This window comes from Lepidochelys olivacea, assembly GCF_965140295.1.
Source record: "Lepidochelys olivacea isolate rLepOli2 genome assembly, chromosome: 8".
In the NCBI taxonomy this organism is placed as follows: Eukaryota; Metazoa; Chordata; order Testudines; family Cheloniidae; genus Lepidochelys; species Lepidochelys olivacea.
This window is the reverse complement of record NC_140418.1, coordinates 74,221,279-74,509,636: the sequence shown is the minus strand read 5'-3', so window position 1 is coordinate 74,509,636 and position 288,358 is coordinate 74,221,279. Positions and strand designations below refer to the sequence as shown.

Here is a 288,358-nt window from a genome sequence, read left to right as displayed (position 1 = left end):
AACTAAGCAGCAGAATCAGACCCTTAACCTCTGTTTCAGAGTAGCAGCTGTGTTAGTCTGTATCTGCAAAAAGAAAAGGAGTACTTGTGGCACCTTAGAGACTAACCAATTTATTTGAACATAAGCTTTTGTGAGCCTCATTTTCCAAAATCCTTAGGTTTTGGGGGTCTGGGCCAAGGCAAATGAGCAATCCCAAGGTAACCGTGAGTCAGTGAGAAAATGAAATTCTTTCAGAGCAACTACAAAATGTGGGGGGGGGAAGGGGGGAAGAACAGTCTTCCTGAGGAAATGTGTGAAAGAGAAAGTACCCTACTGAGAAGCAAAGAGCCAAGAGGAAGAATAATTACAAGGGAAGAAGGGAGGGGACAATATTTGTTTGAGAGATCAAAAAGTTGGGTTTATCTGGCCCTCATTTAATTTTAATCTGCCACTCTAGATAATGAGTTTGTCAGGAGTTACTTTGTATTAATTAAAAGCCCTAAAAAAAACCCATTGTAATCCTTTCTTCAAATTTTGTGTGTTTTTATGCTATTATATATATGGAATTATTTAAAAATTTCTAATAACAAAGTAGCTTACTTATCAAGATTTAACAAAGAGACAGGGCTACATGCATATCCCTTTAGATGAGATCATTGTTTTGATCACTGAGATACACAAGTTCCGTGTACACAGTATGTCTTTACTATACACTATTTCAGTTTCTATTATTGGTTTATTTACTGAGTCCTATTATCCTGTTGATGGGATAACAGCAAAAGACAGAGAAATTAGTTGTGTCTCAGCTGTAATGCAGAGTACGTGGATTTCCTACAAAATACCTCAAAGAAAGTTTCCATCAAGGACACTTTTCCAACTGTCAGTTTCTGCTTTCTTTGATGCTAGAATGGGGTCTGGAGAGGAAAACTTCTGGCTATGTATTGAGTTCCTTTGGGTATTGTGGGAAAGAAGAGAAGTCACAGGATCTGCAACGGTGTAGGGGTTTGGAGGCTCAATCCCAGTGACCAAAAGGGATTGGGCCTTTCTCAGGTCCCACCATTTTTACACAAAAAGAAAAGGAGGACTTGTGGCACCTTAGAGACTAACCAATTTATTAGAGCATAAGCTTTCGTGAGCTACAGCTCACTTCCTCAGATGCATATCGTGGAAACTGCAGCAGGCTTTATATATACACAGAGAATATGAAACAATACCTATTCCCACCCCACTGTCCTGCTGGTAATAGCTTATCTAAAGTGATTTCCAGCACAAATCCAGGTTTTCTCACCCTCCACCCCCCACACAAATTCACTCTCCTGCTGGTGATAGCCCATCCAAAGTGACAACTCTTTACACAATGTGCATGACAATCAAGCTGGGCTATTTCCTGCATAAATCCAGGTTCTCACATCCCCCCCACCCCCATACACACACAAACTCACTCTCCTGCTGGTAATAGCTCATCCAAACTGACCACTCTTCAAGTTAAAATCCAAGTTAAACCAGAACATCTGGGGGGGGGGGGTAGGAAAAAACAAGAGGAAACAGGCTACCTTGCATAATGACTTAGCCACTCCAAGTCTCTATTTAAGCCTAAATTAATAGTATCCAATTTGCAAATGAATTCCAATTCAGCAGTTTCTCGCTGGAGTCTGGATTTGAAGTTTTTTTGTTTTAAGATAGCGACCTTCATGTCTGTGATCGCGTGACCAGAGAGATTGAAGTGTTCTCCGACTGGTTTATGAATGTTATAATTCTTGACATCTGATTTGTGTCCATTTATTCTTTTACGTAGAGACTGTCCAGTTTGACCAATGTACATGGCAGAGGGGCATTGCTGGCACATGATGGCATATATCACATTGGTGGATGTGCAGGTGAACGAGCCTCTGATAGTGTGGCTGATGTTATTAGGCCCTGTGATGGTGTCCCCTGAATAGATATGTGGGCACAGTTGGCAACGGGCTTTGTTGCAAGGATAAGTTCCTGGGTTAGTGGTTCTGTTGTGTGGTATGTGGTTGTTGGTGAGTATTTGCTTCAGGTTGCGGGGCTGTCTGTAGGCAAGGACTGGCCTGTCTCCCAAGATTTGTGAGAGTGTTGGGTCATCCTTTAGGATAGGTTGTAGATCCTTAATAATGCGTTGGAGGGGTTTTAGTTGGGGGCTGAAGGTGACGGCTAGTGGCGTTCTGTTATTTTCTTTGTTAGGCCTGTCCTGTAGTAGGTAACTTCTGGGAACTCTTCTGGCTCTATCAATCTGTTTCTTTACTTCTGCAGGTGGGTATTGTAGTTGTAAGAAAGCTTGACAGAGATCTTGTAGGTGTTTGTCTCTGTCTGAGGGGTTGGAGCAAATGCGGTTGTATCGCAGAGCTTGGCTGTAGACGATGGATCGTGTGGTGTGGTCAGGGTGAAAGCTGGAGGCATGCAGGTAGGAATAGCGGTCAGTAGGTTTCCGGTATAGGGTGGTGTTTATGTGACCATTGTTTATTAGCACTGTAGTGTCCAGGAAGTGGATCTCTTGTGTGGACTGGACCAGGCTGAGGTTGGTGGTGGGATGGAAATTGTTGAAATCATGGTGGAATTCCTCAAGGGCTTCTTTTCCATGGGTCCAGATGATGAAGATGTCATCAATATAGCGCAAGTAGAGTAGGGGCTTTAGGGGACGAGAGGACCCACCTGCAGAAGTAAAGAAACAGATTGATAGAGCCAGAAGAGTTCCCAGAAGTTACCTACTACAGGACAGGCCTAACAAAGAAAATAACAGAACGCCACTAGCCGTCACCTTCAGCCCCCAACTAAAACCCCTCCAACGCATTATTAAGGATCTACAACCTATCCTAAAGGATGACCCAACACTCTCACAAATCTTGGGAGACAGGCCAGTCCTTGCCTACAGACAGCCCCGCAACCTGAAGCAAATACTCACCAACAACCACATACCACACAACAGAACCACTAACCCAGGAACTTATCCTTGCAACAAAGCCCGTTGCCAACTGTGCCCACATATCTATTCAGGGGACACCATCACAGGGCCTAATAACATCAGCCACACTATCAGAGGCTCGTTCACCTGCACATCCACCAATGTGATATATGCCATCATGTGCCAGCAATGCCCCTCTGCCATGTACATTGGTCAAACTGGACAGTCTCTACGTAAAAGAATAAATGGACACAAATCAGATGTCAAGAATTATAACATTCATAAACCAGTCGGAGAACACTTCAATCTCTCTGGTCACGCGATCACAGACATGAAGGTCGCTATCTTAAAACAAAAAAACTTCAAATCCAGACTCCAGCGAGAAACTGCTGAATTGGAATTCATTTGCAAATTGGATACTATTAATTTAGGCTTAAATAGAGACTTGGAGTGGCTAAGTCATTATGCAAGGTAGCCTGTTTCCTCTTGTTTTTTCCTACCCCCCCCCCCCAGATGTTCTGGTTTAACTTGGATTTTAACTTGAAGAGTGGTCAGTTTGGATGAGCTATTACCAGCAGGAGAGTGAGTTTGTGTGTGTATGGGGGTGGGGGGGATGTGAGAACCTGGATTTATGCAGGAAATAGCCCAGCTTGATTGTCATGCACATTGTGTAAAGAGTTGTCACTTTGGATGGGCTATCACCAGCAGGAGAGTGAATTTGTGTGGGGGGGTGGAGGGTGAGAAAACCTGGATTTGTGCTGGAAATCACTTTAGATAAGCTATTACCAGCAGGACAGTGGGGTGGGAATAGGTATTGTTTCATATTCTCTGTGTATATATAAAGCCTGCTGCAGTTTCCACGATATGCATCTGAGGAAGTGAGCTGTAGCTCACGAAAGCTTATGCTCTAATAAATTGGTTAGTCTCTAAGGTGCCACAAGTCCTCCTTTTCTTTTTGCGAATACAGACTAACACGGCTGCTACTCTGAAACCTGTCATTTTTACACATTACACCTGATTTACTCTAGAGTAATGAGATCACAGTCAGGCCCATTGTTCTTAAATAATACCAAGAAATTATTTTTCTCTTGTCATTGTTTGTTTTGGTGTTAATACAATAGGCCTTTATGTTCCATTATTTGCCAGTAGGTGGCTGTCAAGTCCAATACAATAATTAATTGCCTCCTGACTTCAGAAATGCATTATGCAAAAATCACTGCTTGAACCGCCTGTTACTCTTTGAAGTTTAGTTAGCATGTTAATTAAATACAAATTTATTTTAAAAGTTCCACGGTATAGATTAACCACTGAGCTAGGATACTTGTCACTTGAGTAATTAAAACATTGATCAGAGGGTTTTTAAACATCAATTGTGTGCAATTATATAGTAGTATAATCGCCATCAGGAGTTCTGTAGAGCTCATTGTTAAAACAATTACAAAGCTCTGTACATTTCTTACAGCATTAACAGTTTCAATCTATTAGTTAACTGAATTTGTTAATTTAAATGTATAGATAATCTACAGCATAGTTTATTTTCATAACATTTAAATAAATCTGCTTCTGGACTTGTAATTCTGCTAGAGAACAATAACTGGAAGGGTTTTACTTTTTAGAAGGGAAGTATTACTGGATACCTTTCCATTGTACTGTCTTGTATTTTATCATATTTCAGTTGGACCTCTAGTGAATGGGCCAAAATACTTTCATATAAATATATGTCCTTTGGTAGTGTAGATGTTTGTGTTGTGTTACTAAATTTATTGTAGTAAATGTCAGATTAAACTGAAAGGGAATTTTTTTAGCCTGTCGGAACACAGGGATGCTGTACACTTACTGATTCATTGCTGCACATGCTTTAGTTATACATTCCCCTATGCTTTGACTCAGCAGTTGGAATTTGCATCATTACAGTATAGACATTTCTCTATATCCAAACAGTATGCAAATCCCTATATTCTGATTGAAAGCTATTAGCCAGTGAAAGCAGAGGGATTTGGATAATCACTGCACTGCTCTGCTCTGATTGGCTGATTGGCATTGGTGCTCTTCATCCATATGCTCACAGCAAACAGTATCATTAAAACTTCTGGCCGCCTGCTGTCACCCAACTCCAAATATTAAATACATTTTTTATTTTTAAAGGAATTACTCTTCAGGGCATATTTCTCAAGAGGTGTACGTCTGCTCTCTGGAGTTAAGGGGAGTAGCACGGAGAGGAGGATTTCAGAGTGGAGGTGGCCAGGCCATGGTGGTTGTGGGAAAGGCTATGCCAGTCAAAGCAGAGGGATTTATAGTATTCATGCAGAGAATGCAGGTGTGAAGAGTTGAAAAGCACATTTCAGGAAAATAACAGCTTGAGGGAATTCCCTGCTAACTCAGTAATAACTACACCCAGGGTTTATAAACACCCAGCCACCAGCCGTCATGTTAATTTAGCTCAGGAGACTGTTATACTTTGTCAACAGGAAGCACCCACAAATTATCATTTAAAAGGGTAATTTAAAAATAAAGCAAGGAAAAAACCCTTTTATGCTGTCTCTATACACCATAAAGAAGAAAAACCCAATGTTTTAAATATCCATGAATGGGATGAAATTTCCTAGTTGTCTGCAAGGAGTGAAAATCCCAATTTCACACAGTAGAGAAACTAAAGGTTGCCACAAATGGGGGTAAATGACATCTCATACAGAGAAGGCAGTACCTGGAGAGTATATGTTTGATCCACTGGATCCATAACGGAATCCAGCAAGAGAGACGGGATATAATGGAAGAAGAAAATGATCTCTGATTATAGAAAGATACAAATTCCAGTTCTAGAAGGGCATAAACAGCAATCTTGCTTTTCTGTTGTAATTAATTGGGCAAATCAAGCCAGGATTTAATCATCCATTTTTGGCAGCCCCAAATGCAAAATTTGAGACTATGAAAAGGCAAGCGTCTTCTGTCTTTAGAAAGTGTCTCTTTAGAGAGTGCCAAAGGGGTTTCTCTGCTAGTCCAAATTAATCACACAAGTCGCTGTTCTGTCAATTTAATTTCCTTAGGTACTGCTGTAAACTGAGCAGCAACTGCTGAAGTGGACAGAATCAGTGAGACATGATAATTATTTTAATAAGTGGAATTCAGTCTAAAAAATGAAATCAGAAGTTTCTTTAAAACCTATATTAATTTGTCAACCATGGGAGAAAAATTATCTATTTCCATATAGTAACAAATAACCAAAGGTAAATGCAAACTGTCACCAGCTTCTATTAAAGGCAAATGATATGATTTGAGGCGTGTCTCCTGGAGCCTTTGCCAGGTATACAAATTACTTACATACATTTATAATTTACTTCCCCCTATGTCAGCCAGACTAAGCAGAGAATTTTTTAAAAAATCTGGTTGGTTTTAAAAAAAAGACTCTTGTCTTAAAATATATTTAGAGAGAGATATTGCTGCAATACGTTACAATGTGATTTAATAACTCCTTGGGAAAGAGCCAATTAGTATAGAAAACTGGAGATCAATTGCCTCCGTCAGCAGGAATTCCAGAAATTAAATGATTTATTAATGGCAGACATATTTCTAACAATATTCAGCACAGATGTACTGGATTGTTTCCCTCCTTTTACAGCTATGTCCTCAGGTGCTGATTTTTTTTAAGCTAAGCAGATTTGAGCCTGGCTCAGTATATGGATAGGAGTCCTCCAAGGAAAATATAGGATCATGCTGGAAGAGGGGCTGATTCATGATCTCATACTTCCCTCTAAGTCAGTATTGAGTTATTGCCTCTGCCTGATATTGGGTGGTAGTGCTGGATTTGTTTTTTGTTTTTTAATTAGAGTTAAAATTAGAGTCTTGATCACTTGTGGTCTTGGGTGGTTTGTCCTTTTCAAATTTCAGTTTGGGTAATTACTTTCTGTCTATCTAAAACTTCCTTGTAATTTCAGTTGGATACAGTCAAACTGTTTTTGTAGTGATGCTGTGTGCTGCTGAAACAGCTGCTGTTTTCTACTGAAGAGGTGGCTGAATGTCAATGGTTCAGGGAAGAGTGAAATGTACTTGGGCATCTAAACATCTTAGAGATGGATATAAATCTAATCTCTATATCTGGAATATGTACTACAAGATTTGGAATGTTCAAAAACTAATAGACATTTGGGACCCAATCCTGAAAACAAATAAGCACATGCTTAGATTTAAGCATGACTTAAGTGTTTGAAGGATGCAGGTTTTGGATTTGAATTTTGCAGCATGAACCTCTCTTGGTCATTCATTCATGTGTGTACAAACACACAAAGATGTAAAAGTGTTGCAGAATCCCACAATATGGAAAGAGCTGTATAAATGTAGGCCCTTTATATTATTTGGGGTATTTATATAAAGCTTTTAATCCTATAATGCGTGCATTGTTAAAATTGTTAAAAGATTTGTTTTGCTTTGTTGTAATGCTGTAATAATGTAATACAAGAATTCCAAAACTGAGAGACAAAAGCTACTTGTGTGTGTAAGAGCTCCACCTTTCCTCCAATTCTTCATAGACTATTTAATGATTATCCAATCTCCCCATAATTGTTTATACAATTTAGTTGCAGAACTGATTGCACCTCCAAGAGGCACAGAACAGAACTTGCAGTCCAAGGGAGAGGGGCTCGGATGGCTATAAGACACCTTTGTACCCTCCTGATCCTGGGCTGCTTTGGGGTGTGGAACAGTCTCTGTCATTAAGTTATACAGGCCAGAGGGGCTGTTTAAATTATACACTATGGGTTGCAGCATTGCCTGGAATCTCTGTAACACTGAATGCTGTGGCTCCTTCCCCATCAATCCTTAGTATATCCCCTATACCAAGGCTTGTGAGGGGGTCCTTGAAAAACAGCCTTATGGCTGTCTTATGTACCTGGATTGCAGGAGTGATGCCTGCCTGCACTAGGGGAATCCTCCAACAGCCAGCATTGGGGCTTTATGCCACTCTGGCCCATCTACCTGATATGAAGGGAACCAGAGCAAGGATGAGGATCTCACCTATGTATACAATTTTACCCCCTATTTCATAATTTTAAAGTCCTACATGCCAAAAACAACTGTATGCGATCTGTACTAACTAATAAATGCATGATGGTAGTACTGTGAGATCCAAATAGTTCTACAGAATGGAAAATATCAACTTGAAAGCAATGTTTCCTACTGAGGAGCTCAGTGTCTGATGACTGCAGCTATGATACATTCTGTCATTGAAAGCTCCAAGCACTACTAGATCTCCAGTATAACAGTAAGTCTGGTTATATTAATATGAATAGAAAAGCCCCTGACATTTTGGGGAATTTTTGTAAAATATATCAGGTTGAAATGGGAATATTTAATTAGTTCTTATGCAGGAGTTCCATTAAAAAAAAAAAGTTCAGCACTTTAAAATATGTGCAACTCTTAACCAACCAACCAACATTATTGCAAGTATTCAGATGAAACCTCCCCTGGATGTAACTTTCATATATATAAAATCACAGAGCTCATATTTTTCAAAATTGTGGGCCTCAAGTTGTCTCAAGCTGAGCACACAAAATTAAGGCACCCAGAGTCACTAATCAGTTTTGATAATCTTGCTCCTGAAGTAATAGCTTATCCATTCCTTTTTACCTTTGACTGTAAGATTTCTTACAATGGGGACAAGTTACAATATTGACCTTAATTTGAAAGAGGAGTTATGTGGTAAAAAATGTATACAAGTGAACACGTTATTCTAATTTTGACCTACTCAGGATCTGAACCAAAATTTCCAGCGTTTACATAGAAATAGATTAACTTATCTGTCTTCTGAAGGATTTTTTTTAGTAAGTGCAAAACTATAACAATTTTAAGGTTGATATTTCTCATGTCCTTGTATCTAAACAAAAAGGTAAATCAATACAGTTTAATAAAGATAATTTATGTTCCTAGATGTGAAAGCAAATTTATCTTGAATTATTTAATTTTTTAAGAATGAGTTATTAGTGTTTGAGGACATCAAACGTGTATGCAGTTTTGGTGAGCATTTTCTACTCTATTCACAGCAGTATTGTCATGCACTTATTAGTACATATTGCATAAAATTGTTTTTGGCATTTAGGACTTTAAAATGATGAAATATTAACTGTCCAAGCACAGGCAGCAGTCTGAGTTCTACACAAGTTTGTGTGTGTGTGAAATTTAGTCTATAGACTAAAATATAGGGATCTGTTTGCATTTACCCTAATTGTGAGCTCAACTGTAAAAAGTCTGTGAATGTTCATAAGATGTCATAATAACCTCTAATAATAAATGTTGATGGGAAAATTGGACTGAAATAGTCCAAACAAAAAGACCTACTGATATAACTCAAGGACTGCATTAAGATCATGCCTGGTAAACAAGAAAATGTGGGTCTGGAAACTAACTAACCAAAACTGGAGTGTTGGATATTAGGCCTAATTGGTGGACAAAATAATGAGGGGATGGGTTATTCCATCCATTGCTTCCTTTTTAGGTCCTTAAAGAAAGAGACATTGGAGGGGGAAATACAGAAAAATGGATGGAGGTTACTAGAGTGAGTTTCAACATCATGACTGACACCCCATGGTCTCCTGCGATCCTCAGCCTTCGTCATCCTGATCCTGAAAGATGTCCTGACCTGACCAGGCAACAGAGAGGTACCACTGGGATTCATCTGGAGTAGGTAGAGGTGACAAACACCACATGGGATGAAATGGGATACAACTTTAACAGCGTCAACAACAGCTCCAGATCATATCTACGAACTTATTTTTTACCCAGAAGGTCAGTTATCATCTTTGATACCATCTGAGAAACTGTCAAACAAGGGTTTTTGTCCTTATAAAAAGCTCTTTTCAACTAACGGGAAGGGGAGCAAGGGATATTGCTAAAATGAAAGCCTTACTTTAATACTTTACATTTCAAATGCTGTTTTTCCTTCTTTTCTGTATCTAATAGAAGTTTAAAAGGATTTTTAATGGGGTGTTTGCCATGGTACTAAGCAGACTGAGGTCTCTGTATACTAAACTCTGAACCTTGTTTAAAACTGTTTTAATGTTGGACTGTGAGAGAGTCATGTTAACATCTTTGACCCTTTGGACCCATATATTCCATCTAAACTAATATATTTTATTGTCCCAGTCCTGCTTTCAGGGAACATAACATCTGGCACAACACTCGCATAAATCTGCACACATACAGGGGGCTGAATCCATTTCCTGCTGTAAAGTCACTGATTTAAACAGTTACTCTAGGAATGAATTTGGCCCATGATCTTTATCATAGCAGCTGTGCAGAGACATATGTTTCATACAAGATCACCTGTTTATTATTTTGATAATTCCTTGCTTTACTGAAAAAAGAAAGTTGATGGAATTCAGAGGCTTATTAAAGCTTAACTTTGTCCGTTTATAAGATGAAACCTATTTAAACAAGACAACTAGGCACATTACCTAAAAGGTGACTTGCAAATGGAAAAAAAGTTTTTCCCTCTTTGCTTCATAACATATAACAAAGGCCTGAAAAGTGTTTCTGCGCACCCCTCCTTAACTGCTTTTTTAACCTTAAAAATTCAGATTTTGTCTATCCTGAAACACTACGGATGACTAGAAAGCTAGCAGGTTAGCCAGAGTAGAAATATATACCAAGGAAGTGAAACCTCATTGAAGGGGAATTTATTTTTGATTGTTTAAAACTTTGTTTTTTGTTAACGCCTTTTTAACTTAAAACATTTCCTCTCAAATGTTTAAGTTAAATAGATGTTAACAGAAAACAAAGTTTTAAACCATCATAATAAAAATTTCAGAGGGGTAGCCGTGTTAGTCTGTTTCAGCAAAAACAATGAGGAGTCTTGTGGCATCTAATAAATTTGTTAGTCTTTAAGGTGCCACAAGACTCATAGATATTAAGATCAGAAGGGACCATTATGATCATCTAGTCTGACCTGCACAATGCAGGCCACTGCATCTCACCCACCCACCCACTCCTGCAATAAACCTCTCACCTATGTCTGAGCTATTGAAGTCCTCAAATCATGGTTGAAAGACTTCGAGGTGCAGAGAATCCTCCAGCAAGTGACCCGTACCCTGTGCTGCAGAGGAAGGCGAAAAACCCCCAGGGCCTCTTCCAATCTGCCCTGGAGGAAAATTCCTTCCCGACCCCAAATATGGTGATCAACTCGTTGTTTATAATAAAAAAAGTTCCCTTTCAACATATCCCTTTAATTAAGAGCTAAGGAAGCATCTGAGTCATTCTTGTCAACCAACAAAAATTGGTAAAACAAGACCTCACATTTCTAAGGTGAAAAACAAGCAGAAAGAAACTTTAAAAGAAGGACTTTTCAGGATCTATTAATGCATAATTATAAAAATAAGGGAGTCAAAAACCAGATTCCTCCTCCTTTCAGATCTCTCTTAGCATCACAATAGTGTATCTAATCAAAGCTTTAGTATTGTTCCCTGTAGTTCTGGTTGGATGAATAATGCTTTCAGATACAACTGCACTGGCAATATTGATTTAGAAGCTGAGTGTTTTCCTGCCTGAGTCATTCTCTGTGGAATTGTGTGGCCTATACCGAGGTACAAAGCTTTAAGGGGAACATCTTGGTCAGGTGCTATATAGCACGATTTTAATGAGTTCCTGTAATGACATCCTTCCTTGTTCATAAGAAGAAATATTACATAAGGCATGTGCTCAGGTATTATTTTTACTTACTGAGTCAGAAATAATTTCTCAGTCTCAGATCAATGCTCAGCAGCAGTGAGTTTCTGTATGGATCCCACTTAATTTCCTTTATTTGCATGTTGCCTTGGCTATTCCACATTTAGTTTGCTCTCTTCCCCATGTTTAAGAAATAGAAACCAATGGTTGTAATCGATTCCCCCTGCCTGGATTCTCTGGGAACAGGCTGGGTCGGGATCAGCACAGGAGAAAAAGGGAGGGGCTCTTTCTTCCGGGCTTCTACAGCAGGAGGTTTCCTGAGCCGGCAAGGGCAGGCAGCTGTCCGCTGCCAGAGAAAGCCTTGGAACAGTGGCGCGCAGCCCCGGGAGAGCGAGTCGTCTGCCCCCTCCCCCGCACCCCCATGCTGGGAAATAGCCCTTCTACCCCGACCTGCTCCCCCTGCCATAAAAGACGCCCCTAAAGCGAGACCCCCAAGAGTGACCCCCCATTCGTAAAAAGCCCCGCCCGCGAGACTCTCCCGAGGGGGGCGTTCCCTCCCCAGCGCGGGCCCCCGAGGAAGCCCCCTTTCCACCGCCAGACCCCCACCCCGCAAAGGGAGACCCCGCGTCCCCAGGAAGGAGCCCTCGATCCCCGTCTGAGACCCCCCTCCCCACAGTGAGACCCAGAGAGCTGCGCTAGGGCTCCTCTAGGGGCCCTATTACGGGAGGAGGTAGCGCAGCCCCGACCTTGTCCCTGGGCCTCCCTGGGGAGCGGCGGCCTCTCCCCTCCCCCGTAGCCGAGCCCGCCCCTCTCCCAGCCTCCTCCGCGGCTCCCCCTCCCCTTGTCCCCAGCCCGTGGAGCCGCCGCAGCCTGACTCGCCGCAGCTACCTCTCGTCCTGCCCCGGTCGCCCAGGAGACCCCGGCCCTGTGCAGCCACCCCGGACCCGCTTCTCGTCAGCCTGCGCTGCCCGCGGAGCCGCCATGAGCTGGGGCGCGGAGCTGTGGGTGAGTCGCTGCTGGCGCCTCATTGTGTCTGGGATTCACCCGCTCCTAGTCTGCCGAGGGACTCCCGGGGGAGCGGGGCCGGGGGCTGGCGGGCTTTTGTTAGGCTGCCGAGAGGAGGGACAGGCCCGTGGCCCTCCCGCCCCCTGGCAACCGGGCCGAGGCGCTTGGGGATGGGCAGCGGGGAGCACTGGGGAGGGGGCGGGTGGGCCGAGAGGGCAGTGGGGAGCCATGGGGATGGGCCATGGGGAGGGGAATGGAGGAAGAGGGCTTGGCTGGGCACTGAGGAAGTCTGGGGAGGAGGATTGGGATGGGAAGGGGAGGTTGGGGATGGGCAGTGAGGGGGACTGGGATGGGAAGGGGAGGTTGGGGGTGGGCAGTGAGGGGGACTGGGATGGGAAGGGGAGGTTGGGGGTGGGCAGTGAGGGGGACTGGGATGGGAAGGGGAGGTTGGGGGTGGGCAGTGAGCGGGACTGGAGATAGCATGACAGTTGGGGGCTGGATATTGGGCTGGGAATAGGATAGTGCTGGGCAGTGGGTAGGTGCTTGGTGGCGATTTATGGGGCTCTAGGAGAGTGCTGCATCCGAATTTCTAGTGCCCATCACTACAGTGGCTAAGCAATGGTAATGAGTGGCAGCTGGGGGAAAGTGGCATTGGGGATGGCTGTAAGTGCCTTTAGAGTAGTCTTTTGTGAACCACAACAGTATATCAACAAACAAATTTTTTTGGTGAGCAAGGACAGGGATGAAAAGGACTTTACAGTTTGTTCAGTCCCTTTTAGTGTGAGTCAGTTGTGCCTGGTATCCTGTGTCAGGGGATTCAGAGAATGCTGAGCTGCTGGGGATGGGCTAGCAGTAGATAGCAGGAGGTGCTGTGGTGAAGAAGAGAGATTAGTGAGTAATGTAAGTAAAGTCTGATCCTGCGTGTATTTAGGCACCTGAGCAGTCCCATAGAATTTGGAGACAACTCACATCCGTAAAGCTACTCTCCTGTATTTGCAGGATCAGAACCTTAGTTACTTAAATGGGGGATTGAAGAGAGAGGGACTATTTCTATACAGGCCTATTGATGGCACATAATTGTCAGAACAGTTCACTGTTTTTGAAAAAAGAAGAGTCCCACAAGCAAATAATTTTGAGGTGTGTCATCTCACTATGTACAATTCTATAATGCATCTGACGAAGTGGGTATTCACCCACGAAACCTTATGCTCCAATACATCTGTTCGTCTATTAGGTGCCACAGGACTCTTTGCAAATTCTATAATAATGGCCTAAAGTATTACAGCATAATACAGAGTATAGGGCTGTTACTTTCCTATAGTACTTTTTGTACAAAGAATGCATGGCTGCAAACCAGGCAGTAGCATCTCTTATGTGTCCACACTACATCTTTGTTTTAAAAATTTCCACCATTACTACAAGCAGTTTGATTCTGCTAATGGTAGTTGTAGAGGAAGTGCTAGTGTGGACAGGGCTCCAGGTAACCACCAGTGTTTTTAAGTACCATGATGTCTAAACCAGTTCAGGGTGAATCAACATGATATGGTACATTTTCTACACTACTGTGCCCACCATTGGTACCACAAATGGCACAGTGGTGGTTGCAATGGTGGGAAATTTTAGGGAAAAAATCCTACTGCCCGGAAGGGCTCAGTTCTCCAATTTTAAATGCCTTCTGCCATATGTAGAGCTAGGTATTATGATGATGATTACTATATACTAGGGCTGTCAAGCGATTAAAAAAATTAATTGTGCAATTAATCGCATTGTTAATAATAGAATACCATTTATTTAAATATTTTTGGATGTTTTCAAATATATTGATTTCAATTACAACACAGAATACAAAGTGTACAGTACTCACTTTATGTTTATTTTTTATTACAAATATTTGTTCTGTAAAAAACAGAAGAAATACTATTTTTCAATTCACCTCGTACAAGTACTGCAATGCAATCTCTTTATCATGAAAGTTGAACTTACAAATGTAGAATTATGTAAAAAAAACCAAAAAACACCACCTGCATTCAAAAATAAAACAATGTAAAACTTCAGAGCCTGCAAGTCCACTCAGTCCTACTTTTTATTCAGTCAGTCACTCAAACAAACAAGTTTTACATTTATGGGAGATAATGCTGCCTGTTTCTTGTTTACAATGTCACCTGAAAGTGAGAACAGGCATTTGCATGGCACTGTTATAGCTGGCGTCGCAAGATAATTACATGCTAGATGTGCTAAAGAGTCATCTGTCCCTTCGTCTTCAACAACCATTCCAGAGGACATGCGTCCATGCTGATAACGGGTTCTGCTTGATAACAATTCAAAGCAGTGCAGACTGATCTATTTGTTTAAGAAGAGAGTGTGGCATGAAGAGACAATTTTTCTGATAAAAACACTTTACTGGAAAAATAAATGTTAGAGCTTTATAGTTTGAAGAAGTTTAGTCAGTATTGCTTCATTTTATCCCCCAGTGTGATAGTTGGTCTGTTATGCTAAATGGAATACAAGGGATTTGTTGGGATGTTTATGTGATAGTGTAACGTGTGAATTGTATTCCAGGTAAGACACCGGTTTGAGAGGTATCAGTACTTAGATTGAAAACTGTTTGGCGCATGGATTATCTTTCTGTTCTGTATTTGTGCAGCACCTAACTCAATGGGACACGCTGGTCTAAGACTAGGGCTCTTAAGCGCAATGATAATAAAATAATAAATAATAATAATATTGGTTCATTGCCTACTAACAGTAGGCTAACAGTGCTGCTACACTGCCTTCACAAACTAAAGCAAAAAATATAAGTGAAAGTTCTTGTAATTTTATTAACAATAGCAGTTTATATATAGAATTTGTATTAACAGCACAAATAACTAAATTGAATTCACACCTGTGCAAAAAATAAAATGAAAAGTTTGTGTGTCGGATAATATATGCACGTCTTGGGTGGGCTGAAATACGCTGCTGGACTTTGTACCTCAGCACACCCAAAATGTGTGTATTGGCTGAACAGAATGCTCCCTGTTGTGTGTTAGTGCTTACATATATGTGTATATTTTTCTTACTTGACAACATTCCTTTAAAATGTGAACTAAAAATAGTTAAAAGGTTTGTTAGTTTAAGCTGACATATCTGTAGAACTACTTTCTTCTACAGTTTTTCTTCACACTGCATAAAAAATTGCTCCATCCCCTTTATTTCCCAACTCACATATCTTGTTACAACTTTCTGATCCATTTTTAAGAGTGTTGTTCCCTTAATAGCCTTATTCTCACTCGTGTATTTGTTTCTACGGTCACCCCTGCAGCATATTCTAAATTCACCTGTCTTAACAGAGTTTAAAATATTATTTATCATTCTATCTTGGTGAGCATGCACTGTCTGATGGTTAGACCAGACTACAGGGAGTAGGGAGGTCTTGGGTTCTGTTCCCAACTTATCCAGCTGTCACTATTTATGTCTTTGTGTGAATTACTCTGTCCTTCAGTTTCCCTATCTGTAAAATGTGACTAATATCTACTTCATATAGGATAATTAATGTTTGTAAATCTTAGATCCTCTGATGAAAGATAACATGTAGTGACAAAGTATTGCTTCTATATTTTATTATAGGATGAAAAATGCTGCTATTTTATTTAAGCAGATATATTTTTCAGGGATTTAACTAAATTTTAAATTTGTGTACTGTGTATCTAGTGACCTCATGCTCAGTTCAGTAGCTGTGAGACAGTTACACATTTAGGCTTCATGTCTGGAAAGACTTAAGCACATGCTTAACTTTACACACTGATTTCATAGTTAAGCATGTAAAGTTAAGTCTTTCCAGATCTGGAGCCTTAATTGTTAAAAACAGCATTGTTAAGTATAATTTTACTTTCATCCTCTTGCATAACTTGCATTAAGTTTCATGCCTGCTGTGTACATTATCCAAGAAGAAAATAGAGAGGTGATAGTTCATTATTAGCTGTTTTTGCTGAAATGTTTGGAAATGGTAGAACCTGATCTGTTAAATGAATCTATTCATAATGAGTCAAAACTACTGAAAATATTTAGACCTTATTTTATACTGAAATGTTTCTGCTTTTGTGCATATGGAGTTCTCCTCCTCTGTGACATACAAAAGCATACAAGTTACCTATTTTATTTTGTATCTTAATTTTCTTCTTGGAGATTTTTCAGTTAAGCTAAATATGAAATATCTTTCTATGTACTCACTCCAGTTCCAATCACAGAGTGAGCTCCAGAGACACGGGAGTTTCTAATAAAGTCCATGGGCATAGCGATCTGCCCACGTGGAATGCAGTGCATGATCAGGGCTTCTGTTTTTGTTGCAAATTCATTAACAAAAAAAAGTCTAACATTGGCCCTTTTTTATTAGGTGTGAAAAGTAACAGAAGAAAAATATTAATTAGACCCTTACTAATCTATACTAAATCTAGGCATTTTCCCCTTCTTTGCAGATATTTAAGAACGCAAGCTGGAATAAGGTCCTTTATGTTACTAAGACTTCATCATTTTTGCAGAATGTGTTATAGAATATTTACTAGTATACTGCTGTGAGTGCCTTGGGAAGGAATTCATGCCTCCTTCCATATTAGGAAAGTGCTCAGAACATTGTGAAATAAACTTTTAAGTATTTTCATAATTTAAAAATAAACTACAGTTGACCAAATACATGAACAAGGCATATTGTTATGCACTGCCTTATCTTTTTTTTTTTTTTTTTTTTTTTTACTGTTGACCTGATTTTGAGTCTGATCCAAAGTCCATTGTAGTCAATAGGCATCTTCTCATTGACTTCAGTGGGCTTTGGCTGAGGTCCTTTGAGTAGTGCTGATTAGCTGCAACTCCCATTAATCAGTAAGAATTTGAGGTGCTCTTTAACTCTCAGTATCTGGTCCTTACTTGCTAATTTTCAAAATTCATTAATTAGCAAGGGTCTTTCAGTTACTGTGAATTAGTATAGTTTTACTTTATCTGACTTTTATGAGCCTAAATTTTTCTTCATGCAAGCGCTCCCAGTAAGGAAAGTGTTTGTTTATCAATTAATATTAAGTGGGTTCAGAACTATAACCTTTCTGCCAGATGTAAACAGGCAACTAAGAATTTGTCATACCGATTCACACTAATGACAGCTCTGTCTAGTCCAGCATGTTGTCTCTGATGGAGACCAGTACCAGATCCTTAAAAGGAGATGCAAGAATCCCCATAGTGAACAGGCATAGAGTAATCTGCACACTTAAGAAGTTTCTTCCTAACCTCATTGATTAATGGTTAGCTAATGCTCTGAAGAATGAGGGTTTGTATTTCTTACAGATTACATACTATGCAATGTAACTGAATAGTCTCATTTTCCATATGTCAGATTCATAAAAGAATTAATCTGAGCTCTTCGTCTCAGTCATATCATGCAGCATGATTTCCACAGACTAATTGTTCTGTTCAGAATATCTCTGTGTGTATATATCTAGTCCCTCATAATTGTCAGAATTGCCCGCCCTGATGATTATTTTAAAACAATAATTTAGAAATCTTTGAAAGGTGTTCTGTAAACTAAAACAAATCCTCTGGCCTGAGGAAATGTTCCTTTAGTTTTAAATCTTGATTGTGCTGTGAATTGATTTGTAGTAAGTTCACACATATAGTGTGAAAAACACTATTTTATCTAATTTCAGATTTCCTGTAGATATTTTTCAGTATGTTCTCCGATGCCTCCATTTGCATCCTCTCTCTGTCCAAGGAGCGCTAAATAGTAGCCCCTTAGTGATGCTCTGAGTTGGACATACAGGTTGCTTTGAGCTGTGCAGTGGAATGTGATGAGGATGGTCTTGTGGCTAAAGTATAGTCTGGAAGAATTGTTAGTCCAGCTATCTGAGTTCTTTTTCTGCATCTGCCATAGACTCCCTTTGTGATCTTGGGTAAGATGTTTAATATCTCAGTGCTTTAATGAGTATGATCTTGGGTATAATGTTAATCTTTCAGTGTGGATTGATCTGTCCACACTGGCACTTTTCGTCGTTAAAACATTTGTCGTTTAGGGGTGTGTTTTTCACATTCCTGAGTGACAAAAGTTTTAACGACGAAAGTGCCAGTGTAGACATAGCCATACCCTCTGCTGGCCCAGTGATGAAAACATCAGAAGAAAATTTCATTCTGAAGATCCCACAGGTCCAATTATTACTCCAACAGCATTTTATTTTAGTTAGAAATAATATTTGTTTGTATCTTTCCAGCAGTTGTCTCGTTCACAAGCATCTGACCCTTTCTGCTACTGTTTCCAGAAAGAATGAGTCATTGGCCCCAAGATTTTTTCATCAGTTTATGTTCTGAGTTGGCAAAAATACTGCCAGAGATGTTTAACTAAGGGATTTTCTGCTATCAATTGACTAAATGTGTGCATATTTTTCTGTATCCCTTTCAGAATCTTGTTAGATTCCTTTCCCCACCCCAATTTGAAACACTGGTAGTCACTTGATGTCTGTTAGAATTACATCTGTTCCTGATTTTATTTATGAAGCCTCGTGAATTCATTTGTATATGGATTTGGAAATCTGGCTGATTTTCAAGGAAGTCCATGCAGCCATACATAGGATGTTACAAATCCTGGAGTGCCATGGAATGCTTAACATGGGGAAAAATGTCTCTACCTTCCTTGCCAGAGTCCTTATTCACAATTCTGAGAGCTGGCTATCTCAAGGGAGTCTAAATGCTACTACTTCCAGTTTGATTTTCTGAGTGAGAATAGCAGGAGGTTGTCTGAGATTACAAGGCCTCCTATCTCAGTGATGCAGAGGATTTCTTCAAAGAGCAGTCCTGTCAAAATGATGCCTGGGACATGATTCTTTGAAAGTGAAAATTATGCCATCATGAATGTGGGAGGGAAAAAGTGAGGATATGGGCAAATCTGTTACCAAGCTTTTAATTGCTATGTTTGGAGATTGTCAGCAGCCCACAATACAGTTATTCTCTGGGGAGGGATAAACAATCTAACAAATGTTTGAAAAACAAAAAATGGTATTAACTGTGGAGTCTAAAGATACAGATACACTCAATTAAGGTAGCAACTTAGAAAAAAGGGCCTGCCCTAAAGAGTCATTTGTGTGTTTAATCCTGATACTAGGTTAGGACATATTGTGTAGTAGTTGAATGCCTTCTCTGTGATGTTAGCAGAACAGCTTCTTAGCCTATTCAGTGAAGCCATTCATTGATTATCCCAGTAATTCTATACTGAAGGGAAGTTCATATATGAACACTTCTAACTTTTTCAGAATATTTTGTTCATAATGCATGCACACAGATTGTTTATGATGATGTACAATTTTTGTTCGTAGGAAAAATTGTGAGAGGGCCAAACATGTTCAGTTTTTTCCATGTGTTAGGAAACAAATTGTTCAGTGAAGGCTGAAATTCCAATCAGTTTGCCTCAGTTGCCTCTAGTGAGATTACATATCCCAGTCCCAGTGCTGTCTTGGCAGAAAGTTTATGGATTAATCTTCTGATATACGTTAGTGCTTCCAGCTGTATGCGGAGAGGAAAGAGAGAGAAAATAACATCTTACAATAATGAAAACAGAAGGTTTTTATTAAAATGCTGACCCTCAACACTGACTCTTATTGCAGTTAATTCCCATAAATGTAAACTGTTGGCTGTTCTTTGTACTTACAGTTTTATTCCAAGATGAGAGTAACAACAAGATCATAATTCCTTTTAGGTGACGCACCAGACTGCGAATACATTAATGGCTTATATTCAGGTGTTCTTGTTTGCCTGTATATGTCCTAGATAGAGCAGTAGAATGTTGAAACAATTAAATGAGAGATTTTGGATAGCTTTCTTTTTCTTCTCTGCTGTTGCTCCTGTTGTCGTGCTCACTTTGCTTCTGCCCTATGACTTGGGTCACGTGAGTGTATCCAAACTGATCATAGCTGCTCCTTGTCATTATGTACTGGAAACCTATCTTCTGTAGGCAGTTACTTGTTCTGTCTGTGGTTTACAATCCACAATTGAGATTTTTTTTTTCTTTACTTCCTCTGGGGGAGAAGTATTGTCTTGTTGTTAGGGTACTGGGCTGGGAGTAAGGAAACTTGAATCTTGTTTCTGGCTTGCTGTGGACTTCCTGTTTGCCTTATGCAAGTAAATTAACTTCTTTGCCTCCATAACTCCATCTGTAAAATGGGAGAAATATTTCCCTTCCTCAGATAATTGTTTGAGGCTTAATTCGTTAATGTTTGTAAAGTGCTTTTGAGACCCTCTAATGGAGGGTACTATACAAGTACAAAGTGTTATTTTTTAGTTATTACTACAGGTCAGAGCTTTTGTTTCATATGGAATTGAACATTTTTTAAAAGAGTGGAAACTAAATTTAAGGGCAACAAATTCTATTTTTTTCCTAAATCTCAATGATCAGAGTTATTGCTTAATTGAAATAAAATGAAAGCTATTTTAAATGGTGTCTTTCATTATTGTAAAATGTTATCTTCTCCCAACTTTTGCGTACTTGGATCCTTTTTTTATCATTTATACAAATAAGTCAAGCAGTATGCTGTAAATGTTAACTAACTAGTTACTCCATAGACTGCCGTTTTAAAAGACGTTTATTTACAGTATTCATCAAGCAATAGTGTATAGCAAATTTAATTCATTAAAGTGAAAAGTTGATTTATCATTTGGTATGTATTGTTTGTTCATTTAACACTTGTACTTACCAAGTATTTGTTTAAGAGGGAGGAATAGTGCAAATTCACTTGACAGGCTGGCACTCAACTGATTTTTTTGTAATTCCATATTTACTATAAATGACTATGCCTTTCAAGCATTTTATGACAAATTACTATGTGTTTTTTGCGATAGTGTGGAGTGTTAGCTATATGTACTGAGAAACCTTTAAGTGTGGCAACATGGATTCACCATAGGAAAGGAATAGGGCAATTCATGAGGCAATTTTAAGAGCCCCATGAAATTTTTTATTTTTAATAGTTTTTTTTATTTTATTTTTCAGGAATTTTGTGTTTTCATTTAATCTGCATGGGAGGGGTCGGGTCAGGAACCTCCTGGGGGTGGGAGGTTGCAGAACAAGCCTGCCCTGCACTCACTCTACAGTGGCACCTCCTTTTCCTTGGGGCTCGGCTTGACTCCCTGCTCTGGGTGTTGCAACTGGGTGAAAAGGGTTGGAGCGCTGCTTAGGTTTGTCTTGGTCACCCTTCTGTCATGGTGGCAAACCTGAGAGAATGAAGCTGCGAGCTGATGGAAAAACAAGTGTGTGAAAAGATCTCGAACTACTCTGTAAGTCCTTAGGAAAGGAGCATTTGAGTTTTAGGTGGTACAGCTTCTTCCTGATGATGGGGGAGTTCAAATCTACTGCATGGACATGAAAGCATCACTTCCCAACTGTGGTTTATTGAGCAATAGCTGGTAGCTTGTGTAGAGTTGATTTTTCAGATGATGCCTCCTTTCTTTGTTTCTAGCTACTAGACTGTTAGAGCCCTGTGTGGATACAAAAATTTGGATCCGCATCCCCCGATCTGCTAGCTGTCTTTTACCTGCATCTGCACCTGCAGCAGCAAGCCCTCTCACAAGGGCTAGTGATGGGGTGGGGGAAGAGATTGGGGAGCGGGGTCTTGTGGGGAAGAGGCAGCGCGAGGGTGGAGACTGGGGGTAAGAGGCAGCGCAGGGGCAGGGTCTCAAGGAGAAGGGGTATCGCAGAGGGGAGGGGCTGGGGGGCTGGGGTGTCACAGCCTGTGCTGCTCCCGGGGGCTCGTGAGCAATGGCACGCAGCAGCAGTGCGTGTTGCATCACAGTGGGGTGGAGGAGTGGGGTGCCGGGGTTCTGCCCACTCCAATCCCCATGGCCAGGGGCAGGCCCTGCTGCCCAGGAGCTAGTGGGCCAAGCCTGGGACTGAGATCGCTGCCAGAGCTGCTGGGCCAGGCCATGGTGGGGACGCTGGCACTGCCCAAGGGGCCTGAGCTGCTGGACTGGAAGCGGCGTAGCTAGCGGGTGCCGGACAGCCCCAGCCACTGGGTGCTGGCTGCCGGCCCCAAGCACGCTGCGCCCCCTGGGCTGCCTGAGCTGGACTCCATGGGCCAGGCTCCACCAGTGAGTAGAGCCCTGCGCAGTTGTATCTGCACCTGATCCACTATTCGCAAATATGGTTTGTGGATATGAAGCGGATATCTGCGGATTTGCAGGGCTCTACAGATTGTATTGAAAGAAGCTAAAAAAAATTACTTTCCTAATAACTCTTCCATGTAAGCGGTTGTAACAGGCACAGTGATGGTATGTAATTTTGAATAGGAGGAGAGGTCTGTGTGTTTGTGTATGAACAGGAGGTGATCCCTGAGACCATCTCTGTGCTATGATGTAGTCTTCACTTTGAAATGGTTTGAATATCTGTGCAGCAGACATAAGACTAGGAGCTGAGAGATTCTGTTCATGATAATATTAAGTTATAGCTTATTTTTTATGTAAGAATCAGTAAGTGCTTATTTATTAACATGGTTTTCCTGTGTATAAAAAGTATTCCTTCTGTAATATGTAGATGTAATTTCATCCATTTGCAACTGTTGTTTTTTTTTTAAATTAGTCCATAGGTTTCTTTCTGTTTGTAATCACATAAAACTATCTTTAATATTCCTAATGTGATTATTTATTGGACAGCTACAAGGAATCAATAATAGGGGAAGGTTTGACTTTGACATTGATCCATGTTCAGTAACCTGCTGCTGTTACTACATGTGAGTAATTTTTGAACACAAAGCATTAGTCTATTGTGCCTGTTACACTTCTAGCACTATATAAATAATGATAAAGTAGGTGTTTGGAAAGTGCAAACACATTTGGCCACAAGAAGAGCACAAATAAAATTGTTCCATGACTGAGGGCAGTGGTTCTCAAACTTTTGTACTGGTGACCCCTTTCACATAGCAAGCCTCGGAGTGCGACCCTCCTACCTTATACATTAAAAACATTTTAAATATATATTGAACACAATTATAAATGCTGGATGCAACGTGGGGTTTCAGGTGGAGGCTGACAGCTCGCGACCCCACCACATAATAACTTCGCGACCCCTAATTTGAGAACTCTTGACCTTGGAGATGTGGATGCGTTTTTAGTTCCATCATTTCCTCCTGGTCATCTCTACTAGGCTGATATCATAGTGTAGCAAAAGCTCGGTCCACTGGAGAAAGGACCATTCTTATGTTGCTTTTTAGTGAGCTCACTGTTTCAAAAATACTACTGAGAGGCTCCAAAAAGATTGTTAACTTGGTGCAGCATCTTGAGGGAGAGGTCAAGAGGAATAAAGCATGGCTTTCTAGAGCCATCACATCACATTTGGAAAAATCATATATTCCTAACAATCTCCGCTCTACAATATTGTATTTCAGCAATTTGGGTCCTGAAACACCTCTTAATTTTCTTAAACTAGGATTCAGTGAAAGCAGGTTTTTTTTTTTTTTACAAAATGTCTGTGTCCAACCAAAATACCCAGACGACAGATAGAGCTTGATCCTGTGAGGTTCAGAGTTTAACTCCTACTAAAGTTAAGAGGACTTGTGGATGCTCAGCAGCTTACATGTTTGTAATACATTTCTAGATTGTAACAAGAGACATCAGTGGGATGTAGCTACTACTGTACATAGGAAAGAGACTGCACCAGTAAAGAAAAGCAACCCCACGAATAGATGCAGCCTGCTTGAAAAAGAAACGGCAAAACACAGAAAGGGAAAGATATTAGAAAATTTTGGGACTTTAACTCCTTACTCATGTTATGTCATGATAACAGTATCATCTCTAAGACAATACCTATTCTAAGAATCCTTGTGCAAACACTTTGTTATATAATGCATAGGTATACATATCTATATCTATGACTCACGTATCATGATTGGCTCCTACCTGAAACCACTTATCAGAAACAATTTTTGTCTTGTACAGCACTTTAATAAGTAATTGCTGCCAATCCAAGCATAGGACAGAGTCCTTCACAAATTTTCCTCTGTCCCCTAGTCATATAACTATATTAGACTGTCAGTGGTTGGTAGCTTAGGAATGCCTAGATAGCTAAACAAGAAGCTTGAATTTGGTATACTAAAAGACTAGAAATTAGCAAAGGTAGTGGATGATAATATAGTAGGAAACTATCATCAGGAGTGGATGATAATATAGTAGGAATGTTGAGAAAGGAAGATTAAAGCTAAACACTACTATTTTAAAAAAGAATGACAGAAATATTGTGGCTGTAAGGGGGTGTGATGCATAGTAGCTGAATTTTAGTAAAATATTATGACTCTCAAAATCTTACCCTCAGCATGAATTCAGGTTAGCACCAAACATGGCCTGAGAACTGGCTGAAAGACCATAAACAAAGAGTGATAAAACACCAAGGCTGAGTTATGAGGGGCATGTTTAGTGGGGTACTTCAGGGGTCTCGCTTAGGTCTGGTCTTTATTATGGCTTTGATCTTGCAAATGCTTATGCTTTTTCTTTACTAACATGAGTAGCTCCACTGAAGTCAAAAGAACTATTTACTTGCTTAATGTTAAGTATTTGCACAAGACCTTTTAAGATCAGATCCTTTAGAAGAGTGAATAAAACAGCATGTTAATGAAATGTGCAGATGCTATGTGGGTATAATAACAATGATGCACACTTGTAGATAATCTTGGCTACTTTAATATTATAAAACACATTTTCATGGGATGTGTTTCTGTGGTAAGATGCACAACTGTATCCTGAGCTTTAAATTGGCATATTGGCTGCCACTCCCTGTAGATCAGTGGTTGGCAACCTGCGACCTGTCAGGGTAATCTGCTGACGGGCTGCCAGACCGTTTGTTTACATTTGCACGGCCGTCTGCAGCTCCCAGTGTCCGTGGTTCGCCATTCCTGGCCAATGGGAGCTGTGGGAAGCAGTGCAGGCCTGGCTGCCGCTTCCCGCAGCTCTCATTGGCTGGGAACAGCGAACTGCGGCCACTGGGAGCTGTGGGCGGCCATGGAAATGTAAACAAACGGTCTGGCAGCCCACCAGTGGATCACCACTGCTGTAGGTCATAGTTACTGTACTGATTCACACTAATCTGCAGGAATTACTGGTAATTTGTGATTTTAAGTAATTGTTTTGTATTAAAGTCTGAGGGAGATTTCTGAGCTTGGATGCTGGATACTGTGCTAGTCCAGAACATTAATACAAGTCACTGCTTGTGTTTATGAATGTTGAAAAACTGATAAGTTCAAATGATTTGTATATGAATGTTATACTTCCTTGCCTCCATAAGGGTGTTGTGAGGATAAATACATTAAAGATTGCAAGGTGCTCTGACATTTCTGTGATGTGGACCTTAGATTGTCAGATTTCACCATTAATGATCAGATCCAGATTATAATTGCTTTAAAGCGAAATATCATTTTATTTAAAAGTACAAAGAAGAAACACTAAAATAAGGAAAAATACTGTTGCTCTCCTTTGGAGTCTCTCTCTAGTTTGTCCTCATTTTTCTTAAAATGCAGTTCCCATAACTGGTCACAGCACTCCAGTTGAGGCCTCACCAGTGCCGAGTAGAGTGGGGCAATTACCTCCTGTGTTTTACATACCACTCTCCTGTTAATACAGCCCAGAATGATATTAGCCTTATTCACAACTGCATCATATTGTTGACTCTCATTCAATTTGTGATCCACTATAACCTCCAAATCCTTTTCAGCAGTATTACTGTGTAGCCTGTTATTCCCCATTTTGTAATTGTGGATTTGATTTTTCTTTCATAAGTGAATGTAGTTTGCATTTGTCTTTATGTAATTTTCTTTTGGTGATTTTTAGGCCAATTCATTAAAGTGGTTTTGAATTCTTATCCATTCCTCCAAAGTGCTAGCATCTCCTCCCAGCTTGGTGTCATCTACACATTTTTTAGTATACTGTCCAATCCATTATCCATACAATTAATAAAGCTATTGATTAGTATGGAACCTGGGACAGGCCTCTGTGGGACCCCACTAGATACTTCCCCCTGGTTTGAAAGTGAACCGCTGATAAATATTCTTTGAGTACAGTCTTTCAACTTGTTTTCCACCCATTTTATAGTAATTTTATCTAGATCACATTTCCCTAGTTTGCTTATGAGAATGTATGTGAGACTGTGTCAGAAGCCTTACTAAAATCAAGATATATCACGTGTACTGCTTCCCCCGATAAATTAGGCCCGTAACCCCAACAAAGAAGTAAATTCAGTTGATCTGGCATGATTTGTTTTCAACAAATCCATGTTAGTTGTTCCTTATAAGCCTATTATCTTCTAGGTGCTTACAGATGTACTGTTTACTAATTATATGTCCATCACATACCCAATGTAAAACTGTTTTTCCTTGTTCTCAGTTTTTGATTATTTTGTTCATTAGTGTATCCAGTTTTTCAGCTATAGAGCAGCAATAATATATATTTTAAAATTCTAGTCCCATCTCTTACGTGGTTGATTGGCATTGATCTTGACTGGAAAATCCTAAGAGTACGTGCTCTGTGTATCATCTTCAAAGGTTAGGCCCTACAGGAAGGGGAAGGAGTCAATAAACATTAACAGCAAATGTCACTAACTTTATTGTTTTTATTTTTTTTTAAGAGTGAGAGGCTCTTCACCCATCTACCCACTTCCCACATCTACCATTTCCCACTTAGTGACTCAGAATTTTGTCTGTCTCATGACACCAAGAAACATGAACATAAGAACGGCCATACTGGGTCAGACCAAAGGTCCATCTAGCCCAGTATCCTGTCTTTCGACAGTGACCACTGCCAAGTGCCCCAGAGAGAATGAATGAAACAGATAATCAAGTGATCCATCCCCTGTTGCCCATTCCCAGCTTCTGGCAAATAGAGGCTAGGGACACCATCCCTGCCCATCCTGGCTAATAGCCATTAATAGACCTATCCTCCATAAATTTATCTAGTTCTTTTTTGAACCCTATTATAGTCTTGGCCTTCACAACATCCCCTGGTGAAGAGTTCCACAGGTTGACTGCGTTGTGTGAAGAAATACTTTCTTTTGTTTGTTTTAAATCTGCTGCCTAAATAGAAGCTCTTGTCTCTCCAAATCAGGATCCCAGGATATTGGATTGCCCCAAGTCTGACTGTAGGGCCATTTTACCTAACCCTTTTATCTGGAGTGCTATTTCCCCATCTTTATTAGTCTATACTGCAGTTAGAAACCTGCGGCTGACCCATGCTAGCTGACTCAGGCTCATGGGGTTTAGGCTGAGGGGTACAGAGATTCAGGCTCAGGCTGGAAGCCAGGCTCTAGGACCCTGCAAGGTGGGAGGGTATTAAGCTTGCTTTTAACCATATTGTTTCCCACTTAGTGACTCAGAATTTTGTCTGTCTCATGACACCAAGAAATACCACATTGAATTTATTCATCTGAGTTCCTTCTCATTTTTGCCACTAGATTTTATTTTAGCTTCTTCATACATATAAAATATTCATTTGAACTCTCCTTGTCACATTCATTTGCACTTTGCTGGAAATTGTCAGCATTTCTCTGTTCTTGTGCTACCCTTTAGTTTTTAGAATTGTCCTCCCTCCCTCCCCCTATTTCCTCCCCCACCTTTTTTTGTTACCTCTTTTCTTACTCTTTGATCTCTCTTGAATTTTGTATGGTTAATGATCTTTTATATCCCAATACTTGACACTTATTTCATTCTCTTCACTTTGGCTTACTTATGCAGTCTCTAAATACACATAGCTAAACCGTGAAGGCCCTGTGTAGTTTCTAGCCATGTTTAGTTAATTGAGTTTGGTGTTTCTTTTTCCATGTACCAAGAGTCAGTGGTCAAAAAAACTGGCATACTGCTTGTTTATACTGATGACTTGTTTGCTTTTTTGATTATGTAGCCAGGGAGGGTGGGCCAAAGAAGTTCCTTGCTGTGTATAGATGGGTTTCTTTGAGTTGCCATGTGCTAGGGACTTGTAGTGGATTTTTTTAGGAATCTTTACGAATAAACAGAACTATGCATATGCTTGAGTACAATCAAGAGAACAAACAAAATACACTTGAATAACTGGCTTAATACAAATGATTTGCAAATATTCATAGTTGACTTTTTATATTTAATTCTGAGATTATAGTTTTTACCTGATTGATATGATTTTAACTAGCTGAATTTGAATTTGTTAAATAGCAATAAGAAAAGGAGTACTAGTGACACCTTAGAGACTAACCAATTTATTTGAGCATAAGCTTTCGTGAGCTACAGCTTTTTGCGAATACAGACTAACACGGCTGCTACTCTGAAACCTATCATTAAATAGCAATATTTATAATGATGTGTTGCTATTATTGACCCCCTTTTGACACTGCCAGTCCTAAAGTTGAATTTAGGAGTAATGTAGAGGGCACTAGAGAGTTAGTTTGATAAATTTGAATTACAGAGGTGCCAGCTGCTGTATAAAATAATCTTTGTTTAGTATGTATTTAACCCCCTTTTGTTCTTTAGGGGACAGACAGCTTAACTCTGTGACACATATGGCCTTCTCTTGGGATTATAAGAACAATGGTTTATCTACTATGGCATATGATGCAAACAATACATAACATTTTAAAAGGATACTGTCAAGTGGTCTTAGGCCTGATGTTTCAGTAGTCTTATATAATTATTCCAGTCTGATGGGGAATGTCTTCTGGATATTCTCTTTTGCTTTATAATACACCATTTTGTCACTGAAAAAATTGAAAACCTTCTCCCTAGAGACTCCTTATACAGGATTTAAATCAGTGGATTGGGGTTTATTTTCAGGCTTTTAAGTTTTTTATTAACAGAGTAGGGGGAGAAATAAGTTCCCAATAATGTCCTCCTAATGTTGGCTACTACAGATACAGGTAGGGCTCATACCACTGTATTCATTTGCACAGTGCATAAGTACCAGCAGCTTATCATATCCTTTAATGTCATATCGAATATCCTTTTGTCTTGGAGTCATACTGAAAAAAAAATTGCAGAAAATTTCAAGTAAAAAGAATGCTTCCTTTTAAAAATGCTTTATCTATTCAGTGTTTCCGCCAAGATTTCAGACACTTGATTTCACCTCAGTGCTAGTTTTTATAGTATATTTGTTGTTCTCACAGCACTGTTTCATTAGTATTCAGTATTCTGTTTGCTACTGTACTTGAGCATCTGCTTGGTATTGTTTAAACACTCTACCAACTGCCTTGTTATTGTACTGTAAAAACAGTTCTTCTAGTGTCTTTATTATGTAAAAATGAGTCTGGTTGTTATTTCGGACTCTAATGTGCTTCTAGATCAAAGGTGTCTGTTGGGACCTGTTGACAGGCCCACTGAGTTGTGATCTGTGCAGCCTGGTTTCTATTGAAGTTAGTAAAGCTATAATCTCATCATGGGAATGGATGTGTTTGTCAGTTTACTCAGCCTGTCTCTTGGTTTGAGATTTATTTACATTCATTTTGTGGATACTGATAGAGACATAGCTAATCAAAACATTTAATACAAGTTTAATTTTTGTTAAAGGTACCATTATGTTTAACATAACCAAGTAATAAGATGTGATAGCTTAAAAATACAACTAGAGGTACTGATAGTAACTAGAACTGGGCAAATAATGGATTTTTTGGGTTTACTAGCTCTTCCAAAAATCGAGGGGTTGTGGGGGGGGAATCATTTTGGGTTGAACTGAAAAATAAATTTTTTTGAAATTTTCAGTGAATTGAAAGTTGAAAAATGTTATTCTGGGTGGACCAAAATGTGTTGTTTGACCTAAGACAAAATGTTTCTTTTAGATTTGGAGCAAATTTAAACATTTTTAAATGATATTTTAAAATACAATTAAAGGGAATTTTAAAATGAAATGTCATTTCAAATTGAAACTTTTCAATTTTTTTTCAGAATATTGTTCTTGTGACCGGAACAATTTGGCTAAACTGACACAAATTTGCGAAATTTTTTGGTGACATCACATCTGCAATTTTCAGTGGGGAAAAAACTTTCATTGGAAAAAATTTGCCCATTTCTAATAGTAACAGCTAAAAATCACAACAGCTTAGAGAGTATGTTCACTAAATTATTTTAAATATTGCTCTCCTGTTACTAGCCATTGTGTCTGTGAGTGGTTTGATTTAAGTGATCCTTCATTCATTGTAAGAGATATTAGCCTATTCTGTGAAATATTTAATAAACACATTTTAGATTCATTCTGATACATATTGTACAGATCTTACCCACAACCAATGTAAAGATTTCCACAAAAAGAGACATTTTAATTCTCTTGATTCCGGACACAGCAATGGACTTTTAACTCTAATGCATTGGTACCAAGTGAGGATTTCCAGCATAATTTCCTAATGCAAAATGCATGAGCATTAACTGCAGGCACTCCTGACATGAATGGGTTTTGCATACACAGAATCTCATTTGGTAAATGATTGGGATTTTAAATTGGTGAATACAACAGACAAAGAACAAAACTTTCCAAGTTGGAATATAATGTTTGTTTCTAGTCTAAGCCATTTCTCTCAGTATTTCCAAATAAGAATTTGTTAACTCTTATCTGTGACTGCTACCAGGATCATCACTTTTTGGTTTTATTTCAGTAATAAAAATGGGGCTGAGGGCATGCTGAAATTTACATGCACTCTCTGGATTCCTGCTTCTACAAGAAACATGTTAATAAGAAATATGTTACTGCAATACCTCTAGATATGTGTTATTCCTGTACACCACCTGGCGTTCACCTGGTTCTTTCTGCAAGCCAGACTGTAACAAATTTGCAGAACAGTGAAGTTGCTTCATGGTAAAGAAAATTGGAAAATGAGTCCTAATGTGAAAATTCCAGAGGTCCCCACATCATTCTGAAATATAAAATTTGCATAAAATAATTTTTAGAGAGAAGATTTAGTTCTTAAAAGAAAGGGAGCTCTGGAAATATTGTTAATAGAATAAGCTAAGAGATGTTCAAACTAGGGGACAAATAGTGTTTCACTCCTACCTCGGATTCTGCCAGATGCTTGATTTTAGACCTGGATAGTGGAGATACTTCATCTTTGTACAAAAACATTGTTTACCAAATCTCAGTGTGTCAATTAAATAATTACTTATTTTTCTCTCCTCCACACCTTCTGCTGATGTGAAAGCAAATACTGACAAACCTGATTTTGTGGCAGTGGAAGATCAAACATGTAATGTTAAACCACTTGGACGGCTTTTTTAAGTGGGTTGTCTGTTCCTCCATATAGAAGAATAATCTTTTAAAACACTTAGCAAGAACAATCTTTAAATAGGAAAAAGACATGAAATTTTGGTGAACAAAAATGGCTGGTTCCTGAAAAGTATGTAATATGTGACCATCTCCTGTCCATTCTGAAGCACTTCATATTAACCTCTCTCCCCCAAACCCAAGCAAAAAATCCCCTTGCATAAATAGAAAATGTGATTATTTGGAAACTCAAAAACCAAGTTAAGAATTTTTTAATTAATTTGTATTAATTGACAAAGGAGACCTCTTTCAAAAAGAATGTGAGGATCTCTTTTATACTTACTAACCTTTTCGAAATATATTTTAGAAACACCTCGTGTTTACAGTCTTTAGTGGTTTACAGCTTCAAAGCACGGTACAAATATTGGTTTCAGAGTAACAGCCGTGTTAGTCTGTATTCGCAAAAAGAAAAGGAGTACTTGTGGCACCTTAGAGACTAACCAATTTATTTGAGCATAAGCTTTCGTGAGCTACAGCTCACTTCATCGGATGCATTCCGTGGAAACTGCAGCAGACTTCATATATACACAGAGAATATGAAACAATACCTCCTCCCACCCCACTGTCCTGCTGTGGGGTGGGAGGAGGTATTGTTTCATATTCTCTGTGTATATATGAAGTCTGCTGCAGTTTCCACGGTATGCATCCGATGAAGTGAGCTGTAGCTCACGAAAGCTTATGCTCAAATAAATTGGTTAGTCTCTAAGGTGCCACAAGTACTCCTTTTCTTTTTACAAATATTGGTTAATCCTCACTATGATGTAGGCGAGTGTTATTCTCATTTACGGATGGACGGTTCATTTCACTCAGTTTCCCCTGGGATTAATACTCCAGGTTCAATTGTTTGCTAAGGTGACCACAGTGCATATTGTCTGCTTGCCTCCTGTTCTTAAAACATATTTAGTATGGGATCCAATAACAGTGGTTCAGGATTGTATTTTGACTAAATTCAAGGAGGGGATGTTATGATGAATTGGGGAATCTGTCTATACAGTTTATGAATTCTAGTTGATAATATGAAGTTGTTACTGTGAAAATCGCTGCATCGTTGAATGTCTCTATGTAAATGTAGAATCCACCATTGCTGACGGGGTAATAAGCACACCTCTGCCACATCAGGGACAGTGATCAGTCACCTATTCAGGTGGAAGCAGCTGAATGACAAATGGGTTGGCTGAATGTGGGAGAAGTTACTTCATTCAGCTTGTTTGCAGGGAGAGGGAAATGGAGATAGTGGAAAATCTCAAACAGAACAAAAAAATGTATGTGATAAAGCAGGGGTTTAAAAAGGAGTCAGAGGCAGAAGGCTTTGGAGAAAGAGAGAGAGAGAGGAAGTTTTGGGCAGGAAAGGGGAAGAGATGGGTTTGCTTTCATAGCAGGGAGTGGGGCCAGTTGAGCTGCGGGGCCAGCTAAGAGTTAGAGAAATCAAACTGACCTACGGAGAAAGAGGCTCCCTGGTTCAGAAGTCAAGACATGAGCTGCAGCAGGATACCAGACACCTCCCAGAGGACCCTGCCACCAGCCCAAAGAATGTTTGGGAGTGGTGAGGAAACTAAGGCAGGGAACTGCATGTAGGATTTATTTCTGTATAGATCTGTTTCTTGTCCTATTAAGTAAAAAGCAATGGTACTTTAGGATCTAGTGCAAAGTCTTTGTGTATCTTGTGTTTTTCCTGTCACATGCCCTTGAAGAGTTAATTTGTGAACCCAGAGTGTCCACAGGGCCAGAGTTCTGGGATGGGCTATATATACACTACAGGGGAATCCAAGGGGTCAGTACTGATCTCTGGGGCTAGGCAGTTGCATTGTGAGATCTCACCTCTTAGGAAGTGGTCTGCTAGATAGAAGGTCTGCACCCTTAGAGAGCCTAGAGACCCCAACCTAGGGGCAGTGCCCTCTGTTCAGACACTAGAGTCTTAAAGCACATGGGGATTCAGTGTCTTGTGAGTCCCCAAGAGGGGGTGTTCGATTAGATTTGTGACAGTGGTGAAGTAGATATTTACAACATTGTGCCAAATATCTTTCCATGCCCTTAGTATGATATGGTCTTCCATGTTCCACTTCACTCTGGAATCTGCTTAGTCATTGATGGCAGTGGCTGGCAAAGTGAGGGCTTTCTTCAGTTAGTGTCAGTTTCAAGATAACTGCACCTATATTTTCCTCTCTGTGGTCGCTTAAGGGCACCCATTTAAAGGTTTTTGCTCCTGGGTGTTACCTCTCTTGGACAGAGACCTGTGTCTCATTCCCTTCTGACTGGGGGTTTTAAAGCTGCACATCTCCCTGCCTTACAGTGCAATATCCTCAGCAAGCCAGTCTGCCTAAAAGGCCTGTGCTTTGCTCTATCTCTCTCTCTCTGAGGGCTATGAACATTGCTGGCAATACAGTTACAAGTTACCACACAGCTCCTTCTAAACAGTCACGTTTAATGTTAAGGTAAAAACATGACAGAGAACGCATATAAAAGCAATAAAAGAACCTAAAAGGGATTACCGGGGGTCACCACCAACTTCAACATAGGGCTCTGGTAAGTCTCTGTCCTTCAGACTCCACAACTGAGTTTTCCCTGTGGTTATCTGTCTTTAGCTCAGGAACCAGAACCAAGGCTGAGCAAATCAGCTGTTCCTTTATACAGTCGGGCCTTTGATCTCCAGTCTCTGGGAACAGGTAGTCACTAGTTGACAGCCCTCCCCTCAGGGCTTCAAAAGGCACTTTCTCCCCCCTACAAAACCAGAGTCATAGCATTCACCACTCCCCAGGAAATCTACTTAACACATATTGTCCTGAAAATCCATGCTTGTCTTGTGCATTTCAGTATAGTCATATGAACGCTTTACACTTCTGAGGTCTCACCTCTGTTATAGTTAGAAAGTATTAGGGCTGTCGATTAATTTCAGTTAACTCACGCGATTAACTCAAAAAAGTTAATCACAATTAATTGCCATTTTAATCACACTGTTAAAGAATAGAATACCCATTGAAATTTATTTTCATATATATATTTGGATGTTTCTACATTTTCAAATATATTGATTTCAATTACAACACAGAATACAAAGTGTACACTGCTCACTTTATATTATATTTTATTACAAATATTTGCACTGTAAAATGATAAAAGAAACAGTATTTTTCAATTCACCTCATACAATTACTGTAGTGAAATCTCTTTATCATGAAACTGCAACTTACAAATGTAGATTTATTTATTTTTTTTGTTACATAACTGCTCTCAAAAACAAAACAGTGGAAAACTTTAGAGCCTACAAGTCCACTCAGTCTACTTCTCGTTCAGCCAATCGTTAAGACAAACAAGTTTATTTACCTTTACGGGACATAATGCTGCTCGTTTCTTATTTACAGTGTCACCAGAGAGTGAGAACAGGCATTCACATGGGACTTTTGTAGCTGGCATTGCAAGGTATTTACGTGCCAGATATGCTAAACATTTGTATGCCCCTTCTTGCTTCAGCTACCATTCCAGAGGACATGCTTCCATGCTGATGGCAATCGTATTTAAAAAAAAAAAAAAAAGCGTTAATTAAATTTTACCTGAATTCCTTGGGGAAGAATTATGTCTCCGGCTGTATTTTATCTACATTCTGCCATATATTTCATGTTATAGTAGCCTCAGATGATGACTCAGCATATCTTGTTTATTTTAAGAACACTTTCCCTGCAGATTTGACAAAACGCAAAGAAAGTACCAATCTGAGATTTCTAAAGATAGCTACAGCACTTGATCCAAGGTTTAAGAATCTGAATTGCCTTCCAAAATCTGAGAGGGATGAGGTGTGGAGCATGCTTTCAGCAGTCTTAAAAGAGCAACACTCCGATGCGGAAACTACAGAACCCAAACCACTAAAAAAGAAAATTAACCTTCTGCTGGAGGCATCTGACTCAGATGATAAAATAAACATGTCTCGGTCTGCACTGTTTTGGATTGTTATTGAGTAGAACCCGTCATCAGCATGGATACGTCGCCTGGAATGGTAGTTGAAGCATGAAGGAACATATGAATCTTTAGCGAATCTGGCATGTAAATATCTTGCGACACTGGCTACAACAGTGCCATGCAAACACCTGTTCTCATTTTCAGATGACATTGTGAACAAGAAGCGGGCAGCGTTATCTCCTGCAAATGTAAACAACTTGTTTGTCTGAGTGATTGCCTGAACAAGAAGTAGGACTGAGTGGAATTGTAGGCTCTAAAATTGTACATTGTTTTATTTTTGAATGCAGTTATTTTTTTGTACATAACTCTACATTTGTAAGTTCAACTTTCATGATACAGATTGCACTACAGTACTTGTATTAGGTGAATAGAAAAATACTATTTCTTTTGTTTTTACAGCACAAATATTTGTAATAAAAAAGAAATATAAAGTGAGCACTGTACACTTTGTATTCTGTTATAATTTAAATCAATATATTTGAAAATGAAGAAAATGCCCCAAAATATTAAATAAATGGTATTTTATTATTAACAGTGCGTTTAATTTTTTTAAAAAAATTAATCATGATTAATCGCACGATTAATCATTTGACAGCCCTAGAAAATATAAAATATGGTACTTACGTATTATGATTGTAAATCTACGTGCCATATAAATAGAAAACACCTGTTGATAATAGTCGTGTCCCTCTGCCAGGGAAGGATAGAAATCTCTTATAAACCCCTTTCATCTATCTATTTTGTTTTTGTTTTTACTGCTTGCTTCCCAGATCATCAGTCTCTATTACAAACTTCTTGTAGGAGACTTATTTCCTCTTATGTTCAGGATGTGATGAATTGATAGTACTAACACAAACAAGACAAATGTCTCTCTGTAGTGTCAGTTGTATTTTTCTTCTTAGAGATGTGTTGGGAAGCAGAATGTTTGACGTGGATTTGCTTAAACATTGTTGTAGAGTGAATTATCTTTATAAATAAATCTTGTTGTGTGTTGAGGAAAAAATGTAATTTGGTTAGTCTTCATTTTGAATTTCTTTAGCTGGCAAAATATGAAACTCTCTGCTGATTAAAAACCTACAAGAAATGGAAGCTCTAAAGCTAGAGAACTCAGTTTAAACACATTCTCTCCTAGATAGGAAATTCCTTAGCAAGTGATTAAAGTGTGCCAGTTTTAAAGTAGCATACAATATAAGAACAGGCCTGTAGCAAGCATACACAATAGATGGATTCCTTTTTCTGTGAAACTTGTTCCTAATTTGTTTGGTTTTGTGTGAAGCCAAAGAAAATGGAGATGTTAAATGTCAATATAGTTCCTTTTTAATCAGTGTAATGGAAAAGTCCAACTGCAATCTTACATCATACAGGGAAAAATAATTTTCTGAGGCTTTATCTTTGTTCTGGTTTATCAAATATTTGGAGCGATAGCGTCTTACGGTCCATTTGTGACTTCAGGAGGGGAGAAAAAACACTAATCCTGTGTTGTATTTTGTTTTTGTTGTTGCCCCTTCATTTTTTAGGCTTTAGAGAATTGAGCCCAGAGTACAAATAGGAGAAGCACATTCCACTGAAGAAATCCATAAGTCTTGTCACAACCCTCCTCCTGCCCATAGCCCACCAGATTGCTGGGAGGCGAATCAGCTGTAGAATCCCTGGGTGTTTAAAGCGTCTGGAATCTAAACTGAGCCCAGCCACTGTTCCCAGTTTGAGGTCCCTGGGCATGTTCTTGAGGTGAAGATGATCAGTCAAGCATCCCAGCCTGAGAGCTGAGAGTGCACAGTCCCCTACCTAGCCCCTGGAACCATTTCTGATTCCTCAGACTCCCTGTAGCTTAGACATACCCTCTCCTAGAATCCCACTGAAAGTATGAACCTTAGGGGTTTACCTCTTCCAGGGATCATGTGGTTAACGTAGCATATAATACCAGACATTTTGTACAGAAGTCTTCCACATTATTGTTCTTTATTTAATTACACCAGAAATACACGGATCTTTACAAACCCTCAGTTTCCTCACAACTCTAGGGCTTTGGACCAGGGTCAAAGTCCTTTGGGCCCATCCAGAATTGTTCTGTTTCAGGGCATGGCTTATGGTCTGAGACATCGAACCTTCTCCCTAGAATAGCTTGCTTCCTCTAGTCTTGGACAGTCCATGCCCTTCCTTCCTCCTGCCCAAAGTTTGTGTGTCTTGTCCCCCTAAAACTTGCTGTACTCACCTGTATCTTTGTTCTTTTTTGATGACTTTCCACTGCTCTACACTCGCCCCCTGCGGATTGTGGAGAAAGTATTTTTTCACAGATTGAGCAAACTTCCTTTAGTGTATCTATTGCCTAATCAGTACTCAGTGGTTAAAGTTAATTACTCCCCATTGTTGTCAGTCTGCTGTGTACTTGTTGCAGGTCCTGTCAGTGATGATGGATACACATTAACACAGGGGCTTTCCATGATACAGAAATTTCATAATACCAACCGGAATTCATAAGTTGCACAGACAGATCCCCAAATCAATCACAGTTATGTATTATTTCCCATTAAAATGTATTAAACTGTTCACAAAGATTATATATGACTGACTTGGTGTTGGAGAGAATACAAAACATAGCAGATACAGACATACAAATGTAGGTATTAAAAAGTAGAAACTTTACAATCAGTACAAGTAAGAGTGGTGCTATGTCTCTATAGCATAGCCTGTTTGAAATTTTACAAGATCCTTTGATTAGTACTGAACCAACTAAAATATTACCAGAAATGAGTGTTTCCTGACATAATTTTTTTGTTTTTTGGGGTGGAGGGGAAGAGACCAACCCTGTTGTCTGGATTGGTCTCTCTAGCGCAGTGTTATTGGCAGAAATCCATACTGTAGTATCCAATGTATTTTTATGCTGAAAAATGACAATAATGAAGTGTCAGTTTTGCCATAGCACAAGATATACCATGTTTAGTGACAAATCTGTAAACAGGAAGATTACTTGTACAACTTACTATAGTTACATGACATTTCTATTGCTGTCACTAGGGCAAACTATTGAAAGATTTTGCATTGGGTATAAAATTAAACCATGGTTCAAAATGTGGCTGTTAATTTGGTGTCCCTGGGTAAGTACTCTTTGATTAGGGAACTTTTTTTTAATTACCTGCTCAGTGGGGTATCTAATTAGGTCCTTCCATCAGGGAGGCAGGAAAGGAAGCAGGAAGAGAGACTCAAGAAGAGCAAAATGGGTAAGGGAGGGATGACAAAATGGTGGTGGTTGGACAGGGAGAGACAACAAAAGTGGAAATTGAGGATAAGAAGAGTAGAAAGGAACTCTGGTGAAAATAACTGGGAGAAGGAAACAAAGAAATGGCAGCTATCTCTTTTTCATATGCAGCAACAACCACAATATTTAGGTTAATGACCGTTATTATTATTGTGCTTATACATTTTCCTGTGTTCCACTGTGTTCAAGAAACTGTCTTGTAGCTCTATTAGTTTATGGCAGAAGGCAGTTGCTGATGAGGTACCTTGATTGTAGCATGTATAGATTGAGAGAGAAACAGACACACACAGCAAAAAATAAAAATAGGATGTAAAAGTCTGCTGCTACTGATGTCATTCCTTGTTTACTTTTGCCTGCTTAACCAAATGCTGTTTACCTGGTGTTTTCTTCAGAAATTTTGGTACTGATTGGCTGCAATATGAATTTGTATGGATTCAACATCAGACACACACTGTTTGTGGAAGATGCTTGCTGGACACAGTGCCTTCCTAAAACTACTACAATAGCTACAATGTGTTCTAGAAAAATCAGAACTGAGCTTTTTTGAACCTGTACTTTGTGTAGGTAGCAGGGAAAAGGTGATCATCAAGGTTTAGAAATGTGTATTTTCCACACAATGAAGTTGTATACAGTTCTAGTTTGCACAATGTATAAGTCTAAATTGAGTATGACTTATGACATTCTTTTGAAAACATATTATGCTTTTTAAAAAGCTCCATGGGCGATAGCCACTCCCACTGGAGTACATTACTGATCTGTAGCTTTAATTGATCATATTTTTAAGAGGATAATATGAGGGGGGGAATGTTTTACTCTCCATATTGCTGTCCTTCCTTTAGTTTTCCTTATGTGTTCAGCCTTACAAAGAAAGTACCTTTATATTAGACTGAGATGCTTTATGAAGAGTTTTTGGGAATGGAGGTTGTTCATAACTATGAAATGTTTGTAACTCTGAACAAAATGTTATGGTTGTTCTTTCAAAAGTTTACAACTGAATCTTGACTTAATACAACTTTGAAACTTTACTATGCAGAAGAAAATGCTGCTTTCTCTTTATTTTTTTAGTGGTTTATGTTTAATACAGTACTATACTGTATTTGTCTTTTTTTTTTTTTTTTGCCTTTTTTTTCTTTTTGTCTCTGCTGTCCTGATTGTTCCAAATGAGGTGTGTGGTTGACTGCCAACTTAGACATGTTTTTTTAATATAAATATTTCATTCAGTTACTTTACATGTTAAAATAAATTTTGCTTTAAAATTAGTGAGTGCAAATAGATTTAATCAGGTATCTTTTTTTTGTGAGATAATGCTTTTTATTAGAGACATTGTTCAAGCAGAGACAGGAAGTTCCTAGTTTACTATCTTGTTAACTCTGATCAAACATGTTTTAGGTTTTAAAGTCAAATGAAAGGAGAAAATGTAGAACACTTAAATACAGCTACCCGTAGGAAAAGAAAATGGTGGATTTTATGTATTTAAAAAATTGCTTTCTTCAGTATGTTAAACCATCACAGATGGCACTGGAAGGGAAATCTTTTCAGCTCAGAATAGGAATGGACCATTTGGAAGACACAACCTCTGGAACATCAGTTTTTGTCCACCCCATTGTAGAAGAGTTTCAAAGAACTTGTTAACTCCAGTTAAGAGAGTTTAAGAGCCCAGTAAGCTTATGTAATTGTCACTCTGTTCATTAGATTCCTAGCTCAAGTCAACATGGGCCTTGAATCCCGCAAGGTGCTGAGCACTCTCAATTCCCATTAGCTTCAATGGGAGGTGACAAAGCTCAGGACTGAGCCTATAGAGACTAATTTGATTAACAACACTTTTAGTCTCCTAACTTCCACCAATAAAATAAATTAAACAAAACAAAATGCACGAAAGAGTTTAACCCAGTAAAATTAAAAACAATCAATTGGAACGGTTTTGTGCACAAATGATAATTGTAATTTTCACATGTTCCCTAGAAGTGCAAATATTAAAATATTAGAAAATGAAACTACAAACAGTAATCCAATATTTCTGACTCTATGATCAGTTCAAAAGATGGCTCTTTAAATGTACTTATTCTGTTTTTTGGGCTATATATAAATGGCATGATTGCCCTGTGTATAGTTACAGAACATAACATATATGGTACATTTAACATTGTATTCCAGCACTATGAATTGTATTCCGTGAGTTCATTATTTAACATGGATCCAAAGTTCTCTAAAAGTTTAGAAGAAATGTATTATTTTGGAAAGAGGTTTCATGTTTGTTAAAACCAGTAGTATAGTCCCACATTTAACATGTACCATTACTATTACTTGGTGAAGGTGATTCTAAGGGACACACCTTGTCCTGGTTCCATTGATGTAATTGGAAATTCTACTGCTAATAAAGAACAGTATATGGCCCTAAGTAGTTAATATTTTTATAATAGGTCTCTCTTACTATTGCCACAAAAGTAAACAAAATTAAATTACTAAAACAGAATTATCTAATACTTTATTTTTTTTGAGTGCTTGCTCATATCCATTCCATGCTACGTGTGTGCGTGCCGCATGCACAGTTGCTAGAGATTTTTTCCTTTACTGGTAAAGGACCTCATGTCAGTTGGCCACTTCGACTCTGGATGTTTTCCAGCAAGGGTCTCCTTTGGATTGAAGAGGTCGAGGAGTGGTGAGCTCCATCACAGCACTGACCATCATGGCACCGTCCAGAGTAAAACCCTCCATGGTCCTGTTTCAGCAGTCTCCTGCCCGTCATTGGTCACCTGTTCCCCGGCACTGCCTGGAGGAGGAAGCAGGTACGATGCCTCCTGGGTCTCCCAAGTGAAGAATCCTCTTCGTAGTCCAAATGGGAATCCTTCACTCCACTGAAGAAGCAATGGTATATGACCTAAGCACCGGACTTTAGTACCAGCCCTCCAGCTGGTGATTGGCCAGTGGGCCACTGGCCAATGCATTGGCAGTATTGGAACCCATGGGAGTTTCCACGAGTAGCAGGACCTCTTACCCGTTGTTCCTGTTCATAAGAGACAAGCCACTGTTTCATTCTGCCCAGGACTGGACCCTGACTCTGGTACCGATGTCCCAGAAGTGGCCCCAATTGGAAATGGTACAGGTGGAGGAAGAAGCATTCCCTCCTCCAGTGCTAGCCTCTTCCTCATCATCCCCGGATGAGGCAGTCACAGGCCCTAGCAATCGTTCCCGCTGAACAACTACAGGGGCCATCAAAAGCTCCTGAAATGGGTCGCCAGAAACTTGGGGCTGATAGCTAAGGAGTTGAAGGAGTCTGTGCACAGCTTAGTTGATATCCTGGCTGCAGTGGCTCCCTCCAGAGCAGGCCTGCCAGTTAATGAGGCAGTGTTGGAACCCATCAGGGCATTATGGCAGACCCCCTCACCTCTGCCCCCTACCACAAAAAGGGCAGAGAAAAAGTACTATGTACTGGCCAGTGGGTTTGAGTACCTCTACTTGTGTCCCCCCCGCCAGGGTCCCTGGTGGTGTCGACTGCAAACAAGAGGACAGACAAGTGCAGTCGAGCGCCGTCTCCAAAAAATAGAGGCTAAGAGACTGGAGGTTGTACGGACGCAAGGTTTATTCGATGAGTTGCCTCCAGCTATGTATCTCTAACCAGCAGGCTCTGCTGGGGAGGTACGGTTTTAATCTGTGGGACTCGATGGCCAAGTTTAAGGACTCCATGTGGCAGAAGTTCATGGCCATCCTGGAGGAAGGCAAGATGGCGGCCAGGACCTCCCTCCAGGCAGCTCTGGATATGGCCAACTCAGCAACCAGAACGGTGGCATCAGCAGTCACCATGAGGTGCTGTTCATGTCTCCAGTCATCGGTTCTCTCTCATGAGGTGCAGAAGTCTATCCAGGACCACCCCTTTGAGGGTACCTCCCTGATCTCTGAAAAGACAGGCTCCAAACTTTACACCATCAAAGACTCGAGGGTCATGCTTCGCTCCCTGGGCTTTTAGGTGCCCCCAGCCTCCAAGAAGCCCCAGCAGCCTCCCAGATTTCTGGCACCTCCCAGGCAGGAGCCCTACTAAAGAAAGGGAAAGGGCTATAAATGTTGTCAACCCCTACCTTCTGCCTCAGCCTCCCAATCAGGCTCATGTAGATATGCTGGCAGGGCCAGGCAGGCTTTAGAAAGGTACTCCCGAGGACAGCATACTGGTCTTGACTATGGATCCTCTCCCGCTCCACCCCCCCCCCCTTTTTTTTTGGACTACCTGTCACCCTTCCACCCACCATGGTCTTGCATAACATTGGACTGGTGGGTGCTCAGTAATATGGCAGCTGGGTACACCCTCCGGTTTTTGTCCACCCCTTCCTGCCATCCCCAGCCCCTGTCCCTCTTCAGGGACCCTTCTCACGAGCAGCTGCTTATTCAGGAGGTGCAAGCCCTCCTATGTGTGGGCGCTGTAGAGGAGGTTCCTCGAGACTTGAGAGGGAAAGGGTTTTACTTCCAATATTCCTAATCCTGAAGGCCAAAGGGGGTCTGCAGCCCATCCTGGACCTGCCTTGCTTCAACAAATACCTCAAGAAACTGAGGTTCTGCATGGTCTCCCTCACCTCCATCATTCCCTCCTTCGATCCAGGAGACTGGTACGCCACCCTCAATTTGAAGGATGCTTATTTCCACATCTCCACCTTGCGTGGGCACAGAAGATTCCTCAGGGTAGTGGTGGGTCAACGCCACTACTAATTCACCGTGCTTCCCTTCTGCCTCTCAGCAGCCCCACAGGTTTCACAAAGTGTATGGAGATGGTTGCAGCATTCTTCAGACATTGAGGCATTCAAGTCTACCTGTATCTCAACGATCAAAGGCTCAAGTTCAGCGCTGTATCGGTACAGTACGGGCCACCTTTCAGGCACTGGGTCTATTAATAAACGAGCAAAAGTCAACTTTGGTCCTGGCTCAGAGAACAGAGTTCATTGGGGCGGTGTTCAACTCCACCCAGGCCAAGCCCTATCTACAGGATTATATCGTACCTGATCGCCCAGGTCACAACCCACTCTCTTACAACCACATGGGTTTGCCTCAAACTGTTGCGCCACGTGGCAGCATGTATGTATGTGATGCAGTACAAGTGGCTACACCTCAGACTCTTACCGATGTGGCTGGTGTCAGTCTACTTCCTGAGCACACACCACTTGGACTCAATATTCACGGTTACGCCAGTTGTCCCGGCTTCGTTGTCTTGGTGGAGCCTGTCCTGTAATGAAAGGAGTACCCTTTGCCACCCTGTATCTATTGGTAACCATGGTTTCAGATGTGTCAGATCTGGGATGAGAAGCCCAACTTGACAGTCTCAGGACTCAGGGCCTCTGGTCCCATGAAGAACTCTCCCTGCACATAAATGTCAGGTGTTCCTTCCCCAAATCTCAGGCAAGGTGGTATGGGTCTTGATGGACAATACGGCCTCGATATTTTACATCAACAAGCAAGGGGGAGCTCAATCTTCAGTCCTGTCCCAAGAGACCCTCTGGCTGTGGGACTTCTGCATGAAGCACACCATTCACCCGGAGGCTTCGCACCTCTCAGAGGCCTGGAACACATTGGTGGATCACCTCAGCAGGTCCTTTTCCTCTCACCACAAGTGGACTCTTCGCTTGGAGGTCACCTGGGTCATCTTCCAGAAGTGGGGCCCTCCCCAGGTGGACCTGTTCGCCATCAGTTCTGTTCACTGCATGGGCTCAGCAGGGGCTCCCTCTCTGATGCCTTCCTGCTCTCATGGGCAGATAGACTACTATATGTATTCCCACCAATCCCATTGGTTCACATTATCCTCCTAAAAATCAAGCGGGACAAGGCAAAGATTATCCTGATAGCTCTGGCATGGCCATGCCAGCACTGATTCAGAGGCATTGGATCTCTCAGTAGCAGCTCCACTTGTGCTTCCATCCCATCTGAACTTGATTTCACAAGACCACATCCGATTGCTTCACCCAGACCTCGCCTCCCTGTGCCTGATGGCATGATGGCAGCGTGGCTGAACACTGAAGAGCAGGCCTGTTCGGAATAGGTTCAACAGATCTTGCTAGGTAGCAGAAAGACTTCCACCATGGCTACCTAAGTGAAAACATTTCACTTGGACCTCCGAATGGAATCTTTCTCCATCCCGTTCTTCTCTACAGTCTATCTTGGACTATCTGCTACACCAAAAACATCACAGTCTGGCTCTCTCATCTGTTAAGGTTCACTTGGCAGCCGTTTCGGCCTTCCACCTTCCAGTGCAGGGCAGATCAGTGTTCTCCCACAAGATGACAGTTAGGTTTCTCAAAGGCTTGAAAAGACTGTGACAGGATTCCCGGGGTGCAGCCTGGGACTGTGGGACCGCTGTGCCCCCTTAACTCTCTCCAGCCTGGGCTGTCTCTCTCAATGCCTTGCTAGTGACCAGCAGCAAACCGTTCCAGGAGCTGTTATCACTCAGCACAACAGCATGTGGAGCCTCACACCCAGCTATATTGCATGAGTGCTTCCAGAGTCACTCATCAATCACAAGGGAAAGGCACCAGCCAAATCCATCCCAGCACTGTACCAGGAATATACCAGCAAGATAAGCAGTGCAAATTTATTAATTGGTTCACCATTTCATCAAAGGAAAGTGAATATACACTAGTCTTTGCAAAACCTGAACAGATTTTCCACACACTTCATATGAATTCACTGGTAAAGATAAAGAGTAAACAAAGTTTATTGATTACAATAAGATTTTAAGTGCTTGGGGAGCACAAAGTCCAGGCATGTCTGGGGGCATTGCTGAGTCTCCAGGCAAGGCTGAGCAGTTCCCCTGGTGTGGCCTCATGCAGGTGAGTCATTGCTGGACAATGGTTGTTCATGGGTTGATTGATACCCTGCCCTGGTGTTGGTTAATTTCCTTGTTGTTGCCTCTGGGGAGCGAATATCTGGCTGATTCCCCAACTTACTGCATGTTTTAGTGATAACCATACAACACAATTCTCATAACTTCATATGCATTAATGATATATGTATATGGATAGAGAAATCACTTTCAGCAGATCATAACCTTTTCCCTGATACCTTACAAGGCATGCTTTATATTCTATGTAAGATCACGGTTATATAAACATGAGGAATATGGGGGTTACAGGATGCTCCCCCAAGATACAGAATGTGTCAAAGACTATACCCTCTGATTCACGACCTGATTCCCCCGTGGGTCCTAAACTTGGTCCTGTCAAAACTCATGGGGCCTGCCTTCAAGCCGTTAGCATCTTGTTCCTTACTGCTTATCTCTTGGAAGGTCGCTTTCCTGGTGGCGATCACCTTGGCCAGAGGGTCTCTGTGATCAAAGCTCTGATGTCAGAATCCCCTTATAAGGTGTTTTTCAAGGACAAGGTCTAGCTGCGCCCCCATCTGGCCTTCCGAACATGGTGTCGCAATTCCACAACCACCAGGACATCTTTCTGCCTGTCTTCTTCCCAAAACCTCATAAGACCTCTGAGGAATGTCAGCTCCATACGTTAGATGTTAGGCGGGCCCTGGCCTTCTATATTGAGAGGACTAAGCCCTTCCGCAAGTCTACGCAACTCTTTGTAGCAGTACAGAAAGGATGAGAGGACTGCCAGTGTCATCCCAAAGAATCTCATCCTGGATAACTGCCAGTATCTGGGCTTGCTATGAGCAGGCGAAGGTTCCGCCTCCAGCCATCGTAACCACTCATTCTACGAGAGCTCAGGTTTTGTTAGCAGCATTCCTTGCGCAAATACCAGTCCAGGACATCTGCAGAGCTGCGACATGGTCATCAGTTCAAGCCTTTGTGTCTTAACAGTGCCATCATCTAGCAGGCCTGTGACTGTACCAGTTTTGGAAGAGTTGTGTTGCAGTCAGAGGGCTTGTCTACACTGACAATTTACAGCACTGCAACTTTCTCGCTCAGGGGTGTGAAAAAACACCCCCCTGAACTCAGCAAGTTGCAGCGCTGTAAGGCGCCAATGTAGACAGCGCTGGGAGCCAAGCCTCTCATGGAGGTGGTATTAGAGCACTGGGAGAGCGCTCTCCCAGCGTTGCACAGCGACCACACAAGGCACATTAAAGCGCTGCCGTGGCAGCAGTGCTTTAGCGTTGCCAGTGTAGACTAGCCCAGCATGTCCAGAAACTCTGAGCCCACCTTCAAGGGTACTGCTTGTGAGTCACCAAGAATGGAATGGACATGAGCAAGCACTCGAAGAAGAAAAATCGGTTAATATTTCGTAGCTGTTGTTCTTCAAGATGTCGCTCATGTCCATTCCATGACCCACCCTCCTACCACTCTGTTGGAGTTATTGCCAAGAAGGAACTGAGAGGGTGTGGATCCGGCGGCACCCCTTATATCAGCACGTACACTCCCGGGGGCATTAAAGCCAGTCCTACAGATACCACAAAGGGAAATATCTCTGGCAGTTGCCACATGCACACCTAGCATGGAATGAACATGAGCAACGCATCTCAAAGAACAACAGTTATGAAAGGTTAGTAACCATTTTTTTTCACTTTGGTGTTGTAAGGATTAACGTGCATGAAGACCTTTTAACATGAAAAACATTAACTTGCATTATCTATATATCTAACTATAGATCTAATTTATCATCATCACCTATATGGGATTTATGCACACAATTTGTGCAGTCTTGTATGCTTTGTAGTATCACTTAAATACAATTCCCAGAGCTATTCTGGCACGTAAGCAGATGGACAAGTAAATGCAAGAAACCATGTTGAGTTGATGAGCCAGAATGAAAAAATTAATGTCATGTTAGAACTTTTTGATCTGTTATAACACCCCGAATGTGCTTTCATTTCTAATAAAGTGTTTGATATTCTTATTGCTTTCATTGAGTGAGGTAGGAATTAGGATACATTTTGAGACAATGTAAAATTACCATCTGAGTAAAAAGAAATTTTCTTGTTCTATTATCAAGATATTTGGGGTGGTATTTTCAAAAGTGCTCAATAGTGAAGTGAACGGGAGTTTCTTCAGTGGGAAGAGAATGAGGGTAACAGTGAGCACTTTTTGGAATATCACCTCAATTTTTGTCTACTTGTTATTTTTTCTGAGCAGTCTGTAGGCATGATCTCCATATATATGTATTTTTGTGGAATGAAAATTACTTATTTTGGTTCACTGTGCTAATTTGAGATTCAGGTTTCATCTTAATGTGGTGTTTCCTCATTAGAATAAATCAGATTGCCATGTACCTCTTAGTAAAATGAATATATTTTTTTTGTTGGATATTGGATTCACTTCCTTGTTGAAACATAACTCATGTTTCTTGTAGAAGTGTCATAACACTTTTTATGTGTGTCTGCATGCGTGCGTATGGTTTTTTAGCATTAGTTTTAACTCATATTTGAAAAAAGGGAATCTGGTAAGCAATTAATCCTTGGTGTAGCCCATCATTTTTGGAGATGTTCAGAGTTAAAATTTCCAAGTTAACACTGCGCAAGTGGCTACGTTATTTCTCAAAGAACTTTCAGAAGCAGCCTGACTGCATCTATAGGGTCATATGAAGGTTTAGGCATTCCCACAAAACTGTATAATGGCTCCAAAGAAGTAATGAATGGTTTTGTCATGTCACCTCTCAAACATTTCAGGAGCTTCCATTCCTTTTCAAAATTAACGTTATACAAGACCTCTTTAGTTATTTTCTCTGTTACTTTAACTTTAATTGGCAAGCATAAGGAAATCCAGTATAAATACTGAATTTCTGTATCCTCTGCATTTTTTTCCCCATGAAAGCAAATGCCTGCTTAGGAAAATTCTGTCCGCTTAAAATGAGAGTTGGGATAAGATGGATAAATCAGGCTTTATCTGATTAGTCTATTTTAAGAGGCTTATATTGTAATATGTAAGAGTACTAAGGTAGTCCAAATAGTTGCAAAGCAGTGCTAATTACTAACTTCTCCCAGTAATCTGAGTCAGGATTTCTCTTGGAGTCCAATTACAGTGTTTATTACTATGATAAATTTAGCTCACTGAACTAAAGGACAGTCAGCAGTTGTAAACACTCATATACTATAGGGATGAGTATAGGACAGGGATTCTCACGACAAATTCTTTGGTGGCCTCAGGTGTAGACCAGCTCTCTCTGATGGCCGCACTGACGCTTTTCCCTAAAATACTTAATTAACTTTAGGAAAAACAATTAAATATGCACACACACACATCCAATTCATTGTAATTTATAGTTATAGACATTTTTGGCAGACTCAGTAATAACAATAATGCTACTGGGGGAAAGCCGACAGGTGCGGAGGAGCATGTGGTTTGGACAGCCCTTAGGGGAGGATCTACAAATAGAGATTTCCTATGTCCTAATGAGGAGAGGATGGAAAATGATAAAATACAGGGAGGATCTGATGAGAAACAATCAAATGAAAAAAAGTCCCACTCAATTACGTCATACAATAGGGGACAGCCAAAAAATGACAAGTTTTTAAAATGCTTATATACCAATGCTAGAAGTCTAAATAATAAGATGAGTGAACTAGAGTGCCTAGTATTAAATGAAGATATTAATATAATAGGCATCACAGAAACCTGGTGGAATGAGGATAATCAATGGGACACGGTAATACCAGGGTACAAAATATATCGGAAGGACAGAACAGGTCATGCTGGTGGGGGAGTGGCACTATATGTGAAAGAAAGCGTAGAATCAAATGAAGTAAAAATTTTAAATGAACTAAATTGTACCATAGACTCTCTATGGATAGTAATTTCATGCTTGAAAAATAAGAAAAAAGCAGTAGGGCTATATTACAGACCACCTGACCAGGATGGTGTTAGTGACTCTGAAATGCTTAGGGAGATTAGAGAGGCTATTAAAATAAAAAATTCAATAATAATAATGGGGGATTTCAACTATTCCCCATATTGACTGGGTACATACCACCTCAGGAAGGGATGCTGAGATAAAGTTTCTTGACACCTAAATGACTGCTTCTTGGAGCAGCTGATCATAGAACCCATAAGAGGAGAGGCAATTCTTGATTTAGTCCTAAGTGGAGCACAGGATCAGGTCCAAGAGGTGAATATAGCTGGACCACTTGGTAATAGTGATCATAATATAATTAAACCTAACATTCCTGTGGCAAGGAAAACTCCACAGCGGTCCAACATTGTAGCATTTAATGTCAGAAAGGGGAACCGTACAAAAATGAGGAGGTTAGTGAAACAGAAATTAAAAGATACAGTACCAAAAGTAAAATCCCTGCAAGCTGCGTGGAAACTTTTTAAAGACACCGTAATAGAGGCTCAACTTAAATGTATACCCCAATTTAAAAAACATAGTAAGAGAACCAAAAAAGAGCCACCGTGGTTAAACAACAACGTAAAAGAAGAAGTGAGAGGCAAAAAGGCATCCTTTAAAAAGTGGAAGATAAATCTTAATGAGGAAAATACAAAAGAGCATAAACTCTGGCAAACGAAGAGTTAAAATATAATTAAAAAGACAAAAAAAGAATTTGAAGAACAGCTAGACAAAGACTCCAAAAGTAAGAGCAAACGTTTTTTTAAATACATCAGAAGTAGAAAGCCTGCTAAACAACCAATTGGGCCACTGGACAATTGAGATGCTAAAAGAGCACTCAAAGACGATAAGACCATTGTGGAGAAACTAAATGAATTCTTTGCATCGGTCTTCACTGTTGTGGATGTGAGGGAGATTCTCAAACCTGAGCCATTCTTTTTGGGTGACAGATCTGAGGAACTGTCCCAAATTGAGGTGTCATTAGAGGAGGTTTTGGAACAAATTGATAAACTAAACAGTAATAAGTCTCCAGGACCTGGTGGTATTCACCCAAGAGTTCTGAAGGAACTCAAATGTGAAATTGCAGGACTACTAACGGTTATCTGTAACCTATCATTTAAATCAACGTCTGTACCAAATGATTGGAGGATAGCTAACGTGACGCCAATTTTTAAAAATGGCTCCAGAGGTGACCGTGGCAACTACAGGCTAGTAAGCCTCACTTCAGTACCGGGCAAATTGGTTGAAACTATCATAAAGAACAAAATTGTCAGACACATAGATGAACATAATTTGTTGGGAAATAGCCAACATGGTTTTTGTAAAGGGAAATCATGCCTCACCAATCTACTAGAATTCTTTGAGGGGGTCAACAGGCATGCAGATAAAGGAGATCTAGTGGATATAGTGTATTTAGATTTTCAGAAAGCCTTTGACAAGGTCCCTCATCAAAGGCTCTTCAGCAAAATAAGCAATCATGGGATAAGAGGGAAAGTTCTCTCATGGATTGGTAACTGGTTAAAAGACAGTAAACAAAGGGTAGGAATAAATGGTCAGTTTTCAGAATGGAGAGAGGTAAATAGTGGTGTCCCCCAGGGATCTGTACTGGGCCCAATCCTATTTAGCATATTCATAAAAGATCTGGAGAAAGGGGTAAACAGTGAGGTGGCAAAATTTACAGATGATACAAAACTACTCAAGATAGTTAAGTCCCAGGCAGACTGCAAAGAGCTACAAAAGGATCTCACAAAACTGGTTGACTGGGCAACAAAATGGCAGATGAAATTTAAAGTTGATAAATGCAAAGTAATGCACATTGGAAAACATAATCCTAACTATGCATATACAATGATGGGGTCTAAATTGGCTGTTACCACTCAAGAAAGAGATCTTGGAGTCACTGTGGATAGTTCTCTGAAAACATCCACTCAATGTGCAGCAGCAGTCAAAAAAGTGAACAGAATGTTGGGAATCATCAAGAAAGGGATAGATAAGACAGAAAATATCTTATTGCCTCTGTATAAATCCATGGTACGCCCACACCTTGAATACTGCGTGCAGATGTGGTTGCCTCATCTCAAAAAAGATATATTGGACTTGGAACAAGTTCAGAAAAGGGCAGCAAAAATGATTAGGGGTATGGAATGGCTTCCGTATGAGTAGAGATTAATAAGACTGGGACTTTTCAGCTTGGAAAAGAGGCGACTAAGGGGGGATATAATAGAGGTCTATAAAATCATGACTGGTATAGAGAAAGTAAATAAGGAAGTATTATTTACTCCTTCTCATAATACAAGAAAAAGGGGCCACCAAATAAAATTACGGGCAAATTAGTTGAAACAATAGTAAAGAATAAAATTGTCAGACACATAGAAGAACATAAATTGTTGTGGAAAAGTCAGCATGGTTTTTGTAAAGAGAAATCATGCCTCACCAATCTACTAGAATTCTTTGAGGGGGTCAACAGGCATGCAGATAAAGGAGATCCAGTGTACATAGTGTACTTAGATTTCCAGAAAGCCTTTGACAAGGTCCCTCACCAAAGGCTCTTACGTAAATTAAGTTGTTGTGGGATAAGAGGAATCCTTTCATGGATTGAGAACTGGTTAAAAGACAGGGAACAAAGGGTAGAAATAAATCATAAATTTTCAGAATGGAGAGGGGGTAACTAGTGGTGTTCCCCAAGGGTCAGTCCTAGGACCAATCCTATTCAACTTATTCATAAACGATCTGGAGAAAGGGGTAAGCAGTGAGGTGGCAAAGTTTGTAGATGATACTAAACTGCTCAAGATAGTTAAGACCAAAGCAGACTGTGAAGAACTTTAAAAAGATCTCACAAAACTAAGTGATTGGGCAACAAAATGGCAAATGAAATTAAAAGTGGATAAATGTAAAGTAATGCACACTGGAAAAAATAACCCCAACTATACATACCATATGATGGGGGCTAATTTAGCTACGACTAATCAGGAGAAAGATCTTGGAGTCATCGTGGATAGTTCTCTGAAGACATCCATGCAGTGTGTAGTGGCAGTCAAAAAAGCAAATGGGATGTTAGGAATCATTAGAAATGGGACAGAGAATAAGACAGAGAATATCTTATTACCCTTATATAACTCCATGGTACACCCATATCTTGAATACTGCATACAGATGTGGTACTTATACTGGCATTAGAAAAGGTTCAGAAAGGGGCAACTAAAATTATTGGGGTTTGGAATGGGTCCCATATGAGGAGAGATTAAAGAGGCTAGGACTTTTCAGCTTGGAAAAGAGGAGACTAAGGGGGGATGTGCTAGACGTATATAAAATCATGAGTGGTGTGGAGAAAGTGAATAAGGAAAAGTTATTTACTTGTTCCCATAATATAAGAACTGGGGCCACCAAATGAAATTAATGAGTAGCAGGTTTAAAACAAGTAAAAGGAAGTTCTTCTTCACGCAGTGCACAGTCAACCTGTGGAACTCCTTGCCTGAGGAGGTTGTGAAGGCTAGGACTATAACAGGGTTTCAAAGAGAACTGGATAAATTCATGGAGGTTAAGTCCATTAATGGCTATTAGCCAGGATGGGCAAGGAATGGTGTTCCTAGCCTCTGTTTGTGAGAGGGTGGAGATGGATGGCAGGAGAGAGATCACTTGATCATTAACTGTTAGGTTCACTCCCTCTGGGGCACCTGGCATTGGCCACTGTTGGTAGACAGGATACTGGGCTGGATGGACCTTTGGTCTGACCCAGTATGGCTATTCTTACGTTCATGAGGCTTAACTATTTATCAATAGTCAGGACCTTGTCTATTAGTGATTCCACAGCTGCAGAATGCATTCCCTTACTGCAGAATTGTTCTCCAGAATACAACCTTTTATTTGTGTGTGTACGTACACAGAAGTTTAGACAAGATTGACAGCCTGGAGAACAAAGAACTGGAAGAAAGCTAACGTTGTGCCACTGTTTCAAAACAGTAAATGGAATGACGTTGGTAACTATAACTATAGAGTAGTGAGCCTGCCATTGATCCTGGGCCAAATCATGGAGAAGCTGAAATGGGATGAAATCAGTGAAAAATTAAAAGATTGTAGCATAATTAATGCCAATCAGCATAGTTTTATGGAAAATAAGTCTTATTAAAGAAACTTTATTTTTTAATGAGATTACGAGATTGATAAAGTAACTGTTCATGTAATATATTTAGACTTCTATAAGGCATCACTTAGAGTACTGTGTCCAGTTCTGGGTGCTACACTTCAAGAAAGATGTGGACAAATTGGAGGGAGTCCAGAGGAGAACAAAAAAATAATAAAAGGTTTAGAAGAATAATCTATGAGGAAAAGTTTAAAAAAAACTGGGCATGTTTAGTCTTGAGAAAAGAAGAATGAGGGACGATCTGGTAAGTCTTCAAATATGTTCAGGGCTGTTACAAAGAGGATGGTGATCAACTGTTTTCCATGTTCAATAAGAGTTATTGTGGGAATGTTCTGACCTCCTGTATGACAGGCCATATACTGTCGTTAGATGATCACAGTGGTCCCTTTTGGGCTTGTATCTATGAATCACTGAAGGTAGGACGAGAAGCAATGGGCTTAATTTGCAGCAAGGGAGATTTAGGTTAGATCATAGGAAAAACTCTCTAACTGTTAGCACTGAAATAGGCTTCCAAGGGAGGTTTTTGAATCCCCGTCATTGAAGATTTTTAAGAACAGATTAGACAAACACCTGTCAGGATGGCCTACTTGTACTTGGTCTTACCTCAGCTCAGGGACTGGACTAGATGACCTCTTGAAGTCCTTTCCAGCCCTACATTTCTGTCATTTGACTTTGTCCAGTATGACAACTGGATTAAAATAAGAAAATTAGCACTATACAATATGAATATAGCCCTTATTAAATGGATTTTAAAACTGGTTAACTGATAGATTGCAGAAATTGTACATGGAGAATTGTCAGTCAGTGAGGGTATTTCAAGTGGGGTCCCACGGGGATCTGTTCTTTGTCCAATTTTTTTCTTTTGAAAGAAAGTATAAAATAATTACTGGAAATTTTGCAGGTGATTCCAAATGTTGGTGGACTGGTAAATAATGATGGGGACAAGTCAGCTATACAGACTGACCTGGTTCAGTTGAACAATATGTGTTTTTAAAACAGCCAAATACCAGGTTATACATCTGGGAATAAAAAACATAGAAGAGTGGCGGCTGTATCCTGAAATGCAATGATACTGAAAAAGAATAGCAGTCATGGCAGGTAACTAACTGAACATGAACTCCCAGTGTGATGGTATAATAAAGAAGACAAATGTAATTCTTGGGTATATAAATAGGGGAATGTCAAGTAGGACTAGGGATGTGGTATTATAGAATCATAGGACTGGAAGGGACCTCGAGAGGTCATCTAGTCCAGTCCCCTGCACTCATGGCAGGACTAAGTATTATCTAGACCATTCCTGACAAGTATTTGTCTAACCTGCTCTTAAAAAATCTTCAATGAGGGAGATTCCACAACCTCCCTAGGCAATTTATTCCAGTGCTTCACCACCCTGACAGTTAAGAACTTTTTCCTTATATCCAACCTAAACCTCCCTTGCTGCAATTTAAGCCCACTGCTTCTTTTCCTATCCTCAGACGTTAAGAAAAACAAATTTTCTCCCTCCTCCTTGTAACAACCTTTTACATACTTGAAAACTGTTATCATGTTCCCTCTGAGTCTTTCTCTTTTCCAGACTAAACAAATCCAATTTTTTTCAACCTTCCTTCAAAGGTCATGTTTTCTAGACCTTTAATCATTTTTGTCGCTCTTCTCTGGACTCTCTCCAATTTGTCCACATCCTTCCTGAAATGTGGTGCCTAGAACTGGACACAATAATCCAGTTGAGGCCTAATCAGTGTGGAGTAGAGCACAAGAATTACTTCTCGTGTCTTGTTTACAATACTCCTGCTAATGCATCCCAGAATTACGTTTGCTTTTTTTGCAACAGTGTTACGCTGTTGACTCATATTTAGCTTGTGGTCCGCTATGTGACCCCCCAGATCTCTTTCTGCAGTACTCCTTCCTAGGCAGTCATTTTCCATTTTGTATACATGTAACTCTATTATTTCTTCCTAAATAGAGTACTTCACATTTGTCCTTATTGAATTTCATCCTATTTATCTCAGACCATTTCTCCCGTTTGTCCAGATCATTTTGAATTTGTATTGAAATTGTATACATTAGTAAGACCTTTGCTGGAGTACTATGCCCATTTCTGATGTCCCTGTTCCAAAAAAACTGTCAAAAACTTGGAAAGAGTTCAGAAAATAGCTCCAAGAATGATTTGTGGTCTGGAAAACATGCCTTTATAGTGAGAGACTTAAGAAACTCAATCTATATAAAAAGAAAAGGAGTACTTGTGGCACCTTAGAGACTAACCAATTTATTTGAGCATAAGCTTTCGTGAGCTACAGCTCACTTCATTGGATGCATACTGTGGAAAATACAGAAGATGTTTGTTTTTATACACACAAATCATGAAAAAATGGGTGTTTATCACTACAAAAGGTTTTTTCTCCCCCAACCCCACTCTCCTGCTAGTAATAGCTTATGTAAAGTGATCACTCTATTTACAATGTGTATGATAATCAAGGTGGGCCATTTCCAGCATAAATCCAGGTTTTGTCTCCACCCCCCCCCCCCAAACAAACCCACTCTCCTGTTGGTAATAGCTTATGTAAAGTGATCACTCTCCTTACAATATGTACAAGCGGTGCTTGAGCGGTGCTTTGATATTTCTGCCCTAGACATCTTCAGTGATGCACCCCATGGCCACTCCTCCAAATAAGTAAGTGAGGCATTCCAAATTAGATCTTTTAAAACCAATCTTGGAAAAAAGTCATTTGAGATTTGGAAGTCTGGAATGTGAGATCTGTTGTGTAGGCTGCATCACCTTTGGTGCAGCCTATCTCTGGTGCAGTCTACAATTGTTTGTTCTAAACTGATTTTTTTTGCTTTTTACTTTAAAGAAAAATATTTACCAAGTAAGTGTCAATAGTTTAGTTTCAATAAACCGCTACTCTGAAGTTAAAGGTTTGGTTTGTTAATGTGGATAATATTCTACCCATCTTGACTTGGAATTCTTTGTTTTCATTTGGTTACTTTGTTTGGTAACTAATTTGCATTTGAGAAGGCAGGTACATATAAATGAATAAAATCCCCAATATTCTGAGAATTTTGGAATGAGATGTCTAAACTACTTGAATTTTTACACGTCTCGTTCCCAGTAACAATTATGTTATTCCCGAACTACAGTTAAAATACATCCTGTTGAATAATCTACACTGACTCATTATGGACCTTTGTGGAATGGCAGACTTATTTCATATATGACTCTCAAGCTTTGAACTGGATTCCAGTTGGTGAGTGGGCAGTGTAATATCCACCAGGCCCATCGATCAACTGATATCTGCAACCCATTAATAGAATGTCAGATACAGTGCTAATTAAAAATTCTTCAACAGACTTACATGTTTGGCTGTTAAGAACAGTGTTTCATTAAATTGGGAGCTATTGTTTTGTCATTTATTTAATAGCATATAGACAAACAGCCCTAATTATACAGTGTACCTCATGTATATTTGTCTTGGGAGGTCAGTGGGAAAATAGTTTCTGCTAAGGTAGTGGACAGACATTTTGTTCATTATCTTGTGTCAATCTTTATTAGCTAATATAACTTCTACACTTTCCAGAAAAGAAATACTTGTATATCTAAATATTTAATGTTTTTTGCTAAAAGTTCCAGACTTAAAATTAACTGTAATTTTAGACACCAGACCACATTTACTCAGTTAACTTTGTCCCCTGTGTTGTACAGCCTGCTTATGTTCAGAATAGACTAGGCTTAGTTTCACACAGATAAACCAATTCAAAACTGATATTAACATCAGTAAACAGTATGTTAAATTTCCAAATTAGGTGGTTAGGAGAGCTTTTAGTACTGGCAAGAAGGTTGGTATCTAAGCATTCCCTATCAGGTGATGATACGGATTTTTGCCTTTGTTGTCTTCCTGGCACAACTCAAAGCTGTCTTGTGTCTCATCCCATAATGTGGCTACCTTTGCAGCAGTGAGGAACAGTTCCTCTGGTTATGTGTCTTGTGGGAGCAATGGAGGGACTGGGGTGAAACCTGCAACCAATCTTGCTAAAAATATGAATATCAGGCTGATTTCCACGTCCAAACTGAATCCCTCTCTACCTTAGAAGTTTTGTGTCGTTGTCATCCTCCTTCTGCCTGCTGACTGAATGAAACTTCCTTGGCTGTTGCTTGTTCGTCTCTGTACGACTGCTAAGAAACGTAAGGCCCCTTGTCCCTCCTAGGGGATGAGCATACTATCTGCAGCACTCCTGTTCCCTTCAGGGTAGATTCCTTGTTGTGTATAGAATTTTAAAACAACAAACTGCATGTTGGAATTAATAATAATATTTAAAATTATTAATATTGATATGGGAAAACACCAAACACTAATTTAACCATAAATTTCTCTTTTAAATCCAAAGGCCAAATGGTATTTTATGCAGTTGCTCTAAACAAGTCCAATGGCCGAACAATAAGCAGTTTCTACATCCAATACATTAACAATATTTATAAGCATGCGATCAGTTACTTACTAATAGGCTAAATCTGGGGGTGCTGAGACCCATATTAGTCATCTCCAACTTGGTCAGGCAGGTATTAGCAATGAACCTCTTTAGGAGTTTACTTTTTATACCCTTTAACAAACAAGTGATGTCATTGCCAATAACTGACTTCAGCTAATTTGCTAGCTTTAGCAAAAACCTGGTTTGCAGCAGTTTCTCCTTGCTTCTTTCCTTCCTACAAGGCCTTCTCTTATTCTCCCCACCCCCTTGCTTGTACAGCAGAACAGTAGGAAGGTTTGCGGCTGTTTTCTTTTGAGACAATTTCCCTTTGTCTTGTTACCGCAGCTCTTTTTTACTTTATTAGTTACTTTGGGAGCCATACATCCTTCCCATGCTAAAAGTAACACTACTTACTATTCTCATGGCCTTCGTTTACTTGCTGATTGGGGTCTTTTCCCTACTGGCCATGAGCTATAAGGAGAAAATGTTATTTTCTTAACCAAACTTAGGCTAATTTTAATTTTTATTATTATTCTTATCCTATGCTGCAGAACAGATGTATTCATTTAACATATTTTCTTTTATCTGGTAGTCACTGAGAGCAGAATGTTCTACAGTATGTACAGTGTTTGGAGAGAATGAAATGCATACATTGAATGTGTCCAGTTTTTATCCTTGATTACATACTTATATTGTAAGTAGGAGTTTATTGTATTTTTTTAATCTAAACATGAGATGTCTTTTGTGGATTTAAAAAAAAAAAGCAGTTCTGTTTTGAGGCATCTATTTTTGCTGAGTCTCAATCTGTCCTTCAAAGGATACTTAATTTTTCAGAAACCTTTATTTTAATCTTCAGTCTTTCCAACATCCAAATATTCCACTCCGTAGTTAACATGAATTCTTCCAACATATTAAGACACGAAACAAACAATCTTTGTGAAGTCATCTCCCTATGAAAGGAGCAGCGCATACCACTTCTATTGATTATATCTATAAGGGCAGGCTACTGACTTGCTAAACTAGGGTTTCAGGCCCTGGTCCAGCAAAGTGCATAAGCACATGCTTAACTTGAAGCATGTGAATAGCCCTGTGGACTTCAGTGAGACTGCTGATATTCTTAAACTTAAGCTTGTGCTTAAGCGCTTTGCTAGATCAGTGCCTTTGTATTATAGGTAGTGCATGTAAACACCTATAGTTAATGTTGCTTAGACATTTCCATTATTGAAGGATCACTTTCATTTGTTTCCCATTCAGTCCTTAGGTCATAAATATGCTTTTCACTGATTCAGGAGATCAAGTTTAAACTCTTAATGATGGAGCAAGCTTTATGTCCTGCTTCAGATCCAGGGCTGGAGGACACCTCTATACATAGACCTCCCTGGACCGCTAGTGCCCCATCCACAACAAGATCTCAGACACCAGAGCCACTAGAGGTAGGCAGTACTCTGCACCGAGTACATATACCGTACTGTAGACCTTATCTTCATCTGCCTCTAAACAGAAGGAGGTAAGGAATAAATCTCCAAAAAAGATCTTGGTCACCAGCACACTAGAAGGCTATGGAGACCTCCAGTCCCACAGAGAGCTCCATGCAGGGTTTGAGTGATGCTGGTATTGCAAAGACAAAGAAAAAGGGTCAGTCTAAGACAGACTCACAGAGTTCAGGTACTTGGACCCAGACTGGCAGAGACATGGTTGAAAAGAGCTATAAGTCCATCCCTGAACAACACTTGGTACCGTATCACAAAAGTCAATGGTATCAAAGACTGCGAGGCCTCCTGCGGTACTGAGAAAATCTGAGCTGACTTGCACGCAGGCTAAGTGTTCAGGGCCAACTACATCAGTTGTGAAGCCATCCTCCACAGATCCTCTCCCAGGCCAGTCTTTGTTACCATCGATACTGCAAGAGTTCGGGTATCCTAAACTCTTTGGAGCTAGTCTCCCCTATTAATGAGTGCCAGGCATTTCTCAGCATCAAGATCCTCTCAATCACCAGCCCCTTTATCACCTTGATAAATATATTTGCCCTTGTCTACTTTGCAGCTCTCCCCCATCTTGGATTTCAGTATAGGGTTGCCGTGTCTATTTTAGGACACATTGCTCTCCTTCCTACACTGATTTGCAGGAGGGTAGACCTCAAATGATACCCACATCACAGGAACACAGATGAATGCCTCCACTTTTGCCATTTGGCCCCCCTCAGTGGCCTCACTGGGATCTGTGGGCATTCAGTTGCCAACAATTTGCTATGAGGTCTTTCCTCGACTCTTGAGGGAACAGAGAAGGGCCCATTCTCTTCATTCCCCCTCTGTCGCCACCTTTGAGGAGTAAGAAGCAAGGTAGATAAGGAGGTGACACCTCTTACAAATATTTTCTCCTTATCAACTGATGAAGCTGGCATGCCTCCACCCCCTTTTATGTTAGATGACTTCAGACATTTTCAGGAACTGATGGAGTGAATTGCTGACATACTTGAGAATCCCTTAAAGGAGGTTCCGGAGTCCTGCTTCAAACTCCTAGATATTTGACACACTCGTCATCTCTGAGAATTGCCTTTCCAGTGAATGAAGCTGTTATGAAGCCTGCTTAGACTGTCTGGCAAACCCCAGCTACCTACCTTCAAGGGCCTGGATTAAAAAATACTAGGTTCTGGACAGAGAATTGGAGTTTCTATTTCTCACCCAGCTCTGAACATCCTAGTAGTGGAAGCCATTAATGAACAAGACAAGCAACATAGCTCAAAGTCTGCCCCATACAGTAAAGACCATAAGAGACTCAGTGTTTTTGGCCACAGATCCTACGCATCAGCCACACCTCAGATTAGCAGACCATCAGGTGCTCATGGCTAAGTACAGCTACTTAATTATAACAAATGTAATTCCTTTATTAAGCATCGGCCAGAGGAACATTGTGACCAATTTAATATTCAAGAGGGCCAGTTTCTAGCAAGGACATCGCTTCAGGACTCCTTAAACATGGCAGATTCTGCAGCATGGTCTATATACACTGCAGTGGTAATGAGAAGAGCACCCTGGCTGCAGATGTTGGGCTTTCAGGGAGAGGTTCAGAGTACCATTGAAGATCTCCCCTTTAATGATCTCGAGGTCTTTGCGGACTCAACAGATACCTCCTTTCCTCCAGATTTCTTGCACTAGCATATCTCATCTCAAGGATTCAGAAAAGTCCTTAAGTGATGATAAAGATTGCCTTCGATCTGGGACATATCAGCTTGTGTCTTTGCAGTGTACCATGCCAGGTTAAATCTTCAAAGTCTACAGGGATGGCTTTGAACAGTTTAAAAACCAAGCAGACACAATCTAGGCAGGTTACTCTGTTCCCCAGCGGGTTCTGCACTCAGTAGGTAGAAGAACCTCACAAAGACATCCAAAGGTGTTTCCTTCATTCAGATTTTCCCCTACCACGGTGAAAATATCAGATGCTTTGCTTTGAGTTGGGGGACACATCTGGGACCTCTTACGGTGCAAGGCAAATGGTTGCTACAAGAGCAGCTTCTACACATAAATCTTTTGAATTGAGAGCTGTCAGAATTGCTTTCTACACTTTCCACCTCTAATCAGATCAAAGTCAGTAAAGATCATGACAGACAGTGTGGCATGTGTGTATTATATCAACCATCAGAGAGGAGGATGTTCCTCATCTCTAGGCTGAAGTGATAAAACTCTGGAATTGGTGCATAGCCAACAAATAGTCATCTCAGATTCTTACCTACCAGGTATTCAGTACACCATGGCAGATGACCTCAACAGACATTTATTTCTAAATTATGAATGGGAGCTAAACTCCAGAGTCCTCCACACGATGTTCTTAGCTTGGGAATTCCTGGAGATCAGTACGTTTGCCACAGCAACCAACTCAAAATGCATCAGGTATTGTTTTAGGGGAGGGAGGGGGTCTTGATCCCCTATCTCTAGGAGATACATTTCTCATCTCTGTGATGATGGAAAGACTTCTCTGTGCATCTCCACTGACATGGTTACTGTTGAAGATTCTCAACAAGATCAAACAAGATTGAGCCAGAGTTGTACTGATTGCACCACTGTGGCTAGACAAGTCTGGTATCCCTGTCTAATGAGACTCACCTCTCGTCTTTCCTGGAAGCTTCCGATCAGTCCTCACCTACTGACTCAAGGTGTCGTTCAAACGCTTTACTCCAACTTGCGGATTCTGAGGTTCCAAGCATTTATTCCTCAATGGTTGTTGGGAATAGAGATATCTTGTTCCTCAGAGATACAAGTTTTATAAACCATCTACAAGAAATACTTACCTCCAGAAACTGCTTTGGTATAACAGTCATCAGATTTCTCCAACTCACTCTCCTCTTCCTAGGATATTAGATTATCTGTTAGAATTGAAAACACTGGATGTTTCTGTGAATTCCATTAGGGTTCATTTAACACCAGTAACAGCCTTTCATACACTCATAGGGGGTTTTTCACTCTTCATTCACCCAACTACATCATGATTCCTAAGAGATTTGTTGAATGTCTCCTCAGAAATCAGAGACCTACTCGTAGCTGAGACCTGAACCTAGTCCTTAATTCCCTTTCTGAAGCATCTGTTTGAACCACTTGCTATGTGTTTGTTAGATTTCTTTATGAAGAAAGCCTTTCTGATAGTGATCTCTTGTGCACAAAGGGAATGAGAATTGTGGGCTTTAATGGTGGATCGCCCATTTACAGTATTCAACAAAGCTAAAGTGTTGGTACGGGGTCATCCAAGATTGTTACCTACAGTGTCCTCAGAATTCCACATTAATCAAACCATTCTTCTCCAGACTGCATTGGACTAGTCAAGAAGCCATATTCCGTACTCTAGATGTCAGGATGGCATTGGTCTTCTAGCAAAATAGGACCAAACCATTTAGAAAATGTCCTAGATTATTTGTATCCATTGCGGGCAGAAACAAGGGTTTGGTAACCTCAAAACAGAGGCTGTTAAAGTGGATCTGTGGTTATATTAAGACATGTTATAACAGAGCTGAAGTCCAACCCCCTTTGAGAGTAATAGCACATTCTTCAATAGCACTATGTACTTACTTAAGGATGTACCAATTGCAGACATCTGTAGAGCGGCAACTTGGTCTTCTCTTTGTACCTTTTCTAATCATTACGTCCTAGTGTCTGTGGCAAGATCAGATGCTGCTGTAGGCAACTCAGTTCTCTCTTTTCTCTTGGACTCTGCTCTCAACCTCCTACCTCCTGAGGAGGGTACTGCTCAGGAGTCACCTGAAGTGGCATACCCACAGGAACTTTACTTGAAGAAGGAGAGTTTACTAACCTTCTGCAATAACTTGAATTCTTTGAGATGTGTCCCCCTGTGGGTGCTTCGCTACCCATCCTCCTCCTTCTCTGCTTTGAAGTTGTCCTTGTGGGACTTTGCAGTGGAGAAGGAAGTGAGGGTGGTTTTCCTGAGCAGCCCCATATAGCCTTTGTCTTGCATATGTAGGCTGAATGGGTACCTCTGCCAAAAATCATTGATCAATTCCAGTTACTGCACATGGTGAGTAACCTCTCTTTCCAGCAGCCAAATTATTCTTTTCATGGAACCAAAAGCAAAATCTCCTATCCCTAGCTGTCCTCGCTCAGAACCTGCAGCTTCTAGAGTGAGATGGAGGAAGATGAAGTAAAGAAAGGAAAGCTTTTCAGGGAGGAGGAGTGATCCTTTTGTTAATGGTAGAAGGAGAGATGTATATTACTTATACAGGTTCACCTTTGTATATGTCAGTAGTAAATAAGTAACTTTCATTAACAGATCTTTCAAATTATTTGTTTTTTATTTGAACCTGTAATATTGGAAATATATTCTCTGTGGTTATGTGTTCTAAAATATTAACAGTTTGGTGTTCCAGAATATTAAGTTAAACCTTGGCAGCAAATCAAAGCAGTGGAGTAAGCAGCTGAAACTAGGACAGCAAGGAATTGTTTTGCTGTTCACTGAAGGAAGTCTTTTTTTTAATGGCTCTGACCATTGGCTCCCTATCAAAAACACCTTATTGGGACTTCATTTGGATGCAAGGCTAGTATTGTCAAAGTAATTACAAAAACAAGAGCAGAATATAAAAGAGCAAAGTTTCTGAGAAAGTTATAATTTATGCTTACATATGATATTTTAATGCTTCCCAAAAAACCCTGTTTAAATAATGTTCAGGATCTGACTTCAAAGAAATTTAGAGTGAAGGCCAACACTGTCTTTAAATCACCATTATGGCACAAATTAGATGTGTGATATATTTAATCTATGCTTCACTGCCCTAAACCCAACAGGTTGAGATGAGATTTGAGAGCAATCTTATTTCTGAATTTCTTCCTTACGTTTGTCAATGCTGATAAAATGTTGTTTGATCTTATATATTCTAAATGATTGTATATTTTTACTAACAGCATTCCTTGATGGAACTTCAAATCACTGTAGTGTGCATTGGAATAAGAAGACTAAAGTTGTTAGTAGGAAAGGGTGGTATGACTTATTAAGTTAAGGTGCAATACTGAGTCAGGGTTGCCAGGCATGTGGTGGTGCATAACTTAAGATAATGAAGAAAGTAATGTTCTATCATGCAAACTTTAAATATCTAAAGGCAACACAATTAGCCTTGCCTGTACCTCATCACTTTCTTTCTCTGGTATTAATTTTTAATTTTACTTTATAGCTGTATTATTTAACTATCAAGTGTATCTGGACACAGTTTCTATGGCCCACACTGTATGATAACTTATATTTGTTTTTACATTTGCACATGTTTTTTTAGATTATTGAGCAATTGTTCATGAGGAGGTGTGCTAAATATAGTCAGAATTTACAATAAATATTGTCATCTTAAAACACAAATCCTGGACTTCTCTTCAGCATGGCATAGTTTAAATTTTTAATATAAAAATATGACTGTGTGCGGTGTGGTGTGGTTTGCTGAACTGCATCTTCATTTTTTTTTATTTTTTTTTTTAGATATTTCATTCAAGTTTCCCCTTTTTGTTTTTGGATTCCTTCTTCACCCTGAATGAATGTTTGCTCAGCCTGTTGATCTGTCACCTCTAATAGTGAAAACTCAACTTTGAAGGTAGCAATATGACAGGGTTTTTGATCATTACTATAGAAATCTGCTTTTTTAAAACCCAGTTTCTGTTGCCAGTTTGTCATAGCCCTCTTCATTTTGAGGACTAGTTTTGTTCTGTCTGGAGACTGTCACCAGCACCTATCATGGAGTGAGCATTTGCTGATGACTTGGACTATCTGTGTATCAACCTTTGTTGTATAGTATCACTTAAGTGTGTTTCCTGTCATTGGGTGATCTTAAGGATGTAAATACTTTTTTGTATGCCTAGAAACCATACCTAGGGTCTGTGTTGAGGAATTTTAAAATTACTAAAAAATCTTTTGGAAATAAATTGTACTTGAATAGTCCGTTAACCAGTTACAGAACGCTTGTCTCCACTTATATGTTCAGTGTTGTATTGGAAACCTTCCTTGATTGAAAAGGATTATTTTTAAAGTAATACAAATATTAATGGTCATTACCTTTTATGAAAAAAATCAACCGTGAGTAATTTTAAAATATGAGTACAGGTGCTTTTACATGAAGAGCCAAAGGTATGTTTGCACATGTGATTTTAGCTTACTAATATTCTGGCATATGAGGGTTGTGATATGCATAGGACTGGCTTTATTATCCCCATTGTAGTGAGTTATATCTAAATATCAAAGACCACAACTTCATAACTAAATTAAATTGATTGATTTTTCTGATTTTTTTTTTTAACTTTGTGTAGCTAATTGAATTTCTTTGTTTTGTTTTAAAGGATCAATTTGATAACTTAGACAAGCATACACAGTGGGGCATTGACTTCTTGGAGAGATATGCAAAGTTTGTAAAAGAAAGGATAGAGATTGAACAAAACTATTCAAAACAATTAAGGTAAGTTGTTGTATTTTTTTAAACAAATCCTACTCCGCAATCTTGCATCTGATGAAGTGAGCTGTAGCTCACGAAAGCTTATGCTCTAATAAATTGGTTAGTCTCTAAGGTGCCACAAGTCCTCCTTTTCTTACTCCGCAACAGTTACTCTGAATTACATTATCAGATGGGTAGATAAATATTTGATTCTGTTGTTCAAGGTCTGTTTTTCATCTGTCGTCTGAATTAGATCATTAGTTACTTTTCATGAGAGACTGATTTTTCTGATCTTCAGATTTACCAGTCCAAAGTGCTCTCCCCCCTTGAGTCTTTTGAACCTGAAAGATGCACTCAATGGAATCTTGAGACTTTTTAAAAACTACTGATACTTCTGCACTGGTTTTGGGGTTTGCGTTTAGCAATCTTTTCGCATTAGCCAGCTCTTTGGTTTCTTCTCTGTTCAACAAAGTTTAGAAGCAGACGCTTTAACATCCATTTCTTATGTTGGATTGGCAGAATTCACTTCTTTATGTTAGAAATCTGATAGAAGTCATTCGTGAGCAGAATTTTAGAAGATTGGAATATGAGAATTTAAGGAGCTCAAGAAGTGATTTAAGTATGCAGAATGCAGCACCATTTCACAGCGCTGTGTTGGTTTGTTTTGCTCATTCTATCTGTTTAAATGAGGAAACCATTTTATTTGGACACGTTAATCAAAAACTTTTTCACAGACAGCACAAACAAGTCACCTCTTTGCTTAAGTAACTGAAGCTTATTTTTTGACCACCTTACAGAGGGTTATTGACTTCAGATTTGTCTGTGCCTTGATTTTTAAAATGTTGATGCTTAACTGTAGAGGCCTGCATTGTCTATATGTGAACTTTTATCTACTTTGTTCTAAAAGTTATATTATCTGTATTATTATGTCAATATTATATAAAAACAAACCTTTCATTCTTTCATTTTTAATATTGTTTTGGATAAGATTTGTAATTCCTCCTGAAGAGTATACTGCCTTGGAATTCTTGCATAGTGCACTTTATAAATGAAAAATGTATACCCGTATAATTTACTCTAACCTAGTGGCCACCAACCTGTAGACCATGATCGACTGGTTAAATCTAGAACATCTGCCAGCTGATCATGATCTCTGGCCACTAAAAGTCCAGCAGCACAACGGGACTAAGGCAGGCTCCTTGCCTGCCCCAATCCCACACCACTCCCAGAAGCAGCCAGAACACCCCTGCCGCCCCTTGGGGAGGCAGGGGTCTCTGCGCACTGCTCCTGCCTGCAAGCATTGCCTCCGCAGCTCCCATTGGCCACAGTTCCCTATTCCCAGCCAATGGGAGCTGTGGGGGCACTGCTTGCAGGCAGGAGCAGTGTGCGGAGCCATATGGGCCCCCCCCCCCAGAGGCATGTTACCCACTTCCAGGAACAGCATGGGACCGGGATAGGCAGAGAGCCTGCCTTAGCCCCGCTGCGCCACCAACTGGGAGCCGCCCAGGGTAAGTGCCATCCAGCGTGAACCCGCACCCCAACCCCGAGCCCTGAGCCTCCTCCTGGAGCCAGCACTCCAACTCCCCTCCTGCACCCCAACCCCCTGAACCCCCTCCCAGAGCCCCCTCCTGCACGCAAACTCGCTTCCAGAGCTTGCACCCCTCACCACCTCCTGCACCACAACCTCCTGAGCCTGGAGCCCCCTCCGACACTCCAAACCCCTCGGCCCCAGCCCAGAGCCTGCATCCCCTCCCGAACCCCAATCCCCTGCCCCAGCCCAGTGAAAGTGAGTGAGGGTGGGGGAGAGGGAGTGAGCAGGAAGGGGTGGGGCCTCAGGGAAGGAGCAGGATAGATCCTGTGTTGCACTTAAATTAAAAACATAATCTTGTGAGTAAAAAGGTTGGAGACCACTGCTCTAACCAGTCATTTTCTTGAGCACAATTAAAGAGGAGCAAACGAAAAGGTGTGTTGTGTAAAACTTGTGATGTCATAATACGTTACTAGGGAACCAAAGAATAAGCAGGTTATTGATTGTTGCAAAGTTTCAGCAGCATGAGTCAGGACAGGTAGACCTGGATATGCAGTAGGTTAACAAAGTCATTCAGTGATATACATATTTAATTTGTCCTTAATTTATGATTAAAAAGAAGTTGGTTTTATTATGTGTCAAATTATTATACCGTCAGTGGATACTTGTAACTGAACTATCAGATGTTGTTTTTGATACAGTAACTGTTGTTGATGAAAGGGAAGAGGTTTGTTTGGTTTACTTCCTCTTTGTCAAATCAAAACAATTCCAGAGATTCTCCTTTTTGTTTTTATTCTGTTCAGCACATTTCTTTCATGCTAACATTGTTGTAGTGGGAGATACAACTTTCTGTTATGTGATGCAGAAGTATAACTAGCGTAACTTCAACAAAAAATAAAATTCTGAATTTGTTCAGCTGCTTTAAACTGGAGTGAGGCGGAAAAAGCCACTCACTCCTTGGAGTGAGTGTTGTTCTCTAATTATGTAATATTCCATGATCTCTAGAATCATCTAGTTGATTTGAGTCAGTTACAGAAAATGTTTTGCTTAAATTATAATGGTGATTATCCTCTGACTAAAGTATACTACTGGGTTGTTGTTTTTTCTTCATAGCAGATTAATGTACATTTCAAGTCACCTTGAGACATTTACCTAAATTGCTATATATAAAAAACAGAAAAACGTTATTTAAACATAAGCTTAAAAGTTAAGTTGGGAATGCAAATTACCACCATATGTGTTTGTTTCTCAAATCTGGTTTTCTTTGATTGGAGCTGAAAACTTAAGCTGTTGTTTATTATCCAAATGTGGATCTGGCAAATTTTCTTTTAGTGACTACCTTAAGAGCCAAAGCATATGAACTTTTATATTCCAAATAGATTATTTTATTTTGTACTCAGCTACCACGTAGTTCCTTTCTATGGTGTTTTGTCTTCAGTTGAATGCTTTTTCTGATAACTTATTGAGATATTAAATTAAAACACTTTTGTGATCAGTGCTCACCATAACTGTTAGTTGATGCTATTCCAATCTTTCAAGCTACTAGAGTGCCATTAAAAGTGGAGCTTTTCCTTTAACTATCAAAAGGCCTGGAAGTTCTAATTGCATGGCTTCATAGTCTGTGAAAGTAGACTTTAAATATAATTCACTTCCAAAATCTCCCTTAATGGAATATAAAGATGGTGGGACAAATTCAGAGTTGGTTTCTCCAGCTGTGTTAAAATCATTTAATCAAAACAACTTTTAGAATGTCAGTGAAACTGCACTCACTTGTAACGCTGCTTACAGCACTGTATGGACCTAAAGAAAATATGCAAAATTCAAGATAACCACACCGCTATACAAATATTTACAGTAAATTGCTGTAAGGTAGTGACTGAGGCACTTGATGAGATTTACATAACTCCATCCTACGTTACAGAAAATACACACATTTCCTTGAAAGCTACTACTACTTTCAAAGAGAGTTGAATTGGGAGATCCGTGATGTGGAAGCAGGGAAAGAAAGAGAGGGTTTAAGGGCAGCCATTTAAGTGTCAGAGACAGAACAACTGTTGAGCTAAGTCTTAGCCTAATATCGTGAGACCTGTAGAAGCAGTAGGAAACAGCAGAATAGTCCATGTGACCTATCCTTGAGATAACGATGTTTTGAGAGGAGAAAGTGAGAAAATACTGGAATAGATAGTAAATAGCCTAAATAAAATGTAGATGTTTTTAATTTCTGTACATCACAAAGAGGTATAAACGTTTTTGTGATTTTGCTTGTACTTTGGAGAAACTGAGGCAGAGATGCTCTCTGCCAGCTGTATTCTTCCCTTGTAATTGCTCGAATAAAACTGTCTCTGATTTTGTTGCTTCCAACCTGAGAGTGGAGTTCGTTTTCTTCCAGAGTGCTATATTTTTAAAAGTACTAAGCATCTTAACCCCTAGATTTCATTAAGCAATAATTATTGCTTGCCACCACATAACTTGAGTCTTTTCACCAAACCAGAGAGCAGTGTGGTCTAATCCTGCCACTAAAAAAATTGACCATCCAACTTTCATCTGCAATCAAATGTTTTTAATCTAGAGCCCTCATTTTGTCCCTATTTTATTTTTAGTTATATTAATTTAGTGCTTGTGCATGGTGCTGAATTGACCCTGTTAGACTGTGAAATCATTTGTTCGTGTACAGACTTGGGGCACAGCACAGGTAGTGGCAGTCCAAGATTCTCCGCTCCATCCTGCTGGTGTGTGGAAATCCTTTTCTAGAAAGGCCACAGTTAGGGATGAGTTCAGTGTCTGTGACCTTAGTAACCCTGAGAATCTCTGCTGAAGCCATTAATTAATGTGAAAAGTGGTGCCCGTATGTACAGTGTGGATATGTGTCCATTGGGTAAGGGGTCATAACTAGACTGGAAGGATTAGATTTTTATTGGTAAATATGGATTTCACCCTTCGCACAAACTGATGAAAACACATTTCCACTGATACTTGGCCTATTTGTAAATTTCAGTTAAGAAAAATGCTGCTTGAAAACTTACTAGAGTTTGAATTAAGGATATTTACTTGGTATATTTTGACATGTGAAATTGACAATTTGTGTTTTAACCGTTATAAAGCTTTAACTTTTTCAATCTAAATTTATACTGTTGTTAAATAATTATATATGACCCTCCCATAATTTCCTACAAATGCAAAAATTTAAGTGGATAAAAGTTGTGGGAAAAGATGCTTAAAAATAAACATTGATATTATCCATCAAAATTATTCTTTTTAAATATCAAATTCTGCGAACCTTAGCCATAATTCATTTAACATGGGCTAGCAATGCAATGACTTTCAATCATTACTAACCGGGGTGGGATTTAAATTGATGACCTAGTGGTAAAAAGAGTCGTATTCCATTTTCAGCTTTCTAAGCCATCAACTCTCATTTTCTATCCTCACAATGACAGAATGAGTTTTCTTTATACTGTAAGTAAAAAGATCATAATAATATGCTCTGTTAAAATAGACTCTCATTATTTTCCAATGTGTTTGTTTTGTATTGCAGAAGATAATTACAATGCTAAACAAACTGTTCATCATAAACTCTTTTAATAAATCTTGTGACCTTAAAGATTCAAAACGTTGTGGGTGGAAGAAAAGATTAATCTGAGTTGTCATTAAGAACCTGACAGAATAAAACACTTTATAGTCTAGATTCTTACTGTTCAGCTTCACTTTAAGTCCCCCATGCCTGTACATCTGGCAGATCCCTATGTCAATGGCTTGCTGATGGGGGTATAAGTCTGCATAGAGCTGGGTGATTTTTTCTTTTTTTTTTCTTTTTGCAAATCGTATCTTTGCCGAAAAATGCATTTTTTGGATCTCTGAATCCATTCACAATTCTGATAGAATTCAATAAATAATTTTTACTACTTCTTTTTTATTTCAAAAATGTCAACAAATTTCATTTTGACCATTTTGAAATGCTTTATTTCAACTTTTTATTTTGAAATGGTATTCCACTTTGAAATTTGGCCAATTAAAAAAAAAAAAGGGGTGTGAGTGTGAAAACACCTGAAAATGATCACATTGGGAAAAAAAAAAAGTTTGTGGTTGACCCAAAATGTTTTGGTTTATTTGAAACAGTTTTTTTCCCTCCAAATTCTTGATTCATTAAAATGTTTGAAAAAATAAAATTTGGGCTAGATCGAACAGATTTTTTTATTTATTAGATTTTTTTTGGTTTGGCCTCATCATCTGGACAGACCAATTATCTTTAGATTCCAAGAGCTAAGCTCAAGTTTAGATACAAATGTCAAACATTTCTCTTTTTTCCAAGAGATACCTGTCAGCAAATACTTTCTAGAGGTGTTGCCTGAGCTTCTATTCCTGATGTCCTCACAAACCCCCTGGCACCTAAGAGTTATTTTCCAGGACATCAGTTCATTTGCTCTCTGCTTTTCAAGCCATAGTTTTCTCATTTTAGAATATCCTTTTGTGCTCCTTTGATCTCTCCATGCCTTCCGTTTTTCCTCTGACTCTTGCACTCATGATCTGTCTTTTCATGTTTATTATCTTGTGCACTTATTGAAGCCTGAGCTGTTTACTGTTTGCTGAGTCCTTAGAAAATCTGACAAAATTTGATGCATCAAATTACAAATTCATGTGAGCCCAAATGCAGTCAGGATCCAACTGCTAGTTAATTTGGTTTAAATGCTACAGCTTATGTTGTTTTTGTTTAAGGGGGAAGATTGTCGTAAGGTATTTCTGTCTTCCTAGAAATGATGAATAAAAACAGCATCACACTGGAAAAATAAAACTAGAACAGAAATCAGCATGCTACTAAGTCATCAGTAATCATGACCCTCCCCCACTGCCATTCTAAACTGTACGCTTTATATTAAGTGGTTTTCCTTTCTTATCTGTAACATGCCAGAAAATCTTCTCTTGCACAGGCTCTTGCACAGTTGCCTAGTTACAGCATTGTTATGCTTGTTATGGATTTCACCTTCTGAATAATAATGAGGTGTATTTTAGGAGTTCCCTGTTTATAATGTAAGCCTCTATATAAAGAGTGTAAGGCAGGAATATAAAATAATACCAGAAAAAGCAACATAGGAAAATTATTGTGGGTGCCACGGAAGAGGTTTTGTCTTTTTTGACATGAGAAAAAACACACACTATCCAGATATATGGAGACTTGTCTGCTTTTAATCTCTAACAGCACAGCAAATAGAATTTGCACACACACAATGGACTCCATGATATTGGAGAAAAATTCTTGTCTACACCTGGAGAGTCACAGTATTGCCCTCTGAAGTAATTTTTATTCATAAAATGATTTAGAACAGCAAAAGTTGAATTTGTGAAATAGTTCTGGGCATCATAGGCAGACTACTATGTAGCTCTGTACCTTATTGGTGTTGATTATATAATCTCTTATGTTACACCTTTTCAGAAGTTTTGGATGGAAAAATGAGCTCCCCTTTCAGCTAATATTAGGAGCTATATTTTAATATAAAGCAGGAAAGAGATGCGATTATGAGCTCAGTCTTTCGAAGAGAATAGCATGATGAGTATGCTAAATTGAGGAGGTAGTCAGAAAAGTGACTATAAAAATGGCATTGTAGGTTGCTTTATTACTTTATTGTAGAGGGCGCTGGTAGTGATGCCTGTAGTTATAGTTAAAGTTGCCTAACACTTTGATTATAAGACACTGTTTTCAAGTTGCTTATAACTTTGACAAACTTTAATCATTGAGGCTGAACTTTCCATGCCTGATGTCTGCTTCAGGCTGAATATTTTTTGAAAATTTCAGCAAGAACAGTTATGCCATTTCTAAGAATAAAATTATGAAAAATACTTTGCTTTGCGTTATGATATGGTGTAAGAATTTTCTTAAGTAGCTCTAGCACCTCCAAGCTTTGCAGCACTGACTTGGAATCGGGCAGAGGGCTGATCCTAGTGTCAGGCATGTGCCTTTTGCCATTCTTGTGAAAATCTGCCAACGTTTGGCCAAACTATAAGCCTCTGAAAAAAATCATAGTTTGCACATGCTCAGTTTGGCAGCAAAATTCTCAGAAGATTCTGTCTGCTCTGCATGTGCTCTATCCCTGCACAGCTCCATTGTGTCAGCCAGACCGTTTGTATGCCATCCCACAGAGCGACTGAACGTGATCCATCCCCTCACAATGGGGTGGGCATAGGATTGAGACTGGAGCTGAGGGAACAAGAGTGGAAAGATCTGTAGCTACTAAACACACTCCCTCTGGAACGTCACTGGACCCAGGATTCCCGAGACTCAACACTCTGCTGTCAGTAAATAGGTGGGAAACCCACTGGAAAAACATCTTCTTGAGTGGTTAGGTGACATAGCAGATGACATCCTACTATGCATATCCGTTACTATGGGCTATATGGGGGTCAATATGGTTATGATGGATTTTTTTTTTTTTTTTTACTTTTTAAAAAGTAGGAAATTGCATGTAAAAATAAAACAATATAGTAAAATCATGTTAATGTTGCAAAGTCAAGCACTCAAAAATTCGGAAAGTTGGAACTGCTCTGGTTATGAATCAGGGTTGTGTAGTGAATGAGGTGGTTGTCTGCGTGACCCCTGCCTCATTTGTTGTGGAAGTTGGAAGATGTGCATTGAACGAGGCAGGGAACTGCAGGAAGAGAAAGGAGCATCTCATGATTCAAGTAGCTGAGTACCACTTTGGAGAACTGAGTTCTGTGTCTGCCTCTGCCAGAGTTCCTGTGGGATGCTGGCCATTGCCAAGCCATGCAGCATTCCATGTACATGAGGAGAGGGAAGTAAACCCATAGTTCCTTGGCTCACAGATCAGATTAAGATCTCTTCTTCTACACTGGCTGCTGCTTATATTTTTGTGCACTTCACCATTGAGCATTGCTTCATACCCTTTCCATACAGAGGCAAGTATCATTCCCCCCAGTTTACGTATAAGTTAAGAGAGGTTGCACAAGGTCTCTTCTGGTGAAACTGGGACTAGAACCCAAGTCCCTACTATCTACTACTCTGTCATACTGCCTCTTCTACAGAATGTTGCAAATCTATGTACTTAAAACTACTTTTCTAACTACTAGGTATACTTCCTTCACAGAGGTAGGAATAGAATGCAAAAATCCTCATCTCCAGCATTCTGTTGCTGCTTGTCAGTGGGTTACACAACAATTTGCTGAAGTATCACAACCTCCCCAAAGGGCCTGGTCCAAATAGAAAAATAACACTTCTTTAGCTCAAGTTTAGATGTCTGTGCTGGGAATCGCATGGTTCAGAAATTCAACCTTAATGCTAACCTGGGGAGGGTGAGGGTTGGGAAGGGTTTCTTCTATTTGCACATGATGGAATTTCTTCCCCCTCCCAATTTTTCTCTTTGAATAATTAGCTTATTTAATACAGTGAGAAAACATCCTTAGACACTTTTATGGTTTAAAAACCATCCTATGTGATAATTGTGTTGCAACAAAACACAGGTGGTCCACATTTTGGTGCTCTGTCACACTGAAAAGTGTGAAGGGTGAGCGTATTAGTAAAATAAGTAGACACAGTATGGCTTTTGAGTTACACAGCAGAGCAAGAGAGTGCTGTTCTTGCAGTCATCCTTTCAGTGTAACTGCACTTTTAAATCCTAAAACTGAACAAAGGGAAGCCTGGGCAAACGCTATTCTACAGCAATATGTAAATAATATGCTAATTTGTACTGTTTTTTATTGTTTGGATTGTAAATATATAGGATGGATAAAAATCTGGCATATGAAATATGCAGTATTGGGCATGGTATTAGCAGCCTAAAAAGGAGAATATACAGCAGTTAGCTCTGCTATTTGTCCTTCTCATTGCAGCTACTAAATGGATTTCATGGTGAAGAAAGTGCAATATAAACAGTATTTTACAGAAATATCTGGAGAAGAAATTGATATGCTTTCAAAATGCCTATAAAGAAACCTGATACCTCTTCAGACTGTACTCACTGCCATCGTCTGTTGGCTGCAGAAGACTCTTAACAATAAAATTGGGTGATACAGATTCTATTGTGAAAGGTTTTAATAAGTACTGACAAGAACTAATGCTCTGCAAAAGTCCATGACTATTACGGAAGGAAAGCTAAAGAGTTTTCTGCTAACATGACCACATTGGACACTAGAGCTACTGAAGTAGACTCTTAAATTAACTATCAGAAAATCTTCAGTAAATTCAAGCAAAAACTGAAGAGAATAACAGCTTGCATAAAACGTAAAATCTGATCATATGATAGAGACTATTGGAATTACTGGAAAATCAAATCAAATGTAGAAATGTTAGATTTAAAGATGTGCCAGTGGCCAAAGAAGTGCCAGATCCTCTTGTATTTTGTTAAAATTATGGTTTGTTTATTTCACTTTGACACAGAAAATTATTCTGTATTTGCTGAAAAAGATACAAAATTCCTTCTAGACAGAGGCAGGGAGATCAGTAATGGAGCTATAATTGCAACTTTTGTGGTTTATAAAAAGTGAGAGAATTTTGAAGACTGTTATAATAAAAAAGATACTGCAGTATGAAGATGGGCTCTTTGTCCATATACTGAAAATAGGAGGGTGGGGAGAATTAATTGTGGGCTTGTTTTTTTTTTTTTTTTAAAGGAAGGGTTTCATGGTGTCCTACAGGTACCTTTCTGGCTTTCAGAAAAGTTTGTTACCTGTGGCAATAAATCTTTTTTTTAGGACAGTAAATCTGGTGCAGCCGGGTGGGAGTGGCGGAATATATGTTTTGGAGAAGGATTGTATTTGAAAATTGACACTCAAGTATTGTTTCTCTCTCTCTCTCTCTCTTTTTTTCCTTTTTGTAAGATTGTGGGCACGTTATGTTGCTTTGGCATGTCACAGGATTCTTTATAATGTTGTTCTACTGCATTTCCAAATTTAGGCACTAATCCTGCAGTTATTTCTGTAGCAGTGCATCCCTATGTTATCAGTGTCTGACTAGAGGATTTAGTACAGCAAATGTGTTGATCAAGATTGCATTCCTGCAGTGTGTAGCATGCAGATGCATGGCTATGTCCACTCATTAAAGTAAATGATGCTTCTCACAGGCACAGCAGTCTGTCCACATGCTACATAGAGCGTATTAGGGGTCTCAGTCTCTTTTTTTAGATTTTTTTTTCTTAGCTTTTGAACTGTTGATGTTTCCAGGGACACTGATGATGTTTTCAGGTCTAAGGTATTGCCTCCATTTTTTAAAAAAAAGATTCTGCATCTTGCACCCTAAAATCTGCTCATGTTCAAAACAATGACAAAATAATTTGTCTGAATGTCTGCTGAAAGCTAAACCCTGGTCACCGGATTTCTCTGCAAACAGTCATGAATGTGGTACCCAGAATGACTATATGATTTGCACGTTGCTTAGCTGTGCCTGTCTATATCATTTGGGTGTCCAGATAGGATAGTAAATGTAATATAAAACCTGCTGTTTGTGAGCCTTTTAAGTTGGATGTGAATAAATGAGGTGATTTAGTTACTATGGCAACAGGTGCCTTCAAATATATATTACTCTGTTGGCTTCACTGAGTTTACACCAAAATAAGTTTGCCCTGTGAAGTTGTATCAAATTCTTCGTTCAAATAGTTTACAGTATGTGACCCTAGTGCTGCAGAGACCTTCACTGGTATAAGGCTCTCCCCATGAAGATCCTTTGCAGCACTGGGGCCTATTTTTTATCACTATATCCCTCTCCAATTTTTTTTTTTTTTGACACTGCAACTAGAAAAATGCTTTTATAATATAGTATATGTACTTTTCACCTTTTAACAGAAATCTGGTTAAGAAGTACTGTCCCAAACGTTCATCAAAAGATGAAGAGCCCAGGTAAAATATATGCATTTAAAGTTTTACATATATAAATAGCAAATACCACTGTATATTGTTTAATCTTTTTTATCCTTAATGGAACTTTTTCTGTGTAAATATTTTTGATGGATAAATTAGCAAATGAATGAAATCAGGACTTCCTTTGTTTGGGTTCTTGTTCTATAACAATTAAATATCACACTTTACTGTTCCCACTATTGGTGTCTTAAAGTTTTAGGTGTTGTCAATTTGTATTAGCAGCTTTCCAAATTAAACTTCATTTAGCAGAAGAGTTTGAAAGTGAAGTTTTAGTGCAATATATATATTATATAAAATTATATATATATTATATATATATATACACACACACACACATATTCTGGCATTACTTTTATAGGATTGGGAATAATTTGGCCTTAATGTGTGTGTTTCTTTTTCTTACAATTTTTATTAACCCTTTGAGAATCCTGGTAACGTTCTACCAATGCAGCTCTGCAGACTTGGGTTTTGACTGCATGCTGAATTGTCATTTATTTTTGGCTAGTGAAACTCAAGTGTGTTACCCTGGCAACTTACTTTGGCTCCAAGAGGCAAAGTAGATTTGGATGACCATTTGTGAGGGTAACACTGCATGTTAAGCAATTCCATTGTCAATGGTGTAAGGATACATCTACACTGCAGTGGGGAGGTGTGATTCCCAGTTCCGGTAAACGTACATGCTTGAGTTAGCATGCGGGGTGGCTGCGGGGACACAGCTCGCATCGTGTGTATGTAAGATCTCCCATGGAGTTGTTCTTTGGAGGCTAGCCTGAGCTACCACCAGTGCTGCCAGGTTTAGCACACTTGCTCCAGAAGTGCTAGCACGTGTATGCCCACAGTCACTCCCAACTACAGGGTAGACATAGCCTAAGAGAAGTGCTTATTTTGCTGGCCTTGTCATTGATGATATTTGATGTCTGATTAAAACACAGTGCTAGTTTTTAAAGTATAAATAATTGGACTATGAATGAAAGAATGGTGAAAACTTAAGGGTAGCATGTGGGATGGATTTCACGTTGCAGCCAGGGAAGTGCTATGCAGAAATGCCTTGGGGAACCCCACCAGAAACACCTCCAGTTCTATTTAAACCCACCTCCAAAGAAATCTGGACGGCAGGAGTCAGGATTTCCAAGTCCACAATGGAATTCAGGATGCCAGCTTTAAGAAGATGGCAATATTCCATTATTAAAGAAAGATGCATATTTTAATATGGTGACTGTTTTTGTTTCTTTCCTCCCTTCCACACACACTTTCTACCCTTATTTTTGCCCCTCCTCCTCCCCCTTTTTAGTGCCAGCCATAGTGGCACCTTACCTCCAGCCAAGAGGTGGGCAGGCAAACAGGCAGCTGTCTCCAGAGCTGATAGCAAACTTGTTCTGTAGATCATCCATCGGGATGCATATGAGTGGTATGATTGGCATGTTCCACCCTCAAGACCAAGCACATCATCTCTGCAACAAGTTCAGCCTCCGAGCCTAGGGACCTAAGTCCGTTCCCAAGCTCAGGCCTCTCAGTTGGCAGCTTAGGATACCACTAAACTGCAGGGCCTTTCAGGTAGTATTCTTATTCTTTCTTTTCCACTCCCCAGAATCCATGTTCTTATAAACTATGTATGAAGAGACATTAGAATGTGGTACATCTTAGGCCCAACGTCGGCTTTCCCCACTGTGCATTTTCACTGTAGTTCAACATTAGTCTAAGGCTTATTTTACAGTGTATCTAATTTTAACACACACTATGTTCTCTTAATGGCTAAGTAAAGAAATCCTTAGTGAAAGTAAAAGTCAATTTCACCTTGTGTTTTCAATGTGTATTTTGTCAGGTTTACATCCTGTCTAGCCTTTTTTAACATCCTTAATGAGTTAAATGACTATGCAGGACAACGAGAAGTAGTAGCAGAAGAAATGGGACACAGAGTCTATGGAGAACTAATGAGATATTCTCATGATCTAAAAACAGAAAGAAAAATGGTAATTCCTATATTCTTATCCAACAATCGTGTATAAAATGACTGTTTTCATTCAAAGAATCTGTATACTTATTTGTCCAGTCAGTAGTATAAATGTGACAGTAGTGTCAATTATAAGTTTTATGTGCAACTTAACATAACATCAGAGTAGCTCTCTTCAATACATATTTACTTGCTATGATGTTCAAAATACAAATATAGAATAGTGCCCATTAATAACTTTTGAGTAAATAACCCTGGTCTATCGTGCTGTTCTTGCATGGATAGTAATATCTCCAATAAAGTACCTTGATAAATTAGTAAGCAATTGACATAGCATACTGAATGTAAACTAGAACAGAAACCAGTAAGGTTAACAGTATCTGAGATTTGTGAAAATGTCTTATTTATGGCCTTACAGCATCTTCAAGAAGGGCGAAAAGCTCAGCAGTATCTTGACATGTGCTGGAAACAGATGGATAATGTGAGTTTTTCTGTTAATAGTGTACAGTTCTGCACAACTGTTGCCATTACGTTTGCGTTGGTGTTTAGTTTAGCTGTATCACTGAATGATCGCATTAGATTTATTGTTCAGTAGCCAAGACAGAATACAATGTACTTGTAGTTCATTACCTAATTAATTTCTCTGTAAATTGTTGTTCTTTGTAGGAGTTACCTTTTTGGGGTTTATGTGATGTAGAGAAGTAGCTTTCAAATATATTAGAATTTTCTTGAAAATAACACTCAATCCTATGTCCTGGAGGCATCTACTAGCAATCCTTCAGCCTAGCAATCCTTCAGCTATCAGTCCCTTTTCTCCTCGCCTGCTCTCATTGTAATCACCTACAGTTTAAGAAATAGCTTATTTTGTGGGACAGTTTCACTAGTTATGTTCCATCTTTTCACATTTTTATAGATTTACTGCTGCCTCCTTAGTAGTTGTAGTAGATTTTCCAAGTTTCTGTTCTTACTAATTAACCTCAAATTAACTCAACTGTGTTTAAAGACTTGAAGGTATGTAGCATTTACTTATGCATCATTTAGGAAATCAAAGCTTTAAGTCCGTCATCAGCATTGGACTTGATCAAGATGGCTTGTAACAAAAGGTTTATTCAAGAATGCTGCTATGTCTATTGTATAGTCCTTTTTTGTTTATTTCACTTTCAGTCAATATAAACTCTGTTTAATAGAGGAATACAGGCAGAGTACTCCAGGGTTCCATTCTTTGAAAGCCCCAGTTTAAAAGGAGGCAGAACAGAAATTCTACTTTCCATGTCTCAGTGATACTTTTGAAGTGATATTGACAAAGATTCCTCCTGTGCCAATACGCCATCCTTAGAATGTGTTGCTTCTTGGTCAGATATCCTAAAACAATGGTGAAGAGGTGGAAGATTCATATTTAGGAAGGCAGAGTTAGAAGAATGAAAGAAATTTTTAATTTCACATGCTTTACATCAGGGGTCGGCAGCCTTTCAGAAGTGGTGTGCCGAGTCTTCATTTATTCACTTTAATTTAAGGTTTCACGTGCCAGTAATACATTTTAACGTTTTTTTAGAAGGTCTCTCGCTATACGTCTATATATATTATATAACTAAACTATTGTTGTATGTAAAGTAAACAAGGTTTTCAAAATGTTTAAGAAGCTTCATTTAAAATTAAATTAAAATGCTGATCTTACGCCGCTGGCCCACTCAGCCCGCTGCCAGCCTGGGGTTCCGTTCACCTAGGCTGGCAGCAGGCTGACCGGGGCCTGCGGCCAGGACCCTGGCTAGCAAGGGGCCGGCAGCCAGAACCCTGGGCAGGCAGCCAGAACCCCAGACCAGCAGCGGGCTGAGCGGGGCCGGCGGCCGGGACCCCAGACTGGCAGTGGGCTGAGCGGCTCAGCCCGCTGCCACTCAACCCGCTGCCGGTCTGGGGTTCAGTCCGCCGGCTCCTGCCAGCCAGGGTTACGGCTGCCGTTCCTGCTCAGCCCGCTGCCGGTCTGGGATCCCAGCCCTGCCCACATAGAGGAGTACCTACCTTCTCCCTGGTTCTACCCCATTCTCTTCCTCTCTCTCTGCACTGAGCTGAGGGTGGGAGTGCACTGAGCACAGGGTTGGGGGTGAAGGAGCAGGCTGGGGGTTGGGGTGCAGGGTCTGGCCAGGAGCTAGAATGAGGGAGGGGGCTCAGGGTTGGGACAAGAGGTTTGGGTGTGGAGTGCTTACCTGGGCAGCTCCCATTTGGTGCGAGGGGTGGGGGTGGGAATGTGGGGGGTGCAAGAGTTAGGACATGGGGTTTGAGGGGGCTAGGTATGTGTGGAGGGTACTGGAGTCAGGGCTGGGGTCGTGGGGGGTGCAGGGGTCAGGGCAGGAGGCTGGGGTGTATGGTGGGTGCAGGGGTCAGGGCATGGGGTGTGGGGGGGCTAGGTATGTGGGGGGTACTGGAGTCAGGGCTGGGGTCATGTGGGGTGCAGGGGTCAGGGAAGGAGGCTGGGGTGTGTGGGGGGTGCAGGGGTCAGGGGAGAGGGCTGGCTGTGTGTGAGGGGGGTGCAGGGGTCAGGGCAGAGGGCTGGCTTGTGTGAGCGGGGTGCAGGGCTCAGGGCAGGGGGCTGGGGTGTGGGGGCGGAATGTAAGGTGCAGGGATCAGGGTAGAGGGCTGGGGTGTTTTGGGGGTGCAGGGATCAGGGCAGAGGGCTGGGTGTGTGTGAGGGGGGTGCAGGGCTCAGGGCAGGGGACTGGGGTGTGGGGGGGGATGTAAGGGTCAGGGCAGGGGGCTGGGGTGTGGGCTGGGGGTGTGGGGTTGCTCCCAGCCCCCTGCCCAGAGCGGCTCATGGCAGGGGGCTGGAGGGGATATGCCCTGATTCCACCCCCCTTCTCCAAGGCCCTGTCCCCCACCTCTTCTCCGCCTCCTCTCCGGAGCAGCGAGCGCACTGTGGCTCTTCTTCTCCCACTCCCGTGCTGATCCGTGGCAGGGAGAGGAGAAGGGGCAGGAATGCAGCACGCTGGGGGAAGAGGCAGGGGAGGGAGGAGCTTGCCTGCCCTGCAGCAGCAGCTGGCAGGACCAAGTTTCTTCATCTCTGGGGGCGGAGAAGAGCAGGCCGGGGCGGGCAGGATTTTTAATGGCACACTGCTGCCTGCCAGGGTACCGGTCTGGGTTTGGCAGCAGGCTGAGCAGGGCCGGCAGCTGGGACCCGGCAGGCAGCAGTGTGCCATTAAAAATCGGCTCACGTGCTGTCTTTGGCACGTGTGCCATAGGTTGCCGACCCCTGCTTTACATAAAGAAGAGAGGATAAGCAATAGGATTTCAAAATACTTCATTTGTAAAGTGTCAAGAGAGGGTAGCAGTTGGTTGCTGAAGATTGTTCATAAAGGTTCAACATTCTTTCTTGGAAATCTTGCCTATTGTCACCAAATTTTTGGAAAGGAAAGTGCTAATCAGGAAGAAGATTACAAAAACATTTGCATTTCTGAAACATTTCCATTGAACCAGTGCCAAACAGAAGGAAGGAAGAGCGAAGGAAAATCATTAAATCATTTTAAGGTGAACTGACTTCAGAACAAAAGTGAAAACTGAGTTAATCCCAGATTTCTATGCTGAGTGGTCCCCATTTACCAGACTGAGGGACATGCAGTGCAGAAATAAATTTTTAATTAACCCTTTTTTTCCATTCTCCTACATGAAATCCACTGGGCACTGCTCAGGTAACTGAAGATGGTTATTTAAAACTTATTTCTGTGCTGAATGCTCCTCCCATGCTGGGTAAATTGGAGAGGCAGTTCTGGGTTTGTCACAGTTTTAATTTTTAGCTTTCCAGTTCATCTTTGAAACTTCAGTATTACAAAGACTAACTTCCCTCTTAATGTCAGAATAAATTAGAATTACATATCACTGCACAGGAAAAATCTTAGTGATTTTTCTGGAGTCAGTCATCTGTCTTGGAAATCGATGTGATTGAACCTGAAGAATTCTCGATATCTGCATAGGAATATATTTCAGTCACTATGGATTTGTGATGGAAAACAGCATTACCGGTCCTGAAAAACACCATTCCGGCAGATGCTAGCACTTCATGTGCTCACATACTTTGATCATTTATTGGTGTGTATGTATCTTCCTTAATGTATTGTTTCAAGTCCCATCTAATTCTGGCTTAAAAATAAGGAATTAACAGGGCCTTGGTGAACATGATGGGTAACAGCCTTTTCTCACTCTGGATGTTTAATAGTGGGGCATAAAATAGAGCCATCATGTGTCAACAGTCAGAGACCACCTTACAGTAAATGTGTTGAGAATTGCAGTCTCAGTAGGTTGGCAATACTGACAGTGCACTTCTCTGTGAGATATTCTCAAATATATGAAGATTAGTTGTCTTTGGCTACAGAGTCTCTCAACAAATCTCTGAAGGCTTGATCTATGCTGTGAAATCTGACAATATATGACAGATTTGTTATCAGTAAGGTTAGCTAATATGATGCCAAGTATGGGTTAGTGTGGTCAGTGTAGACCAGGACAAACATTGTTCAGCATTGTATCAGAGGGTCTAATTTTGGTTAGCTGAGACATTGCTGAACACTATTTGTTCTGGTCTATGCTCACTGCTAAACCATGCTCAGTATCTTGTCTATTAACATCATTGTAACAAATTGGTTAAAGAAATGAATTTTAAAATTATATAGATGTCTGGGTCCAGATTTGGATTTTCTTTCCCAGCCTCTTTCTGCCCCCCCGGGTAATCTGAGCTAAAATCTGGACCCAGCTGTTCTTTATAATTAAATTTGTCTCTGTAATTGGGTGTTCATAATTTGGTTGCTTGTATAATAATTTTAAAACCTATTTTGAACATTTCTGTGCTGGAACCCCATTAAGGTAAATGGAGCAAGTTGAAACCTCTGGAGAAAAGGTGGTTTGACTGCAGATCGAACAAGACAGCAGTGCTTTGATTTTCAGGGTGAAGGCTCTTCTCAGCCAAGATTAATGGAAATTTTAAATGGAAGCTTAGATATCTAGGTTTTGAAGTTGCTGTAAAAATAAAACCGTACTATCTGTTGGTTTGTTAGAGCAATATAGTTTTCATGATTTTTATAGAGCAAAAAGAAATTTGAAAGAGAGTGCAGAGAGGCAGAAAAGGCACAGCAAAGCTATGAAAGACTGGACAATGACACAAATGCAACTAAGGCCGATGTTGAGAAGGTAAGACCCATGACACTTCTTCCTCTCCGCATTCTTGTTGTTACTATTATTAGAAAATGTTAATTTTTGTTGGCTTTATTTTTTGTAGCAATATTTGAACAACATAATATATTTATTTACATATTTTAGGCAATATCAAAGTTACAGTATAATTCATCTTTTAAAACTCAATGTACAGTGTAGTGAGGCATATTGACATATTTTAGTCTTTTAATTATTCAAAGGATGATCACAGAGCAAATTACAGATAATGTCTAAGACAGAAGCTGTAGATGGGGATATTCGTCTGATGTAATTTTTGGTGTAATGTGCTTCGAATCTAGTTTAATGGTTTCTATTTTATTCTCCTTCTGAACCACCTTTAGTCCAATGGCTGCAGAGGAAGTTTTTATGGCAGTTCCTGAATATGACCTGTAGATTGACATTACAAATTTAATGGCACTCACATTCCTTCCCTTTTTGTTAATTATAGGGAGAAATGTTTGTGCCTCCACATCCACTGTGACTAATGTTTTTATGTAATTGGTGGGAAAGCTAGTTAAAGTAATGTTACATTTCTTTTGAGAGAACACAAATGAGGCATGTTTGTACTGATGTGACTTCCCATTAGGCTAAGCAACAATTAAACCTGCGTACACACATGGCAGATGAAAACAAAAATGAATATGCTGCACAACTACAGAACTTTAATGGAGAGCAACACAAACATTACTACATTGTCATTCCTCAGATTTACAAGGTAAAACAATATTTAATAAAATTAATTTCTTTATTTTTTGAGGGGGAAGAGGATTTCAAAATCTAAAACTTAAAGAAAAAGATAATCTTGGTAGATCACTTCCATCACCTAAGCTGGTAAAGATGTCTAAAGCATATCTGCCTAGGTTTTTATTAGGTTACATTTATTGTTCATAGCAATTAGATTTAGAAATGTAAATAAAATACTGTTGTAGTTTCTGTGAATATTGTTATAAATAGTAAGCTTCCTTTTGTTTGCTTAAAGAATACTAGAATCATATTGCAAAAGAAGAAAAAGTTTCTTTCAAGGACATACATTCTGTGCAGCATTCATTTAATATAAAGTGATCCATGGACGGCAACAAATGGGAAATCCCTCAAAGGTCTTGAAGTCTGTTGAAGCATTTGGGATAACACTGGGAACCTCACAGGCTACTCATCATCACTCCCATAAACACACTGGTCATTGGGGCACCATCATTGATGAGCAATCCATTAATTTTCTCCACCCCTGGTGATTGTTTGTCAGTGCTTGAGTCTCCGCAAAGCCCATTCCTGTCCACTCTTTTATATTGTCAATCCATCTCTTCTTTTGTCTAATTCTTCTTCTCTTCCCCTGTACTGTCCCTTGGAGGATGATCTTGGATAGGCCAGATGATCTTGTTACATGGCTGTACCACTTCAGCTTGCGCTTCTTCATGGTCATCAGGAGGTCTTCATATGAGCCAGCGCATTGGGTGATGTTGCGGACCTCTTCATTAGTGACGTGGTCAAAGTAGGAGATACTTCTGTAAAATCCTGGGCATCTCATTTCTACTACCTGTATTTTCCGTGCAAGTTCTGCCGTAAGGGTCCATGTCTCGCGCGCATACAGAAAAATGGAGATGACCAATGCGTGCAGCAGTTTCAGTCTGGATTCCGGGGAGATGTTCTTATTCATCCGAATTGGCTTTAGCTTTGCCACTGCTGCTGTTATTTCCGCAGTTCTTGCCTGAATTTCTGCCTTGGATCCTTCATCAGTGATGACTGCCCACAAATACTTGAACTGTTTCACTGTCTCCAGCTCTTGTCCACTGACAGTGATACGTGAGCTGATCCCATCACGTTTGTTTGTCGTCAGCTTGGTTTTCTCTGCACCGATTTCCATGCCATATTTTGCGAAGGTTTCATCCAGTTGTTTCACAAGATTGGCAAATTCATCTTTATTGCCTGCCAGGACATCAATGTCATCAGCGAACCGAAGATTTGAGATTGTTCACCCCCAATGCTGACTGTGCATATGTGATCTTCTAGGGCATCAGTCATTATGCGCTCCAAGTAGATATTGAACAGTGTGGGCAAAAGAAGGCAGCCTTGCCGGACTCCAACAGTAGTGCGAAACCACTCTCCCATTGTGCCATTGATGAGAACTGTACTGCTGGCCTTGGCATACAGTTGTTTAATGGTAAGAATAAGCTTATGACCAACATTGTACTTATTCATGGTTTCCCAGAGAGCTTGGTGCCATACTCTGTCAAATATCTTCTTGAAGTCAACAAAGACGTGGTAGATGTCCTGCTGGTGGTGTAAGTATTTCTCACATAGAACACGAAGGTTGAAAATCTGTTCTGTAGTACTTCTTCCAGCACGAAAGCCGGCCTGTTCTTCAGCAATGATATTGTCTGCTTGTGTCTTCAATCTGTTCAATATGACTTTCAATATCACTTTGTTGGGATGGCTAAATAAGCTAATGGTCCGATAATTTTGACACAATTGCAGGTTGTCTTTCTTTGGCAGAGTGACAATTAGTGACTGTGTCCATGTGGAGGGCCAGTCACCGGTCTGCCAGATCTTGTTGCAGATTTTGGTGAGTTCACCTATTACTATTTCTCCTCTGAATTTCATCAGTTCAGCTGGGATGTTGTGAATACCTGTAGCCTTTCCATTCTTGAGTGATTTCACAGCTGTCTCCACTTCTTCACATAGTATTGGAAAGTCATCCTCCTCTGTTCAATCTGGGCTGTCTAAGACACTAGGATCTCCATTTGTCTGATGGTTGTATAGATCAGAGCAGTAGTTTGGGGTCCACCTATTGATGATGTCCCTTTCTTCTGTAAGACTGTTCCCTTCTTTGTCTTGAATTGCATTAGCTTTGGTCCATCTTTCCTTCGTCAGATTTTTTACAACCTGGAAGTTTGCTATTTTTATAATTGATACGCTCTTCAGTTTTAGAGCATTGTTTTTCAATCCATATCTCCCTGGCCACCTTCATTCCTTTCTTGATCTTTCTGCCAATCGCTCTGTATTTATCAGCTCCTTCAGTGTGTTCTTGTCTCTCTTATGTTCTCTTCTAATATCACACATTTGTAGTATTTCATTTGTGACTCATGGTTTTGTCTTCTTACAGTGTTTCCCAAGGATGTCCATTGCTGCCGCATTCATTACAGCGTTGAAATTGTTGGTCATTGTTTCTATGTCTTGCTCTAGATCAAGCAGCGGGGCAAATTTTCTGCCAGTCATTGCTTGGAATGACTCTGCAACATTTTGGTCTCTGAGTGTGGTGAACTTTGGCCTGACAATTTTCCTTAGCCGCAGCTAAAAATTTAGCATCACAAGGTCATGATCACTTCCAGTATCAGCATCAGGGAAACTCCTTGTTTTAGCTCTGTTAATCCCAGAACAAAATCCATGTGTGCCATGTTGATCGTCTGGATGTTTTATGTGCTCCTAATATGTTTGCAAGAACCAGATTGTTACAGCTGGCAAACTCCAAAAGTCTCAATCCTATCTCATTGGTTACCGCAATACAGAAAGGGCCACAATAATCTTGCCAATCTGCCTGTGCGTCAGTACCCACTTTAGTATTCCAATCTCCTTGTACAATCAGGATATCTTTCTTGTGTACCTTATCGATAATGTCTTGGAGCTGGTTGTAAAGATCTTCAATTTGATCATCGTCCTAGTCTGTTGTAGGGGCATAGACTTGTCCAACTGTGATATTAAACGGTATTGCCTTTAGACGGATGTGGGTCCGGGGACCGAATAGGCCCACTGCTCCTCCTACATCTTGTAAGAGGTGATTAAAATGGGGCTGCCTGGAGAGGATGGGCTCCGCCAGGTTAGAAATTTGTCCAAGACACACCATATGATGAGCAAGTCAACGATGTCCATACCGGATTGATTGCAGCCCGGATTAATAATGACTGTGCCATCCCACCAGGGCAGACGCGACAAGTATACTACTGGTGTAACCCCAACAAAGAGGATCCGTGGAAGAGGTAACATCACCATAGCCACATGGAATGTAAGGACATTGAGACAAATAGGGAGGTTGAAAGGACATGTACGGAGTGGTACAATACACCTGGCACCTGCTAGGAATCTCTGAGGTCAGATGGAAGAACTTTGGAGAGGTACTAACGGAAGAAGGCCATGTACTCTATTACAGTGGAGAGGACAAACATGTCAATGGCTTAGGATTTCTTGTGCATAAAGATATCAAGAATTCAGTTTTAGGATGCCGCCCACCATCCAGCAAGCTCATTTCCATCCATCACAGGCTATTACTGAGAATCAAAGTGAGAGGAAACAGAGGAAGAATGAAAACCTTGAATTCATTTACAAGTTTAATAACCTGAGAACACATGAGATTTTCCAGGAGCATGGGAGAGGATCGCAAAAGAATTATTTATTTGAAACTAGGAATCTCAGGAGGAAATTTTTCTTCCTTATTTTTTTACCAGGTGAAGAATGCTACCTCCAGTGAATCTGTCAGTGGAAGACTAAGGAAGGAATTATAGTGCATACCTGAGACTGCAGAAATCCGTGTATTAAGCAAAGACCCAAGAGGAACATTTTTGATCAGAGACTTGGTTTATTACATTTCTCCAGGGTTAAAATAAATTTTTTGTTATGAGAAATTACTCTTGTTTCCTGAAGTCCTTAGCAAATATGATCCCAAAGACCTAGTTTTACTTTATAACAGAGTCTTTCAACCTTTTTCCATATGCGGACCCCTAAAAATTTTCAGATGGAAGGTGCAGATGTCTTTGGAAATCTTAAACATAGTCTGCGGATCCCCAGGGGTCAACAGACCACCGGTTGAAAACCTCTGTGCTATGGTACCAAAATTGTTTCGCAGACCCCTTAGATATAGTCTGCAGACCCCCAGAGGTCCACGGAGCATAGATTGAAAACCACTACTTTCTAAGGCTCTTTCTTGGTATTTCTTTTTATTGTTTATTTGCAAGTGTTGAGTAATATTTACAAGCGAGTAATTACATGACTCAGCTGGTATAGTTTTATCTTAGGGAGATCACGTGAGATGCTGCTTGAGATATCTGCTTCTGTTAGGGTAGATTTAGCAAAGACTTAAGCCTACCTCAGATGCCAATTATTGTAACTAATAGGCTGAGTTTTCAATAGATTTTTATAGTGTCTTTTTGTAGTAAGAGTGAGGTGAGCTCTGGATATGCATCATTATATAAATAATGGATTATTGTTGTTGTTTTTTTAATTTGCTCAAGGGTCTCTGCGATTTTGAACTTAATGTTACCTTTTTCTGTTTTAAATGTGGGACTGGCCAACATCCACTGAGATACTTGGATAAGAAATAGTTCTAATTGGCTTTCATTACAAAGCTTATATAACATTGATATTTTTTCTTATTTTCCAGAACACATCTCTTGCAGGATAGGGTTTGTTTCTTAAATGGGATTTTAGAATTGTGTCCCATGATATTCATATCTTTTCCCAATGTTTTTAATCATTTCTGTTCTTCTGTCCCAGTGTTTTTAATCATTTCTGTTGGCAACGTGTGTCAAATGGAAGGAAAGTTCAAAACAAAAACAAGATTTTTTTTAAGAAGCCTCAAATTTTTGTTAGCTAAGACTAGAAAGAATTACATAGGTGGGGGAGGTTAGAAGATGGGAAATTCAGCCAATTGTCCTACAGTATTTTCCAAATTTTATCTGAAATGTTTCTTAATTAAAGGAAGTGTCTATGTGATTACGGGGGTAGAGGACAGAGAGGAGACTATGATAATAGGAAGCCTTGTGTTTCCAAATATTGTTTTTAATAAAGAGTATCCAGTCTTCCTGATTACACTGTATTCTGTACTTCTTTTGCTAAAAAAGTGTCAATGACAAAAGTATTTAAAGAATATTAATTTTTATCTAATTGTATTCAGTTTTGTACTAATACTGGATAAAGAAATTCCATACTTTGTTATAAAATGGCTCCTGAATCTGCATACTTAACAGGAATATCAGTAAACAAAATCATCATATTATCTTTTTCTTCTTTGTAGCATCTTCAAGAAATGGATGAACGAAGGACCATCAAACTGAGTGAATGTTATAAAGGTTTTGCTGATTCTGAGCGCAAAGTTATTCCCATAATCTCTAAATGTTTAGAAGGAATGATTCTTGCAGCAAAATCGGTTGATGAACGCAGAGTAAGTGAATTCAGCTCATTTTGTTTTTTAATATGCATGAGTAAATTAACTAATATGGGAGCCATGTGGCATATTATTGAAAGAGGGGAAAATACACTAAATATTTCAGATTTATATTGTCCACTTATCTTTTAATCTAAAAGATCCAAATCCTGAAGTTAACGTTGTCTTTGGGCATTTTACCTGAGTAAGAAATGAGTTATGACTTCAGGATTTGGTCAAAATGCTCATTTCCTGTTTTGATGTCAGTTGTCTACATCAAAACTTTTTCGTACTTTTTCATCCTTTTGGCTCATCACTGTTAATGCAACCCCACTGGTACTTAGTACTCAGGTTGGCTTTGCACAAATGATCACTCCATCTTAATAGTCTATTTTGAAAACTATGGTTGGGTAGCCAGGCCTGGATTAAACCAATGTGAGTTTGTGATCTGGAGGCTTCTTGACTGGGAAGTGGGTTGACAGCAATTTATTTTACATGAGCTGCTGAAGAGCTGTCTGAAATAGACAGACAGCAGTTTGATCACACAAAGAACTAAGTGTAACGACTGGTATGGTTGTAAAGTCCAGTACTCACAAATTAGGAAATTCCAGAATTGTCTGCTTGTGCAACCTTAATTTGACCCCCTGGTACATAGCATTATGACCTGGTCTTTAAATTACATGATCACACAATATAAATGTAAAATACTGTATTATGGGATTGATCCTACTCACTGAAATGAGAGTTTTGTCATTGGCTTCACTGGTAGCCACACTGGACCTTATGTTTGTAATATATAAAATATTTTATATAAGGAATTATATTGGGAAAGTTTTTTTCATGTGTAATTAAAACAATTTACAGAAAATAGTGTATATGAAAGCTCACTAATTTGTCTGAAAGAGGAGGTATAAAAATTAATTATTACTGTGGAATGAAGGCAGATGCAATATTTGGTTTAATCTATAATATTAATATTTAAAAATTCTGTGTGTTACAGTAGCTAAGTATTATTTTATAGCTGGAAGATTTGAGTCAGGGATTTATTGACATACCCAAGGCTATAGAGAGAGTCAGTGTCAGAACTGATCCTATAAACTTTGGATTTCCTGGTTCCCTGTCCCACGGGCTTAGCCTCTAGACTATACCTTTGAATAGATTAGATCAGTGGTTTTCAATCTTTTTTCATTTGCGGACCCCTACAAAATTTTGAATGGAGGTATGGATCCCTTTGGAAATCTTTGACATAGTCTGTGCACTCCCGGGGGGTCTGCGAACCACGGTTGAAAACCTCTGGATTACATGATAGTACAAGTGCTAACAGGAAGATGGTATCTGTAAGCGTAATTATTCAGTTAGAAAGAATATTCATGTCTGGAATTATATTTTATGCAGTCCATATTGCTTCTGTTGTCTTGGGTGAGTATGTTTATGGCGTAGCCAGTGGAGTAAGAGTCATATGTGGAGATTTTTTTTTTAAGCTCACTGATGTTGCTTATGTACAGGATTCTCAAATAGTGATAGACTCCTTCAAGTCTGGGTTTGAACCTCCTGGAGACTTCCCATTTGAAGATTACAGTCAGCATATTTACAGGACTGTCTCTGATGGAACCATCAGTACACCAAAGCAGGAAGGAATGAAGATAGATTCAAAAACCACTGTGGGCAAGGCTAAGGGCAAGCTGTGGCTTTTTGGAAAGAAGCCAAAGGTAAGAATTGTGAAGTTACTATTCCCAAATAACAGTGTGCTCAGGATTTGTAGTTTGTGGTACGAGGAATTACTTCTTTTAAAGGTGACTCACAAAAGAAAATTAAATTACATGCTTTCCCCTTTACTTTGCAGGTAGAGGTACCAAATGGATTCTACTATTTATTGCTGGTTTTGCAAGTTTGTGATAATATTTTCATAAAAATGCGTTCTGTTTGAAAACACTAAATATTTGGTCATATAGTAAAACTTCTAATTTTTTGGAGTTTCATATGGGCAGGTGCCAAAGGGAAATCTTAAGACTAAACAGATAAAATAATTAATAGCTATAAAACTACTTTTGATAAAAATGTTAGAACAGAGATGTTATTCCTCTCTTACTTCTGTGCATGTAGGTTTAATTGACACTTTCTGTGAAAGATGCCTTCATGGACCAACAAAAAGGGCCACTTATACTGGTGTTGGCTATTTAAATAAGTAATCGAACATACAAAGATTAAATTAAACCTATTTTAGATCTTTTTTACTTGTTCCATATTAGAGCATAACAAATCATTTAATTATTCCCACAAATTTTAATGAGGACTTTCAGTGCTGCTAGTCACTAGCAACTTAGTGAAATAGAAAAGCTTTATTATGATGAAAGAACTACTCTCCAGACTTCTTTTCAGCTGGGATTTATGTTTTTGCAGATAATATTCCAGATACACAAGTCTTCTCTAAGGGGAGAGATAGAATATCTAATTCCTGTATCCTCCTCATAGTTCATTTCTAATTGCTTCTGTGTGATAGCAATTAGAAATGTAGAGATTAGGACTGAATTTAAATTAAAGGACACCATCAATTTGAAAATCATACTTCTGCCTGAAAATTTTAGCCATGGCCTCATCTGGTGTAAATTGGCTATTTCCATGGAAGTAATGAAGCAGATTTACACCTGCTGAGGACCTGGCCTTTTGTTCTTACTTTAGTTACAATTAACACCTAAGATGACTGTAGTTGAAAGAAGGTATCAGGAAAAAAATATCTCTCTCTTCTCCAGTTTTACTTTGTACATTTGATAGCACTTTGTATATAGTCACTGTTTACTTTATAGAATCATGCTACAATTCTGCAAATACTTACACATTGAGTAGTGCTGCTGAACAGAGTGGACCAAATCATGTATAAAGTTACTCATATATAATGGTTACGTGCATTGCAGAATGGAAGCTTATGTCAGTGTTTCTCATTTTCTGAAGGAAAAAACCAATGACAAGAAAACATACTTTTTTTTAAAGTATTTTTTAAAAAATCAGAGCATTATTTAAACAATTTATAACAGAAACTGGATTTTTTTGATTGATTTAAAGAAATTCTGGTTGACAAACTAGCTGGATGTTCAGGTAGCCTTTGTGACTTGATGTATCTGTGAATCTGGTGGGTTTTAATTTGCATTTCAAGATACTTGACCTCTTCGTAGATGGTAAGTTCCACTGAGATGGTAGTTTTTTGAAAGGGGAAAGAACTATAGAAGATGGAGGAGAGGTGTATAGCAGGTGAGGGAAAAGCAGATTAGAAAAGGAGCTAGGGAGGAGGAGGAGATAAGATTAGAGGCAGGTGCTTTAAAACAAAAGTGGAGGAAGGATGAGGACATTAAAGAGGATGTAATGGTGAGGAAAGCCATACACCTAATGTCAAAGTCCAAAGGCAGTGAATCTACCTTACCTACTTCAGTAATTCCCCACAACTGGGATTACAAATTCATCTTTCTGTGACTGACCTATTTAGGGATATCATGATGGTAATTCTGGGTTTAGCCTACCACATATAATGGAAAAAACCTTACAGAGAAGGAGGAGCAGTGCAGGGTGGGGAAGAGCAGGAGTCTAGAAGGATAATAGCAGGGGTAGGGCAGAGGTTCTCAGACTTTTGTACTGGTGACCCCTTTCACATAGCAAGCCTCTGAGTGCAACTCCCCTTTATAAATTAAAAACACTTTTTAATATATTTAACACCATTATAAATGCTGGATGCAAAGCGGAGTTTGGGGTGGAGGCTGACAGCTCGCGACGCCCCATGTAATAACTTCATGATCCCCTGAGGGGTCCCGACCCCCAGTTTGAGACCCCTGGGTTAGGGAATACTGAAGATGCTATTGGGAAGTATTAAGGAAGGAGACTATCTCAGGTACTTGGATATTGCTAGGATCTTGGAAATTGCGTGGAAAGTTTTCTTAAACCTGTATCTGTTATCTGCACCAACTTTAACTCACATGACTAATTCTGAATAAAACAGTTTAGAAAAATGACTATATTTGCTCTGCAAACTGTTCTAAAGTTGATGGTGGTAAGTCTTCTAGTAAAACATGCTACGAACCGTTTTTGTGTTGGATGGAAATTTTGTTACTGAAAGACAGAATTTTCATTTTAAAATTACTTTGAACATTTGGCTTATTTATTTCCTTTCTTTATTTCCATATTAGCCACAGTCCCCACCCCTTACCCCTACTAGTTTATACACATCCACTACTCCTAATGGGTCCCAGTATCCCATATTCTCCATTGAACCAGTGCATTATTGCATGAGTGACATAAAAACAGGGAAGGCCAGAATTCCTTCTTTCAGAAGCCTCAAAAGAGGGGTAAGTTTGATAAACAGTTGAAAATGCATGATGGGCTATGAAGTGTGTTTGTGGTGTGGCTTTTCTGATACCCTCCACCCTCATTATAAGGCTCACTCTGGTGTAACACGGATAAAAGGTCACTTTTAAGGTAGTTTACTCTCTATTACACAATAGTTACCTTCATTTTAAAAACTTTTTATGACATTAAAAATGTTTGACTCCAAAAGGAAAGTGTTATAAAGAGGGTGCTGAGTATGTGTTTGAAATCTTTTGTTGTTGTTGTGCACATTCACAAATGTCTTACCTCCATCATGTAATGCATTTTTGCAGTAATTTATTATTGGGTATATAGTCATCACTGAACAAATTGACATGTCTTATTTTCTGATGTCTTACTAAAATAGTAGAAGCTGACTTCTGAGAAACTGAATTAAAATGGAAAAACCCATCTCCCGTTGTAGTTGAAATGCGATAGCGTGCAGCTTTTAACATGTTAAACCATCATTCATTTCTTATAATGGATTATAATTTTTTTACTGTAATGTACATTGATAGTTAAATTGCTTTTGTTTCCTAAAGGATTTTTTTTGTAAAAACCTTCCATCAATTATAAATTACTACTAAATGTCACTTTCTGAGATTTATTAGGGGAGTGCATTTACTAATTTATAATAGCATATTCAGCAAATGGAATTTGTTCCGTTGACAATAAAATTGAAAAGTTGAAATGGTTTCCTAGAAACATATATTGTACTAGTGAAAAATGAACTGGCATTATTCCATTATGTCAGTGAAACATAGTCTTTCTTGTTTATGTAAAATTTATAGCATTTGTTGATCCCCATAATCAGAAATTTAGATATATTTGGTTGGATTTATTTCATTATTTTTCTGATATTAAAAACGAAATAAACCCTCTGTTTCATTCTGTATACAATCATGGCGGATTCTGTTGCTCTAGAGTGGAGATCAAAGTCCAACGTCATATGGCAATCCAGTTAATGATTAGAGGAGCCCTGGCTGTCAGTTGATTACATTTCAGATTATTTTAAATTTACATTCTTTAATTTACCTTATCTAGTGCCCAGTTACTCCAAGACCCTCCAGTTACTCTGTATACCACCCCTTATATACAGGAGCCTAAGTTGCAGAAGACCCTTGTGGACATCTAAGATCTTGATGAAGGACAGATTTCCCCTTTCTCTCCTGTGTCAATTGATCAAAACTTGCTTTGGCCAGGAGAGTATAAGGAAACTCCTTCAATGCTGTTCATTAATGAGATATGGGAGGCTGTTGAAATAACACTAACCTTTTCTGCTTTCTCCTGATTACTGAACATGCCTGCTTCTGATTCAGGAAGCAAGGTCTGATGGGTTTTAACCAAGTAGGCTATTTTATTACATGTAAAAATCATCTAGTGGCAGTTTTACTGTATGAACAGAAAATGAAGTGCATTTTAAATGAAGTTTTTTATTTTAAAATGCACTGATCACAATCCAAAACAGAAAGGTTAGCGAATCTGATCAAATATGGCATTAATTAAAATTTACAAGGATCATTCAAGCTTTGACAGATCTGAGCTCAGCTCAGTGTAAGTCCCAAAGTACCAAACATTATTCTCTCTTGTAAACCTTCAGGACAGCAAATATAATTTTTAGTTTCATTTTTAAAAATTTTGCAATATTGTGCAAGCACTTTAAAATACTACTTTAACAAATATCGAGGGAACTGATGCGTCCTTTTGCAAGCTGAACAATTTACCATAGTTGTAAAAAAATTTCCTGTCATATGGCAATTTAATATTTTTATATATTTTGATGGAAAACATATACAGTATTTCAGATATTGTACATTGTCACTATTTAACACACACACACACACACAAACACACACACACACACCCCTGTTATTTCCACTCTTTTATTGCTGTAAAACATTTTCTCAATGGTATTGACATTCTCTGCTATCAAGTGGCATTTTAATTTGCTTTGTTTTTTAATTTAAATTCACCAGTAAATTGGCAAATAGTATGCACAGAAGCTGAGTGTGTTGGATATTTTGTTTACCTGCCCTGTCCAGGATTTCACTCAACGGATATTTGAACAAGGCCATAAACAGGAAACGGCTCTCATTACTCTGTGCTTTGTGCATCATCAAGACTCCCCATCAGCAACTGTGTGTAACAGAAAACAAATTAAAACTGTAGGGGTTTTCTTTGTTCACTGTTACCGTGTCCATCTGAAATGAGCATAAATGCAGCTATGTTGTTTATTTAATGTGAAGGAGAAACCCAAATATCATTCCATGCTATAAATCAAGGGAAAGTGATTCTGCAAACCAGACACATCAGATAATGGGTAGTTTTTGTCACTTATTTGTTAAAATGCATTATTATTTATTCTACTTCAAATTTGTAATTGTCAAAGAGTTTAATGCTGTGAAAGGTGCCAGCTTGATATCAGTTTGAATGGAAATCCCAGCCTTAAAACAGGCCTATCATAAGAAATGGAAGTGCAAACCTCACTCATGCTTCTCTGCCAGTTCTTCTCACTGCGTGTCTGGGGAGATTACCTCTAGAAAGCAGAGTAGTTCAGTCTATATCCCCATTACATTATTAGAATTTACTGAGCTTGCTAGACAGGGGGTTATTAATAAAGGTGGATTTTTAGGTAGAAACTTGTTAGAAAGTTGCTTAAATGAGACCTCTAACCTTTCACGTATGCCACTCGTCAGCAGTCAGACAGTAATACCATTTGGTCACAACTGATGTGGTGAATATGGATCATTGATACATTGATGAAAGGGTCCTTTCTAACCCCTTCATGGTGCTCTGCTTGAGAAGCTTAACAAGTTTGGTAGGATCACTCTGAGTGTATGGCACGTCCCTGGGATATGGCACCTTGTTGGAGCCGTACCAGTCTTGTCTATCATAAGGTATTGCTTTGTCCCAGGAGAAAATCCTGTTTGTTCTCACAGTTTGTCTGTAGATTTTAATATTTTTGAGTATAGCGCAATGATCAATTGAACAGTTTAAAATGTAAAATTAAATTTTTAAGCTTGAAATGGCAGAGAAGGTATTTTGCAGCTTCCACGGGAAACCTCTCTATTTTTGTTCTATTGGGATATTAACAATCTTGAAGTGATGCAGTGTATTCCTAGTCATGATTAACCAAATTTTTGTATATGGTAGACCAGCCCATCGTCATCATCAAATTCTTCTGCTTTGTGCAGTGTTTGCTGTATATTTTGTTTTTCTCTAAATATATATTATAAATACTAAAATTAATAAGTCATTAAATGACGCCATGCATTGTAATTCCATATGGTAAACTACCCATTATCATTTCAATGTAAGCTTTAATTGCCAGTAATTCTCTCAGCATAAGTGCACTTCAAACTTGTATTTTGCTGTTTTTGTGCTGATAGTGAAGTGCATTATTTAATTTTGAGTTTGTAAAATTTTATTTTGAAATAATATTTTAAAGATATATTTTTAGGAATAAACCTTCACTTCCTAAATGATGATTGCATGTGAATAACTTCCCGTTTCTTTCTGTTTTCAAATGAACTGTTCAGTGGTCGGTGAAGATGGTAAGCCTGTGTGCTGATCTGTCTGCTGTACTTCTGATAAAATAGCATGAAAGTAATCTTTTGAAATTGTTTCCATATCATAATTGCTTTGAATCAGGTGCTGAAATACATTTTCAGATTTTTCACCTTGTATACATGGTCTTTCTTTTTAATCATCCATGTGCAGTGTGAGCTAATTAGACCTGTGATCTGGATGCAGTTTATCTATGACTTAGAGTGAAGGTGGACAGATTTCATGTGTTGGTCATAATGAAAATATATTTTATGATGTATCAGGGATTGATAGAAAAGCTGTCATATAGTTATATGAAAAGATTGTGCAAGTTTTATAAAGCGGGAAACATGAATAAGAATAATAAAGGGTCTTTTGGACTTAATTTGTAGTGGTTGAAGGAAAAATACACCTCTTTCCACTTGTATTGCCAAGCTCTCAATTTGGATGAAAAATTCCAACACACGCCTATTGGCATTTAGTTTCCTGGAGTGAATCAATGATATTCACAATAAGAGTCCTGTTCTTCTAATTTTACTATAAGGTACCACTGATGTAAAAAGGCGGCAGGGTGGATGAGAGGGGCAGGAGGAAAGTTTGTCCTTTCTTGTTTCTTTATGATGCGTAAAGAAAGCAACATGGTGGTGGCTGTGTTTTTTACATTAGAAATATCAGATCTTGATTTCCCTGGTTGTACTGAATGACTGAAGTAGTAGTGGAATGATGATATCACAAGTGACAAGGGACTGAAAACCATGCAGTTGAGAAGGGAAGAAATTTTTAGACACATTGTTTAAAACTTGGTGTGGGCTGGTGTTGGGTCAATGAATGCCCATTTAACTCAAAATCCTGACAGTTGGGAGAACTGCACTGCTTGTTAAATTCTCCCCTTTTCAGGTTGCCTTTAATGCCAGATTCTTTTTCAGTGTTTAAAACAGTCTTCTAAGTAACTAGCACATGAAGAATGCAGCATTTTTATCAATCGGTATTACTGTATTAACCCTAAGGCTTGAACCTTTTTTTTTTTCTCCGCTACCCGAATGCATATTCTCTCTCTCTCTCTCTCTCTCTCTCTCTCTCTCTCTCTCTGACATGCATGTCTGTCGTTGAGGTGTGGGCTTTTGGCAACAACCTCTTAAAATTCATATGTATAAATACCCATGCACACTTAATTGAGAGGACATATGGGGTCTTATTCCTGCAATATACTAAGGTGAGGGAACTCATACTGCCCATAATCCATATTTTCTGTAACTTATTTGGTAAAAGGATTTGAGCATTTGAAGTTAGTTTTTTATGCAGAATTTCAATAACCATCAATGTTTGAGCAACAAACTGTTCTTCGAGTAGTGTCCCAATGGATGCTCCACTTATTTTTGGATGAATACCACGATTGTATTCTTTTCCTTTGGCAGTACCCAAGTAAAGTGGAAAACAGACTCTCTAGGCAGATTGCAAACCATATAAACCTATTGATTTCTGGATTTCAGTTGTAATTACTATTTGGTACAGTATTGCATGCTGTCTGTTAACTTACTAAATTGGCTTTGATTGCAAGGACTGGACTAGGAGGACCTATGATTCAGTTTTTCTGTGTAATTGTTTACAGATCCATAAATTATTTATTGTGGACCTAACCCAGCTATTGAAGAAACTGTCAGCATTTCTGTTGACTTCAGTGGGACCAGTATTAGGCTGTAGGCATAGTTGTATCTACAAAGTAACTTACAGCAACTAAACGTTATTTTACAGAAGTATATATTAAGATAATTGTGGAAATACTGATGATGGGGTGTAGTTCACCAATGTTGATAGAATTTAGACAGTATGAAAAAATGTTTTTTGGTTAGATACGGATATTGCTCCTGTTCATTAAGTGATTGTTGTAATATTATGAAGAATACTTTGAACTGGCATTACTGTACATGAAAAGTACTTAGGGTTACAAATTTTGCTGACTTGCACATTTACCAGATCTGCCGTGGGCAAATTAATTTGCATATGAAACAAAGAAACTAAGTCTAAATTTCCTCACAGCTTAGCTGAGATGGTTATTCATTTTGATTTATTTTCTGCTAGTGTGTATTCTAAGTCAATTTATTCCCCATCATGTATCACTCTTGTGATATGTATCCTATAAAGATTTTATTAAGACTTCTTGTTTGATTATTTTTTGACGATGCCTAAAAGTGCACTAGGCACTTCAGGATATACATTGAGGGAGAGATGGTGAGTCTTTCGAAATGCCTATAATCTATCTTGTCACATGATGTGACTGAACAAAACAGTAGGGAGGTGACAGAGTGAAGAACAAGGGCTGTGACACTATGATCATACATACTCAGTTTAGATGTATGCTTGATATAGCCGTGTATATAGTATAGTTGCTAAGAAGGTTCATTCTGATACCTCATGTCAGAGAAAACTGTTTGTGTGTGGATTGTCAGTAGAAATAACTATAGACAGAATTTTCCAGTGTTTAATGGTATTTAACTTTGTTGCAGGGTCCTGCATTAGAAGATTTCAGTCATCTGCCACCAGAACAAAGACGTAAGAAACTGCAGCAGAGAATCGATGAACTCAACAGAGAACTACAGAAAGAAACCGACCAAAAGTAAGTGTGTCCTTCACAGCTTACTCCATTTTTTGGACACCCTTATCTTTATGACCATTTCTTTCTGTGTTTCTTTTTATAAGCCAGAGCTTTCAAAAGTTAAACTACTCTAAGTAGTATGTCAATTGTTGGTCTGTCCACCTTTATAGTATATGTGCTCCATCGTTATCAACTTTGTTGTTCTAGCAACTGAGTATCCGTTTTATATTATAAATTATAAATACTGTATCTAGACTTGTGAATGCTCAACAACTCTGAACATCGACCTTAGGTCTGTCAAGCTGGGCATCTAAAACTAGTGGATACATTAGAAAACGTGGGCATTAATTCTTAAGAAACGGACCATATGCCAGGAACCAGGCAGCAGAGGTGAATTATAATGAGATTGAAGATGGGTGGAAAGACTCTGTATTTGAACTCTGTATGTCTTTCAAGAGGGAGGGCAGTGGTGGGGAGGGAGGCGCATAAGCACAGTGGGATGGAAGACAGGATACTGGGCTTTGCCCTTGGGGAGAGGCTAAGGAAATGAGGGCCTTATTTTACTCCGAGAGTAGAGGATGAGGGGACAGGACTGGGGCGGGAGACAGTAGCTTCTCTTGGGGCAGGAAAGAGAGAATTTTTATATTTGTCCTCTGTGTGTCTACGATGGTGTGGTTATTTGTGTTACTGTAGAACCTAGGAGCTCTAGTGATGGACCAGGAACCCATTGTGCTAGTTGCTGTACAAACATTGTTTTAGTATTTATTGGACTGTTAAAGACAAAACATGTTGTAATGTAATTGTCACTTGTAATAATTCCTGGGCATTCCTATACCTCACTACAGGGATGCACTCATCAAAATGAAAGATGTTTATGAGAAGAATCCACAGATGGGGGATCCAGGCAGTTTGCAGCCAAAATTAGCTGAGACTATGAGCAACATGGATCGTCTTCGAATGGAAATACACAAGAATGAGGTTAAAAGCTATTAAATTATTCCTTGGAAAGTGTATTGAAATAGGAATATGTTGGTGTTCCCTGTAAGTCACAAACATAGGAACCAGAAAATTTCTCTGTTTGAAGAAGACAGTTTTCCATGGAGCATCTTTCCCCCTCGTATGTTAATGTAGCTAGACTGAGATGATATGCACTGAGTAATTTAATGTAAATTATTTTCTACAGATTTATTTTTAAGTTATTCATGTTAAATGGTTCAAGATGTCAGTTTTTACCATTTTCTCAACACCACTCCTGAGTATTAAACTAAGATGATAGCTTTGTGCTTCAAGCCAAGTAAATAGGAAACTTTGCATGATGATTTGGTATTTAGCAGATATCTATATATTTATTGGCACCTAAATTCTACACTGTTAAGTGTATTTGAAATCGTACATTTAGTGATATATAACATTTGCTGGTTGAGAATTCTCTGGTAATATTGACCCCAGATATTTTCTGACTTTTTTCCCATAAGGCCTGGCTCTCTGAAGTTGAAGGTAAAGTAGCAGCAAGAGGAGACAGAAGGCACAGCAGTGACATCAACCACCTTGTAACACAAGGAAGAGAGAGGTAACTATTTTAACTATCGTTACGTTGAAGCTTTACTGGAATTCTCAGTAGATTTTTTTTATTTTTCACAGCTATTCCCACCATGTCCATCTGGCATTTAAGTGCGTGATACCCACCTCTTCTTCTCCCACATTCCCAGATACACTATGTACGTCCTTCAAATGGCATCTTTTGGCCATAAGGTTCTAGGTTTTACTTCTTTTCATACTTGCCACTTCAGTGAAATAATGAATTTTCCATTAGAACACATGAGACAGAGTAGTCAGGTTTTAGGTAATTCAAGGTGAAAACGGTATATGACATCACCGAAGGGTCACTCTTTCAATTAATGTCCCCTGTTGACTTCTATAACTTCCCAAACATCTCAGATTTTTTTTCCCCATTTCGCTCCTCTGTCAGATCATCCCCATTGCTGTATCTTCCTTGTTAAACGTTAAATTTGGGCTGTTCTAATAGCAGAGTTCAGTTCAAGCCTTTAAAAAACAGCTCTGCTCCTTCAGAAAATAACATTCATTAATACTTAATCCATAATTAAATATTGCCAACCTGTTTTCCTGATGTGTTCACACTGATAGCCTAGAACAACTTTGAACAACCTTTTCTGAGTTGCACTAGGGATATGGAAATGTAACTTTTAAAGTTGTGTGTGTGGTTTTTGAGAAATATACAGAGTCCTTACTCTCCTCGTTGCATTATAGCCCTGAGGGGAGCTACACGGATGATGCAAACCAGGAAGTCCGAGGCCCACCACAACAGCATGCACACCATAATGAATTTGATGATGAATTTGAAGACGATGATCCCTTACCAGCTATAGGACACTGCAAAGCAATTTATCCTTTCGATGGTAGGGTTAACTCTGTATATTGTGCTAATTTGATTTTAAAAAACAGAACAAAAGACTGATGGATTATTTCTTATGAGAATCTTGCATTTCTGTTCTCTTTGTTTTAAAAAAAAATGATATTAGCAGCAGTGTTTTAAGGTCATGAGAAGTAGTCCATAGATCAATTGAATTCTTTGGCAGAATAGTACTTTTATATTGTTGTAACACAAATATTAGAAAAACAGCTACTGGCATATATTCAGCTTTATAACATGAGACCAGATTTTTGTGTGCAAGCCTATGTTTGTCCATATGTTCCCTTCCATAGATTATCAGTACTTCCTGTTTATATAAAGCTTACTTTTAAATCGTGTCTGAGCTGTGAGACTTTTTTTTGTCTGTTTTCCCAGGTCACAATGAAGGCACTCTGGCAATGAAAGAAGGGGAGGTTTTGTACGTTATCGAGGAAGACAAAGGAGATGGATGGACAAGAGCTCGAAGACAGAATGGAGAGGAAGGCTATGTGCCAACATCATATATAGATGTAACTCTAGAGAAAAACAGTAAAGGTGCAGTAACCTATATATAACAACTAAGGTGGCAGCTTACTACTCTACATTCCACAGGGAAAATACTGAATCACACAATTTCATAGAAAGTGTTAGGATATCTGAAGGCATTTGTGTGGTCTGTTGTTCACTGTGTGAGCTTGGCTAGAGACATTTTTTTTTCAGAGATGTTAGTACTAAAAGTAAAAAAAAAAAAAAAAAAAAAAGTCTTAAATTAAATTGCTCTGCAACATTTGCCTTATTTCTGCATTTACCTGTCTGAGGTCCTTTAGTGTTTTCATTTTACAAATCACTGGATCCGCTCCATTGATCAGGTCGTCTTGTTTTTATACTACTATTTTTAAATCCATTTTTAATATTCATTTGCTTCAGAAAGTAATTTTGACAAAATTCTGTCTGTATAATAATAAACTTGAAAATAACCTCTGTTCCAAATTGCAATTTCTGAAAACCTCTTTAGGATCTATTGTTCGTGCATCAGCAACTTTAACTACCACATACTTAAAACTCCAAAACAAAAAATAAGTAAACCACTCTACAACTGACTGAGCTCAGTTACTGAAAGTGTTCATAATTGTCTTTGCTTTGTAAATATACTAGCAGCTTTCATGTCATAAAAGGGAAAACATTTTCCTGTTCTCAAAGGTAAAAAAGCACAATCTACTCAGGATGGTCCATTAAAGATAGAGAAAGTACAGTATGATGACCTACCCTTTTATTCTCCTTCCAGCAGCTATGAACCTAGAATGTTGTCTATTTGATACTACTTTGGCTTGGAAATATTTTTGATGTTACTATATGGTTAAAACATAAAATGTGTCTTTCTGAATTCCCATTCTCCTTTCCACTCTTGAAAAGCTCTTAGTCTCTTTTTCTGAGTTCTAGTAAATGTTTTACATTCCCAGTGTAAAGGATCTTGTACCATAGCTAGAGGCTTTACATTTAATCACTTGTGGGTTAAAATTCAAACATTAGATCTACAGCCATTTTCCTTACCTAATTTTAAATAATGAAGGATAGGAAGGTACATTGCACTAGTTTATTACTAGACAAATAGCTGTTCTGGAATGTATGTTGAGAATAAGCTTGAAAGGGCTTTTGCTTGCCATCAGATATGGTTAATTGTTCAGGGATTAAATAGAATAGCTATTCTATAGCCATTTAGGATGGTTGATTAGAATTGAGAAGGCTTCTCTGTTTTCCAGATGCTTTCAATAACTCTGTTCTTTTCTTTTTCCTCTTGGACTGCAGGTTCCTGAAGCGGGTTTCTGAGAAAATGGGCGAGATGTTGAAGGAGGTTACATGCAGCTGCTTTTGGGGGAGGGCATTAGGCTGGGAGGGCCAGCAAAAAGAGGGAAAAGCAAGTTGCATGAATGCATGCAGACATACATTTATTCACTAACATTCTTGGCATTTCCATACATAATTAAGAACATGTTACAAATTCTTAAATTTCTGAAAACTCCATTATGGCAGAATAGAAAGGCAACCAGATTTTAAATAGTTCAGACTCATGGTCCTAAGTTCTGAAAGATGTACAAACTGTTCATCAGTTTGTATTACATTTTGGCTGTCTCAGCTGTCTTCTTTTCCTACCCCATTTTAATTGGCAATCGGAACCCTGTCATTTGTCCACATCTGCCAGTGCCACCTCCATGCTCGCCCTAACCTCCTCCTGCATGTCTAGAATTGTCAGGCACCCCTGCATAACACTTTTTATTATTTCCATTGCTTCTCATTTTATTTTGCATTTGTAGCAAAACCACTTTGTTTAAATATTTCCAGCACTAAAGTTTTCATCCCAGTGTCCATGCGTGCTGCTATAACTATTCCAATGCAACCATCGTTACATTCCAGTTTTCTTGGCATTATAACTGATGTAAACCTTTATGTATTTATGTTGATTTGGGGAAAAGACTATATCTCAGCTCTAGCCCCTGATGCAGTCACAGGATCTCCAAGAACTGTGGTTCATCTTCAGCACTTCAGTAGCCTGTTGTGAGCACTGAAAACCCGGCATAACAACAAAGAGAATCGCCACTACAAGACAAACGACTGTTTTCAGAAGTCAACTGCTTGCCACTCAAATGCTGCCTTAAAACTAGAGAGTGCCTAAATCTGTTGATTGCCAATCCTACCACTACAGTATCCCACGAAGGGCTTTGTGTCTCAGCTCAGTATGACCGCCTGTTACTCTTTCCAAAGTGCAGCAGCTGCTGAGGTAGCCAGGGTAGGTGTTTGTTTTCTAGAGCTCTACCTTAACATAATACATGGTGCATCATAAATTTTATGCATTGAAACTAAAGACATGTAAAAAAAAATTATGAAAACTCTTTGATTGTTTTTTAATTTTGGGTTAGGAGGCTCCAGTGGTAGTCTGTTTTTAGCTGATGCTTCATTGTATGAACCAGTTGAAATTTGAGTGATACTTTGTAATGATCTATGTGCACTTTTACTTGTAAACAATTGACATTTGGATATGTTTATACGTGTAAATATAGCTGTCTGCAGTGCCCCTATTGCTTATGGTGTCTTTTCTCCCATTTGTGATTCTATTAATAAAATAAATCTTATCTGATTCAGTGGGGAACACTAGAATAGGGGACGTAGTGGGAGGGAGACTTGTATCATTTAAAGCTTCATAAGCCCAGCCACTTGCTGTTTGTGGAATGAGCTAATATTGTCTCTTTCACAGGGTTTGAAGCAATACTTGGACACAGCAGTGCTGGATTCTTTTTTTTTTAAATGAAAAATTCAGTGTTGTTAGAAATTGTACTACCAGTAATACTAAATCTGAGTGATTTCTTGTGTGGAAGTGTATTCCTTTGTTATGTATACCACTATTACACAGCTGACCTAGTGTATTACATTTGGGGGCTATTAAACTCAAGTTTAGATTTTTGGATATTGTATACAGGGTTATTTATATAAGGTGACATTACTCAATACTGACAAACTACATAATGTAGTTTTTTTTTAAACAGTGCTTTTTTATTTTAAAGTTAGAGAAGAGGTGGAAATGTGAGCTGATATTTTGGCTAAGAAGCCTTTGGTTGACTTGGCTAGATGCTTCAGAGGTCACTGGTAACACTTCCTGGTAAAGAACTAACTGTTCTTTTCATGCTACTGTTTGTTTTTCTAAAAGTGGAATTTGCTTCCTTTGGAGGCAAATTGCTTTCATGAGGGATAGTGCAACCTGTATGAGGGTTATTAAATATAGGGGGAAAATTTGTACTTGCACAGCTAGTTCTAACTCATTCTGAAATTTTGAACATGAATTGTCTTAATCTTACATTTTCCAGTAATTTTTAATCTTTTTGTGCACATGTTGATTTCTTAAATGTTAAATGCTTTGTTTAAAAATAGTGTTCTCTGTTGAGAATATTTTAATGGAATAAAAACTTTTCATGGTCAAGATAGCTTCCTTTTTGTCTTCTGTTACAAAACCATCCCTGTACATCAAATGTTTTATACTGATCCATTAATAGAGGGCCACATTATGTCACCCTTAGAGTGGTACGTTGCAGTGACTTCATTAGGCCTACTTGTGGCATGAGGAACAAAAGTGGCCGAAGCTGGCTCCGAGTTGCTGAAATATATACAGGGCAGTGACTCTATATGCCACAAAATGACTCTTGTGGTTACAGTTTTATTTATATAACAATTTGTATTTGAAAGCTACATATCACAAGAAACACCCTCTATGTATATATTATGAGGTTATGGTGTCAATAGTAAACCTGTCTTGAACATAAGCTTGTTTCACCTTTTTTTAAATGTGGCCGTATCAGGCCTTCCCAAAGGATTAAAGCATGAGTTTGCCATTTGATGGGCCAGATTAAAATCTGTGCAGGGTGAGGTGTGTTTCTTTACTAAAATAGATTGCTCAATCTAAGGATTTTATAGCATATGCCTCAAGGGTATCTCAATTACTTTCAAAGTCAATGCACAGGAATATTTCTTCTCCCCCTCCGCAGGAGGGATTTTTAAGTTTTTACACGCATTGAGACATTAGTGCAATTCTTCTAGCTAGCCATCCACAATCTACCATAATCATATTAATGCCTCCCTCACACTACAGTAATTCATTATCATTTTGTTTCTAATGGTTTACTTAGAGATCTGGCTTTTGGGCCTATCATTTAAAGTGCCAAAAAGGTCATTAACTTGCTTTCTTTCGCAAGTGGAGACAGTTAGTGTGCCAGGTAGTGGTCTCTGGTCTCAGTGGAGGAGAGGGCCTGTTTGTGACTCGTATAGCGTGTGAGGTCCAAAACTGCATTGAGCTTTGTTTATATTTAAGTGTGGCCCTGGAGCGCACAGCGGTGATTTCCATGTAATAACCTCAGTTATTAGTTTGCTTTTCCTCCTTAGTCCCCATGTGGACTCCTCTCCTCCCCACCTCCAATAATTAGGGGATTTGCGTAATTAACTACAGGCAACAGTAATAAAATCACCTAGCTAACTTGAGTGCAGGGATTTGTATAACTGAGAAATAATCACACACTTCAGTGGGCAGAGAAATTTCTAGTTCAGTGTAAGATTTTAATCAGCATCATAACTTTTGTCACTGAGGCTGTGGTTATTTATTTTTCTTGATCGCTTATGGGGGTCCTTATGAAAATCCAAGTAAATTAAATTTGACTGACTATCTACTATTTGAACTTCCTGAAATAATCCTAAAGCACTAGAGATGGTTTCTCTTGTAGAAGGCTGATTTCATTTGACCATTATAGATATTGCTATAAAATATGGCACAGGTATATTACTCTTACAGTGGAGATGAGGATTCTGAGTAAGCCCTTTTGAGAGTTTATCAATTTAAAAAAAAGTTAAGGAAAAACCCATTAGCAGCCATGATCTACATTGCAGTCACAGCTGCACCGACACTAATTTGCTGTCTCCCCTATTTCATAAAATACCATCCAATGTTGATGGTTTATTACAGGTGAGCTTTTCTAATATCTCCATGACTAGTTCCTCAAAGACTTGAACTCCACCACACTTTGCCATCAGATTATACAGTTCCTCTTAATTGTATACAGCAAAGATTGATAGATTAATCTAGCTACTACTTACTAACCTCTGTTTCCTCCTGTTTGCTGGAGAAGACCTGAGATACAGGTGCAAACCTCTAGCTAATGGTGAAGTTGAAGACATTTTAATGATCTTGATTGCTTAGCTATTTGTTCTTCTCATCCCCTTGTTTGGGCTTTTTCCCCCCACTCATTTCCAGCACACATGACATAGTTTGTACTGGAGCCTGAACAACAAACCAGAACACTCTTGAATAGTAACTTGTGCATTACGAAGTCCAGAGTAACTTCTAAATACTATTTTCCTGGGAGACAAATGGTATCAGCTCATGGGTGCTATGTACCTTGGTGAAAGAATATATCAAACTCTACCCTAATCAACTAGTTAATTTTCTGTTCCATTACAGTCTCAGCCGTTTCTTCCCCCGTCGCCAGGACAGTATAAAAAGGACACTTTCTTAACAGATCACATTATTTCCTGTGATTATAGTGTACAATGACCCACTGTACAGTATTTATATTTTAATTCACAACTATGTACAGGTTCATATTAAGGAATATCATACAACTGATACTTTCTAAAATACCTATCGTTTTTTATTTACAGTACACTGTTTCATTATTGATAACATTAAGTAAAACACCAATAGTAATGACTAGTAGACATCAATAGACACTTTTGTAAATCACAAGAATACATTATGCAGACTATCTTAAATTTGACTGTTCAAGAAATTATTAAAACATGGTTACATATTAATAAATAAATTATTCATTTAGAAATCAGTAGCTTTTAAACAATTCATAAATGTGCATTGTGCAATTTACAAATCCTAAAGATCCTGTGAATGCTAGAAGCTTGTACAGTGACAAATGGGCAATTTCTTTTAAATGGCAAACTTGAAGTAATCATATCTTAAGGGTCCATTTGATATTTCATTGCTCTACCTGTTTCACTGGAGAAGGTTCTAATTTTCGGGAGAGAGCAGTTAAAATCTGGTTGAATTTCTCGTATCTCTCTCTCTGATTAACTTGTGCTCCTTTGCTGCCCCATAACAATCTCATTTGAAATTCTGTCTTGAAGATCTCACTCATCTCATCATCTGGCTGAAAACCTAATGAGGAAAACAGAAAATGCATAACAGTGTATGACCTGAAGAAGAACTCAGTGATTCAAAAGCTTGTCTCTCTCAAAATTGGTCCAATAAAAGATAATACCTCACCCACCTTGTCTAACCATCAAATTGGCTTTTACTTGGTGATGGGGGGCGGGTTCTAAGGTTATTGAACTTTTCCAAAAGTACATCTATGCTCAAATGTTGGGTTCTTTTTATACTATCGGCTTTATCTCCAAAATAAATATTTGGAGATATTAAAAAGCTGGGTAAATACTAAAAAACACTTCCACTGGCCATGCTGTGGGGACATGTAGATGACTTTGGTTTAGTTAAAGATCATTGGCACAGGATATACTCAGAACCAAGGAAAACTTTGGCTCTTGATAGTGCGTAAAAAAGGTCAGACTAGGAGATCATAATGGTCCCTTCTGGCCTTAAAAATCTATAAAGACTGTTAGGTGAAGAGGAGATGGTGTAATGGCAGCTCCTGAAAAATGTAGAGCTCTCTGAGAGTATATACTTGCCTGCAATAACTTTATTTTTCATTTCCCTGCACCAGCAGAAAATCTGTTCAGTGTGATTAATATTGGTCATAGTTCTTGCAAACACACAAGTGGAGTCAGAATTTTTTTTTGCAGGCAAAATAATCACTTGAGCTGGAATTTAGTCCGATTGGTGGGGTTAATAGATACCGGATTTGAAGAGCTCTATGGGCTCTTCAATGAGAAGGGTCTCAGTTTTACGGCACTTCCAGGAGCACAGAATCCCTGAAAACCATGCTGGGTCTTTGCTTCCTGAGTCAGAAGATAGAATACCGTCTACTGAACCACCTGCTTCCCTTGCCGGTCGTCTAGCCACATACTAAGCCACTTTGACCGATCTTAAATTATATGAATGGCTGCAAATTGTCATCAACTCCTTATCAACATATGTTGAGAGTCCTCTTAGCTTCTTACGTGCATATTTACTTAAAAGGTCACAATGGCTCTGACTTAACAGATAAATGTGTATAGTGCAATTGCATTACCATGCTGCTAACTGGATAAATACAAAATGACTGTTTAACTCGAGCCAGCCTGATGATTCACTTGAGAGTGTATTCGGCTACTGTGGCCTGGAAGAGACTTTGATTTAGGAGAATCGCAGCCTTGGGAGAGGAGAGAAGAATGTATTTCTTGCAGCAATTCCTAGTCCACTTAAGTGAAAGACCTTCTCAAAGATATTCACAGTTCTGTACAACAAGAGTTCCTACAGAAGATAGGTTAGGAGGGTATGAGCTAGTGACAAAACTTCAGCTAAGGGAGAGTCAGACACAAAAGGAATGTAGAGGATTTTCTTTCGAGAGAATCTAACAGCTAATGGAGAGACTGATTCACTAACAAAAAGCAATAAGAAGCCATGTAGGTTTAACGTGGAAATACTCCTTTTCATACAGTACGTTTCCTTCTGTAGGGCATGCTGCTGAGAGTTGCACACAGTAGCTGTAGCATCATGCCCTCAGACTAATCCAGTCGAGAGGGGGAGATAGGACAAAGGCAAATTCCTGGTCAATTTACATGTTAACTTTTCTCAGATTTGTCAATTGCTGAAGAAAAAGCCTGTACCAGATTTTCTAAGCTGTTATTTCAGTTACTAATAAGAGCCTGGACTCTTGGGAGAATATGCAGTATCTCTTCATTACTTTAACAAAACACCTCTCACATTCTGCTCACTCTGAGAAATATTGAACTGGTGAAATGTGCAGCAAGATTTTACTGCTGCCAGTGTCCCTACCTTCCAGTATCCTTTCCGCAGTCATTCGGTACATGTCAGCATTTTGTGCTATAAAACGGGCTGTGGCTAAATGCTTGAGCATTATTTCACAGCTTTGGTCGGTGTTTTCCCACAGGTCCATCCCATCAAAAATGACAATCTGTCGCTCCATCAAGGTAACCGAGGGCATCAGCAGGGGCACGGTTATGTTGTTTTGGGGAGCGCACACGGACTCTGGAAGAGATGCAACACAGCCACTCAACAATCGTAAATCCTGCTAATTTACAAGCTAATTATAGTACATTCTTCCCTAAACCAGTTACAAATAGCATTTGTTTTGAGTATTTTTCCCTTCCATAATATGCCTCTGTAATCCTTCAAATTAGCATCCTCACTATTCATCCCTGCCCCCCAGCTTCCAGTTAATATCCTGATAAATCTAGAATCTACTGTAATGCTGAAAAATTGCAGCTGGTGCAGGGCAATAGCTCGCATCCCATCTATGTTCTCTGCTGAAGTATTAGGAATCGAAGGCTAGAGCAACACAGGAATTGAAGTGCATCAGTGCCACTTTAGACACTTATGTTCAAAATTCAGATCTTCAAATCCCCTCTCAGCTGCCACCTTACCCTGAAGGTGCATAAAGTCCTTTGGTGCCTAAGTTTCTGCCATTAAAGTACGCTGCCTGTGAGCAAGTGCACAGCCACTTAAGTCCTGACGCAGACAGGATTTACAAACCAGGCATGCAGCTCCTGCTCCTCCTGGAATGTGGATGCAGCGGGCATGAGTCTGAAATGGGAGCAACAGCAGCAGCAGCTACACGTGGGGCTCAGAGTTTATGGGGCTCTGAGCCTTCCCACAAGTAGAAGCAGCAGCACCCCTGTGACTTGACAGGGCCGGAAGAACTAGCTCAGGTGGAAGACCCTGATCCGCTTCCTTCCTTCTGCATGAAGATTGGTTTCCCCTGCTGCTTCCCTCTCACCTCCAGGATGCAGCGTAAGTAAGGGTATGGCTACATTGCAATCAAAAGTGCGATTACGGCTCAAGTAGACATACCTGAGCTAGCTCTGATCTAGCTACCTTGACGGGCAATAACAGTGAAACTGCAGCAGCAGAGGTGACAACAGGGGCTGGCTGCTCTAATATATATTCTGGGTCCCTAGTGGGCTTGTAGAGCTAGCTTGGGTGTGTCTACACAGGCTGCAGTCTTGCTTCTGAATGCAGTGTAGACATATAGGAATCTGCCACACCACCGTTCTTCCTCCTTTGCAGGGGGAAAGGGAGGCTCTGCACAGATTTGCTTTCTACTAGTCAGAATCCCGGTGAAGCAGAAGGGCCTTGTCAGTTCCCCTGCCCTCCTCGCACTCCATAGTGGGTGTGGGGAGGGGAAATGCTGGGAGCACAAGGGGTGTTACACTCTGGTTTGGCTAGCTATGGACTTACTTGCAGATATGGACTCCTCTGATTTATTCATCCCTGTGCCGTGTTCCATCACACACAACGATGCAGTGTCACTTCAGCGCATGATCACATATAGCCACCAGAATGAGTGAAACGCCACTTCTGTACTGATCTACTATATTGACCGGGCTGAGGCAGTCGTACAGCCTGCCTGGTCTGTGCTATGGGAGTTGAAGGCATTCACAAGCTAGTGAGTAGGACTATGCTGAACTGACTCCATTTCTGTGTATGTCCGTTATTACATTAATGGAGAGGGGAAGCAAGGTAAAGGCTATTCAGACTGAAAATCTGTCATTTGCAGTAAACGACTTAGTCTGGTTCCCTTAATGAAAACAAATATGGTGAAGGCCAGTGTCACACACGTCTGGCTGCAATCCCACGTGCTACACACTCACCTCTCCCTTCATGCAGAGCTTTGCTGAACGGCTTCAACTGCTTTTCATAAGTAACGGCAGTTTGGGTGTAGTGGTGCCGTAAAGTCACCCATGTTTGTTCCAACCTTGCGATCTGTTCAGATGCAAAGAAGAGAGTCCAATTTTCATTTTGCAACAATTCTTAAGTAAAGCCACTATGCTGCTTCTGGCAGACACCAGAGGGTTAATTCGGATTGGTCTGAATCATAATAATATGATACCATCTCTTGTTTAAGCTTATGCAACAGTTTGCCTCTTCCACTGGATCCTGACATTAATAAATAACAATACCTTGATAAAACTTAATACCACTGAATAAAACATCCTAGTATTTAGGCAAAATAATTGTGTGCTCCTTGGGGAAAAAGCCACAACCCAATGTTCTGTTCCCATGAAGTGGCCCTTTCCGGTCATCTAGGACAAGTTTCAAATCACCACAGGCCAAGATACAGCTAACAAATTCCTCTCACTCAAAAATTAAAGCAGCATTCCTGGTGCCACATCTGGCAATCTCTCCTTGCAACTACTGTCTCACTTTCCTTGTGTAGTAGTAAACTTTCAGCCAAGCATTTAGCTGATGCAATAACAGCATGTTTCTCTGCTGAGTGATTTTAAAAGGGCCCTAAACTTAGATTTAATGTCGGGGGGGAAAACATCAGGGTTTTTTTTTTTACTGGATTGACAAATAAATAATTGCTATACCATGTCCATTTGCACGTAACAAATGTACATTTCTTTGTTTACAGACCAGCTATTCTAAATACTCTGTGTTTCTAACGCTGTTATTCAAGGATTAGATATGAGAACTGTCTCCCAACTGGCATGTGTGATTGGAAAATTTTGTTTAGATAAATGTTACTAGCTGAATTCAGATAACATCCATTCTTTTGGTATTTAGGGTTTTTACTGCTGGTTGCTCAACTTTCTCTCATCAAAGTGTTAATCTCAAAAGGTCATCTATACCCTGCAGGATCACAAAAAAAGCTTTCACCAAAGAGCATAATAGAGATATATTCAAAAGAGGCAAATTTCTGTAATTGCAAAAAATAATTATTTGTTTCATAACAAATTTGTTGGTTTTTTTAAATAGTACAGAAGAAATGTCTTGACGCTATCAGACCTGCCTTGCTTTAAAATAAACAGACCGTTGTTCTATAAAGCAAAGTTTTCTTCTTGTCCTGGCATTGAATGGAATGAGATTGTTATGATCAAAAGTATTGTAAGTTCATAATGGCTAAACTTATCTTAGCTCTTATGACCATCTGTCTGTCTACATGGGGATGGGCCTTCTATAATGCCCATTCCTGTCACATCTAAGCACTTGTCTAAGGGCTTTAAAATGTTGAAAAAAATCAACTAACGAAAATTAAGCTCTTTGAATACCATAAAGGGAACCTTGTTTTACCTGTGGCATTTCAAGTGCTTTCATGACAGCAGAGAATGCGTACAAATCCCCCAGGGAGTCCTTCAGTTCCATGGCTACCTGGATGATCCTGTTTAATGTTGCAGCCCTCTCTTCTAAGTTTCCTGTGCAGCCCAAAATATCCACAGCTATTCCGATTGCCATGGTGTTGTGTCTAGAGAGAAGCAAGTCAGTGATATCTAGAGTAAACTATTGAAATGATAAGAAGTGATCAAATAACAAAGGCAACGCTTAAAAGACCTTAATGTCCCTAGACAGGATTAAATGGATGCTACTGACAATGCTGCTGTTACATGGAGCTCAGGGACAATGGTACGCTTATGTGATATAGACTGACCATATATTGGAGGCTTCAGGGAACAGATCTGCCCTTATGTTATTGCACACCTGTGATGGGGTGTCCACCTCACACAGTTCCTGAAGGGGTAAGGTGACTAGGTAAGCCACTTAGACTGCACCTAGAGGAAGAGCCAGGGAGCAAGGATTAATGAGAAGAGGCTCAGCTGGACAGGAACAGGTGGGGCCTGTATTAAGCCCAGGAACAAAGAGCAGCAAGGGGAAGTAGTTTGCAGTCACTGCCTGGGAGAAGGGAGGTGTGTTTGAGGCAAAGAGATAGGTAACCTGCAATTACTCCCTGGGAGGAGGGAGTTTGGGCTGGTAAACCCAGGGAAGGAGGAGAGCCAGAGAGCTAGGAAAGGCTCAGGGGAAAAGCAGCAGGAAATAGGATAGGGCAGACCTTGGATGCTGAAGAGAGGGCCCCAGAGCTGGAACCTGGAGCAGAGGGCGGGCTCAGGTTCCCCTACCAGAATCAGACTCTTAATACCTGGTTTTTTCCTCCAAGCACTCCCTCCATGGAGTTGCCTGATGATCTCCAGGAGTCCTCCTAAGCACAAAGCTGTACAATATCTCTGTGTCCCAATAAACTGCCTCTCAGTGGATTTCAACATAGTATACAATACTGTAAAGTGTTTATTGGGGAAGGAGGGTGTTTCTACCTGGAGATATAAGACACACCAATACCAACAACAGACTGATATTCTAGCCAAGTGTCTCAGAACTGAAGCACAATGTAACAAGAACGTATACCTTTCAATTATGTCCAAGCGCAATTGGTGTCCATAGGGCAATGTAATGAGCTCCAGACCTGAGCTCACTCCCATCCTCCTCCTCATCTCTTCAGAGACCTCTAGTATCCTAGCAACCTGTCAAGTGCAAAAGTTCACACACACTGATCCAGGAAGTTGACTTATTTAAGGAAAGGAGGAGTTTGATTCCTTCCTACTGTTACTCTAACTCGCTGTGTAGCTAGAACACTAATATAAAGCCATTTAAAAATATCCCCGTTAAACAGAAACATGCTGAGTACATTAAACACAATGAGGTTTTGTGCAGAACTTAGAAATGCTTTCCTTTAGTGAGACAAGTGTATGAAAACAAATAAGAATTATGGCCAAGAAATAAGGACTAATTCTTTGATCTGGTTTTTAAAAAACAACAGAAAACAAGCAGCATCATAAGGAGATTTTCTTCTAGAGAAGAGAGCCGTAGGGCTTGTGTCAAACCTGCAACAGATCTGATCAAGCACTCTACCAAAAGCAAATCCCCACACATCCAACAAAAGCATGGAGTGGCCTCGTGGCTTCTTTGCTCTGACACGAACGCTCTGTGGCCAAGATACTTAACCTCTTTGCCTCACTTTCCTCATCTGTAAAATAGGTATAATACTGTAACACTGCTGCTTCTCCACGCCACAGGACTCTTGTGAGAATGAATTAATGTACACAAAGCATTCTGAATTTGGAAAGGACTATGTGAGTACTCCGTGTCTGACAGTAATTCATACAAAAAAGCCTCTATTTTCCCTCCCTACTGCATTAGTCCTTGCCTTTCAAATACATAATGATTATTTGTAGTTTGCTACATCTATAAGAACTATTAATCTGTATTAATCTTAATAATGTTCATATTATCTAATGAAATACTTATGGGTATTGTTTTAATGTTCATATGCTGACAAATTTCTAATCTAATCTGCCTCTCTATCATAGCATCTAAGTGCCAACCTCTATCTTCAGGACTGTATTAAGGCAATATGGGGCCTTAGGCACACCATGACACTGGCTACCCAATGGCTTTACCCCCCAGACGATCCCCATTTCCTCCCAGAGAGACAAGAGTGGTGGCAGAGGGCCTCATGGAGAGGCCAGGGTTAATCTGCTTGGGTGAATAGATCAGAATCACTGCTCATCTCCTCCTGCCATACATAGATCCCGACTTGAGTGGAGTTAGTGTGTGCCACCAGAGCACTAGGTCTGGGAGTTAACAGCCCATTGAGATGAATGGGACAGTTTCTCCTCTCACAGCTATTGTTCCAGGCGTTCTACAGACAAGCAGACATCAATACCTCGGTTACACCTGGTAAATGTTTGAGTGTTCCTCCACAATTCTGAGGGCTACAAACTTTATTTTTTAAATGAAAGCTGAGATTCTGATGTAATCAGACTTCAGGATCTGGGGTCCTATACACAGATTTATAGTGTGCAGGCTTTAATCTGGCCCTGTTTGTATGCAAATCTGTTGTAATACTTTAGAATTCGATGGTACCAATAGAATATATCCAATTCCAAACAAATGGCAATCCTTCAATCCCAGCAGCACAGGCAGAGAACAAGCTGTCATTTCAGGTTGCATCTAAATGAGTTCGATATTCACAGGATCAGGGGGGAAAAGCAAGATCGAAAGAGAATGCATAGGCACTTTGATAGGGTCAAACTGAGTGAAGCACAACGTAGCCATTAGAAAGAAGCATCTCCAGCCACATTTGTTCCAGGTCTTTTAATATTCCATCATGGAAGCAGAGTTCTTAATTAAGTTTGCTAGGCTAATTACAGAAGCTAAGATTTCCTATTAAACTAGGGTATACCTAAGGGAATTACTTCAGTCAACACACACTTTTGCTATTTGATTGCAAGCCATTCTTCTTGTTATAATGGTTTTAAAATTCCATTTTTTAAAACTTTATCTGCGGTAGAAGGAGAAAAGGTACTATATTAGTTAGATTGTGCCGGGCTTTGAAAAAAAAGGGTTAGAGAAGTGCTATTATTAGAACTATTGGTTTTCTGAAGAGGCTTAGAAAACAAGACCTATGAGGAACGTTTGAAAAACTGGGCATGTTTAGTCTTGAGAAACTAAGATTGAGGGAGACCTGATAAGTCTTCAAATATGTTAAGGGCTATTATAAAGAGGACTGTGAACAATCTCATGTCCACTGAAGGTATGAGAAGAAGTAATGGGCTTAATCTGCATTAACTGAGATTTAGGTTAGATATTAGGAGAAACTTTCTAACTATAAGGGTAGTTAAGCTCTGGAATAGGTTTCCAAGGGAGGTTGTGGAATCCCCATCACTAAATTTTTAAGTTGGACAAACACTGTCAGGGATGGTCTAGGTTTAGTACATCCTGCCTGATGTCTTCTCGGGGTCCCTTTTAGTCCTATGCTTCTATAATTCTATGACTGTAAGGAAGCCACATTCTGGCATTTCTTCCGGAAGGGTGGTGCAGAGGTGTAGCTGCTGAGTGAGGTTCCCTGAGCCATTCTGTGTATGAGGAACAGATGGGCATCGGAATGGCTCAGGGGGGCCTAGGGAAGCACATTCAGAAGCAGTCAGTGCAACTGCCTCAGAAAGAAACAGTGTATGCGACTTCAGCATCTACTGGTGGATGCCAGCAGGTGGTTAGGGCGGGTGTGCTAGCCACACCCATACCTGGCTAATCATGCTCCCTTGGGGCTGTGGAGCCACTAGTAAGCACACTAGCATTGGGGGAGTACTAGCAGTAACATTTTGTTGGGGAAACTGGCACAGCCTGGTTCTTTCTACCTTACAGTGTAATATTCATGTTAGGCAGGTTCACCTGTCATTCCTCAATACACCTGAAATCAGTGCTGCACTGTTTGTTCATTTTTATGGCTGACAGTAGTCACGTGTCCCATTCGCCAACCTGTCTCCCAAATGAGTCTTGGAGACACTGTGCAGTTCTCCATGTAAGCTATTAGAAACCACGGGGGGCGGGGAAGAGCCCTTGCTAGGTCACTGAGAACGCAAAACTCTCTTCTAAATCTTATGCTCAGTGAGTGGCAGATGAGACAAATGCTGTACCTTCATGAGGCAAGTTTTACAGCAAACATTGTAGAGAAGAGTTTGTTTTGAGTTATAACTAAATGATAGTCACAGCATTATCCATTTCTGCCTCAGGAGGAGCCATTGCCCCTCTCTGGATATTGGGGAGGTGGTGTACATTTCTTTAGCGTAATTAGAAACAATATCACTTCTCACAAATATAGTTCCCAAATGACTGACTGAATTAACTGATGCACTGATTTTACCTCATGTGAGTGTGCAAATATGCCGTTTGAAAATCACTACAATGCACCATCTCTTTGGCCTCCGGCGCCCTTTGGAAACTAACTAACCTTGATTATGCTTTCACAGTAAAGCACTCCTAACAAGAAGCAGCAGGGCTGGAAAGGCCTTTCCATTCTTTCTGCAGTGGGCTGGCTGGTGCTTCCATTATTTAGACTCAATCAAGAACCATTCAATTCCAATTCCAATAGATTGTATAGAGAGTTTAAAGGGGTGTAATGGAGCTGATGGCGGTAAGAAGGAAATGCTATTTGAAACTGTGCACACGTAACGCTGACAGACCCCGGTCGTTGGGGGGTGGGATTGAACCTGGGACCTCTGGAGCTCAATGCATGAGCCTCTATCACATGAGCTAAATGCCACCTGGCTCTTAGCTAAGGCTGTAGAGCAGACTCATTAATTGCTCTCTCAGTGCCACTAGATGGGACAGAACACCACACCCAGGTGGTGTGTGGGTTACACACAGATCATGTCATTCGAATCACAGGCATTGCAATTATGACATATCCTAACTCCCCTGGATTTCATTAGACCCAGTGCTACTGATTTCAATGGGAATTGGGTGCCTAAATAACTTTGAGGATCTGGAACCAGGTTCACACTGAAGAAGTGCGAGGCATACCACGCTTTCTCTCAAATACTGTGTCTGTAATGGATACAGCATTCAACCATCCACTTCAAATGACTTAGAATTCAAATGGGTTTCATGTTCCCTTTAAATAAAATCATTATCCTATAAAAAGGGCTGTTTGTACTTGAATTTCTCTCTTCTTTTTTCCATGTTGCTGATTCCAGAATCGCTGCTCAAAGATTTGCCAGTATAACCAAGCCTGCCTCCTTGTAAAAATATCTGTGTGCTTCTGATGCTTACCAAGGTGTGCAATAGAGGATACAAATGGCATGTGAGGAGAGAACTGCATCTAAACGCTCTGCAGGCCCCTTCCACTACCTCTCATCCTGTCAAGGCCCAAAGGCCCAAACAAGGGTTAGAAGAGCAGTATTCATACTGGAAGCTAAAACAGATTGTATTCTATTCAGGTTCTTAGCTCATGCCCACCATTTTGGTATCTGAGTGCCTTCCAGTAACATGAGCAATGTGTGGTGTCCTCATTCTCTGATATGGGATTCATTCCTTCAGAATAAATACCATTTTTCCTAGTCTCAGTTTCACGATTCAGCATTTCTGCTGTAAATAAATCTACAACAAACAAAGAGAACATCAAATTTGTGTGGAATGGAGGGAAATATAGCTCTAAAATTAGGGACAACTAAGAGGGATTTTTGGTCCAGAGACAAATTTGTAATCAATCTTCCTAGGCTAAAAGCTCTTTTCCAACCCTACCCCTTGACAAATCCCTGCAAATCCCCCAAGTAAATATATACATTACCTTAGTCCCAGATCTCTCCTTTAATTCTTTCAAATCTCTGTTTTAAAAAAGCTTAATCTGGCAGGGTATCTAGTGACATGCAGAAAAGTTAATGCCCTTTACAATTATTAAAAACCAAATAATCAATTACCTTGCAGTCCATTCTAAGCATATGCCGGGCAATAATCTTTGGATTACTGTTGGTGAATAGCTCCTTAACTCTTTTTAACATTGGTGTTTCAAGTGGCTTGTTTTCAGGAGGAAGAAGTTTGGATTCAAAATCATTTGGTTTAAAACTGGATACTGTCTCAAGAACAGGTACTACAAACATGCTGCCTTCTTCAGCCATCTCAGCCCAAGCTGCTAATGGATCCATTGAGCTCTGTAAGGCATCATCTTCATGGATCAGATAACTTGTTTCAGAGTTCCTGAATGAGAGCAATCCATTCTCTTTAGCTATCAGATGCTCCACATAGCTGCTGTTCTGAGACAGAGGTTGCTGTGTTGCTCCACAGTCTATGGAAGTGGCAGGGTTTAATTCACAGTAGTGTGCCTCTGAACTGTGCCAAGCTAAAGGAGACTGAGGTTGCCTCAGCAAGGGCACTTTGTTGGGTTTAGGCGGAGGCTTGGGACAGAGCTGACTGTCTGATCCTCTAAGAGCTTCTCCTACTGGCGACTCAGAAGCGATCCTCTGAACTACTGTGGGGCTTAGAGTAGGTTCACTGCCTGTTCTAAATGCAGGGGAATTTGAACATGGGCTTGTATCTACTTCAGGTAACTGAGATGGATGCCTTGAACCTGTAGGTGAAGAACAGAATCATTTTTTATGATGTAATAATAGCATTAAGGCAAAACTACATATAATCCTGAGATACATTTTACAGTTCTTTTTTGTTGCTGTTGTTGTTTACTGGGGGAAGTGTTTCAGATTATGTAAATTCTTCATTCTGTCAAACACTGTTTAAAATGTATACTTTAAGAGATGAGCTACCAAACAGATCCTCACAAAATCCCAGATACAGAGAGCAGCTGGGCTGTAATGTCACCCTGTGGTAACACTGACAATAACCCACAACCCCACAGCACACAAAGGCTGTACAGTCAGAGCTGGAAAGTCCTGGCTTGGAATGGGAGTGAGTTTGTAACTTGATCTGCCAGATAAAAATGGAATCTAGCTGCACCACACGAGGCCTATGAGTCATTTTTAAGAATGACATGTTTTGAAAAGAAAGAAAAACTTCCTTAAAGTGGAGTCTGGGCATGTAGTGAGGTATGAAAAGAATGAACTTCAGGGAATCTACTTCTGTAACCCTAAAAGACAGTTGACTCAAATATGAGGGAATGTGTGTACACTGTAATATTTACACACATAGGCCCCATCCTGCAGTTACCACACAGGCAAACATCCCATTGACATCAAATGAGGGCTGGCTGCAGGATTCTTAAGACCAGAAGCGGGCAAACTACAGTCCGCGGGCCACTTCCGGCCCGCAGGACCATCCTGCCCAGCCCCTGAGCTCCTGGCCGGGGAGGCTAGCCCCCGGCCCCTCCCCCACTAGTCCCCCTCCCCTGCAGCCTCAGCACGACATGACGCCAACGCTCTGGCCCACCGCTCCTGCTGGGCAGCGCGGTGGCAGCGTGGCTGGCTCTGGCTGGGTAGTGGGGCGTTCCTGCTCTGAGCAGCATGGTAAGGGGCGGGGGTTGGATAAGGGGCAAAGGGTTCCGGGGGGGCAGTCAGGGGACAGAGGGCAGTTGGATGGGGCAGAGGTTCTGGGAGGGGGCAGTCAGGGGACAGGGGGGTTTGGATAGGCATGGAAGTCCGGGGGGGGCCTGTCTGGGGGTGCAGGTGTGAATAGGGATTGGGGCAGTCAGGGGACACAGAGCAGGGAGGTCGGATAGGGGGTGGGGTCCCAGGGGTGCCTGTCTGGGGGCGGGGGTTTGGATAGGGGTCGGGGCAGCCAGGGTACAGGGAGAAGGGGGGTGGGGTTTGGATGGGGATGGGATCCTGGGGGGTGGTTAGGGGCCGGGGTCCCGGGAGGGGGTGGTCAGGGGACATGGAGCATTGGATGGGTTGCGGTTTCTGAGGAGGGTAGGAAGTGGGAGGGGGCGGATTGGGGGTTAGGGCCAGGCTCTTTGGGGAAGCACAGCCTTCCCTGCCCAACCCTCCATACAGTTGCACACTCCGATGGAGCCCTCGAGCCAAAAAGTTTGCCCACCCCTGCTTAAGACAGAAGTTCCCATACTGTGGCCCATGGAGAACTTGCTGGTTGTCTACAGAGAGCTGACTGATTACTTCACACTTCTCATTACCCCAATTGCTACATTGCATTAAAGACCCCCCAGACTGTAAGGTCTCCAGAGTAGCGACTGTCTCCTACTATGTGTCTGCAAGGTGTCTAGGGGCCTGCTCCTGATTGGAGCCTCTAGCCACCATCATAATATAAATAAATACATGAATCACACATGAAATACTTTCCTAATTTTACTTTCAGGGTAATTGCTATAGTTACTACATCAATGTTATTGCAATCGTGAATGGGTGGAAGGCAGTTCATCCGATCACAAATGGGAGGGAAAGCAGTTTGTTCAATTATGTCTGGGAGTACGGTGGAGGAAGAGATGTGCATGACTAGACAATCTCCCTCTATTAAGGTGCGGGCCACTCCACAGAAATGTTTGAGAACTCCTGCCTTTAGAAATCAGTTTAAAACCCACAACACCCATTTCCTTTTATTTTATTTTTTAAACAGATTTAGTGCTCTACAAAAGTTCAAGATTGACCGCCTTGGAAACCAAAGGCCAGAATTTATCCACAGGGCTACTAACAACCTCAGCTCAAGCTTCCTCACACAGTGCTCCTGTTTGGCATATAAGGGGGTGCCCTTACAATTTTCCCCCCTAGGTATAGCTTGGAGGGTAGGTCGGGGGTGGGGGTGGGGGTGGGAAGGTAAGCAAACTTTCTCTGGCAATTGGGCAAGTGCTAGTAAGTCTTCTATCAGTGGGGTAATGCAAATGAAACTGATCACATTCTGGTAAATTTCATATTGCTGCCCCCCAGGAAAGTTACATGGGGCAGCAGCAGGGGAAGAATTGTGATATAAGCAGAGATAGGAAGAGCAAAGGGGGATCAGAGGAACAGAGTGTACAGCTGCCCCACTTCCTCTTCCCTAACCACCAGCAGTAGCCAGGGGTGGAAAATAGCAGAGTACTGATTCTGCATTAGCTGCATTACCCGCCTAACAGCAGTGAAACATACCAGATTGCATCAGGTTTACCACAGCTGCTCAAGCCGCTATGGGCACGATGGTATCAGTGAAACTGTTGAGGGTCTTGTAAAACTCTAGGGTTGAGATGGTGACACTGCCAAGAAGTGGACCTATTCGTGCCAATCATGATCATCATTTTTGTGATGTGTAAACCTAGGCACTAGGGTGCCATACCAAGCTGATGGGTGCCTTCTAAATAGCATGCTTGACTCTAGTTATTATAATGAGCCTATCAACTCCATTTCCATGGACCACTGAACAGTCATCAGATGCTAACTGTATTCAGTACCCTCACACTTGAGACCATGAATTTCACGCAGGCTCCATCCAGTCTCTGAAAATCTCCAGCATTTTAAAATGTAACCTGAAGACAGGGTAGAAGGCTGACTGCTTGCTGGCATGCATCTTCTAAGGAGTTATTAGAAATCTGCCTACAGACATACCTATTGGCAGGTAGCTTTCTGACTGGTGAGCCTTTAGGGAGAATCTTTTCTCCTGGACGTGATCCAAACTAGCTGGCTGGCTACCACTTTTTTCTTTGTTTCTGAGGGGGAAAAAAGCCAACACAACAATATATCATTAAAGTGCAGTAGGACAATCTTAACATACAGGACCAACCTTCAGTTGTGCCAGAACTAAGGAGAGTCCTCAGCTTCCCACTTACAGCCGCTTAAAGGGCCCTTAGTATGGGTGAAGATCTGGCTCTGAGCATTCAGTACTGAGAGTTATTGCTTTGTGCAACATGGCAACAGGTCTGTAATTGTACAACATGGCAGGGCAGAAATTAATGCTTTACAGGTTCTCAACCTTTTGCATGCTGTGACCCCCTCTTACAGCAGAGGAAAGATTTGTGACTCCTTTTCTCTCCTAGCCATACAGGAAGGGAGGAGGGGTGTGTCCCCTGGTTGGAGTGTGTCTCACAACCCTCAGGTTAAGAACCCATTCTCTAACACAGTGATACTCAGACCTCAGTGGTTCAGGAGCCAAACTAACAATCAATATTACCCAAAAGAGCCACAGTAGTTTGAATTCATTGTTTCATTTACTATAGAACTATACATTCAGATTTAAACAATATGACTGGAGAAATATTTAGTTTATTCTCACAGCAAAATGGCTGACCAAGTATTATTATTATTTTATCAACTACAATTGGTTAATAACATAGTAAAAGCATCCTGATTGGTTAATAATTAAATCACACCACTGTTTTAATATCATGTGCTGCAAATAGCTGCAGGAGACATATTAAAGAGCCGCTTGCGGTTCACGAGCCTCAGTCTGGGTATCACTGAGCTAACAGAAAAGAAAGCTGCCCTTCCATTTCTGCCCTGGTTCAGCCACAGGAGAGTAAATAAGGACATGCTTTGGTTGACATTCCCAGGAAAAGCAGATGCAGAATATTATTTACAGGCTTTGGATGAACGACTGCTCAGCCAACATGCAGTTTTCATAAAAGGCATTAACAATGTCTACCAACTGCATTTCTCAGTTCAAGAGCAGACATCATTAGCGGTCCAGACCCCACTGCTGCACAAGCAATCCTCTGCATCTGTCTGAAGTTCCATGGACTTCACTGCGACTCCTCGTGGGCTAGCCCCTCCTCCCCCAGAGTCCCGTTCAAGTCAGGGTGGCTCCATACAGGCATAGGTGTCCAGCTGTGCAGATCAGATTCCAGGATCCAGGCCAGACTCCCAGACAATGATTTGGAATTTTTGTCGTCAAAAAGTTGCTTTAGCAGTTTGGTTCCCTTTTTTGTTGGCATGCTAAGACTTTTTTCAGTACAACACCTGAACTGAGCAGTAATGAAGAACTACGCTCCATCAGCTGTCTCCTTCCAGACAGTCAGCTTTATTAGTGCACTTTATTTTAGTCATCTCACGTTATCTCTTTTTAACTATCTTAACCCATTTGTGGCATTTTTTTTCACAGCAACAGAAGAAAGAGGGCTCACCTTGAGAAAAACAACAAACTTTTTACTTTTTTTATCCTTCAATTTACGTTTAGTATTTTTATTATTTCTAAGCTACAGCACAAGCTGCACCATTACTGTACTTGCAGAGCCTGAGTCTGATTTCACTCACTCTGGTTTGACACCATTAACTTCAGTGGAGAGGCTCCTGATTCACACCAGTGTGAGTGAAAGGAGAACCAGCACTGCAGAGCCCAAACACCATCTCGCTGAGGAAACAGATCTCACTGCAAAACCCCTGAATCATGTTTTTTCAAAGATATTTTAGAGCTGATTATTTTCAAAATCTGATTACACCATTCATCTAGTTTGTTAGAATATCTGTACTTAAATTAGGCTGCTGCCATAGTCAAATGGCATCAGTAATCTCTGTGTTTTACATTAATATAATTGAAGACAGAGTTACCTTAAAGCTCCTTATTACAGCTGTTAGTCCTCTAAGGCCTGAGCCAAAGCTCACTGGAGTCAGTGAGAGTCTTTTCACTGACTTCACTGGGCTTTGGATCAGGTCCTTAAAATGAGTTATTAGATGAGACTGTGAGGCCTGATTCTTTCCCCATGAAAGTAGAGGATAAAACTCCCATTGACTTCAATGGGAGCAGGATTGGATTCTTGACTCCCTTTTAAGGATGATGGTGGAACAAGAGAAAAGTACCTTAAAAGATTTCCTCTGGTTAAGCTGTGCTCCTGGGACTGCACGCCGCATATACTGAGCCTTACTGCTGTCTCTGTTTTGCCTTCAGTGATATTGCATTCTCTTTGTCGAACTGGAGATACTCCGTACTTTTCCTCTAGACACCTCAGTGGCACGGTCCGGTTGATAGGCTGAAAAATAATTGCTCCACTCTGCTTTGATATTGGCCTGCGATTCCCCACATAACATCTCACTAACCCAGGGATGCTGTCGAAACTTTCAAGTTCGAACTGATACTGAACACGGCAGTAGGCTTCATTGAGTCTGAGGACTGTCCTGTTGATTTTGAAATGTTGAGAGATGTTTTTCCACTGACAGGTAAGAACAAAGTTTCCAGGACTGGAGAGAGAATCCCTAATCAGGAAATCTCCGTCTCTCTGAACTAGGCTTTCTGCCACCTTAGAGAGAAAACATACAAAAACAAAAAACCCACATTTAGAATCAGAAGAGGAATACTCAGCCTGGGCTAGTATCACTTCAGTAGAGTCTTGTTATTTAATCCTAAATGTCGGGCCCAATTCTGGCGGCTCTGTGAGCACAGGTTTAAAACCAGAAAAGACAGGATAGAGGAAAAGCGTGGGGCAGAATGTTGCCCTCTCTAATTCTGGCTCCTTCTAAAATCCACAAGCCATTCCACAGACTTTCTACAACAGGAATCTGGAAGGACCTTCTAGGACAGGGCCAGAGAACGCAGTTTGTGTGCATATTTCCCCAATTTGTCAAAAGAAACTAATCTGTATATACCTCAAGAGAGACAAAAGAGCTATTTTTAAAATGGGTTTCACACCATTCTTCTCTTTGTTTTGCAATATGCACATAAAAGCTGAAAAAACCCATTTCTTTTAGAACCAAGCTGGCCCTTCCCATTGGACAAACATTAATTCATTAATTTTCAAACCACAGAGCTGCCTGTTTCTGGCTGCTCTGCCCAATGTTCAGCATCTGCTGATGGCAGCAGGAAAGCTCATAACTATGAGAAACAGCATTTGCCAGGTGCATGTTGATGACGAGCCAGCAGGGGGAGCTCATGATGTTTTTCCATTCATAGAATAGACTATCAGGGTTGGAAAGGACCTCAGGAGATCATCTAGTCCAACCCCCTGCTCAAAGCAGGACCAATCCCCAATTTTTACCCCAGATCCCTAAATGACCCCCTCAAGGATTGAACTCACAACCCTTTTTGGTGTAGACGACCAAAATAAAAAGATAGCTACTCCAAATAACTATTAATCATTATTACTACTAGTATGCTGTTTTATCATTTCAAACTAAAGAAAGGGAGAAGATTGGAACATTTTAAAATTCTGGATAATCATATTAATCTAAATTCAGGCCAGCAGCTGAACAACAATATTAGAGGACAGAGTGTAGCTCATCTACAGCACAGAGGAGCATTCTTACCTCTCCTCATTGGATGATTTTTTATTTGTTAAAAGTATAAGAAACAGTGGATTTCTTCCCTCAGTCTCATTTCTCACCAGGGCATATTAAGTAAACTATACCAGACACTGTTTTTTTCTCACACTGGAAGGCATTCCTTTCTACTGAATTGCTGATCTCATGCAGCCTCTGTAACACGCCAGTATTAACCTGTCTGTATCTGTATATGAAAGCCCACAGCTTTGCCTGTGAAAGGAAGACCCTGGAGGGACGTACCTGCCGAGGAATGCGTCCATGGTACCAAGCATGGCTACGTAAGTCTTCGCTGCTCAACTGCAGCTCTTCCTCTAACTCTTTCTTCAGCTTTTCTGGGGTGTTGTCCATAATCTGCCTCTCTTTAGAAAACTGCAATAAAGATTAAAAGGTTTGACTGTGCCAGGTTTAGTCATTAACATTTTATATCACTCAAAACTTTCATCCCATATGTCACACAATCTGCAAAAGCTACTGGAATATGGGTGCTACGTTTAACAAGCTGACCTGCCTTTGATCCCTAAGTTGTATTTGCAAAAACTAGTGTCAGGTGAGAAGGTGCGTAATGACGACACACTGTACTGAGTGCATAATAAATGGCCCATCTGCCTATCGAGAGAGAACATGCACCTACTGAGCCACTTCAGTAATTGCATCTTCCCAAGATAAGAAGCAGAGATGGGTCCAAAGCTTCTGCCCCCGCCCCAAGACTTTGTAGTTTAATTCAGATCTGAACTTTGCTTTTTTGCCCCATTCTAAGAAAGCATATCCTAAACTATCAGGACAGATACAGAGTGTACAATTCAGTACTTATGCTGCATGAGAAATATCTGCCTTATTAAAGGCAAGTTTCCCTTAAAACACTTACTTCTAAGTAGAAGTACAGCCTTATTGAAGCCTGCATCTTCTGGCATTTCTCCTTATTCCTTCCTGAAGAGAGCAAAAATCTTGGTTCCCGTTAGGGCACCTCCCTACAATGTGTAAGGTCTTCTGGGGGATTCCTCTATCTCCATAATATAACAACCGTAAGATCTTCTATGGGATTTCTCCCCCTTTCAACAAGCGCAGGATATTCAGGGGGTTGCCGTGTCCCTCTATTCCCAAATGACGTACCACTTCCATCTGGGGTCCTTATTCTTTCTCTGGAGTGTGACTAGGGTGACTAGACGTCCTGATAAAAATCGGGAATGTCCCGATATTTAACCCTTTGTCCCGCATCCCGATCAATGTACAATTGGGACCGCATCTGTCCTGATATTCAAGAAAGGAGGCAAGCGGGAGGGGTGAGTAGGCGAGCAGCAGGCGGAGGCAGGTGTGAAGAGGCGAGTGTGTGGGGGGGGTGCGAAAAGGCAAGCAGCAGGCGGGGAGGGTGAAGAGGTGATTGGTGAGCCAGCGGTGGGCGGGTAGGAGGCGATCAGCGAGCCAGCAGCAAGTGGGGGTTCTCGGAGCAGGTATGGGGGTTTCTGGCAGCGGAGTGAGGAGGTGAGTGGTGGGTGGGGGGACTGAGGAGGGACGCAGTAAGCCAGCAGCAGGCCGGTGGGTGAGGAAGGGCACGGTGGCGGGACGGAGGGGCCGAGCAGGGAGGGGGTGGGACCTGGGGCAGAGTGGGAACGGAGCCTGGGAGAAGCAGGGGTGGACTGTGGGCAGGGTCGATGGCACCCCAATGTGTCCCGATATTTTACTGTTGTGATCTGGTCACCCTAAGTGTGACTTTGGTGATCCATGAAGGGTGTGGCTCCTTCTCCAGAGAACCACTAAGGATACTGTTGTCCAATTTTCCAGAAATTCTCAAAGGGGAGACGTTCTTTGGACATTCTAACTTCCTCTGCAAGGCCTGGGATTTAAACTTAGGGTTTGATGTTGCTGAAATGCCTTCAGAAAGCACCATATGTTCAACTATCAAATATTTTAATGGGATTCGGCTATTTGTGGAAACCGACATGATGCTACACTGATCCTGGAAAGAGACAGATGATACCTCCAAAAAATAAAATAAACAAGCCAGAGCTAAAGTGACACGGAACGTTGGACCCCTGATAGGAGGTGGGTTACAATGAAACAATAACCACAGAACATTTTTCCCCCTATGGACAGACACTTCTTTTTTTTTAAGTTATTTGGATGGGATCCAAGGCGCCCAGATTCCTTTCAGAGGACACTTTGATTGAATGGTACAATTTATGGATTGTTTATAAAAAGACTGGAGAACACTGCTGTTCACCCACTGATCACAGTCTTTCTGTGATCGCTGTGCTCTCTAGAGTTTCCATCATTGCGTCCTTTCAGCATATAACAGAGAGCAGATGCTGTGTGTTTTGAGCTCCCATCAACAAGCCTCGGTGCAGTCTGGGATAGACCAAGTTACAACTGTTTGTTAGAGAGCATATTCTTGATGGAAAAATTTCAGGAGAGGTGGGTGTTCTGCTGCCCACATCATTTAAACAGATTCATTCTAAGATGAATTTTCTTCCTATCTCTTCCAAGGAAAAACTATGTGCCTTTTTAGACAATAAATAGTTGAAGGTTTAGTTTATACAGTTGAGGTCAATGAAGCACTATAGTAGCACTTTAAACCCCCCTGCAATTTTGTTTGTCAGCCATGTTACCATGCTGTTTACACAGGTGAACATGGTTAACAGGGATACTCATGTTGTGCAACAAGGGACAAGTCCTGCTCCTTCTCCTGCAGCCAGGATGCCTCTCTGCTTCAGGGATCGGGCAGGATTTGGGGGTTGGGTGTATATCCTATACATGGAGCTCCCTGCACAGCAGCATGCAGTGATGGGAGGGCACAGAAGGCCACAGCTTGGGTGCAGAAAGAATCATGTAAGGGGCTACGGCAAGGACTCTGGCCACTGATGTAGAGGAGTCTCGACAAATCAGCTCCCTGGTTGCGTTGCAGCCTGTAGGGGAGAGGATTTGTAGTCTCCCCATCCCTCACAATACCTGTGTTTGGTGCCTGGCTCAGCTAGTTGGGCCAAGCACTCAGTGTAAGATTCCTCCCACATGCACTGCATAATTTAGAAAAACGGGGGCATAGATATAAACAATAGGCCAAGTCATCCCTCCCTGCAGTAAAGCAAAGTAAATGAGCATTGCACAGGGGACCTTCAGAGGGGTGGGGTGGACGGAGCCATCCTTCCTGCAGCTGTGGCCTGTGGAGCACTAATGAGTCACTTTTGCAGCTGCTACTTCAGCTCTGCACAGCTGTTTCACTCTCCCCTGTGGTGCATGTGAGTGTCTGTGCATGAATGAGTATCCAGTAGATCAGCAAATTGGCAGATCCACTGAACTCAGCTCCAGCATCGTCATCACTTAGCTGCCCAGCGCAAGATTTGCACCAGTGATCTTTAAATACAAGGAAAGGTGTGAAAGATTAAAAATATTATCCTACACTAAATGGGTTAAAGCTAAATGAGATACAATTATAGCATTTGTATGGACTAAAGAGGCATACTGTTGCATCTGCATGACAACATCATGCCGATTATATATTTGCAGTTACTTAGGGAAGTTAGTGTCAGGGCGGGCTCCAGGCATCAGCTTTCCAAGCGGGTGCTTGGGGCGGCATTTAGAATGGGGCGGCAGCCCGTGTCCCGCGGCGGCAATTCGGCGGCTGCTCTGCCGCTCTTCCTGCCTCAGCGGCAATTCGGCGGCGACTGCCTGGGGCTGCAAAATTGGTAGAGCCGCCCCTGGTTAGTGTACAAATCTAGGATGGGATTTTCAAAAGTAATTAAGGGAGTTAGCTGCCCAGTTCCCATTTTAAGTGGCTAGACGTTGGGCACTTAAATTGCCATAGGGAGTTTTAAAAATACTAGCCCAAATCAAAATAACTCGGTGCACAAATGTAATTCTAAATATCTTGTATATACATCTACTGTATTAGATGGAACACATTTATCAGACAGTATTTCTGTAGTGTAGTTGTTCATGGATTGTAGCTCCTAAATAAAGAGTTTTGATGTAATCTATTGCTTATTGCAAATTTTCTGGATATAAAGAAAGCAGTATTTATATCATTAATCAAGGGTCGCTCTAGAAATGAGACCATTTCAGTGGTGGGTGACGCTATTACTGTATAATGGAATATGACTTTGTGACATGCTACAGGACCAATCAGGATGAAAGATGCTACAGGTCTATAAAATATAATCATGCCAGACCTTCAGCTCAAGAGTGAATTTCAATCATAGTGAACAATGCTGACAACTAACTTTTATCTTACAGATGGAGGCTGGGTTATCTATCACAGCTGTTCTCATCAGGATACAGGAACATATTTAATATAATACAGGAAATAAATCATGGGTAACTGGATTATTCACTAGCTTTAAAATGAAAGTAATGAAACAGTGTGCTCATATAAGAAAAACATTTTTAAGGAATCCAATTTAGCCAAATAGTTAACATTCATGATCAGCCTTTTAAACTCACAACAGACTGGAACCTAGAATAAAAATGGTTAGATTTGAAACTCTTCAGGGGAGGGACTGAGTCTTCCTATGCATCTGTGCAGCACCTACCACAACAGGGGCATCCTACAGACAGTACTACCATTAGCCCAAATCTATTTATAAAACTGTGGTGTTTGTACTTAGAGAGCAACAGCAAATAAATCATATATTAGATTCATTTGTCTTGACTTTTTTTTTTTTTTTAAATTGAGCAGCATTTGTCTTAATTTTGTGTCTTGGACAGAGACAAACGCTTTGTCAGCAGTTATCTAATAATAATAAACAATAAAGAGGTTTGAATGGAGCGTTGCTTCTACCATGCATTTGCAGAGAGATGGTGGAGTGGGTGATAAAAGTCTTTTCAACCTCTAAATATGATCCTATTATTCCAATCCGTGTTGTGACATAACTCACTCGGACAGAGAAACAAGGAAGCATGCAGCTCAGATTCCTCAGGATCTCCAATCGGTAATAACAACTCCTTCATATGCAGCCCTGATACTGCAAGGAGAACCATGTAGGCAAATCCCTGTGCCTGCACAGAGCCACTTTGACTTCATTAATCCACAAGGGCCTGCCCAAGGGATTCCCTCAGTGTTGAATTCTGCTAAGATCCCAGTGGGAACACATGGTCCCAAGCTTTTAATTTTCAGCAAAACGTTTAAAATGACCACTGCAATTATTTTACCATTTTTCCAATTAAACTTGCGGCGTTTATCACATTGTACGAAGGATTTCCCCTCAAGTCTCATTAAATCTAGGATCACAACCTGTCATTAATTCCATAGGCTTGTTTTGATACTATATGTGATTTTGCATTTCAAAGGCAAACATAAGCTGTTAGGTGCAATGAAGATTGGAAAATACCAGTGAAGTTCAAGAAAATCAAATTCCAAAAGATTCACTCCATTTTGCCTGTTTAGGATAAACTATCAAAAGTGACTTGGATTATCATCATATATTATATGTATGAAATTTGACAAACCTATTGTTCTGGGAAGTTCCTATTAAAATATACTATTCTCACATCCAAATGAAAATGATTATTTTTATTTGTGCAGATGGGATTCTTCCAAAGAGACCTCTCTACTACAGCAGGCCCTAGTTCTTAATCCTCCATTCAGAACTAATTGCATTAGGATAATTTTGAACGGTGCCCATTGCTCTGTAGCAACTTTGGGCAGGTCTACACTACAGCCTAAAATCAATATAACTTACGTCACACAGGGGTGTGAAAAAGCCTTCCCTCCCACCCCAAGCAAGGCAAGTTTTGTTCTGTTCCACTGACACAGCTTCCACTTCTCACTGAGGTGGAATAATTATGCCGACGGGAGAGCGCTCTCCCTCGGCATAGCGCGTCTTCACCAGATGCACTGCAGCTGTGCCGATATAGTGCTGTAATGTAGACTCGCCCTTTGTCTGCAAGCTAAACTCATAATTGTTGTTTATCCTGTAGACTAACGGGGCAGATTCCACTCTCCCCTACACAAGTGTAAATCTGGAGTAACTCCATTAAAGTCAATGGAGACACATCAGTTTAATACGAGAATAAGGAGGAAGAGAGTCAGGCCCACTGTTTTACATACATCCCCAAAGCTTATGTTGCTTCTGCTTTGGAGGCTTATCTCAATTCTAATGGGAAGCAATAAACCAAATCTGGTTTCTATCTGAGTTTGAGAGTCAGGTATTATATAGTCAGAGAATGGGTAGAACAAATTAAATAATCTTAATTTACACTAAAAATGGATAGGAAGCAACGATAATAATAATAAAACCTAACCTAATCCAAATTGGCTGGAATTATGAAGACACAAATGGTTTTCTTTATAAAATATATGTTGGAAACTGTTCAAGATGTTTACTGCACAAAATCTCCAGATGAATTTTTGGTTACCCAGGGGATTCACTGTCATATCTCTGTGTAGCCTGTTGGTAAAGTATTATTTACTCAAAGCACATCTAAGGACTGTTACAGTTGTTTCAGTAGGTCTCAACTTTCCTGATAAAAGGTAACCCGAAACCCTGATGAGGTTTTCATCAGACCATTCGCTAGTATCTTCTGCTCATGCAGCTTCCCTTATGTCCTTCATCCTCATGATAGTATTTCAATTATTTCCTGCTGCTATGGGCACAGTTTAGCTAGCAGACATTTAAATTAGCCCCAAGAGGCAGCCTTGTTATTTTCTGATTCTTCTTGCTTTGAAAGGAAAAGCTCAACTTTTGAGAAGGCTTCAAAGCAGAGAGCAGTATTAGAGATCAGTGAATCAATTAGGAAAAAAAAGGGGGCATCACCTGAACCAGGAATTGAACCAACCCTACACCTTGCCCAAGGTTCTAATAAATTCAGCTACATATCCCACAAACCCATCTTTTCCCCAACCCACCACAGGCCTCCTGCTCTTGGTTAAGTCCATCCTGAAGTCTTTGCTAGCCTAGTTGCAATCTTCAGATCTCACAAGTTCTGGCACTTTCTTAGAATAGATGAGGGGAGGAGGGAGGTATGCCCTGGCTTCAGATACTGAGAAAATCCCAGAATTCACATGATTTGAACAGAGCAGCTGTCCAGAGTGCTAGACTGAAAACTCCCAAAGGAATAGAAGCACAGGTGAAAGGGATGTTGGGGATTTGGGAGGTGAGGGAGAGCAAGACAGGAGAGGAGAGGAGATGAAACAGAGGAGAAGTATTGAGGAAAAGAAAGGGAAAACTCACAAGGTCTGGAAAAGCTTCCAAACTGTAGGGAGTGAGTGGGGCTCATCTGAATCCAACCCCAATTTTCTCAGGTTGCTCCTCTCTCATAATAATAAGAGAAGATTTGGCCTAGATAAGGTAAGAGAAACTCAATATTTACTGTAAAACTCATGGCTTCCGTTTAAAATGTACACTTACTGCAGTAAGTTTAACCTTGCCTTCTTTTGACATTTACTGTAAGTACCTGGCACTGCATGTATAAAGATATTTAAAGGTATTGGATACCACAAAACATCCTTTACAATTCCCTACCCCCTAAACTACTAAACAAGACAGACTTGCATCAAGTATTTCACATGTATAGGTGTAATCACCTGCAAAAAATATCCCTAATGGGATGCTATTTGAAAGCATTGTGTTTGGTCCTTATTCTCTCCTGCCTGGTGGTTTTATTGCACTTAGCCTGTAAAACTGCAAGCATGCAAAACCCAGACTAATTTAAAACACTACTTTGGGGGAAGTGGAGGGATGGAAGACTCTCTTGCTAAATGGTACATCTTGAACCATAGCACTGACTTCTCTGCTTAGATTTCCCTTAATTTCTCACAAAAAATGGAAAATGTTTGTGGAACTAAGATGGTGTGTGACAGATATCGCAACCACATGCAACATCTTTGGGGATCATAGTACATTAAGTGTGTGAATGGTTTATGTATCACTATGGGCCAGGAATTGTATGCAACTCCAGGAAGAGGGATGCCACAACTCCTCCATGAACTAAGAACTGTGGGGGGTGATTAAGGTAAATCACTCTAGGACAGGTGTAAACACCTCTAGAGAGGTACCAACCCCTGGGGAGGCTTGCATATACTAGTTCAAACTGGATTTTCCAGAGACCAACAGATAAAGAAAGAACTTTTGGCATAAAAAGGCTGTATTTAAACAGACCCAATGCCTTCTTTCTGATCCAGCAAATGAATAGGACTTTCTGTGTAAGCGCCCCCACCCTTGCAGAAGGATTTTGCCTACTAGAGCCTCATATATTGATGCATGCAGCTTCTTCTATTGTTTTTAATGTTTTCCCTGTAATGCTTTTACCTGAGGAATAAATGTGCTTGTTTAGAAGAAGCTGTGTGTTAACTGGTAGCTACTGTTCAGAGCCCTTGAAGGGAAAGCAAAGCACAGGTGCTGGCCTTTAGCTAGACTGGCTTGCTGGGGATATTGCAGTGTAGGGCAGGGAGCTGTGCAGCCTTAAAATCCCCAGTCAGAAGGGACTGGGACAAGGGTCCTCAGCCAGAGATAAGTGATGGCCGGACACGTGAGAGCTGACTGGGCATTCCTGGACAATGTGAAACTTTAAGTAAATTAATACAATGGCAGCAGCTACAAGAGGGGCACATCTTGACTATAGCACACAGCCCATATTTTTAGGTCAGGTACTGGGAAAATCCAGAGGAGGAAAGAAGTTTTCCCCAAGGTAGCGTTCCATGGCTAATACTGCAGATTCAGGGCTTCAACACACCCTGCAGCTGCTGCCCTCCCCAGTCATGGAGGAGAATGGCAGGTGGCTACCCACTTCCACACTTCACAGAAGGTGTGGACCCCTGCATAATCTCCCTGAAACCCATCCCCCAGCACAGTGGAATCACACCAGTTCAAATGAGGTCAGAGCCTTCTACATGTAGGGGTGCATGAGACAGAATTTGGCCCAAAAGAGGGAGACATAAAACTGATCTAAACTGAATGATGTAACAAGGCAAGGTCAGGCCCAATTGCCAGCTTGTTCAGGAGAAAGTTTTGAAGTTCAGACTGATTTAACTCTCCCTTTGAGATGTCTCTATTTGATTCACTCTACATTTGAGATGGCCAATATATGGGCCAATATATGGGCACTGGCTGAAGAATCGTGAGTCTCTAGTGTCAGCTGGGAACTTTTGGAGGAACAACTGGTGAAAAGTATCAGTAACAGGCAAACTTCAATCATCATCTCACTGACTTTCTTGAAATTCAAGTCAGTCACACAAGCTGAGTGTCCTTTGCCCACCACAAGGCAAGGAGCGTGGGGCCCTTCTGACATTTATGGAGATGTTCCTGAATGGAAGAGCCACATGAACATTGATCTGGTTTATGCCCAACAGGCATACAATACAATATCACAGGGTTCAGTCAAGTGCTCACTGAAACCAACAGAAAGAATCTCATTGGCTGCAGTGGGCTTTGGGTCAGGCTTATGTTGTACAATCCTTCACTCCAGTAAGAAAATAATACCCTCCCTACAACCCAACTGTAAATATAACTCAATCCTTAATTCCTGAAACGACAGCATTCACAGACTAGGGAATATGGTTCACCTTTAGCTAATGGAGCCTAAAGCTTTGAATTCTTATGTGTCACAATCCTAAAGTTCCTATTCCACTGTTGAATGGTACTTGCTCAGGAAAAATTCCCCTTAATTGCAATGGGGATTTTTGCCCGAGTAAATCTTAAAGACTGCCAGATTTGGCCCCATGTGCTTATGCAAATGTATTTGAGAAATGCTTATGTCCAATCTATTACTAAGAAGCCAAATGCTGATGTATGTACTCACGTAAAGCTCCCACTTCAGCAAATGGGAATAGGCTGAAGCAAGTACAGAGTAAAAAGTAAGCATGGAGTTTAGGAGTTTGAACAAAGAAGGAAAATTGTGGTAACAAAGGCACAAAGTAGCCTTGGGTAGTTCTCAAACATAAAGACAATCGTTTATCTCTTTTAGCAACACATTCCGTGCACCATCTTCACTACACCCACTATAGCCATGCTCAGAAAAAGAACTGGGGTAGCACAGATATCAGTTACGTGTGTGTTAGAGGGCATGTGGGAGTGGAAATCTTATGAATTATGTAAAAGTAGCATGAGAACTCAGAGAGAGGAGCTTTCCCCTTGGAAGATCTTAGGACATGCAGACAGGTCAAGAAGGAAAGAAGATCTTTTCAAACATGATTTTTTTAAAAAAATCAGCCTTGCTACCAAGGATGCAAAACAAACCTCATTGCAGATCCTGAAGTCAATGGGGAGCCAAGCTTCAGAGAGTTATGTGAAATTTCATAGTATCTTGGTAAGTTATTCCTTCCCAGCCCAGACTCTCCAACAACAACAAATTTTATGCCAAAAACAAAGATCCAAAAGCTGGGCTGTGGTGACTTGCTAGCTCATGGTATCAGACTGAATATCCTTCATGTGAATGCTGAAACTGGATACGTAAAGCCCAAAGATACCAGTGAATCAGATTTAGATTGTCATGTAGTGAAGAAATATTAGTTAAAAATCACCATCTATAAAAAGCCATTGCAAAGGCCATCTTTCTCTTGGACGAACTTGCAAGGGTGGCCTCTTATAAAAGGCTGCCTGCCTGGGTTACATTCATAACATTAGGACATTACTGGGTGATGTGGTAGTTCTATATACTGGAAGTTTCAAAACCTGGCAGCAATGAGAACTTGAACGGCTTTCCCCTTTTGAACAGCTTCAGAAGATGGTGAATCATCAGCTGTATAATTAGGCTGTTATGAACAAATATAATATTTGAACAGGTTCTCCCCTTCCAATCGTAAAGAACATATTAACTGAATAGAAGTTGCAACACATTCAGGGCTAAGATGGGGGCTGTTTACCATTTTTACCATGGTTGCATCTGAATTTTCAGATTCTGAATCCCAAAAATGACAGATAGAACTTTTAAAAGGAACCATTTTCAGTGGCTTGAAGCTCACATAATAAATGAGCACAGTTTAGGGGAAGTAGAAGTGCCTCTGCCCATTTCTACAGACAGCTGCCAATCACACTGCAGTTTTCTGTAAATTGCAGTAAACATCTGAACTAGGTGGTGATCCTCATTCTTACTTACTGTTAGTAATTGAACAGGGGTGCACTTACTAAAACACACACACACACACCCCCATTATCATGATATAGCGTCATTAGGCTATAGAGTTTCTGAACCATTACTAACCATTACAACGTAACTAACCATTACGTTGGACTTTACACTCCAACTACTAAAATACCACTTTAGCTGCTGTATTTCTGATTTTCAAGAGTCACAAAGGTAGGTATAATGCATTATCAGTGCTCAGACCCCGTACATGTCACTACAGTGCATGGTGGGACATATATCAGCGTCCATGTGCTAGGCCAGATTCTGCTCTCAGTTACAACTCAAGTCAGTGCAGTTACTGTGGATTTACCTCAGTGTAACAGAACAGAATTTGGTCCTGTGTCTCAAATGCATCCCTGGTATAACTCTACTGATGTCAGAGGATTTATTCAGAATGAACTTGTCCTCGGTAACTGCACAAAGCTGATCCCTAACAAAGTAAAGGATAAATCTCATCTAAATATAATTTTTTTCCATTGAAGTCAATAGGTTTACAGTGGTGTGAGAGAACAACTAGCCCTGAGTTCTTTATCAATGCTGGCACCGAAGTGCATTGGCGTGCTAGAGAAAGGAGGCATTCAGCTCCCTCTCTTGGATCTCATGTTCTCTTGCCCCCTACCCATTTCCATGTCTGACTGTTTTCCCCTCAGCAAGGGTGACCCACTTCCAAAATGTAGGCATGTCTAAAAATAGCAGTTCATTGGATTTAATTAAAGATAAGTCAGCAGTGCCTTCTGGAACACATGTATTGAAATCTATTTTAAATGCTGGAAATCTCTTTAAATAGAACCTTATTTTTGAAAGAGACCAGCTGTAATTTGTTTCTTCATAAAAGGCTTTATTCTTTTCCCATACAGCAAACACTATTAATGTTTCGATTTCTCCAGAGACTATATGGATTAGACCAAATGGAAAATTACCATGACAACACCAGTGTTATTTTAGATATTAGAAATTCATGCCAAGTTAAACAAAAGGCATGGACAAGAATGATCGTTTTAATTCAGTTCTGATAGCAAACAATAAACCCCAACTTCATTTTGAAAGTTGTAGAGCAACAGAACTACAGTGAGAACCTTTAAAATCCCAATTAAAATTAAAAGCAATAAAGTTAACAGGACAGACTCTCCTTTCTTTGATACTGGTGACTACTTCAATGCGGTTGCATCAGTGAAAAGGAGAAGAGAATCTACAGTAGGGTCAAATTTTCAAAAGTGCCAAAGTGATTCAGGAGCCCAAATCCCACTGACTGTCAGGGAGACTGTCTTTAGGCCCTTACGAGCATAAATCTCACTGAAAGTCACTTTTGAAAATAGGACTAGGCTCCTTAATCACTTTGGCACTTCTGAAAATGAGACCCCTAATATTTTGAAAATGAAGATTAAATATTTCAGGAGGGTATAGGATTTTGTCCCACCAACCATACACAGTGAATGGAAGGTGAAGAAAAATTTAATTACCGGCGCACAGAACAAGCCTGCACTCTACTGAACGCAGTTAGCTTGGGCTGGTGGGGCACTGTGCACATTCCACTCGCTCGCACTGTCAGCAGCATTAACAGGCTTGGGAGAGACACACAACCTGCCTTCCTCAGCAAGGTAGCCATTTGATGCAATCATGTTTGATGCAATCATGCAGCTACATACCCGGCTTGTGTAACAATCTGTAGCATGCGTTTTTGTTTTCAAACATAAATCAGGGATCAAGTCTGGGTTCTAGGATTCATTTCAACACAAGCTAGTCTGTAATAATTACAGAAAGCCAGTCTTTAAAATAATCTTAATGTTTGCATTAATTAAACTGTACAGTGGCTGCATTGTGTCTAGATAGTGAAGGCATCTCCATCAGTGAGGACGCTGTCCAATTCTAATCACAATGACAATACCTTTTAATGCTGATAGATGCTCATCTCTGAAAGCCTCAATGCATCTTCTTCACACAAACAAGCTGCCATGTAGGCTCACATATCTACAAACTAAACCCATGAGAGCAGCTCAAACGGAGAACCTGTTTATATGGTTTGGCTATTGTGGTTTTTATTAGGGATGGGGCTGAACTGTAAAACTGATCCAAAGCTCTTTGGAGAGACTTCGATCACAATTGATTGTGGCTCATATGGAATGCGTCCCACTCGGTGTCTGTAAAGTGCTTAGCGCATTTAGGATATTACATAATCTCACATTTTAAATCTACAATAAAATCGGAATTGCCTGTAGGGTTTTAAAATGATACTATAATAAAAGAAAAACTAATGACCTTGACCCAATACAAGTGTATGAGATGCTGTCACTGAAAAGTCCCACCTATTCTTTATAGCATTTTGGCTCCTTTGGACCAATACCAAGGCTTAACTTCTGAACACTATTACCTGAATAGAAAGCAAAGACTGAACACAGTGGCCTAAATTTTCAAATTTAGGTGCTTAAATTTAGGCACCTAAATCTATATTTTGGCATCTAAATCAAAGCAGCCTGATTTACAAGGTACTGAGAACTTGAAGCCATAGGTGCTGGAACTTGGGGTGCTGCTACACCCCCTGGCTTGAAGTGGTTTCCATCATATACAGGGTTTACAGTTTGGTACAATGGCTCTCAGCACCCCGCACTATACAAATTGTTCCAGCACCCCTACTTGAAGTTACTATTTATTTCCATGGGATCTGCTGGGGCTCACTATCTCAAACTCAGGGCACTTTGATTTAGGTGCCTAAATATGGATTTGTGCATTCAACTTCAGGCAAGTAAGTTTGAACATTTTTAAGCCTCTCCTTCAGCCGACAGTACACTATCAAAAGGTACTTCCATTATATGACCATCACACACTGTATCTAAATGTCATTTTAAAACAAACACTGTTGAATATCAACGAGTATGCAGTATAGTTACTGTTATTGCAGAAGGGCACCTACCTTAACTCCAATAATGGATTTACGGTGATAAAAACAGCAAAGAGCTGTTATGAGAGTTTGAAAAACATTACAATCCTTAGGCATTTTCAAATCCTCTGTTCTGTGGACCCTTTGGATTAAAAGCAAATGGTCATCACCAGCAACTTTCAGGAGTTACTTTTGAGCTCTTTTGCATTGCCCTCAGCCTGCCAGGGCTCATACACTCCCCCTTACTCACACATCAATCTGGGACTATTTCCTCAGCTAGTGCAGATACTATCAGTTCAGTGGCTTCAGGCATGCTAGCTTCCAGCCTGCCATGTAGAGAGTGCCAGAATCCGCATGTGATCTATCACACTCACCAATGAAATTCTAACCCTCTGGGAAAGTGCCTCTATTTGGGTATCCCCTTGGATCAGAGTTGCAGTGTACAAATTTTTGAGCCACAGGCTCATGGCAGACTCTTTTTCTCAACAATGTACAACACCTGAGTCACTCACTGCACTCCTAAAGATTTGATTGCTCACTCCTGCTGTCTCTGTTCAGTCACAAAGTATCTACATGTTACATAAATAATTCTGTTTAGCACACAAGTGATAAGGAGAGAGACGGAGAGTGGTTGCCTAGGGCTTGCATGACTCTGTTACTCTTCATAATCAAACAAAATGGTATATACTTAGAGTGTAGATAACCAAGGAAAATGTCAAATCTGTTTATTTTTAATTCGGAAGCTTCTGGCAGCCAGTCACAGGAAAAAAATTGGGAGAAGCCAATTATATCAGCACAGTCATTATTAGCGACATAGCTAATACAACCTTTTGGAGTTTAATTAAGACCATCAACTAACAGCCAGAGCCTGGTGCAGGTCCCACGTAATTGGGCAAGCTGTTAGAAAGGAGAATATACTGTGTAAGTTTAAAAACTTCAGCGTGGATATAAAGTTAAACCTTATCCTCACAGAAGAAGAAGCAGTCATATTTATATATATATGCTGCTCTTCTCTTAGAGAGCACAGTTCCATCCGGAGACCTCTGCAAGGCTGTGGCTGTTAAAGTATTCCCTTTCATCTGTTTCTTTTAATCTCTTCTTGTATTGTGGAAAAAAGTAAATAAAGCATTGCTGATTGGCTCTCTCAACACGGTCATATTTCCTCTTCTCCTACTCTTTTCCTTTCCAATGCATTAGTTCTTGATTATGCTCATAATAAAGAAAAAAAGCAGCACTTAAAATTTTCCTCAAAAAGATACGGTCACAAATGGATTAGTCACTGCCCTCTACTGGATGGAAGCAAAACTGGTCAACGATCTATCTTAGTCCCTGTATAACTAGGAACTAACAGAGAGTCTTCTCTAACTCAAGTGTTAGGGACCTGTGCTTTTGGAGGAAAGACTGGATTTTTATACAACTTCATTACTGTGACAGTCTGAGTGGCTATGACATGCAGCACAGCAATAGCTGTGAGATTCCTACATGACAATGGAATTGTTACAATATTTTACGAAGTTAAAATCTATAGTACCAGTGGAGAGGAAAATATTAGGAAATGAAGGATGAACAAAGGTAATGGCTATAGGCAAGAAGCTGGATTTAATTTAAAAAATAATTAACGTCCACAACATAAATAGCTTCTGGAACTCACTACCACAGGATACTAGGGAGGCAAATAGTTTAGCAAGATTCAAAACAGGATCGGACATTTTTATTTATGATAACATCTGCAGATGTTTAATTTTAGTTATTTAATTTTAGATGGATTTTTTTTCCAGCCAGAAGTATTTGCTGAAACAGATTCACTGATACTTGTTCCAGAAGCAGTTCAGTAGGAGGTGGTTTTCATGCAAAGCTCCTTTCCACACCATTTGCCTGCTAAGATCACTACAAACACACATACTAAAAAAAAAGAAAAAGCCCTGTTGTCCAGTGGGTGCCCGCCTGCTCCTGACCAGGGTGTGAGCAAGAGAGCTCTGAGGCTCATGTGCAGAAACACTGGCTACTGGCCTGTAAACTCACAAATTGTTAAAAAAAGCCCTGGTTCCAAAATGTGGCCACTTCTTATGGATACAGAGCACAGCAGGGTTCACTTCTCTTAGTATTTTAAATGGAAATGAATTATACAACATTGCAATTTATAGGCCTGATCCTGAAACCCGTACTTATGTGAGTATCTCCTTGGAATCAATAGACCAAATTCTGATTCTGTCTCATCTGAGTTTTTCCAGATTTACACAACTGCAACAGAGAAAAACTGTCCCAAGGTATGTGCATGTATGTGGATCAATCACAGAAAACCAAAGTTTACTTGTGCAGGGGCCTGATCCACTGCCCACTGAAGTCAATGGAAAGAACCCCAAAGTCTTCAGTGGGTGTTGGATCAGGTCACCGCCCTCCAAGAAGTCCCTCACTTCAGAGCTCTATGAGCTGTCAAAGTTTTCAGTTATTACTCTCTTAGTGAATGGAAACCTGCTGCCCCCCACAACAGTACATCCGCTCCAAACATCTGTGCAATGTTGGAAGTAGCCGACCATGGAGATAGATAAAGTTTGAGGGCCTGATCCTTTACTTGAGGTGTGTGTATGGTATGTGTGTCTCCAATGAACTTAAAGGTGCTCATCTGCATGTCTCAGTGTGGGACTGGGCCCTAAAGCTGCAATTACCCAGCTAGGGAATTCAGAGTCTGCGATTTCTTTGAAGACTGGCACTCTCTGTTCCAGTATTTATTTTAATGTGCAATGATTTAACTCTAGAAACCACAAATTTGAAATGCAGGCAAATAAACCTGTACATTATACTGACTGGGTCTCCTTGGGGCTGGTATGCATGCTGCAGCTCTTCACTGGGGAATAAACAGAGAAAGTCAAGTCAGTATTGACTCTCAGCTTTGCTTTCACCATCCTCTTCCTCCCTTTCGTAAAGACACGGTTTCCACCACATGGTTTCAGTCTGGTCGGGAACGAGGGTACTATCACTACAGAACTGTCCAGCTAACTTCCATTTTAACCATGGACCATCTAGTCATCGTGGCGCACACAAAGTTCTGCTAGTTCAGGAGCACTGAGTCCAGTGGCTGACAGGAAGGTGATGGGTGGGAGGCCAAAGGGCTTCTAATAATAAATAATAATAGTAGAGCACACTATTTTGCCCTTCTATGGTATATTTCATCCAAGAAAGCCAAAGCATCTTTCAGATATTAAACTTGGCCCTGCAGTACCACTGTGAGACAGGTATTATGGGTACAGATGGACAAAGTCAGTCACCTGGGGCTAGAAATTCAGAAGAATTCAAGTCCCATCTAGATACCTAAATAAAGGCTGTACTTTCAAAAGATTTGCACCTAGAACCTCTCATTGTGACACTTATGGCCAGACTTTCCAAAAACACTCAGGAACCTACACTGTCAACTTTGCTGAAAACCTGGCTCATTGTTTTGGTGCCTAAATGAGAACTCAGCCTTTTAAATAATCTGGCCCAAATTACAGATGCTGAGCTCCTCTGAATATCTGTGTGGCCCACAAGAGCTGCAATGATTTGTCCAAATCCGGGATGATTTGTCCATGCTGGGGCAGAGCCAGAAGTGCAATGGACGGGTTCCCGATTCCCACTACTCTGCTTTCACCAGTAAACAACACTGTCTCCTTTTTTTAGCTGACCACAGTCGCTATTCCACATCAGTGGGTATGATCAAGTTTTTAATTCAGATACAAATTCTGACTAATTCCTTCACGCAAGCAACTACAAGTACAAGTACAAGCAAGTACAGTCTATCACCAAGAAAACACGACCGGCTGTGAAGAGGTTCAAATCATGTCATCTTTAGGACTGGTTCTAAATTCACCCTCTCAGATACCTAGATATATTAGATACAAAAAGCACATAGCTACCAGTCTGTGTAAACATGGGGCTTTTAAATATATGGGAATGGGGGAGTGTGTGAATTCTGATCCCACCCTCCCAGGGTGAGGGGGGCTGGCTGAGAGAGGGACTCTAAGAAACTCCTTCTCAAAACTGCACCTTCAGCTGAGCCCTGCAGCTCCTCTCACACCAGTTACAGACATTCAAAATATCTATCAAGGATTCAGAGAGAAACGGGCATTGGGAAAGATCCAACCACTATCTTGGAGTTTGGCTTTTTTCATGGTCAGGTCTAATTTAGCACACATTAGTCCATGACCATGGAAACAAGGGCATTTCAGGCTACCTATGGTGAATAGCTGTTCAGTTAGGCCTGGTCTACACTATGGGGTTAGGTCGAATTTAGCCGCATTAGGTCGATTTTAAAATGAATGTGTCCACACAAGCAAACCCATTCCGTCGACTTAAAGGGCTCTTAAAATCTACTTCTATACTCCCCGGTGAGGGGAGTGGCGCTAAAATCAACCTTGCTTGGTTGAATTTGAGGTAGTGCGGATGCAAATTGACGGTATTGGCCTCCGGGAGCTATCCCAGAGTGTTCCATTGTGACCGCTCTGGACAGCACTTTGAACTCCAATGCACTAGCCAGGTACACAGGAAAAGCCCCAGGAACTTTTGAATTTAATTTCCTGTTTGGTCGGCGAACTCAGCAGCACAGGTGACCATGCAGTCCCCCCAGAATCGCAAACGAGCTCCAGCATGGACTGAAAGGGAGACACTGGATCTGATTGCTGTATAGGGAGAAGTATCTGTGCAGGCCGAACTTCGATCATAAAGAAGAAATGCAAATATATTTGCCAAAATCTCACAGGGCATGTTGGAGAAAGGCTACAACAGGGACACACAGCAGTGCCGCGTGAAAGTTAAGGAGCTCAGGCAAGCCTACGAAAAGACAAAGGAGGCAAATGGTCACTCTGGGTCAGAGCCCATACATGCCACTTCTATGATCAGCTGCATGGCATTCTAGGAGGGGATCCTACCACTACCCCACCATTGTCTGTGTACACCTGCAAGGGGGGAGTTTCATGCAACAGGGAGGAGGATTTTGTGGATGAGGAAGGGGAGGAGGAGGAGAATGCGCAGCAGGCCAGCGGTGAATCCGTTCTCCCCGTCAGCCAGGACCTTTTCATCACCCTGGAGCCAAATACCCTCCGAAGGCGGGATCCCCGACCCTGAAGCTGGAGAAGGCACCTCTGGTGAGTGAACATTTGTAACTACAGTACAGGGTTTAAAAGCCATAGTGTTTAATGTTTGATTTGCCCTGAAGAATTGGGATGCATTCGCGGCCAGTACAGCTACTGGAAAAGTCTGTTAACGTGTCTGGGGATGGAGCGGGACTCCTCCAGGGACATCTCCATGAAGCTCTCCTGGAGGTACTCTGAAAGTAGTCTGGAATCATTGCAGCACAAAGCATGGCAGCAAATGGTCCTGGGTTTTGGTCGCATTCAAGCAACATTCGGTCTATATCGTTCTGTGTTAGCCTCAGGAGAGTGATATCATTCATGGTCACCTAGTTGAAATAGGGGAATTTTTGTACGGGAACAGTAAAAGTACTCCCGTTCATGCTGGGCTGTTTGCGCTTGGCTAAAAGGGATCATCCCGGAGAATAGCCACGCGGTGGGGTGGGGGGAGATGTGTGCTGCTCATCCACCTGAAAACCTCAGTCCCTCCTTTCAAATGTGAAACCCAACTGGCATTGCTTGCTATGGGAAAGGATGGTGCTGCAGTTTGAAACCATTCCCACATGTTATGTGTAAAAAGCCAACCCCGCATACCCTTTGCCTTACCACGGCTGCCTGGAAATTCTGCTGCCCAGCCATGTGTGATGTGTCACCATACCAGCAGGTGCTCAATATAAAAGGCAAAATGCGACCTAAAGCTCATGTGCTGTCTGCTGTGAATTGCTTGATTTACTGTGAAAGAGTCTCCCTTTTGTTCTCAGAAATGTATCATCTTAAATTTTACTCTCCCTTTTTATCTCCCCACAGGTGCAAATGTTTCTATGCTCCCCCTATCATCTCCATCCCTGAAGTTATCGCAGATTAGAAGGCGGAAAAAACGCACTCGCGATGACATGTTTTCCAAGCTCATGCAGTCCTCCCACACTGATGGAGGCATTCAGTGGCAGAGGCCAGGAAAGCATTAAGTGAGCATGAAGAGCAGAGGCAGGAGGCGATGCTGAGGTTAATGGGGGAGCAAACGGACACGATGAAGTGTCTGGTGCAGCTGCAGGAAAGCCAACAAAAGCACAGACCCCTGCTGCCATTGTATAACTGGCTGCCCTCCTCCCTAAGTTCCATATCCTCCTCACCCAGAGGCCCAAGAACGCTGCGGGAGTGGGGGAAGGCTCCGGGCACCCAGCCACTCCACTCCAGAGGATGGCCCAAGCAACAGAAGGCTGTCATTCAAACAGTTTTGATTTGTTGTGTGGCTACAATAAGCCATGTGGCCTTGTCCTTCCCTCCTCCCCCACCCCACCCGGCTACCTTGTCAGTTATCTCCTTTTTTTTTTTTAAATTAATAAAGAAAGAATGCATGGTCTCAAAACAATAGTTACTTTATTTTGAAGGAGGGAGGGTGGTTGGCTTACAAGGAATTAAAATGAACAAAGGGGGCGGGTTTGCATCAAGGAGAAACACACACCAGCTGTCACACCGTACCCTGGCCAGTCATGAAACTGGTTTTCAAAGCCTCTCTGATGCGCAGCACGTCTTGCTGTGCTCTTCTAATCGCCCTGGTGTCTGGCTTCTCAAAATCGGATGCCAGGCGATTTGCCTCAACCTCCCACCCCGCCAAAAACGTCTCCCCCTGACTCTCTCAGATATTATGGAGCACACAGCAAGCAGCAATAACAATGGGAATATTGGTTGTGCTGAGGTCTAACCTGGTCAGCAAACAGCACCAGCAAGTTTTTAAACGTCCAAAGGCACGTTCTGTCACCATTCTGCACTTGCTCAGCCTATAGTTGAACTGCTCCTTACTACTGTCAAGGCTGCCTGTGTATGGCTTCATGAGCCATGGGAGCAAGAAGTAGGCTGGGTCCCCTAGGATAACTATTGGCATTTCAACATCCCCAACAGTAATTTTCTGGTCTGGGAAGTAAGTCCCTTCTTGCAACTGCTTGAACAGCCCTGAGTTGCTAAAGATGTGAGCGTCATGCACCTTTCCCGGCCATCTCATGTTGATGTCGGTGAAACGTCCCTTGTGATCCACCAGTGCTTGCAGTACCATTGAGAAGTACCCCTTGTGGTTTACGAACTGGTTGGCTAGGTGGTCCAGTGCCAAGATAGGGATATGGGTTCCATCCATTGCCCCACCACAGTTAGGGAACCCCATTGCAGCAAAGCCATCCAGTATGATCTGCACATTTCCCAGAGTCACTACCCTTGATAACAGAACATCAATGATTGCATTGGCTACTTGAATCACAGCAGCCCCCACAGTAGATTTGCTCACTCCAAACTGATTCCCGACTGACCAGTAGCAGTCAGGTGTAGCAAGCTTCCACAGGGCTATCGCCACTCGCTTCTCAACTGCCAGGGCAGCTCTCATCTTGGTATTCTGCACTTCGGGGCAGGGGAAAGCAACTCATAAAGTTCAGGGAAAGTGGCCTTACGCATGCAAAAGTTTTGCAGCCACTGTGAATCATCCCATACCCACCACACTATGTGGTCGCACCAGTCTGTGCTTGTTTGCCCGGCCCAGAATTGGCGTTCCACTGTATCAACCAGCCCCACTGTCACCATGATGTCCCAATTGCCACAGCCCGTGCTTTCAGGAATGTCTGTGCACATGTCCTCATCACTGGTGCTGGTGTCTCTTAGCCCAGTTCTGCATATACTCCAGGATAATGCAAGAGGTGTTTACAATGCTCACAATAGTAGTGGTGAGCTGAGTGGGCTCCATGCTTGCCATGGTATGGTGTCTGCAGGAGAGCAGAGTTGCAGCGGAAGCGGTGGACGATGATGGATGCCATGAGAATAGATATTTATACAGAACAATGAGAGGACCTGCGAGGTGGATTCATGGCACCAGAAGAGCAGGAGAGCAGAGTTGCAGTGGAAGAGGTGGATGATGATGGTTAGCAGTCGTACTGCACTGTCTGCTAACAGCAGCACCTAGGACACAACAGTAGCGGTGACAGTGAGCTGAGTGGGCTCCATGCTTGCCGTGGTATGGTGTCTGCACAGAAAAAAGGCGCGAAACGATTGTCTGCCATTGCTTTCATGGAGGGAGGGGCAACTGACGACATGTACCCAAAACCACCCGCGACAACGTTTTTGCCCCATCGGGCATTGGGAGCTTAACCCAGAATTCCAATGGGCGGTGGAGACTGCAGGAACTGTGGGATAGCTACCCATAGTGCACTGCTCCGTAAGTCGATGCTAGCCACGGTAGTGAGGATGCACTCCTCCGACTTAATGCGCTTAGTGTGGACATACGCAATCGACTGTATAAAATCGAGTTCTAAAAATTGACTTCTATAAAATCGACCTAATTTTGTAGTGTAGACATACCCTTAGTTGCTAAAAGCAAGAGAAGTTTAATAATGCTGATTCCTTACGAAGAGGGAGTAAAGGCTTAGGACAGCAGAGAGGGGAAGAGAGCGTCTGATGTTGGTATTTTGTAAGTTGTTACTACAGTATCTAGGCCCAGTGACTAGAGTGTAGTCCAGACATCCAGCTATAAACAAGGATGATTACTGACCCTGCACTATGTATATGTAGTCCCCATGTAAAATGCCCACAGTCATTTTACAGGTACATTCATGTCTTAAATGACAAACTAATAGTTTTGTAAACTTCACTTAGGGCTTGTCTACATGGGGAAATTTACTGGGATAATTATTGCGATATAATCATACAGCTGTAGTTTTACTGGTATAACTCACCGTGTGGATACTTATTCTGGAATACAAGTGTCTTTTTCCGGTTTAGCTTATGCAACTTTGAAAAATTTCCTCATGTAGACAAGGCCTTAAGGCTTAGAGAACGATTGTGCCAGCTCTGCTCACCATCAGTGATATTTTGCCATTCACTGATTTCCATGGAGCTCTCTGGAGTGAGGCACTGCTCAACATGAGAGGAGGTGGCAGAATCGGGCCCTTAATGAAGAGCAGAAATGGCCAAGTTCTGCCCTGATATACATCATGGGGTTTAACAAGCTCTAAGTCAGGGTAGAATTTGGCTGTAGATTCCAAATTTGACCCAGATCAACTTCAATCTCTTTCGGGTTTTCAAAGACAAACCAAAAATCACAGCCAGAGATGGGAACAAGGACAGGAAAAGTCTGTGAGATTTCCCTTATGTGGTTTCCTTCCAAATCTTCTGAACAAGACCTGGTTGCCTCTCTTTCCTTCTCCTCTATAAAAATAGAGGGGTTGGCCCTGTGCCTCCAATAGATCCCCAAATGGGCCCAACCTCCTGACTTGAATGGGTATTCACAGATATAACTGGATGTGATTTGGCCCAGTATGTTTTGATGTGGAGGTGCATGTTTCTCTTTGGAAAGGCTTGTTATCAAGCAGCAAATATAACAAAGCTAAAGTATTGCATCCACAATCTGAGCTGAACAGCATGGCACAAATAACAAATAACTGGCAACTCATTCTGTGACAGTAAAGTAAAGGATCTGTTCAGAAGTGACTACTCACAGTGCATGAGTGCCAGTAATAATGATCCTGGCCCTCAAGAAAAATAATACTGTCCAATTTAATATGACAACTGCTGGCATCCTTTACAAAAACAGCAGTGTAACTGTTAGGAAATAAAGACATCTTTCTTTCGGTAATGAATACTGCATCGTTATACTGAATTAATCCTAGCCAACAAGCATGTAAAAATGGGATATTTGTATTTATCAAGGCTTAATGCCAGTCTTGCATTGCTCTGTTTGTGTCTGTGAGAGAGAGAGCATGCATATGGGCACCCCCTCCACAAAGAGTTAAAAGAGTCCCCCTTCGAGATGGGGTACTCTATCCTGGGAAGCAGAGCCTCTAAAAAGATTTGGTGGTCATGGTGCATAATCAGCTGAACATGAGCTCCCAGTGTGATGCTGGAACCAAAAGAGTTAATGTGATCCTGGGATGCACAAACAGGGGAATCTCGAGTAGGAGCAGAGAGGTTATTTCACCTCTTTATTTGGCACTGGTGCGACCACCGCTAGAACACGGTCTCTAGTTCTGGTGCCCACAGTTCAAGAAGGATGGTTGATGAATTGGAGAGGTTCAGAGAAGAGCCACAAGGAGGATTAAAGGATTAGAAAACATGCTTTATAGTGATAGACTAATGGCTGCCCCCCTGGAACCCGTGCCACATCCAACACCCCTTCTCCCTGACTGCCCCTAGAACCCCTGCCCCTGACTGCCCCCCTCTCCTTCCTGACTGCCCCCCTGGGACCCCTACCCCCATTCAACCCCCTTGATCCCTGCTCTCTGACCGCCCCGACCCCTATCCACATCCCCGACCACCACCCTGAACTCTCTTGCTCTCTATCCACACACACACAACCCAGCTCCCCGCCCCCTTACCGCGCTGCCTGGAGCACCGGTGGCTGGCAGCACTACAGCTGCATCACCCAGAGCACCAGGACACGCAGCCGTGCCACCTGGCTGAAGCCAGCCACGCCACCACGCAGCACAGAGCACTGGGGGAGGGGAACAGCAGGAGAGGGGCCAGGGGCTAGCCTCCAGGGCCAGGCGCTCAGGGGCCGGGCAGGAGGGTCCAGTGGGCTGGATGTGGCCCACGGGCCGTAGTTTGCCCACCTCTGGTTTAGATGCTTCAGATTGGATTTTTTTTAAATCACGTGGTTAATTTTGCTTTCAGATTCCATTCATAACACATTTCCTCACAGTCCTTACTTCAAATAGTTGTCGGTTTTCATAAGGTTGTTATAAATTATTTCAATGAGCCATTTATTATGTTGAAATGCAGGATCGTCTCTTCTTGCAGTACTTCAGTTCCTGGATGGTGAAAAGACCCTTGTCCCTTATGCCCAGGCCCTTTATGCCACATAAAAAGGCCAGAACCACAGTTGCCAATTTTCAAGTGGTAAATAAGCACCCTGACTAAATAAGCACCCCGCTGTGCATCCCTGACTCTCTCTCCCCCCACCCACTTTTTCCCTGCTTGCCAGGAGCCGATCAAAAAAAAAGAAGCAACAAGCTACAAGCCAAACAAGCTACAAGCCAAAAACTAGCCAACAAGCAATTCAGAAGCCAATTAAGCCAAAAACAAGCCCAATTTCTGCATTTTTTCCGTGGATTTGGCATGTCTGGCCAGAACAGTGTAAAGGGGCTGAAAAAGTCCCAGATCTGAGTGGGGGGACAATTTAAGTCTGCAGTTGATGTTTTGAAGGTATATGACACAGGAAATTTATTTTCTTGCACTCAGCGACCCAGAGCGTGGGTTGCTGTCAAGATGTATGCAGGATGGGATGGTGAAAAAATGGCTTTAGACCACTTTTTTGGATCCTTTATTTTCCTAGGTCATCTATGCACCAAGCTGGTTTCCCTATGTAAATTAGAGCAGCCCAAAGGCTGACTACGAACAGCTTACTGGTATTTGGCAGTTCATAGGAGCTGCTATACTTTTTCTTCGCTAACAGGATTCCCTCGCACTCTGGTGATTCTCCCATAACCAGCTACACCAGCTTTATGGCTGCTTTGTGCCAGCAGTGAAATACAAAGAGGCCACAAATCAGGCCAGGTTCCAGTCCTGTGTCTCAGTAACATGTCACACCAGGCCATAGATTCTAAGGCCAGAAGGGACCACTGTGATCATCTATTCTGCTCTCCTGTATAATACAGGCCATAGAACTTCCCCCACATAATTCCTAGAGCAGATCTTTTAGAAAAACTTCCAATCTTGATTATAAAATGGTCAGTGATGGAGAATCCATCACAACCCTTGGTAAATTGCTCCAATGGTTAATTACTATAACAGTTAGAAATTTACACCTTATTTCCAGTTTGAAAACTTCAGTTTCTATATTCAGCTTCTTGCTGCTGGATTGTGTTGTACCTTTTTCTGCTAGGTCGAAGGACCAATTAAATACTTGTTCCTCATGTAGATACCTATCAACTGTAAACAAGTTGCCCCATAACCTTTTCTTTGTTAAATTAAATGGATTGAGCTCCGTTAGTCTATCACTATAAAGCATGTTTTCTAATCCTTTAATCCTCCTTGTGGCTCTTCTCTGAACCTCTCCAAGGAAAGAGAGAATGGGTTGGATGGGGCGGTGGGGGTTAATAGGGGCAGGGGCCCCAGGGGTGGTCAGGGGACAGGGAGGGGTAGATGGGGCAGGGGTCCCGGGGCGGCTGTCAGGGGACAGGGAACAGGGGGGATTGGATGGGGCAGGAGTCCCGGGGGGGCTGTCAGGGGGTGAGAAGCGGGGGGGGGGTTCGGGCCACGACTGGCTGTTTGGGGAGGCACAGCCTCCCCTAACCAGCCCTCCATACAATTTCAGAAACCCGATGTGGCCCTCACACCAAAAAGTTTGCCCGCACCTGATCTAAACCCTAGGATGGCAACGCTCTTAACTTAATTATAAGAATTTCCCTTTCCCTTAACAGGGCCCTCTTTATTAACATGTGAGAAATACACAATGCAGCCCATTTGTAGTGGCCATCATTGCCATCAGCAGAGTGCCCACTCCCCATTCTTCCTTGTACTTAGTCCGGTCCCATCCCCTCTGTTAATCTGCTGAGGGAGATGCCTCCACACAGTGGCACCACCTCCCTAGTTATTCACAACAGAATAATGCACATAGTTTACAAAGCGCAGGTCATTGGAAGGGAAGGGTGGGATGATGTCCAAAATGGAAGGGGGTGAAGGCACTCCTGAAACCGCTACCTAAAACTATCCCCTTCCTAATTCAACTGCATGTGGACCTAAATTAAATATACAAAATCCTGGTGCCAAAATCCCATCACTCAGCCGTCTGTGTATAGGGCAATCCTTACTGGGATTGACCTTTTCTTTCCCATATACTCTCCACCCTGTTATCTTTGCTTTTGCAGGCTGTTGTAGCTGCGGCTTCTAATCATAATTCAGTAGACACAGCAACAGGTGTAATCTCACTTGTTTGCACTGCAGGGGAGTGGTGTGGGAGAGGTCAGTGTAATTTCCTTTTTCTCGGTTTGATGGTTCTATGAGGCAATGTAAGAAACTTTCTATAGCTGTCACAACAGTGGCAGAGATGGCAGCCTGCCATCTATCTGGTTTTCAATACACTTTGGGCCAGATTTTTGATTTTTGAATGTATTTAAGTGCCTAACGATGCAGATAGGTGCTTAGTGGGATTTTCAAAAGTGCCTAACCAGGTTAGGCACCTGACTCCCACTAACACCTATCTGTATCTTTAGGAACCTATATACCTTTGAAAATCTGGCCCAAATTTATAACTACAACAGGCCATTTTCACGCCAAAACACACTCCCACACACACCCTGCAAGAGGCTAAGCTGCAGCAACCTCTTTCTTACCCCCTTCAGCCACCTCCTCTTCTTCCCTTCCTCCTGTTAAGAGCTGATGTAAAAAGCTGCACAGAGGAAACCATTTGCAGTGCACAACACCAGCAAGTTTTATTGGTCCTACAACACCCAAGAATGATGCTGCATGTTTCTCAGCACCATCTGCTGTCTTCCTAACTATTCGCATATATACAGATGTAGATGACTTGTAAAACCTCCCTCATCTCTTGATTCACTCTTCTTTAACTTAATTTTTAACTTACCCTTCAGACAGTTTTTCTTTCATTGCCATCACAGTTGGTTCACGTTCTCTGTCAGCCTTTGTACCTGGCCTTTTCTCCTCCCCTCTGTTGCTGACACTGTGTAGGCTGTCACCAATCTAACACCTGTCTTGCCTGACACTATGCTGAAGGGGCCCTGCCTCTAAAACGGATTGATTTCCCACAGCATGGCAACACCACAAAAATGTTTCATGTTTTAACGATCGTAGTGGGATTGTGATCAGCTCAGCAAACCAGAATCAGTTCTACTCTGGCAGGGTGGGCAGTATTTTCAACAGTGGAAGCCTAAAGTTAACAGTTTAATTCATATGAGACATCTAAATAAATGATCAGATTTTCTAAAACGCTGAGTACCCATCAGCTCCCTCTGATCACAAAGGGTTGTTGGATGCTCAGCACTTTTGAAAATTAAATCTATATTTAGGGGGCATAAGAAAAATAGCCTGGGAGTTAGTTTTAGACTCCATTTTAAAAAATCTTGACCCATGAGTGCATGTGTTTGGGGATGATTGGTTCTCTTCTATTTACCCACACACAAAACTTGGTGTAGTTGAACAGAGGCTATAGGATCATATTAGCGCTCTGAGTAGATATTATCTTTCAACAATTTTTATTCAAGATATTGGGATTTTCAGAAAAAAACCTGGCAACAGTTGGTCCTGGATGACCAGGGTAAGGCATTTGCTGAAGTGACATTGTAACATCATGGGTATCCAAGTAAATGAATCCAAAAGAATTCAGCAAACAAAGCAGCTGGAGCCCTCACACTGCAGCATGTGCCTACCCTAGAGCAGATGGGAGGTGACATCACCCCACCCAAAAGAGCACTTTGTTCCACCTAACATTCCCCCAGCTACTCTTCCAACCCAGACCCACTTGCAACTCAAAGAAGGAGGGAAGAGAAGGGAACTACAACATATCAGGAGGGTTTGAAGCAGCTTCCCCCTCAATGAAATGAGTGAGACACATCATTTAAAAGGAACAGTTTTATTCAAATCAGATGCACATATAGAGAAAACTATAGCATCATGCTACAAAAGACAGGGGAAAGGAACTTCAGCCTCAGAGGACCACTCCTTGAATAGTTATACAGCCTGAAATTATTACCATAATCTGCCTGGCAACAAATTACACTCTAACTCCCCCTTGTGGCTCACAGTATATTAAAACGTTCTGCAAAGTCTGTTGCAGAAAAGTACAGCTGTAATCTGGTTTCCTTCCAGCTATGAAAGAGTCAAACACAGGCTCTTGCCTTTTCTACACTAGACAACTGAACCATTGTTGAACTGCTCTCCTTGAATGAGTGTTGACGACAGTATCAGAGACAAAATCATTTCCAACACCACGTCAGGATCCCTTGGATGGTGTGATCCACGCACATGGATTCAGCTACCACCTTTTACCATCCTGGGTAAGATCAAAGCAACGCTCACTGAATGGGGAAAATGTTTTGAAGAACAAACCAGGATACTCTCCTTCCTTTCTTCAAAGCTGTCTGCCCCTATTGGTCACAGTCGTGCCAAGCCTCAGTATTCTGTTCAACTCAGCGCTTAGCCTATAAGACTAGGTACCATCAGTGATTAAAGATGTCATCTTCCAACTCCAGCTTGCTAGGGAACTTGCTCCCAAAGAAGGTTCTGGCCACACTGATCCATGTGCCTGCCACCTCCACACTGGATTACTGTACCTGTATCTGGGGCTGAAGGAGACAGCAATGCCAAGCCTCCAACTCCTCAATGGGACTGGCTGCCGCAGGTGCATAATACTGTTGCTTTGATCCCTTCTTCAGCTCCCAGTCTGCTTTTCTTGCTAGTGCAATTCCTTTGTCCTGATCTTCAAAATAATCAATAGATCAGGACCTAGCTACCTCAGTGACCACAGTTCCATCCATTACTCACCATGACCACCTGCACTCCTCTGGGACAATACTGCCCATAAAATGCAGGATGAAACGGGAGAATTAGAGACATTTTGCTCTCGCTCAAAGGAAACAATCCCAGCAGCCAAGAAAGGTGCAATACAGAAGGGATAAGACTTCTGTGCCTGTATGGATAGCTATCGAAATCCAGCTCTACTACAGGTGGTTTCACTATTTCATGTCACAGAGAAAGAAATAAAATCAAATCAGAACACATTTTAGCAACAATTCCACTTCCAGGAGACTCCACCAATGAATACATAATCAATCAATTTCCCATTGTGTTGATTAATAAATCAATTAGTTAATGTTTGTATGAGCCTTTGAAATTCAAAAATGTTGTATAGGTGCTAAGTATTACACACTGCATTGCCTATTCATCCCCACTTTATACAACATGTAGTGACAGGACTCATGGAAACAGGAGACCCATGAATGACAAAAGAGAACAAAGACCACAATGTGCATATTGTTACCATTACCCCCTTCTCGCTCCCCCTCCCCCTCCCCTTTATTATTTTATTTTATTATTTTTAAAGAAATGCTCCTGGCCTGGAGCCTGATGCAAATCCCATTAAAGTCAGTAGGAGTCCTTCCATTAAATGTAATGGGCATTGGATCAGGCCCTGGTGCCCAATGTCTCATGGCTTGTATCATGTCAATAAGAAACATGTTTTGTCTTGCATTTCAAAAATAATCATGCAAAAGACAACGATCTTCAGTACAAATTTATGATTTTATAAGGTGCATGATTCTGAACCACAAATAAAATCTTGTGTGGTGTCATTCCTTAAAAGTAAGCGTTGTCCTGTATTTTTAATGTCTTTGAAAAGCAGATGGCCACTCTACTGTTACCCACACTTTTGCCTCACTGGCAATGCCATTTTGATTCAATGACATTATTAACAGCAGCATATGACTCTCCGCATTTGGAAGCCATAAATATGGATATTTTGAAGAAAAATAAAGGACACTCCAATTTCTTCCAATGAAATACACGGGAGGATTAAGAGTATTGTCATGAAAATCTGGACAGTCCCTGAGACATAGAAACAGGTGGTATGTTTCATAGAAATACAGACTTTAACTGATGGCATTTACAGCAGAGATTTATGTTTTATCTCTCAGCTCCTGGAATACTTCTTCTCCCCAAAAAGTAGCACTTTTAGCCAATTCCAGGGATACACAGCAATGGAAATTGGTTTGCAAAACTGTTGTTTACCACAGAAGAATGACCAACAAGAGATGTGTGGCTTTTACTATACAACAGGGAGAGATGTTTGATGCCTTTACTACAGATAAAGCTGCGGAGGAAGAGGGATTTGGTGAATTGAGCATGTGTTTAAGATTCAGAAGTTCCTGGTTTCTACTACTAGATCTGACTCACTTTCTCCATCTGTAAAAATGGGTTGATAATAGTTATCCACCGCAGAGGGGTACGGTGAGGATTAATTAGTTAGCAGATGAAAGCACCACCTGAGCTCTAAGTATGCCTACTGGCGCCAAGGTACCATAGAAATTGGCACAATATACTTTTATAGATTTTGAGCTCAAAGCTCAGCTATCGCAACTGTAGTGAATGTATAAGCTTTGATGTTTCAGGATCAACCAGAACTTAGAGTTAATGATTAAAAATAAATTAAATCAGAATGTGGTTATTAATAGAGTCAGTGATGTATAATGAAACTACAGAGATAAGATTATTCTTTAACATGCAATCCTGGAAAGTAAGTGATAGTCACAGAAACATCATTTTATGCATACCCAAGTCAGCAAAACTACAGCAGTATGTAAGAATAGGCATTGCTCCATACCCCAGAGTCACCAATCCTACCTGCATCAGTAACAAAAGTGGAGAGAAAGAGAGCAAGAGTCAGCACTACAGACGGATCACCCAATGAAAGGTGTGGGGTAACTTTCTATTAATAACGACCGCCATTCACTTTTGGGTGAACTAGAACCGATGAGATAGTTATCACTCAAAAGAGAGAGAATTCTAATACCTACCATGTATTCAAAATCAGATCTTAGTGAGAAAAACAATCAGGAACATCTAGGCATGGAAAAATCAAAAAGACTAGTGTAGGAAATTGTATACTGGCCAAGCATGAATTAGACATGCAATAGGAAATTGTATTATATAGTTTTACATAGTGGTAGGCATACTTTTTGCATATTCACTGGGGAAAAAACAGCTTGGATTTATGTCACTGTAACAAAAAGGACTGTATGTGAATTACTATTTTCCAACTTTTCATCGTAGACTGACCTGATGTCGACCACGTTGTCAAAAGCTGTGAGGATACCCCATAAACCTATATCTGCATGGGAAAAATTCCAGCAACAATCATGGACAATATTATTCCATTGAGAAATTAAAAAGATTTCCATGAATTTAAACATATAGGGTACAATTTTCAAAGGTGCCTGGGGGAGTTAGCTACCTAGTTCTCATTACATTTTAATGGGATTTGGGCATCTAACTCCCTTAGGCTCCTTTGAAAATCCTAGTTGTAACTATTAGACCAAATACACTGGGCTGATAGAGCTTTTGGGGGGAACAGTAGAAACAAATATTTAAAAATTTTAAAATAGGGAATGTTCATCCTAAGAAACACAAGGCATATATGGATCCAAAAATGTTTAACAACGTAGTTGTCATTTTCCACTTTGCCTCAGAAAAGCACTCTCATTCCACAGTAGAGATAAAAGCTTTAAGTCTTCTGACAGCCATGCTGGGAATGAATGACTCTTGCTATAAGCCATCTAAGTGACCATTCTTTCTCAATTATCTTTATGTTTTTAAAGTGAAAAACTCTATTCAGTATCATTCTACTGACCTACACTAGAGGGCAATGCATACCATCAGGCACTCCCCAAGTATCACATTTTCAAAATACTTTTTTTTTTTTTTTTGATCTGGAGACAAATAGATAATGAACTGACTCAACAATAGTCTAAATTACTGATAATCTCTTCTGTCTGAATTGTTTTGGTGATCAACAAAAGGGTTGTGTTAAAGCCACATTTGCAGGTGAAGTTCTGTTGAAAAGTTAAATGTAAAAAAACTCTTTCTAAAAAGCTTCCCGAAGTGACGTTATGAAATAGCCTCCATGCCAGTGGGTTTCTTCCAGTTTGACAGTTTGTTCATAGTTATCATAGAAGCTTTGTAATGTATGTTTAATCAGATATGTAGGAAGATTTCAGATTTCTACTAATCGAGGCATATCCTCATGCTGCTACCCTTATTTGCCCTCCTATCTCCTGCTGGTGCCACTATTGTAACAGGGGCAAAGAAACAAAACTGAAAAATTTTGGATCTGAAAGGAATCCTGTTGCTGCTTGGTGTTGACAAATTCTATCGGAGTCTCCATCCCAGCTCTGATTCTTAATGGATAACGCTCATGGACAGGGTTAGAAATCTGGCAAACTCACTGCTCACAAGTCATAACATGCATCTCATTGTGCAAGTCTCCAGAGGACAACATTAAACAGAAGCTCATTTTATCAGCATGAGCAGATCTAGATGATTCAGTTGGGAGTTTTTCTGGAATGGGCTGATTTCAGGACAGGGTGAGGCTTCCGTAAAAGATTATCACAGTGTCTTGGGGGACAATACTGCCCATAAAATGCAGGATGAAACGGGAGAATTAGAGACATTTTGCTCTCGCTCAAAGGAAACAATCCCAGCAGCCAAGAAAGGTGCAATACAGAAGGGATAAGACTTCTGTGCCTGTATGGATAGCTATCGAAATCCAGCTCTACTGCAGGTGGTTTCACTATTTCATGTCACAGAGAGAGAAATAAAATCAAATCAGAACACATTTTAGCAACAATTCCACTTCCAGGAGACTCCACCAATGAATACGTAATCAATCAATTTCCCATTGTGTTGATTAATAAATCAATTAGTTAATGTTTGTATGAGCCTTTGAAATTCAAAAATGTTGTACAGGTGCTAAGTATTACACACTGCATTGCCTATTCATCCCCACTTTATACAACATGTAGTGACAGGACTCATGGAAACAGGAGACCCATGAATGACAAAAGAGAACAAAGACCACAATGTGCATATTGTTATCATTACCCCCTTCTCCCTCCCCCTCCCCTTTATTATTTTATTTTATTATTTTTAAAGAAATGCTCCTGGCCTGGAGCCTGATGCAAATCCCATTAAAGTCAGTAGGAGTCCTTCCATTAAATGTAATGGGCATTGGATCAGGCCCTGGTGCCCAATGTCTCATGGCTTGTATCATGTCAATAAGAAACACGTTTTGTCTTGCATTTCAAAAATAATCATGCAAAAGACAACGATCGTCAGTACAAATTTATGATTTTATAAGGTGCATGATTCTGAACCACAAATAAAATCTTGTGTGGTGTCATTCCTTAAAAGTAAGCGTTGTCCTGTATTTTTAATGTCTTTGAAAAGCAGATGGCCACTCTACTGTTACCCACACTTTTGCCTCACTGGCAATGCCATTTTGATTCAATGACATTATTAACAGCAGCATATGACTCTCCGCATTTGGAAGCCATAAATATGGATATTTTGAAGAAAAATAGAGGACACTCCAATTTCTTCCAATGAAATACACGGGAGGATTAAGAGTATTGTCATGAAAATCTGGACAGTCCCTGAGACATAGAAACAGGTGGTATGTTTCATAGAAATACAGACTTTAACTGATGGCATTTACAGCAGAGATTTATGTTTTATCTCTCAGCTCCTGGAATACTACTTCTCCCCAAAAAGTAGCACTTTTAGCCAATTCCAGGGATACACAGCAATGGAAATTGGTTTGCAAAACTGTTGTTTACCACAAAAGAATGACCAACAAGTCATTCTTCAGTGCCTCAGTCAAAGGATTCTTTCCCAATCCATTAACATTTGTGATGCCAATGGGTTGAAAAAAATATTTTCTTCTTGCTATTCTCATGGAAACTCTTTCTAAATGGTCTTTTGGCATGTGAGTGACAAACAATGGCAAGAAAATCAGTAAGAAATCATGATTACTGCCAATGTTCATATAAGAGCCAGACAGCTGCAAAAGTTAGTTCCGTTTAATTTGGGAATAGTAATAAAAGGTATGGTCTCTACAATATTTTGATTTACCACCAGTAAATGTCCCCACATGAGCTGCAATGCTTCCTGTAGGGGAGATCACTCTATAAAATACTGGACAGCACTGCAAAGCTACAGAAAAAGTAGGTTGACAGAGAGGCTCTGATGCCAGGCAAAGTTTTGTTTTTAGACACATTAGGGTTAAGCCCTCATAATGCTGCTATTCTCGCTATAACACTGTTACTCCCTGGGCAAATCTCACAAGTAAGATGGAATAAAACCTATAGAAGAAAAGATAGTTAGGTGATATGGGGCTGGGGTAAACAGGTACAACTCATTCTCAATGGAGTGTCACAAATGAAGGATGACAGTACTGCAGTTAGAACAGGAGGACTTGTGGCACCTTAGAGACTAACAAATTTACTGGAGCATAAGCGTTCGTGAGCTACAGCTCACTTCATCGGATGCATAGAATGGAACATATAGTAAGATACACATATATACACACAGATAAGTTGGAAGTTACCATACAAACTGTGAGAGGCTAATTTTGTAACTTCCTTATGGCAGCGGTGAAATGGTTTCTCCACATTGATCGCTAAATATAAACTTTCTTCTTAATCATACTCAGCAGACAGTCACAGATTTTGTTTTTCTTTCCATTGAAGTTTTAACACACATTTCCAGAGTAAGCCCACAACTCATCAGTGATGCATTAAATTCTTATTTCTGTCACTATCAGCACACTGCATGGAAACACTACGCAAGATTTCCATGTAAGGAATGCAATTAATCCATTCTTCCATCTTCCCACCCTCTCCTAGCAATAATAAGAGAAAATCAACACTTTATTACAAAACCTCAAAGATCTTAGTAGTGGATAGGGGAGTGGTGGGTGGCTATACTTAGTTCATACAAATTTGATTGCAAAAGCTCAAATACAGTCCTGTTACACATTCGCAGCTGGCACCTTTTGATCCTTCCCCCCACTCCCCACAGGGCGATGGAGTTTGTTCTGTGGATGTGCAGACTCAGGCACACACACACACAAAACCCAACAAAAAACAACCACAATCCCTGCATAGGCAGTCAATGCCTCCGTTATTTGGTTCATCAAACTTGTAAAAATCTCACAGAATGTACAACGTTCTATTGTTTTTATAAAACTCTTTCATGACTTTGTTATCAGCCTAACTCAAAGTAGACTGGCCTGTTTTCACTTCTGGAATGAAAGGGTATTCTCAAAGAGCCATTTAACTGTGGCCATGGTTTCAGCAGTACTGTGAGCACAAAGGAAGGGTTGAAGTCATGTTGCAACTTTTCAGTACTCAGGCTCCAACACATCAGTACATTTTTTTCCCTTAGAACTGGTTTATGCATAATTAGCTCTCTTTTTATCAACTGGATGACATAATGCATCATTATTCAAGATGCAATAAACTGCCATTTGTGAACTTTAATTTAGATTCAAGTATGAGAAACTCTATAACATGCCTATAGAGTCTTCTGTGACAAAGAACATGTTCAAAGGATTAATGTTACAAATAAGCAGTCTAAAATATCTGGTGTCATTGAGCAGCATTAATAGGAAGGAAAACGAATCCTTTTGCTGTCACTCTTGGTAGAGCATTTTCTAAACAGGTCCCTCAATTTATCTCCAAATGCAACTAATTATTTACTTCAGCTCCAGGCAACAGTTTTTGGCAAGGAGAGACAAAGTACAGATGAAAAAGTAAAATGATACAGCAAACCTACAAGGGTGTGTTAAATAACAGATTATAAACATCTCCATCTTTTATGGTGACATCTGGCTGCAGCTCTTGGTGTGCGTCTAACACCGCTATACTTTGTTTATTGTGCAGACACTTGGCGTATTGTAATTTTCTTGAATACAGCCAGTAACTGTGTTATTTTTTTCCTTACTCCACAATGAATCCCCTCCGTTCTATTTAAAACTGAATTGCAGCTCATCTGGGAATGTTTGTCATTTCCAAGCAGGAGCACTTTTTGAACCAAGTACTCCATGGCAACAAGCATAAGTGACCTTCAAACAAGCATATGTGCATACTACAGGCCGACAGAGCCCAGCTCCCCAGTTCACAAATAGAGGACACTGCCAGGAAGGAGGGGGAGCTGGAGGGTTCCCAGCACACCCTGAAAGAAGGAGGCGGCATGCAGGAAACTCCATACAAGTCCAGTCTGCCCATCATCATCGAATCATAGAATCATAGACCGGGAAGGGACCTCGAGAGGTCATCTAGTCCAGGCCCCTGCACTCAAGGCAGGACTAAGTATTATCTAGACTATCCATGACAGGTGTTTGTCCAACCTGCTCTTAAAAATTCCCAATTATGGAGATTCCAGAACCTCCCTAGGCAATTTATTTCCAGTGTTTAACCACTCTGACAGTTAGGAAGTTTTTTGTAATGTCCAACCTAAACCTCCCTTGCTGCACTTTAAGCCCATTGCTTCTTGTCCTCTCCTCAGAGGTTAAGAAGAACAATTTTTCTCTCTCCTCCTTGTAACAACCTTTTATGTACTTGAAAACTGCTAGCATGTCCCCTCTCAGTCTTCTCTTCTCCAGACTAAACAAACCCAATTTTTTCAATCTTCCCTCAGAGGTCATGTTTTCTAGACCTTTAATCATTTTTGTTGCTCTTCTCTGGACTTTCTCCAGTTTGTCCACATCTTTCCTGAAATGTGGCGCCCAGAACTGGACACAATACTCCAGCTGAGGCCTAATCAGCTTGGAGCAGAGCAGTAGAATTACTTCTCGTGTCTTGCTTACAACACTCCTGCTAATACATCCCAGAATAATGTTTGCTTTTTTATACACTGGTTTTATGCCAGGGTAGATGAGATTAGAATCACATGAAAGCTCTTTCCCCCAAAGAGTTTACAGTCCAAACAACCTGATAAACAATGGAGTGTAAGAAAGTGTAGCATCAATGTATGGTCATAGTAAGTACCATACTTTATGTTTGGGTACTTATATTTAAATTTATTTTCAGCCATCTAATTTAACACTTTGCAGTAGGAAGGTGTAAGGGCTTGTGAACAGGCTCCCCTATCCTCTCCTGGAAAACCCTGGCTGGTAAGCCCTCTTGGTGAATTGAGCAGCACACATGTCCACCAAGGTATCTTCACCATGTGCATTTATTGTTTGTCTCTTTCGTAAGCTCCAGGCACAATACAACCATATAGCAGCAGTTATGAGGAGCCCCCTCCCTTTCAGCACCCTGGTTTTGCTTTTTATACTGCCTGTCTTCCCTCCTGGGTTCACCAGCTGGTGAGCTAATTACCTCATTAATTCATCAGGCTACCACCAGGTGTAAGTGCTCCCTCCTACCTTCAACCCACTCAGTGCCCTGATTGTTCTAGGTGACCAGGTGCTGGCTTTAATAGAGCCCAGTTTGAAGCAGCTCATGACACCCTGCCACAGGGCTACAGAGCTATGTTTTCTTGCATGCATCAGACAGTTTGGTCTTAGGAAAGTTCTCTTGCTCACAGCTAGAACCACCAGAATCCTATCTATTCTGATATCACATATCAACAAAGTAAAATGCTCTTGGTGTTTTTTTTATTGAGTTTTTCCCTTCCTCATTTTATTTACTTCTAAGGGTTAATTTTGTTGCTTATCTCTTATCAGTGCCACTTCCTTCTATAACAGGCTTGTGTCAAAGATTATCAAATAAGAAGAGGTGAGGTAACTAATGGAAAATCTTGAGTGTGCTTCAACTCCCTGAGCTCAAGCAAAGCAAACTAAGACTTTGTGCCTCTTGTCAAATACACTTGTTAAGTGCAAACTGCAGTTATGGGTAGGAGCACAGCTGGATGCTACAGGAACCTCTGCACTGAACTTTGGGACTTTACAGGGACTTTACTGTTCTTCAGTTTACAAATACTACTTTCCACCTATAGCATCTTTTATCCAAGGAGCTGGGAGAGCTTTACAAACATTAATATATTAATCCTCACAAGGTGAGGTTCAGCAGGTTATAAATAAGCACAACGAAAGAAATTGAGAAGACACACAAAATTAAAGAAGCAAAAACCAAAAAGATCTTTTAATATAGTTTTTAAACTGTTAAAAAACATTTTTAAAGAAAATTGATGACTAGTAGCTATTGAGATGTTCCCTTCTTTGTGCAGCAAGATCAAGAGTGAGGTCAACACAATTCTGGAAATAATTTTTATCATCTACAATTGCACAAATTACAAGATATTGTTTTGTGTAGGTCCTACACAAATTGCAATTATTTCTTATTCCTATATGTATGTTTTAAGTAGCTATTTAGAATCCACAGGATTTTTCCCATCAGGGAATTTTTATTCTAAGGCAGGTCAAATTCTAGGCCTAAACTACTTGACAATTAATTAAAATGAGGGAGCAGGAGAGGGAAGTGGAAGAGATGGGGTTACAATGCCCTCCTCCTGTCTTACAAACTTGTTCTGCCATGCTACCCTCCCCAGCTCCAAAATCTTAATGATTAACAAACATCTCAACTACTGACAAAAGTATGGGACCTACTCCTGTTGGAAAGGTTACAAGCATCAGAATTAGCACTTAGTCTATTATCTTTTCACAGCATCACTTCCTGCTACCAAGCACACTCGTGAATGACCAACACAGAACCTTGTCTTCCTCCCTGCCATATTCATAGACTCTAAGGCCAGAGGAAACCACTGTGATTGCATAGTTTCACCCACATATAACACAGGCCATAGAACTCCCGCAAAATAATTCCTGAACTATACCACCTGTTTTTAAAAAATCCAATCTTGATTTTAAAACTTCCAGTGATGGAGAATCCATCACAATCTTTGGTAAATTGTTCCAAAGATTAACTACTATCTGAAAACTTAAGCCTCTTTTCCGGTCTGAATTTGTCTAATTTCAAAGTCTAGTCATTGGATCTTCTCTGCTAGACTGGAGCCCATTATCAAATATTTGTTCCTTATATAGGTACTTACAGACTGTAATCAAGTCCCTTAACCTTCTCTTAGGTAAGCTAAATAGAGTCAGCTCCTTGAGTCTATCACTGTTAGGCATTAGGAACCTTACCCAATTTAGCCACATCCTTCTTGAATTGTAGATACCAGGACCGGACATAGTATTCCAGCAGTGGTTATACCAGTGCCAAACACAGAGCCAATATAACCTTTCTGCTCCTACTTGAGATTCCCATTTATGCATCCCAGGATCACATTAGCCTTTTTGGCCACAGAGTTGCACTGTGAACTCATGTTCAGCTAATTATCCACCATGATCCCCAAGTCTTTTTCAGAGGCACTGTTGCCTAGGATAGAGTCCCCATTGTGTAAGAATGGCCTACATTCTTTATTCCTAGATGTGTAACTTTAATACATACGTATTAAAATGCAAATTACTTGTACCCGGCTTACCACGTGATTCAAATCACTCCATTATTTACCCCTCCCCCAATTTTTGGTGTCATTTGAAAATGTATCAGTGATGATTTAGTCTTCTTCCATGCCATTAATAAGAATGTTAAATAGTGCAGGTCCAAGAACCAATCCATTCATGACCCACTAGAAACAACGCCTGCTATATGATGATTCCCCATGATGCTGCCAGGTATGACCCTGAGCAAATCAGCAGTGACTACAGGGCTCTGGGAGCCAGGTGTCTAAATACCTTTGAGGAGCTGAGCCTAAGGGATCAGTGGTGTAAGATGCCAATTCAGTGGAAATTGAGGATGCCAGCACTTTCAGGAAGCATTCACATCAAGAAGAATCCCCCCTCGTGTTTCCTTGGATGTTCCTATATTGCTTGCCCAGGATTGAGTTTAGAATGAGCATTAATGTATGCTCCAGAATGTAAATGATCAAAAGATTTAAAGTGACTCCAGAACTTCATTGTTGCCTGAGGGTCAGATAAAACATACTATGCTGTCTTGTCTCAAATCACTTTAGACATACTGCAAACACCAGGAGTCAGACTCTCAGACTGTAGGGACAATACTTGTAAAGGTATACACAAAAATATTGGCCGATTAGTTCAAATCATAGAATCATACGACTGGAAGGAACCTTAACATGTCTTCTAGTCCAGTATCCTGCACTCAGGGCCGGCTCTAGGTTTTTTGCCGCCCCAAGCAAAAAAAATTTTGGCCACCCCCCCTTTTTTTCCCGTGCCCCCCCAGCCCAGTCCCAACTCTACCTCTTCCCCCGCCCCATTCCAACCCCGCCTCCTCCCCTGGGCACGCCACATTTCCCCTCCTATCCCACCCTCCCAGGCTTGCAGCGCGAAACAGCTGGCGAGCCTGGGAGGGAGGGGGGAGAAGCGGAGCAGCGTCGCACTCAGGGGAGCAGGCAGAGGCAGAGCGGAGGCAGAGGCGAGCTGGGGCACGGGGGTGCGGGGAGGTGCTGGTGGGTGCAAAGTACCCATCAATTTTTCCCCGTGGGTGCTCCAGTCCCAGAGCACCCATGGATGCTGCCCCTGGAAATGTGCAGCCCAAAGCACGTGCTTGGTTTGCTGATGCCTAGAGCCAGCCCTGCCTGCACTCAAGGCAGGACTAAGTATTATCTCGACCATTCCTGACAGGTGTTTGCCTAACCTGCTCTTAAAAATCTCCAATGACAGAGATTCCACAACCTCCCTAGGCAATTTATTCCAGTGTTTAACAGGAAGTTTTTCCTAATGTCCAACCTAAAATTGCCCTTGTTTCAATTTAAGCCCATTGCTTCTTGTTCTATCCTCAGAGATTAACGAGAACGTTTTTCTCCCTCCTCCTTGTTAACAACCTTTTATGTACTTGAAAACTGTTATCATGTCTCCTCTCATCTTCTCTTCTCCAAATTAAACAAACCCATTTTTTTCAATCTTCCCTCACAGGTCATGTTTTCTAGACCTTTAATCATTTTTGTTGCTCTTCTCTGGACTTTCTCCAATTTGTCCACATCTTTCCTGAAATGTGTCACCCAGAAGTGGACACAATACTTCAGTAGAGTCCTAATCAGCACCGAGTATAATTAGTGTTAGTGTTTAACCTAGCAGCCTTGCCTTAACTAGTGTGGACCAAATCCAGACCTGGCTCTGGCTTTTTAGACCAGAGATGAATTTGTAGCTGTATTTGTAAAGAGGAAAGTGCCAAATCTATAAGGCCTCAATTTCAGATTGGCCAGGGGCGGAGGGTAATCTTTTTGAGATATGACCTATTTCTTTCTTCTACTTCCCCAAAGGCCCTACCTCACAGTGAGAAATGTGGGATCATTTAACCAATTTAATTCAAACATTAAAAAAAAAAAAAAAATTAAAGCCGTTACTAAATAGAGAATATTCATGATGTAACAGAGGTCTCTGAATATCAGAATATATTCTCCCAAAAAAGAAACAGTCCTTGGTGGCCAAGTACTCTATTTTCTAAGTGTTTGCTTCACACAATATAATTAATTCTTTTTTCCCCTAATCTGAAAAATTTGATTGCAGTACTATTCGATTGCATTCGATCAGAAACGGAAAATAGATTAATAATTGGCTATCGCTGATTACGTACACTATAAAATATTTGGGAAAGGATTTTGATGTTATGAAGTGATACAGTACCTTCACATATTCCATAGCTGGATCCAGGATATTCTGACCTCTACAAAGGAAAAACACAGTAGTGAATCAAATGTTTTCTTATGCCAAAGAGATGCTTTCAAGAGCAAAAAGTTAAAATAGTTATTGTTAAACTCTAACCTAGACAAATCAACATTTTGTTGCTCTAATGCCTCATGCTCTCTATACTTTAACAAATATATGCAGCCTTGTTTCCCTCCTGAATGTCATTACTGAACTCTATTAATTCATTTGAAAACTCATTACACAGTTTTGAACAAAGAAAATCTAGAGAACAGCATCTCAACAGATGGCTAAAAATAGCTATACGGCTAGCCTTTGTAATCCAAATGCTCTCTAAAATTCTTGAATATTATGCAAGTAAAGGGCGTTTATCTGCTTTAGAATGAGGAAGACCGCTTTCTTCACTGAAAGAACTGAAAGCAAATCTTTTATCTGAATGCTTAAATGCCTTGGAAGACATTTTTCCCCCAAACTTGAGCTAACCCACTGAAGGATTTCCATTTGTTAAATTTACTTGTGACCATATTAAAGTAATGAATATAAATCATTCTAATTGATGTTAGCCCTAAAAGTTGTCTAGAAAAGACAGGGATAATGTAAGAAAATGAAAGTACAGCATCTTTCAGTTTCACTAGAGATAAAGCTCTGGTGCGCAGGAGGGTGTGGGAGTTAAACTTATATTTATAATTGAAGAAACTTACGTGGTTCTTGCAAGCTCTGTTACAACCATAACTAAGCCACAATATAGTCACTGTTGTATTACTTGCCGTAGAAATAGAATGTTAAATCAATAGAGCTCTATTTCTTTTTTAAAAAAGAGTCTCCTTGCTATTTTCCCATCTGCACAAATGGCAAATATTCCCAAAGGTGTAGAAACCTAGGAGGACAGTCCACTCATCACAATTACAACTTTTTCTACAAAATGCAATTAATAAAAAACCCAAGTATTTACAAGATTTTTATAAGAGGACAGGCTTACAAAACCTACAAGCTGTGCTTGGATTGTTTCTATAGAACTTAAAGGCACATATAATACCACAGTGTTCCCTTTAAAAAAACCCTTACAACACACACACAAAACCAGACACACCTGTAAGGGAATATGAGTTTGGTGTGAAAACCATGAAAAGGTCAATTTGTATAAGGCTATTGACAGGACTTAAATTCTCATGTATTTCCTGGAACCCCCTATGTTCCCCCCGTCCCCCATTCGGGGCTCAGGGCTTCAGCCCCATAGGTTTAAAAATATTTACTGAAGCTCTGCTCTGGACAGCTCTGGCTGAATTTAAGCCCTGGCTATTGATCATATTACATCTGGAAACAGCATCTTGCACAGCAGGGGGTTGTTATGATATAATGCTTTTAATGTAATATGCAACTTCAAAATGTGTAGGAGTTGAGTTTCTCTGGAATCAGTCTGACCTGGAATTCTCTGTCTCCAATTTCTCAGTGTTGTCTGAATGTAGCTTTAAATAAACTCAATAAACTAAGCTATTATATATCTAATTTTGGGTCTGGGCTCTTAACTTTTAATCCAAAACATAACAATTAGGGAAATAAAACACCACCACCACTCCCCAAAGACATTTCTACAATGAGGAAAATTTAGCTGCCAGGCTGGTATCAGCAGCTGCTATTGTTTGCTATCCAGTCATTCACAAAGGCCCAAATTCTATTCCCAGAGAAATTAATGTGTTTTGCTGGCGAGTTCAGTGGGAATAGGATTTGGCCCAGTGTAAAAAGCTGCTTTTTAAAAGTGACTTGCAAAGAAAATCATATAGGTTTGTGTGCTTATTTCTCTTTTATGATGCATAAATAAGGAAAGATTAATTATTTATTTGCCTGGCCTTCTATTTGATTTTTATATTAGAAATTAGGAATGGAATTTTCAAAACACACTAACTGGTGGCCCAACTCTACTTCTATTAAATGCTGAATGCTTCTGAAAATCCTTGTCCACCCTGTTTTTCCTGGACAACTGAAGAACTACCAATGTCATGATACCCAAAATACCAAGAGAGTGAAACATGAGCATTAAAATTAACAACTAATTTATTTGATAGCTTCTGAAATAGTAATGAATACACTTCATCCTCTACTATGCTTAGTTATACTGTGTTCAATACTGCCTCGGCTATACCCATTGTGAGGAATGGATGATTTTCCTAGTGTAAAAAGAAAAGGAGGACTTGTGGCACCTTAGAGACTAACCAATTTATTTGAGCATGAGCTTTCGTGAGCTACAGCTCACTTCATCGGATGCATCCGATGAAGTGAGCTGTAGCTCACGAAAGCTCATGCTCAAATAAATTGGTTAGTCTCTAAGGTGCCACAAGTCCTCCTTTTCTTTTTGCGAAGACAGACTAACACGGCTGTTACTTTGAAATCTGTTTCCTAATGTAGATAAGACTATAGAGTTTTCTAGGCTAGACAGTGCCTAGACATTTAATGACACCCCCGCCCCCCCAAAAAAAAACCCTAAGAAAAAGCAAACCCATCCAGATCTTTATCCATCATAAAGAAACAAGAATTCACCCACATTTTTCCCCTGTACAGCCTTATGAGATAGAGTGGGAGGGATTATTTCCTCTGCTTAAAAGATGGAGGAGATGACACACGGACAGGTTTAGCATTTTTCCCAAAGTAACACACCAAACTGGTGGCAGACCCATGAGTAGAGCCCAGGATCTGCTGAATCCCAGAGCTGTGTTAGCCACATGTTCTCTCTGGGCTGTATGCACAAAACCATCGATAACACCCAAGACCACCATATGTAAGTATGAAAAAACGCACACACATTCTGATTTTATATTAAGCAGTTCGGGTTACCAGCAGGAAAGGGGTATTTTGATATTTTCAAATGACTTCAGGTTGGATGACAGGTGCTGCAATCCCAGCCATCTCCAAATGAACTGCAGCTGACAATTTGTTTCAATACAATATAATATTAAGTTCTGTCTTTCATGAGATGTTATTAAATTTCAAATAAAGCTAATGTTTATCTTTTTATTTAGCTTGAGTTTAGAGAGCTCTTGATTGGTCTCTGTTTACTCACAGTATGTTTGCAGTAGAGAGCACTGCTTGACTTGTGTAGTATGTAAATTGTGGGTCCACAAGTAAGTTTACATTTTACATTTGGCTTCCTAATGATCAGATAAAAGCCTTATTTCCATGTAAACAAAGGTACATTTGATGTAGGTGTTGCTTAATAGCACTTTAAGGGGAAAGCTATTAAGTACTTTAAAAGAAAAAATTGTAACAAAGCAGTTTGCAATTTAGAGATTTGGATTTAAACTATGAACTACCCAAGTTATACGTCTCCCCCTGCACCACAACCCCAGGGCAGACAAGCTTGTCTCTGTCACCAACAGAAGTTGGTCCAATAAAAGATATTACCTTACCCAGATACTAGTCTGAAGCAGATAGTAACACATTTTGGATCATCTGAACACCCTGCAGTGGAGTCAACACCCTTCCCGTCTTAACAGCGGATTCCTTACCAGTCAGTGGGAAATCATTTTGGAGCTGAAAAATCCTTTGTGGGGGGGGGACGGGGGGGGAAGGAGCATTGTCATGCTAGTGTGCAGGGCCACTAATTGTGTCCTGCTTTGCAGGACTGCGATGATGCAATGTACAGGACATAGTGGATAGATTTATAGCAATAGGAGTCCCAAACTGTGGTGGAGCAATAGACAGCATGCATCTCTCTACTGATCACCAGGGATGCTTCACTGACATCAGTGTTGGCTGGCCAGAGAAAGTGCATGACTAAGGCTACAATTTTGTCATGGACATCTTTAGTAAAAGTCATGGACAGGTCACGGGCAATTAACAAAAATTCTCGGACACCATGACATGTCCCTGAGTTTTAGTAAAAATGTCCATGACAAAACAGGGAGGGAGGGTTCAGCACCTTGCCCTGCTGTGGGTGGGAGCTGCGGCCCCTGCCCTCTGGCTGGGAGGGACCCCCTCCTGTGGTGGCTGGAGAGCTGCTGGGGGATTCCCCCTCCGCTGTCCGCAGCATCGGGGGAGCTGCCGGTGGTGGCAGAGGTACCCTGCAGCTCCTGGCCACCAGGGGAGGTGGAGGTACCCTGCAGCTCCCAGCAGCTGCAGGCTGAAGTCACAGAGGTCCGCGGAAGTCGTGGATTCCATGACCTCCATGGCCAAATCGTAGCCTGATGCATGCATGACACTCGCATCTTTAAGAATACAGAGCTGTTCAGAAAACTACAAGCAGGGACATTATTTCCTGAATGGCAGATTACCATTAGTGATGTTGAAATGCCAGTAGTGATCCTGAGGGACCCAGCCTACCCCTTGATCCCCTGGTTCATGAATATGTACTCCAGCCACATCAACAGCAGCACCACAAAAAGATTCAACTACCGGCTCAGCAAGTGCAGAAGGACAGCTGAAGGTGTTTTTGTTAGACTGAGGGAATGATGGCATTGTTTATTCACAAGACTGGATCTCTGTGAGAAAAATATCTCAATGGTTATAGCTGCCTGCTGTGCCCTGCGTAACGTCTGTGATGCAAAGGGAGAAAAGTTGCTGCTGGATGTAGTGGATTGTCGGTCTGCTGAGTTTGAACAGCCAGACAAAGGTCTATTAGAAGATCTCAATATGGAGCTATACAGCTGAGGGAGGCCTTCAGAGAGCACTTTCATAGTGAGGCACAGTAACGCGTTGTGGTGTACTTTGCTTTACCTGGCCCTCCTGTTTTGGGGCCTGCCAGGAACTGCATGCTGTGTGGCGTACATTTGTGAATATAACACTGTCAATGGCCCTATTAATTTTGTGGTGCTTGCTGTACACTTATGATTATTACACTGTGTTTGTCACCAATCCTATGAGTGGTGTCATGCTGTACAGTAACATGTAACTAGATGCTTTCTGTATCACTAAGCATTCTGCAACTGAATTATTTTCCAAATAATAAAATTTTATTCAGTAACAAAAGCAGTGGGGAAAAAAATCTGTGCAGTGTAAAAGCAAATACATGCAAAACTTAATAAATTAATAGTACAGAACTTAACAACGGGAAAGAACATTCGTGTCCATTTTATCTACACATGTATCAATTGTGGTTCTCACAGATCAGCATATGCAAAGCTGTGGCTGTCCTTAATGTCCCCCAGCATGGAGGATAGGGATGTGGCCCCTGACACCACATAGAACGTTGAGTGGGGGGAAGGTGTAGGAAGATGCTGTAATGGGAGTTCTCCATGGACTGCAAAGGGAGGCGAGCCTGCGATTGTTGAATCTGTAGGTCCACAAGAGTCTGCCACATCTTTGTTTGCTGCTGTAGGACTCTCATTATGTCCTGGTACATCTTCCTCTCCTTTTCCTGCTGGGACTCCTGGGCCTTTCCCAGTCTGCTCTTCCCTTCTCAATGTAGCCTGAAATATTCATCCTCCAGGCATAGACGCTGACTTCTGCTGGCATTGGTGGGTGCTTGACCCACCTCTGCCCCAGACTCCGCCCCTGCCCCGCCCCATTGCAACGCCTTCCCCAAATCCCAGCCCCACCCCCTCCCTGCCCCTCTTCCAACACCTTCCCCAAATCCCCGCCCCAGCCCCGCCTCCTCCCCTGAGCGTGCCGCATTCCTGCTCCTTTCCCCTCCCTCCTGGAGCTTCTTATGCCATGAAACAGCTGTTTTGCATTGGCAAGCGCTGGGAGGTAGGCGGAGAAGCGGGGACGTGGTGCGCTCAAGGGACAAGGCTGGGGTGGAGGGGAGGGGGGCGGGTATGGGAGGTTGGCTGTCGGTGGGTGCAGGGCACCCACCAATTTTTCTCTGGAGCACCCACGGAGATACACCTATGCCTCCAGGCCCTCTGCTCACGGTCTGGCACAGCACTGGGTTTGCAGGATCTCACTGAACATGTCATCCCGAGTCCTTTTCTTTCTCTTCCTCATCTGGCTCAGGTGTCATAAGTGTGGAGGGGGAATGCTGCATTTGCAGCAGCTGCAGATAGAACACACTGAGGTACCATTGTCAGTATAGTCACAATGGAAAGTGAAAGTTGAGGTTCAGGACTCCCTTCCTTTGCTCTCCAAAGTTTTAAACAAGACATGCTTTTTGACATGTCTGCTTCAAAGTGTTTGTTTGTACACAGCACCACTCACAGCACTGCACTCGCCATTGTGAGTATGGTGCTCCAGGCATGAAGGAAGTGAGGAGGAATTGCTTGGTTGGAGGAAACCATGAGTATAGGGCAATGGAACCGAACATAGTCACTGTTAGTGGGGATTTTAGCTGATATCTCAGAGTAAAATAGCACAGTCGCTGTTAGCACCCCAAAGCCGCCAAAGCCTATATGCTGCTAGCCTGTTAACTTTGGCAGGCTCCATTGCAGTAATCGCAGAGTAGTGTGGGAAAGTGTCCTACTGCGGAGGAAGAAATAAGGCTGCCATCCCTAGAAGCCTTTGGAAGAGGACTGCAGAGTACCTCCATAACGTTATATCGAGATCTCTCAGGAGGATTCAAGGGACATCCCTGTGTACATAAACAAGCTGCTCCGCACGTCCCCTTGAATCTATCTCTACAGAGGAATGAAAAGCAGAGGATAACTCTACCTCTCTTTGTAGTACCGCTACCTCATCTAGTCTGAGTAAATTAATGAAAAATCACTAGCTAACTCCTACTAAGTTGGGGATGCCAGCAGAACATCATTGTAATGGGAAATTCATTTATACACTTACCTGAGGTTTTTTTCCCCTGCATCGGGCTCACCAGTGCTCAACTGGTGGGACTGACTGGACTGTGGTTGAGTCTCAAACAAGTCTTGGCTCATGGCATAGCTGGACGACCCCCCCCCCCCCCGTTTGCATTTCCCACATCCTTTTCCTCTTCCTGTTCCTCACTGTTCATAGCAGACGTCTGGGTCTCAGCCTCCTCTGAGGTACCTATGGTGGCACACGGGGTGGCGGTGGGGTCTCCACCAAGTATGATATCATACGCCACCAAGTATGATATGCAGTTCTTTGTAAAAAGTATCAGGTCTGTGGCTCAGCACTGGATTAACTGTTGGCCTCCCTGGTCTTCTGTTATGCCTGCCACACATTCTTCTCTTTCATGTGGCACTGCTGTTCATCCCTTTTCCTGCATCCCCATGCAATCTGCTCATTGATGTCCATTTCTACAGCTGCTCCACAGCTGTGAATGCACAGCCTCTTCTCTCCCCAGCCCCAGGAGATCCAGTATCTCCTGTCTACTCCAGCTAGGCAATCAGGAAAAGGCATTTCAAAAATGTGCAGGGTTTTAAAGAGGGGGTAGTGTGGCACTTCGTCTCTGTAAGCATAGGTGTCGACTCCATGGCTGGAGCACCCATGGAAAAAAAATTAGTGGGTGCTTAGCCAGCTCCCCCATCTCTCCCAGCACCTCTTGCCTGCTGGCAGCCCCGCCAATCAACTCTTCCCCCCTCCCACCCAGTGCCTACTGCCCATTGCAAGCAGCTGTTTTGCAGCATGCAGGAGGCTCTGGGAGGGAGGAGGAGGAGTGGGGATGGGGCACGCCCAGGGGAGGGGTCAGAACTGGGCAGGAAGAAGCAGGGCCGGAGTGGGAAGAGGTGGGGCCTGGGGAAGAGCGGGGGGAAGCTGGCACTTATGTCTGTGACCCCTGAGCAGTGGAGTTCTCAACTGTGACCAGAGTGGTCAGTATTGGGCATTGTGGGACAGCAGCTGGAGGACAGTTAGCGTTGACATAGGACATGCAGTGTCTACATTCACACTATGCTGAGCTCAGTATGTCAACCATTTGAGGAGGTAACGTTACTTCATGGCACTAACAGTGCGCTTTTATTGTTGGAGACAAATTTAAGTGTAGACACATGTACAACTAGGTCAACGCAAGCTGGCTTACATCAACCTAACTTTGTAGTGTAGACCAGGCCTTAGTATGGGGCTTTAGTAAAGGCAGGAATAAGTGTTGCCCTAATGCCCCTCTTTTAAATGCCACTGCAGAAAGCAATTCATGCCAGGGGAGAGAAGACGCTCCCTCATTCTACCCCATGGTATTTATGCCAATTTTCAGACTGAGGTATTTGGAACAGATATTGTTTTATATCATCTCAAAACTGTTTGTGCGTTATTAGTGAAGAATCAAGAAAGGAACTAAAAAAATGGCAATAAGCAGGAAATTTGGGGTCTGCTCTAACTTGTGCTTTGCTGCCATGTCCCTTTATGGGCTGTATTGCTGCAGCCCAGAATCTCAAGTATTTGAAAACACGGAACCTAATAGCTGAACTACTCCACCAAAGAAATTCAGGATCTTTGTCTCCTGAGCCAATATATTTAATTCTGGCATATTTATCCTTAACGAGAGAGGATTTTCTGTTCCCCCTATCTTGTGGGATTGTAGAGTTAACTTGTTACAGCCTGAATATATCTAAGGCCCTGTCTTCACTAGCAGGGGTTGCCGGATAGCTACACTGGGCATCTTTAACTCCACTCATGGATTCATTTTTTCATATGGTTCTGTTTGTACACTGTTCATATATAAATAGCTCTTGACAAAAGTATAAAGTTATTAAAAATATGTATATTTCATTTAGTAGACACTCTTATTTTAATGCCAGAGATAAAACACCTGCTCCAGCAGTTAGTGTTAACATTAAAGGCACTTGCACGTATAAATCCCCTTTGTGCTGAGATGAGAGAATATCCCTTAGGGGTTATTGGTAAATTAATTAACCAAAAAGGTTAACAGTTCAGGCCATGGTAAAATCTCCTCTCAAAGCACAGGAATTCACCCTTACAACCTCCATTTTCACTGCTAATATTTGCATGGACAGATTGAGAAAACAGCCCTAAAGGACAATTCACTGGCGGCTGCTTCTGTTTAGACTCATCTTATTAATGTATTAACCTCTGTGGAGGGGGATGAGGATAGACATGTCCCTCAGTGTAATTTCCAAAGTGTTATTAAACTCTACCTCCACAATATACAAAAACTTGGTTTTAAACCTCATACATAAGAAACCTACCAGAAGCTAGAGAAAGTTACCCCCCACCCTTTAATTTATGACAATATAGTATCAGGACAAAAATATTTGTAAAGAACAAATAATCTAATCCAGCATTTCTCAAATGTGGCCACCATGGCCACATGAGGCCACCAGGGGCTTTTCTTACAGCCACAGCCTCCTGGGTCTAATGGGGGGGAAGGGGAGGACAAAGTAGAGGTCCCTCCCGCTCCCTGTTGCTCCTGATGTACTTCCTTGGTGTTGGTTGCTGGGGTCGCCAACAAGGGTTAGGCCAACGTCTGGGGCACCACACTGGGGGAGCTGGCAGCCGGTGAATTCCCCACCTTCCTGGTGTAGTGGGGCTCAGGCTCCGGGCCTGGGCTCTGGCTGCATGGCGGCAGGCCCCAGCCTCTAGCTGCTGGGCTTCAGGCTCTACTCCCCAGCTGCCTCCCCTGTCCTTCCATCCAGGGCTTAATTTGTCCCCAGGCTTGGCAGGGCTGAGTAAGACTGCTGTGAAAAAGTGATACTTGTATGTTGGTTAATATCACTTTTCACAGCAGACTAACTAGCTAGCAATAAATAAATTACAATGATTTGGATGTGTCTATGTGCATATTTATTTGTTTTTCCTAAAGCTAATTAAGTACTTCAGGAAAAAGTGCGAGAGCAGCCACCAGCAAAAGTTGGTGGCCGCTCTGAGGCCACCAAAAAATTTGTCCTGAAAACCTTAATCTATGTTAACAATAAAGATTTAAAATAGTTTGGCAGAAAAAAATATTTAAAAATCTAGTTTACTTTTCTCTGTGCATTTTACATTTATCTCAGCTTGGACACAGACAATAAACTAGACACTTCTATGTTAGTTTATAGTCCGATCTGCTCTCAGTGACCAGGCACACAGCTGTAATGTCTGAGCTGCAGGCCCTGCAAGTTAAAGTATATTTATTGGGAGAGCAAAGTTTGGATCTACACTCAACTTGATAACATTTGTCTGTAATGCAATAACTTTTGAATACATCTGATTAATTCTAAAATTTCAGGGTATGATCAACACATCCCTGGGCAGAAGAACCCTATTTATTTTGGTGGAAATCAGAAAAAACAGATGGGGGGGAAATGTGGGGCATGCAGAGCCCCTTGCATCTGGTTAGCAGAGCCAAGTGCTTCAACCACCTCTGTGATTTTCTATAGATCAAAGAACGGGTTGATGGCAGCCATTAACACATTCCAGCACAACAATGCCTTCCAATACAGTTGAGAAATGTTAACACAGTAAGTAACTTATCTCCCACACAGCAAGAGAAGAAATAAGAATGGGGGAATCAATGATATAGGGGGAAGGAGGACATGGAGGACACACAAAGCCCCTGGGCAAGTTGGGAGGGGTGTTGGGGTGACTGCAGGAAGTCTGTGAAATAGAGGGGGTGATACACAGAGAGTGCAAGTGTGTATGTGAGAGAGAGAGAGAGGGAGAGAGGTGTATGTGGGGGAAGAATAGAAAAATGCAATGTTTGTAATAAATCAGCCTACAGAAGCAACAGTGTCTCTCTCACACACACAAGTGATATACTTACTTTTGTGGCTGTATGCCAACATAACTTGCAGCAACCAAAGTTTGTTGCATAGACATGCCCCGACCCCTAGAATTTAAAACAAAAAACACCCTATTTCCAATCAGTGGTGTTTGTTTTTTGTTTTTAAAAGGAAAATATTTCTACTTGTCTGATGTTTTGTAACATTTGGGCCTATACTGACCTGACAATTAACATTAAGGCCCCAGTCTTAATCTTAATGGGCTCCACAGGAAGGTCCTTGTGTCCATGCAGAGACCCACTAAAGTCAGTCTATGCACAAAAAGTTGCAGTATCAGGGCATAAGGTTAAACTGCTGATTATTATGTGTGTAAAATGTAACCTATAGTTCCATACCTAGAAAGTGCAGTGTGTGTTGTGGTATAGGAGGCTCTGACTGACTTTCTAGTTCCACTTTATAGAATTAAATAAGCATGGACATTTCAAGGGGAAAGAAACTGCTCCACTTGCTGTGTGGGCGGCGCTAAGGCACAGAAAAAGACTAGGGTCCCACTGTAAAATAATACACTGGCATCAATGGGGTATTATTTGAAAACAGATTCACAGGAATGTTTAGGGTTTGAAATAATTCTGTCATGTTTTTCCTTTTTTAATAAATGCTTCTAAAAAAAGGGAGAGGAAAAAAAAAACATTGAAAGTGTTGCGAGAAAAGAGAGTACTTCTCTTCTGTACAATCTCCTTTCAGTTTATTTCTCCAGGGGTGACTGAAATTTGCTATCTGATCCCAGATATGTCTCATCACAAAATAAATGGATGAGTGTTTAGAGAAACAGGAAAACACTTCCTAGCTTTTATTAAAGAGCATATAGGTTCACATCTGCTATATCCAATAAACAGATACAGTCTAGGGCAATAAAGTATGCCCTACCAGCCTATTCCTATTTAAAGGAAATTGTCAACTCATCATCTCATAAATTGGGGGGAGGGGGGAGAGATTAACTAAAAAGTAGATGTCGTTTCAGGTATTACACTGGTTTATAGTTTTGCAAATACATTTTCCTGTTTTGAAAAAGGAATCAAATGGGAAACAGACGAAGACCTTGATCCTGCAAACATGCAAGTACTCCCACTGAGTTCAATGGGCACGGCAAACATCACTATAAATTAATGTTTTATTCACTGCTCTCCATAAAATAGGAGAAACAAGACATATGTGAAAGTGTAAGTTTTAATGGAGATAGACAATACTCCACAATTTTAGCTTAATTTTAAATTGTACTTTGATTTTCAAAATACACCTATCCATATACTTGAGGTGCTCATACAGTAAAGGCAATTAAAACATTACAAAATAAAGCATTACGCAACCAGCCCATCAGGACTATTTATAATCAGGATTATCAATGGGTATCCCTCCCAAACACCTAACCCTGCTCCTTCTAAAAGCCTGTAAGAACAGCTGGTCATGAAGGTCAGCAGGCCTGTGCTCTGTTGAACTAAGGGAGAAGCGAATCCCAGAGTGTCCCCTAAAACCACCCTGTGCCTCCAGTTCCCTTGCATTTAAACCAGGGGGCTGTTAGCTCAAGTGGATCTCAGCTGCTCTGATATCACGACAAGGACAGAGGAGATTTTCAGATACTCAGGACCCAAACTATATAAGGTTTTATTAATCAAAATCAACACCTTGATTGATTGCTCCCAGAAATGTTCTTCCTTCATATGTTCTAAGGCCTCGCTCTTACAAAGTATTACCCGAGTGCTTCATCTTAGGCACTTCATTGTAACTGAGTCTCCTGGGGTAGTCAGTGGAGCCACTCAACATTATTGTATCTTTATTATGCTTAACCTGACACATTGTAAAAGTTTCATTATTTTAAGAGACTTTTATAAAGTGCATAAACCCCACCTAAAACATAGCGGATGAGAGGGCCAATAATGACAAAATGCACAGTAGTTTATTTGATCATTAAGAACATATCTGCTCTAGAACAGCAGCCTGTGATAGCAATGGACAGTTCAATGCTAGATTATAGCACTTAATCTGAAACCACAGGAAAAAAGCTTGCTGAAAAAGATGGCTTGAGTGGTTATCAGAAGGCCAAAAGATTGAAATTTGGCTAAATATAAACAAGTTGGATACACTAAGAAATTCAAATCTGTGTGACAGGAAAAGTCTCAACACCAAATTCAGCATCAGAAAGAGGTGTCTATATTTATAGTTTCTAATGGCTAGTTTTCAAATAAAATAAATAAAATAAAAGTGGTTATATTTAATATCACCATGAATGTAAGGCCCCGTCTACATTACAGCTGCACCCACGACCACTACTGTTAAAAACACAAATCAGTCTTATAGCACAGACAGTTAAAAATGCATATTCAAATGGTGTCCCTGGAACCATGCCAAAGCCTTGGATACAAATCAACTCCCAATCAAGGCTTTGGCATTGTTCGGGAAAACAAAGTGGAAGTACGTGGTAACTCAGTCAACAGACAAAAGCGGAATAGTCCGGTCTCTTGACATAGTGGTAGTTTCAACACAGACAGGGCCTTTAAGAATCGAACCATGGCCAGAAGGAAAGAAGTGAATATTACAGGTTCTACTGTTACAATTCCATGTTCTCAAAAACAATGAACAGAGTCTAGTGAAAACCTGACCTTTACATGTGAACATTCTAGTTGTGTACAGCCAGCACAGGCTAAACTAGTCACCCCATAAAAATTAAAGGAAAAGATAAGGTCAGAAACAGAATCCTTCAGCAACTGCAGTACAACAAAACATTAAGGACATCTTATGTAGTTTACAGAAGCAGGCAAGTGTTTGGAATCCAAACCATTTCCAGTACTACAGTCCAACTTATTTACCAGACTGACCCAGATTTTAAAAATGTCATTGTGGCCAAGGAAGGGAATTTGAATTGAAAACTGACTTTGCAACTCTAAATGCAGAAGAAATGGCTATTGAAATGAGCCCAGCCAGTAAAAGCATATAATTGGAAATATTCCCTGTAAATTAATTTTCACTTTGTAGATTTTTTTAATTCACAGATTAATGCACAGTTTTTCTTACTAGCAGCTGCTAAGTGTCAGCACTTCCTAGGAGAGGCCAGTCTGGAGCATGAAAACAATGTAATGCAAATATGTGACCAACCTCTTATGTGCTAAAATACTACAAGGCATTCAGACAAAATGGTTCCATTATACTTATGTATGTTCTTAGGATTGGGGGAAAGCAGCTCTTCTGTCATGCCACCAAATGCTAAGCACCACAAGACACACTTGTCATTCATCCTTGGTGAAGGAAGTCTGGTAGGAATTCTGCCCACGTAAAACAACTCACAGAGACATTAATGTGCATATGTATTAACAGGCCATGGTCAGAAAAGTTACTTCTTCATGCTAAATCTTGCCTGGTTTAGAGTTTGTTACAATCTTAACATTTGGCCTAGGTTCCTTGAAAGGATCATGAAGCTTCTATAAAATCTGGGTCCAATTTTAGGCCCCTAGACCAGTTATATAGTTTTGATTTGAAATTATATGAAATTCTGTATGATAGTTTTGCTATGAAACCCATCAGTTTCCAATTAAGTTCATGCTGAATTTCTCTCTTGATCTCAGAAATACCTAAGTGCCCTATCACTTTATCTGAGTGCCAAACATTTTGGGGTTTGTTCAATCTAAAACAAACCAAACCTCAGGGAATCGGCTCCCAGCACAGATTGAAGCAAAAGAAATGGTTGGCATAAACCCCTGTACAGGAACACTGCAGCAATTCACATAGCTCTAACAGGAAACTTTGATGGTGCATGAAGAAATCCATCAATTCTGGAAAAAATAATCCACGTACTTGTTTAGAACAGGACAGATGGAGCTGAAATGACATTTTCAGCACTCTATTTGGCTATTAAAAATGTAACTCATTACTAGTAATTGAAATTGAGCATCCATTTTTCTCATTATGCGATCAACTGAATAGAGAGACACTAGTTTTAAGTGCTTTTTTTAAGTGCTCTTATTTTCAAGGTACTGTAGTTATAAGAACATACAGAAAAAGTGAGTAGTACAGGTGTCACCATATACCTAGCAAGATGAAGGCGGCGGCGGCGGATTCCATTTGTTGTGCCTTCTGAAATACCAGTGAGAGGGTGGCTTCAGAACTGGAAAGTTGTTGTTCCTTTCTGACACTTTGCAAAATCAAGTTCTTATCTGTTATGCCTTCTTGGATGATCTTCAGAAATTCCTGTGCCTCTCCTGTGAAAGAACAGCTGAGAATGCACACATCATCTTAGCTCTTACATTGAAATCATATTTGTCTATAAGGGTCTGGCAGTTGTTATGGGGGTGATACTGACAGGCTCATAAGGAAAGAAGATTTCAGTTGGCTATCTCCTCAGCTTAGGATCCAGGGCAATGAACTATGCAAATGTCTTCCACAGTTGCCTTCACCACCAGCTTTGCACAGCGTGGGTGGTACCACTAACAGGCAACATTCTTATGCGCAATGATAATACTAATTTGCATTATTTTTAGATGTAACATATTTATGAAGGACATCTTGCTGTGATAAAGAGCAAGGGTGAAATTGCATGACCTCCAGCATTGGAAGACTAGCTTCCAACTTCACTGACCCAGTCAATGGGAATCATAATAATCAAAAACCAGGTGACCTCGGTTATTTTCCTTCCTTTGCTGGCCCAACAGTGCTGTTGGGGCATGGTATATGACTCATCTCTTTTCTCAGACTTTTGCTTGACTGGGGGTTTGGTTGGTTGCATTTGCGGTAAGCCTATTCTTTCAAAAGATTTTGTAGATTTTTTTTTTTATTAAAGTGTGACCATGTGGTTTGAGGTATTTAATAATTAGGCATATTTGATACATAAAAAAGTAAACATAAAAGCTCTGAAGGAATATGCTTTTTAGCATATGTATAAAGTCTACATTTGTGTAGATATTTGGTTTGGCAGAAAACCAGAAAAAAAAACAAAACAAAAAAGTTTTCAACAGAAAACTTCTGACTTGACTAGAAAAATGTTCATGACCCTTCACACCCACTTCTCATAGTACCAGAGCAGCCAAATTAAGTACTTCATATTACTATTCTATCCAGTGGTGTTCTGGAAATACACAGTTCACCAAAAGATGTGGGAAAGAATCTGGGCTGATCTTCAGTCAAGCAGAAGAATAGACATTCACAAAAATCCAACCCTAAACTAAATAAAAGGATGTAGAAAGTGGTGGGTTTTCTGATGTCAGCCAAAGAAAGCAACCCAGAATGACTAAGTCTCATTGCAAGGAAACACTTTTGAGTAATTCTGGTGTTTAAATAGAAACATTCTGCAAGGTCAAGTTAATCAATGAACAAGATCCATGGACCTGGCCTCAAAGGGAAATCCTTTATTTATATTTACTTGACAACATTCAAGAAACAATGCACACAACACACAAAACAACACTTTCAAGACGGACATGGCTCCAGCTCTGAGCCCTTGAATGGACAGTACATGCAGGGAGTAAATAGTATTTTTCTTTGCAAACTGAGAAAACACCAGAATAGAATAAGCAAAAACATTTACTCATATAATATACTGTGCACTAGTGTAACAGCTTCAAATAGAAGATCTCAAAAAACTTTGCAGACAGTAATTAGGCCTTGCAACACCCCTGCTTACTCAGTAAATATTGTCTCCATTTTACAGATGGGGAACTGAGGCAAAGTGAGGTTAAGGACCTGATTTTCAGAGGTACTGAAGAGTCATAGTTCCCATTGGCTTCACTGGGAGCCGCAAGCATCAGCTCCTCTGAAAAATAGGCCACTTTTATTTAGGTACCAAATATGGTGTCTAACTTTTGGTGCCCAGCTTTCAAAAATTTTGCCTGAATATCTTCCCAAAGATCATTCAGTAAGTCTATGGGAGAGTCAGCAGGCCCGCGTTTTAACCATAAAGCGGTCCTTCAGAGCTTGATTAGCCAAATGTAATGGGGCGGAAGAGAGGAGGAAGAGAGAGAAGACACTAAACAGGTTTGAAGAATTGGGGATCAGATAAACAAGAACATTTTCAATTAAAAGTATTTTGGGGACTGTGATGCTTTGGGTGTTCACCCAGACCAGTAAGAGATTGTGTCACTACTTGCCCTGTAACCCCGTGTGTGTCTGTGCTGTACAGATCTGTCTCAGAGCCCTGCTCACAGCAAAATGCCCTCACCCTGCGTTCCACCAACCTGGCTAGTTGCAGGGTGACTCCAACAGCCTCTCCAATCTCAAGTCCTCCCAAAACCACCCCCTCACTGCAGCCCTCACAAAACCTTATCGAGTTGGATGCTCCTTTAGAGAGGCAGTACAAGCACCAGTCTGTTAGTGTGGCTGAGGATTTTACTCTTCAGTTTGAAACACTGCACTGAGATGATGGTGTAATAAAACAAGTTTATTAACAAAGAAGAGATATCTAAGGGATACCAAGTAAAAGGAATTGAGATAGAAAGTAAAAATACACTAAGACTAAAACCGAACTTAACTAACTAGAATCTTTTGTTCAAAGTAGATTTCACCACAGTTCTTCCAGCGTGGGCAGCCAGTTCTTAGCCAGGGCCCAACACAGAGCTCAAAGCGCTTGGTTCTTTGTTTCTTCTAGTGAAGGATATGAAAATGGCTTGCTCTTTCTCCACTTCTAGCCTCTGTTTTACCTTTATCTTCAAAGTCAGGACACTCTCATGGGGGCACAGTTTGTTGTGTCCACCACAAACCTCACGCCATGTTAATTTTTGCAGTGTCTCCCTGCCTCCCATTGTGATACTTAAGTGCCCATCTCCCCCACTCACTAGTTTGATGGCTTTGTTTACCTTTTCTGTAAATGTACTTTTATTGCCTCTTTGCTCAATGTAGAGTCTGTATCACCCATACATACACGACACAGTAATATTAATGATGAGCATGTTACCAGTTCGCATATTATACCTTACAGGACACCCTTTAGATATAGGTTATGACACTATCAAGTTGGGTTACATTGAGCTTGTCAGGACAGTTGAGGCTCACTGCTAGATACCACAGAGCAGTTTGCCTTATGGCACTTGTGTGCTCTGAGGGTCACAGGGAAACGTCCCTATTTGGAAAACAAGCCATTTCATATAATCAAGGTACATTACACAATAGATATTTAAAATATATAATCTACCTTGTGTAAAGTAAAATGTAATTTTAATAAGTAGCTCACATATGATACCATTCATACATGTTTTAAACCAATGCCTGGGAGAAATAGCTTCCTCTGCCCCACAACCAACTGATATTGAAAGATGACTTGAAAAAGTATCAGGAGATATGAGAGGAATGTTTGGAAATAAAAACCAAGGGAGAAATATAAATTAATGCTCAGAGTTGCACGAGAGTATTGTACACTCTGGATACCTACTATATTTTTTCTTTTCTGCTCTTTACTGTATCCGGTTTCTTTCCCCAGCAATTTCAACTGATCCCTGTGTATGGTCTCCACTGTGTTTTCATGGTTTTATTCTTAACTTTAAAAGCTCTTGGAAGAGTGTATTAATATATAAAGTCTCAATAAATGTTATTTAAAAAAATAAATCTATCCCAAAAGCACAATACTTGAGCTTGCAACCTTGACATTCTGTATCACAATTCAATATTTAGGATCCTCTAACCTCAGTTCATAGCAACTACAATGCTAAGCATTAGAACCCTGCTTTATTGTTATGTCAACTCAGTGATGGAAGTGGACAGGGATTCTCCCAATTTCAATAAGGCCTCCAGAGTAAGTTTAAGTGAAAGTAAAACACTATATAAAAAAAGAACCAACTGGCCACAAAAGAAAGAATTTATTCAGTGCTGTGTTCTCTTAACTACCCAAACTGAGCTACCCTAGTGATTGCCTCAGATATACTTGTTTGCAATGCAGCTCCTACTCTGAGGAACTGATCTCTGACTCTCATTCACCAGGAGATTTTACACAGAAATCAGTAGTACAAGAGGGATATCTATCTGTCTTATCAAACTGTAGGAATGCTCAGTGTCAAGTGAGCTTAGACGTATACCCTCACTCACATTGAGTGGAGCCTCCTCACTACCCCAACAGTCCCATTGATTTCAACATGCTCAACATCAGTGAGAGCATCAGAATGTGACCCCTGCTGATTATGACAAAAGCTCACTACAGGCAAATCATAAATGTGCTCTGCATTTGTGTCTAAATGTACCATCTTAATTTTTAGTTATTGAACAAAGGTGCAGATTTACAACATGAGACACCAAGGAGGATGGCAGAATACGGCAATTTCTAGCTTTCCAGAAAAAAAAACCAAAAAACAAACAAAACAAAAACAAAAACCACAAACCAAACCTACTGGCAGAGTATTCAACGTAAGCAAGGGGTAAAGAATCTGGCTCCATATGTCTGCCATCATATATATATTTACCTATGGATGTCACAGCTCTTTTACACACTTACTCATGGCGCGAGTGGACAGTGACTTCAGGTCTAACATCAGTTGCCAGCACTGTAAACATTAGTCAGAGATGTATGGTAGTAGCTCTTGACTAATCTAGCAAGGTGACTGGAAGACCAACCAGATCTCCTACATGGCAGTAGAAAGCACTATTACCTGGCTGTTCTAACAACATCCCTTATTATTTGAGTAGCATCATGTTCTCATTCTGGGTGAGACTTGTCCTTCCCCTCTTGACACTTTTGTTCTTGCTGAGACTGCAGCTATATTCCTAATAGCACAAGTATAAATATATGTAATTTGGAGGCCCTATTCTCTAAAAGAGAGAAGGTACATCTCTTGTAAACTGTACTTGTACAGTAATTGTTATGTGAAGGAAGATTGTGAGAAAGCAACAGTGTATGAGGTCACATTCTTCTTTTGATAACATCTCTGGGTGCACGCACTTTCTCATCACATAAAAATTAAAAGGAGTTCAACAGGTCACAAGCCAGGCCAAACAAGCAGGAAGCAATTACACCTCACGACCATTGCCCTATAAACCATATGGAGAGGAATATTATGTGCTCTGAAGCCATTTACCCAGACTGATTTGTTGGAGGGTAGAAAGAAACAAACAACTGTTCCTGAACAACCTTTCAGCTTGTCCTCAAGCACTACTAACAGTATAGATTCAGTTAACTTCACCCTTAAAAGGAGAAGGCTGATCTGATCTGCCAGAAGAACAGAGCATATACAATTTCGCTCCTTCAATCAAAGGTTGTGTGATGAAATCTGATTGGTAAATACATTTTTACAGTGTAACTATAAATCCCAATGTAGAAGTTCCATTTGGCTACTTTTCTTAACAATGCCAATTCTGAAATCCAAGCAGCAAAATGGGATCTCATATTCTTTGTACCTTATTAATCCACTGTGTTATACTCAAGTTTGTTCTGTTTTTCCTGACTCTGGCACCCACCCAAGACAATCTTGCCATTCTTATGGGATTGTCAACAATACTTTGCCTATGCTCCGTGACTGTGTTTTTACAACTTTGCACCCTAATTCTTCTTCTCTATCACTTACTAAATAATGACAGGTTTCAGAGTAACAGCCATGTTAGTCTGTATTCGCAAAAAGAAAAGGAGTACTTGTGGCACCTTAGAGACTAACCAATTTATTTGAGCATGAGCTTTCGTGAGCTACAGCTCACTTCATCGGAATTGACTTCAATGGAGCTAAGATTTCACCCTTTGAGTGTAACATGTGGGCAAACCTAAGTAGATATCCCACAAAATGGTATGAGGAGGATGTCCAGAGCCACTGAAGGATCAGCATCTCTGAAAATCAGGACATTTAGGAACTGATACAGTGTTCACTGAAGTTAATAGAATGACTATCTGATGCAGGTTCTTAGTCTTCACTCATTATTGTAAGTAACTGAGGCTTTCAGTAGTGGTCCCAAAAACTTCAAGTGGAATTGGATCGAGCTTTTGTTTAAGTGTCTAAGTTTAGGTACCGACATTTAAAATTTTTGGCCAGAATGTTTTTATCTTTACTAGGACAACTAAATAGACCTGCCTCTCACCACACACACACACCCCAGAGATTTCTGAATCTACAGGAACAAAGCAACAAAAATTATTAAAATTTACAATATTTAAAACTTAATCAAACTACCACCTAAGACTTTTTTTTCATTTTAATCTATGAAATAAAATGCAAAAATTTCCCTTATAATTAGCAAAATGCATCAGATTTCATTTTTTGTGTAATAATTACATAGAAGCAGACCTAAAACCTGGCTTGTGACTTTGGGCCATCTCACTAAGGGCTGGACTCAAGCTGAGCACCAGCTCACGGTCATGCCCATGTTGGCTCAGCCATGCCAGTGTAGCCTTATAAGTAGAGGACAGGAGTTCTAGAAGAATACAGTACAGCTCTTATAAAACAAACATCTGGGTTAAATTTAAGAAGGTACCTGAAGTGGAGTTTCTCACTCTTCCTGTCTTGCAGGGGATACTCCTCTAGGACATCTTGAATCAAAGGTGACTGCTGCCTATGTGTTCTGGAGAACGGCAGGGTTCCCATATGGCTAAACATATCACAAGATCTAATGGGAATGGTCCCCTTTTTCTTCCTAGGGAGAGTGCCATGGATAGAAACATCTTGATAGGAGTCTAAGCGATGCTCGGTCAGAGGAGGTTTGCTGCTCAAAAGATCCATAGAAGAAGCCAGTGAGAACTGATGGTTCATCTGTATATTTCTGTGGAGACTTGAAAGTTTTCCAGCAGCTATCATTCTCAGCTCTGAAAAATAAAAATTACCCACAGCGTTCATCAATCACTAGTGCTGCCATTTTAAATGAAATTAAACAACATTGTTAGCTGTTGTCTCTATTAACATTACACTTCTTGTATTAGAAGGCAGACAATTTATATGCTTTTCAAATATACACTAAATTATGACCTAATCTCATAAATTCCAATCCTGCAGATTATTATACAAATGTACTTAACCTTTATGCATGTGAATAGCCCCATTAAAATAATTGACTTAAACACATATGCAAGTGTTTGCAGGATCTGGGCCATAATCTGCTATTACCTACAAGGTTTATCTTCTTATCTGTTGTTTTACCTGGAGTTCTGAGAAACCATTCCATTTGAAAGGTCAAACATCAGTCTGGAATCATTAACTGAAACTGAATTGTCAGGAAAAAAAAAAACCAACAACGTACAGACCAAGGCTTAGTTTAAAAGATTGCTAGTCTAAACTCAGTAGTGGGCACTACAGACCTGGGGCAAATATTTTTAACAGTTTGTAAAACAAAGGATTTTATCCAAAAGAGAAGGGCTATAGATTACTGGAATTCTTTTCTGTAGGATACACAGGCCAACTGAGTCAAATTCACTACTGGTATAAGTGGGATGCAACTTTACATTAGAGGTGAATTTGGTCAATTATACCCTGGCCTACAACAGAGAGGTGTCTCCAACATGAACAAAATTACAACACTTGGTGTAAATTCATAGGGTCAGATTCTGGCCCCATGATAAGGCTGCTTTCTGCCACTCCACAAATATAAAGTAGCATTAAGTGACTACCAATGGATGCCTCTGGTTTAGGGGAATCCAGAGGTCCTGTAGTGATGGCTACACCGGCTCTATGCCCCACTCCATCCACTTCCAGCTCCAACATCAGGACATTGTTAGAGTGCTGGGGGTCTTTGCGGGTTATTGTAGCCAGGCATAATTTAGAGCAACACTGAGGCTGATCTCACTTATGTCAGGGTTCAGCTCATAAAACTACCTTTACACTCTCCCCCCTCCACTTTAGCTGCACCACAAAGGCCTCGGATGCTGCTGAGAATCTAGCCATGGACTCCACAAATGTGTTGGTGACTTGATAAAAACTCCCTCCCGCCTTTTTTTTTTTTTTTTTTAATAAAAACACTATCTGTAATTAGAGCAAGGTATTTATGGTAGGACCTTGATGACATCACTTATAATGTGAAAGTGAAAAGTTCCAAGTGCAGAGGCTCTGTAGAATTGCTCTTGCATGTTGTGTAATGTTTATGGGAAGTTGTGCTCTTGTAGATGGAGTCAACTAACAGGGATTAAATTAAAATAAAAACCTTTCAAGAGGTCTTTCTGACAGATTATGATGTGTCCCTTGATGTGACCACTAAATCTCAGACCCTCCTATTGTTTACATCTTCATTCAGAATGTGGTTTGGGGAAGTCATTTCTACCTGGTGGCAACAAAAAATATTGCCAGTTCATTCAAAATTTTACTGTGTTGTATAGGCTGCTTTGCATTTTTGATTACCCATGCCAATATAATTGATTCAGAGGTAGGTCCAAACAGAAAATGCAGGATATAGATCCAGGACCAGATTCCCAGCTAGTGTAAATTGGTATAACTCCATTGGTCCATATACTAAACAGAGTATTAAGGCTAAAAAGTTAACTATTCCCAATCAAAGTCAAGAAATGAAAAAAATGAAGGTTCTCAAAACTCACACTAACATTGAGGCTGGAACCTTAATTGCGTAGGCACCCAAACCCATATTTACAGGAGTTTGGAAGTCCCAGCCTAACTTGCCCGCACTGAGCCAACTTTTAGAATTGCCTCTGATTTTGCACCTAATGAGGGTACTTACCATCTTCATAAAAAACCTTGAGACTGATAAGTGCAAAAGTATTATAATATAATAAATGTACTTTCCTCAGCCTCCTTAACTCAAACATATGAGGGATTTCCCTCAAACTTGCTAGTAAATTCATCTCTAGGCTGAGACAAAGCATATGAAGTTTTAGTCTCAAAAGTTACAAGCATGCAAAAACAAGTGGATAGAATAATAGAAGTTGCAATGTAACTTCAGCTATAGTTTTGGCGACCACCAAAATCTGTGATAAACACACATTAACCATAGACTTCAGACTACTTTCTATGTAGCGATATCTAGAGAAAGAGGACCACCCACCTGCACCAATAACTTCCATTATCAAAGATATTAATTTCTAAAACAACAGCCTGACAAACTATTTCAGTGAAACAAGAAAGGCTCATGAGGTTTACTTTTCCAAGTATTAAACCATGAATTTGCTACTGCACATTTTAAAGCACCTTCACCCCCCACATGAGCTAGACCATAAGCCCAGTTTTCAAATGCATACACATTGATGGGATATGTAAGTCTAGTATTTGTATACTTAAATTCACACTTAGGTATACAAAATGAGCATTTAGGTGCTGTTTTGAGAATTCACATGAGAGACATAAACATCCTGCTTTCACATTTGATAAATGATCTCTCCACTTGCAAAGTATATGTAGCTATACTTTAATTTTAATACATAAAAATGTTGATTACATTACAGCATTTCCCCCCTCAAAATAGGTCTACTCAATTTTTCTATAATCATGCCTGCTAACATCCTCACCAAGGGTCAGAAGTAGGACTTGCTACTCCTTGATGGACTCCTAAAAGCAAGTCAAGATTCAGCAACATAACCAAAACAGTCAGCTCAGTAATGCAAATTGCCAGATTATCTGACAAGTTTTGCTTTTGCTGAATGTCAAAGCTCCAAGGAATGAGCCCCTTTTCAGCTGGAGATCCTGGAATGTTTCAATTGTTTCAGTGTATGAGCCAAGCAGGAATGCTTGAATTTACTGTAGATGCAGTCCTAGAAAACTACACTCATTATTAGAGAGCACTCTTTGCCTGCCAAAAGTTTCAATCAACAGCTGACACAATGGGTCAACATACTAGAGGGTTTCTGAACAAAAGGGACTGGAATCCCAGTTCTGAACACTACTGCTTGCTAACATGCAGTCACACTAGAGTAAGAGCCTGGGAAATGGTATAGCTCGCTTCTATTTAGGGCGGAACAAAAACTGTTTCAGTCTCCTATAATGCTAAATCTATGGTAGGAATTTTGTATTTTCATCATAGTACAATATCTCTGTCCCCGTTACTTCCCCCTAGCCCCATAAGAAGAGCAAAGACAGCTTTTGACCATCTGTGAAGCAAATTGGTCTTAGTCAGCTACAGAAGAAACAAAAGACTCCAGATCCAGATCCCAGCTAATAGACAAGATGTTTTCCAGATTCCATGCACAGATTTTGAAAGAACCCACCCACCCACCCTTTTATTATATTGCAAACAGAGGAAGCATGGACCAAGAGGTCTTTAAATGACCATGTACATTAATGAATGTGGATGCATTGGGAAATTTTGCAGAGGGATTGGAAACAGGGTGAAGGCATCTGTCTGCTGGGAAAAACCAAACAATATTACATTCCAAAACAAAGATTCTATTCACATCATTGCTCAGACACCAACCTGATATATGCCTTATAAATACCTAAGATGGAGTATTCAAAAAGCTATTTTGACTCTGATTTGGGAATAAAAATGCCAACATTATGGTTCAATCTGCCTTCCTGAAGCAAACCCCTTTTCCCTACCCCCGCCTTCTCCGGAGATGCTCTGAAGTTTTTCTACCTTACTTCACAGAGTAAGTGGTCCTTTTGGAGAAGGAACAATAAAATAAGTCTAATGGTGAAAACTGTAACTCCAGTCTGTCCAGGAGAAAACTTCTCATTTGGCCACAGAAATTAGATTCATCCTGTCTGCCCCCTTTGTATTTGTGAAATCCCTATTTACAGCCTGATTCAAGAATCCCATGAAGTCAATGGGAGTCTTTCTACTTATTTCAAAGGACTCTGGATCAGGGTCTTAAACCATCTCTTTTCAAAATGCTAAGCGATCAGTGCATTGTTAGATATTTATGAAAACTGATTCATATCACACTCGAGTTCTGCTCCAAAGCTCATCATACAGAAAGATGCCCATTGACTTCAGTGGGGGGTTTGTATCAGGCTCTTTGGATGTATGTCTTACTTGGTTTGGTTGTACTGTACTATAGATACTAACCTCCTTCCTACCCCATCTCACCCCTGTCTCTCACTGCTCTCTCTAGTAATGGAGTTAAGAGGGATGGAGCAGAGTAATATGTGCATATCCAATTCAAGTAAACAAACTCTTTTGGGACATTTAAAGGGGCATAGTCAATTTAAAACACACACCTGTTTGAAAACGTTTTACTTACAGTACTATTATTACAAGTAATCCTTAAGAATATTGTAATTGAAAGATTACAGAAAAATATATTTTTCAGTTTGTTTACTTTGCACATTTGCAAGCACTTTGTGTATAGTCCCTTTCACCATTTTCAATGTATGGTCAGCAAAGCCCTGATCCTGAAACTGAATTGGCACTGGCAGCCTTCTGCACGCAAGTGAAGGACCCATGCAGAGTCAATGGCAGGATCAAGGCCTTCAGTTTTCCCCATTGCTGGCGTGCGTGGTTTTTCATATCAAGAGAGAAGAACCGCACATTTTAAAATAAATAAAAATAAATAAATAAAATTAAAAAGGAAAATGTGATTGAAAAACCACAGAAGTTGGCAGGTGGCTTGGATAGATGTAGTAGCTGAAAACTATTTTGAACTTAAAAAAAAACCAAAAAAAAACAAACCCACTTTTTTTGCATTTGTCTAAAGTAACCAAGAAAATAGTTAAAAATCAAACAAGTCTTCCTGCACCAAGAGGTGCTTCCATAAAATTATCTGGGATTAAAAAATTCCTGCATACTACCAAGCCTTTGATACAGGTATTATAAAATTAATTGGTACTCTAGCCTCCATGGCAAACTGGCCTGAAGACTTTGAAATGAATACAAAGGTTCAGGGAATCCATAACCTGATATGATAAAGGGGGTGAGTGGGTGAGAGCACATGCAACAGTTCAAAGGATCTAAACCTCTATCAGGAACAAGCTAGAGTCTGCCAAGCATCAAACACATGAGATTACAGACAGACCAGAGCTTTGAAAAGGCTTCTGAAAAGATGTCAAATGTACTTACAATTAAAAAAAAAAAAGCTGATTAATCCTTATCCTATATTATGATAAGCTCACAACCTATTTGAACAGTTTTTTATAACCATTATTCTGAGTCAGTGGAAAGCATATAAACAAGGATGACTTGGGCTTACTCAATATCAATTTCAAATTAAAATAAAGCTGTGGCCAGCCAATGTTTCATACTAGATTTTTAACTCGCTTTTGAGAAAAGTTTAACTGAACAAATCCCCCATTGTTTGTCAGAAACGTTTCAGATCAGTCTTTTTATCACATCATTTCATTAGATTTATAATAACTGGCCACAAACTAAATTTTTACTTTTATTTAAAAATGTATGCATAAATACTTCTAATACTTCAATTTTAACTGTTTTTTGGGATTGTAAGTCATTTAAATTGTAACATGATCAAGACAGTTTTGTGGATTTTGATTTAAAAGCTAAAAATGCATTTTGTCAAGCAGAAAACCTCTACTATATCATCATGAATGTTTCTATGATGAACATTTAAAAAAAAAAAATTCTCAGCCAAATTCTGATAACCATACTTAGAGAAGCTCATTCTGAAAGATTCTGAAAATCTGAACACCTCCCAGAAGGTGCTGAGTGCCCTCAAATCCCAGTGAGGTCAAGTCTTTAATTTTTACAAAGTCCTTAACCAGGAAAAATTCCCATTGATTTTCATTTGCCTAAATCAGGAGACCTGGGTTTTATTCCCAACTCTTCCATGACATGCTCTTATTTGTCTTGACATGTCATTTCACCTGTTCCCCACCTATACAATACCTTGAAATCTATGAATTAAGAAACAAAGCTATATAAAAGCTAAGGATTAAGTATTCATATTACTTACTTAATTTTTTACTGAGTCCTAGTATCTCGTCATTTGGCCCTTTCGCCATACTATACAATTCCCTGAAAATGTTACATACCCCTGTTAAGGTAATATGAAATTAGACCCACACAGTGCAACTGCTCATTGATCTTGAATGGCAGATCAGCCAACAAACACCCTTGACTAGGGATAAAAAAAAATTCTGGATCCTCCTTCTCTCCATTCCTGAAGATAAAATGGTTGTCAAATCGGAGTATTTTTCAGCTAGCTCTTTAAATGAAAATCCCTGTTTCCTAGGGGTGCTGAGTCACTGAATCAAATAGTTACTCCTGGGGGGATTCTGTACCACTGCGCGTGCGCAGAATTCATGTCCCCTACAGATTTCTTTGCTTTCCCACATAAAAATGACTTTCTGACAGGGAAGCAAAGAGAATCTGCAAGTGCAGTCATGCACCACTCCCTAGCAGAGCAGGTACATTGTTTCAGGCACCCAGAGCAGCCAGCGGAGAGGTAAATCACCATGGGGCTGGGGACACCTAGGAGCCAGTGGCTCCTATCCTGAGCCAGGATCAGCTGCTAGTCAGGTCTGGGCTGGAGGCAGGAGAGGACAGGACTTCCTCTTCCCTTGCAAGGAGTGTCTAGGGCAGCGTCAAATCCACCCCCAGAAACCTCCCCCCGCTGCAGGAAGCTCAGCATCCTCCCCTGCTTCCTGTCCCCATTGCTCCTCAGGTGTGGATGGGAAGGGTCACTGTAGGGGGAGCTGCTCCCACATCCACCCAACCCCCATGCATACGGACCTCCCATACCCAGACACCCCTGACAAGCTTCACCAGGTACATCCACAACCCTCCTAGCCCTCCATACCCAAACCCCACCTCACTGAATCTCAACCCCCTACATCTGAAGTCTCCTATACCCAGATGCCCTGCCTTTGGACCCCTGCCCCCAGATTACCCCCACTGAGCTCCCTGCACTCAAACCCCCACCCTGATGAGCTCCACCCCCCCACACCACCCTGAGCCCCCACATCCAGACCCCCACACCACTAACCCCCAACGAGCTGCACCCAGACCCCCACCCCAAGCCCCACTCCCCCCACTGAGACCCCCACACCCAGACCCCTCCACTTAGCCCCAACCACCTTCACTTGAAAGCCCATGCAGAGTCCCATTACCCCTGCACCTTGAACCCCCCCAACGAGCCTCTGTGCATCCAGATCCCCACACACACAGACACCCCCCCCAGAGCTGCCTGCACCCAGATTGTCCCACACAGAATCCTCTCACCGCACACCTGGATCCCACCATGCTGAGCCCCGCCACACCTGGATCCTGCCTGGTTGAGCCCACCTGCCTTGCACCGAGCCCCAGGATTTTTCTGCGGCAAGTCCAGGCCTTGTGGTGTGTTAGGTTCGGGCCCAACCTCACCACATCACTGAGTCTGCGTCCTGCGGCTGGGAGAGGACTGCAGGGTGATCTCCCACCTTCAGCAAGCCAGTGGCCTGTGCGCCCCACTGCCATGCTGGAGCCTCTGCATTTATTTCTTGACAAATAAAACTTGCAGAATTTTAAAATATTGTGCGTATAATTTTTAGGCACGGAATGCCCTCAGCAGTAAACTGTAAACCCTGTATATGATGGAAACCACTTTAAGCCGGGGGTGTAGCAGCACCCCTAGTTCCAGCGGCTATGCGGTTTCCTCTCTGTGCAGACAGAGACAGCCCAACCAACAAGACCTCCTCTCTTTTTGGCACGGGGAAGCCATTTATTGTTATCACGTCGTTCTAGTCCCAGAATTTCTCTGCGTTACCAGGCACATCCCCATGAACTATTTCGGAGTTCTTTCCAGTAGTAAACATACCGCTCTTCTATCTTGTACTAATAATGGATTTATGTAAAAAAACAGGAACAGAGCGGGACAGGAAGCAGCATCTTGCTATGGGCTCCTCCTTAAACAAAGCAAAATTATGTAATCACGAATGAGGAGATCGGTTATTGACTTGACACTCAATATTGTATCTTTCCTTTGGCTGCTGTAGGGAACACGAGCCTGAACGCACCAGCTGCTTTTGGCTTTTAAAATAATAGCCATCGTTTGCTTCAATACATAATCAAAGATCGGTAGTTTCCACAGAGCCCATCCCCGTGGTAGCTAAACTCCGAAATCTCTTCCTCTCAAAAGCCTCAACGCTCTAAACGCCTAAAATCGAGACCAGATTTAGTTGAGAGCTACCAAAATAGTTTAGGGTGAGTCAGCTCTGAGCTCTTCTCCTTTCTCCCCTCCCCCTGGGAGACAAATACAACCAGCTATTCATTCGTCATCCAGCAAAGAAAAAGAACAATGTTGTCAACACAGTTACATGGCAGGCTACTTCTCTTTCTTTGCTAGCTTTCGAAGAGATTAGTTGAAAAGTTTGTCTCCTCGAAATGATCTACCTCCAGCTGTGCCCCATTCAATTAATTTCCAAAGCAGCTGAGCCTCCTTTGATACAGTAAACAGGGCAACACATTGTAAACAAGGACCACCACACCAAACCATTAGAACAAATACATATGTTTTTACACGCACGTACAAACCCAGCATATTTTTAACAAAGCTCACTGATCATCTGGAATATGCAAGTGCAAACGCCAGCTCCGTCTGTTCAAACTACATTAGCTGGGATATTTATGGGCAAATTCCAGTGCATCACGATTACCATAGTAACACTTTTCATTTACTTAATAATGACTGTTCATTATATAGACCAAAGATCTCCACATTAAAGTCTCGTAAAAGCACCCCGGTGGAATCATTGTATCATTACTGGGATAGCAAAATACAGAGAAAACTAGCGATGTAAAAATCTTTAAAGACTTCTGGTTCAGTGACTTGTCCCTTCGCATAATCTGAAGTTAGACAAATAATAGGGAGCCACTTACCTCTCTGAAGAGTACTCGCACACTTTCAAATCAGTGCAGCATACCCTTCATCTCGGAGCCAGATCGGTTCGGGAAGGCAGACAGACACTGGCAGCTCTCAATCAGATCTCACAGCTAAAGCAGAACCACTTTGATTGAACAGAATTCTTCTAGTCTTTTGAAGTTCTAATTGAGCAGCCTAGAGCTCTGTATACTGCGGGCAACAGCTCAGCAGCTGCAGACGCAGTTCTGAGAGACACACAAGCCAGCACTCAAGCGGTGATTTACTGCTTTCCAGCCACTCCCCTTGGTAGACTATTCAGGCTGAATCTCCCTGAACCCCCTACATAAATACTATTTACATGCGATGACCTCCCGTTGCCCTTTTCCATGGATTTGAGAACTTTAACTTCTCCCTGTAAGATACCACTGAAGTGATGATTTATCACTTCCTAATACAACCTTTAGTGGGCAATCCAGACGACTACTGTCACTTCACTCCCAGATAATTTAATTATATTAGCACCTATTTTTGCTCACATCCAGACATGGGTGCAACTAGTTTGCAGTGTAAAGTGTATTCACGGAGACAAAAGCCCACCTACCTGTCAATGGTTGTGACCAATTAAAACAGCAGGTGTTGGGTGCAAAAAACAAACAGCTCTTTCCCTCAATGAATTGACAAGGGCTCATTTACACAGAGAAAAGCAACATATGTAAAGATCAGGGTGCCCCAAGTAGACAGAAATGTTGTGTCCCTCCTCCCCATCATTTATCTTCCCCATTGTGCCAATGCAATGCACTGCACGTGGACTGGTACATATACCCAGCTCATCCATCTCCTCTCTCAAGCTAGCATCCCTTTTACTTCTTGTTTATACACAGATGTGTCCTCCTCACACCAAGGGAATTCCTTTGCACCTTGCACCACCCTGTGAGTTCACCTACCACCACATCTGCAACATCACCTGAAGCCACCACAACTCTCACTCTGTTGAATCACTGATTTCACGCCTTGATCACTGCAGCCCCCTCCTGTTGTTCACTTCCAGTGCTAGTCTGTTCATAACAGCAACACGCCTTCCAGAGGCAACAGGTAACTGTTCACAGTGCGGGAGGGCAGTGTAAAGGTTCTGGGAGGCAAGTGACCACCCCACAGAGGTTTTCAAACTGTGGGGCATGCCACCCTAGGGGTCAGTGGTGATGCTAGGGGGCTCAAGCTAACCCCACCTGGTGGGGTTCAGGGAGGGAGTGCCACCTCCACCCCCCACTCACTTCAGCAAGCCACCCAGCCTGTCTGAGTTTGGAGGGGTGCAACCAAAAATCGGGGGGGGGGGAATACATGAGCCCACATGCCTCCCTCCCCACGCATCACCTCTGAATTGCCTTCTCACCTCTGGAAGTAACATTCAGGCCCTGTGTGCCTGTGTCACCTTCCTGACTTGTCAGCAATCCCCTGGAGCTTGAGGATGATTATCTTCCATAAAATGATAGCCAGTTAGCCCTGGTGGATCCGCAGGTGGCTAATGAGGCTGATCCAGGATCCACAGATTTTGTCACAGTTGGGGCAGACATTTCCCAGGGGAAGGGGCTGATCCACAGAGAATAGCCATGTGCTAACAACTCTCTGCTACCAGCATTAGCTCAAGAGACTATAGCCTTTGCTTAGGACCTAGAGGTCTTGGGTTCAAACTTGGCTGCTGCTGATGTCACACTTACAGGGCTAGCTGCCCTTCTGGTCTCTGAGTGCACCCCTTTACCTTTCCTCTGACAGAATCATGCAATTCTCCCACTGTCAGATCAGGACCTAAACTACAGAACCCTGTGTATCAACCATGCTAACCAGCAGGTCTGACTGGATTCAGTACCTGTGGTTCTTCCCTTCAGGAGCTTGTGACCAATGGACTACAGAGACCCAAAACAGCTTTTATAAACCAAAGTACTATTTATTTAACCACAGAACAAAGCAAACAAGACAAAGTGGATTTTTAAAACAACAGGTCTGCATGCTTACTTATCTTACCTAAGGCCCTAGGCAAGTCTGTCTTCCTCCTGACTCCTAATCTCTGGGTCTCAGTCAGTTCCCTGTTCTCTCTCTCCCCCTGGCCTTAAGGACCTCTCTCTAAATCCAGCCAAAAGCTTCTGTTCTCAGTTTCCTGCAGCGTCTTTGTCCTGCTGTCCAAAACCCACCTGCTGAGCTCAGCAGTGTGTCTGGAGGTGGAACTTGAAAGCCAATGGCTCTTTCACTGTCCCTCAAGTGTTGGTGGATAGACAACTCAGTGAAGCCGTTATACTCTTTTCCTGCCTATGTGCAAACAGCCTCTTCTTGAATTAACCTCATGTATTACAATAAACCCCTTATAACAACCAGGAAAGCATACAGAACATATAGTATTCATAAATTATTTCAGTCATCTTCAAATCTATCACTGACCCAACCAGAGGATTATTGCTTACATGCAAAGGTAGGCACATCACCCCCTCATCCTGAAAGATCTTTCTGGGACTGCTACTTTTTTCAAAGATATGCTCACATTCCATACTGGATCCCTTCACTTTTCCAATTCAATATCCCTCTTTTTCTCCTTTGTTAGATGCTGATCCTTTGTTGCTGTCTCCAGTTATCCAGAAAAATGTTGCTAATATTGTTATTTTTCTTTCTTTTGTCTTAGGGCTAGTCTACACTGGCAACGTTAAAGTGCTGCCGCGGCTCTAAAAAAAAGCACCTCCACGAGGGGCGTAGCTACCAGCACTGGGAGTGCGGCTCCCAGTGCTGGTGCACTGTCTACCCTGGTGCTTTACAGAGCTGAAACTTGCTGCATTCGGGGGGGGGGGTGTTTTTTCACACCCCTGAGCAAGAAAGTTGCAGTGCTGTAAATTGCCAGTGCAGACAAGCCCTTATTAATGTATAAGTCACAAATCTAAGGACTTTATTATCATTTTCCTCATAATGTTGCAGCAGCCTGTGAAGAGCTGTCTCTGCCTTACCAGACAGAATGATATTGAATTGATCTCGAGTGGTTGTTTCTTTTTTAAAATATTTTTATGCGCTATTTCAAAATTTTTCATTTCAATCTGAAGTCTACCCCTTTCATTGTCTTCTTTCTTCCCAGAAGCAATTCTAAAGAGCTTTCTTCTTGTCACTTCATTATAAGCTTCCCATATAATGTTGTTGGAGTTTCCTCCATACTCACTGATTTCAAACTATGTTGTGGCCTCGTCTTACACTATCTAAATGACAAACAATTAGCAGTAGATTATTCATTTTTCAGGGCCTCTGTGCCACACCAGAAAGTAGCAGAAAGTGGAACATGCTCACTCCAAACCAATTAGCCAATATCAGGTTATAAAAGGGACAAGATTAGAATATAATCAGCCTTCATTAAGGCTGTGAGTTGTATTTTTTCAAACTGCAGTTTCACTTCCTCATTTTATGGCAAAATTTTCAAATAAATCCTAAAGAACAAAAATTAAAGAAGCTATCTGACAGACAAGCTATGGGGAACAAAGATCCTTCAGCAGAGGTTGCATTAAAGGGATCTAGTCTATTTCCCAAAATGAGTTAAATGTAGTGTCAGGTACAACTCTTACCCTTCAGTCCCCTGGCCAATTGTGATAGCTTTACAATCACATTTTCCTGTTTAAAACAACACTTCCCTCCCCTTCCACTGTGAAAAAAACCACACAAACAACAGGTAAAACTGTGAAACTGATTATACAGTGTTCTTAAATGCACAAAGTAAACAGACTGGGGAAAAATGCAATTTCTCTCTAATATTTTAAAGTTATAGTCCCTTGAGGTGTACTTTGTAATAGGTAATAAAAAGGTATGGACAGTATCATTAAAAAAAAATTGGTTTCCCTTTAAATTTTAGCAACATACAGTGTAGTGCTCCTAACCTGATCTAACACTCATCAAATCTAATCTTCAAAATGTAAACTGAGTGGCTCCAAAAGGCACTGGAAGGATCCCCTCCCCTTACTGCACAATGGCCGGATGCATTATGAAGAAATTCTCCTTTTGACAAAGCATCAGGTAGTGGTTGCTGCCAGGGGCAAGACACTACAGTGGATGGAGCAGTGGTCTGATCTAGTACTGGAAAAAAATGTACACGGCCTCTACCCTATATTCTATTAATACAATGCGTAATGAGCAATAGCAGCAGCCAGAAGGTTTTGCTGCTAGGGGCCATATCTTTTCTGTCAGGCTTCTTCTGGTAGTGTTGGATGAATAGCTTAAAAATCAAAATAAAGCAACTGCTATTTGCTGGCCATACACCTTCCTTTATAAAAGAAGAAATTAGAGATGGACCTGAGTTGAGACACATGATTCATCCGTGCCCACCTTCCTCCTGAACTTTTGGAAAGTTCAGATCTTGGTCCAACTTTTGATCTGAACATCACAACCCAGGACCATATTTCTAAAACAAGTGAGCTAGACTAGGTCCTGGTGCAGTGATACTCAGACCTCAGTGGTTCAGGATCCAAATTAGCAATCAGCATTGCCCAAAAGAGCCACGGTAGTGTGAATTCATTGTTCCATTTACTATAGTACTATATATTTGTATTTAAATAGTATGATAGGGGAAATATTTAGTTTTATATCTATATATTATATATAGATATATTATTCTCTCAGCAAAATGACTGACCAAGTATTATTATTTTATCAACTACAATTGATTAATAACATAGTAAAAGCATCCTAATTGGTTTATAATTAAATCAGTGTTTTAATATCATGTGCTGCCAACAGCTGCAGGAGACACATTAAAGAGCCACTTGCAGCTTGCGAGCCTCAGTCTGAGTATCACTGCCTGGTGTAAAAGTGTGTAACTCTATTGACTTCAATTGGATGAATTTGGCCCATGGAGCTTATTTTTCTTTTTTACTTTGAGGTAAGAACACCTGATCTTAAAAATCAAAGATTCTAAAGGTACTGGAATCCATCTCACTAACACCATCAGTGGACAAAATAATCCACTCCTAGGCAGATCCTGCCTCCAACATCAGACATTTACAGGTAGAAATAACACCTTACAGACCTTTAATGATGGCTGGGGCACATGGCTGCATTGATGGAGCAGTGGGAGAATGGGAAAGAAATATGCGGGAGGCAAGAAAGATATGGGAGCCTCAGGTAGGGCAAGAGAGAGAGAATATGGAAGTGTGGGGAGAGTGACTAGAATATGGGGTAGAAGTGGGAGAAGAAAGGTTGGGCAAGGGGCTAAAGAAGGGCATGGAGAGAACAGAACAGGAAAGAGTAGACAGGGAATAGAAAGCAGAAGTAAGGGAGCCAGGGGAAATAGTATAACGCAGAAAAGGGGAAGCAAGAGAGCTGTGATTGAGAGCTGATGGGAGATTATGGAAAAAATGAGTGAAGTGGAAGGAAAAAGGCGGAGGAACAAAAAAACATAGAGAGAGAGAGAGAGGTTAAGAGCCATATTCAAAGTCCATTAAGTCAATTGAAAGACTTGCATTGACTTCCATGGGCTGTGGATCAGGCTCCAGAGTGGGAAAGAAAGCTACTTTTTAGAGAACAGGCCACAGGGGAAAAAGCCATGGAAGGAAAGACTGTCAAATGGGGAAAGAGGGAGCACAAAAATAAATCAGTAGGTTTCAAATTGGTTCTCTTTAAACAGAAAGTTTGGTAACAAAATATTATACCAACTCAAATGCTAGAGAGGGCTGAGGACTCCTCACTGTTGTTGCGGGGTGTACAGTGGAATATAGTGTCCCTGCCACATGTACGGAGGAGAGGATAACAAAACAAATAGAACCACATAAATGCAATATGGGCCCTTTTTTGAGTATATATGAGTATTTCTGAACCAAGGTTTTTGATACGTGTTGGTGTTTTAACTGCATATAATTTGTCATCAACAAGGTTTCCTACAATTCCAAATAAATAGTAGATAGGCTTCCTTCTTTGTGTTTTGGTTTTAATTGTCTAAAATCCTTCTAAAATACAGATGATTGCACGTGACATTTCACAGTTTTCTGTGGGGAGGACTCTTACCACATTTATATTGTTATTGCCTTCCCAAAGCATCCTCACTTTTGTTTGCCTAGCTACAAGCCTGAGCAGTTCTAAGACATGCTCACTGCTAATATTGCCACATAGCTCAAGAAACAAACAATATAAATGCCAGAAAGAGAACAGCAGGGAGACTTTAGGCTTGTCTACGCTACAGGAACTATACTGTCACTGCTATGGTGGAGTAGCTATGCTGACATAACCACACAGTATAGAACAGTGGTTTTCAACTCGTGGCTCACAGGCCACATACAGCCCAATTAGGACACAGCTGCGGCCCAGCTGTGTGCTAAAAAAATGCAAAAAAAGCTGGCTGAGGAGGAGACAGTGTCTGGCAGCCTGCTGGAGCACTACTGCCAGCAGGGGGCTGGTGAGTGTAGTAGGGGGGCAGGGTGCGGGAGAGTGGGACTCTGGGCAGGTTTGTGGGGAGGGGGAGCACTCTGGGCAGTGACTGGGTGGGGGTGCTAGGAACGAGGGGCTTGTGGGGGTGCTGCAGCACCCCAGGTTTTAGGCTGCCCATTCCCCTGTGGAGGGGTCTCTGGGCAGGGGGTGTTGGGCATAGGGGACTGTGGAGGGTTTGGGGATGGGGACTGTGGTTCTCAGCCTGCAGCCCACATAACACAGCCCATGTCGCCCTGAGAACCACTGGTATAGACACAGCCTACACCAATAGAAGGGCTTTTTCCATCGGTGTAGGACCACCACCTCCCGAAGCAACGGTAGCTAGTTTGACTGAAGCATTCTTCTCTTGACCTAGTTGCATCAGTGGGTGTTATGACAGCATCACTACGTTGCCCAGGGGTGTGGATTTTTTACACCCCTGAGCATTGTAGCTATATCAGCCTAACACTAAGTATAGCCCAGACCTTTAAAAATATATAAACAAACAAAGTTGCTCAAATGACACTGGAATCTCTTCTCTTATCAATGTCTACAGTTTTACGAGGGGCAAGACCTACAACCACCACTTGGGCTTACACACAGCCATCCTTGCCATATTGATGGATGAGTAGAACCCATCAATTTCATGTGGCTATCTTTCTGGAAAATACTGATACTACCTTCCCTTTAAAACTAGGCTAACAGAAGAAGGAAACCTTTTGAAATCATAACCAAAACCAGACTACTCTGGCTGGAAATGGAAGCTGATCTCTGGCCTGGTGATACAGACCACAACCACTAGGTCAACTAGGCAAAATAAAAAGAACCAACATCAGAAAAAATACCTTTTAAAGGTGACGTACAGAGGAGGGGAAAAAAGGTGGGGGCTTGTATACTTCTGTATGATATGTATAAAGAGAGCCTACATTTTGTAAAGGTGCTTTTTCTGCTTGTTTCTTACATTAGAAAGTCAGGTCTTGTCCACTCTGGAAGATTCTACAGCCACTGAGAATTAGCGAAAGTATAATGTCACATGATTCAAGACAGTGAAAGAGACGTTTTTGAGAGAGGAAGGGATTTTTTAGTAAAACTGTTACTTTTTTTTGGTTACATCAATTTAACTTCACTGACTATTAACACTTTGGAAAAGGAAGCCTTTGTTAAAATATTTGATACACTCATCACATCAACTAAGGCTCACAATAAACATGCTTTGAGATATACAGTGTTAAAATGAAAGTGGAAAATGAAGTAATGAAAGTCTCTGAAGAGAAATCAGTTTTATTTGCATATCTATCAACTCCCCCTCCCCCAAAGAGAAGTAGTGAACCAATGAAGGGCAGCAAAGATGACATCGTGGGATGGTTTTCAAACCTCCCCCTGCTCGAGAAGGGAAGAGTAGGTGGAAGAGTCTTCACAGTGCTCTTCTTTACAGCAACAGTCCACTAGCAGGTCTATGTTCCCTTTTTTCTCCAGCAGTAGAAGAACACAATTAACATGGGTTAGCACAGTTTTGTGACAGTGGCCCCTTGTACATGGAAACCAATGGTTTTTCCAATTTCTGCATGATGTCTCAAATGAAAGTAATGAATTAACAGCCTCAGTGAAGATGTTTTTTATTCACCTTCTGACTGACATGGAGATCTAGGATAAATAGGGAGCCAGACAGAAACAGTAAGAATAAACAAAGTTTGAACTTTCAAAGGACTGGGTTGTAGTTTTTAGCTCAGCTGCTTTTGGGATCTGGGACTGCCCGAGGGCCCATGAGGTACATAAAAGCCAGACCTGTATGTTTATAATTTTGTAATTGTGTCTATGCTTTTGAGCTCCTCATTTAAAGCTGGGAAAAGGTGGGAGAAAAATTTCCAATCCTTGAACTTGTGAAGGAAAGCAGAAAGACCACACAGGTGTTGATGTCATCCCCAACTGTTATGCTAAAGGAAGCGTTCAAAGCAGCCTCCTCTGACTCTCGGCAAATGTACCAGAATACTTTGGCTCCAGTCTGGAATCTGCAAAGTAGGTAGTGAATACTACTGAACTGAAAAATCTGGCTGTGATTCCAAGGTTTTTAAGGAAAGCAGAAGAAACACAGTGGGAAAAAGCTGATCTGTTTGAGCATGACTTGTGTTCAACAGCGGGACCAAGTAGGCTCTTTTGTTCATCGCTTTGGCTCTCTGATAACTCTTTGCTAAAGACTGAGGTATTTCTTTATATATGGCTATTTACTAGCCTCGTTGAGGATGGATTTTTTTAAAAATAGCTGCACTGTCTATCTACATTGCTCCTATCACTACAGTATAGTCTGTATACAGTATGGAAGATTATAGTGCTGGAACATGTGGCTGCTGGAGACTGTTTTCTGGGGGATGAAGCCCATTTGTGCTTGCAGGTACCTAGAGTTAAAACGTGAGTGGCAAGTTTATTGCTCTCCCATCTCCCTTCTTAATAGCACAAATCTTAGGCTGCTCTGCCTTGCACCACGAAAGAAAGATCAGAAGATCAGAAAGAAAAAGCAGTGTACTGCAAAAGGAAAAGAAATTCGACAGTAGCATATAGTTACTTATAAAGAAATTTAAATGTAAAAACAGCTTTCCAAACCAGAAGCAGGAAGATAGGGCATGTTAATTACACGTCAGCTTTTTGATCTCCTTTTATATTCACTGGCAATAAACTATGATGATGCTTATATTTGTTTAAATATATCAACTTTGGCCTTTGTTTTTTTAAACCACATAGACTAGGCTAATGGATCCATAAAAGATCTAAACATAGATCCCATTAAAATGGCAATCTCTTTCTCTCCATCTCTCATTCTCTCTAGGAAAATTTATATAAACAAACTAAAAATACCAAGACATATTACATAGCCAGTCTCTCAAAGATAAAGATTTAAATATTCCCTTTTTGGGCAAGAAAATATTTTGATAAAATTGTATTTTATTTCTACAAAATTCCCCAAAGATATAAATGAAGTAAGTTTAAGCCACAAACTGTTGTTAATCAGAATTCAGCTAAATTGGAATTGCATTGAAAAACAAAGTGCTAGCTTTTTGGAATTCTGCAAAAGAAATTATCTCTCTACTTTTTGATGCTGCTCACTTTATTTTCCATTCTTATGGCTACTGTACAATTTCATCTGTATACAAACAGCACAGTCTTTAGGTTCATGACAATCAAGGTACCAATGAATTCTTAAATTAATAGCTTCTAATGCTGGTAAAACCTAAAAGATGTTTCTTTGTTATGTCAAACCAGAAATGTACCTTTAATATTTACATTGCCCTTTCTACAATGACATTTCCATCACACTGCAGGACCCGGTTACAACACAGCAGCCCTCCCCAACACAGCTGAAGCATGGTTTGGTCTTGTAGTGTAATTCAGATCAAATCATATTTTAATCATTCTCTTGAAGGCGGTAGCACAATATTGTAACACGGTTAAAACACTACATCCCATCTACACATAAGATCAAATCCTGCTGTATCTGTGTCAGCAGAGTCCTTTGCTGAACAGAGTTCCCCACCCCCCCCTTGAGACTGCCCAAATCTTCTCCAACTGGCTACAGCTCCCAGTGGGCAATCTACATGTTAGGGATATCTGGACTACAATACGCTCTGGCCACGCTCCCTCCCTGTGCTTCACACGGGGAGCTATAGGGAGGAACAAATGTGCCTGGGTGTAGGAGCTGACTATCAGGGCTGTCTACACTAGGCAGCTTATGTTGACCTAATTATGTCAGTGTCTATACTACAGCCTTCCTCCCGCTGATGTAAGGGCATGTCTACACTTACCTCTGGAGCGATCGATCCAGCGGGGGTCGATTTATCATGTCTAGTGAAGACGCGATAAATTGACCGCCGAGCACTTTCCTGTCCACTCTGGTACTCCACCAGAGCGAGAAGCGTAGGTGGAGTCAATGGGGGAGTGTCAGCAGTTGACCTACCCCAGTGAAGACACTGCGGTAAGTAGCTCTAAGTACGTCGATTTCAGCTACGCTATTTTCGTAGCTGAAGTTGCGTAACTTAGACCGACTTAGCTCGCCTAAGTGCCCTACTACACCAACATAACAACTTCACCTCCATGAGAGGTGTAAGGCTTATGTTGGTATAGTTAGGCGACACAGTAACTATGTAGACACTGCCTCCTTTACATTGGCTGTTGGCTGTCTTGTCAATTTTACTGGCCCCCACTCCCCTAGAGAGCTGGGCGGCTGGACCCCGCTCTGGCTGGGAGCTGTGGGCGAGAAGCCCCGGCAGCTTCCCCACACTGGGAACTGGGGCGAGAAGCCCTGGTGCCCTTTCTACACACACACACACACACACTCCCAGCTGGGAGCCACCGGCGAGAAGCCCTGGCAGCACCCCCCTACCCCGCCACTCCCAGCTGGGAACTGGGGTGAGAAGCCCCAGCACCTCCCCACCCCACTCACTGCAGGGAACCGGGCAACCATGTCAGTTTCACAACTTGGTGAGCCATGACATTGACAAGGCTGCCTGGTTCCCGGCAGGGAGTGGGCGAGGGTTGGCGTGGTGGGCTGACAAGCCTGAAACAGGATGGGGAGAAGCACTGGGTGGCTTCCCCTGCTCTTGGTGGGGAATGGGGAGGGGAAGGTGGGGGCAGCCCACCAAAACCCCGAGAGCCTGAGGGGCAGCCAGGCTCCTGGCAGGGAGCTGCTAGTGAAGCTGAGAGACTGGGCTCTCAGCTCCCCACACTTCCCTTAGGTCGGTGGAAGTGCTCCTGGTGAAGATGCGCACCACCAACTCAAGGAAGGTAGTGTGGACATGCACCACTGCAGTGATTACTGCAGTGGCTGCAAGTCAATCTAAAATAGGTCGACCTACATTTCTATGTTGGCTCCAGGCCCACTATGGACTCTCCAAGGTAAGGGTTGCCCTGGCATGGGGGAGATTGTGTTGCTTTTTGGCTTCTTTGCATTACCTTAGCAGCAAACAAAGAGCCAGAATGCAGCAGAGAACATGGCCATACGTAGAAAGAACCAAAGAGCATATTGAAAGGATCTTAGTTACTGATTCAAAATATATGATGCCTCATTCTAATTTCATCTAGGTTGGATTAAATACTCATAGGAAACAGGTTTCAGAGTGGTAGCTGTGTTAGTTTGTATCAGCAAAAACAACGAGGAGTCCTTGTTGCACCTCAGAGACTAACAAATTTGTTACAGTACAAAATTATTTCAAAATTATTGTATTCGAATTTTCAGAAGCGATTTTATACCTTCGGTCTTGTGTGTCCCCACTAAAGCGCGTGAATTTGGTGGAGTACATCCACAGTACCGAGGCTAGCATCGAATGTTGGAGCGGTGCACTGTGGGTAGCTATCCCACAGTTCCCGCAGTCCCCGCTGCCCATTGGAATTCTGGGTTAAGATCCCAGTGCACGATGGGGCAAAAACATTCTCGCGGGTGTTTCTGGGTGTGTGTCGTCAGTCGCTCCTCCCTCCGTGAAAGCTACGGCAGACAATCATTTCGTGCCTTTTTGGCAAGCAGATGCCATACTGCTTTCAGCAGACGGTGCAGTACGGTGCACTGCTTCTCTCCTGGTACTCTGAATCCACCTCGCATTTCCTCTCGTCTTTCTATGTAATCTCTGTAAGTATCTACTCTTTCTCTTCCTCATCGACCGCTTCCACTACCAACTCGGCTCGGCCATCGTAAACCGAGCAGCACAGCTTCTGCCACCAACTCGGCTCTCCGCTCTTGCCGCGCACCGAGCTTCTCCATGGTGTCTGTCCTGGGCTGCCGCCTCCGTGAAAGCTACAGAAGACAGCCATTTCCTGCCTTTTTTCAGCTATCATGAACCAAACAGCACCTCTTCCGCTGCCACTCTGCTCTCCTACGTTTCACGCCCTTTTTCCAGGATTACCCATGCAGGCATCATAGTGAGGCAATCATGGAACCCGCTCAGCTCTCCGCTGCAGTTTTGACCACTGTAAATACCTCGTGAATTATCCAGCAGTATGTGCAGTACCTGCAAAACCGGGCGAGGAAGCGACAACAGTGTGATTACTATACTGATGAGGGCATGGACACAGACGTTCCTAGAAGCACGACATGTGGCGATTGGGAGATCATGGTGGCATTGGGCCAGGTTCATGCTGTGTAACGCTGATTCTGGGCCCAGGAAACAAGCACAGTGTTGCAGGTATGGGATGATTCCCAGTGGCTACGAAACTTTTGTGCGTAGGGCCACTTTCATGGAACTTTGTGACTTGCTGTCCCCTGCCCTGAAGCGCAAAGACACCAAAACGAGAGCAGCCCTCACAGTTGAGAAGTGAGTGGCCATAGTCCTGTTGAAGCTTGCAATGCCTGACAGCTGCTGGTCAGTCGGGAATCAGTTTGGAGTGGGCAAATCTACTGTGGGGGCTGCTGTGCTGCAAGTAGCCAACGCAATCACTGAGCTACTGCTATCAAAGGTAGTGACTCTAGGAAATGTACAGACCATTGGGGATGGCTTTAATTCGCTGGGGTTCCCTAACTGCGGTGGGGAGATAGACGGAACCCATATCCCTATCTTGGCCAGTACGTAAAAAGCTGCAAGGGGTACTTTTCCATGGTGCTGCAAGCACTGGTGGATCACAAGGGACGTTTCACCGACATCAACGTGGGATGGCCAGAAAAGGTGCATGACGCTCGCATCTTCAGGAACTCTGGTCTGTTTGAACAGCTGCAGGAAGGGACTTACTTCCCAGACCAGAAAATTACTGTTGGGGATGTTGAAATGCCTAGAGTTATCCTCGGGGACCCAGCCAATATTCCAATTGTAATTGCTGCTTGTTGTGTGCTCCACAATATCTGTGAGAGTAAGGGGGAGACATTTATGGCAGGGTGGGAGGTTGAGGCAACTCACCTGGCAGCCAATTTCGCACAGCCAGACAACAGGGCGATTAGAAGAGTGTAGCAGGGCGTGCTGCGCATCAGAGAAGCTTTGAAAGCCAGTTTCATGACTGGCCAGAGTACGGTGTGACAGTTGTGTTTGTTTCTCTTGAAGTTACCTGCCCCTTATATATATGAAAGAAAATAAAGTCACAATTGTTTAAAAAACATTCTTTATTATTTGTTGCACAACACATTGAGATAAATCAGAAGGCAGACCGGGGGTAAGGGGAGATATTGGGTTAGGGGGGTGGAGGAGGAGGGAAGGACAGGTCCAGAAACCAAATTAAAATTTCGGATATGCCAGCTTTCTGCTGCTTGTGAAATCCTCTGGGGTTGAGTATGTGGGTCCCCATAGCCTCCCCTCCCCCCCGTGTTCTTGGGCATCTGGGTGAGGAGGCTATGGAACTTGGGGAGGAAGGAGGGCGGTTATACAGGGGCTGCAGCAACAATCTGTCGTCTTGCTGCCTTTCCCACATTAGATCCACCATACAGTGGAGCACGTCAGTTTGCTCCCCCATGAGCTTGACCATAGCATCCTGCCTGCTCTCATCGCACACATGCCTCCTCTCTTTGTGTTCATTTAACGCTTTTTGGGACTCCGCAATTGTTTGCCTCCACGCATTCAGCTGGGCCCTATCAGTGCAGGAGGACTGCATGAGCTCGGCGAACATGTCGTCCCGAGTTCGTTTCTTCCGCCTTCTAATCTGGACCAGCCTCTGGGAAGGAGTAGATAGGGGCCATGTTGAAACATTTGCACCTGTGGGAGGAGAAAAAGGGAGGGTAGTATTTTAAAAGATACATTTTAGAGAACAAAGGAGACACTCTTTCTCAGTGAAACAGGCAATTCATAGTACACAGTACATGTTCTTTCTGTACAAGGTCGCATTTTGCCTCTTATACTGAAGTGCCTGCCACTTTGGTGTGAGCAAGCCATCACATGTGGCCGGGCAACAGAATTCAGCTTGCAGGCAGCCACGGTAAGCCCTAGGGGCACGTGGGGTTCTGCTTCTTCTGCATTCATTGCAATGCTTTCAAACTGCCGGGCCCCCTTTCCCATAGCAAGCAATGCCTGGTGTGTTTGCCATATAAAAAGAGGGCCTGCAGGTTCTCTGGGACGATTGCTTCACACAACACCTCATCCCCACCTCCCTGCACCCACCACGTGGCTCCGATGAGACTCTGAACAGGGATGAGCCCTTTAAACTAAACGCAAACAGCCCAGCGCAGCTGGGTTTCCCCCCACCGCATGGCTCCGATCAAACTCTCACTCACCGGAAGTGCCTTCTCCAGGGTCATGGTCTGGGAGCCTGCCTTGGGAGTGGGGGGAGGCTATTGGCTCCAGCGTTAAGACTAGTTCCTGGCTAGGGGAGAAAACGGATTCCCCACTTGCCGCCTGTGCACTGTCCTCCTCCTACTCCTCTTCCTCTTCGTCCTCCAATAACTCATCCTCCTCGCTCCATGCAACTCCCCCCTTGCAGGTGTCCACGGACAGTGGTGGGGTAGTGGTGGCGTCACCCCCCATAATTGCATGCAGCTCATGGTAGAAGCGGCATGTAAGGGGCTGTGACCCAGAGCATCCGTTCGCCGCTCTGGCTTTTTGGTATGCTTGCCTGAGCTCCTTGATTTTTGAATGACACTGCTCTGTGTCCCTGGAATAGCCTCTTTCCGTCATGGCCCAGGAGACTTTAGCGTACATATTTGCGTTTCTTTTTTTGGAACGTAGTTCTGCCATAACAGATTCATCTCCCCAACATGCGATGAGATCCAGTACCTCCCATTCGGACCATGCCGGAGCTTGTCTGCGAATCCGGAACTGCATGGTCTCTTGTGATGGTGGACTCTGCGTGGTCTCCTGTGATGGCGGACTGTGCTGATGGTCACCTGTGATGGAGGACTGTGCTGATGGTGACCAAACAGGAAATGAAATTCAAAAGTTCCCGGGGCTTTTACTGCCTACCTGGCTAGTACATTGGAGTTGAGAGTGTTGTCCAGAGCGGTCACAAGGGAGCATTCTGGGATAGCTCCCGGAGGGCAATAACGTTGAATTGCGTCCACAGTACCTGTAACCCAGAACTGTGACCTCAATTTTAGCGCTACTCCACTTGCCGAGGTGGAGTACAGAAATCGGATTAAAGAGCCCTTTAAATCAAAAAAACTGGTTTGGTTGTGTGGACGGAATCAGTTTTATTTCGAATTAACTCAGCTAATTCCGGAGTAACCGCGTACTGTAGACCAGGCCTAAGGTGCCACAAGGACTCCTCATTGTTTTTTCATAGGAAACAGTACGTCAAATACTTCTGGGAGGCAAAATCAGGAAGCACACAAATGGCAGATATGTTTTTGTATTTAACAACAGAGTTTGCAGAAGTGTGGAAGAATCCTCCATCTGTGCACTTAACCAGACCTTTTTAGAGATGAAAAATCACCATTAAGACATGCCTGTGTATCTTCAATAATACCGAACAACTTCTGAGAGTGTCTGCAAGTTAAAATAACTTCTGTCTTGTACTCCATAGAAAACGCCTGAACAACAAGTTTAGTGCTAATCTGGGTTCTTTTAAAATTCAAATTAAGACAGAGTGGAAAAGTACCTTTTACTTTGCAGTGGTGTAATTTTTGCTGAGAAATGCACATTTATTTAAGAGTGGAAAGTAAAGAAAACACTGATGCCTCAGTGTCTGACTTCAGTACAGTTCAGTGCTGAAAAACAAGAGTTTTCAGTGCAAATGATTAGGCAGTCTTGCTCCTAGACACAGCACTTCGTCAAAGACAGACACAAAACAAAAACACTTCATAAAAGGCTGGAGACTAGATAACAGCCATTCGTCCCTATTGTGAAAACAAAATAGTCTGCAGTCATGCTTACCTGACAGAACTGATCTGGTTTACAGTATTCCCAGAGGTTTTTTTTAACATAATGGACCATCTCTGGGGTAAGTCTTTGGGAGACAACACAGTAACTCAAGCGATGAAATTTGGCCCCACTCTGAAATGAATATTTTAGTTACCAACAATTGTCCATTAGCTGAAAAGAGAAATTGAGGGGGAAAATAGCACTCCAAATTGTTTATTTTCCAGAACAATGAACTACTGACATTTTCATTAGAACTTAGCTCAGGAAACTCCAGCACTTCATTACCAAACCAGCCAAGTGATACAGCTTGCAGGGTAATAGAATGATATGTCTAGGTGACATAATATATATGCTGTAATTCAGGAATAAAATTCTTGATTCAAATTCATCCCTGCTATGATTCTATTGAAGCCATTGGAGTTACACTGGGATGAATTTAGCCCTACACATGTGAAGCTATACAAAGAGAAATATTGTGTATAAAAAGAACACAGTATATAAAGACTATTTGCAAACTGTTATGTCATTAAGGGCTTCATTGCCTGAGCCTTTATTTTTCATATTTTCCTTATCTCCAAGGCCTCTGCTAACGTTAAATGTTTTATTTTTTAAAATTCTCATCCACATTCTTCAGAAAGGTTTTTGTATTTGTTGATCCTTCATTGGCATTGGAGTTACAGATACAAATATTTTCATTTGTTTGGTACAATTCTTGTGAGTTAAGCCTCCTTTCCTTGTTTTATCTGCTCACTTAAGAGTTTGCCATTTAGGTAGAGTGATGGTTATTTTATTGGATTTTTGGCAGATCTATTGAGTTGGTTGAACTGACATAAAATGTCTATAAACCAGTTCAGTGGGTGGCTGAAAAGCTTAGCAGCACCTTTGGTTATACATTTATTTTCTACTGTGAATAATAACCCATTCACCACTACAGTATCTAAGGAAGGCCACAAGATTCCAGTCTTCACAAGTAAATGCAAGAGGGTTCCACTCAAAACATCTCCTAGTCTCATTGCAATAATCAAGTTTTGTAGTTTCCTGTTATATTCACAATTTAGATTACAAAAATTAGATACTGAGTCTATATTTTAATGTCTTGTATACTCTGACTTATGAAAGTTAAACTACTCTACTTGACCTCTTCAGAATTATGTAAGTTTTTCTATAATTGATTTAAAAAAAATCCGAAAAAATTATATGGTTGCATGAGCATACAGTTGTTTTTCAACCCTGACACACAGACTATCAGTTCCCAAACACAGAAGACTAGCATAGGTCAACACAGAATATTTATTAATAGTATCCCTACACATGGATCTATTCCCAACCATGTCTTTTCATCTCATCTGAAATGAGTGAAAGGCAGGAACATTATCAAAGTAAAACGTTGGCTTCTGTGAAGTCTGTGACAGCCTTTGCCCATGATATTTTATAGTTATTGGGCATACCACATCATAACTAGACCTTGTTATCTACAGTAATATTTCTCGAAAGATCCTCTTCAATGAACCAGGACTAAATAGTACCATCTTACTGAGTTCTCACTCAGAGGAGAACATTTTGAAGAGTTGCCATACTCGAACAGCCGTGAGCAGAACTTTGGTGCTTAATTGGGAAAGGGACTTGTATCATAATAAAACAAAAAGTATTTTAATTCAATCCTAACAGTTCAGAACAGGGTCCCATATAGAAAAGGAGGGAGGAAAGCACCTTTGTTATCCATTCTTCCTTTAGACCAAACACTCCCTGCTCACTTCTTCTTTTCTCATAAGAGTGAAATAATTTATGCAGAACACCGCTTCGTCTTGGACGAGAGGCTGGATATGAGTCAGCAGTGTGCCCTTGTTGCCAAGAAGGCCAATGGCATTTTGGGATGTATAAGTAGGGGCATAGCGAGCAGATCGAGGGACGTGATCGTTCCCCTCTATTCGACATTGGTGAGGCCTCATCTGGAGTACTGTGTCCAGTTTTGGGCCCCACACTACAAGAAGGATGTGGATAAATTGGAGAGAGTCCAGCGAAGGGCAACAAAAATGATTAGGGGTCTGGAACACATGACTTATGAGGAGAGGCTGAGGGAGCTGCGATTGTTTAGCCTGCAGAAGAGAAGAATGAGGGGGGATTTGATAGCTGCTTTCAACCACCTGAAGGGGGGTTCCAAAGAGGATGGCTCTAGACTGTTCTCAATGGTAGCAGATGACAGAACGAGGAGTAATGGTCTCAAGTTGCAGTGGGGGAGGTTTAGGTTGGATATTAGGAAAAACTTTTTCACTAAGAGGGTGGTGAAACACTGGAATGCGTTACCTAGGGAGGTGGTAGAATCTCCTTCCTTAGAGGTTTTTAAGGTCAGGCTTGACAAAGCCCTGGCTGGGATGATTTAACTGGGAATTGGTCCTGCTTCAAGCAGGGGGTTGGACTGGATGACCTTCTGGAGTCCCTTCCAACCCTGATATTCTATGATTCTATGACTTTTTGATTAAAGTCTTTCCAAATGAGGAAAAGGGATACATCAGCCTTTTGATAATCATACTGTCTGCTAACATTATGATTTGTTCTTAGGATGAAGACTGAGTGCTAGAAAGTGACACTAATATGGAGACCTGTACTGAAAAAAACCAAAATGAGAATGGATTAATGATCCCTATCTTCTCCCCCAAGTATCCCACAAGTAGCTAAACCATCAGCCATTCTTGTTACTGTAATCTTGTGGGCCTCATCACAAAGTTGTATGCTAGGCTGGATCAATATATTCATTTCTCTAAGCCCTGTGATTGGAAAGTAACATTAATCCATTTTCCAAACCTCTAGGAAACATGGCAGATTTCTTACCTCTTTTTCTCTCTGCCTCCTGAAGCAGCAGGATATTGGAAAGGATGTGTGTTCGGTGGATTTGGTTCTCAATTCCCATTTTCCTAAGATCAACTTCTGTCAAGTGTAGTAAGTCCTGTAGCAAACCCCAGGGAAAGAGAACATGGTAGAGAGATATTACTCCAATAGTAAATTAAATTCTCCTTGAGCCACATTGGTGGCCTTCTGTTACTGTGGGCTAAATAACAGCAGGTTTAGGAAAATATTTATTCATTATGTGAAGTCCCTTTTCAATGATAATTCCTGTCACTGAAGCAGGAAGGATTTCAAATTGTCATTAAAACTAGTTAACCATTTTAAAGACATCTGGCTAATTATATGATTATAACAACATATGATGTAGCAGCACTTGGGCCAATGTAACTTTACGTAGGTTAAAGAATGTTTTTCTTAAAAAAAGCCAGTGTTGCGATGAACAAAAATGTGCACTTTTCTCAACACACACTGAATGGTGAAGATTCTTCATATTTAGTTTGGGATCCATGCTGATGGAATTTTTAACAATAAGAAAGGGTTTCTCTTCATTTATTACATTTTGAGAAATGGAAAATACCCACAAGCTAAGACTCTTAGAAGAAAAACTACTACTTTCATACTTCTTTCATTTACATTAATGAAGGGAGATACAGTTCAAATTTGATTGGGGGGGGGACATGAAAAATTATGGACTGTAAAGATTTTGGATAATGAAGAGACTACTTAATGTAATTAACAGCCATCGGGGACATGACCCTGTTTTGAATGACATGGGTTCTGAATAACTGAGGTTGAACAGTTATCTTCTTCCATCTCCCCAGTCTCTGCAAAATCAGAATTAATTTATCAAAATAAGCTGCTGAATAACTCAGGGAATTATTTATGAAGGTCTAGAATGCTTCGATTTTACATCAACATCTTTAAAAGAGAGAGGGGGAAAATCAATATTTTAGTTTGGAGAAAATCCTTTAGGTCACATATGTTTCCTTTCCCCTTTGCTATTTTGTCTTTTGTCTGTGGAGCGTAACAAGGCAATTCTTTGGAATTTGCTCCACTTTAGTGCTGGCAGGTGGGACTCATAACATTTCAATCTTTTGTGGTATCTTTTATGAAGTTGGGTATCTCAACTCTCGGATCATAAAATAAGATTGCATTGTTACAGTTACTTTAATTGCACCATTAAGACCAACAGCAAAGAATTTATTTTTTCAGTAGAGCCACAAACTAGCAAATCTTCATTCTTTTAAATAAAACCATAGTGCCTGAGAGACACTACTGGATTTAGGGCACCCACTTTTACTCTCTGAACCCTCATTTCAGATGCCAGTAATGAGACAGTTCCATAAAGCTGTAGAAGGAAGACCTCACTATTTTTCATTTGGAAGTGTGAAATCAACTGTGAGTATTTCCCAGATGTTGATGCATTAAATGCATGTCAATAGAAGGGGCAGGACTTTCTGATCATGAAACTGTTATGCTTAGTTTCCCCCTCTCACGTTTACCAAAAGGGGAAAATACCAAAGGTGAAGCCACAGAGAAGTGGGAAAGGTTTTAAAACTAGTGCTAATGCTGGCACAGGATCCCTCACCTCCTTCCACCCTCCCCCGCCCCCAAAAAATCGAAACCAAAAAACTCAGCCTGGCCTTCTGCCTGTCCAGCCTTTGCCAAACATAAAAGAATGGCAAAACAGCTCTAGTTCTAGACAACAGACACTGGTGGTAATACAGTGTGGGCTTTTACTGGCAGATTTCTGAAGTAGTGTTAGAGAAATTGTTATGACAGCAAAAAATAATGATACACAGACGCCATGATTGTAGAAGGGAGAATAATCTCCTACCTGAAAGTTTTCCTGCTTTATTCGAGACTCCCACACAACACTTTATGTTCCTCTCTAAGAACCAGTTAAAGTACAGGATTGGGAATCAAGAAACCTATGATCTACCCCCAGCTTTGCCACTTGACCCATACTGTAGCTATGGGCACGTTACCTCTCTCTGCCTCAGTTTCCTCATTTGTAAAATGAAAATGATGATACCCTCTGCTGTAAAGATAAAAAGCCCCATGTAAATACTATTATTATTAAAAATACTAACTCTAGATAGTGGATAACATAGGTAATAACTAAGCCATCTGACAACTTAAACCCCAGTTCAGCAAGGTAATTAAGCACATGTCTAGGTAAGCACATGAGTATTCACTTCAGTGGAACATAAATCAGGCACTTTGAATCAGTCTATAGTATTTAGCTCAGAAACTGGGGAAAGAGCATAAAGATGGCAATGAAGTGGAACCTCCAGAAACAGTAAAACAGTAAATGGAAAAGTGACTGGTGGTTCTAACTCTCAGAAAAATCCATTGTATTCAGAGTGGTGCACTAAGCCTATTATTAAGTTTTGAGCAGCAGCTGATTTCTCCCCCAGACAGGCTTTCAGGCCTATTAAACTAAAAGAGTAATTTTGCTGTATGTTTCTTTCAATTTGTTGTCTGCCAACTCAGCCCTCCCAGGGTTCTATATTGGGATCTTTTGTGTTACAAAGCTAGCATGAATCACATAGCAACATGTTTCAACTTACTACTGCATTTTACTGACTGCCTGCTTGGGGACCTAGGTTATCATAGAAAATGAGTATTTTTATTAGCCTTCACAGACTCTAAATTATCTTTGAAATCCGATTATCTTTATTCTGCTTGGATTATCAGATTACCCCTAACACTCTAAATACATCGGGAGATAGGCAGCACAGCTGTGACATGAAAACCACTTTTAATTAAAACCCTATTGTCTGACTCTGTGTAAAATTTGATTGCGGGGAATGACTGGTGAATAACTGTAATTCATTTACAAATGAATCCACGAATGTTTTCAGTTGATGAAAATACTTTTAACAATAATATTTATTCTATTTATTTTTTGACTTTGTGAGATATAATTGAAATATTTAGTGATAAAAATAACAGTTCAAAGCAATGTACAACTGTTGATAAACTTGTACGCTGAGTGCAGTGCAGAATATTAGCGGTAAAGAATTTTTTTTTTTCTGGGATGTGCGGACAAGAGGTTACTCATACATGCCAACAATGCAGACAGAAAACACAGCATGGTAGACAGAAGGGTGATTCTGGTTCTGACTTCCATACATAGGTTTATAGGGGTAGGACTTTCTCAGAATTCCTGCAGAGCTTCTAGAGATGTTGCTGAGATCCCCAAAATTATTGATATGAGGGGCCAGAATTCCTTCTGGTATTGCTGATTCAGTACAGTGGGGAAGAGACACAGCAGAGGTTATCTGTAATTTCAAAAGGCTACCTCCCTCCACTCACTACATGAGTGGAAAGATGTCATAGAAAACTTTTTCTGCACATGCAGCAGGGCAGGATCCCTTTCTAGGACTCAAGAGTACTGGGAGAGAGGGCCTGTAAATTTGCCATCCTGCATACCATGATCCCAAGTGGACGTGGTCTGCCAGCTAGAAGAGATGGACGTCCAGTCCTCCAGCCAGCTAACATGTATGCTGTAGTCAACAACACCTGCTAACCTGGTACGCACCTGGCTCCTGTTTAGAGCAGCAGCAATGTGTTCCCAACAGAATCTTATGTTGGCTAGCATGATTCCTGTAAAGAATGATGCATCTGTTGGTGTTTCTTTTTCTGGCTCAAATTCCTACAGTGAAGGATTTGGACTGAAGTGTTTAAAATGGGGTTAATAGGTGTATAATAATTATAGTACTTTGCACCGCTACACAGCCCTCTGTATTACATACAATTAATTAATCCTCACAACATTGCTATGTTGTAGGTTTTATACACATTTTACAGATGAATAAGCTAAGAGAAACTATGGTTACAATTACACTACTAGCGAGGGGTGTGATTCCCCTGTTTGCACACACACTAGTTCTTCCACTCGCTCTCAATCCCCCTGAAACTAGTGGGTACATACTCAGCAAGGCTAAGCCATACCTCTGTTGCTGCTTCCCACGCTACACTGCTATTTCTACTTGCAGTAGCTCACTAAGAGCTAGTGCGCGTATGTGTACGCAAGCAGGGGAGTCACAGCCCAGGCCTGTAGCGAAGATGTAGCCTAAACGACTTGTCCGAGGTGACAGAGCGAGTCAGTGATAGAGTGAGGAATGGAATATAGGAGTCCTGGTTCCCAGTCACCTGCTCGAGTCACTCTATACTCTCCTGCTGTTGTTAAACAGAATCAGACATAAGACTGGAATCAAGTGGGCTACTGCATGATGTCTTTCAAATGTTACTGTTCCTATTTGATATTTATCTACTTTCAAATGGTAACAAATAGCTCTAGTGACCCTTACCAAACGAATATTGATAAATGTGGTTATGGGCGAAAGTGGGCAGATACAGTGTATCGGTAAGAAGCCGGTACTGGCCCATACGCAACCTATCTTAAAGCGCTGCTACCTTCCCCCTCCTCCGGGCCACTGACAGGAGGGGGCAAAAGGGGCACCTGCCCCGGGGCTGATGATTTAAAGGGGCCCGGAGCTCTTGGCCGCTGCCGCCACTACCGCAGCAGTGGCCGGAGCCCCAGACTCTTCTAAATCACCGCCGGAGCCCCGGGCAGCGGGGGCCAGGCAGTGCGGATGGGCTGGCTGGAGGAGGTTGACCCCCAGCCCCACCCCTTCCACCCGAGACCTCGCTCCTTCCAGGGGCTGGAGCCGGCCCCTTTGCTGGTAAGAATTTAATATTACTTTCACCCCTGAATGTGGTTCTTCATCAGTATTGAACTATATTACTAGTCATGTGTGCCATTGTTCTGTATAAAAAAATACATTCATTATCACTAAACTATTCATTAAATTCAAAATTAGATATAAGATAATGCAACTTATTGGTTACAATTTGGAAAGCAAAAGTTATCTACTTGTTCTCATTTTAGTAAATGTGTCCATTAAAGCTAAAGTCTCAGATTGTCTTGGCTAATACTGGATAAGTGGCACTAGAAATAATAAACTACTCATCTTATCTTGCACTCTGGCAAAGTGTCTGTATTTCATGATGAGTTTTATTATACAGAATTACAAAAGGTGTGGGGTTTTGCTTTTCTTTTCATGTTTGCAAGAGATAAAGGGAGAGCATCATCCTTCAGTTTCCTGTGCTTGAGGCTCAGTTGGACAAGTAATTACTACTAGGCATATTGCTTACTACTTATTCCATGAGCAATAGTTAATAGAGCTACTCTTGGTAGTAAGTGTTACTCTTGATAGTTAGTGCTTGCAGAATCAGGCCCTAATGTTCACCTCTCCACAGTAATGTTACTTAAATTTAAAATATAGTTTTATCTTTACTTAATTCATTATGAAAAATGAAATCCCTGCTCATTTTGCCTTCCTGTCAACCATACACATTATCAAAAGTTCTTCTTTCACAGTTATATACAATATATTTTAGCAATAATGGGTAGGCACGAAGGATTACACACCAAACATGTTCAGATCTTAGATTTGATCCTGCAGTGAGATCTGTGTGGACCTTAGTGTATTTACATAAAGTTATACATTCTCCTGAATGGTCCTGTCTAGCCCCTAGCAGAAGTACTGAGAAATAGCTTAAGTCTGGAAACATTCAAATGAACAAAGTAATATTTATCAGGAATATTAAAACAGAAAAGTTCTACATTCTTGGACAATAGACAACTGGACTTTTGGCTAAAATAAAATCAGTCAGGGAACTATACTCTGCATTTGGGATCAGACTCAGTAAGTAAAAAAGCTTTTTCCATCACTAACTTCTGGGCTCTTAAAGCTTCTATAAATCCAGTGAATAAGGGTAAAGAAAGTATTACTTGGGCAACACTTACCTACTCCAATTCCCACCAGAGTTCTGCTATTTTAATGAGATTTCTATGTTAGCATAAAGCTTCAAAGTTCTCATTTTCTAACTGATAACCTATCTAGTCTGAGACTAATTGTACCACTTGAGACTTTCATAGGAATTTTCCTGAAAAAAAGAGAGTTTCTTACCTCTACACCATTGTATTGTTTATCAAAGAGCATGCAATATTCTGGGAGACCCAGCTGGGTTAGCCAGTTAGAAATGGCTAGATGCTTCATAATCTGTTACTCTCCTCTCCTCACAATGCCTTTGACTCTGCAGAACAAAACAAACAAAAATGTTTAGCTAATGCTAATAATGCTGAGCATCAGTGGAATTCCAACAGAGCACTTAAAATAGCCCCTTTAACAGCAAATGAGCTCCTCTGATTAATGTTATCACCATTAATTCCAAAGATATGAAGAATGATCTGGTCATTGTTTTAGAGCTCCTGTTAATGATGTATTAAGGTTGGTTACGTAAAATTAAGATTGAAGGACAGATCCTCAGCTGGTGTAAATTAAAGTGAATGGAACTATGATAATTTATGCCATCTGAAGATCTGCCCACACGTCTACATGTAATTTGTTGTTTCATTTGTAACCTTGATGTTACTGGGTATGTCAAAGGCTCTGTGTTTCTTTTAGCCTTCTCAGAAGGTGAATGACACAAAGGCTTACAATATAATCATATAATCAGCAATAAATGCTCAGTCCTTCTATTTATAGAAGATATTCCTCAGTACATTTGTCCAGCAACCATGCCTTAGTTCCTCCTTCATGTTGAATAAATTGAGTGATAAAATGTATGAGAGGAAGACAAGAGTGAATGAGACTGTAATGTGTGTGTGAACATGGAGGAAGTGAATGGGACTGTGTGGTTTGTAGGGGACAAAGAATGAATATGATCCTGTGGTGTGTGTTTGTCAAAGATTTACAGACAACCTGGTCACTGAGTTACAGAGTATCCCGTAACTAGGAGATAGAAGCTTCTCCTTTGGCTCCATCAGGATGCTGGCAGCTTTGAATTTGAGCCCTCCTTCAATAAGACCTCCCTGAGCACTTTTTTCACCAATTTCTGTCTTTCTGTTGTTGGGACTCTGTTTTGGTCTCCATCTGCAAGATCTGAGAGCCCACTATTGGGCCCACCTACAATTAATTGATGGATTGGTGTATTAATTAATCTCTTAGACTGCAGTGGCCGATAAGGCGAGGGATGGGGGGGAAAACTTGCCCCGGGGCCACATCCGGCCTTTCAGACATTTTAATCCAGCCCTCAAGCTTCCGCTGGGGAGCAGGGTCCAGGGCTTGCCCTGCTTCGCACGTGCTGTGGCTCCACTTGGCTCCCAGAAGCAGGGGCATGTCCCCCCTCTGGTTACTATGCATAGGAGCTGCCAGGGGGCTCCGCACGCTGCCCCCATCCCAAGCACTGCCCCCGCAGCTCCCATTGGCCAAGAACCTCATTTCTAGCCCCACCCTAGAGCCCACACCCCCTCTTGCACCCCAACCCCCAATTTTGTGAGCATTAATGGCCTGACATACAATTTCCATACCCAGATTCATAGATTCATAGATACTAAGGTCAGAAGGGACCATTATGATCATCTAGTCTGACCTCCTGCACAACGTAGGCCACAGAATTTCACCCACCCACTTCTGCGAAAAACCTCTCACCTATGTCTGAGCTATTGAAGTCCTCAAATCATGGTTTAAAGACTTCAAGGAGCAGAGAATCCTCCAGCAAGTGACCCGTGCCCCATGCTACAGAGGAAGGCGAAAAACCTCCAGAGCCTCTTCCAATCTGCCCTGGAGGAAAATTCCTTCCCGACCCCAAATATGGTGATCAGCTAAACCCTGAGCATATGGGCAAGATTCACCAGCCAGATACTACAGAAAAATTCTTTCCTGGGTAACTCAGATCCCACCCCATCTAATATCCCACCACAGGCCATTGGGCCTATTTACCATGAATATTTAATTACCAAAACCATGTTATCCCATCATACCATATGGCCCTTGGGCCAAAAAGTTTGCCCACCCCTGCGATAAGTGTTGGTCTCCTGAGCAGCAACAGCATCAGGAAGATTACCACCAATATTATTAGAATGAGAGACCTGAGGAGCACACAAGAAACAATTGTAATTTATCACAAGTTCCTTCATTAACGAATCCACTCAGCAGATAAACAATCCCACAACAGCAGATAGAGCGTACAAAATGTTTACCCTATGACAGGCATTACTCACATTTCCTGCTTGGAAACCATGGACTGTCAGTCACTATCTTGCTCATCATCATCACCAGCTGTCATCCTAGCATCTCCCATGGCACACAGGCCAAGTTATTCCTCTGATGAGTCACACTGATGCCTATTTGGGGCAGAGTGGGAGGGGGTGAGGGTTCCGGCTGGGGGTGTGGGCTCTGGGGTGGGGCCAGGGATGAGGCTTTGGGGTGCAGGAGGGGGCTCCAAGCTGGGGGGTGGAGCTGAAGGGTTCAGAGTGTGGGAAGGGGCTCCAGCCTGGGGAGGGGTATGGGAGGCCATGAGGGCTTTGGTTGCGGGTGAGGGCTCTGGGGTGAGGCTGGGGATAAAGGGTTTGGGTGCAGGAGGAGGATCTGGGCTGGGGCCAAGGGGTTTGGAGTGTGGGAAGGGGCTAAGGGCAGGGGCAAGGATTTGGGCTGCGGGAGGGGTGTGGGGTGCAGGCTCTGGGCGGTGCTTACTTCAGGTGGCTCCCGGAAACAGCCGGCATGTGCCTCTAGCTCCTAGGTGCAGGGACGGCCAGGGGGTTCTGCATGCTGCCCCCGTCTGCAGGTGCTGCCCCCGTAGCTCCCATTGGCTGCAGTTCCTGGCCAATGAAAGCTGCAGAGCTTGTGCTTGGGGCGGCGCTTGTGGGCAGGGGCAGTGCACGGAGCCCTACTGGCTGCCCCTACACCTAGGAGCTGGAGAGACATGCTGGCCGCTTCCGGGAGCCGCATGGAGCCAGTCACTGCGGCCAACTGGACTTTTAGCCGCCAGCTGACCAGAGTCAACAGGGTCCCCTTTTGACCGGATATTCCAGTCGAAACTGGATGCCTGGCAACCCTAATTACTGTAACTGTTTGATCTTATAACATAGGGTCACTGATCAGTTAGCTACTCATTTCAGCCTCTGTTTAGGCTTGATGCCTTGTTTTGTTAAGTTAAATATCTTACAGGCCTCAGGTCAGTAGGCCCTGTGTTATAACATTAATTAATATTTATATTTCACTTCTATATCACAAATACACCCAATATCTTTTATCCTTGGCTACACTGGCTCACAAATTATGCCACTCCACTTTACCCATTCTGGATGATTGTGGATGGCAGTAGGGAAAGACCATACTTCACCTTCAAAGAAGGAAGTGTAAGAGCATACCTTCTGTGACGTTATTGACTTGAATGGGGACCGTATAAAACATTGTTGCAACCAAGGTCTGGTAGTGGCACCAAATCTTGTATAAAGGGGGTCAAATAAGGTCTCTAAGACAAGGTTATGGTTTGCTGGTTATGATTATGCTATCTGCATGCATGTATCACTTTTGAATTTAAAGTTGTAAGTATTGGCTCTACACTGCCTGTATTCCAAATTTATGCTATGCTTCTGGATGACACCCCAGACAAGTTGGTGTCAGCTCTGCCTAGCCTGCTTGATGGCCCATTAAGGACCATCAGCTATACAACTGACCCACTGAGAGAAGGTAGATATGCCTTGTGACTCAGCAAAGTATGCAGGGACTTGCCCATGTGACTCCAAACTCCATTTTGCTGTAATTTTCCACAGTAAGAACAAAGAGGTGTTCTTACACCTGGAAAAGACTATAAAAGCTGATGCCTCATCTCCATCTTGTCTTCAATCCTGCTTCATACCTCTGGAGGAACTTTGCTACACTGAAGCTTTGAATCAAGGACTGAAAGACCCATCCCAGCTGTGGATGTACTCCAGAGACTTGATTTGAACCTGCAATCTATTCCATCACTGCTACAAGTCTGAACCAAGAACTTTGCCATTACTGTATGTAATTGATTCCATTTAACCAATTCTAGCTCTCATCTATATCTTTTTCCTTTTATGAATAAACCTTTAGATTTTAGATTCTAAAGGATTGGTAACAGCGTGATTTGTGGGTAAGATCTAACATGTATATTGACCTGGGTCTTGGGCTTGGTCCTTTGGGATCGAGAGAACCCTTTTTCTTTTCCTGGGGTATTGATTTTCATAACCATCTGTCCCCATAACGAGTGCACTGGTGGTGATACAGGGAAACTGGAATTGCTAAGAGAATTGCTTGTGTGACTTGTGGTTAGCCAGTGGAGTAAAACCAAAGTCTTCTCTGTTTGGCTGGTTTGGTTTGCCTTGGTGTGCATAGAAACCCCAGCCTTGGGCTGTAACTGCCCTGCTTTAAGCAATTTGTCCTGAATTGGCACTCTCAGTTGGGTCCCACCAGAACCAGCATCATTATACCTTCCCCCACCTGGCAAACATGGAGGCATTCTGTCTGTCTCAACTCTCAGCAGGTAGTCTCCACCTATTATCACTGGTGCAGTGCAACTTGCTGTACCATGGCCTCAGACTGTACAAAGACTGTGGTTTTGAATCTTGTCAGAGGAGACCTAGCTGGTAGTTTGCGGGTAGATGGCCAGTCACATAGTGCTGGCTCTCCTTGTTTCCAGCTGCTCCATTGCATTAAAAAACAAATAGAAATTAAATACTCTCCTAATACCACTGCTCCATGTAACAAACTGCTGTATTTGCCACAGAGTTATGGACTTGTGAACAGGAGGACAGACATCCACAAGGCAATTTCTATTAGAAGGCGGAGCACACAATGAATAAATTTGAAAGCCTCTAATCTAAACCTATGACTTGAAGCCTGAAAGTTTCAGGACTTCTCCAAAATATTTGAGCACCAAGACCAGAAGAAGGACATGTTCATGTTCAAACATGCCACTGTCTTTAAGTCTTAAATATATGTGTTATCTTTTCAAATATTTTTCCTTTTTTGTCCACTGTGCAAGAAAAAGAATTTTTACCAGCTCTGCATAAAACCCAGTGGAATTATGATTTTTTAGCAAGACAACACTTATTCTAACCTGCCTGCCTACTCTAAATGCGTCACTTCAAATTGCCCACAGGCTGATGTATTATGGTCAGCAAAGAGCCCTAATTGCTTACTGTCAAACAATGTGATCTGTTCAGTGTTGTTATAATTCTTGGAACATTGTAACAGTGCTGAGGTTATACATTTAACTGCAAAGCCAAAACCACTACCTTCTGAAGAAATGCATGACACAATGCAGGCATTGGGTGCCTTAAAATACAAATATGTCTTATTCCCGGAAATGTTTAATAGGAATTTAGGCTAGAAAGACTGCCTTTATTAGCCTGCGGAGGGTCTCAAAACAGACAGTATTTTGGAAGTCACTAAAGACTTGTCTACACTTACCGGAGGATCGACGCTGCAGCTATTGATGCATCGGAAGTCGATTTATCAGGCCTTGACCCACTAAATCGACCACTGATCCCTCTCCAGTCGACTCCTGTACTCCACCTGATCAAGAAGAGTAAGGGGAATTGATGGGAGAGCGTCTCCCATCAAAGTCGCGTAGTGTGGACCCCACGGTAAGTAGATCTAAGCTTTGTCAATTTGAGTTACGCTATTCACGTAACTCAAATTGCATAGCTTAGATTGACTTTTCCCTTTAATGTAGACAAGGCCTAAGAATTTACTCTTGATAGTCACTTTGGAATGGAGCCAAAAGGGCTACATTTCAAGGACATGAATATACCGTTATATTGTGAAAGGTCCCCAACTCAGGGGGAGCCTTTGGACTGCAAGATGATCAGTAGGAAAGATACACTGGTTTCTGGGGAAGAAGGGGAATGGTAAAGAGCAGACAGGTGAGCTTATGAGACTGGTAAGTAGAGCTGGCCAGAAAATGGAAATTGCCTTCCCACAAAATTTTGTACATGGAATGATGCTAATCAATGGCACATGGTATTATCAGGGTATAAAATATATAGGAATAACAGAGTAGGTTGTGCTGGTGGGTGAGTGGCACTATATGTGAAAGAAAGCATAGTAAAAATATAGTAAAAATCTTAAATGAATCAAACTGTACCACAGAATCTCTATGGATAGAAAATTCATGCTTGAATAATAAGAATATAGAAGTAGGAATATACTACTGACCCACTGACCAGGATGGTGATGGTATTGTGAAATGCTCAGGGAAATTAGAGAGGCTATAAAAATAGAAAACTCAATAGTGGCAGGTTTCAGCTATACCCATATTAACTGGGTACAGGTCACCTCAGGATAGGATGCAGAGAAAAGTTTCTATACACCATAAATGACTGCTTTGTGGAGCAGCTAGTCCTGGAACCCACAAGGAGAAAGGCAATTCTCGATTTAGTCCTAAGGGGAGCACAGGATCTGATCCAAGAGGTTAGTATAGCTGAATCACTTGGTAATAGTGACCCTAATATAATTAAACTTAATATCCTTGTGAGAGGGAAAGCACCAAAGAAGCCTACCACAGTAGCATTTAACTTCAAAAAGGGGAATGACACAAAAATGAGGAAGATAGTTAAATGGAAATTAAAAGGTACAGTTATAAAATGGAAATGCTTGCAAGGTGCACAGACACTTTTTAAAAACACCACAATAGAGGCTCAAATTAAATGTATACCCCAAATTAAAAAACATAATAAGGGGACCAAAAAATTCCACCATATCTAAACAAGAAAGAAGTGGTGAGAAACAATAGGGCATCCTTTAAAAACTGGAAGATAAATCTCTTCTGAGGAAAATAGAAAGGATCATAAACTCTAGCAAGTCAAGTTAACAGTATAATAAGGCAGGCCAAAAAAGAAAGAATCTGAAGAACAACTAGCCAAAGACTCAAAAAGTAACAACACATTTTTTTTGTAAGTACATCAGAAGCAGGAAACCTGCCAAACAATCAGTAGGACCACTGAATGATCAAGGTGCTAACATAGCATTCAAGGAAGGTAAGGCCACTGCAGAGAAGCTAAATGGAGTCTTTGCATCAGTCTTCATGGAAGAGGATGCAAAGGAGGTTCTCACGCTTGAGCTATTGTTTTAGGTGACAAATCTGAGGAACTGTTCCAGATTGAGGTATCAATAGAGGAGGTTTTGGAACAAACTGATTAAAAATTAAACAGTAATAAGTCACAAGGACCAGATGGTATTCACCCAAGTGTTCTGAAGGAACTCAAATATTAAATTGAAGATCTAAGTGTGGTACGTAACCCATCATTTAAATCAGCTTCTGTACCAGATGACTGGAGGCTAGCTAATGTGACACCAATTTTAAAAAAAGGTTCCAGAGGCAATCCCAGCAGTTACAGGCCAGAAAGCCTAGCTTCAGTACCAGGCAAATGCGTATAGTAAAGAACAGAATTATCAGTCACACAGATGAACACAATATGTTGGGGAAGAGTCAACATGGCTTTTGTAAAGGGAAATCATGCGTGACTAATCTATTAGAATTATTTGAGGGGGTCAACAAACATGTGGACAAGGGTGATCCAGTGGATATAGTGTACTTTGACTTTCACAAAGCCTTTGACAAGGTCTCTCACCGAAGGTTCTTAAGCAAAGCAAGCAGTCATGGGATAAGAGGGAAGGTCCTCTGATGGATCAGTAAGTGGTTAAATGGCAGGATACAAAGGGTAGGAATAAATGGTCAGTTTTCAGAATGGAGAAAGGTAAACAGTGGTGTCCCCCAACGATCTGCACTGTTCAACATATTCCTAACACAAGTCCTGTTCAACATATTCATAAATGATCTGGAAAAAGGGGTAAGCAGTGAGGTGGCAAAATTTGCAGATGATTAAATCATTAGTCAAGATAGTTAAGTCAAGTCCAAATAATTACAAAGCATCCGCTCAATGTTCAGCAGCAGTCAAAAAAGCTAGCAATGTTAGGAACCATTAGGAAAGGGATAGATAATAAGACAGTAAATATCAAAATGCCACTATATAAATCCACGGTACGCCCACATCTTGAATACTGTGTGCAGATGTGGTCGCCCCATCTCAAAAAAGATATGTTAGTATTGGAAAAGGTACAGAGAAAAGCAACAAAAATGATTAAGGGTATAGAAAAGCTTCCAGGTGAGGAGAGATTAAAAAGACTGGGACTGTTCATTTTAGAAACGAGATGACTAAGGGTATGTCTACACTACGAAATTAGGTTGATTTTATAGAAGTCGATTTTTAGAAATCAATTTTATACAGTCCATTGTGTATGTCCCCACTAAGCGCATTAAGTCAGCAGAGTGTGTCCTCAATACCATGACTAGCATCGACGGAGCGGTGCACTGTGGGTAGGTATCCCACAGTTCCTGCAGTCTCTGCTACCCATTGGAATTCTGGGTTAAGCTCCCAATGCCTGCTGGGGCAAAAACATTGTCGAGGGTGGTTTTGGGTACATGTTGTCAGTCGCCCCTCCCTTCCTCCCTCTGTCCCTCCGTGAAAGCAACAGCAGACAATCATTTCACGCCTTTTTTCCTGGGTTACCCATGCAGACACCATACCACGGCAAGCATGGAGCCCGCTCAGCTCACCACTGATGTTGTGAGCACTGTAAACACTTCACACATTATCCTGGAGTATGTGCAGAACCGGGCTAAGAGACGCCAGCACGAGGACGATTGTGATGAGGACATGGACACAGACATTCCTGAAAGCACGAGCTGTGGCAATTGGGACATCATGGTGGCAGTGGGGCTGGTTGATACAGTGGAACGCCGATTCTGGACTGGGCAAACAAGCACAGACTGGTGGGGGCCGCATAGTGTTGCAGGTATGGGATGATTCACAGTGGCTGCGAAACTTTTGCATGCGTAAAGCCACTTTCCTTGAACTTTGTGAGGTGCTTTCCCCCGCCCTGAAGCACAGGAATACCAAGATGAGAGCTGCCCTGGCAGTTGAGAAGCGAGTGGTGATAGCCCTGTGGAAGCTTGCAACGCCTGACTGCTACTGGTCAGTCGGGAATCAATTTGGAGTGGGCAAGTTTACTGTGGGGGCTGCTGTGATTCGAGTAGCCAGTGCAATCACTGATGTTCTGCTATCAAGGGTAGTGACTCTGGGAAATGCGCAGGTCATACTGGATGGCTTTGCTGCAGTGGGGCTCCCTAACTGTGGTGGGGGAATAGATAGAACACTTATCCCTATCTTGGCACTGGACCACCTCGCCAACCAGTACGTAAACCACAAGGGGTACTTCTCAATGGTGCTGCAAGCACTGGTGGATCACAAGGGACGTTTCACCGACATCAACATGAGATGGCCGGGAAAGGTGCATGACGCTCGCATCTTTAGGAACTCAGGGCTGTTTGAGCAGTTGCAAGAAGGGACTTACTTCCCAGACCAGAAAATTACCATTGGGGATGTTGAAATACCAATAGTTATCCTTGGGGACCCAGCCTACCCTTTAATGCCATGGCTCATGAAGCCATACACAGACAGCCTGGACAGTAGTTAGGAGCAGTTCAACTATAGGTTGAGCAAGTGCAGAATGGTGGTAGAATGTGCCTTTGGGCGTTTAAAAACTTGCTGGTGCTGTTTGCTGACTAGGTTAGACCTCAGCGCAACCAACGTTCCCATTGTTATTGCTGCTTGCGGTGTGCTCCATAATATCTGTGAGAGTGAGGGGGAGACGTTTATGGCGGGGTGGGAGGTTGAGGCAAATTGCTTGGTGGCCGATTTTGAGCAGTCAGACACCAGGGCACAGCTAGGCATGCTGTGCATCAGAGAGTGTTTGAAAACCAGTTTCATGACTGGCCAGGCTATGGTGCGACAGCTGTGTGTGTTTCTTCTTGCAGCAAACCCACCCCCTTTGTTGATTTTAATTCCCTGTAAGCCAACCACCTTCCCCCCTTTGATCACAGCTGGCAAAGGAAATAAAGTAACTATTGTTTTGAAACCATGCATTCTTTCTTTATTAATTTAAAAAAAAGGGAGATAACTGACAAGGTAGCCCGGGTGGGGTGGGGGAGGAGGGAAGGACAAGGCCACATGGCTTATTGGTAGCCACACAGAAATCAAAACTGTTTGAATGACAGCCTTCTGTTGCTTGGACCATCCTCTGGAGTGGAGTGGCTGAGTGCCCGGAGCCTCCCCACCCTGAGTTCTTGGCCTTCTGGGTGAGGAGGATATGGAACTTGGGGAGGAGGGCAGCCAGTTATACAATGGAAGCAGGGGTCTGTGCTCTTGTTGGCTTTCCTGCAGCTCCAACAGATGCTTCATCATGTCTGTTTGCTCCCACATTAGCCTCAGCATTGCCTCCTGCCTCTGCTCTTCACGCTCACTTAATGCTTTCCTGGCCTCTGCCACTGAATGCCTCCATGCATTCAGCTGTGCCCTATCAGTGCAGGAGGACTGCATGAGCTCGGAAAACATGTCATCGCGAGTGCGTTTTTTTCACCTTCTAATCTGCGATAACCTCAGGGATGGAGATGATAGGGGGAGCATAGAAACATTTGCACCTGGGGGGAGATAAAAAGGGAGAGTAAAATTTAAGATGATACATTTCTGAGAACAAAAGGGAGACTCTTTCACAGTAAATCAAGCAATTCACAGCAGACAGCACATGAGCTTTAGGTCGCATTTTGCCTTTTATATTGAGCGCCTGCCGGTATGGTGACACATCACACACAGCTGGGCAACAGACCTCAGTTTCCAGGCAGCCATGGTAAGCCTTTTGGTACGCGGGGTTGGCTTCTTCTGCCTTCATAACATGTGGGAATGGTTTCAAACTGCAGCGCCATCCTTTCCCATAGCAAGCAATACCAGCTGGATTTCACATTTAAAAGGAGGGGCTGCGGTTTTCAGGTGGATGTGCAGCACCACCTCCCCGCACCCCACCACATGGCTATTCTCTGGGATGATCCCTTCACCGCTCCCCCCCGCCACATAGCTATTCTCTGGGATGATCCCTTTTAGCCAAGCACAAACAACCCAGCATGAACAGGGTCCTTTTACTGTTCCCTTAAAAAATTCCCCTATTTCAACCAGGTGACCACGAATGATATCACTCTCCTGAGGCTAACAGAGAAAGATATAGTCCGAATGTTCTTGAATGCGACCAAACCCCAGGACCATTCACTGCCATGCTTTGTGCTGCAATGATTCCAGACTATTTGCTACTGGCTTGGCGTGGTAAAGTGTCCTACCATGGAGGATGAAATAAGGCACTCCTCCCCAGAAACCTTCTGGAAAGGCTTTCAGAGTACCTCCAGGAGAACTTCATGGAGATGTCCCTGGAAGATTCCTGCTCCATCCCCAGACACGTTAACAGACTTTTCCAGTAGCTGTACTGGCCGCAAATGCATCTCAATTCTTCAGAGCAAATCAAACATTAAACACTATGGCTTTTAAACCCTGTACTGTAGTTACAAATGTGCACTCACCAGAGGTGCCTTCTCTGGCTTCAGGATCGGGGATCCCGCCTTCAGAGGGTATTGGCTCCAGGGTGCTGAAAAGTTCCTGGCTGACAGGGAGAACGGATTCACTACTTGCCTGCTGCACATTCTCCTCCTCCTCCACAAAATCCTCCTCCCTGTTGCATGAGACTCCCCCCTTGCAGGTGTCCATGGACAGTGGTGGGGTAGTGGTAGGGTCCCCTCCTAGAATGCCATGCAGCTGATCATAGAAGTGGCATGTATGGGGCTCTGACCCGAAGCAACCGTTTGCCTCCTTTGTCTTTTGGTAAGCTTGCCTAAGCTCCTTAACTTTCACACGGCACTGCTGTGTGTCCCTGTTGTAGCCTCTCTCTACCATGCCTTGTGCGATTTTGGCATATATAGTAGCATTTCTTCTTTTTGATCGGAGTTCAGCCTGCACAGATTCTTCTCCCCATACAGCAATCAGATCCAGTGTCTCCCTTTCAGTCCATGCTGGAGCTCGTCTGTGATTCTGGGGGGACTGCATGGTCACCTGTTCTGCTGAGTTCACCACGCTGACCAAACAGGAAATGAAATTCAAAATTTCCCGGGGCTTTTCCTGTGTACCTGGCTAGTGCATTGGAGTTCGAAGTGCTGTCCAGAGTGGTCACATTGGAGCATTCTGGGATAGCTCCCAGAGGCCAATACTGTCGAATTGCGTCTGTACTACCCCAAATTCAACCCGGCAAGGTCGATTTTAGCGCTACTCCCCTCGCTAGGGAGGAGTATAGAAGTTGATTTTAAGAGCCCTTTAGGTCGATGGAATGGGGTTGGTTGTGTAGATGCATTCATTTTTAAATTGACCTAACACGGCTGTAGTGTAGACCAGGGCTATGGGGGATATGATAGAGGTCTATAAGATCATGACTGGTCTTATAGGTGAATAAGGAAGTGTCGTTTGTTCCTTTACATAACGCAGAAACCAGGTGTCACCAAATTAAATGAATAGGCAGCAAGTTTAAAACAAACAAAAGGAAGTGCTTCTTCACACAATGCACAGTCAACCTGTGCAACTCATTGCCAAGGGATGTTTTGAAGGCCAAAAGTATAATGCGGTTAAAAAAAAAGAATTAGATAAGTTAATGGAGGATAGGTCCATCAATGGCTATTACCCAAAATGGTCAGGGATGTAACCCCATGCTCCGCCTGTCCCTAGACTCTGACTGCCAGAAGCTGGGAGTGGACAACAGGGGATGGATCACTTGATGATTCCCTTGATGATTCCCTCTGAAGCACCTGGCATTGGCCACTGTTGGAAGACAGAATAATGGGCTAGATAGACCACTGGTCTGACCCAGTATGGTCGTTCTTATGTTTTCATCCCAAATCAGGACGAAAAGTCAAAAACATGAAAGTTGCCAAGAGCCTTCAAAATTGACAAGGGCATCTGCTGCGCTGCCAGCCAGGCAGAGAGGCTGCAGGTGGAGAGCTGACACTCTGTGTCTCTCCTCCTCCCCCTTGCCTCCAAATCTGGCTACTCCAGTCAGGCTGTAGTGCCCCACCTTGAAGGCTCTTGTGTTTTTTGCTTTCACCCTGCAGACAGAAAGTGAAATGGACAAGAGCCATTTTATGAAAAGGGCATTTTCCACTGGACAATTATTATGAAGGAAAATTCCCGACCAGTCCAGCTAGGAAGCTTAAGAGCAGGCACGTTGGATAAGAGGCATTTTTCTGGTTCATACGCTTTTGTATGTTCAGCCACCTGTTGCTTAATCAGGAAATCTGGTTAACTTAATTTACTAGCTTCTCCCTGGAAAATATAGTTTTAAGACTTTGAATGTACATAGTTAAATGTATTTTACATTTCTTTTTGAATATCTCTAATACTATTCTAATATTTGGTAATAAAACATCTACAAAAATTGGTGCAGATTCATTGTACTTTTCATTCTAGAACAAAGAAAAAAATCAAATACCAAGAGTGAAAGGAATTCCATGATTTACACAGAGCAAAGAACACTTTAAACAATAAAGTGATAAACAAGGGCTATCTAATCTCACGTGGCCAGCTGCATTTGCTCTGCTATTCGCTTACACCAAAGAAAAACTAAGGGCATTCTAATATAGGCTAAATAGGACCTGGTGGCTTTATGACAAGACACCAAAATGCATTGTTTTCAATGTTCTGTATTCATGCCTCTGTGGTTATTTATATAAATTACTTCTGCCTATTGTTAAGTCTTCATTGCATTCTGTGCAGGCTTTTCCCCACTGCTTTGATGAGCCCTTGTTTTTCAGCTAACTGTCTTTCTTCCTATCCTCTTTTTGTCTACTATTTTTGTTGAAGGCAACAACATAAATGTCACACAAAACTGTTTTTGTTTTACCAGTTTTGAGTAACCACAGGGGTGCTACCTGGTTCCCAAAGAATGAGAGGTTCCCCTTTCTTTGTACAGGTTCTGGGGCAGGAGGAGCAGGATTACAAAGTGGCTATAAAGGTGAATGCCTGGTGGGAGGCTGGGCTCTGCAACCACCATAATAGGGATGGGGTTGAACCCCAGGCTGGGGGAGATTTCTGGGTTTTTTTCAGTTAAAGATGACGTGTTTTGATTTCTGATTATTATGATGATCCCTTTGGAAACCTTAGTGAGTACACTTGTGTTCCAGCATCTTACAACATCAAAAATACAGAATACAGATAAACATAATGGGTGAGATTCTGGGAGATGCTGGGCATAGGTGCCCACCAGAAAACCTGCCAGAACTGGGAGCATGGGAAGGAAGTTGGAAGCTCCTATTTGAGCTCCACTGTACTTTGCAGATCTTCCATGCCAAGCACTGCAAAATGACTTGTAGACCATGGCCTACTATGGTTTGAAGGCCTCCATTCTATGTTTGTGTGTGTTCCTTTGGGACAGGGACTGCCCCTTCTTGTGTGTCGGGAAAGCATCTGGCACATTATGGGTGCTACAACAAACTAGGGTTTTGACCAGAACGCCTGGTCGAAAAGGGACCGTGGTGACTCTGGTCAGCACTGCTGGCTGGGCCGTTAAAAGTCTGGTTGGCAGCACAGCAGGGCTAAGGGCAGGCTCTTGTCCAGGGAGGCTCTGAGCACCAGCTCCACAACTCCAATTGGCCGGGAACTGCGACCAATGGGAGCTGTGGCAGGGGGGAGGCTGCGTGTGGGCAAGGGCAGCACGCAAAGCCTCCCTGGCTGCCCCTGCACCTAGGAGCCAGAGGACATGTCGCTGCTTCCGGGAGCTGCCTGACATCAGCAGCACCGTCTGGAGCCCACACCCCGAACTCCCTACCTCAGCCCTGAGCCCCCTCCTGCACCCAAACTCCCTTCCAGAGCCTGCACCCTGTACCCCCTCCTGCATCCCAACCTCCTGCCCCAGCCAGCAGCCCCCTCCTGCACCTCAAACCCCTCATCCCTGGCCCCATCCCAGAGCCCACACCCCAAGCTGGAGCCCTCATGCTCCCCCCCACACCTCAACCCCCTGCCTCAGCCCGAAGCCCCCTCCCGCACCCTGGACTCCTCATTTTTGGCCCCACCCCGGAGCCCATGCTCCCAGCCGCAGTCCTCACCCCCCCGGGATACCAACCCCATGCCCCAGCCCTGAGCCCCTTTCCCACACCCCACACCCCTCATTCCCCAGCCCCGCTGCAGAGCCCACACCCCCAGTCAGAGCCCTCAGCCCTTCCCACACCCCTGCCCCACCCCAGTGAAAATGAGTGATTGAGCTAGGGTGCAGGAGAGCAAGCGATAGAGGGACGGGGGAATGGAATGAGTGGGGGCGGAGCCTCAGAGAAGGAGCAGGGCAGAGGAGAGGTTTTGGGGCAGGGCAGAGCCTCGGGGCAGGGCAGGAGGGGGGGCAAGGGTGTTTGGTTTTCTGCAATGAGAAAGTTGAAATACCACAAATACAATATAAGTAATACCAAATACATCCTTTCATGCAGTCAGCAGCCAACTCCATGACAAACACTACACCCTCAACTATTCCTGCTTCTGGATCAATTACCTGCATGTGGGGCAGTGTGTTTGGATGCTGCTAACCAGAATAGTGGAGCCTCCATTACTCTGGCTTTGGTGTTCATTTTTGGAGGCAATTTTGTTTAATTCCCAAATCTGCCATATTGGGGTCAGGCTATGCCTGTTAGTCACACACCTGTATTGCAGGTAGGTGCAAATTCATGCTATCTCAGGAGAGCATAGGGAATGCAAGTGCACCTGAGCTCTGAATGGCAGGCAGGTCCAAGGGAGGAAAGGCTTCTTGAACCCGCACCCTGCCATGCATACCCACGCACAATCACGACCTGATTTGTTAGTTATATTCAGGAGATGGTAATGAAGAGTCAGCATGGCTTGTGGCATGGAAACTCTGTCTAGAGGTGAGAGCACATGACAGGGACTCGTAACACCTATGTGCTGTTGGCTACCCTAAAACTGACTCAGAACATGATTTTGGGCAAGTGACTTAACTCCTGTATGCCTTGGTTTCCCCATTTGCAAAAAGGGGTTGATATTACGCAGTCACAGGCTACGTTTAGTAAAGTATGTATAATGCTTTGAGATCCTTACATGGAAGGCATCGTAATATTTATCACCATCATTTATGTGATTATAGAGCTTTTCACATTGCTGGATTAATAGTGATTTTAGCTGTTAGGCCACTGAATAGCTATCCCATGCTATGTGAAATGAGATTATTGTCAAAAAGTAGTCCTGCTAATTAATGACTCTCTCTGTGGCAGTAATGAGGGAGAGGGTGTTTCCAGAAGGGCGCACTAATCAGATAGCTCAGTGGTTTGAGCATTGGCCTGCTAAACCCAGGGGTGTGAGCTCAATCCTTGAGGGAGCCATTTAGGGATCTGGGCCAAAAATTGGGGATGGGTCCTGCTTTGAGCAGGGGGTTGGACTAGATGACCTCCTGAGGTCCCTTCCAACCCTGATATTCTATGACAGAGTTGAAGCCAGTTTATCTTTCGCTCTGTGTGCGTATTACATTACTGTCAGGATAATCTCAGAATAAGGAAGCCCTAGAAAAGTAAAGTAGATGCAGGCACACAGTCAAATAGTTGGAGTGGGTCTGGAGCTAACCACGGAGCGTGGTGTTTTATAGCGTGCAGCTATCATATCCAGTTTGTTTTATTCTGATGTTTTTATAGGGCCCAGATAATCTGTATCCTTTCTTCCATCCTCCGGCCCCCCGCTCCCAAACAGCAGCAAGACATGATGATATACTGCTGTTTATCTACACTCCAATGACAGGGCAATTGATATTTAATATCAGAGTCCTAGTTCAACCATTTTATGAGCAAGTTTAGAGCGAGTTTAACCCAATGCAGCTCTTAGGAAATGGACAGTTGTGTGTTGCAAAGAAAACTAGGCATCGACATTCAAAATTAGCAGCTGATGTATTAACGACTATAATTTTATGGACTGCCATGCCTCATCTATTACTCTATGCATGAGAGCGGGATCAGGTAGGGGGAGGGCATAATATAACAGGACATAAGCACTACATCATAGGTTAAATCCCGGCCCCAGTGAAGTTATTGCTACACTCCCATTGACCTCCACCGAGGCAGTGTTTTATTCCATGTTTCATAACTAGGGGCCCGTATGCCAAGTCATGTTTCCACATTTTCTTGTCCAGATTTAAAGAGTGTTTTCTTTCATTTCATTCAGTGCCCTTTCCACCTCATCAGGACCAATTTCCAGCGGTTACACTCCACTTCCAACTCACCATTTACCACCATCCAGATAAAAGTTTTATGAAAAATATTTTTGATGGACAACCTTATGTCTAAATTCTATTATGATAATTTATACCAGTTGAACTTTGCTTATCTTCCTGGCTTGCCACCTTCAGTGAGACACAGCTCCTCATCTTAATACTGACTGATACCAAAATTATAGGGGGCTTTTGAGAAGGATCAGTCACTTGATTTCTACTGACTTCAATGAAAGCTGCAGGTGCTCAAAATCTCTGGAAAAAAAAAAGCCATGTCTTTATTCGTCCCATAAAGTACTATGCACACCTCTGCTACTGCACACAAGTGTTAAATGAACAAACACTGACTAAGGGGTGCTTTTTTTTTTTTAAGCTGATCACAGTGTATCTGTTTATGCTGAGCTAAATGGTTTAGACAGCATTTTCTTGAGTGAGCCATTGTACTTCTTCAGACTCAGAAAGCATTACAGAAGTGCAGAAAAATTCTGCAAACTGAGTAAACCTAAAGACATAAACCCTTTTCTTCCTACATGCCTCAGTGGAGTAGTTCATTATAAAGTGCTTTGAACACAGATTCAAAAACCCTTGACAAAAGCTTAGACTATACAGCAGGGAGATTTTTAGATTCATTTCTAAATAAGGATCACTTCCATGCAACAGAGCATTAGGTTAAGCACAAACGATAATTGTCATGGAAAAATAGCTGCAATGAATCCAAATGCCTACATTAGCCCATTTAAAATTTCCACCAACAAAAAAATGGTTGTAATTTTAAAAAACTGGCTACGTTTAACCGAGACAATGAAACCCAAAATGGAAAGAAACCTGGAATATTTGTGGGCCAGGAACTACAGTCATTTAGGTAGAAATTTTTCAACAAATGTTTGTCACAATTCAGGGCAACTGCCCTGTATTTCCCCCTCTATGGTCCAGGAAGGGCACCCATTCTTAGTTTCCTGTCACCTCTTTGGGCAGAGACACGCGTCTCTCTCTCTCTCCCACCTGACCTGAGTTTTTCCAAACTGTACAGTTCCCTGTCTACACGGTGTTGTTCCCAGCAAGGAAGAATGGTTATTAGCAGTTTCTGAAATACTACATGGTCAAACCTGTGCATCCAACACAGTTACTTCCTTAATTTTAATATCATACATGGGTGGGGAGGGGTTCATCAAGCAATAGGAGAAGAGAAAATGAAATATAGGAACAAGTTATTATGGATGATGTTTCACTTCTGGATACTGCATCTGATGTTTCATTTCTGGATACACCAGTATTCGTAATCTTCTAACGGCTCCATAATTTTCGTTCACAGACCCTTGATTTTCATTGCCTTTCCATTTAAGCTGAATCCTTGGCATTTAACAAAATGTTTCCTAAGAGTAATGTTATCATGCTATTAGCTAGAAAAAGTGCACTCAATTTATTATAAAACACATGTTTTATATGACGTTTTTCAGTGACAACTTAGATTAAAAAAAGATTGCACTGACAAAGCTACTAACTATAGGACAATTCTTAAAAGTTAAAGACACACTGATTATGTAAGTACTATAAGTGATGTGAATAAAAGTCATAAGAGTGAAGAGAGAATAAGTACTTTTAGCTCATCTATTTTAACATGACTGTGGGCTGGTGTACCAAAAATAAGATCCTATGTTTTCTTCTCAAACTGATGCAAATATGTAAGATCATTAAGCAGCTGATCATTATATAGTCCATATAATAAAAGGTTTCTTCCTACAGGGATACTAGTTAATTACAATTATTTTTAACACCAAATTAACTTTGTTTCTAACATCTCAGAATTCTTAAACCTTCTAGAACCCTGCCCAATTTTATGGAGTTAATTGTCTTCAGGACTGGACAGTTTCCTGAGGTTGTATGTAGAGCATGAGGGAGCAGTAGCAGGAGGAGAAAGGGGATTTTTTACCCTGGGAGGTGTGTTCAGGACAGGATTTTTGCCTGGAGTGAGTCCAGACTTTCCTCACTTTAGTATTAAGACTAAGGGCATGTCCATACAAGGACACTCGGGAACGTTAAGATGAATTAACTGAATTAATTTGGTCTACACTTTAAAATTAGATCAACTTAGCTAGTTCATGCAGGGCTGTGAAAAAACTTTGCATCCGGTGTGATGTAGTTAGGACAACCTAACCCCCAGTGTAGATGTGGGTAGGTTGATGAAAGAATTCTTCCATTGACTTAACTACCCTGTCTCAGAGAGGTGGTTTAATACTACATCCATTGATGTAGGAAGCAACACACTACAGTCCTAAAGGTGTGAAGTTAAAGTGCATTAAACCCCTGTGTGGATGCTCTCATTTGGAAGTAAAGTGGCCTTAGGCCATGTATATGATACAGGTGCTACACAGAAGGGGTTTTTCCATCACTGTAGGTAATCCACCTCCTCAAGCGGTGGTTGCTACATCAATGAAAGAATTCTTCTGTCAACCTAGCCACTTGTACACTGGGGGTTAGGTCAGCATAGCTAAAGCGCTCAGGGGTGAGAGTTTTTACACACCCCTGAGTTACATAGCTATGTTGACCTAACTTTTAAGTATAGGCCAGGCTCTAGTTTGATTTAGTTTAAAGATTAAGCTACAGCAAACTAAATCCACTATACTTCTGAATGAGAGCATCCACACAGGCGTTTAATATGCTTTAACTTCACACCATTAGTTAATTCATGTTAACTTTCCTGAGTGTTCCTGTGTTGGCAAACTCTAAGAGAGGTCTAGAAACACCAAAATTTTGGGCATCCTCCTCTAATCAGTCTCTTCCTCTCAGCACTGCACACTTGATCACTTTGGTGTCACCTTCCTGCATACTCCCAAATGTTCTCGATTTGCCTTTCTTTCAACTCCTTCAGACTTGTATCAACCTAGCTATGCTTGTGTGTACACTTCAGTGTGTCTCCCACTGATATAAGTGCCATATTTTAGCACAACATCTTGGACACCTTTGAAGAGCCTGAGCCACAGGCCCTCAGTCTGAGCAGTGAGGACAAGAAGGTGAAGAGGAGGAGGATGGGAGACATGAGACTGGGGGGAGGGGCCAGCTACACCGCAAGCCCAGGGGCAGCGAGTTATATACACTCGTGGTGCCCAGGCTCCAGCAATATTCAGGGCCCGGGGGCCTGGCTCCCCCAGCCCCGCCTGCTGCCCCCCCACACCTCCCCCGAATGTCCCCCGGACCCCACTTGCTGCCCCAGCTCACCTCCCCCCCCCAGCCTGCAGCTCATGCTGACTCTGCTCTGCCAGCTCCCTGCATCAACTGCTGCTGCAGGGTCCTAGTGCCCCCCATTCACTAATGGCAGTGCAGGCTGCCCTTACCCTGCCCTTCCACCCTAGCCCTGAGCCTCTCCAACGCCCCAAACCCCTCAACCCCAGCCCCAGACAGAGCCCTCATCCCCCCGCATCCTAATCCTCTGCCCCAGCCCTGACCCCCTCCCACACCCCAAACCTCTCATCCCCAGCCCTCACCCCTGCACCCCCTCCTATCCCCAAACCCCCTCCCAGAGCCTGCACCCCCTCCCACTTCCAAACTCCCTCCCAGAGCCTGCACCCCTCACCCCCCGCTACACCCCACCCCTTACCCCAGCCCAGAGCCTACACCCAGCAACCAAACTCCATCCCAGAGCCTGCACCCCTCACCCCCTCCTGCACCCCCACCCATTGCCCCAGCCCAGACCCTACCCCCAAACTCTGTCCCAGAGCCTGCAACCCTCCTCCCCTCCTGCACCCCCACCCCCTGCCCCAGCCTGGAGCCTGCACCCAGCACCCAAACTCCATCCCAGAGCCTGCACCCCAGACCTCCTCCTCCAATCCAAACTCCCTCCCAGAGCCTTAGGCTGGTGGGGGGGCAGAATCTGGGGGGGAGGGGTGGGTTCTGGGCACCACCAAAATTTCTACAACCTGCCACCCCTGAGCAAGCCAGGGCCTGTTTGAGACTCTGTGGCAGTCCAATAAGTCCTGGCACTCAAGCACGGGCAAGCCCAATGCAAGGGAAGGAACCTTGGGTAAGTGAGTAATTGTATTTCCCATTACAGTGATGTACTGATGGTGTCCCAAAATTAAACAGGACACAGCTACTGCCTTTTTCATTAAGCTACTCATACAACAAAGAGGTAATGTTATCTGCTTTTCATTCCCCTGTAGAGTTAGGCAAAGGGGGCTATGCAGAGCACTTTGTTTATGTACACAGGGATGTCCCTTGAATCCTCCTGAGAGATCTCAATGAAACTTCCATGGAGGTACTCCGCAATCCTCTCCTGAAGGTTTTTAGGGACGGCAGCCTTATTTCTTCCTCAATGATAGGACACTTTCCTACCCCAGCCAGTCAGAACTTTGGCAGGCACCATTGCAGCACACAGGCTAGTGGCACAGAGGCCCGGGCAGCTTCAGGACACCAGCAGCAGCTGTGCTCTCTGTGCCTGTTACCCTCAGGAGTGAGATATCAGCTAAAATCACCACAGCCTGTGGGAAGTGATGCCAGTATGCAGTGCCATTGCCCTATACTCAGTTTCATGTAACCGAGAATTTCCCTTATCCCCTGGTGCACCACATAGGCGGCAACTTCTCCTGGCAGCAGTGGGTGCTTGACTCCCCTGGCCCCAGCCCCATTCCCACCCCTTCCCCAAAGTCCCCACTCCAACTCTACCCCCTCCCTGCCCCTATTCAACTCCTTCCTCAAATCCCTGCACCAGCCCCGCCTCTTCCGCCGAGCACCCCGCATTCCCGCTCCTCCCCAGGCCCTCCCACAGATTGTTACGCTGCAAAACAGCTGTTCCATGGCGGCAAGCACTGGGAGGAGAAGCGGGGACGCGGAGCACTCAGGGGAGGCGGCGGAGTGGAGGCAGAGGTGAGCTGGGGCGGGGAGGCACGGTGGGGAGCTTGTCTGCCGGTGGGTGCAGAGCACCCACCAATTTTTCCCTGTGGGTGCTCCAGCCCCGGGGCACACATGGAGTCGGCACCTATGGTGCACCATACTCACTATTGCTAGTGCTCTGAGTGGTGCCGTGAGCAAGCACTCTGAAGAAGAAATGTCAATGAGCATTTCTTGCTTAAAACTTTAGGGGAGTTCTGAATATTTACTTTTACTTTCCATTGTGACTATATTAACAATGGTACTTAGGTGTTTTTTATCTGCAGCTGCTGCTGCTGTTGTGGCCTTGAGGGGCTCCCCCTCACACATGCATAACACCTGACGCAGATAAGAAGGAGAAAGTAGGGGACTAGGGATGACATGTTCAATAAGATCTTGCAAGGCAGAACTGTATCTTGCCGTGAGCCTGGAGAGTGAACACTGCAGACAGCCTGGAGAAGGAAAGAGCAGACAGCAGAAAAGCCTGGGAGTCCCAGAAGGAACTAGAGAGGGAGCTGCACTAGGACATAATGGGGCTTCTCCAGCAGCAAACACAGATGCTGCAGACTCTTGTGGAGCTACAGGTTCAACAATCACTGGCTTGCCTCCCTTTGCAGTCCATGGAGAACTCCATTTTCTCTTTCTCACATCACACACACCCCCCCAGTATTCCATGTGGTATCAGGAACCACATCCTTACCCCTACTTACCAGGGGACATTAAGGACAACCACAGCTTCACATAAAATGACCGGTGAAAGCCATGGTTGCCGTATGTATAGAGAAAATTGGTCCATTTTACTTCTTCCCCTTGTTAAATTCTGTTCCATTAATATATACAATTTTAATGTATTTGCTTTTAAATTGCACAGATTTTTCTTTGCACTATTTGTTACTGAATAAAATTCTATTAGTTGGAAAATAATTCATCTTAATTAGTTCACAACAAATGCTTCAGAATGCCTAGCAGTACTGAAAGCACCTACTTACATGTTACCGTACAGTGTGATAAACTCACAGGATCCGTGATAAACAGTGTAATAATCATAAACGTACAGCAAGTACTGCAAAATAGTGTATTAACAGTATTATATTCAGAGATGTATCCTGAGCACCATCCAATTCCCTAACAGGGCCCAGTACAGGAGGGCCAGGTAATGCACAGTACACTACAATGCATTAATGTGCCTCACTGTTAAAGAGCTCTTTCAAATCTACCCTTAGCTGTATAGCTTGGGGTTAAAAACCTCTTCTAGTAGCCCTTATGTCTGGCAGTTCTAACGCAGCAGATGGCCCTCCACCATCTGAAACTTTTCTCCCTTTGCCTCACAGCTATTATGCAGGACACAACAGGCAACCATAGCCACCAGGAAAGTTTTTTTCACTGAGATCCAATCTTATGAGTAAAAAACACCAGCATCCCTTCATTCTACCAAAAGCACCTTCAAGTGTCATTCTGCACCTGCTGAGCCAGTAGTTGAATCTTTCCGTGGTGCTGCTGTTGAGGTAGCCGATGTATGGCTTCATGAGCCAGGGAAGCAAGGAGTAGGCAGGATCCCCCAGGATCACTACAGGCATTTCAACATTGCCAATGGTATTCCGCTTGTAGCTTTCTGAATAGTCCTGTGTTCTGAAAGATTGAAGCATCTTGCACCTTCACTAACCAGCTAACATGGATGTTGGTGAAGCATCCCCAGTGATCTACCAATGCTTGCATAACCATAGAAAAGTAGCTCTTTCTTTCATGTACTCTGTGGCAAGGTTTTCCAGTGCCAAAATAGGGATTTGGATGCCATCTATTGCTCCAGTTTGGGAACCCCATTGCTGCAAATCCATCCACTATGTCCTGCACATTACAGAGAATCACAGTCTTATGTAGCAGAAAAAGATTAATGCCCTGCACACTTGCATAGCAATGGCCTCTGCACTGCGTTTTCCCCACTCCAAAATGATTTGCCACTGACTGGTAGCAATCCGATGTCGCAAGTTTTCACCATTTGTTTCTCCACCATCAGTGCAGCTCTCATTTTGGTGTTCCTGTGCTGGAGGGCTCAGGCTAGCTTGGCACACAAATCAAGGACTGTGGCCTTGTGCACCTGAAAGTTCTGCAGCCACTGCGGGTCATCTCATGGCTGCATTTTGATGTGATCCCCCCAATCAGTGCTCATTTTCTTGGGCCCATAAGCGATGTTCCACCATCTATAGTTGGTCCATGAATTCCAACAACTTTAAATTAGTTCTCACTATGTCCCACAGCAATCTGTCTTCCACAAAATCATCCTATTCCCTGCTGATTCGGTTGTTCTTATGGCTCTGCAAATACTGGAGGATCATGTGTCCTGTGCTTGCAGAGGTGTGCAGGCTCCATGCTCCTGTCAGAGATGGTGGACAGTGAAGAGGGCCACACGTGTCCATGAGATATTTTTTAAAAAGGCATGAAAATTATGGGATATAGATGACATTATGGGATAGAGACAGTTGCACACAGGGAAGTTGACTCCTTGCTCCCACTCATTCCTGTGCTACTCATTTTTGTCCCACCATGCATTGCCAAAGCTTCCCAAGAGACAGTGGCGGGTTACACATTGGGATACCGACTCATAGCGCACAGCACTGTGTATTGTCACAAGCAGTCCTGGTGAGTGCAAAGAGTGCCAATGCAAGGAGCCAAGTATGCATATGCACAAGAGATAAAGAAACCACAGTGAGTGTATCCTGATGTAACTTGTGTCAACCAAAGTTTGTAATGCAAACATGGTCTAACACAAGGAAAATAGTAGAGCTGGCCAGAGCACAATTGTTTCTCAACACCTTTTGAGGTTTCAGAGTTTGTTTTCATTCTGCATTGGAACAAAAACCAAACCTTTCAAACAGTTTCACACAACAGAACTGTGCCGAAATGTCCACTTTCAGATTGAAAAGATCAGGTTTTTGATTAGTCTCTCTCTCATTGGAGAGCCCACCTTGCACCTCAGGAACCTTACCATCACAAACTTAATTGAAGATGATACATTTCCATAAAACAGCATTTTTGAGGAAAAATATTTTGTTGAAAACATTCTCATCAGCTTGAGACAATAGACGAGCCAGTTTCCCTTTGTGCTTGGATTACAAACTGCAGGGAAATGTTCAAATCCAAACTATTTTCACTGAATTTAAAAAACATTCATAAAACATTTCTAAAACAATTATTCTTTTAAAACCAAAACATGTACTGACAACCTGGAAAAATTATGAGATTGGCTTAAATGTTTTTGTTTTTTTTTAAATTGGGATTCCCTTTTTTAGTCTTCAGTTAAACCATTAGGGTTCACATCTGTGTTACATTTTCAGGCTTCTCTTTATCCATGAGAGCTAACAACTTACTTAAACAAAAATAAACCTGAAATTTTCATGTAATCCCATGATGCTAGTACTTTAGGTAAAATATTAAATATCATGACATACATATCATCATCATTGGAAAGGGCAAAACACATTAAATGTTGGGCTTAATCCCAAATGACATTAAACACATATCAGTTTGTGTTAGTTCAACTTGTTTGCAGCCTATAACATACTGTAAATTTCCTTTCAAATCTTAGTATTAAATTACTTTAACAATACCACAAATCAGTCACACACAAGCAGTTTGCATAAATACATAGTATGGTCACTGGAAGCAATTACATTTTTTCCATTAGCAAGTTACATGGTTGTTTAAAATTCAATGGGCCTGTTTCTCATTTACACTAAAAGTTTTGACTATATGAGAAAGGGTTTGCTGGTATAAACTATACTTGAAAACCCTCCCAGTGGAAACACAGTTACACCAGAAAAATAGTTCCTTTGCTGGTATAGCTTACACCACTTCCTCAAACAAAATAAGCTATACCAACAAAAGGACTGACAGACAGTATAACCGAATCCATAGTGGGACTTTTTCTGGCATAATTATGTTGATTAAAGGGGTGATTTTTACACATTCCTAACTGACATAACTATGCTGGCAAAACCACTCCGGCAGAATGCAGAGGCCTTAAAGTGGATGTAAATTATATTTATATACACTCACTTTAAGGTCGCTTTACACTGTCAGACCAGTGTAAAGTGGCCTTGATGTAAATGAGAAACTGGTGGTAAACAGAAAAGGAGGACTTGTGGCACCTGAGAAACAAATTTATTTGAGCATAAGCTTTCGTGAGCTACAGCTCACTTCATCGGATGCAGTCAGCTTCCTTCCTTCAGCAGTGTCATCTTTCAGTGTAGGACTATACCTTCTCAGAATCACATCATGAAAACCTTGCCACTAAATCCTCTGCTGGTGTAAACTGGTATAGATCCATTGTGTTCAATAGAGCTATGCCAGTTTACTCCAGCAGAGAATGTAGCCCGCTATCTCATCTGAAACTCCCTTTTGTTACCTCTTTCCACTCATATTTCATATCATCTCTATTCTAGGAGTGATTTCCATGTGAATGAATCCCCTGCATTTATCTGAATAGACTACACTGTTTAACCAGGTTTCAGAGTAACAGCTGTGTTAGTCTGTATTCGCAAAAAGAAAAGGAGGACTCGTGGCACCTTAGAGACTAACCAATTTATTTGAGCATGAGCTTTCGTGAGCTACAGCTCACTTCATCGGATGCATACCGTGGAAACTGCCTATTTAACCAGTTGCATCTCCAAGGGCTCCTACTGTCACAGACATTACACACGTTCTTCAGTCTGAACTGAGACAAGTGGTTTTTGTTACAATAGCTCAGATCAGCCTGAGCTAGTACCCTAGCCAGTTTACTAATAGGAATATAGAATATCAAATAATTTACTGAGCCAGCCCATCCATACCTTCATTCACATATTCTAATCCTAATTTAATTTACTTCACAGTTCGTTTGTTCACAGCATTGTTCCAAACTGCCATATCAGGTTTCAGTAGTCAACATTCTGACAATGTTTGGAAGGGCTCATCTATGGAGTGAAAACTCTACAGCCTCTGAAAAGAAATCATTTACATAGCTATTGTGAGCAGACTAGCCTCTAAACTGTCCCTGCAAACTGGAATTTTCAGATCAGTCTGATGAATACCAAAACCTATTCACAAACTGCAAAGAAACATTAGCATCAAGGGTAATTCAACTTGCATGCGTTCATCTGGACAATGGTCTATAATGATAAGATCCTACAAACTGCCACTCAGCATTTAAATACATGCTGAATCAGTAACCTCACTTGCAAATTAAAATTAAAGCTATAATTAATTATAAGTGGATGTCTTAACATCTATTCAAACTCCTGTACCAGAAGAATTCAGTCATAGAGATTATGCTTGTTTGATTTTATACATACATTTCTATTTTCCAAATGTATCCACAAAGTAGTATCACAAACACTTAATTACTCCATCATATGCCAGAAAATGTCTGAGATTTGAGCCTATGGGCTGGAAGCCAATACCTCGTACTAGTAGCATACCAGGACATGGCTACACTTGCAGATGTAGAGCGCTTTCAATTAAACCAAATTTTAATTAAATTTGGAGAGCACAGTAGGGAAAGCGCTGCAGTCTGTCCACAATGACAGCTGCAAGCGCACTGGTGTGGCCGCATTTGCGGCACTTGCTGCGGCATTGGGAGCGGTGCATTATGGGCAGCTATCCCACAAAGCACCTCTTCCCAATCTGGCACTGTGGCTTGTGGGAAGGGGGTATGGGGTGTGGGACACTCTGGGTCCTGTCTCAACGCCCCGTGATGCATTGGTTCACATCCCAGCACTTCCTGTGCTTCCGTCCCCTTTTGGCGCCATCTTTCAAAATTTTTTGTACTGTGTGCTCTGTCTTCCCTTTCTGTCTGTGGGAATGGGGCCCGAACTGCTGACGAATATGCTGATGAGTCTCGCCAGCACGTCACATTTGGCAGTCGAGTTACTCCTTAAGATCCAAACTGACAGTGAGGACTCTGACGATATCAACTCAGGAGTGAACCTATAATGTGGGAGGCCCTCTCGACACAGGCTCAAGAGACCGTGTTTGCCATGCCAACCGGACTCTATCAGTTTACCCAGCTGCCCTTAGGTCTCCATGGGGCCCCTGTGATCTCCCAGAGGCTGATGGATCACCTCCTGAAGCCTCACGCTTCCTACACGGCAACATATATTGATGATGTGGTGGTGATATACAGCTGGTGCTGGGAGGACCATCTCAACGAGGTGGCAGTCATGCTACTGGCCCTCGGGCCTAACCGCCAACCCAAAGAAATGTTGGATTAGGTGGCCAGAGACGACCTACCTGGGGTACACTCTGGGCCGAGGACAGGTATGCCCCCTCATAGGAAAGGGGCAGGTCCTTCAAGCCTGTCTCCCACCCACCACAAAGTGACAAGTGCACCAGTTCCTGAGGCTAGGTGGTTACTACTGTCAATTCATCCCCCAGTTCGCCTCCATTGCAGCCCCCCTAACCGAGTTCCTAACCAAAAAGACAACCTGCAGCGCATACACTGGACCACTGAGTGAGAGGAGGCCTTCCAGACCCTCAAGACTCGCCTGTGTGAGGAGTCAGAGCTGTACAGCCCCAACTTCACCCGTTGATTCATCATCCAGACAGATACCTTGAATGTGGGACTTGGGGCTGTCCTCTCCCAAGAGATCAATGGGGAAGAAGCCCCCCATCCTGTATTTCAGCCAGAAACGGTTCCCCCATGAGTGGAATTATTCAGTTATTGAAAAGGAAGCCCTTGCAGTTAAGTGGGCTGTGGACACTTTCTGGTATCATCTCCTGGGCAACTCCTTTGTGCTCATGACCAATCATGCTCCCCTGAAACGGCTAAACACAATGAAAGAAACCAAATGCCAGACTGATGCCCTAGTACCTTACCCTCAGCCATATGGTTGGTGCAGGAGAGTGAACGCAGGTAAGGACAATGCGAATGCGTACTTTCTAACACACGTGGGGGAAGATAAGTCAGCCAGACCCAGGGAATAGGAGCTGGTCGTGTGTGTGTGTGTGTGTGTGGAGAACAGGAAGTATCAGAGGTGGGGCCTCCAGCTCAGTTGAGCCAGAGAAGGAGCGAGACGCCTCTGCCTTGCTGCTAGCCCCTGCACCAGGGACCAACCAGTTCCAATCCCTACCTCTGGAGGAGGACCCAGAGAGAGAGAAGTTGCTAGGACTGCTGTTGGCTGAATACCCCGAGGAGACAGAGGACCTGTGAGCAACAGAGCCCTACAAACAGATAGGGGTAGGAAGTAGCCCAGGGAAACCAGACATTAGTCTGCGTATGTTGCTGAATCCAGAGTCAACATATTTCAGGAGGATCCCCACTGACTCAGTGGCAGGACTACTTGCCCCAGTAGGGTCTGGGTTGGGACCCAGTGCAGTAGGGTGTGCCCAGGTCCTCCTACACCCTGCTGCCACACCCACCTCTGGGATGGCAGCCTACCCCACTTCAGCCAGGCAGCTTGTCTGTATTTGCCATCTCCCCCACACAGCGCTCTGGCCCACCCGCGACCCCTCCGTTCAACTCCCCCCTCTGCCACCCAGCGCCTCCTGCAGGCCAGCTGTTCCGTAGCATGTAGGAGGCACACGGGGGGTGGAGGGGAGGGGAGAAGTGGGGACAGGGCAGGAAGAGGTGGGGCTGAGTACCCCTGGGACAAGGAGGAAGCTGATGCCTGTGCCCTAAATCAATATAGAATGATATACATTTTAAAAGGAAAAAAAAAAGGCAGCACTGATATACAGAATACAGGTAAAAATAAACCATGAATATTCAAAACAGACCTTGGGGCAGCCACACTCCCCGTATCTCCATTCAGTATGTGGCAGCAGTTGTAGTGTTCTAAGTGGAAGCTGCCATTTTAATTATACTGAGCCAGGGTCCAGTGTGCTGGTACAAAGACTGAAAATTCATAGGACTGAAAGGAGTTAATTATCAAACTGGAAACCAGAGAGTTCTGAGGTTGTTGTATGTTCTATATTTTTTAATGGTTAAACATGATTAATTAACCACATTTTTAAAATGTAAAATAGCTGTTTTACAATACTGCAACTGAGATTTTAAATGTTTCAAATGGTGAAGCTGATTTCAGTTCTACTTTGTGTAATCAAATTATTGAGATGATATCTATCTATTCAATTGCTAAGGTTTCCTTTTCATTACATTTAAGACACTTTACTAATTTGTAATAACTTACTCCTTTTGGAAGTTACATAGCAATCAGAATTTCTTTTCTATTACATCAGAGTTTTGTTTAAAATACTGGTAATTTACATTTCTAATATAGCCTTGTTACAACTGTAAAAATAAAAGGTTTGTTTTGTGATTTCAAGCACAGCCCCTAAGGTAAACAAATCTGTTTATTTAAATAAGGAAATAGAAGGAAAATAGACCTGCAAAGACATTTTAAACTGATCAACCACCTAGATTATAACTGCCCTGCTTATGTACTGAATTTCAAAACAGCAAATAGAACACTGGTGACAGTTCATAGAAATGTCAGCACAAGGGTTTAGATGCACATTTCTTGAGTAGAAGTAATTTAGTTTAACTTTTTATAAACCAAATTAATATTACTGGAAAAGTAATCTCCTTCTTTATGAAATGCAGTGGAGTAGACAAACATTTCTGTTGTAAAGATTCTTGCGGCTGTTTGAAAAGCTGGAGAAGGGCAAAATCTTTTTTGTTAAAGATACCTGCCCATCTAGCTATTGCACAGGGTACGCTGTAGCAGAGTAGAATGGAGAACGTCTTGTTTTTACAGAAGAGCGGACACTCTTAGCTATTTATTGCCTTCTGATTAAAACTGGGTGAAAAAACTCATCTGAAAAATTTCAGAAAAAGAATTTGGGGTTGACTAAAACTATTTATGAATTCATGTAGAGTTCAAATAGATTCCAGTGAATCAAAGAAGTCAAAAGGTTTTGGTAATGTTGAAATGAAATATTTTGTTTCAACTTGAAAAACTGTGTTTAGACTTAGACAAAGGCAAAGAGGACTAGATTCACAAAACAGGAGGTGGTGGTGGTGGCGGCTTCCATATAAGCTTTGTCCAATGTTAGTAGGGCACTCATATGGGAGTGTATGGTTCAGTCCCCCCGCCCCAAAGGAACAGAAGGGATTTAAACTTGGGTCTCCCACATTGAAAGGTAGTGTCATAACCATTGGGCTGTGGGACCTTCAGGTATAGGAGCTCTCAATATTGCCTCATGAAGCTAGCTGTTCCACTTTTATAAATTAAATAGTCATTGGAGCAGGGACTTTACCTTGGGTCTCTGTGATGTTCCCCGCTGGTATTATCTGGACCAGTGATCTACTAGGTCACTCCAATCCTTGACTCTGGGAGCCAGCCTTACCCTGCTCTGCTGTGAGAACTCCCGCCCACTCCTGGGCTGTTTACACAGCCTTTGGCATGTAAGCTGCTCCCAGCTACTTGCAACCGAATGACACTAGCCAATATCTCTGGTCCCATATGCAACCCTAGGAACCTCTGTCTTGCAGTGTCCAGTTATGCCCGCTGGATGCTGCAAGCTTATAGGAGTTTGTCAATTTAACAAAGAAATTGATATATAACAGGCTTGCTATCCCAAGGGGAGTCTCTGACACTTCAAACCAAATGCACTGCTTCAGGTAGAACAAACAGATTAACTACAAAGATAAATTTTAAGTGATTATAAGTCAAAACATAACAAATCAGATTTGGTTAAATGAAACAAAATGCATTCTAAGCTGATCTTAACACTTTCAATGCCCTTACAAACTTAGATGCTTGTCACCACTGGCTGGCTGGTTGCTCTTCAGCCAGGCTTTCCCCTTTGATCAGCGCTTCAGTCGCTTGATGTGGTGTCTGTAAATGTAGGTGGGAGAGAGAGCACGCGAGAGCGAGCATGGCAAATGTCTCTCCCTTTTGTCATGTTCTTTCTTCCCCCTTGGCTTTGCCCCCTTCCCCTTCAGGGCCAGGTGAGCATTAGCTCATCACAGTCCCCAAACTGACCAAAGGAAGGGGGGTGATTCACTTGAGAATCCAACAGATCCTTTTGTTGCTGCCTAGGCTAGCGTCCTTTGTTCCTGTGAGGCTGGGCTGGGTTTGACCCATACATGCCCTGATGAGGTGTGAACTGCCTCTCTGCTCTTGGAGAGTTTTTGACTGGGCTTATTTTAAGCCTGAAGACACACTTTCAGCCTCATAACTATATACACATGAAATTATAACAACAATGCTGAGTGCATCATGAGCCTTCTGAAGACAGCCAACATGACAAACCTTGCATTGGATATTACACAATCATTTTATAAGGATGAACATGGGGGTGCAGGGTGTTCCCACAGGGTACTGAATGTTCCAGTCTCCCACAAGAGCGCCCATCCAGGCTGTAGAGTCGCTCTCACTCCATTCCCTGGCAAAAGGACTATCCATTGTCATTATGAACGAAAATGGATAGTCATTGGGCCAGAAAGGTAGTGAGAAGGGGCATGCTTGTCTAAAGGGTGATCCATAAACATGCTCACTACACTACATGCCTTTGAGTGACACAGCTGTGCTGGAAGAAGTATGTAGTGTAGAGCTCGTCTTTTTCCTACAACACTTTTCACTGCAGTAGCTAAGCACTACTGTATAAACACTTGTTACCCATAGCCATTGCTGTTATTGCACAGACACATTTTCAGACAGGGAGATAACAGCTGGAAGGACACAATCCCTCCCCACCACATAAATGAGAACAAAATACTCTGCCAGTATCTCCATTACAGATACACTCCAGTCACCCCTGAAATGGTGGCAAATCTATAGAAAACCTAAGAAAAAGTTAAAGCCATAGTTCTGGGAACATTGCTGAACACTAGTTCCTAAAGCTAGTGAGGCTGTTTTCTTCTGTTGAATTTGTGCATTCTTTGCTGCTCAAAACACTGGAAATAATCAGATACAATGTATTACCTCATTTCTCATGAGAAAGTTTCTTCCAGTTCCTTGTTTAAGAACTCCCTTACCAATAACTAGTGGTGTTCCTTTATTAGATTCTGATCTCTGTGTGTCACCAATCATTTCACTCATCATATAATTGATATTTCATACAAAGCATGCTATGTAAGATGCATGAAAAGTCACGATCTGCTGAAACCCATTGTTCTGGCAAAATATGTACATAGTCATCTATATAGTTGCTACTGAAATATGTTGCAAGTTTGAGAGTCTCCACTGACAACAAAGGAGGTGATCCACTCCCAATAGGGCTTTAAACAACCATCGATCAGCAGGAGAGTTGTAATAAAGGAATTTACAATGCTGTAAGAGGGCTGCGCAAGCATCACACAGTGGTGGATTGCTCAACTCTGTAACACAGCAAAGTCCACCAGGATATGTCAGGGCTAGTCTTTTCCAGGCACATGGACTAAGGATATAATATAGGGGTCAATGGCACCATGCTTTTACTTCTCTCCTCCCTCACCTATGCTGGAATCAACAAGAGTGCTGGGATGACAAAGACTTGAACCGAGGAGACTGGTCCTAGGCTTAATGGGAAAGCATCTGTATGAAGAACAATAAGCAACCTGAAACTTCCAGTGGGGTGAGAAAAACAGCTTGACCCAAATACTGCCTAATCTGATAAGGTTTAAGATTTAGACTGTGCACTTACCTTTTATTTTCTTTGGTAACTATCTCTGACCTTTTGTGCCTACCACTTACAATCACTTAAAATCAATCTTTCTGTAGTTAAATCTGTTTTATATTTTACCTAAAACAGTGTTTTGGTTGAAGTGCTTGGGAAATCTCAGCTCAGTTTACAAAGGCTAGTGTGTGTCCTCTCCACATCGAGGAGGGGTGGACTGGGTAATAAACTTACACTGGTCAGGCATTTGACCAGGGCAAGACAGTATATTCCAGGGGTGCAAGGCTAGAGGCTTGGGAGATTTGCAGGTGACTTTCTGTGTGATTCATGAGTGGCTCAGGGAGCATTCACGCAATTAGCTGCATGTGGGGTTCCATATGCTGTTGTGCTAAGTGATAACAGCTCTTACAGGAGTTTTCTGCTTGTCACTAGCAGAGCATTGTGAGAGACAGCCCAGGCTAGAGAATTAAAAAGGTCAGAGTAGTTTTTAAACTAAGGCTTGGGGGAAGCCAACAGGTGCAGAGGAGCACATGGTTCAGACAGAGACATCTCTTAAGGGAGGATTTATTAAAGGAGAGTCCTCTATCCTAGTAGAGGATAGAAGTTGATAAAGTACAGATAGGAACTGAAGAGAAACAGTCAAACCAAAAAGAGTCCCATTCAATTACATTGCATGAAGGCAGACTGCTAAAAATATTGACAAAAAATGTTAACTCCTTGTACACAAATGCAACAAATCCAAATATTGAAATGAGTGAACTTCAGTACCTGATATTAAAGGGGGCTATTGATATGATAGGCATTGCAGAAACTTGGTGGAATGACAATGAATGGCACATGGTATAAGGAAGTCACAGAAACACACCATGATGGTGGGGGAATGGCACTGTGTGAGAAAAGCAAGCATAGAGAGTCAAATATAGTAAAAATCTTGAATGAATCAAACAGCACGATAGAACCTTTATGGATATTATTGAATAATACGAGTACAGTAGTAGGAATATACTCCAGACCACCTGACCAGGATAGTTGACAAGGACTGTGAAAAGCTCAGGAGATGAGAGGCTACCAAAAAAACAAACAAACAAACAAACAAACAAAAAAAAAAAAAAAAAACCCACCCAATAATAAATGGGTAATTTCAACTATCCCCTTATTGCCTGGGCACATGTCAACTCAGGACAGGATGCAGAGATAAATTTCTAGACACAATTAATGACTGCTTCTTGCAGCAGCTAGTCCTGGTACCCACATGGGGAGAGGCAATTCTTGATTTGGTCTTAAGTGGAGTACAGGATCTGGTCCAAGAGATGACTAAAGCTGAACTGCTTAGTAATAGCCATAATGCAGATAAATGTAACATTCTTGTAGGAGAAAATACCAAAGAAACCCAACCCAGTAACATTTAACTTCAAAAAGGAGGAGTACTATACAAACATGAGGAGGCTAGTTACATGGAAATTAAAAGGAACAGTCACAAGAGTGAAATGCCTGCAAGCTGCATGGAAACATTTTTAAAACACCGTAATAGAGGCACAAACTAGATGTATAACCCCCCCCCACCCAAAAATAAAACAAAAACCCACCATACCCCCCACAACCACAGAAGACCAAAAAATGACACCATGGCTAAACAGAGTAAAAGAGGAGGTGAAAGACATTTTAAAAATTGGAAGTCAAATTTTACTGAGGAAAATAGAAATGACCTTAAATTCTGGCAAGTGTAAAAGTAGAATTAGGCAGGCAAAAGGGAATTTGAGGAGCAACTAGCAAGAGACAAAAAAAAAGCTGTTAGTTTTTGTAAGTACATCAGAAGCAGGAAACCTGCCAATCAGTGGGGCCACTGAATGATCAAGGTGCTGAAGAAGCCTTCTAGGAAGACAAGGCCCTCACGAAGAGGCTAATTAAATTCTTTGCATTGGTCTTTGCTGCAGGGGATGTGAGGGAAATTCCCATACCTGAGCCATTCTTTTTAGGTGACAAATCTGAGGAACTGTTCCAGATTAAGGTGTCAATATAGAAGGATTTGTTACAAATTCATTAAAAATTAAACAGTAATAAGTCACCAGGACCAGATGGTATTTACCCAAGAGTTCTGAAGGAACTCAAATATGAATTTGTAGAACTAGCAACTGTGGTATGTACATATCACTTAAATCAACCTCCGTCCAAGATGACTGGAGGCTAGCTAACGTGACACAAATTTTTAAAAAAGACTCCAGAAGCAATCCTAACAATTGCAGGCCAGTAAGCCTAACTTCAGTACCAAGCAAATTGGTTGAAACTGTAGTAAAGAACAGAATTATCAGGCATATAGATGAATGATATACTGGGGAAGAATCACACAGCTTTTAAAAAACTAAATTTGTTAGTCTTTAAGGTGCCACAAGTACTCCTTTTCTTTTTAAAAGGGAAATCATGCCTCACCAATCTATTTGAATTATTTGAGGGTGTTAACTAACATGTGGACAAGGATGATAAGACTTCCAGAAAGTCTTTGACAAGGTCCCTCACCAAAGGCTCTTCAGCAAAGTAGGAAGTGATGGGATAAGAGAGAAGGTCCTCTCATGCATCAGTAACTGGCTGAAAGATAGGAAGCAAAGGGTAGCAATAAATGGTCAATTTTCACAGGGGATAGAGGTAAATAGCAGAATGCCCCAAAAGATCTATACTGGAATCAGTGCTGTTCAACATATTGCCCAGTACACCACAAAAGGTCCATACATTATTCTAGAGAAAATGCCGAGGAGGACTGAGCAGTCTTGGAACCTGAAATTGTCTCTTGAATCTAAACAGTCTGGTTGAAGGTCACGGTTATAACACTGCAGTGTTCAGCTGACCTGCAGATTGTATAGTGAAGTGTTGTTACAGGAGTAGCTACTTGTAGGGCCAAATTCTGTTCTCAAACCCATTGAATTCAATAGAATCGTACAGGTGTAACGAGCAGAATTTGGCCCATAATTTTCTAGAAATGGATTCAAGACATGAAGTTTTCATCCAGACTAGAACTTCCCTAGAGTTTAACAGGTTTCATATCCAATGTTTAGTTCAGATCCATCTCTAAGAGTTTCAGCTAACTCCTCTAAACTAATTAAAAGATAAAACAGTCATGTTTACTGAATTGCAAAATACACTTCAGTCAGAAACTATAGTTCTGCTAGATTGGTTTTCCTTGATGCTCGAATCAAATGACATTAAGAGATCAGCACTAATCTGACGACACCACTGCAGCAAATAGAGCAATATGCCCCCCCCTTTTTTTTTGATTGAAAGATAGAAAAGGCTCCACAACTCAAGTATATTTTCCTTCAATTAAAAAAAAAAACCAAAACACAAAAAAACCCAAGAACCACCCCTTTTATAGGACAGAAAAAGGCCAAATATCTAAAGGGTTCTCAGCCTGGCATCTACTTACAATTCTGTGCACACAATCAATGGCAAGTACAAATTTGAACATGTAAATAGTTGCAGACAGCAATGACTGCATTTAGATGTCTAGCCACCAACAAATCAGGTGGTTAGAAGTCTAAATGTTAGAATTTATGCCTGCAGAAGGCAGTTAGCAAAAAAGGTTATGGACACAAGACTAAAGGTCGTTTAAATTCAGCCAATGCTTTTAACAGGTCAGTTTTTCAGCTGTACCTATGCAGAAGTAAGCACATGGGCAGCAGGTATAATAGGCCAGGAAAGGCAACGCCTTCCCTGGTTCTGCCCCTGATCCACAGCTGGACAACTGGGCTGCGGTGGCTCCCCCACTTCCCTGAGACCCCCACCGCCTCCTCCACTCCACATCCAACCCCCAAAGGTCCCTGCTGCTCACTGCACTGCTGGGGCCAGCAACTCGGGGTGGGGGGAAGGGGAGAGGCCTTCAGAGGCAGGAAGAGCTGCAGCACTGGGGCTGCCCTGGTGCTTGGGGGGCGCGGCAGCAACTCGGTCTGGTGCTTGGGGGGCTAGCTGGGGCATGCAGCCTGGAGCTCCAGTGGTCAAGGCCCCCCCCCCCGGGCTTTTCCTTTAAGGGAGGGTTTCGGGGGCTCCAGCATGCAGGGCCTTGGGCTGAAGGGGCAGGACCAGTGGGCTAGCCTCCCTAAAGCTGGGGTTCACCCACCGCCCATGAGTGAGCTCAAATGAGAAGAGGAGCACAAATGCACCCTTGTGTGAACACAGCACACGGATCCTGGGGCTGATTTTGTATTAGAACAGTCCCTAGCATAAATTAGGCCATAGAGCTGATCCATACCACACTGCCAATGGCTCCCAAAAATTGTTTTGGCAGCTGAGGAAGGCTAGAGTACAGGCATACCTTCTTTCCCCCTCCCCACCCAAACATAGCCCCCCTATGCTGGGGTCAGGAGGGGGTTGTTCTGGAGCCACTGTGATAACTGTAAACCACTGGAGGATTTTCCAGCACAGAAGACTGACACACAAACTAGCTCCAGAGAATACATCAGCTGGAGACCAGCACAAAGCTGCCCTAACAGACCTAAGAACAAGTACCAACTTTTTCTAAATCTTGTGCAATATTTCTTTAATCACATGGAATTCAAGTTATAAATGCACTGCAGTCACAGTCTTTCACAGATGTAAATTGACCATCTCTCTCACCAACCGAAGTTGGTCCAATAAGAGATATTACCTCACCCACCTTGTCTCTCTAAAGCCACCTAGGCAGGTCAGCCCGATACTAGCATTCAGCCTTGCTATGCAAGAAACCTAAGAACAATTTCTGTTCCAAATCATTTGATAATGCGGACAACCCATCACTTCCAATTCAGGAGCTTAGTGAACATGCTTTATCAGCTACTGAGTGGGTCTGATGGGTTCCAAAGATAGTCTGTCTCAGTTCTCCTTGTCAGAAAGGCATGGGAGGAGCCTAAAGTCTTTCAGATGAACAAAAAAAACAACAACAACAAAAGTCAGAGGGCAAGAAAAATCACATCATAGGGTCTTGCCATAACGTGGTAAATGCACTTGAAACTGAATATGGTTAGTAACTTCTTCCCCAATTATGCTCTTTCCAGCCTAAATACAAATAAATTAGAGGACATCCTGGTACACAGAACCAGTAACCACAGGCACGAACCCTTCTAAAACTAAAGGCTGTGCCTCGTCACACAAAAGAGAAGCAAAAACTGGATGCAGGCTGCTATTGTAGCTAACTGCAAAAGTTTAATCTCACATTTAAAGTCATTCATTGGTGGTAGCAGCCCAGTGGATCATGTAAGAATGTGTTACTCTCTTTCTTGAGTCAGGGCTGGTTTGATACCATAGTGATGAGCACTCAACAAGTCAGAATAACCTCAGGTCACGCATTTAGTAGGCAAGTGAAGGTTGAGAGGAACTACGTTATACTATTTCCCTGTGAGTGATTATACATTTTGCACTCCAGCACCCCCTAGTATCACCTGATGATCATCATTACATTATAGGGAAAGACTCCACTCTCTCAGTGGTAAGATCAGTGCCAGAGCAAAGCCATGGACATGGAAAGGAAGAACAGGATTCTAAAGCATATACTGGTGCCCCCAATTGGAGAGGCAGTTTTTGGTTCAAAAACATTGGAACCAAAACACACATGGGCTGATAGAACACCAAAGAGAGAGCTCTTGCTATCATAATCAAGACGGGGCAGAGTTCATGTTTGAATAACTCTCTTTGCTTTTAAAGAAGGTGATTTTGAAGTCTGCATATTTTAATATAACAAGGTTGTGTTTCTTTTCACAGATACAGATTTGCTAAAACAACTCAGATTTGCAGATTGCATTAAAACAAAACCCAGACACTTTTCTGTATGTCGTCATATTTATACCTCGCCTAGAAAATGATGCCTATGAGCACAACAAAATTTTCTGAGCGCAGAAACAAGTACAGTCATGTGAAATTTACTCTAAAGTTATGCTCCGGTCAAAGTGGGAAAAGTAGACATTATACTGACTGGACATTACAGCTGCTCCTTTTCAAAACCTTTTTACTGTACTCCGACATTATTGGATCAGACATTTACAAGGAACGTGGACAAGTTTACATCTTTCAAATCTTTTACATGTGTCTGTGTCTATCTGAAACTGATAATTTCATCCTTGCCCTTTGTTAGTAAATTTAAATAGAACCAGATACATAAAGAAAGAACGTTTTCTATAGTCTCTCTAATTTCTTCAAAGGCAACTGAAAAGACTTTTTAAAATAAGATGTATTTTTCCTCTTTTCCTAGTGACTCAGATGGCTGCCCTAATTTGTCAGAAAATTCAGAAGACTGCAAAGAACTACCCTTCATAAAACACATGAGAAAGGGCCTTGCTGCATTAGTGGACTTCCAACGTGTACACTACATGCAAGTTTTATGAAAGAGAAAGACAAAGTAAAAATCTCACTATGGTTATAAAAAATTATAAAGGAAGTAGATAACACTGAACGTTATCTAGTTCCTTGTAGATTTTTACAGCACCTTGTCATATTACTTGTTTAGAGTTTGCTGGACTCAGAACTTTAAAAGCCATGCTGACATACTGCAGAATAATTGCCCTTGCTAGGCAATCTAATCAAGATTTTAAATTTCCTCTGAGCTGTAAAATCTGCACATAGATAAACAATAGCTCAGGAAAAAACTTGCTATGCCTAACAATTTCTTTATTAAAAGATTATCAATTCCACAAATATAAAGCTGTATTGATTAGAGATTATATATATAATAGTTCTTACCATTCAAGGTGGTTGTCATATTCCACTAATATCCTTAAAACTGCAACAGCATCTTGTCAGAAGACACACCTTGAAAAGTCCTTCTGGCCAATCAGAAAAATCAGACCTGGCTAGGAGACAACAGCGGATGAATCACAGTAGTGATAGTCAAGCCTGGGGGGGGCGGGGGAGGAGGGGGGGTTGTTTTCTTTTAAATGAAGGAGAAAGCTCTGTGCCATTTCCCAAAGGAATACAGGGAGCTGTTTCTCAGCTTTTTTGGATTCCTTTCTTTCTAGATGAAACTACATCCCAGCTACATTGACTGTAAGCTGTAATAAATGAAATACAATAGTGCATATTTCTCCATTGTGTGTATTTCTAAGACATTTAGAAATTGGGATAAAAAGTTTTAGAATTAAAATGCCTTTGTCGTGATGTAAGCACTTTTACAAAATAATTAGCTCACAACCCCTCTTCCCTCGATCCAGATCCTCAGTGGAACTACACATATTTACACTAGATAGGCACTGGGTCTCCGCATTTTTAAATTTTGTGACATAAGCCAATAAAGCCAAGAGTCTAATAGTTAAAAGCTAATACTCATTCTGCCACTTGCCCTAACTATCCCCGTGCCAATGCATGGATGTTCCCTACACCTACAGGACATTCTCTAGCACTTTGGCTAGTCTGATCTTAAGTGCTCTATTAACTTTGTTTTGCATATTTTTTAAAAATTCTGAAGAGATGCCTATGAGAATTGTCACAGTAGGTCCTATTATTGTCTGTTGTGAAGATATGTATGTCCATACAATATATATACACACAATTTTTTAAAACAGATATTGACTGATGCCAATGACTCCATCAAATCCAACAGGGTCTTATGCATTATTAGGTAAAGTCTTACTACTCCAGAAGTATCATTACAATTTATCATGCATCATCATTATTATTTGTATTATAGTAGCACCTAGGAGCCTCTACCAGGATCGATCTCCCATTGCGTTAGGCTCTTTACAAGCACATAGTAAGAGACAGTTCCTGCCCTGAAAAGGTTAGAATCTGAAGAAAAGACAGATGTACAAAAGATGTAAATATAAATTACAGTGGTTTCTTAAGTTTTTCCATACCCCACGTTACAACAGAAAAAAGGTTCAGGAACCCTTCGCATCTAGTCAGAAAGAAAAGGATGGTGGCAGTGACCCACCTGACACCTATTTAGGAGTCTGACCCTCAGGGGTTCACAGTCCTTAGGCTGAGAGCCCAAGATTTCTGTGATTTAATCACAACACAACCTTTAAAGCTTCTGTCAGGCTCCTCAACTTCAGAGTCTTTCCCTATATCTCAGGCTTTTCTAGGACTCTCCTTCAGGTCCCACATGTTTTTCCTCCAGATCTTCCTCTTTCAGATCCCCTCTCCATATTCCCAGACCTTCTAAACATTGCATCTTCCACCTTCCTTTAACAATTACACTAAGCCACATTATCTCAAGGTTTGGATGTTGTGTGCACGGTCTACTTCATGATATTGCCTCTCACCTTGTCAACCTGTGCCTGCAAGTTACATTCCGATTGTTGGGTTTCAGAGTAGCAGCTGTGTTAGTCTGTATCCGCAAAAAGAAAAGGAGTACTTGTGGCACCTTAGAGACTAACAAATTTGAGCATAAGCTTTCGTGAGCTACAGCTCACTTCATCAGATGCATGCAGTGGAAAATCCCACTCTCCTGCTGGTAATAGCCCACCTTACCTGATCACTCTTGTTACAGTGTGTATGGTAACACCCATTGTTTCATGTTCTCTGTGTATATAAATCTCCCCACTGTATTTTCCACTGCATGCATCCGATGAAGCGAGCAGTAGCTCATGAAAGCTTATGCTCAAATAAAATTTGTTAGTCTAAGGTGCCACAAGTCCTCCTTTTCTTTTTATTCTGATTGTTGTAAATCCTGTGCACTAGACAACTAGCCTCTAGGCCTGTTGCTGAAACACAAGGGCGGGGGGGGGAGGGGGAGAAGAGAGAGGGCATAAGCTTCCCTCAGGCTGTACAGTGCTTATCATCCAAAAGATTTTAGATCCCTCACTATTCAGAGCAGCACTCTGCAGAATATATAGGCAACTAGACCATGCAAAGATAAAACAAATACAATCACCCTTAAGGCTTTAACCCCTTCTTTGAATGATGTATACACTAATTTAAGCACTAATTTAATATCTTTTAAAATGGTGGTATGAAGTTTGAGCATTTACATTATTACATCAATGATTATAATGTAAAAATGTAATAAGTATAACAATTTTATATATACACCATGAACTGTCAAAAAAAAAAAAACCACATAAAAAGTGACTAGCTCCTCTCCAAACTGTACCTTTAAAAAGGTTTAATGTTGTGTATTAGAAATCAGATGCAAGTGCCAGCCTCATAAGGTATTATCATTGACATATCACTGTTTTTTGGCCCAGAAGTCCTGCACTGTCACATCACCCACAAAGTCTGATGATCATGTTGTAGGGATTCCTCTGGGAATTTAGGGTCCTGTCCTGCAAAGGAATCCATATAGGTGGACCCTAACATCTGCTTGGAGTCCCAGTGAAGTCAGTGAGCCTCTACTTGGGTGTCAGTGTTCACCCATGTGGAACCCTTTTTGCAGGATGGGGGTTATGACTGTGTTTGCATTGAGTTTTGGTTTTCAACATAAAATTTATTTTTAAATATGTTCTGCAACCTAGCCATTGAAAATTGGCAAACAGAAGATCAGCAAATATGCAGGCTTGTTTACAATTGCGTTACTCAATTACTCTACCCCAGGGTGAACTATGGTGCACAGTGAAAAAGGGATCTAGTGTCCTGAATTATTCATAAACTTGCAGGTACCATACCCTCAAAGTTCCAGCTGGTAATGATCTATTGTTTTGCTCCCGTAATAACTGGTACAATACTGATCAATACAGACTACACAAACTAACAAAGTTCTGACACTGCCTCATTATCTCAGAGCCCATGTTCTTTTATGGGAAACTATATGAACATGCAGCAGTTAATTCTGTCCTTAGGACTAATATCCTTTTGGTTGTTTAATCAACACTCAGTATCTGCCAACATTTTGGCAACAAAAAGACATTATTTCACTGTAGTGCTCTAAATCAGCACTGAATATTCGTAAATTCTAGCATCAGAGCTTGCACTGCACATTCATCACAAAGAAAGAAACCTTTGTTTATGCACCATCCACACAGAAGAGCCTTTGATGTACTGTTTTGAGTTTCTTCATATTGTAACTTCTGCAGAATGATGAACTGCAGTAACTTCAGGGACAGGCTCTACATGCCAGGGACTGTGAGGGTGAATATGGCACAACGCATAGGTGGGGAACAGGTGTTAATCATCTTCTTGCTCAGTGCTCTTCATTGATGGCTCTTCTGGATAAGAATGGGGTTCCTGGGTGGATTAAAGTAGTGCAGAAGCTTTAAAATGTTATGCTGCTCTGAAAAGAGACTTTAAAAATGGCACTGAGATCTGTGTTTACTTTCCCTCAATGACTTCTGAAGGAAATTTGCTGAGTTTACAAGTAAAAATAAACTTCTTCTAATTGCCAGCCTTGAAAACTCAATTTGGGTCTGAAAGTCAAGCTGTATTGCTTCTGGCTAGTGCACCATGTATCTAGCTACCTAGGTGCTTCTATAGCTTCCATCAATGTAGTAGATGAGAGCTTAATGATGTGTCTAGCCTCTGTTTGCCAGAAGCTGGCAATGGGTGACAGGGAATTGATTACTTGATGATTATCTGTTCATTCCCTTTGAAACACCTGGTACTGGCCACTATCAGAAGACAGGATAATGGGCTAGATGGACCTTTGGTCTAACCAGTATGGCCATTCTTATGTTCTAAGATTCTGCAGGGTATTTTACCTAATCTACATCTGTGAAACCCCTTGGTCTTCAAATTCTGTCTTCAGTTAGGTCTGGGGAAGACAGCTTAGGTTCTGATCCTGTAAATGATATAGAACTCAATCAGGATTTGGATTGGGCCAGACAGTACATGGTGGTTTGGCATAGGGGCAGCATTGTGAAGCTGCTATGGTGTTCTACAAAACTTCAGCTTTCATTTTCTTTTAAAGTAAGTTTCTAGCCATTATGATTGTGAAGAAAACCTCAAAAATGTGAGCTGAATGCAGAAGTGTTTTCAGGAGACAGGAAAGTCTGAAACAAGAGCTCTAAGAAGAGTGAACTGCCCCATTTGTTTCAAAGAGGTGTTAGCGGAGATTCCCCAAGATGATTTAAATTTAAGATTTAAATGTTAACACTGTTAACTATTGCATCCCACATGTAAGAAAGAGGAGGAAGAATCAAATCTATGCAACCTCCCATAAGCAATGCCTCATTCTGGTGTCACTAGTGGGCGACATTTGGGTTATACAGTCACTGCAGTGCAAGTGCACCTGTATTCTCCCTCTGTGGTCCACCAAAAGCACCCAGTTTTAAGCTTCTGTCTGCCAGCTATCACCTCTTTGGCAGAGACACATTTTAAGCAGTTAAAACACCAAAGCACGTTAAGTCAGAAATCAAGTCAGAAACGAGGCACCGTGCATGTGAGGTCACGCTATGTGGAGGATGTCATCTGAGAGCAAAATAGCATCCTCCATGTGGCAAAAGTGCCAGTATGTCATTCTGCTGAAAACCAACCCCACTGCAATGCAGCCCTCAGGGAACTGTGGGAAGGCACTGAAGGACTATCAGCACCCAAGTTAAATAACCAGGGTTACAGCCTGTATCCACACTGCAAAGTGAGCAGGTTAAAGCCCAACTTAAAGTAAAGCCAGGGCTCTAACCCACACCTCCAACCAGATAAGCTAGCCCAGGTTCAGAGCACCTCCAAACCTGAGTTAAAAAGGTTTGTGTGTGGGGATGAGAGGAGCAGGAGAATTAAACCAGTGCTTAATTTGTGCCAGGGTTTGCCAGGGCTGAGCCCCAGAACCTCTAGGCTTGCTGTGTCACTTACAGGGGCACTGGAATCGGGTGGGGGGACAGGTTAGGCGGCCTTGGCTGTCCCACTTTTTACCAGCTATAAGGTCAAGCAACGGGTAGAGAGGAGCGAGTGGGGGTGGGGGGAAGGGGCAATGCGAGGGCTCAGGCTCAAGGGGCAGTGCCAAGGTTTGGGCATTTGTGGCCCCTCCACTTGTAGGGTACTTCCTCTACTCCTGGTCAGTTCTGAAAGTAAAAAAATTGCTTGAGCTCCAGCATCTAATTGGTTGAGCCCTGGCACCTCTTTCATTACAAATTAAGCACTGAACTAAACCCTTGGTAAGAGCACAAGTTAATTCTGTAGTGAAGACATACCCTCTCCTCAGTGCAATTTTTAGATCTACTTTTGTTGATGAGACTATTCCATAAAATTAATTCTTTAAGACTTATTTATCTACCAGCTGGTTTGCAGGGAACACTTAAGCCATTTAGATTGTTCCTCTGCTGTGTTTCTATATACAAAACATTAGTTATAACTGCAGTTATAACAGAGTCAGGAAAGAAAAATCCTTTACGTATTTATACAAACAGCTGCAAATTTGCATTTTGCTGACGTTCTGGAGCTATGGCAAGAAAAAAAAAAGACACCCCAGAATACTGATTTTAAAAATACCAACACACACAATTCTCACCACATTAGAGAGCTGTACTTTACTAGACATACCTGAACCGTTCAACATTTATGTCACTCAGCCATCTGCTTGCCTGGCCTTTTAGCCTCTCATTTAGATTTTCACTCCTGCTCTCTGATAACAGAAATCCCTGTTGGTTTACTATGTTATTGTCTATACGCTTTTGGCAAAGAGATTATTTTGTCAGATGTGGAATCAAATTCAAAATAATTAATATTACATAATGTGGATGTATTTACACACATGGAAGGAGGACAACTGGATAAACATACAAAACAATACTGGGCATAGTTTACATAGGTTTCAGTTAGAACTGTATGTGAGCCTAGAGTCTATAGGTTTTAACTTGTTACCACTGAAATTAATAGCAAAACTCCCATCCACATCAATGGGAACTTTGCTATTAATTTCAGTGATAACAAGCCTGGGCCAATTATTTGCAATTGTATATTCAGCTTTTGAGCTAGAAGGTCTGATCCTGCAAAGGCTGAGTGCCATCAGCTCTCACTGAAATCAACACAGAGGTAAGCGCACTTACCATCTTTTAGGGCTGGGCCCTAAACCAAGGTATTTTCTTTCCAGGCAGGATTCCTTAGAGAAGGGTGGTTTATACCTGAGAAGGGAAATAAAGGACTTCCTGATGACACAGTTTTGACCCAGACCCTACAGTGAAGTCACCAGACCCAGGAAGGGATCCAGCATATGAGATTTATACCATAGGGTGCGAGAAAGCTCTGCAGTGTTGTCTGAGTGAAAACAAGTAGTGGATGTGGATGGCTGGAAAAATAGAGCTGAGAAGGAAAAACCCTGGGATTAGGAAAAAGATCTGGCTGGGTTTGTGTGTTCTCCTTGGCTCTTTTTAAGGAAATGTACTATTAGTACAGCAAAGGCTATTGTTAAGGGATGTTTGGACATTTCATTCCTCCCAGCTCTCTGACTTGGAGCTGATGGGAACATTTAAAAACTCAGCATTTTCACATTAATATATATAGTGACAGAACAAGCAGACCACCTTACTAATTCTTCTGGGAATTAAAAATATATATCTGCCTTTTCTCCATGACTAGTAGTTTCGTAGCTACTTAATATTCAGGTCATAGCAGTGACCAGGATTTCCAGCTCAGCATCTGGCTGGCAGCCTCCAAGTCAATTCTATTATAGTGAATTTCCCCTCCTCTCCATCAGAGCGGAGCTCATTGCAAACTACTCCCCAATTTGAGGATCAGAGTCACAACCTCCCAATATGCTTATAGTTACCAACTATCCATTTAGTAAGTCATCTCCAGTTGTCCCACACCCAAAACATTCACAAAGATTTTATCCCACCGTTCCTGAAACATGCCTTTAAAACTCTGTGCTCAACACAGAGACAGTCCCTGCACTGAAAAGTTACAGTCTAAGGGTATGTCTACACTACGAAATTAGGTGGAATTTATAGAAGTCGGTTTTTTAGAAATCGGTTTTATATATTTGAGTGTGTGTCCCCACAGAAAATGCTCTAAGTGCATTAAGTGAATTAACTCGGTGGAGTGCTTCCACAGTACCGAGGCAAGCGTCAACTTCCAGAGCGTTGCACTGTGGGTAGCTATCCCACAGTTCCCGCAGTCTCCGCTGCCCATTGGAATTCTGGGCTGAGATCCCAATGCCTGATGGGGCTAAAACATTGTCGCAAGTGGTTCTGGGTACATATCGTCAGGCCCCCGTTCCCTCCCTCCCTCCGTGAAAGCAAGGGCAGACAATCGTTTCGCGCCTTTTTTCCTGAGTTACCTGTGCAGACGCCATACCACGGCAAGCATGGAGCCCGTTCAGCTCACTGTCACCGTATGTCTCCTGGGTGCTGGAAGACGTGGTACTGCATGCTACACAGTAGCAGCAACCCATTGCCTTGTGGCAGCAGACGGTGCAATAGGACTGGGAGCCGTCGTCGTCATGTCCGAGGTGCTCCTGGTCGCCTGTGTGAGGTCGATCAGGAGCGCCTGGGCAGACATGGGCGCAGGGACTAAATTTGGAGTGACTTAATCAAGTCATTCTCTTTAGTCCTGCAGTCAGTCCTATTGAACCAACTTATGGTGAGCAGGCAGGTGATATGGATTGCTAGTAGTCAGTCCTATTGCATCATCTTCTGCCGAGCAGGCAAGAGATGAGGATGGCTAGCAGTCCTATTGTACCATCTTCTGCCGAGCAGCCCTGAGATGTGGATGGCATGCAGTCCTTCTGCACCGTCTGCTGCCAGCCAAAGATGTAAAAGATAGATGGAGTGGATCAAAACAAGAAATAGACCAGATTTGTTTTGTACTCATTTGCTTCCCCCCCTTCCCCATCTAGGGGACTCATTCCTCTAGGTCACACTGCAGTCACTCACAGAAAAGGTGCAGTGAGGTAAATCTAGCCATGTATCAATCAGAGGCCAGACTAACCTCCTTGTTCCAATAAGAACAATAACTTAGGTGCACCATTTCTTATTGGAACCCTCCGTGAAGTCCTGCCTGAAATACTCCTTGATGTAAAGCCACCCCCTTTGTTGATTTTAGCTCCCTGAAGCCAACCCTGTAAGCCGTGTCGTCAGCGCCCCTCCCTCCGTCAGAGCAACGGCAGACAATCGTTCCGCGCCTTTTTTCTGTGCGGACGCCATACTAAGGCAAGCATGGAGGCCGCTCAGCTCACTTTGGCAATTAGGAGTACATTAAACACCACACGCATTATCCAGCAGTATATGCAGCACCAGAACCTGGCAGAGCGATACCAGGCGAGGAGGCGACGTCAGTGTGGTCACGTGAGTGATCAGGACATGGACACAGATTTCTCTGAAAGCATAGGTCCTGCCAATGCATGCATCATGGTGCTAATGGGGCAGGTTCATGCTGTGGAACGCCGATTCTGGGCTCGGGAAACAAGCACAGACTGGTGGGACCTCATAGTGTTGCGGGTCTGGGACGATTCCCAGTGGCTGCGAAACTTTCGCATGCGTAAGGGCACTTTCATGGAACTTTGTGACTTGCTTTCCCCTGCCCTGAAGCACATGAATACCAAGAAGAGAGCAGCCCTCACAGTTGAGAAGCGAGTGGCGATAGCCCTGTGGAAGCTTGCAAGGCCAGACAGCTACCGGTCAGTCGGGAATCAATTTGGAGTGGGCAAATCTACTGTGGGGGCTGCTGTGATGCAAGTAGCCCACGCAATCAAAGATCTGCTGATATCAAGGGTAGTGACCCTGGGAAATGTGCAGGTCATAGTGGATGGCTTTGCTGCAATGGGATTCCCTAACTGTGGTGGGGCCATAGACAGAAACCATATCCCTATCTTGGCACCGGAGCACCAAGCCGGCGAGTACATAAACCGCAAGGGGTACTTTTCAATAGTGCTGCAAGCTCTGGTGGATCACAATGGACGTTTCACCAACATCAACGTGGGATGGCCGGGAAAGGTGCATGATGCTCGCATCTTCAGGAACTCTGGTCTGTTTCAAAAGCTGCAGGAAGGGACTTTATTCCCAGACCATAAAATAACTGTTGGGGATGTTGAAATGCCTATAGTTATCCTTGGGGACCCAGCCTACCCCTTAATGCCATGGCTCATGAAGCCGTACACAGGCAGCCTGGACAGTAGTCAGGAGCTGTTCAACTACAGGCTGAGCAAGTGCAGAATGGTGGTAGAATGTGCATTTGGACGTTTAAAGGCGGGCTGGCGCAGTTTACTGACTCGCTTAGACCTCAGCGAAACCAATATTCCCACTGTTATTACTGCTTGCTGTGTGCTCCACAATATCTGTGAGAGTAAGCGGGAGACGTTTATGGCGGGGTGGGAGGTTGAGGCAAATCGCCTGGCTGCTGGTTACGCACAGCCAGACACCAGGGCGGTTAGAAGAGCACAGGAGGGTGCGGTATGCATCAGAGAAGCTTTGAAAACCAGTTTCATGACTGGCCAGGCTACAGTGTGAAAGTTCTGTTTGTTTCTCCTTGATGAAACCCCCCGCCCCTTGGTTCACTCTACTTCCCTGTAAGCTAACCACTGTCCCCTCCTCCCTTCGATCACCGCTTACAGAGGCTTCACATTCATGCATTCTTTATTCATTCATCACACAAATAGGGGGATGACTACCAAGGTAGCCCTGGAGAGGTAGTGGAGGAGGGAAGGAAAATGCCACACAGCACTTTAAAAGTTTACAACTTTAAAATTTATTGAATGCCAGCTTTCTTTTTTTTGGGCAATCCTCTGTGGTGGAATGGCTGGTTGGCCAGAGGCCCCTCCACTGCGTTCTTGGGCATCTGGGTGTGGAGGCTATGGAACTTGGGGAGGAGGGTGGTTGGTTACACAGGGGCTGCAGTGGCAGTCTGTGCTCCAGCTGCCTTTGCTGCAGCTCAACCATACACTGGAGCATACTGGTTTGATCCTCCAGCAGCCTCAGCATTGAATCCTGCCTCCTCTCATCACGCTGCCGCCACATTTGAGCTTCAGCCCTGTCTTCAGCCCACCACTTACTCTCTTCAGCCCGCCACCTCTCCTCCCGGTCATTTTGTGCTTTCCTGCACTCTGACATTGTCTGCCTCCACGCAGTCGTCTGTGCTCTGTCAGTACGGGAGGACAGCATGAGCTCAGAAAACATTTCATCACGAGTGTGTTTTTTTTCCCCTTTCTAATCTTCACTAGCCTCTGGGAAGGAGAAGATCCTGTGATCATTGAAACACATGCAGCTGGTGGAGAAAAAAAAAAGAAAGGGACAGCAGTATTTAAAGAGACACATTTTATAAAACAGTGGCTACACTCTTTCAGGGTAAACCTTGCTGTTAACATTACATACATAGCACATGTGCTTTCGTTACAAGGTCTCATTTTGCCTCCCCCCACCACGTGGCTACCACTTCAACCCTCCCTCCTCCCCGTGACTAACAGCAGGGAACATTTCTGTTCAGCCACAGGCAAACAGCCCAGCAGGAACGGGCTCCTCTGAGTGTCCCCTGAAGAAAAGCACCCTATTTCAACCAGGTGAGCATGAATGATATCTCACTCTCCTGAGGATAACACAGAGAGATAAAGAACGGATGTTGTTTGAATGCCAGCAAACATACACTGCAATGCTTTGTTCTACAATGATTGCCGAGTACGTGTTACTGGCCTGGAGTGGTAAAGTGTCCTACCATGGAGGACGCAATAAGGCTGCCCTCCCCAGAAACCTTTTGCAGAGGCTTTGGGAGTACATCCAGGAGAGCCGTGAATGCCACGGCAAATTAATCCTTTCACATGCTTGCTTTTAAACCATGTATAGTATTTTAAAAGGTACACTCACTGGAGGTCCTTCTCCGCCTGCCGGGTCCAGGATGCAGCCTTGGGTGGGTTTGGGGTGTACTGGCTCCAGGTCCAGGGTGAGAAACAGTTCTTGGCTGTCGGGAAAACCGGTTTCTCCTCTTGCTTGCTATGAGCTATCTTCTTCTTCGTCCCCAAAACCTGCTTCCGTGTTGCCTCCATCTCCATTGAAGGAGTCAAACAACACGGCTGGGGTAGTGGTGGCTGAACCCCCTAAAATGGCATGCAGCTCATCATAGAAGCGGCATGTTTGGGGCTCTGACCTGGAGCGGCCGTTTGCCTCTCTAGTTTTCTGGTAGGCTTGCCTCAGCTCCTTAAGTTTCACCCGGCACTGCTTCAGGTCCCTGTTATGGCCTCTGTCCTTCATGCCCTGGGAGATTTTGACAAAGGTTTTGGCATTTCGAAAACTGGAATGGAGTTCTGATAGCACGGATTCCTCTCCCCATACAGCAATCAGATCCCGTACCTCCCGTTCAGTCCATGCTGGAGCTCTTTTGTGATTCTGGGACTCCATCATGGTCACCTCTGCTGATGAGCTCTGCATGGTCACCTGCAGCTTGCCATCCTGGCCAAACAGGAAATGAGATTCAAAAGTTCGCGGACCTTTTCCTGTCTACCTGGCCAGTGCATCTGAGTTGAGAGTGCTGTCCAGAGTGGTCACAATGGAGCACTCTGGGATAGCTCCCGGAGGCCAATACCATCGAATTGTGTCCACAGTACCCCAAATTCGACCCGGCAAGGCCGATTTAAGCGCTAATCCGCTTGTCAGGGGTGGAGTAAGGAAATAGATTTTAAGAGCCCTTTAAGTCGAAATAAAGGGCTTCATTGTGTGGACGGGTTCAGGTTTACATCGATTTAACGCTGCTAAATTTGACCTAAAGTCCTAGTGTAGACCAGGGCTAAGGCTATGTCTACACTGAGCACCTTACAATGGCCTGGCTGTGCCACTACAGCCACGCTGTTGTAAGGTGTGCAGCATAGCAACTCTTTGTTGTCAAGAGAGAGAGGTCTCCTGACAAAATAAAACCACCCCCAACGAGACGCTCTCCCACCAATGAAGCACTGTCCACACCATTGCTTTTCATAGTTAAATCTTGTGTCATTCAGGGAGGTGTTTTCCCCTCACACCCCTGAGGGACAAAAGTGCAGTGTGGACATAGCCCTAAAGATAATCTCAGAGAAGGCAGACACACTAGGACACCCAGAGAGACATAGGCACCAACTCACTGGGTGCTCCAGCCCTGGAGCACTCACAGGGAAAAAATGGTGGGTGCTGAGCACCCACCAACAGCCCCCCATCAGAACCCTCCCCATCCCCCCAGCGGGCCCTGATGATCGGCACCTCATTCTCCCTCCCCACGCCTCCCGCCTGCTGCAATCGGCAGTTTTGCGGCATGCAGAAGTCTGGGGCGGGGAGGGGGGGCGGAGAAGAGGAGCGAGGACATGGCATGCTTGGTGGAGGGGGAGGGGGTGGAACAGGGCAGAAGAGGTGGGGCAGATGGTGGGGCTTTGGGGGAAGGAGTGGCGTGGGGCCTGGGGCAGAGCCAGGGAATCGAGCACCCCCTGGCACATTGGAAAGTCAGCACTTGTGCAGAGGAAGACATTTGATGAGAATTTTTTTTCTTACTCTGTCCCCTGTAATGGGTTTACTCTACTCACTGCTGGATGGCACTATCTGCTGGCAGTTCTGGGGATTGCCTCATTCAGGCCAAACCCCTTCCAGCAGATATACCCAGTTAGAGAAAGGCTGCAGAGGAGAAACTTACTCTCAGGAATCACAGCTGTCCTCTCCATGATTCCAGGTCACTATTGTGGTTTCCCCATCCAGCTGGGGCAGGTGGAGGCGGGGTGAAGTGTATCAAGGTTCCTGCTCTCTAGCAGTCCTCTGCTTCACTGCCTGATGGTGCCACTCCTGCAGTGGCTGGCAGGGAAACCAGGCATACTATCTACTCCAGGTTCCAGTTCAGGGACCCTCTACACAGAGCCAAGGTCCATTCTCCGAGCTACTTCTATACGTCCTGCCCCTCCCCATTCCTCTGGGTTTGCCAGTCTCTTCCTTCCCTCCCTCCTCCCAGGCAATAACTTTTGGCAACTCATCTTTGCAGCTTCTAAACACTCCTCCCTCTTACCTGGGAGCAACTGCAGACTCCTTCCCTAGCATCCCTTCTGTTGCTAGCCTCCCGGCTTGTGTAGAAGCCCTGCCTGTCCCTCACAGGTGAGCGTCTCTCTAATTAGCTACCTCCAGCCTCAAACTCCCCTGTTTGCAGCCTAATTAGATGGTTGGGCCCACCTGGGCTAATTCTGCTCTTGCAGGGCCAGTGTGGGGAGCACACCCTATCACAAACCCTCCCTTTCTCAACTGCAAGTATTCTCCTATTCTAAGTCATCTACCCCATAGCTCCCACACCTGGGCTCTCAAGTCATTGCTTTCTTGTCTTAGATACACAAATGCAAGAACCCTGGGAAACAAGCAGGGAGAACTGGAAGTCCTGGCACAGTCAAGGAATTATGATGTGATTGGAATAACAGAGACTTGGTGGGATAACTCACATGACTGGAGTACTGTCATGGATGGATATAAACTGTTCAGGAAGGACAGGCAGGGCAGAAAAGGTGGGGGAGTTGCATTGTATGTAAGGGAGCAGTCTGACTGCTCAGAGCTCAAGTATGAAACTGCAGAAAAACCTGAGAGTCTCTAGATTAAGTTTAGAAGCATGATTAACAAGGGTGATGTTGTGGTGGGAGTCTGCTATAAACCACCGGACCACGGGGATGAGGCGGACAGGCTTTCTTCCAGCAACCCACGGAAGTTACTAGATCGCAGGCCCTGGTTCTCATGGGAGACTTCAACCACCCTGATATCTGCTGGGAGAGCAATACAGCGGTGCACAGACAATCCAGGAAGTTTTTGGAAAGGGTAGGGGACAATTTCCTAGTGCAAGTGCTGGAGGAACCAACTAGGGGCAGAGCTCTTCTTGACCTGCTGCTCACAAACTGGGAAGAATTAGTAGGAGAAGCAAAAGTGGATGGGAACCTGGGAGGCAGTGACCATGAGATGGTCGAATTCAGGATCCTGACACAGGGAAGAAAGGAGAACAGCAGAATACGGACCCTGGACTTCAGAAAAATAGACTTTGACTCCCTCAGGGAACTGATTGGCAGGATCCCCTGGGAGAACAACATGAGCGGGCAAGGAGTCCAGGAGAGCTGGCTGTATTTTAAAGAATCCTTATGGAGGTTACAGGGACAAACCATCCCAATGTGTAGAAAGAATAGTAAATATAGCAGGTGACCAGCTTGGCTTAACAGTGAAATTCCTGCTGATCTTAAACACAAAAAAGGAGCTTACAAGAAGTGGAAGATTGGACAAATGACCAGGGAAGAGTATAAAAATATTGCTTGGGCATGCAAGAGTAAAATCAGGAAGGCCAAATCACACCTGGAGTTGCAGTTAGCAATGGATGTTAAGAGTAACAAGAAGGGTTTCTACAGTTATATTAGCAACAAGGTGGTGGTCAGGGAAAGTGTGGGACCCTTACTGAATGGGGGAGGCAACCTAGTGACAGAGGATGTGGAAAAAGCTAATGTACTCAATGCTTTTTTTGCTTCTGTCTTCACGAACAAGGTCAGCTCCCAGACTACTGCACGGGGCAGCACAGTATGGGGAGGAGGTGACCATCCCTCTGTGGAGAAAGAAGTGGTTTGGGACTATTTAGAAAAGCTGGACGAGCACAAGTCCATGGGGCCGGACGCGCTGCATCCGAGAGTGCTAAAGGAGTTGGCGGATGTGATTGCAGAGCCATTGGCCATTATCTTTGAAAACTCATGGTGATTGGAGGAAGTCCCGGACGACTGGAAAAAGGCTAATGTAGTGCCCATCTTTAAAAAAAGGAAGAAGGAGGATCCTGGGAACTACAGGCCAGTCAGCCTCACCTCAGTCCCTGGAAAAATCATGGAGCAGGTCCTCAAGAAATCAATTCTGAAGCACTTAGCGGAGAAAAAAGTGATCAGGAACCGTCAGCATGGATTCATCAAGGGCAAGTCATGCCTGACTAATCTAATTGCCTTCTATGACGAGATAACTGGCTCTGTGGATGAAGGGAAAGCAGTGGACGTGTTGTTCCTTGACTTTAGCAAAGCTTTTGACACGGTCTCCCAGAGTATTCTTGCCAGCAAGTTAAAGAAGTATGGGCTGGATGAATGGACTATAAGGTGGATGGAAAGTTGGCTAGATTGTCAGGCTCAACGGGTAGTGATCAATGGTTCCATATCTAGTTGGCAGCCAGTATCAAGTGGAGTGCCCCAAGGGTCGGTCCTCGGGCCGGTTTTGTTCAATATCTTCATAAATGATCTGGAGGATGGTGTGGATTGCACCCTCAGCAAGTTTGCAGATGACACTAAACTGGGAGGAGAGGTAGATATGCTGGAGGGTAGGGATAGGATACAGAGGGACCTAGACAAATTGGAGGATTGGGCCAAAAGAAATCTGATGAGGTTCAACAAGGACAAGTGCAGAGTCCTGCACTTAGGACGGAAGAATCCCATGCACTGCTACAGACGAGGGACCGAATGGCTCGGCAGCAGTTCTGTAGAAAAGGACCTAGGGTTACAGTGGACGAGAAGCTGGATATGAGTCAACAGTGTGCCATTGTTGCCAGAAGGCCAATAGCATTTTGAGATGTATAAGTAGGGGCATTGCCAGCAGATCGAGGGACGTGATCATTCCCCTCTATTCGACATTGGTGAGGCCTCATCTGGAGTACTGTGTCCAGTTTTGGGCCCCACACTACAAGAAGGATGTGGAAAAATTGGAAAGAGTCCAGCGGAGGGCAACAAAAATGATTAGGGGACTGGAACACATGACTTATGAGGAGAGGCTGAGGGAACTGGGATTGTTTAGTCTGCAGAAGAGAAGAATGAGGGGGAGATTTGATAGCTGCTTTCAACTACCTGAAAGGGGGTTCCAAAGAGGATGGATCTAGACTGTTCTCAGTGGTAGCAGATGGCAGAACAAGGAGTAAGGGTCTCAAGTTGCAGTGGAGGAGGTTTAGGTTGGATATTAGGAAAAACTTTTTCACTAGGAGGGTGGTGAAACACTGGAATGCGTTACCTAGGGAGGTGGTGGAATCTTCTTCCTTAGAAGTTTTTAAGGTCTGGCTTGACAAAGCCCTGGCTGGGATGATTTAGATGGGGATTGGTCACAGTCTCTCTCTGCCCCTCACCTCAGGGCTCTTGTCAGACACAGTCTGTGACTGACCCCTTGTATCACAGGTGACCATCTTGCCTGCATTCGCCACTTGGACTCGATGACCTCCTGAGGTTCCTTCCAATCCTGATATTCTATGATCTCTGACCATGAGCTGCAGCCTTTTCCTGCTCCTGCATAGCACCTCTGAGTTTCTCCCAGAGGAGCTCCAGGGCATGTGCAGCCTCCTGCTAGGCCTGCTCTACAGTTAACAACTTCTCTGTCAGCTGGTCCACCCAGTCCTCCAGCACCCTGGCTCCCAGGAGCTGAGTCCCCCCTGTTTTGTGGTTTTTCCTCAGCGTTAGCCCCTCCCAGGGAGGAAAGTAATTAAAACAGGGACTTTCTCCTCCGCCCCAGCTATAGCACCTTCAGGGCTGGGCCTCTGGCCTCCTAGTCCTGGAGTGCCTTTCCCATGCCTGGCCCTTACGACAACTTGTTTCTTTCCTGCAGGATTCTGTACAGCTGCTGACTAGTTACCCGCACAATACAGTCTTGTAAAATACACTTGGGTTTCCCACAGTCTCTGCTGGTTCTCCAAAATCTGTCCCCACATAGCATGGACCCACCCCTGTTGCATCTCAGCTCTCCTCTGTGGGAGCAGCAACTCTGGCATCCATCCCCTCTCTCCGTTACGGCCTCTTGCAGCAGGGTTCAACCCCCTCACAGTCTCTCTCTGCCCCTCACCTCAGGGCTCTTGTCAGACACAGTCTGTGACTGACCCCTTGTATCACAGGTGACCATCTTGCCTGCATTTGCCAATTGTGACAGCTTTGCTCTTCTCTGTGCCGGATAGCACCACCTGCTGTCAGTTCTGGGGATTAGCTCAATCCGACTGATACCCCTTCCAGGAGTTACACCCTACCAGTTTCTCCTCTGCATTCCCTCTCTTGCTCTCAGGAGGCACAGCTGTTGTCCTCTTCATGATTCAGCCCTCTCACCAGCTCACTATTGTCGTTTCCCCAACTGGGGGAGCATATCAAAGTTCCTGCTCTCCAGCAGTCTCAGGTAGTCTTCTGCTTCACTGCCTCACAGTGCCACTCCTGCAGCAGCTGGCAGGGAAACCCAAGCCCATCCTCTACTCCAGATTCTGGCTCATGGACCCTCTACACAGCTGCCAAGGTCCATTCCCTGCACCTTGCTGCCTTTCTCTGTGTCACTTCCATACCTCCTCTCCTTCCCCACTCTTCTGGGTTTACCAAGCTCTTTCTTCCTTCCCTCCTAGGGAGTAACTTTAGGTAACTTGTCTCTGACTCTGGAGTCTTCTGTTGCCAGCCTCCTGGCTTTTGTAGAAGCTCCACTCACAGGTAAACTTCTCTCTAATTAACTGCCTCCAGCCTAAAGCTCCTGTTTGTAGCCTAATTAGCTGATTGGGCCCACCTAGCCTTGCAGGGCTAACGTTAGGAACACACCCCCTCTTCCATTTACATTCAGGTGGATGAGACATTTGACCAATGAGAGTTAGTGTTTGTGGGCCGCATGGAAGTTAGTCTTTAGGAGTCATTTGAATAAGCAAAGGAACATGGGCTGGCATATTGGAAATGAGAATGCATTTAATGCATCTTGTGGCATGGTAGAAAGCACAAAGACAGGACTGGCAGCAGGATGCAAAAGGGACACTGAGACTGGTATTGTTGGTAAAGCAAACGAAGCGAGGGGGAATATAATAAGAAACAAGATCATGGATATGGGCTTGAGCAGAGTTGTGCAGGACCCTCATGGGAAGGATAGGAACTTTGAACTAGTTATGATGGGCAAAGGAGAACCAGTGGAGGGATTCAGAGAGGTGAATGATGTGGTCTGATTTGGCAAGAAAGAACATTTTACCAACTGTGTTTTGAATGGATAAGAGCGGAGGCCAAGGGGAGGATGATACATCCAGGAGGCCAGGGCAGAAGAGGGTGAACTAATGAGGTAGAGGATGCATGTTTTATCTGTTAAGATAGAAAAGAAGGGTCAGATTTCTGAAATGTTACCATGAAGGAAGCAACAAGAATTGATAAGGGCCTGATGTGAGGGGAGAAGTCTAAGATGACTCCAAGGTAGGAGCTTGAGTGATGAGAAGTATTACCCACAACAGTGGAGAAAGGTGGAGATAGAGAGGGCACAGGAGAAAAATAAGGAGCTCTGTTTTGGCAGCCAATATTTAGCTAACAGCAGGCCATCTAGGATGAAGTATCAGAGAGCTTGATATGCATGGCTGAACAGAGGAAGACAAATAAGATGTGTCATCACCAAATTATCATTTATTATACAGGAGCACCTGAAGGCCCCAGTCAGGATTGTGCTAGGTGCTGTACAAACACAGAGTAAAAGACAGTTCCTGCCCTAAAGATTTGACCACCTAATCAAAGATCAACTGAAACAGAGATGGTAGCTGAAATTGTTTGGCTCACAGAATTTACAAACTCCACCAGTGGTGTCCCTGGGCCATATCTTTTGGTCTGACAAACCTTCTGGGATTCACAGGTATTGCTTCCTGGTACTTGGACCCATCCTCTGACTGTGTCATCCACCCAGTGGCCAAACGGGATGAGAAACCAGTTGCAGATGGACGTCATTGCTCCTGGCCCAGGGTTCTGAGCAGGGTTAGATGGCACAGTGGTTAAAATGCTGGTGGCCAGCTTACTCTAGTGTTCCCATTGCTACTGTCAAGATGAGAGAGTGTGACAATGGGAAGTTTGAAGAAGATTATTAGTGTAGACAAGGTTTTGGCTTTAGAAGCTTGCAGACTCTTCAGGTATTGTCTGCAGAGTTAGTTAATTCCACAGAGACATCACAAAGCTATCAGAAAGACAAATTTTTGTTGTGAATAACTCCTAAATTTATCACCCTACTTTCTAAAAACACTCCAATAAGAATCTGCATTGAAGACACGAACAAAACAATTTTTAATTTCTAGACTAAGACCCAGATTTAGAGCTCTGCTGTAGCCCTTCTAAGGCACAAATAAGGATGGCAGAATCAATCTAAAGAATTCCCCTATGAGATAGGCATTATCACCTCCATTTTACACATAAGGAAACGCAGGTTAAATGAGTTGCCCATGGCAAGTTAGTGACAGAGTCAAGGTTAGAACCCAAGAGTTCCTGGCACCCAGTCCAGTGCTCACTCAGACCACATTGTTCTCCTTGGACTTGGGCATACTAAGAAAATTTGGATGCATAATCCATCACTGACACATTTCCACCAACTGAGAATTATAGGCTCAAACGTTTCCAGTGTAGACACAGCCTATTTAAAGAACAAACCCTTATGACCTAACACGCATTTTCTGAGCACCAAAAAGTCACAGAAGGATAATTTAGTTAAAAGAATAAACTTCCAATGTAAAAAAAGGTACATTAAAATGATCCAGTGAAAGAAATAGATGGAAAAGAAGAATGCACACACAGTACTGTGCTAGCAGCTAGTTTAAGAAAACAGTGGAACCCTCTTAAATGAAAGTCTGTAAAAGGGACAGACTACTTAAATTAATATTGTTTCTGCAATTAGACCATGCATTCACCATGCATGTATTACACACACTCAGTAAATCAAATTCAGAACTGGGTGAACTGGCAAAGAACACAAAATTCAATCAGGAATAAAGCTTTTCATCCTTTCAGAATGTGCTTAGCAAGCTCTTTCCAAAAGTAGTGACGCTTACCCCTCCCTTCCACCCAGCAAAGTTCTGAACAGTTTATAGGACTCTGACCTCTAACAGTCTTTCAGCCAGCAAGAGAAACTCTCCATACAGTACAACTAGTGCAGAACTTTTCAGGTAATCAATCACATACTCATGTGAAGGTGGCATGAGTCTGGCCTCTCTGCCCTTCATCAGAACAGGTTACACTTAGTGCAGGGTAAAAAAGCTTCGCTCAGGAAAGAAAGGTAACACCAACATTTTAAACTTGGATTTGTTACACAGAGAGAGTTCCAAAGACATGCTTGGCAAGAACCAGCAATATCTCCTTTATTAAAGAGAGCACACACTGCCAACTCTGTTCACTCCGAAAATGAGATGTGCTGGGCCAAATTTTGCTCACATTTATGCCAATATAAATTTGAAGTAACTCCAATGACTTCAGTAGAGTTAGTCCAGATTTATACTGATGCAACAGAAAGCAGAATTTATCCTACTGTTCCCCTATTCCCACACTGAACCAAATGACCTACCTACACTCATTGCACTACACCACTATCCTTAAACCCGCACTTGTTTAATATATGCAGACCATTCACAGAGCGCACTGATGAAAGGGAACAAAGAGAGTAACTGTATTTAAAAGGCTGGAGAAGGTGAGGATTTCCTTGGTCTGCATTCTCTTTTAAGATTATTGTTGGAATCATGTTCTCATCATTTACACTTAATTATGTGCTAAGATTGTATAACAATAGGCTGGACTGTCTTTCAACACCTTCATAAACCCAGTTTTAAAGAAATATTATGTATTTTTTCAAATTATTTTCCCAAGTTGTTAAAAACAAATTTCTCCTCATGCTATCAGTCCTTTTCCTTCCTTTGCTTTATAAGTAAACCACTCCCTGGTACAGGCATCCCAGTCACCCCACAAGCAGATTACAAAGGATGACACCACATTGCCATTTTTGCAAAAATGGCAAAGGAACTGAGTAATGGAGTAGATAAAAGCTGACCCAGCAGAACTGCTTCACTCCACATGATTTGGTGAAATTATATACAGGGATAGGGTCACTTGGTGAACTGCAACTGAGCCATGCATTCTTTAACTTCAACTTTCAGTTAGGTTTGGCCTAAGGAACAGACACAGACAGACACATAAAACAAAATAGTGGGCACCAAGTCAATAATAATTATTATACTTCTGCATAGCAACATTCATTCCAGGATCTCAAAGTGCTTTGCAAACAATTAGCCTTCACAACAATGTGAGAGAGACAAGGTGAGAGGTAAATAGCTTTTATTGGACCAACTTCTGTTGATGAAAGAGACAAGTTTTTGAGCTCCACAAAGCTACAACAACACTGCAATTCACACCATGTGACATAGAAAAGTATTAATATCTTCATTTTACAGATGAGGAAACTGAGGCACTGAAGAATTAAGTATCATATCAGAGGCAATACAGCATGTCAGTTGCAGAGCTGGACCTAGAACCCAGGAGTTCAGACTTTAATCACTAGGCCGCTGTCTCACAGATACACACATTCTTACTCTGAACCACAGAAAAAGCACTAAAATGTCATCTCAATTGAGACACCATAAGCTCTAACAGAACTCTGAGACAGGCCCTGCTTAAGTATTTTACTGTCTGACAGTAACTTCTGCATTTAAACTTGTGTTACCTCTGAAAACATTTGAGTTGGTCATGTCTAGACTTCAAAATGCCAGAGTATTTTCAATTTAGATGAAAGCCAAGGGTTTGGCAGGTCTACCTCCATACAGACAGTCAAATATTTGAAACTTCAACTCCTCCTTGAGTAGATATATGAAGCCGTTCCCCTTCAGGACTGACTCAGAATCTGAAGTGAACCAAAGCATTATGTCCCAGATCTTTGAGGATCTGGATGAGGTAGAAGTAATATTGATAATCTACTTAATTGCAATGGAAATGACAACACCACAATAAGAGACTGAGTAATGTTCTGCAGAATGCCAAAGAAAACAACCTGAAATTGAACAAGGACAAATGTCTAAGCAGGCTGAATGAGATCAGATATCTAGGATACATATTCAGTAATTACGGAGTTTGACCATATCAAAGAAACATGGAGGCAACTGTACAAATAGATTCCAAAAAAGGAGGCTTTACAGAGATTCAAAGGTATGTGAATATATTTAAAAAATTCATCCCTAATTTGCCACAATTAAATTCTCCTCTCAGAATACTGCTTGAGAACAGGACAAAATGGAACTGGGAAGAGTGGCAAAAGGAACATTTTGAAGAATTAAAGTAGTTATCAAAGCACCCTACTGTAATATTATGAGATTAACGAAGAGACTAAGATCTCAGTCAAAGCAAACTCAAATGGATTGGGATCACCCGGTGATTTATGCTTCCAAAGCACTGACTATAACACAGTAGAA

At 41.8% G+C, this 288,358-nt stretch overlaps 2 protein-coding genes and 1 long non-coding RNA gene across 7 annotated transcripts in view; 1 reads left to right on the top strand and 2 right to left on the bottom strand.

Annotated features, from left to right (window-relative positions):
- LOC311525301 overlaps window positions 1–12,568 on the bottom strand; it is a 27,501-nt gene extending 14,933 nt beyond the window's left edge. Inside the window, exon 1 of one of the 2 annotated variants that reach the window (XR_014712741.1) lies at window positions 12,440–12,568. This is a non-coding gene — a long non-coding RNA (uncharacterized lncRNA). Of the gene's footprint in view, window positions 1–11,605; window positions 11,762–12,439 lie in introns of those variants that run through there. The other variant, XR_014712742.1, reaches the window with a different exon arrangement.
- Window positions 12,380–107,784, top strand: FNBP1L (formin binding protein 1 like). 3 transcript variants are annotated; one of them, XM_084637343.1, is made up of 17 exons: window positions 12,380–12,556; window positions 66,167–66,282; window positions 77,570–77,623; window positions 79,467–79,614; window positions 80,014–80,076; window positions 84,657–84,761; window positions 85,372–85,500; window positions 90,787–90,933; window positions 92,421–92,624; window positions 95,088–95,246; window positions 98,805–98,819; window positions 101,316–101,425; window positions 102,250–102,382; window positions 102,880–102,974; window positions 103,673–103,821; window positions 104,211–104,369; window positions 105,621–107,784. In XM_084637343.1, the coding sequence occupies exons 1-17, from the start codon at window positions 12,533–12,535 to the stop codon at window positions 105,626–105,628; spliced, it is 1,818 nt and encodes a 605-aa protein (XP_084493469.1). In that variant the 5' UTR covers window positions 12,380–12,532; the 3' UTR covers window positions 105,629–107,784. The 3 variants fall into 3 exon arrangements, with proteins under 3 accessions (XP_084493469.1, XP_084493471.1, XP_084493470.1); XM_084637345.1 differs by lacking the exon at window positions 105,621–107,784 and having other exon boundaries at window positions 104,211–104,561; XM_084637344.1 differs by lacking the exons at window positions 95,088–95,246; window positions 98,805–98,819; window positions 105,621–107,784 and having other exon boundaries at window positions 12,381–12,556; window positions 104,211–104,557.
- A 2,366-nt stretch (window positions 107,785–110,150) lies between these two features.
- BCAR3 (BCAR3 adaptor protein, NSP family member) lies at window positions 110,151–255,674 on the bottom strand. Of its 2 annotated transcripts, XM_084637887.1 has the most exons (14): window positions 255,617–255,674; window positions 225,986–226,112; window positions 219,987–220,101; window positions 191,802–192,129; window positions 170,863–170,902; window positions 128,946–129,074; window positions 127,251–127,687; window positions 125,067–125,167; window positions 121,509–122,155; window positions 116,656–116,771; window positions 115,552–115,723; window positions 114,129–114,240; window positions 112,294–112,506; window positions 110,151–110,517 (listed from the first exon to the last, which is right to left on the bottom strand). In XM_084637887.1, the coding sequence occupies exons 2-14, from the start codon at window positions 226,073–226,075 to the stop codon at window positions 110,339–110,341; spliced, it is 2,679 nt and encodes an 892-aa protein (XP_084494013.1). In that variant the 5' UTR covers window positions 226,076–226,112; window positions 255,617–255,674; the 3' UTR covers window positions 110,151–110,338. The 2 variants fall into 2 exon arrangements, with proteins under 2 accessions (XP_084494013.1, XP_084494014.1); XM_084637888.1 differs by lacking the exons at window positions 219,987–220,101; window positions 225,986–226,112; window positions 255,617–255,674 and adding an exon at window positions 201,009–201,220 and having other exon boundaries at window positions 110,152–110,517.
- Window positions 255,675–288,358: the final 32,684 nt, after the last annotated feature.

Bases quoted from the DNA above. Each gene is read 5' to 3' on its own strand.
- BCAR3 (XM_084637887.1), bottom strand. From the start codon at position 226,075: ATGAAGCATCTAGCCATTTCTAACTGGCTAACCCAGCTGGGTCTCCCA. The intron at 170,903-191,801 runs GTACCTTCTTAA...TTTCCTTTGTAG, and splicing joins AGTGAGAAACTCCACTTCAG to AGGTCAGAATATCCTGGATC. The intron at 127,688-128,945 runs GTACGTCCCTCC...TTTCTCTCTAAG, and splicing joins ATGGACGCATTCCTCGGCAG to GTGGCAGAAAGCCTAGTTCA.
- FNBP1L (XM_084637345.1), top strand. From the start codon at position 12,533: ATGAGCTGGGGCGCGGAGCTGTGG. The intron at 85,501-90,786 runs GTAAAACAATAT...TCTTCTTTGTAG, and splicing joins TCATTCCTCAGATTTACAAG to CATCTTCAAGAAATGGATGA. The intron at 102,975-103,672 runs GTAACTATTTTA...GTTGCATTATAG, and splicing joins GTAACACAAGGAAGAGAGAG to CCCTGAGGGGAGCTACACGG.